Genomic DNA, 251,796 nt, shown 5'->3' with positions numbered 1-251,796 from the left:
AAGCAATTGATGTTTGCTAAATACAAGGATGAAGAGTCTTGAACCAGTCATGATGTGCTATATAATATCACTATATTGACACTTACTATGGTACCCATTATGTCATTATATGGTCATATTACCTCGTACCTCGTACTACCCCTCCTCCCCCGCACACTGTGTGTGTGGCTGGAGGAAGACCCCCGATGGTGTGTGTGTGTAGTAGTCTTTTTCGTCTGAGCAGTTCAAAAGCACAGTTTTCCAAAGACTTGGCTTTGATATCAATAACATTCTTTGTGGACTTAGAGTCCTTTTCCCAGTCATAATGGCCAAGTGCATGACGCTGCTGAGAGTCAGGTGCTCTCATACAGTCTGGCTGCATGAGACAATCTCATCATCTATCACGTTGCATAAAGGGCTTCCTTGTGTGTTGCGTGTTTTCTCGCCCCAAAGTCAGCTGGGATAGACTCCAGCATACCCGTGAGGATACGCAGCACAGAAAATGTATGGATTCCCGCAAACACCAGCAAAGATGCATCAAATTAATGAAATAATTCTGACAAAAAACAATATTTGCAACACAATTATATCGTGCAATGGACTGAGAAATTTATAGTAAAGTAATTGGTGAAAGGGCTGCACGGTGGGCGAGTGGAGAGGAGACCCGAGTTTAATCCCACACTCTGCCATCTCTGTGTGGAGTTTGCATGTTCTCCCTGTGCATGAGTGGGTTTTCTCCGGGTACTCTGGTTTCCACGCACATTCCAAAAACATGCTAGGTTAATTGGCCACTCCAAATTGTCCATAGGTATGAATGTGAGTGTGAATGGTTGTTTGTCTATATGTGCCCTGTGATTGGCTGGTGACCAGTCCAGGGTGTACCCCGCCTCTCTTCCGAAGACAGCTGTGATAGGCTGATAGAAGAATCGAGAATCGTTAGGAAAAGGAATCGAAACGAGGAATCGGTACCGGAATCACTCTAATTCAAACGATGCCCAACCTTAGTTTTTACCCGGAGAAAACCCACGCATGCACGGGGAGAACATGCAAACTCCACGCAGAGATGGCCGAGAGTGGAATCGAAATCGGGTCTCCTAGCTATGAGGCCTGTGCGCTAACCACTTGTCCGCCGTGCAGCCCCAAAAATGACATATAATGTAATATAATGTTTTGCTCCTAATATTTGCACTTTATTCTCATGAAATGACAACTGTTTTTTTGTATTTCTGCTGTTGTTGTTATGTTATCCTTAACTGTACAAAACCACCCGTATCTGTCTATCTGTCTATCTGTCCATCCATTCATCTGTCTGATCACCCCTTTATCTACTGATCTGTCCATCCGGACATACATCTACATCGTGTGTACCGCTGTAAAGTACAGCAACAGTAACAACCATTTAAGCCAATGATTGTAAAGAAGTAGTATTCTATAAATTATGTCCTAGAATTATTATTTATAGTAAATATATAGTAATTATTTATAGTAAAACCCACAAATAAATCAACAAATTCCCAACGCTGCTTTGATAATGGGAGAAACGTGGCCTTGTGTCCAAACACGGTCTTCATTCGGCTGTAGTACTGTTCTCTGTTGTACGAGCGGAGTACTACAAGTCACGGCGTTCCACGAGACAAGGGACCCCCTCAGGGTGCCTCGTGTACGTGCAGCCCAGCAGGTGACTGTTCTTCCTCAATGGCAGACATTGTTGGTGCTCACTTCCAGCAAACAAACCATCAATTGGTTCCGCCGAATCCAGCTTTTTTTTTTTTCTGATTGCTGCGGCCTAAGATGCATGACTTGATGGCAGCCTTTTCCAAATAGCAAAAGTTGTCATGATTTGAGCTTTATTTGTTGTCTACAACATTGCATCCACTTGGGCTTTTCTGAAGCTGGCATCAATGTTACACAAATATGTTTGCCACATCATTTTAGTAAGCTTAACCCCCAGAAGACCAGGATTTCAACCAATATAATAAAAATATGCTCTATTTACATATTATTTACATATTTAAGTTGAGTTTTTCAACATTGGCAGCAGTTTAGCGGACCCCCCAGGATTTCACTGGCTTTTTTTGTAGAGGATTTTGTGGTTTTTGCCAAAAATTGTGTGTGACAGTCAGAGGTCTAAAGCCAATAACCCAGATAATGATTCTTAGTTTACCCCCCACCCATATTGTGATTCATACCAAAATAATAATACTACATTTTTTGGATCAGTCTATGATATTTTGTGGAACCTGTTGGGAACTTGTCCTGCTTTTTTTTTTACAAGCAATCTGACCATTTTCATATGCGTATACGAGTTATATATAGTTATATATACGTATATATTGTATATATACGAGTTATATGCACAAATGCTGAAAATGCTCCTATCTCGCAATGTTAAAGAACACTTTAAACATTTCCTGGATCCAGACAGGGATCTGGATCACTCCCAAAATTTGATTAGTTCTTCAATATCCCATTTCTGACAATTTCTCAAAAATTAATCCAAATCCATTTAGAAAATTTAAAGTTATTTTGAACACAAACAAGTAAACTCCAGCTTGGTGCTTTGATAAATTGATAATGTACCAACATTGTGTATTGATGAAAAAGTGCCCAATGCTAATCACTATGCCGATAAACTAAGATAAGATAAGCTAAGCTAAACTAAGCTAAGGTAAACTAAGCTAAGCTATGCTAAACTAACATAAGCTAAACTAAACGAAGCTAAACTAAGGTAAACTAAGCTAAGCTTTGCTAAACTAACATATGCTAAACTAAACAAAGATAAACTAAGCTAAGCTATGCTAAACTAACATAAGCTAAGCTAAGGTAAGCTAAGCCAAGCTAAGATAAGCTACGCTAAGCTAAGCTTTCACTTGTGGAACTTCACTAGCAGTGCATGTTTGTTTGTTTTTCTAAACAACCAAAAGTGACCTGGGTGACCACAACCTGACCCTGAGACCTATATGACCCTAGTTTTAGCCTCCTAAGATTCTGCCCAAGTCATATACACACACACAAACACACTTTCGACATAAAATGTTTAAAATTAGCGCCGTCAAAGTTCTCTTTAACGGCGGCAATTTTTTTAATGCTGATTAACATGCACGCCTCCTGTTTGACCCTCGGCACCCTCCGTAGTTTGACTGAAGCACGGTAACTGTAGCTACAAGCTGGAACAAATATTGATGGGAAATGGAGAAAGAAAAAAGTATTTAGATTGGTAAAGTTAGCTTCAAAGCCCTGGCAGATGGCTCTTGTAGCAAAACCAAAGTTATTTGTATCTACTGTCGCTGTGTTTGACTTATCACGGATTCCATGGCCTGCCAGAGACTGGAGCAGTGCAGGTATTGTTTTTATTGTCATATACAGTGCTACCTTGGCATAAGAGTGGCCCAACTAACCAGTGCTTTTCACATTTTTACATCTCTCATTGAACTGCCAGCTAAATTGGACTTCCAGCTGCTATTGACGGGCTGTCAATGTGATGACCGTGGCTGAAGTCCAGTGTTTTGCTAGTGTTAGCCATTTAGCATGGAACTACCACAATGATGCACATTAGCACTCAAAGTCATCAAATCTTACCTTTATGCATTCCCACATAGTATCAGCATTCAGTAGCAAGTATGAGGTGAAAGAAAAAGGGGGAAAATACATCCAAATACATCCTTAGAACCCTTTTTGCATCGGAGAACGGTGCGTCGGAGCGTTCAATGACCGTCGAAAAAGTAGGACAAATCGCAAATCGTATTAAACATTCAGAAACTGTGGAAATAATTACAGTATTGTAATAAAATAATATTCACTATAATTAGGGCTCGAGCACTGACCAGTGCGAAAGCCCTATTGTAATCGTTCCGTTTATTAGGGCTCGAGCACTGACCAGTGCGAAAGCCCTATTGTAATCGTTCCGTTTATTAGGGCTCGAGCACTGACCAGTGCGAAAGCCCTATTGTAATCGTTCCGTTTTTTATTCTGACGAAAGGACGGCCATTTTGAGGGCCTTAACATGCCCGAAAACTCACCAAATTTTGCAAGCGCGTCAGGTCTGGCGAAAATTTCGATCTGGTGGGGGTCCCGAAAACAATGTTCCAAAATTTACTCTCTAGCGCCACCTTTAATTTTTGAAAAAATTGGCCCCCGCCACCAGTTTCACCTATCGTCACGAAACTTGGTGGAGACGTCTATCGTGACAGGACGGACCAAAAAGTCTCAAGAACCCATATTGGAAAACGAACAGGAAGTCGGCCATTTTGGATGGCGGCGGCCTTTTTCGTGCCAGAAGTTGGGGTCGTATCTCGACGAACTCCTCCTAGGGGGTTTGACCAAATGAGTCCGTTGTTGCATCAACGGACACTAGACGGATGGCCGACGTTAAATTGCGAAGGATTTTGGGATATTCCATACGATGTGGGCGTGGCACGCCCCCAAATTTTGCCCATTTTCATATGTCCGGGCCTTGCACGCTGAGCGTAACTGTAGACGTGAATAACTTGGCTCCACGTGGTCAGATCTTCATCATACTTGCTACATGTGATCATGGCCCCGCCCCGAAGGTCCCCGTAGGTCACTTCCTGATTTCGGCGCAGCGCCACCTATTGGCGACAGGCTAAAGGCGTGTCATCTACATGAGGCCTTTTCTGCCAGGAGATTCATCAGATGAACATCGGGGTCACAAGGTCACTGCCTGACAGCCTGGTGAAGCCTGTTGATGGACCATGATGCAGGAAAAGCGCATGTGGTGGGCGTGGCCTGGCGGCGAATGCTCAGGCCTCGCCATTTACATAGAAAAGGTCATCATTCGCCCGCAAAAGGTCGCATGGGCTTGAAAACTCATAGGGGGGGTCAGAATCCAGGCCTGAGCGGCCTGGTGTGGCCCCCATATGAAACCAAGCCAAATTGACTCACTAGCGCCACCTAGAAGTTTTAAAATAATTATCCCTCGCCTCCCGTTGCACGTATCGGCATGATTTTCGGAGGAGACATCACTCGTGACAGGACGCACAAAAAAGTCTCAATAACCCATGTTCTAAAACCAACAGGAAGTCGGCCATTTTAGGTGGCGGCGGCCATTTGGGGGCGGATGTATGGGTCGTATCTTGACGAACTCCTCCTAGGGGGTTTGACCGAATGAGTCCGTTGTTGCATCAACGGACACTAGACGGATGGCCCACGTTAAATTGCGAAGGATTTTGGGCCGCTCCATAGGATGTGGGCGTGGCACGCCACCAAACTTTGACCATTTCATATCTGGCCCTGCCTGGTGTCTGGCCTTGCCTTGAAGCAATGTACATCAAAGTCAATACACAGTTTGACTGACAGACTGATGATGTCAGTTGATGGACGTTGATGGACTATGATGTGTGTAAAGCACATGTGGGGGGCGTGGCCACGGCGAATGGTCAGCCTTCGCCATTGACCATCAAAAGGTCATCATTTGCCTGCAGAAGGTCACAGGCTGCTGAAATCTTAAACGTGAGGCCTTAATCCAGGCCTGAGCGCCCTGGTGGTGCTCCCATGTGACACCAATCTAAATTGACACACTAGCGCCACCTAGAAGTTTCAATTCATTATCCCTCGCCACCCGTTACACGTATCACTATGATTTTCGGTGGAGACGTCTATCATGACAGGACGCACCTAACGCTCCAGAAGCCATGTTCTAAACACAGCGCCACCAACTGGTGGAAATGTATATCTGCCGTAACTTCCTGATTCATGGTCAGATTGTCTTGAAATTTTTTTTGGTGTGTTGGGTCAATCTCTGGTCTGTTATACTGTGTGTACATAGACTCTATAGCGCCACCAACTGGTGGAAATGTATATAGCCGTAACTTCCTTCCACATGGTCGGATCAAGCCCAAAATTTTTCTGGTGGTTTGGGGTACCCTCTGGTCTATGACTGTGTGTGTACATAGACTGTATAGCGCCACCAACTGGTGGAAATGTATATAGCCGTAACTTCCTTCCACATGGTCGGATCAGGCCCAAATTTTTTCTGGTGGTCTGGGGTACCCTCTGGTCTATGACTGTGTGTGTACATACACTGTATAGCGCCACCAACTGGTGGAAATGTATATAGCCGTAACTTCCATCCACATGGTCGGATCAAGCCCAAATTTTTTCTGGTGGTTTGGGTTACCCTCTGGTCTATGACTGTGTGTGTACATAGACTGTATAGCGCCACCAACTGGTGGAAATGTATATAGCCGTAACTTCCTTCCACATGGTCGGATCAGGCCCAAAGTTTTTCTGGTGGTCTGGGGTACCCTCTGGTCTATGACTGTGTGTGTACATCGACTGTATAGCGCCACCAACTGGTGGAAATGTATATAGCCGTAACTTCCTTCCACATGGTCGGATCAGGCCCAAATTTTTTCTGGTGGTCTGGGGTACCCTCTGGTCTATGACTGTGTGTGTACATACGCTATAGCGCCACCAACTGGTGGAAATGTATATCTGCCGTAACTTCCTTACGCACGGTCGGATCGGCCCCTAATTTTTTCTGTTGGTTCGGGGTACCCTCCGGTCCGTTACCGTGTGGGCCAACCACTCTATAGCGCCACCCACAGGCGGAAACGTATATCCGCCGCAAGGACCTACCGCGTGGTCCGATCGTCGTGAATTTTTTTATGGCGGTTCGCGGTGTCGGACGGGACGTGACCGCGCACCCGCCTCGCCGCCGCTGTCGCCCCCTCCTGGCGGAAAATTGCAAGTGCCGTGACTCCCTTACCGCTTATCCGCTCGCCGCGGTTTTTCGTACGGCGCGTCCGCGCGCCCGTCCGGTCGCGCGCGCGACCCCGACCCGCGCGTACCCCCGACCCGCGCGTACCCCTGAGCGCGTGCTCGAGCCCGCTCATCACTGCTTGCAGTTTTAATTAGGGCTCGAGCACTGACCAGTGCGAAAGCCCTATTGTTATCGTTCCGTTTATTAGGGCTCGAGCACTGACCAGTGCGAAAGCCCTATTGTTATCGTTCCGTTTATTATTATTAGGGCTCGAGCACTGACCAGTGCGAAAGCCCTATTGTAATCGTTCCGTTTTTTATTCTGACGAAAGGACGGCCATTTTGAGGGCCTTAACATGCCCGAAAACTCACCAAATTTTGCAAGCGCGTCAGGTCTGGCGAAAATTTCGATCTGGTGGGGGTCCCGAAAACAATGTTCCAAAATTGACTCTCTAGCGCCACCTTTAATTTTTGAAAAAATTGGCCCCCGCCACCAGTTTCACCTATCGTCACGAAACTTGGTGGAGACGTCTATCGTGACAGGACGGACCAAAAAGTCTCAACAACCCATATTGGAAAACGAACAGGAAGTCGGCCATTTTGGATGGCGGCGGCCTTTTTCGTGCCAGAAGTTGGGGTCGTATCTCGACGAACTCCTCCTAGGGGGTTTGACCAAATGAGTCCGTTGTTGCATCAACGGACACTAGACGGATGGCCGACGTTAAATTGCGAAGGATTTTGGGATATTCCATACGATGTGGGCGTGGCACGCCCCCAAATTTTGCCCATTTTCATATGTCCGGGCCTTGCACGCTGAGCGTAACTGTAGACGTGAATAACTTGGCTCCACGTGGTCAGATCTTCATCATACTTGGTACATGTGATCATGGCCCCGCCCCGAAGGTCCCCGTAGGTCACTTCCTGATTTCGTCGCAGCGCCACCTATTGGCGACAGGCTAAAGGCGTGTCATCTACATGAGGCCTTTTCTGCCAGGAGATTCATCAGATGAACATCGGGGTCACAAGGTCACTGCCTGACAGCCTGGTGAAGCCTGTTGATGGACCATGATGCAGGAAAAGCGCACGTGGTGGGCGTGGCCTGGCGGCGAATGCTCAGGCCTCGCCATTTACATAGAAAAGGTCATCATTCGCCCGCAAAAGGTCGCATGGGCTTGAAAACTCATAGGGGGGGTCAGAATCCAGGCCTGAGCGGCCTGGTGTGGCCCCCATATGAAACCAAGCCAAATTGACTCACTAGCGCCACCTAGAAGTTTTAAAATAATTATCCCTCGCCTCCCGTTGCACGTATCGGCATGATTTTCGGAGGACACATCACTCGTGACAGGACGCACAAAAAAGTCTCAAGAACCCATGTTCTAAAACCAACAGGAAGTCGGCCATTTTAGGTGGCGGCGGCCATTTGGGGGCGGATGTATGGGTCGTATCTTGACGAACTCCTCCTAGGGGGTTTGACCGAATGAGTCCGTTGTTGCATCAACGGACACTAGACGGATGGCCCACGTTAAATTGCGAAGGATTTTGGGCCGCTCCATAGGATGTGGGCGTGGCACGCCACCAAACTTTGACCATTTCATATCTGGCCCTGCCTGGTGTCTGGCCTTGCCTTGAAGCAATGTACATCAAAGTCAATACACAGTTTGACTGACAGACTGATGATGTCAGTTGATGGACTATGATGTGTGTAAAGCACATGTGGGGGGCGTGGCCACGGCGAATGGTCAGCCTTCGCCATTGACCATCAAAAGGTCATCATTTGCCTGCAGAAGGTCACAGGCTGCTGAAATCTTAAACGTGAGGCCTTAATCCAGGCCTGAGCGCCCTGGTGGTGCTCCCATGTGACACCAATCTAAATTGACACACTAGCGCCACCTAGAAGTTTCAATTCATTATCCCTCGCCACCCGTTACACGTATCACTATGATTTTCGGTGGAGACGTCTATCATGACAGGACGCACCTAATGCTCCAGAAGCCATGTTCTAAACACAGCGCCACCAACTGGTGGAAATGTATATCTGCCGTAACTTCCTGATTCATGGTCAGATTGTCTTGAAATTTTTTTTGGTGTGTTGGGTCAATCTCTGGTTTGTTATACTGTGTGTACATAGACTCTATAGCGCCACCAACTGGTGGAAATGTATATAGCCGTAACTTCCTTCCACATGGTCGGATCAAGCCCAAATTTTTTCTGGTGGTTTGGGGTACCCTCTGGTCTATGACTGTGTGTGTACATAGACTGTATAGCGCCACCAACTGGTGGAAATGTATATAGCCGTAACTTCCTTCCACATGGTCGGATCAGGCCCAAATTTTTTCTGGTGGTCTGGGGTACCCTCTGGTCTATGACTGTGTGTGTACATACACTGTATAGCGCCACCAACTGGTGGAAATGTATATAGCCGTAACTTCCTTCCACATGGTCGGATCAGGCCCAAATTTTTTCTGGTGGTCTGGGGTACCCTCTGGTCTATGACAGTGTGTGTACATAGACTGTATAGCGCCACCAACTGGTGGAAATGTATATAGCCGTAACTTCCTTCCACATGGTCGGATCAAGCCCAAATTTTTTCTGGTGGTTTGGGGTACCCTCTGGTCTATGACTGTGTGTGTACATAGACTGTATAGCGCCACCAACTGGTGGAAATGTATATAGCCGTAACTTCCTTCCACATGGTCGGATCAGGCCCAAATTTTTTCTGGTGGTCTGGGGTACCCTCTGGTCTATGACTGTGTGTGTACATACGCTATAGCGCCACCAACTGGTGGAAATGTATATCTGCCGTAACTTCCTTACGCACGGTCGGATCGGCCCCTAATTTTTTCTGTTGGTTCGGGGTACCCTCCGGTCCGTTACCATGTGGGCCAACCACTCTATAGCGCCACCCACAGGCGGAAACGTATATCCGCCGCAAGGACCTACCGCGTGGTCCGATCGTCGTGAATTTTTTTATGGCGGTTCGCGGTGTCGGACGGGACGTGACCGCGCACCCGCCTCGCCGCCGCTGTCGCCCCCTCCTGGCGGAAAATTGCAAGTGCCGTGACTCCCTTACCGCTTATCCGCTCGCCGCGGTTTTTCGTACGGCGCGTCCGCGCGCCCGTCCGGTCGCGCGCGCGACCCCGACCCGCGCGTACCCCCGACCCGCGCGTACCCCCGAGCGCGTCGGGGTGCTCGAGCCCGCTCATCACTGCTTGCAGTTTTAATTATTATTATTATTATTATTCTGCCAACCGTCGGCCTTTTTGAGGGCCTCAACATGCCCGAAAACTCACCAAATTTGCCGAGCGCATCAGGTCTGGCGAAAAATTTTATATTTTATGGGTTTCAAATATCATGTTCCAAAATTGGCTCTCTAGCGCCACCTTGAATTTTAAAAAAAATTAGCCCCCGACACCAGTTTCACCTATCGTCACGAAACTCGGTGGAGACGTCTATCGTGACAGGCCGGACCAAAAAGTCTCAAGAACCCATATTGGAAAATGAACAGGAAGTCGGCCATTTTGGATGGCGGCGGACGTTTTTGGGCCAGAAGTTGGGGTCGTATCTCGACGAACTCCTCCTAGGGGGTTTGACCGAATGAGTCCGTTGTAGCATCAACGGACACTAGACGGATGGCCGACGTTAAATTGCGAAGGATTTTGGGATATTCCATACGATGTGGGCGTGGCACGCCCCCAAATTTTGCCCATTTTCATATGTCCGGCCCTTGCACGCTGAGCGTAACTGTAGACGTGAATAACTTGGCTCCACGTGGTCAGATCTTCATCATACTTGGTACATGTGATCATGGCCCCGCCCCGAAGGTCCCCGTAGGTCACTTCCTGATTTCGTCGCAGCGCCACCTATTGGCGACAGGCTAAAGGTGTGTCATCTACATGAGGCCTTTTCTGCCAGGAGATTCATCAGATGAACATCAGGGTCACAAGGTCACTGCCTGACAGCCTGGTGAAGCCTGTTGATGGACCATGATGCAGGAAAAGCGCACGTGGTGGGCGTGGCCTGGCGGCGAATGCTCAGACCTCGCCATTTACATAGAAAAGGTCATCATTCGCCCGCAAAAGGTCGCATGGGCTTGAAAGCTCATAGGGGGGGTCAGAATCCAGGCCTGAGCGGCCTGGTGTGGCCCCCATATGAAACCAAGCCAAATTGACTCACTAGCGCCACCTACAAGTTTTAAAATAATTATCCCTCGCCTCCCGTTGCACGTATCGGCATGATTTTCGGAGGAGACATCACTCGTGACAGGACGCACAAAAAAGTCTCAAGAACCCATGTTCTAAAACCAACAGGAAGTCGGCCATTTTAGGTGGCGGCGGCCATTTGGGGGCGGAAGTATGGGTCGTATCTCGACGAACTCCTCCTAGGGGGTTTGACCGAATGAGTCCGTTGTTGCATCAACGGACACTAGACGGATGGCCGACGTTAAATTGCGAAGGATTTTGGGATATTCCATACGATGTGGGCGTGGCACGCCCCCAAATTTTGCCCATTTTCATATGTCCGGGCCTTGCACGCTGAGCGTAACTGTAGACGTGAATAACTTGGCTCCACGTGGTCAGATCTTCATCATACTTGGTACATGTGATCATGGCCCCGCCCCGAAGGTCCCCGTAGGTCACTTCCTGATTTCGTCGCAGCGCCACCTATTGGCGACAGGCTAAAGGCGTGTCATCTACATGAGGCCTTTTCTGCCAGGAGATTCATCAGATGAACATCAGGGTCACAAGGTCACTGCCTGACAGCCTGGTGAAGCCTGTTGATGGACCATGATGCAGGAAAAGCGAACGTGGTGGGCGTGGCCTGGCGGCGAATGCTCAGACCTCGCCATTTACATAGAAAAGGTCATCATTCGCCCGCAAAAGGTCGCATGGGCTTGAAAGCTCATAGGGGGGGTCAGAATCCAGGCCTGAGCGGCCTGGTGTGGCCCCCATATGAAACTAAGCCAAATTGACTCACTAGCGCCACCTACAAGTTTTAAAATAATTATCCCTCGCCTCCCGTTGCACGTATCGGCATGATTTTCGGAGGAGACATCACTCGTGACAGGACGCACAAAAAAGTCTCAAGAACCCATGTTCTAAAACCAACAGGAAGTCGGCCATTTTAAGTGGCGGCGGCCATTTGGGGGCGGAAGTATGGGTCGTATCTCGACGAACTCCTCCTAGGGGGTTTGACCGAATGAGTCCGTTGTAGCATCAACGGACACTAGACGGATGGCCGACGTTAAATTGCGAAGGATTTTGGGATATTCCATACGATGTGGGCGTGGCACGCCCCCAAATTTTGCCCATTTTCATATGTCCGGGCCTTGCACGCTGAGCGTAACTGTAGACGTGAATAACTTGGCTCCACGTGGTCAGATCTTCATCATACTTGGTACATGTGATCATGGCCCCGCCCCGAAGGTCCCCGTAGGTCACTTCCTGATTTCGTCGCAGCGCCACCTATTGGCGACAGGCTAAAGGCGTGTCATCTACATGAGGCCTTTTCTGCCAGGAGATTCATCAGATGAACATCAGGGTCACAAGGTCACTGCCTGACAGCCTGGTGAAGCCTGTTGATGGACCATGATGCAGGAAAAGCGAACGTGGTGGGCGTGGCCTGGCGGCGAATGCTCAGACCTCGCCATTTACATAGAAAAGGTCATCATTCGCCCGCAAAAGGTCGCATGGGCTTGAAAGCTAATAGGGGGGGTCAGAATCCAGGCCTGAGCGGCCTGGTGTGGCCCCCATATGAAACTAAGCCAAATTGACTCACTAGCGCCACCTACAAGTTTTAAAATAATTATCCCTCGCCTCCCGTTGCACGTATCGGCATGATTTTCGGAGGAGACATCACTCGTGAATGGGCGCACAAAAAAGTCTCAAGAACCCATGTTCTAAAACCAACAGGAAGTCGGCCATTTTAGGTGGCGGCGGCCATTTGGGGGCGGATGTATGGGTCGTATCTCGACGAACTCCTCCTAGGGGGTTTGACCGAATGAGTCCGTTGTTGCATCAACGGACACTAGACGGATGGCCCACGTTAAATTGCGAAGGATTTTGGGCCGCTCCATAGGATGTGGGCGTGGCACGCCACCAAACTTTGACCATTTCATATCTGGCCCTGCCTGGTGTCTGGCCTTGCCTTGAAGCAATGTACATCAAAGTCAATACACAGTTTGACTGACAGACTGATGAAGTCAGTTGATGGACTATGATGTGTGTAAAGCACATGTGGGGGGCGTGGCCACGGCGAATGGTCAGCCTTCGCCATTGACCATCAAAAGGTCATCATTTGCCTGCAGAAGGTCACAGGCTGCTGAAATCTTAAACGTGAGGCCTTAATCCAGGCCTGAGCGCCCTGGTGGTGCTCCCATGTGACACCAATCTAAATTGACACACTAGCGCCACCTAGAAGTTTCAATTCATTATCCCTCGCCACCCGTTACACGTATCACTATGATTTTCGGTGGAGACGTCTATCATGACAGGACGCACCTAACGCTCCAGAAGCCATGTTCTAAACACAGCGCCACCAACTGGTGGAAATGTATATCTGCCGTAACTTCCTGATTCATGGTCAGATTGTCTTGAAATTTTTTTTGGTGTGTTGGGTCAATCTCTGGTCTGTTATACTGTGTGTACATAGACTCTATAGCGCCACCAACTGGTGGAAATGTATATAGCCGTAACTTCCTTCCACATGGTCGGATCAAGCCCAAATTTTTTCTGGTGGTTTGGGGTACCCTCTGGTCTATGACTGTGTGTGTACATAGACTGTATAGCGCCACCAACTGGTGGAAATGTATATAGCCGTAACTTCCTTCCACATGGTCGGATCAGGCCCAAATTTTTTCTGGTGGTCTGGGGTACCCTCTGGTCTATGACTGTGTGTGTACATCGACTGTATAGCGCCACCAACTGGTGGAAATGTATATAGCCGTAACTTCCTTCCACATGGTCGGATCAGGCCCAAATTTTTTCTGGTGGTCTGGGGTACCCTCTGGTCTATGACTGTGTGTGTACATACGCTATAGCGCCACCAACTGGTGGAAATGTATATCTGCCGTAACTTCCTTACGCACGGTCGGATCGGCCCCTAATTTTTTCTGTTGGTTCGGGGTACCCTCCGGTCCGTTACCGTGTGGGCCAACCACTCTATAGCGCCACCCACAGGCGGAAACGTATATCCGCCGCAAGGACCTACCGCGCGGTCCGATCGTCGTGAATTTTTTTATGGCGGTTCGCGGCGTCGGACGGGACGTGACCGCGCACCCGCCTCGCCGCCGCTGTCGCCCCCTCCTGGCGGAAAATTGCAAGTGCCGTGACTCCCTTACCGCTTATCCGCTCGCCGCGGTTTTTCGTACGGCGCGTCCGCGCGCCCGTCCGGTCGCGCGCGCGACCCCGACCCGCGCGTACCCCCGACCCGCGCGTACCCCCGAGCGCGTCGGGGTGCTCGAGCCCGCTCATCACTGCTTGTTATTATTATTATTATTATTATTATTCTGCCAACCGTCGGCCTTTTTGAGGGCCTCAACATGCCCGAAAACTCACCAAATTTGGCGAGCGCATCAGGTCTGGCGAAAAATTTTATATTTTATGGGTTTCAAATATCATGTTCCAAAATTGGCTCTCTAGCGCCACCTTGAATTTTAAAAAAAATTAGCCCCCGACACCAGTTTCACCTATCGTCACGAAACTCGGTGGAGACGTCTATCGTGACAGGCCGGACCAAAAAGTCTCAAGAACCCATATTGGAAAACGAACAGGAAGTCGGCCATTTTGGATGGCGGCGGACGTTTTTGGGCCAGAAGTTGGGGTCGTATCTCGACGAACTCCTCCTAGGGGGTTTGACCGAATGAGTCCGTTGTAGCATCAACGGACACTAGACGGATGGCCGACGTTAAATTGCGAAGGATTTTGGGATATTCCATACGATGTGGGCGTGGCACGCCCCCAAATTTTGCCCATTTTCATATGTCCGGGCCTTGCACGCTGAGCGTAACTGTAGACGTGAATAACTTGGCTCCACGTGGTCAGATCTTCATCATACTTGGTACATGTGATCATGGCCCCGCCCCGAAGGTCCCCGTAGGTCACTTCCTGATTTCGTCGCAGCGCCACCTATTGGCGACAGGCTAAAGGCGTGTCATCTACATGAGGCCTTTTCTGCCAGGAGATTCATCAGATGAACATCAGGGTCACAAGGTCACTGCCTGACAGCCTGGTGAAGCCTGTTGATGGACCATGATGCAGGAAAAGCGCACGTGGTGGGCGTGGCCTGGCGGCGAATGCTCAGACCTCGCCATTTACATAGAAAAGGTCATCATTCGCCCGCAAAAGGTCGCATGGGCTTGAAAGCTCATAGGGGGGGTCAGAATCCAGGCCTGAGCGGCCTGGTGTGGCCCCCATATGAATCCAAGCCAAATTGACTCACTAGCGCCACCTACAAGTTTTAAAATAATTATCCCTCGCCTCCCGTTGCACGTATCGGCATGATTTTCGGAGGAGACATCACTCGTGACAGGACGCACAAAAAAGTCTCAAGAACCCATGTTCTAAAACCAACAGGAAGTCGGCCATTTTAGGTGGCGGCGGCCATTTGGGGGCGGAAGTATGGGTCGTATCTCGACGAACTCCTCCTAGGGGGTTTGACCGAATGAGTCCGTTGTTGCATCAACGGACACTAGACGGATGGCCGACGTTAAATTGCGAAGGATTTTGGGATATTCCATACGATGTGGGCGTGGCACGCCCCCTAATTTTGCCCATTTTCATATGTCCGGGCCTTGCACGCTGAGCGTAACTGTAGATGTGAATAACTTGGCTCCACGTGGTCAGATCTTCATCATACTTGGTACATGTGATCATGGCCCCGCCCCGAAGGTCCCCGTAGGTCACTTCCTGATTTCGTCGCAGCGCCACCTATTGGCGACAGGCTAAAGGCGTGTCATCTACATGAGGCCTTTTCTGCCAGGAGATTCATCAGATGAACATCAGGGTCACAAGGTCACTGCCTGACAGCCTGGTGAAGCCTGTTGATGGACCATGATGCAGGAAAAGCGAACGTGGTGGGCGTGGCCTGGCGGCGAATGCTCAGACCTCGCCATTTACATAGAAAAGGTCATCATTCGCCCGCAAAAGGTCGCATGGGCTTGAAAGCTCATAGGGGGGGTCAGAATCCAGGCCTGAGCGGCCTGGTGTGGCCCCCATATGAAACTAAGCCAAATTGACTCACTAGCGCCACCTACAAGTTTTAAAATAATTATCCCTCGCCTCCCGTTGCACGTATCGCCATGATTTTCGGAGGAGACATCACTCGTGACAGGACGCACAAAAAAGTCTCAAGAACCCATGTTCTAAAACCAACAGGAAGTCGGCCATTTTAGGTGGCGGCGGCCATTTGGGGGCGGATGTATGGGTCGTATCTCGACGAACTCCTCCTAGGGGGTTTGACCGAATGAGTCCGTTGTTGCATCAACGGACACTAGACGGATGGCCCACGTTAAATTGCGAAGGATTTTGGGCCGCTCCATAGGATGTGGGCGTGGCACGCCACCAAACTTTGACCATTTCATATCTGGCCCTGCCTGGTGTCTGGCCTTGCCTTGAAGCAATGTACATCAAAGTCAATACACAGTTTGACTGACAGACTGATGATGTCAGTTGATGGACTATGATGTGTGTAAAGCACATGTGGGGGGCGTGGCCACGGCGAATGGTCAGCCTTCGCCATTGACCATCAAAAGGTCATCATTTGCCTGCAGAAGGTCACAGGCTGCTGAAATCTTAAACGTGAGGCCTTAATCCAGGCCTGAGCGCCCTGGTGGTGCTCCCATGTGACACCAATCTAAATTGACACACTAGCGCCACCTAGAAGTTTCAATTCATTATCCCTCGCCACCCGTTACACGTATCACTATGATTTTCGGTGGAGACGTCTATCAAGACAGGACGCACTTAACGCTCCAGAAGCCATGTTCAAAACACAGCGCCACCAACTGGTGGACATGTATATCTGCCGTAACTTCCTGATTCATGGTCAGATTGTCTTGAAATTTTTTTTGGTGTGTTGGGTCAATCTCTGGTCTGTTATACTGTGTGTACATAGACTCTATAGCGCCACCAACTGGTGGAAATGTATATAGCCGTAACTTCCTTCCACATGGTCGGATCAGCCTACAAATTTTTCTGGTGGTCTGGGGTACCCTCTGGTCTATGACTGTGTGTGTACATAGACTGTATAGCGCCACCAACTGGTGGAAATGTATATAGCCGTAACTTCCTTCCACATGGTCGGATCAGGCCCAAATTTTTTCTGGTGGTCTGGGGTACCCTCTGGTCTGTGACTGTGTGTGTACATAGACTGTATAGCGCCACCAACTGGTGGAAATGTATATAGCCGTAACTTCCTTCCACATGGTCGGATCAGGCCCAAATTTTTTCTGGTGGTCTGGGGTACCCTCTGGTCTATGACAGTGTGTGTACATAGACTGTATAGCGCCACCAACTGGTGGAAAGGTATATCTGCCGTAACTTCCTTCCACATGGTCGGATCAGGCCCAAATTTTTTCTGGTGGTCTGGGGTACCCTCTGGTCTATGACCGTGTGTGTACATCGACTGTATAGCACCACCAACTGGTGGAAATGTATATAGCCGTAACTTCCTTACACATGGTCAAATCAGGCCCAAATTTTTTCTGGTGGTCTGGGGTACCCTCTGGTCTATGACAGTGTGTGTACATACGCTATAGCGCCACCAACTGGTGGAAATGTATATCTGCCGTAACTTCCTTCTGCACCGTCGGATCGGCACCAAATTTTTTCTGGTGGTTCGGGGTACCCTCCGGTCCGTTACCGTGTGGGCGCATAGACTCTATAGCGCCACCCGCAGGCGGAAACGTATATCCGCCGCAAGTACCTACCGCGCGGTCCGATCGTCGTGAATTTTTTTATGGCGGTTCGGGGCGTCGGACGAGACGTGACCGCGCACCCGCCTCGCCGGCGGTGTCGCCCCCTCCTGGCGGAAATTTGTAAATGCCGTAACTCCCTTACCGCTTATCCGATCACCGCGGTTTTTCCTACGGCGTGTCCGCACGCCTGTCCGGTCACGCACGCGCCCGTCCGGTCGCGCGTGCGCCCCCGACCCGCGCGTACCCCCGACCCGCGCGTACCCCCGAGCGCGTCGGGGTGCTCGAGCCCGCTCATCACTGCTTGCAGTTTTAATTAGGGCTCGAGCACTGACCAGTGCGAAAGCCCTATTGTTATCGTTCCGTTTATTATTATTATTATTATTATTATTCTGCCAACCGTCGGCCTTTTTGAGGGCCTCAACATGCCCGAAAACTCACCAAATTTGGCGAGCGCATCAGGTCTGGCGAAAAATTTTATATTTTATGGGTTTCAAATATCATGTTCCAAAATTGCCTCTCTAGCGCCACCTTGAATTTTAAAAAAAATTAGCCCCCGACACCAGTTTCACCTATCGTCACGAAACTCGGTGGAGACGTCTATCGTGACAGGACGGACCAAAAAGTCTCAAGAACCCATATTGGAAAATGAACAGGAAGTCAGCCATTTTGGATGGCGGCGCCCGTTTTTGTGCCAGAAGTTGGGGTCGTATCTCGACGAACTCCTCCTAGGGGGTTTGACCAAATGAGTCCGTTGTTGCATCAACGGACACTAGACGGATGGCCAACGTTAAATTGCGAAGGATTTTGGGATATTCCCTACGATGTGGGCGTGGCACGCCCCCAAATTTTGCCCTTTTTCATCTGCCCCGGCCTTGCACGCTGAGCGTAACTGTAGACGTGAATAACTTGGCTCCACGTGGTCAGATCTTCATCATACTTGGTACATGTGATCATGGCCCCGCCCCGAAGGTCCCCGTAGGTCACTTCCTGATTTCGTCGCAGCGCCACCTATTGGCGACAGGCTAAAGGCGTGTCATCTACATGAGGCCTTTTCTGCCAGGAGATTCATCAGATGAACATCAGGGTCACAAGGTCACTGCCTGACAGCCTGGTGAAGCCTGTTGATGGACCATGATGCAGGAAAAGCGCACGTGGTGGGCGTGGCCTGGCGGCGAATGCTCAGACCTCGCCATTTACATAGAAAAGGTCATCATTCGCCCGCAAAAGGTCGCATGGGCTTGAAAGCTCATAGGGGGGGTCAGAATCCAGGCCTGAGCGGCCTGGTGTGGCCCCCATATGAAACTAAGCCAAATTGACTCACTAGCGCCACCTACAAGTTTTAAAATAATTATCCCTCGCCTCCCGTTGCACGTATCGGCATGATTTTCGGAGGAGACATCGCTCGTGACAGGACGCACAAAAAAGTCTCAAGAACCCATGTTCTAAAACCAACAGGAAGTCGGCCATTTTAGGTGGCGGCGGCCATTTGGGGGCGGAAGTATGGGTCGTATCTCGACGAACTCCTCCTAGGGGGTTTGACCGAATGAGTCCGTTGTTGCATCAACGGACACTAGACGGATGGCCGACGTTAAATTGCGAAGGATTTTGGGATATTCCATACGATGTGGGCGTGGCACGCCCCCAAATTTTGCCCATTTTCATATGTCCGGGCCTTGCACGCTGAGCGTAACTGTAGACGTGAATAACTTGGCTCCACGTGGTCAGATCTTCATCATACTTGGTACATGTGATCATGGCCCCGCCCCGAAGGTCCCCGTAGGTCACTTCCTGATTTCGTCGCAGCGCCACCTATTGACGACAGGCTAAAGGCGTGTCATCTACATGAGGCCTTTTCTGCCAGGAGATTCATCAGATGAACATCGGGGTCACAAGGTCACTGCCTGACAGCCTGGTGAAGCCTGTTGATGGACCATGATGCAGGAAAAGCGAACGTGGTGGGCGTGGCCTGGCGGCGAATGCTCAGACCTCGCCATTTACATAGAAAAGGTCATCATTCGCCCGCAAAAGGTCGCATGGGCTTGAAAGCTCATAGGGGGGGTCAGAATCCAGGCCTGAGCGGCCTGGTGTGGCCCCCATATGAAACTAAGCCAAATTGACTCACTAGCGCCACCTAGAAGTTTTAAAATAATTATCCCTCGCCTCCCGTTGCACGTATCGGCATGATTTTCGGAGGAGACATCACTCGTGACAGGACGCACAAAAAAGTCTCAAGAACCCATGTTCTAAAACCAACAGGAAGTCGGCCATTTTAGGTGGCGGCGGCCATTTGGGGGCGGATGTATGGGTCGTATCTCGACGAACTCCTCCTAGGGGGTTTGACCGAATGAGTCCGTTGTTGCATCAACGGACACTAGACGGATGGCCCACGTTAAATTGCGAAGGATTTTGGGATATTCCATACGATGTGGGCGTGGCACGCCCCCTAATTTTGCCCATTTTCATATGTCCGGGCCTTGCACGCTGAGCGTAACTGTAGACGTGAATAACTTGGCTCCACGTGGTCAGATCTTCATCATACTTGGTACATGTGATCATGGCCCCGCCCCGAAGGTCCCCGTAGGTCACTTCCTGATTTCGTCGCAGCGCCACCTATTGGCGACAGGCTAAAGGCGTGTCATCTACATGAGGCCTTTTCTGCCAGGAGATTCATCAGATGAACATCAGGGTCACAAGGTCACTGCCTGACAGCCTGGTGAAGCCTGTTGATGGACCATGATGCAGGAAAAGCGAACGTGGTGGGCGTGGCCTGGCGGCGAATGCTCAGACCTCGCCATTTACATAGAAAAGGTCATCATTCGCCCGCAAAAGGTCGCATGGGCTTGAAAGCTCATAGGGGGGGTCAGAATCCAGGCCTGAGCGGCCTGGTGTGGACCCCATATGAAACTAAGCCAAATTGACTCACTAGCGCCACCTACAAGTTTTAAAATAATTATCCCTCGCCTCCCGTTGCACGTATCGGCATGATTTTCGGAGGAGACATCACTCGTGACAGGACGCACAAAAAAAGTCTCAAGAACCCATGTTCTAAAACCAACAGGAAGTCGGCCATTTTAGGTGGCGGCGGCCATTTGGGGGCGGATGTATGGGTCGTATCTCGACGAACTCCTCCTATGGGGTTTGACCGAATGAGTCCGTTGTTGCATCAACGGACACTAGACGGATGGCCCACGTTAAATTGCGAAGGATTTTGGGCCGCTCCATAGGATGTGGGCGTGGCACGCCACCAAACTTTGACCATTTCATATCTGGCCCTGCCTGGTGTCTGGCCTTGCCTTGAAGCAATGTACATCAAAGTCAATACACAGTTTGACTGACAGACTGATGATGTCAGTTGATGGACTATGATGTGTGTAAAGCACATGTGGGGGGCGTGGCCACGGCGAATGGTCAGCCTTCGCCATTGACCATCAAAAGGTCATCATTTGCCTGCAGAAGGTCACAGGCTGCTGAAATCTTAAACGTGAGGCCTTAATCCAGGCCTGAGCGCCCTGGTGGTGCTCCCATGTGACACCAATCTAAATTGACACACTAGCGCCACCTAGAAGTTTCAATTCATTATCCCTCGCCACCCGTTACACGTATCACTATGATTTTCGGTGGAGACGTCTATCAAGACAGGACGCACTTAACGCTCCAGAAGCCATGTTCAAAACACAGCGCCACCAACTGGTGGACATGTATATCTGCCGTAACTTCCTGATTCATGGTCAGATTGTCTTGAAATTTTTTTTGGTGTGTTGGGTCAATCTCTGGTCTGTTATACTGTGTGTACATAGACTGTATAGCGCCACCAACTGGTGGAAATGTATATAGCCGTAACTTCCTTCCACATGGTCGGATCAGCCTACAAATTTTTCTGGTGGTCTGGGGTACCCTCTGGTCTATGACTGTGTGTGTACATAGACTGTATAGCGCCACCAACTGGTGGAAATGTATATAGCCGTAACTTCCTTCCACATGGTCGGATCAGCCTACAAATTTTTCTGGTGGTCTGGGGTACCCTCTGGTCTATGACTGTGTGTGTACATAGACTGTATAGCGCCACCAACTGGTGGAAATGTATATAGCCGTAACTTCCTTCCACATGGTCGGATCGGGCCACAAATTTTTCTGGTGGTCTGGGGTACCCTCTGGTCTATGTCTGTGTGTGTTCATAGACAGTATAGCGCCACCAACTGGTGGAAATGTATATAGCCGTAACTTCCTTCCACATGGTCGGATCAAGCCCAAATTTTTTCTGGTGGTTTGGGGTACCCTCTGGTCTATGACTGTGTGTGTACATAGACTGTATAGCGCCACCAACTGGTGGAAATGTATATAGCCGTAACTTCCTTCCACATGGTCGGATCAAGCCCAAATTTTTTCTGGTGGTTTGGGGTACCCTCTGGTCTATGACTGTGTGTGTACATAGACTGTATAGCGCCACCAACTGGTGGAAATGTATATAGCCGTAACTTCCTTCCACATGGTCGGATCAGGCCACAATTTTTTCTGGTGGTCTGGGGTACCCTCTGGTCTATGACTGTGTGTGTACATACACTGTATAGCGCCACCAACTGGTGGAAATGTATATAGCCGTAACTTCCTTCCACATGGTCGGATCAGGCCACAAATTTTTCTTGTGGTCTGGGGTGCCCTCTGGTCTATGTCTGTGTGTGTACATAGACAGTATAGCGCCACCAACTGGTGGAAATGTATATAGCCGTAACTTCCTTCCACATGGTCGGATCAAGCCCAAATTTTTTCTGGTGGTTTGGGGTACCCTCTGGTCTATGACTGTGTGTGTACATAGACTGTATAGCGCCACCAACTGGTGGAAATGTATATAGCCGTAACTTCCTTCCACATGGTCGGATCGGGCCACAAATTTTTCTGGTGGTTTGGGGTACCCTCTGGTCTATGTCTGTGTGTGTACATAGACAGTATAGCGCCACCAACTGGTGGAAATGTATATAGCCGTAACTTCCTTCCACATGGTCGGATCAAGCCCAAATTTTTTCTGGTGGTTTGGGGTACCCTCTGATCTATGACTGTGTGTGTACATCGACTGTATAGCGCCACCAACTGGTGGAAATGTATATAGCCGTAACTTCCTTCCACATGGTCGGATCAGGCCCAAATTTTTTCTGGTGGTCTGGGGTACCCTCTGGTCTATGACAGTGTGTGTACATAGACTGTATAGCGCCACCAACTGGTGGAAATGTATATAGCCGTAACTTCCTTCCACATGGTCGGATCAGGCCCAAATTTTTTCTGGTGGTCTGGGGTACCCTCTGGTCTATGACAGTGTGTGTACATACGCTATAGCGCCACCAACTGGTGGAAATGTATATCTGCCGTAACTTCCTTACGCACGGTCGGATCGGCCCGTAATTTTTTCTGTTGGTTCGGGGTACCCTCCGGTCCGTTACCGTGTGGGCGCATACACTCTATAGCGCCACCCACAGGCGGAAACGTATATCCGCCGCAAGGACCTACCGCGCGGTCCGATCGTCGTGAATTTTTTTATGGCGGTTCGCGGCGTCGGACGGGACGTGACCGCGCACCCGCCTCGCCGCCGCTGTCGCCCCCTCCTGGCGGAAAATTGCAAGTGCCGTGACTCCCTTACCGCTTATCCGCTCGCCGCGGTTTTTCGTACGGCGCGTCCGCGCGCCCGTCCGGTCGCGCACACGACCCCGACCCGCGCGTACCCCCGACCCGCGGGTACCCCCGAGCGCGTCGGGGTGCTCGAGCCCGCTCATCACTGCTTGCAGTTTTAATTATTATTATTATTCTGCCAACCGTCGGCCTTTTTGAGGGCCTTAACATGCCCGAAAACTCACCAAATTTGGCGAGCGCATCAGGTCTGGCGAAAAATTTTATATTTTATGGGTTTCAAATATAATGTTCCAAAATTGGCTCTCTAGCGCCACCTTGAATTTTAAAAAAAATTAGCCCCCGACACCAGTTTCACCTATCGTCACGAAACTTGGTGGAGACGTCTATCGTGACAGGACGGACCAAAAAGTCTCAAGAACCCATATTGGAAAACGAACAGGAAGTCGGCCATTTTGGATGGCGGCGGCCTTTTTCGTGCCAGAAGTTGGGGTCGTATCTCGACGAACTCCTCCTAGGGGGTTTGACCGAATGAGTCCGTTGTTGCATCAACGGACACTAGACGGATGGCCGACGTTAAATTGCGAAGGATTTTGGGATATTCCATACGATGTGGGCGTGGCACGCCCCCAAATTTTGCCCATTTTCATATGTCCGGGCCTTGCACGCTGAGCGTAACTGTAGACGTGAATAACTTGGCTCCACGTGGTCAGATCTTCATCATACTTGGTACATGTGATCATGGCCCCGCCCCGAAGGTCCCCGTAGGTCACTTCCTGATTTCGTCGCAGCGCCACCTATTGGCGACAGGCTAAAGGCGTGTCATCTACATGAGGCCTTTTCTGCCAGGAGATTCATCAGATGAACATCAGGGTCACAAGGTCACTGCCTGACAGCCTGGTGAAGCCTGTTGATGGACCATGATGCAGGAAAAGCGCACGTGGTGGGCGTGGCCTGGCGGCGAATGCTCAGGCCTCGCCATTTACATAGAAAAGCTCATCATTCGCCCGCAAAAGGTCGCATGGGCTTGAAAACTCATAGGGGGGGGCAGAATCCAGGCCTGAGCGGCCTGGTGTGGCCCCCATATGAAACCAAGCCAAATTGACTCACTAGCGCCACCTAGAAGTTTTAAAATAATTATCCCTCGCCTCCCGTTGCACGTATCGGCATGATTTTCGGAGGAGACATCACTCGTGACAGGACGCACAAAAAAGTCTCAATAACCCATGTTCTAAAACCAACAGGAAGTCGGCCATTTTAGGTGGCGGCGGCCATTTGGGGGCGGATGTATGGGTCGTATCTCGACGAACTCCTCCTAGGGGGTTTGACCGAATGAGTCCGTTGTTGCATCAACGGACACTAGACGGATGGCCCACGTTAAATTGCGAAGGATTTTGGGCCGCTCCATAGGATGTGGGCGTGGCACGCCACCAAACTTTGACCATTTCATATCTGGCCCTGCCTGGTGTCTGGCCTTGCCTTGAAGCAATGTACATCAAAGTCAATACACAGTTTGACTGACAGACTGATGATGTCAGTTGATGGACTATGATGTGTGTAAAGCACATGTGGGGGGCGTGGCCACGGCGAATGGTCAGCCTTCGCCATTGACCATCAAAAGGTCATCATTTGCCTGCAGAAGGTCACAGGCTGCTGAAATCTTAAACGTGAGGCCTTAATCCAGGCCTGAGCGCCCTGGTGGTGCTCCCATGTGACACCAATCTAAATTGACACACTAGCGCCACCTAGAAGTTTCAATTCATTATCCCTCGCCACCCGTTACACGTATCACTATGATTTTCGGTGGAGACGTCTATCATGACAGGACGCACTTAACGCTCCAGAAGCCATGTTCAAAACACAGCGCCACCAACTGGTGGAAATGTATATCTGCCGTAACTTCCTGATTCATGGTCAGATTGTCTTGAAATTTTTTTTGGTGTGTTGGGTCAATCTCTGGTTTGTTATACTGTGTGTACATAGACTCTATAGCGCCACCAACTGGTGGAAATGTATATAGCCGTAACTTCCTTCCACATGGTCGGATCGGGCCACAAATTTTTCTGGTGGTCTGGGGTACCCTCTGGTCTATGACTGTGTGTGTACATAGACTGTATAGCGCCACCAACTGGTGGAAATGTATATAGCCGTAACTTCCTTCCACATGGTCGGATCAAGCCCAAATTTTTTCTGGTGGTTTGGGGTACCCTCTGGTCTATGACTGTGTGTGTACATAGACTGTATAGCGCCACCAACTGGTGGAAATGTATATAGCCGTAACTTCCTTCCACATGGTCGGATCAAGCCCAAATTTTTTCTGGTGGTTTGGGGTACCCTCTGGTCTATGACTGTGTGTGTACATAGACTGTATAGCGCCACCAACTGGTGGAAATGTATATAGCCGTAACTTCCTTCCACATGGTCGGATCGGGCCACAAATTTTTCTGGTGGTTTGGGGTACCCTCTGGTCTATGTCTGTGTGTGTACATAGACAGTATAGCGCCACCAACTGGTGGAAATGTATATAGCCGTAACTTCCTTCCACATGGTCGGATCAAGCCCAAATTTTTTCTGGTGGTTTGGGGTACCCTCTGGTCTATGACTGTGTGTGTACATCGACTGTATAGCGCCACCAACTGGTGGAAATGTATATAGCCGTAACTTCCTTCCACATGGTCGGATCAGGCCCAAATTTTTTCTGGTGGTCTGGGGTACCCTCTGGTCTATGACTGTGTGTGTACATCGACTGTATAGCGCCACCAACTGGTGGAAATGTATATAGCCGTAACTTCCTTCCACATGGTCGGATCAGGCCCAAATTTTTTCTGGTGGTCTGGGGTACCCTCTGGTCTATGACTGTGTGTGTACATAGACTGTATAGCGCCACCAACTGGTGGAAATGTATATAGCCGTAACTTCCTTCCACATGGTCGGATCAGGCCCAAATTTTTTCTGGTGGTCTGGGGTACCCTCTGGTCTATGACTGTGTGTGTACATACGCTATAGCGCCACCAACTGGTGGAAATGTATATCTGCCGTAACTTCCTTACGCACGGTCGGATCGGCCCCTAATTTTTTCTGTTGGTTCGGGGTACCCTCCGGTCCGTTACCGTGTGGGCCAACCACTCTATAGCGCCACCCACAGGCGGAAACGTATATCCGCCGCAAGGACCTACCGCGTGGTCCGATCGTCGTGAATTTTTTTATAGCGGTTCGCGGTGTCGGACGGGACGTGACCGCGCACCCGCCTCGCCGCCGCTGTCGCCCCCTCCTGGCGGAAAATTGCAAGTGCCGTGACTCCCTTACCGCTTATCCGCTCGCCGCGGTTTTTCGTACGGCGCATCCGCGCGCCCGTCCGGTCGCGCGCGCGACCCCGACCCGCGCGTACCCCCGACCCGCGCGTACCCCCGAGCACGTCGGGGTGCTCGAGCCCGCTCATCACTGCTTGCAGTTTTAATTATTATTATTATTATTATTCTGCCAACCGTCGGCCTTTTTGAGGGCCTCAACATGCCCGAAAACTCACCAAATTTGGCGAGCGCATCAGGTCTGGCGAAAAATTTTATATTTTATGGGTTTCAAATATCATGTTCCAAAATTGGCTCTCTAGCGCCACCTTGAATTTTAAAAAAAATTAGCCCCCGACACCAGTTTCACCTATCGTCACGAAACTCGGTGGAGACGTCTATCGTGACAGGCCGGACCAAAAAGTCTCAAGAACCCATATTGGAAAACGAACAGGAAGTCGGCCATTTTGGATGGCGGCGGCCGTTTTTGGGCCAGAAGTTGGGGTCGTATCTCGACGAACTCCTCCTAGGGGGTTTGACCGAATGAGTCCGTTGTAGCATCAACGGACACTAGACGGATGGCCGACGTTAAATTGCGAAGGATTTTGGGATATTCCATACGATGTGGGCGTGGCACGCCCCCAAATTTTGCCCATTTTCAAATGTCCGGCCCTTGCACGCTGAGCGTAACTGTAGACGTGAATAACTTGGCCCCACGTGGTCAGATCTTCATCATACTTGGTACATGTGATCATGGCCCCGCCCCGAAGGTCCCCGTAGGTCACTTCCTGATTTCGTCGCAGCGCCACCTATTGGCGACAGGCTAAAGGCGTGTCATCTACATGAGGCCTTTTCTGCCAGGAGATTCATCAGCTGAACATCAGGGTCACAAGGTCACTGCCTGACAGCCTGGTGAAGCCTGTTGATGGACCATGATGCAGGAAAAGCGAACGTGGTGGGCGTGGCCTGGCGGCGAATGCTCAGACCTCGCCATTTACATAGAAAAGGTCATCATTCGCCCGCAAAAGGTCGCATGGGCTTGAAAGCTCATAGGGGGGGTCAGAATCCAGGCCTGAGCGGCCTGGTGTGGCCCCCATATGAAACTAAGCCAAATTGACTCACTAGCGCCACCTAGAAGTTTTAAAATAATTATCCCTCGCCTCCCGTTGCACGTATCGGCATGATTTTCGGAGGAGACATCACTCGTGACAGGACGCACAAAAAAGTCTCAAGAACCCATGTTCTAAAACCAACAGGAAGTCGGCCATTTTAGGTGGCGGCGGCCATTTGGGGGCAGAAGTATGGGTCGTATCTCGACGAACTCCTCCTAGGGGGTTTGACCGAATGAGTCCGTTGTTGCATCAACGGACACTAGACGGATGGCCGACGTTAAATTGCGAAGGATTTTGGGATATTCCATACGATGTGGGCGTGGCACGCCCCCAAATTTTGCCCATTTTCATATGTCCGGGCCTTGCACGCTGAGCGTAACTGTAGACGTGAATAACTTGGCTCCACGTGGTCAGATCTTCATCATACTTGGTACATGTGATCATGGCCCCGCCCCGAAGGTCCCCGTAGGTCACTTCCTGATTTCGTCGCAGCGCCACCTATTGGCGACAGGCTAAAGGCGTGTCATCTACATGAGGCCTTTTCTGCCAGGAGATTCATCAGATGAACATCAGGGTCACAAGGTCACTGCCTGACAGCCTGGTGAAGCCTGTTGATGGACCATGATGTGTGTAAAGCACATGTGGGGGGCGTGGCCACGGCGAATGGTCAGCCTTCGCCATTGACCATCAAAAGGTCATCATTTGCCTGCAGAAGGTCACAGGCTGCTGAAATCTTAAACGTGAGGCCTTAATCCAGGCCTGAGCGCCCTGGTGGTGCTCCCATGTGACACCAATCTAAATTGACACACTAGCGCCACCTAGAAGTTTCAATTCATTATCCCTCGCCACCCGTTGCACGTATCACTATGATTTTCGGTGGAGACGTCTATCAAGACAGGACGCACTTAACGCTCCAGAAGCCATGTTCAAAACACAGCGCCACCAACTGGTGGACATGTATATCTGCCGTAACTTCCTGATTCATGGTCAGATTGTCTTGAAATTTTTTTTGGTGTGTTGGGTCAATCTCTGGTCTGTTATACTGTGTGTACATAGACTGTATAGCGCCACCAACTGGTGGAAATGTATATAGCCGTAACTTCCTTCCACATGGTCGGATCAGGCCCAAATTTTTTCTGGTGGTCTGGGGTACCCTCTGGTCTATGACTGTGTGTGTACATAGACTGTATAGCGCCACCAACTGGTGGAAATGTATATAGCCGTAACTTCCTTCCACATGGTCGGATCAGGCCCAAATTTTTTCTGGTGGTCTGGGGTACCCTCTGGTCTATGACTGTGTGTGTACATAGACTGTATAGCGCCACCAACTGGTGGAAATGTATATAGCCGTAACTTCCTTCCACATGGTCGGATCAGGCCCAAATTTTTTCTGGTGGTCTGGGGTACCCTCTGGTCTATGACTGTGTGTGTACATACGCTATAGCGCCACCAACTGGTGGAAATGTATATCTGCCGTAACTTCCTTACGCACGGTCGGATCGGCCCCTAATTTTTTCTGTTGGTTCGGGGTACCCTCCGGTCCGTTACCGTGTGGGCCAACCACTCTATAGCGCCACCCACAGGCGGAAACGTATATCCGCCGCAAGGACCTACCGCGTGGTCCGATCGTCGTGAATTTTTTTATAGCGGTTCGCGGTGTCGGACGGGACGTGACCGCGCACCCGCCTCGCCGCCGCTGTCGCCCCCTCCTGGCGGAAAATTGCAAGTGCCGTGACTCCCTTACCGCTTATCCGCTCGCCGCGGTTTTTCGTACGGCGCATCCGCGCGCCCGTCCGGTCGCGCGCGCGACCCCGACCCGCGCGTACCCCCGACCCGCGCGTACCCCCGAGCACGTCGGGGTGCTCGAGCCCGCTCATCACTGCTTGCAGTTTTAATTATTATTATTATTATTATTCTGCCAACCGTCGGCCTTTTTGAGGGCCTCAACATGCCCGAAAACTCACCAAATTTGGCGAGCGCATCAGGTCTGGCGAAAAATTTTATATTTTATGGGTTTCAAATATCATGTTCCAAAATTGGCTCTCTAGCGCCACCTTGAATTTTAAAAAAAATTAGCCCCCGACACCAGTTTCACCTATCGTCACGAAACTCGGTGGAGACGTCTATCGTGACAGGCCGGACCAAAAAGTCTCAAGAACCCATATTGGAAAACGAACAGGAAGTCGGCCATTTTGGATGGCGGCGGCCGTTTTTGGGCCAGAAGTTGGGGTCGTATCTCGACGAACTCCTCCTAGGGGGTTTGACCGAATGAGTCCGTTGTAGCATCAACGGACACTAGACGGATGGCCGACGTTAAATTGCGAAGGATTTTGGGATATTCCATACGATGTGGGCGTGGCACGCCCCCAAATTTTGCCCATTTTCAAATGTCCGGCCCTTGCACGCTGAGCGTAACTGTAGACGTGAATAACTTGGCCCCACGTGGTCAGATCTTCATCATACTTGGTACATGTGATCATGGCCCCGCCCCGAAGGTCCCCGTAGGTCACTTCCTGATTTCGTCGCAGCGCCACCTATTGGCGACAGGCTAAAGGCGTGTCATCTACATGAGGCCTTTTCTGCCAGGAGATTCATCAGCTGAACATCAGGGTCACAAGGTCACTGCCTGACAGCCTGGTGAAGCCTGTTGATGGACCATGATGCAGGAAAAGCGAACGTGGTGGGCGTGGCCTGGCGGCGAATGCTCAGACCTCGCCATTTACATAGAAAAGGTCATCATTCGCCCGCAAAAGGTCGCATGGGCTTGAAAGCTCATAGGGGGGGTCAGAATCCAGGCCTGAGCGGCCTGGTGTGGCCCCCATATGAAACTAAGCCAAATTGACTCACTAGCGCCACCTAGAAGTTTTAAAATAATTATCCCTCGCCTCCCGTTGCACGTATCGGCATGATTTTCGGAGGAGACATCACTCGTGACAGGACGCACAAAAAAGTCTCAAGAACCCATGTTCTAAAACCAACAGGAAGTCGGCCATTTTAGGTGGCGGCGGCCATTTGGGGGCAGAAGTATGGGTCGTATCTCGACGAACTCCTCCTAGGGGGTTTGACCGAATGAGTCCGTTGTTGCATCAACGGACACTAGACGGATGGCCGACGTTAAATTGCGAAGGATTTTGGGATATTCCATACGATGTGGGCGTGGCACGCCCCCAAATTTTGCCCATTTTCATATGTCCGGGCCTTGCACGCTGAGCGTAACTGTAGACGTGAATAACTTGGCTCCACGTGGTCAGATCTTCATCATACTTGGTACATGTGATCATGGCCCCGCCCCGAAGGTCCCCGTAGGTCACTTCCTGATTTCGTCGCAGCGCCACCTATTGGCGACAGGCTAAAGGCGTGTCATCTACATGAGGCCTTTTCTGCCAGGAGATTCATCAGATGAACATCAGGGTCACAAGGTCACTGCCTGACAGCCTGGTGAAGCCTGTTGATGGACCATGATGTGTGTAAAGCACATGTGGGGGGCGTGGCCACGGCGAATGGTCAGCCTTCGCCATTGACCATCAAAAGGTCATCATTTGCCTGCAGAAGGTCACAGGCTGCTGAAATCTTAAACGTGAGGCCTTAATCCAGGCCTGAGCGCCCTGGTGGTGCTCCCATGTGACACCAATCTAAATTGACACACTAGCGCCACCTAGAAGTTTCAATTCATTATCCCTCGCCACCCGTTGCACGTATCACTATGATTTTCGGTGGAGACGTCTATCAAGACAGGACGCACTTAACGCTCCAGAAGCCATGTTCAAAACACAGCGCCACCAACTGGTGGACATGTATATCTGCCGTAACTTCCTGATTCATGGTCAGATTGTCTTGAAATTTTTTTTGGTGTGTTGGGTCAATCTCTGGTCTGTTATACTGTGTGTACATAGACTGTATAGCGCCACCAACTGGTGGAAATGTATATAGCCGTAACTTCCTTCCACATGGTCGGATCAGGCCCAAATTTTTTCTGGTGGTCTGGGGTACCCTCTGGTCTGTGACTGTGTGTGTACATAGACTGTATAGCGCCACCAACTGGTGGAAATGTATATAGCCGTAACTTCCTTCCACATGGTCGGATCAGGCCCAAATTTTTTCTGGTGGTCTGGGGTACCCTCTGGTCTGTGACTGTGTGTGTACATAGACTGTATAGCGCCACCAACTGGTGGAAATGTATATAGCCGTAACTTCCTTCCACATGGTCGGATCAGGCCCAAATTTTTTCTGGTGGTCTGGGGTACCCTCTGGTCTATGACAGTGTGTGTACATAGACTGTATAGCGCCACCAACTGGTGGAAAGGTATATCTGCCGTAACTTCCTTACGCACGGTCGGATCGGCCCCTAATTTTTTCTGTTGGTTCGGGGTACCCTCCGGTCCGTTACCGTGTGGGCGCATACACTCTATAGCGCCACCCGCAGGCGGAAATGTATATCCGCCGCAAGGACCTACCGCGCGGTCCGATCGTCGTGAATTTTTTTATGGCGGTTCGCGGCGTCGGACGGGACGTGACCGCGCACCCGCCTCGCCGCCGCTGTCGCCCCCTCCTGGCGGAAAATTGCAAGTGCCGTGACTCCCTTATCGCTTATCCGCTCGCCGCGGTTTTTCGTACGGCGCGTCCGCGCGCCCGTCCGGTCGCGCGCGCGACCCCGACCCGCGCGTACCCCCGACCCGCGCGTACCCCCGAGCGCGTCGGGGTGCTCGAGCCCGCTCATCACTGCTTGCAGTTTTAATTATTATTATTCTTCTTCTCCCAAAATGAGCGCCATTTTGAGGGCCTTAACATGCCCGAAAACTCACCAAATTTGGCGAGCGCATCAGGTCTGGCGAAAAATTTGATATTTTATGGGTTTCAAATATCATGTTTGAAAATTGGCTCTCTAGCGCCACCTTGAAATTTAAAAAAAATTGGCCCCCGCCACCAGTTTCACCTATCGTCACGAAACTTGGTGGAGACGTCTATCGTGACAGGACGGACCAAAAAGTCTCAAGAACCCATATTGGAAAACGAACAGGAAGTCGGCCATTTTGGATGGCGGCGGCCTTTTTCGTGCCAGAAGTTGGGGTCGTATCTCGACGAACTCCTCCTAGGGGGTTTGACCAAATGAGTCCGTTGTTGCATCAACGGACACTAGACGGATGGCCGACGTTAAATTGCGAAGGATTTTGGGATATTCCGTACGATGTGGGCGTGGCACGCCCCCAAATTTTGCCCATTTTCATATGTCCGGGCCTTGCACGCTGAGCGTAACTGTAGACGTGAATAACTTGGCTCCACGTGGTCTGATCTTCATCATACTTGGTACATGTGATCATGGCCCCGCCCCGAAGGTCCCCGTAGGTCACTTCCTGATTTCGTCGCAGCGCCACCTATTGGCGACAGGCTAAAGGCGTGTCATCTACATGAGGCCTTTTCTGCCAGGAGATTCATCAGATGAACATCAGGGTCACAAGGTCACTGCCTGACAGCCTGGTGAAGCCTGTTGATGGACCATGATGCAGGAAAAGCGCACGTGGTGGGCGTGGCCTGGCGGCGAATGCTCAGGCCTCGCCATTTACATAGAAAAGCTCATCATTCGCCCGCAAAAGGTCGCATGGGCTTGAAAACTCATAGGGGGGGTCAGAATCCAGGCCTGAGCGGCCTGGTGTGGCCCCCATATGAAACCAAGCCAAATTGACTCACTAGCGCCACCTAGAAGTTTTAAAATCATTATCCCTCGCCTCCCGTTGCACGTATCGGCATGATTTTCGGAGGAGACATCACTCGTGACAGGACGCACAAAAAAGTCTCAATAACCCATGTTCTAAAACCAACAGGAAGTCGGCCATTTTAGGTGGCGGCGGCCATTTGGGGGAGGATGTAAGGGTCGTATCTCGACGAACTCCTCCTAGGGGGTTTGACCGAATGAGTCCGTTGTAGCATCAACGAACACTAGACGGATGGCCCACGTTAAATTGCGAAGGATTTTGGGCTGCTCCTTAGGATGTGGGCGTGGCACGCCATCAAACTTTTACCTTTTTCATATCTGGCCCTGCCTGGTGTCTGGCCTTGCCTTGAAGCAATGTACATCAAAGTCAATACACAGTTTGACTGACAGACTGATGATGTCAGTCGATGGACTGTGATGTGTGGAAAGCACATGTGGGGGGCGTGGCCACGGCGAATGGTCATCCTTCGCCATTGACCATCGAAGGCTCATATTTTGCCCGCAGAAGGTCACATGCTGCTGAAATCTTACACGTCAGGCCTTAATCCAGGCCTGAGCGCCCTGGTGGTGCTCCCATGTGACACCAATCTAAATTGACACACTAGCGCCACCTAGAAGTTTCAATTCATTATCCCTCGCCACCCGTTACACGTATCACTATGATTTTCGGTGGAGACGTCTATCATGACAGGACGCACCTAACGCTCCAGAAGCCATGTTCAAAACACAGCGCCACCAACCGGTGGAAATGTATATCTGCCGTAACTTCCTGATTCATGGTCAGATTGTCTTGAAATTTTTTTTGGTGTGTTGGGTCAATCTCTGGTCTGTTATACTGTGTGTACATAGACTCTATAGCGCCTCCAACTGGTAGAAATGTATATAGCCGTAACTTCCTTCCACATGGTCGGATCGGGCCCAAATTTTTTCTGGTGGTTTGGGGTACCCTCTGGTCTATGACTGTGTGTGTACATAGACTCTATAGCGCCACCAACTGGTGAAAATGTATATAGCCGTAACTTCCTTCCACATGGTCGGATCGGCCCCAAATTTTTTCTGGTGGTCTGGGGTACCCTCTGGTCTATGACTGTGTGTGTACATAGACTCTATAGCGCCACCAACCGGTGGAAATGTATATCTGCCGTAACTTCCTGATTCATGGTCAGATTGTCTTGAAATTTTTTTTAGTGTGTTGGGTCAATCTCTGGTCTGTTATGCTGTGTGTACATAGACTCTATAGCGCCACCAACTGGTGGAAATGTATATAGACGTAACTTCCTTCCACATGGTCGGATCGGGCCCAAATTTTTTCTGGTGGTTTGGGGTACCCTCTGGTCTATGACTGTGTGTGTACATACACTCTATAGCGCCACCAACTGGTGGAAATGTATATAGCCGTAACTTCCTTCCACATGGTCGGATCGGCCCCAACTTTTTTCTGGTGGTTTGGGGTACCCTCTGGTCTATGACTGTGTGTGTACATAGTCTCTATAGCGCCACCAACTGGTGAAAATGTATATAGCCGTAACTTCCTTCCACATGGTCGGATCGGCCCCAAATTTTTTCTGGTGGTCTGGGGTACCCTCTGGTCTATGACTGTGTGTGTACATAGACTCTATAGCGCCACCAACCGGTGGAAATGTATATCTGCCGTAACTTCCTGATTCATGGTCAGATTGTCTTGAAATTTTTTTTAGTGTGTTGGGTCAATCTCTGGTCTGTTATGCTGTGTGTACATAGACTCTATAGCGCCACCAACTGGTGGAAATGTATATAGACGTAACTTCCTTCCACATGGTCGGATCGGGCCCAAATTTTTTCTGGTGGTTTGGGGTACCCTCTGGTCTATGACTGTGTGTGTACATACACTCTATAGCGCCACCAACTGGTGGAAATGTATATCTGCCGTAACTTCCTCCCACATGGTCGGATCTGCTCGAATTTTTTTCTGGTGGTTCGGGGTACCCTCTGGTCTATGACTGTCTGTGTACATAGACTGTATAGCGCCACCAACTGGTGGAAACGTATATCCACCGCAAGTACCTACCGCGCGGTCTGATCGTCGTGAATTTTTTTACGGTGGTTCGGGGCGTCGGACGGGACGTGACCGCGCACCCGCCTCGCCGCCGGTGTCGCCCCCTTCTGGCGGAAAATTGCAAGTGCCGTGACTCCCTTACCGCTTATCCCATCGCCGCGGTTTTTTGTACGGCGCGTCCGCGCGCCCATTCGGTCGCGCGTGCACCCCCGACCCGTGCGTACCCCCGACCCGCGCGTACCCCCGACCCGCGCGTACCCCCGACCGCGTCGGGGTGCTCGAGCCCGCTCATCACTGCTTGCAGTTTTAATTTAATGATTACTTTTTATGTATTTCAATGTGTTTTAAAAGAGAAATGAAATGACATTAGGTTTGCAATTTGGATGAAATGTTTTATGACTATTGCCCTATGTTTTAGGTATTTGTACATTTCATGAAGGAAAGGTGCATTGAGGCAAATCTTTAATAATAATCCTTTCTGAATGTTCCTAAATGGGCTTTTTCACTCACAAACATTTAGAATTTAAAACCAGCATCATAAATAAACAAATCTTATTTTGATCTGACACAAATAAACAAAAACATGTTAGTGTGAGAGGTCTCACTCGCTCACATTTTGTATTTGCTGAATGTTTGTGGGCGAGTTTAAGAGCTAATATGCTAATAATAAAGAAAAATAGTAATACAAAAATATGCTTGCTGACTATTTCTTTAAACCATGGCCCAAAGTTCCCAAATTGATATCCCTTTACATAAAATTTGAAGGAATTATTGTTGTAGTTGCACATCGAATCGTTTACCACAAAGATATTTCCCCTACTTATTATGGATAAAAACTTAGTGCAGTGTTTATCAAATGCAGCAGATAACATGTCATATATAAAGATAGATGGTGTGGGAAGGGTGGGGTTGGGGGGCATGTTCCTAAAATGCCATTTGTCGCTGATCTGTCTGACCTTTCCGCTCCTTAAATCTGTGAAGTTGGCTTACTTTGTTGTTGAGTGTTAGGATCAGCGGATGACATTCCAGTGAGTCTCTTCAGAGAAGAAAAAGCTGAAACGAATCCAAAAAGACACGATAAATAACCACACCAGACACAATAATGCTAACAGTACTCTCTGGACTTTGTGTAGGCCACAAATAACAATATAACACAACATAAATTACCGTGGGGATCAATCAAGTTTCTTCCAATCTCTAATCCCCTCTAATAGTCTTCATGTCACAGATTTAGTTTTGAAGGTGTCCCAACACGAGTGTTTGCAGTTGGATGCCCTTGCACCCTTCCATCAAGGCTTAAACATCCTAATTTGGATCAGCACCAACATTCTGGACAAAATTTTAATCCATTCATCAGGAAAACAAATCAAGTTTCAAGTAAAAAAAAAAAAAGAAATGCACATTATTATAGAATTATATTTGTATTGTGTGTGTGTGTACATTTATATCATTCATTCATTCATTTTCTACCGCTTAGCCTCACGAGGGTCGCGGGGGATGCTGGAGCCTATCCCAGCTGTCTTCGGGCGAGAGGCGGGGTACACCCTGGACTGGTGGCCAGCCAATCACAGGGCACATATAGACAAACAACCATTCACACTCACATTCATACCTATGGACAATTTGGAGTCGCCAATTAACCTAGCATGTTTTTGGAATGTTGGAGGAAACCGGAGTACCCGGAGAAAACCCATGCATGCACTGGGAGAACAAACTCTACACAGAGATGCCCGAGGGTGGAATCGAACTCGGGTCTCCTAGCTGTGTGGCCAGCCCACCAACTTTGTCATATTATGACTTAAAAAAATATATATTTACTTTAATATTTAACTGTATGCCACTAAAATGACATTACTTTTCCTCAAAATATTATGATTTTATTCTTTGTAATTTAAAAGTGACTTTATTCTAATAATTCTAATATTCCTGTTATTGTTGCTTTTGCTCTTCTGTAAATTTTTACAGAAAACTTTATCGCCAGCATATTTTGACTTTATTCTCATACATAACCTAACTGTGACCTCAAATTGAAACTTTATTCGTTGTTTTGTAGGTTTCTCCTAACGTTATTTTTCTCGTTTCGTTTCATTTGTTTTTGGAATGTGGGAGAAAACCGGTGTACTCGGAGAAAACCCACACAGAGATGGCCGAGGGTAGAATTGGGTATCCTAGCGGTGAGCCCTGTGCTGTAACCACTCATCCGCCACATTTATATAATTTTTAAAAAGCTATATTTTAGTACCGCTGTGAACATATTTTGATTATGGATATATGTTATTGCAGTTATTACATTTGAAATGTAAAAGGAAACCTATGTTTTGAATATAAACACTGATCAAACGCACATCATAAAAATATAAAATATACTGTATACTAGGGTTGGGCATATATCACAATATTTTATATGACGATATATATATCATCCCACCCTCGGCCATCTCTGTGTGGAGTTTGCATGTTCTCCCCGTGCATGCGTGGGTTTTCTCCGGGTACTCCGGTTTCCTCCCACATTCCAAAAACATGCTAGGTTAATTGGCCACTCCAAATTGTCCATAGGTATGAATGTGAGTGTGAATGGTTGTTTGTCTATATGTGCCCTGTGATTGGCTGGCCGCCAGTCCAGGGTGTACCCCGCCTCTCGCCCGAAGACAGCTGGGATAGGCTCCAGCACCCCCCACGACCCTTGTGAGGATAAGTGGTAGAAAATTAATGAATGAATGAATAATATATATATCGTCATATATATGACAATGAATATTAGTATGATGATATAAAATTTCAATTCAGGAGTGTCCGGCCAAACAAAATGACCCCAAGAGCGCAGCGACGACTCATCCAAGAGGTCACGCACATCTTGATGATTCCCAAGAGACAGAAGTTGGACTTTTTGGAAGGTGAATGTCCCATTACATTTAGTGAAAAGTAACACCGCATTTCAGAAAAAGAACATCATAGCAACAGTAAAATATGGTGGTAGTAGTGTGATGGTCTGGGGCCGTTTTGCTGCTTCAGGACCTGGAACACTTGCTGTAATAAATGGAACCACAAATTCTGCTGATAGAGAATGTCCGGCCATCTGTTGGTGACCTCAAGCTGAACCAACTTTTGTTCTGCAGGAGGCTGTAAACACTCGGTTCCAGAGAGTTCTTTTCTAAGACCGGCTACGCTGACTTCCTTATATGGGCATTCCCAGGTACAAGCTTGCCCTCCCTTCGCTGTACTGCACTGTGTCACTGCTCTGATTTCACCGTGGTGGAATAAATTACAAAGAGCGTTTTGGAAATCCAAGGAAATCCAGCTGGAAGAGGTGAAGATTCTGGAAGATCTAGAAAGCTTTCTGTGCGGGTTATGGTGTGCAGCTGCTGTAAAGGAGTCAATATAAAGAGCTGAAAATGGGCATCATACTGTAGGTCCCCTTTAAAATGCCATCCTCGTGTGTTGCTCCCATGTTGTCAACATGAGTTTTATCCAGAGTATTGGGAGTAGATGTGAAGGAGGAGGAGGTGTGTGTGTAGCGTTGGTATGAGAAAGTCTTGTGTTAAGCTGCTATTAGCAAATGTGCCCCTCCTCCTCCCTCCTTCTACTCCCCCTCCTCTCTCCTCCCTCCATGCTGAGCTCTTCTCCAACCGAGTGCTGAGGAACATCTGCCTCCTTCGCTGGGCGCACCAGAGAGGACATCAACGCCTCAGCCTCCCCTTTCTCCTTCTCCTTCATCTTCTTCCTCAGTTTTACAAGGTCGGCTGCAGACCAACAGAACCAGAACACTTCATCTCTGGGATCTCACACTTCATCTTCATCCCCATCATCATCATCCTCACCACCATAAACACCACAGTGAAGAACTCCTGTCACGGTATGTACCATCCGACAAAGCTTTGCTCGAAAAGGTTTTGAAAAGTGAAAACCTCTCACCTCGGCTCCTCCAGGAGTTATATAAAAGCGTACTACCTGGAGTGTATTACTGGATTTAGGTAACCAAAGTATTTTCTTAGAAGTAGTTTCCATCATCAAAGACTGAATATTACATTTTCAGTTATATTTACAAATATTATTTTGAATAATATGCTTTTCAAAATATTATTATTGTTATTATATATAATATTATTTAATAATATTGAATATGTTATTCAAAATAATGTAAAATAATGTTTATATAAATATTTCTAACTTTATTTATAAAAATTATATACAATATGATTACATTTCATATATCAAATTAGTTTTATATGTTTCTTTTAATTATTTTGTATTTTATTCTATATTATGTTAATTGTGATTTTATACTGTTCAACATTTTACTGTCTTACAATAATTAAAGGTAATAAATGATATGATGTGTAATGAATACATGAAATTAACTCCTTAATTCCTATAAGTAAGTGGCTGTAGGCAACCTCCAGGTATATTACTTTAATTAACTCCATTAGGTGTCAGTAGCTGCATATGAAATATAATGAATAAACAATTTTTAAAATTAATATGATAATACAATAAAATTATTATATAATACAGTATACTATTATTAATTATTATTATTAATTATAATAATAATAAAATTATTATTTTAAAATATGCAAAAATATTGTATATGTTAAATGTGTGGTATGTATATATTTATATGAAATATTTTTAAAATATTGGATATATACAGTATGCTAATATAGTATAAACATTACACTAAAATATGTTTTAATTATTTCAATTAAAAATAATTTATATAATGACACATGATACTATTTACAATCACTACAGTCTATTATACATATTATTTTACTTATATTTATTAAATTAAGTTAATGTAATGCATATTATTTACAAATACATATTTTAATGCTTTATTAATAAATAAATAATTCAATATATCATAAACAGGTGCATCAAAGGCAAATACCCACTGTGCAACATTGGTTCTACAGCTGCTGTGGTGTGCAACATACTCATTGCTCATAAATTACCATGTGGTCAAAAAGAGCTACGTTTGTAGCTTTCTCATGCACTACAAATCATTGTTAAAGTTGTTCATTATAATGAATGTTCACAAAGTTGTGGTACCTAATCAGTTTGTTCCAGAATTTTTGACGAAAACTGCAACGTTCAAAAACCGAGGTCATTTTTCCCACAGGTAATGATGGCAATCCATTTACATCCAAATGAATTTGATAGAGAATAATTCTAGATTTACAGTAAAATAATTAAAAATGAGAAATGGATGGAACTTATTGTTGACGAGGGCTTCCCGTACGTCTGGTGAAATTAAAATCAATAGTGTTATTGACCTTCTGCTGCCAATTGCAACTTCCTTTGGCCCCATGGTGGGTTATATAGCAGTCACACTGAATGAATAATGCAGTCAATCATGCGTAGGGTGCTTTACAGGATAGGGGTCTTTCGTGTACAGGATAAAGGACTAGTTCTTAGAGTTTCACCACATAGTTCATCATCCATGAAGTCTTTCCAAGGATGAGAGGAAACAATGGAGGCTGATGTCCATTGAAGGCATCAGCTGAGCGGCCTGTAGCGGGGGGGTCAGTGGATCGGGTCAGCGGCGTCAGACATGTGCTCGGTCAGTGGTGTAAAGGTTGCATGAATCCGCCGGGATTATTGCTCACATGGAGGCCCGGCTGGAGCTCACGTGTAGCGTTGGAGGGTCATACCATGAATGTGCGCCTTTGAGGAAGGCGCTACAGTGGGGGGGGGGGGGGGACGACTCAGACTCATTTCTTGAAGGTCGGCAGGTCTGTTATTCAGAGTCTTTATCCATGCTTGAAAGATATTGGCGCTCGCATCTCATCCAGTGGTTTTGCACAGATACGGTCAATAAATACATATTGTCATCTTCTCAGTTCCCTTCGTACTCCTTAGTGACAAAACATGACAGAAAATAACCAAGAACCATTTGTTAAACGTGACAAATTCTTTCTGTTACTTAGCGCTAAGGAATTTCTTTGAATTGCTCCCAACTGAATTCCACTACCTGTCATTCCCATTTAACATCCTGTGTGCTGGAGCCAGTTCAATTCCTAATCCAGTTGAAACATGCAATACTGCAGAAAGACTGATGCACACACAAATGCTCAAGTTGCCGTTTTCGAAAATTCGGCATAGGAAAATGGTCAAATATTTGAAGTACTAAATAACTTTTTCAAATATCATGGACATGGCAAAGAACGAATACATTTGTTTAGGGCAGGCGTGTCCAAAGTGCGGCTCGTGGCCATTGTGGCCCTCTTGTAGGCATTATATTACATTATTATTCATGTAATTTTGGTAACATACAGTTGTAAAAGATGAAAGAAAAAAAATCATGTTAGGAGAAACCTACAAAACAACGAATAAAGTTTCAATTTCAGGTCAAAGTTAGGTTATGTATGAGAATAAAGTCAAAATATGCTGGCGATAAAATTTCTGTAAAAATTTACAGAAGAGCAAAAACAACAATAACAGGAATGAAAAACCAGCTGTAACTTTATTAGAATAAAGTCACTTTTAAATTACATATATATAATAAAAAAAATAATAATATTTTGAGGAGAGGTAATGTCATTTTAGTGGTATACAGTTAAATATTAAAGTAAATATATTTTTTTAAGTCATAATAAGAGAAAGTTGGTGGGCTGGCTACACAGCAAGGAGACCTGAGATTGATTCCACCCTCGGCCATCTGTTTAGAGTTTGCATGTTCTCCCCGTGCATGCGTGGGTTTTCTCCAGGTACTCCGGTTTCCTCCCACATTCCAAAAACATGCTAGGTTAATTGGCAACAAATTGTCCGTAGGTATGAATGTGAGTGTGAATGGTTGTTTGTCTATATGTGCCCTGTGATTGGCTGGCCACCAGTCCAGGGTGTACCCCGCCTCTTGCCCAAAGACAGCTGGGATAGGCTCCAGCACCCCTAGCGACCCTTGTGAGGAAAAAGCAGTAGAAAATGAATGAATGAATGAATTTGGTTATTTGATGTGGTCTGCTGTTTACAAAGTGGTCCTGAAAAAAGGCACACAAGCACATATAGCAGATTGCATGACACTTTTACAGATACATTAATTCCAGGTGGACTGTTACTCGGCCAGCAAGTCAAAAAGTTTGCCCATTTCTGTACTTTAGAAAGTTTACCAGAAAAAAAAGCCCCAACAATGAAAAAAAAATGGGGGAATTTTTTTTTGTTTTATGGTGACCAAACATCCTGTTTTCCCAGGACAGGTCCTTTTTTCACAGCCTGTCCTGGTTTTCTGTTTGTTTGTTTTTATTTTTAAGAAATTGATGGAAATGTCCTGGTTGTCATCTTTTTTTCCATCAAATTGGGTGGCCTCAGGGCAGTCTGCTGCATGTGACATAATCCTACTTTTTGAGTAAGTTTTGCCAAATTAGGTCTTGTAAAATTGGGGACAAGTTTGTATTTGGTTATAGATAGTATTTTGCCTTTATTGTTGCAAAGGAACATATACTTCCCATTTTTTGTTTTTACATCCTCGCTGTCCATTGACTCCTGAGCTTGTGTGCCTGTGAGAATTTCTGCATGACAATTTCACACCAGGCCTAACAGCCTTGTCCAATTCATGTGACGGGCCTCACGCCGCCCAAGAATGATACTGATTGTGGGGCCTCCCACCGTGGGCTGTGTGTGTAAAAGCGCATGATAAACTTTCTTTTTAAAAATTATGCACACTCCTTTGCCACAGTTGAATTGAATGGAATGGATTTGAAGCGGTGTTGGAAGGTGTTGTCTGTGTTATCACTGTTTGTGCCGGGCCACATTCGCCATCTTGGTTTTCAGCATGTTAGAGAGTGTGTCGAATCGACTTTTTCTGCTTGAGTAAAACCCTTAAAGGCTTAAGGACATGACCGCGGTACGGTTGGCGACGGTAAATCCCAGTCAGGCTTGTATTTTCAGCATGGCGTGTGTTGGCGATAGCGCCGTCAGTTATTTAAAGAGTGGAACGTCACAGCAGCGAGACGCAGCGATGTTACGTTCAAGAAGAGGCATGTGGATAAAGTTCTCAGTTATTTTCTTCCATGTCCCCAATTACTGTTGAGAACCTGTAGTATTTATTTATCTGTACAAACCACAGTATGAGCTGCTGGCACCAGTATCGTTCAAGCATAAAGACAACTTTGAAGACATATTGTGGCTTCACTATATCATGGTTTTCATAATAGGTTTTCATGAATTCATAAATCATGGAAAAAAAAGATTAATCTGCTCATCAAAGCCTGTTTCAAATAATATTCATCGAATAAATTTAAAATATTAGATAATGACAACACAAATGAACACAAAATTATTGAGGGAGAAAAAAAATCTGAGCTTTGGGACTCCAGCTATCCACAGTCAGAGCCATTATCCACAAATGGTGAAAACATGGAACAGTTGTGAACATTCCCAGGAGTAGCCGGTCAACTCTCAACCCCAAAACCAACAACAATCCAAGAGGTCACAAAAGACACCACAACAACATCCAAAGAACTGCATGCCACACTTGCCTCAGTTGAGGTCAGTGTTCATGACTCCACCATAAGAAAGACACTGGGCAAAACCACTGCTTCATCTCAATTTTGCCAGGAAACATCTTGATGATCCCCAAGACCTTTGAGACCTTTTAGAAGGTGTGTGTCCCATTACTTCTGGTGTAAAAGTAACACCGCATTTCAGTAAAAGAACATCCTAGCAACAGTAAAATATGGTGGTGGTAGTGTGATGGTCCTGGGCCGTTTTGCTGCTTCAGAACTTGGAAGACTTGCTGTGATAAATGGAACCATGAATTCTGCTGAAGGAGAATGTCCGGCCATCTGTTGGTGACCTCAAGCTGAAACCAACTTGGGTTCTGCAGCAGGACAATGATCCAAGGCATGCCCTTAAAAAGGCTTCATGCTGGAAAAGCCTCCAATGTGGCTGAATGACAACAATTCTGCAAAGATGAGTGGCCCAAAATTCCTCCACAGCGCTGTAGGAGACTCATTGCAAGTTATCACAAACGCTTGATTGCAGTTGTTGCTATTAAGGGTGGCCCAACCAGTTATTAGTTTTAGGGGGCAATCACTTTTTCACACAGGGACATGGAGCTTTGGATGTTCTGTATGCATGTTGAAGTAAACATTACATATGTTGTTCCAAAATGAAGCATAGACTAGTGTAAAAATGGCTGAATTAAGTTAGGTTTGAATGCTTTCAGGCACAATAATCCTCAACACGGGCTGATGATCCAACCCTAACACACACCAAGTTAAAATTCAACACTGCTGTCATTTCACCCCCCCCCCCCCCCCACAGACACACACATTTTTCAGCCAGCCACACAAGCACAAGTCTTATTTATGTCAAATTTTGTGTTATTATGTCTACTATATTCGGTAATGGGAGTGTAAAATTATTATAGGGGTATTATTTTATGTCTTGAGGGCTCTAATAATGTAAAACAATGTATTTAGAAGGTTATTCTGTGCTGTAATACCAAACATATTCATATATTTACAAATAAGAAATCCTACTTTGCTGAAACTCTAAAATCCAGCTGAAATGAGTATGTGTTTTAGAACGGTTCAAAGTTGTTTTTCAAACTATATTTTAGTTGGGAGCATTCAGAGTACAAATCCTGTTTGTAATAATTGTTTTCTTGTTACTGGTAATGTAATTAATGACTGTTTCAGACGTTACAACAGCGTTACTGTTAGCAACAGTAGCGAAATAACTAGAGTGGTGGTTGCTCACACTCAGGGAAACACTGCTCCCTAGCACTTTGGTAAACAATTGCAGCCCTCAGATCTAATCTCATGAAACATCTCACAAATTCTTTTACATAATGAAGGCTTTTCATAAACGTAAGACAAAAGTGACTTTCCCATGCATGTTACTAATTCTATTCCTCTTTTAGAAAAGTAACTGAAGCTATGATGTATTGTTTTTCCCACCCTGGTGCTTGCTGCAGTGTCACCATGTACTTGGAGAACAAAAGCAACCTGGACTTGGACATATCCCAGGCCTCGGCGCCGGTCCACCAAGCCCGCAACAGCCTGAGGTCACCGGAGGGCGTTGCCGGGAACTTTGATGAGCTGCGTCTCCTGCAAGGCATCTCGGAGAGGAGAGAAACTCAAAAGCTGCAGCAGTCGGCCGGCAGGAGTCAGGGCTACGTTCCTGTTCGCCAAGAAGATGGGTAAGACGACCACAGTCGTTTTGTTTGGTGGGATGCTGTGTTTTTGTACGATATCCAGTAGTGCAGGAAAGGTCAAACTGCAGGAAATGTTCAGTGAAATGAGTCAGTCAACATTCTATACCCAATAAAGACAACTTACTCACCATTTTAGTTTAGCTTAGCATTTGCTAAGCTATTGTAGATGCACGTAACTTATTCTCCCGTCTTCTTCTCGCAAAAATTTTTAAATATTGAAAATGTAGACCTTGATGCAAGCTCACTTAACATAACGTCTTCTTGCAAAAAACACACAAAAATAAATCATTAGTGTGATTCATTAGAATAAATAATTAATTAGAATAAAAATTAAAATAATAAATAATAAAATAATAATTTAAATTAATAAATAAATAATAAAAAAATTAGAATAAAAATAAACAATCAAAAAGTGTAGATGCCCATGCAAGTCCACTTATTTCTCATAACTTTTATTGGTGAAAAAGCTGCAAAAATAAAACATATAACTCGATAAAGCAATTACAAACCAAATATATTAATAATAAAAATAAAAAAAATAAAAACATTGTTGAAAGTAAATGAATAAAAAACATAAATACATATAAAAACAAAAAAATACATATGACAATAACAGTAAAAATGAAAAACTAAAAGGTCTAAATGCCGGGTATGAGTTAGCTTTTCATGTTTCAAAGACACTTCTTGTTCCAAAAAGTTGCAATAATTATGAAAATTACTCGAATTACTCGATTACTCGAAGGTTCCAGTTTTTTCCTGCCTCACTGAACATCAAGTTGCCATATAAGGTTCCCTAGCCGATAAAGAGCACATTTTAACATGGCATCTTTTTAGTGCTGCACAAACACAAAGTGCTGTTGAAAAAGTGATAGCTCATGTGTCACACAACACAATCCATATTCCAATATTTCATATTCTTTGGAAGCACACATGCAGAATCACATTACATGTCAAAACTACAAAGGGGAAACATGACAGGGATACACGGAAAAATATTACTGGGAATTTGTGTGTGTGTATCACATGACACATGCTCTTGACTGGCCATACACGGTAAATAAAAAATGCTACAAAATGTTTTCTTAATTATAAAAGTACTACTAAAAAAGTAGACCTGTATATTTCACCACAAAGAATCAAATCATAACATTTTGCTGTTTAATACTACTTACAGTACATGCTGTCATTGTATTACTTGCCGTCATTACCAAGGAAGTCTTGTGTCTGCTGCCCCCCAGAGGCCGAAAGTTGCCTGTTACAGTGAATCATACTCAGAATGGCTAGCTAGTTTGGCGTATTTAGCTGTTAGCTTCTCATGTTAATTAGCGAACTCAGCCTTTCCTTGTGGAAATACTGCAAAATGACTTCAATATATGGAATGTAAATAAGACACTTGTTGTGTGGACGCTAGAGACCCTTGTGGGTCATTTTTAATATGTGTGTAATATGTGTATAATTGTGAATAGCTGTGGCTATGACAAGCTTAGCTAAACTTATTTTTTGGTTCCTTTGGTGCGTTCAATGTCAGACTAACTGGGGCGGACGTTAACCAAGGTATCACAAACGCATGTCAGCTGTGTGATATAGGTGTTACATTATTATTAGTGTGAACTCCTTTTTTTTCTTCTTTAATAATTTTTTTTTACAAATTTCTTGTCATAATATTATGACTTTATTCCAATAATATTATAACTTCTTCTCCAATGTAATTTTCCAAAAATTACAACTTTAGTTTGGTATGACTCACATATATTATAACTACAAGAACCTCCTTTTTTCTTTAATTTTCAACTTGCTACTAAAATGATGTTATTTTCTTTTTGTATATTACTTTTTTCGCGTAATATTTCGACTTTGTTCTTGTGAAATTACTCCTGATGTGTTTTTTTTTCCTTGTTAAATTATATTTTTTATACAAAGTCAGCCATGTGCCGCAAATAGGCCAAATGGTATGCAAGTATTACTCCATGATATGAAATATATTTGATGCTGAAACACTTGTGGATCATAGAAGCACCTTTAGCTTGGGCCTGTTCTCAGGATGTAATGTCTAGGAAAGTGGCATGAAATGTGTAGCGTGGTCAAGGCAACAGTGCTGGAAATATCTGTCACGTGTTAGTAGCAGCAGAAAACCTACCAATAACATAGCCTCCCACCTGGAGACCCAGCTGGTCCTCCTGGAGGGGTGGCACCAGCTTGCAGGTCCTTCAGTGCAGCAGCAGGGTGACAAAAAAAAAGATCTAATAATCAAGTCTTCCTTGTTGTGACAGGAGAGCATCTGGCAGTCTGCTCACACACATGGTACATGGGGTCAAAGTTCGTGAAAAGCCTTTGTTTCCCTGTGAAATGATACTATGATTTTTCTTTGCATATTTTTCTTCCAGGCACAATTATAGTGTGGTTAATATTCTGACTGGGAAGACAAATTCAGCCAACATCTCAGAGAGGTCACCTCTGTTGAGGTTCCCTCAAGATGACAGGTGAGCATAGCGCCCTCATTAGTAATGCTAAGTGTCATAATTAATATACATAGGCCAACATGGTTCATAATGTGGCCATATTTCCAGCTGAAGGGAATTTATGATTCATCTTGGCACTGGAAATGACATGAGGAAGTAGCAAAAGATTGCAATGTGACACTGAATTAATTATCCAACATGTATAGTAGATTACAATGTGCTAGATCAGGGGTCTCAAACACTCGGCCCGCGGGCCAAATGTGGCCCCCAGGACACTAGTTTGAGGCCCCGCCTTGATATGAAAGTTTAATGTTAGTGCGACCCGCGCAAGTTTGATATGGATGCTGTATGGTATCATGTACCCAGAAAAATTATTACGTTTGATTAATGTTCATGTTAAAGGTTGAATAGCTGTAATAGTTATCCTCCCTATCCGTGTGGAAGTGGTAAGTTTTTGACTATTTAAGTTTAAAGGAAATAACTTGAAGGCTACCGTTTAGGTCGCTAGCTCTCTAGTTTGCGAGTTAGCATGTATCTCAAGACCCTGCAGTTGCGCAATATGTTGTAAATAAAAAGAGTATAAATGTGACTATAGTCGTGTTTTGTCATGTCTACAGGGCTCTAATAATGCTTTGTTCATTTCAATCTGAAAAAAATAATTTATGTGGTTTCTTAAGTTTTTATTATTTGCCGTTTTATTATTATTATTATATTTATTTATTTACTGATTGATTGATTTTCTTTATTCTTGATTTGTTTATTTATTTTTCATCTTATTTTGTGTAGAAAAATAAAAAGTAAGATATTTGAGAACAGTGGAATGTTTTATCAGAGCTTTTCTTGTAGAAAATTGGAACCAAAGCAAAGTTTATTCATTTTTCTGTTTTTAATAAATGTGTTTTTTTTTTTTGAAAACCTGATGCGGCCCAATATCACCCAGACACGAGCTCCAGTGACCCCCAAGTAAATTGAGTTTGAGACCCCTGTGCTAGATTATTTATTTATATTCATAATTTTTTTTAATTACAATGTTTTTTCCCCTCTTAAATTCAGTATCATCCAAAAGACTGCAGCTATTTGAAGTGATACATACTATAAGCAGACAATGCCCTAATGGGTACATTGTGGCCATCTACAGCAATGCATTTGTAATGTTTCTTGTTTTTACGGAAACTAATAATGCCATATGATGACATATAGGTTAGAAATGTTGGCTTTTTTGCTTCCTTCCCAGCATAACCTACATGACCGTACACAACCCCAGCTTCTACGGAGGGGAGGAGCCCTGGGACAGCAGCGCCATGGACCTGGAGAGGAGGTACCGGCTGGGCAGCGAGGTCACCAGCCTGTCCTTGCTACGCTCCAACTCGTCGGACAAGAGCGACACTCTAGAGCACCTCAGCTTCAGCTTCAAACTCACCAGCAGTATGAAGTCAGTTCTCCACTATATGGACGTCCCCACAGTAGTAGTACACTCTTGTTGTCGTGTATTGTGTACAGTAATAGATCCATCTTCTATGCCGCTTATCCTTACTTTGCTCTAAATATGTTCCGGTGCTGGGGGAGCTGAGTGGGGGGCAGACAGGAAGTGAAAATGGGCCTTCAGAGTTGAGTTTTTATTAAGATCACAACAATAGCCTGTGTTTTTTAGCGAATATTGTGCTGTTGTGAGACCATTCAAAGCTACAATAAAAGTATGTTGTTTCAGTAACATTAGTGGCTACATACTACACATCATTATAACGTCTTTGAATGCATCGTCTGGAAGCCTAAGTTGGATTTTAGTTCATTTAGCCATCTTTGTGTGTGAAAATGCTTCATTTAGGCCAAATGTGCTGTAATGTGCATATTTCTTGACTAGTAATAGATGGTATTCAGTCACACAACAGCATGATTTATTAATTAGTATATATTTTTAAAAACTGTGATAGCTTAAAGCTACAAAATTGGCGTGGGGACTACTACGTGTGTTTGTTGTGTTTGCAGATGCTGCTTCAAAGTGTCCAGAGTGGCAACCATCTTCACGATTGTGGTTCTCTGCAGTGTAAGTATCAGCATCAGCATCATTCCATGATATCATTTCTTCACTAATCACGCAATAAGCTCTACTACAGCTGAGTTGAAGGAAGTTAATTAGGAAATACAAACACTTTGTTGCGGTTCTAGCTGTTCTTCAGCATGTATCCAGATCGAGACAACCCTTGGAGGATGCTGGCCGTCTCTTCCACCGACAGCTTCTGTATCCGCTTGGACGTGAATGTCATGTCAAATCAAATGTGAAAACACTAAAAGAAATGTTCTCTTAACGGGCGGCGGCGCACAGCGATGAACCTGACAGATTTTCGAGACAACGCTCTGTTGAAGCTACAGGTGGGAGGCCCTTTCACTGGAGGGATGGTGGACCTCACCAGCCAGGAGTACATCCTCATCCAGGTGGAGCAGACGGATCCACCTGGTCAGCGGAGGAGGAGGACTCAGCAGGTAGAAAGAGACATTTTCAACACACAGGAGGTGTTTTTGGTTTTCAGTAGTTGTTTACTGGATGTTGTTTGGCCTGCAGGTGATTTACAACTGGACTATTCCTCTGCACAGCGAGCGAAGTGACCAGGTGGTGCTGACCAAAACGTTTGAGATGCTCAGCAGGTACACCGTGTATAACATTCTCACCCAAAACACCCAAAAAGAAAGTACTCACTTGATAAAATTGTCATACTGCTGTGATAGATAAATAAACAACTATGAAATAGGAGTTCCTTTCCCCACACAGCGACCCCATCATCATCAGTGTCCAGGCCTTCATGAGGGACAATGAGGTGGTGCCGCTGTCCATGACGCACCAGTCGCTCTACGTCAGCGTGGAGACTCAGGTGGCCATCGCTGGAATCATCCTGACAGGCGTCTACGTTCTTATCATCTTTGAGGTATGTGTACTGTCAGCACACCGTGGTTTCTCGCAGGATTGCAATCTATTTGTGGCGGTGGCACAACCTCATCATCTAGTTTGAATGCACATCTCATTTTCAGCAAAAAAACACAGAAAATGCGTTTAGAATACAAATTAAATTTCTCCTGTCGCTTCCTTTTCGGAGCTCATTTTTTTGTTGCGATCCAAATGTATTTGTGGGAATACATTTGGAGAAACACGGATTCTTCAGTTCTTTTATTGTCTATGTGAGGTCCACATGGTAAAGAGTACAGGTTTACAAAGTGCGGCTCAGTGGTCGTTTGTGGCCCGACCTCTTTTTGTATTAGCGACACATTCTAAGAACTTAATTTAACAAGACAGAAAAAATCTGTAGTAATTTTACAGGAATAAAGTCAATATTTTAAAGTGGACCTATTATGCTCATTTTGGACCCTTTGTATTGGGTTGTGGACTCCTATAGAGCAGCTACACACAATAAGCAGCACAGAAAACTTTCTAGATCTTTCAGAATCTGCACCTACACCAGCTGTATTTCCTTGGATTTCCAAAACGGTCTGTTCTAATTTATTCCACCCACAACCTGCCTCCGGGCACGCCCACTCAGCTGCGATTGGTCCACTCAGCTTGTACAGCTTGTACCAGGTAACACGCTTGTAAGGAAGTTTGGCTGACTGTGATGTCACAGTAAGCCAGTATTATAAAAAAACTTGCTGAAACCAAGCGTTTAGAGTTCTAACTACATTTATAGGTCAGAAAAGTGGAAAAAGAACAATAGGTCCCCTTTTACAGAGGCAAACACCTCTGCAGGTCTGAGGCTGGCCATGGCTGGAATAAATGAAAACAAACCGTTTTTGAAATCCAATGCAGATGGAATAGTTGCAGATTCTGGAATATATAAAAAGTTTTCTGTGCTGGTTATTGTGTGTGGCTGCTCTATAGGAGTCCACAACTCCATACAAAGGGAAGAAAATGAGCATAATAGGCCCTCTTTAAATTGTGTCAAGCAGACTAGCTCATATGAATATCAAATGTAATCAAACCCTGGGTATCACCCTGCAACCAGTGCTTCTCAAATGATGCAGGGAGGACTTTCAGTATTCGTGAAGATCTGCCAACTTGTCTGAATTTGTGCAGTTTGAATGTGCTTGTATGCTTCACTGCTTTCCATCTAGTTGCTTATTGCTGATTTCAATTGGGATTTGAGTCCGTACTGTACAGATAAATAGATATTGTCACTTTCTCTGTAGTATTTCAAATCGGCGGTGGGGGTATGTGAAAATATTTGTCCCCGAGTGGGGGCATGACAGAAAGTAATTGAGAACCACTCCCCTACAACACACTTGATTCGGCATCTAAATTGCATTTAAAGAAAACTAAATTCCCAAGTGTGTGGCCTTTATGCTCATGAATGAACACAAGAGACTTATTTTTAAGTTAAATAAAACTGCACCGGGCCGCACAGTGATTAAGTGGTTAGCATGCAGGCCTCACAGCTAGGAGACCCGAGTTCAATTCCACCCTCTGCCATCTCTGTGTGGAGTCTCCCCGTCCATGTGTGGGTTTTCTCCGGGTACTCAAAAACATGCTAGGTTAATTGGCCACTCCAAATAGTCCTTAAGTATGAATGTGAGTGTGAATGGTTGTTTGTCTATATCTGCCCTGTGATTGGCTGGCCACCAGCCCTCTCTCCCGAAAACAGCTGGGATAGGCTCCAGCATACCCCTGTGAACCCTTGTGAGGATAAGCGGTAGAAAATGAATGAATGAATGAATAAAACTGCGCCAGTTTCTTTGAAAAAAAGGTGATATATCCTGAAAAAAGATTACACTCTCATCTTTCATCAGAAAAAAAAGTTAGTTTCTACCTTTTTCCGTTCTTAAGTAATCAGCAGTAGAACATAAGTTTCAGCAAAATATCAGTTTGCAGTTTGCAGAAAAAGGTTTTTACATTTCAAGCATAACTTTCACTTTGACACAATTGTAGCATATATATTTAGCCAAAATGTCTAAACAATGATACCACAGCATAAACAACACAAAAACATTTCGTTTTTTTTTCGGCTTAAAACTGCACCAAACATGATGTCTTTTATTGTGGAGTTGCATTATCACGTGTTTACATGCAGAGAAATTATTTTTTTCAGATTCAAATGTACAGTATTAACAGTTATTTAACCTTTAACATGAACATTAATGAAACTTTTACCCAATTAGCAAGTTAGCATCGTACTCAGTTCCATCTGGGAGCAGCGTCGTAACTTTAACGACATGTTTGATGAGATGCTTTATCTTGACGTGTATTTTCCGTTTTATTCCAAATCATTTCCTGCATTTATTTGTACCCAGCGTCATAAGCTTTTAGCTTCATTGCTAATCCAAAGCAAAACAGGGCGTGGTAACAGGGTAGGGTAACAGTATGGGCGGGGCAAAATCATGTTAATTGTGTCCGGTGTGCACACAGCTTTAAGCTGTCATTTCAACATTAAACTTTGGTATCAAGGTGGGGGCCTCAAACTAGCATCTCACGGGCCGCATTTGGCCCGCGGGCCGCGAGTTTGAGACCTCTGTTGTAGTGGGTAATAATGTGTTAACATAATAAATGAATATATGGGAAGTTTAAAGCAACCTTCTGTCTTCTGCTTTGACTTTTCAGATCGTCCATCGCGCTCTGGCCGCCATGTTGGGTTCATTGGCCGCCTTGGCTGCATTGGCCATCATTGGCGACGTGAGTCCATATGTGACTAGATTGGTAGCTAGTTTCCATCACATCTTTTGACGGTCTGTTGGTTGTCGTCCTGCAGAGACCCAGTCTGGTCACGGTGGTGGAGTGGATCGACTACGAGACTCTGGCTCTCCTCTTTGGCATGGTGAGATGAAATTGACAAGGATGATGTCCGCATGTCTTCCTGCATCTCAATTTTCATTCCTATGAGATTTGTGGCATGTCAGACCTTGTCTCCATGGATACAAACATGTCCCGCTTGGTTTGGTGTGAACCTGGCAAGCACCTCTGCAGGTCGGTCTGCTTATTAAAAACTAAAATTAGACCATGCAGGTTGAAATCATGGGGAAATGTCTCCTTGGAGCAGGCTGTGGTGCGCTTCGTGGTGTCCTACATGAACTGACTCAACTCATGAGGTCATGTCTCCAGCTACTGAAACCATTAACAATAGACATAGTATATGTCATAGTATTCTAGAATGGAGGTTATTTCATTCATGCCCGAAAAAGTCAAATAACATGCAATATATGCCCATGAGTCTTTTGTCTCATGTAGTAAATCTGTCCAAACAAGATTAGCTCCAGATTTGTAGTCCGACCAGTAGCCTCTCGGACCATGCAGTATTTTATTGTGCAAGCGTCTTCTCGCATGGCAACAGGATTTAGATTGGATAAAAGCGCAGACATTGCATAAAACTGGCCAGTCCACACATTTGCGCATGTGTAAAAATTTCCTTTCGATGAGTAACCTTCTGCACGTGTTGCCCCTCCACCACCTGGAGGGGTTGTATGCCTTGAAAATCCTGTGGTACAGAATAAGGAAGACAATCCACGATGACTTGACGTATATTCACCCTCAGGATTTATTCTTCCTCTCAAAAATAACAACACTTCAGATATCATAAGATGACCACATCAACAATTACACATTTCACATTTTTCAGTTAGCCTGCTTCATGCTATTAACTGTACATTAAAGCTGGCTAGCATTAGCCATTTCGCTAATGTTCAAATGCTCGACAACACATTTTGCAACAAACATTTGGCAGTCAGCTGTTTACTCTAGCAACTTTCTAAACTCTTTACAGCCGTTAAAATATAAATTATCTCTACTTTATACTAACCTGTGGTACAGAATAAGGAAGACAATCCACGATGACTTGACGTATATTCACCCTCAGGATTTATTCTTCCTCTGTCGTTTTGTCACCTTCTCTATACCACCATCGCTGCTAGCATCCCCTAGTGGACCTTGCGGTATTACACCCAAACGCCAACAATGGAGATTTGGTTATTTTAGACACAAACATATGAAAAAATAGTAGGGTGTCTTTTTTTCTTTTACAACTGAATTTTATATGTATGACATGAACTATTACTACTCTTAAATGCTTTAACCAAATGTATGCATTTTAAACTGTTTTTTTAAAAACCATGTTACCTTATCTTTTATGTACCTTGCACAAGCTGCACGCCTCCATGCTTGTCCTGCGTTACTACAGCGTGCTAATACATGGGAGAGATGCAAGCTGAGCTCATATCCAATGTTCTTAAAACTGGACTTTAGTGTTCTAGTGTGGACTTGAGTCATCATCTGTGCAAAAAAACGTCTTTGGGCGAACCATTATTATTTACCAGTATTATTTACGGTACACCATCCAAAACCCTCAACAAACTACAATATATTCAGAATTCAGCTGCTCGCCTCCTCGCCTCCACCCGCTCCCGTGAACACATTACCCTGGTCCTTAAAAACCTCCACTGGCTTCCCGTCCCCCAACGTATCCATTTCAAAGTCCTTCTCATCACTTACAAAGCTCTCCACAATCTCCCCCCCCCATACCTCACAGACCTCCTTCATCCACACAATCCCCCGCGTCCCGTTCGCTCCTCAGACTCCAACCTCCTGGCACTCCCCTGTAAGACCAAGCTCTGCACCTGGGGAGACAGAGCCTTCTCCATCGCTGCCCCCACCCTCTGGAATTCTTTGCCCCATTCACTCCGTGACCCTGACCTTCCCTCCTTCAAAAAACAACTAAAAACCCACTTCTTTAAATCTGTTTTTAATGTCTAACTTTTTATACCTGACTGCTGCGCCCCGCCTGCCCCGCTTTGAGCCTTGTTTTAGCTCTGAATGAATGTATGGATATTGTATTTTAATGCATCGTTTACTCTATTTTTACTCAACTCTATTTTTATTTCTTTTCTCTACTGTAAAGCGTCTTTGAGTACTCTGAAAAGCGCTATACAAATAAAATGTATTATTATTATAAATTATCTTTGGCAGCAAATGAGTTAAATATGCAATCAGATCAATGTGCAGGAGTTGGCTTCATTTAAGAAAAATATATTTTCCACTGCCCAAATATTGGCCTATCTCAGGCAGCACGCCAAGGTAGCTGATAAGTCACAGGACTGTAGTGGTGGGCAAAACCATTCATTTCAGTGAACCAGATCATTGTGGTTCAGTCAGTAAAAAGATCTGTTCATTTAGTTCATTTAGTTCATTTAGTTCATTTAATTCATTTCGTTCATTTCGTTCATTTAGTTCATTTCGTTAATTTCGTTCATTTCGTTCATTTCGTTCATTTCGTTCATTTTGTTCAATTGATTGTTAGCCGTGTCGACTCCGTTCACTCATGTTCACATTCGTTCCGACTCAATTGTCGGTCATGAATGAACGGCCAACGAGTCTGTCAATCTCTCGGTCTTTCTGTCCAATGAAAAGCTAAGAAAATATGTTGTTTTTTGGGTTACAAAACGTAGAGATGCAGGCTTTCGGGACAATAGAACGATACAATTATGTAATGTCATGTAATATGCAGTATAGAAATATTGTTCTTTGGATTACAGTAAGGCAAATGTAAATCCTGGACAGGATAAAAATGGCAAATGAAGCCGTCATCTTCACTCTAAAAATGTGCTTTTGTGATATTTTCTTCCAGATGGTGCTGGTGGCCATTTTTTCCGAGACTGGTTTCTTCGATTACTGTGCCGTGAAGGTGCGTAAGTGACACTGAAATTGAGCTGTTTGTGAAATGAGCGCCGTCGTGACAGATCCCATGATGACGATTCGAGGTGACCCGAGCAAAGCGGTGCAGAGCCAGACAATCTCATTAGTTCCCTTTTCTGCTTCATTTTGTTAAGTGGAGAAGCTGGTCAGAAGTAGGTCAGCCTGTGTTTGCCACAGGACTGCAATCAATTTGTGGCAGTGGTGGGTCGCTGGGTTGCATCATCGGACATACACGCAGTTGAAAGGCTTTCTTTCCAGGCATGAGTTTCACACAGATATGTCTTTGAGCGTGAAATGATGGGGTGGTGACCTTTTTGGGTCACAGTGTTTCAAGGTCAGCGTGACATCACAGGTGATGTGGCTTGCTGAACCTTTTAGTGAGTGGGGGCTTGAGTGTAAATTGAGTTTGAGTGTAATTCTCCTAGCGGCATACGGGAATATGATGCGGCTCCTCCAGTGGAGCACTTCTTCATCTCCCGTGTGGGTCAAGCATGTGCGTCATCTCTAGCAAGTCTCGCTTTTAATCCCAAATATTCTCTCTAGTGACGGAGGTGAGTGGGGCCATCTTTCTTTAGACGTTGCCGAGCGCAACACAGTCTCATCAATTCTAAAGTGCAAGGAAAATGAGGGCCGCCTCTCCGAATAAAGACCACTTGGCTGTTCGTGGACGTCTTTTTGATATTCAAGGTAGCCTCAGCAAGGGAGGCACATGCGTTTTAACATGGAACAAGTTTAGATAGTGCTTGGTTTGATTTGGACTGTACCTAATGTAGTGACCATTGAGAGTACAGTCAATTGGTTCCAGACCCGACTTTGTGAACTCCTCATTTATAAATGGAATATTTTCAGAGTTGGAGCACAAAAAGCCTGTTTACGACCTGGTAAATATGTTTTTTAACCTAATTAGAGCCCTCAAAAGATGGAATAACACCCCTATAATCACCATTACACTTCTATTACCTATAGTAGACACAATAAGAGACAATCGGTGATTGGCTAGTGACCAGTCCAACCTCTCGCCCAGTATACTCTTGCGACTCTAATGAGATTAAGTGACATGTAGGAGATAATTACAACTTGTGTTGCTGTAAATGTGTTCCAGAGTGGGACAGGAAGTGACATCAGAGGTTCTGAGTTGGGTTTTAGTTTGCCGTGGGTTAACGTCTTAGGGATTATTGTGCCCGCTGTGAGATCATATCCACCATAAATTGAATATTTTGGTGTAAATTTCCATAATAAATTGAATATTTTTGTATTTAGAGCTTAAAAAACCTGTTGATGCCTGTTTATTAGAGCACTCTAGACATGATATAACATCCCTATAATCACCTTTACACTCCTATTACCCAATATAGTACACCCTATGTTCCCAAATGGGCAACGCGGGCCCCAAGAGGTACATCCATATCAAACTTTAAACTTTCATATCAAGGCGGGGGCCTCAAACTAGTGTCCTGCGGGCCACATTTGACCCGCGGGCCGCGTGTTTGAGACCCCTGCCGTAGGGAGTATGTGAATAAAAATGAAAAACTGCTTGACTACATTGTCACCGAACACTGACATTTACGTAATGCACTCGAACGCCTCATATGAACAGCCACAGCCAGTAGTCCAGTGCAGAAGAAATGTGACAAAATGAACACTTAGAGCTAATGATATGTTTGTCATCTGCATTTTAAGGATCCTTGGAGCTTTTTAGAATAGGGACAGCCTTTGTACACCACAATGACATCATGCACCCTGCAAACGCACACCTGAAGGATGCAGACCCTGGAATGGTACACAGTTCTGGGATCGCAGCTGGACTGTAAAGCTTGTCTTAGAAGACCATTTGCCCTCCGAACAGAGGGGGAGGTCTGCGGCACCCCCCCCCCCCCCCCACATACAATGCTGTCCTTTTATCCCTTCTGAAAAGATTCAATCATTTGGCCTCTGACAAATAAACAAGGAAAGGTCATCTTGGTTTCAGGTGGGTCCATGACCATCAGTACATCTGAATGGGAAGCTAACAAAGCTGGTATAATGGAGGCCCCACTCCATTCTATCTTGTTATCTTCCTGTTGTAGATAAGCACATACATGTTGCAGTATACATCCAGGGATGAGTTGAAAATATTCCATTCCTAACCTAAATTCCTAAGCTCATATGGTAGCCCGTGTCTGCCACTGGAAGAAACAATAATCCCAATGGTAAATTCATTCATTCATTCATTTTCTACCGCTTTTTCCTCACGAGGGTCGCAGGGGTGCTGGAGCCTATCCCAGCTGTCTTTGGGCGAGAGGTGGCCAGAGGTGGCCAGCCAATCACAGGGCACATATAGACAAACAACCGTTCACACTCACATGAAACCCACGCATGCCCGGGGAGAACATGCAAACTCCACACAGAGATGGCCGAGGGTGGAATTGAACCCTTGTCTCCTAGCTGTGAGGTCTGCGTGCTAACCGCTAGACCGCCGTGCCGCCCCCAATGGTAAATTGTAATTCTAAAATAAAAAAAATCCAAACTATCAGCTAAGAAATTCATGATTATGAGATAATGTTCTGAGTGCCATGTGATGAATGCTGCAGTGAACATGCACTGTTCATATCTCATCATTTTGACTTTTTATCTCATAATTATGACTTTAATTATGACTCTCATCATCATTTTTACTTTTTGTGTCAATAGTTTTGACTTTCTTGTCTCATAATTATGACCTTTTATCTCAGGTTATCAATTATGATGTTTCATCTCATTCTTTAGACTTTTTAGGTTTTTATGTCATAAGGACAACCTTTATCTTGTAATTTTGACTTTTTATCTCATAATCATGATATTTTATCTCATTATTTAGACGGTTTTTATGTTTTAATGACATCCTTTATCTTGTAATTTTGAATTTTTAGCTCATAATTATGACTTTCCTGTCTCATAATTATGACCTTTTATCTCAGGTTATCAATTATGATGTTTCATCTCATTATTTAGACAGTTTTTATGTCATAACGACAACCTTTATCTTGTCATTTTGACTTTTTATCTCATAATTATGATATTTTATCTCATTATTTAGACGGTTTTTATGTTGTAACAACAAACCTTTATCTTGTAATTTTGACTTTATATCTCATAATTATGACTTTCCTGTCTCATAATTATGACCTTGTATCTCAAAATTTGATTTTTTTAATCTCATAATTATGACTTCCTCATCTCATCATTTTTACTTTTTGTGTCATAGTTTTGTCTTTCTTGTCTCATAATTATTACCTTTCATCTTAGAATTTTGATTTTCTTGTTTCATAATTACGAACTTTTATTTCAGAATTTTATCTTTTTATCTCTATAGTTATGAATACATCATAATTACGATGTGCTATCTCATAATTTAGACTTTTTATTGCATAGTTATGACTTTCCTATGTTGTGATTGTGACTTTTTATCTCGTAGTTTTGACTTTCTTGTCTCCTAATTATGACCTTTTAATTTTAGATTAGATTTTCAACTTTTTGAATTGTGAACTTTTATCTCAGATTTTGACCTTTTTAATCTCATAATTTCTCATAATTTAGACTTTTTATTGCATAGTTATGACTTTCCTATGCCATGATTATGACTTTTTATCTCGTAGTTTTGACTTTCTTGTCCCCTAATTATGACCTTTTATTTCAGAATTTTGACTTTTGTTCTCATAATCATAATTTAGATAGTTTTGATCTCATAATATCAACCTTTATTTGAAATTTTGTCACAATTTTCCCACAATTATGACTTTCTTGTTTCATAATTATGACCTTTTATCTCAGAATTTTAACATTTTATTCCCTAATTTATATTTATGATGGTTTACCTCATCATTTTTTGACATAGTTATGACTTTCCTATCTCATGATTACGACTTTTTAGATAGCTAGATAGACTCCCTTTATTGTCATTGCACAAAAACACAGTAGTGAAATTGCCAACGAAATGTCGTTGCCTGGCTCCCATATAATAACAGACACAAAAGATAAGTAATAATAAATAATAATAATAATAATAATAATGTGGAGAATAAATAGATAGAATAGACACCAAATATGAACAACATAATGTAAAGTGCAGCGTGAACAGTAAATTGGCCAAGTAATTTAAATAAATAATAATAATGTAAGTAAAGGTAGAGGGGCTTATTTGGCATTCAGCAGTCTGATGGCCAGGGGGAAGTAGCTGTCTCTGAACCTGGTCGTCCTACAGCGGATGCTGCAGAGCCTTCTCCCAGACGCCAGGCGAGAGAACAGTCCATGCTGGGGGTGTGTGGGGTCAGAGCAGATCCGATGGGTCCGATATCTTGTAGTTTTGACTTTCTTGTCTCATAAGTATGACTTCACTAATGTTTTATCCAATCTTTTTATGATGAGACTTTTTATGATGACTTTTATCTTTGAATTTACCATGACCTTTATAATCTTGTGATTGTGAAGTTTTATCTCGTAATTTTGGACTTTTTATTTAAATGAATAAATTTCAAAACTTTCTTATATTATGACATTTTAGGTCATAATTTCATATTTATCTCAGGATTTTGACTTTTTATCTCATAATTTGCACTTTTTGTCTCATAGTTTTAACTCTCTTATCTCATAATTGAGACTATTCATCTCATAATGATTGACTCTTGTGATTTGGACTTTTCATTTCGTAATTATGACATCACATGATTGTGACTTTTTATCTCATGATTATGACTTTGTAATAATGACATTTTATGTCATCATTTCATCTTTTTCATCTCATAATTATGACTTATGGCGGCACGGCGGTCGAGTGGTTAGCGCGCAGACCTCACAGCTAGGAGACTAGGGTTCAATTCCACCCTCGGCCATCTCTGTGTGGAGTTTGCATGTTCTCCCCGTGCATGCGTGGGTTTTTTTCCGGGTACTCCGGTTTCCTCCCACATTCCAAAAACATGCTAGGTTAATTGGCCACTCCAAATTGTCCATAGGTATGAATGTGAGTGTGAATGGTTGTTTGTCTATATGTGCCCTGTGATTGGCTGGCCACCAGTCCAGGGTGTACCCTGCCTCACGCCCGAAGATCGCTGGGATAGGCTCCAGCACCCCGCGACCCTCATGAGGAAAAGCGGTAGAAAATGAATGAATTAATTATGACTTATCACTGGGATATTTTTGTATCTCTCGGTGGCGGAATGAGTGTTCCGTACATGAAGGACTCTGGCATGTTTACATTTACACAATTCTCCTTTGGTACTTGAGTCCTGGTGATGATACTTCTTTCCGCCCCACAGGCTTACCGCCTCTCCAAAGGCCGGGTGTGGCCCATGATCATCATCCTCTGTCTCATTGCCGCCATCCTCTCAGCCTTCCTGGACAATGTCACCACCATGATGCTTTTCACGCCTGTGACCATCAGGTGTGGATTCTTCTTCATCCTTGTTGTTCTGCTCGTCCCATTTTGTTTTCATTCTCTCCATTTTAGCACTGCTCAAAGAACAAGGCTTATATCTTTGCATGACTTTTTCTATGTGGTCAGGTCAGCAAGCATTCTCTCCCAGAGACAATTTGTTTCTCCATTTCACTCCCTGCAAGCCTTTCGAGCGTGCAATTCCACAGTGTACCACAGCCAGCTGCAATCCCTCACTCTGACTGGAACAAACTATTTCTGTGTATTATTGTCTTCTCAACTTTTGTTTCTAGGTCACAGATAACAAAAAAAAAGTGTGTCTTATGTTGTCTGCGGGCCGGCGGGGAGCACATCCTGCACGGCCCTGACATTAATAGACCCGTGTGTTTTGTGCCCACGTTTACGTTTTTAGGCCTGTTTATTTTTATGATTAGATTTTTCTTGGATTTCTCCCACAGCCGCTGCGACTTCATCTGTGCTGAAGGGCTTTTCTGTGTCATAATGCAGGTTATGCGAGGTGCTCAATCTGGACCCCAGACATGTCCTGATTGCGGAAGTAATCTTCACCAACATCGGAGGCGCCGCCACAGCTGTCGGCGACCCACCAAATGTGATTATCGTGTCAAATCAGGACCTGCGCAGAGAAGTAAGTGCACTCGCTCTGCTCTGTGGCAAAACAAGGTGTCAGTTTCACACATGAAGCACTTACATCACTCTTCACCCATTGTTTTTATGGCGTTCATGGAACATCTTCTTTCTTGCCAACATAACCATTTAGGCGCTAGGGTTTTTTCAAGAAAATATTCAGTAATTGGTTGTCTGTTAAGCATTATAGAGTGTGCACACAGGGAGCATCTTAGCATCTTACCTGCATGCATGCAAATTACAAGCTCACTGATGTCCGGAGATGCTAACAGTCAGTGGTCTACCCAAGTGTTTTAAACATGGGTTGTCCCTCAAAAAACTGCAAAAAACTGCAAAAAACAACCGACATTTCTACTACCGATGTTGTACAAAAGCTACATTGCCACTCTTTGAGTTCATACACAGTAAATCGGTCTCCAGCCAGTAGCTCATGAGGTACCAGGAGCTCCTAACCATTTTTCAAGTCGTGCTCCGAAGGCTCATTCACTTATTATCCACTCGTATACCCACAAAATTAGAAAGTGGGTTTCGGCAGTAGTCTGGAAGTCCTTGGGAGCACTTGTGAGTGTGACCAATCACAGCAAAGTGGGCGTTCCTGAAGGCGAGCCATGGGTGGAATACATTTAAACTGACTGTTTTGGAAATCCCAAGCAGCTGCAATAGGTGCAGATTCTGGAAGATCTGAAACGTTTTCTGTGCTGGTTATTGTGCATAGCTGCTCTATAGGCGTCCACAACTCAATACAAAGGGGAAAAAAAATGATCATAATAGGTTGTCTTTAAATTCAGTGTAGTTTGTTGCAACATGTGATGATTAAAAATGTCATCACGGGTGGGACAAGCAATTTTCGTTGAGTTTGTCACTGCTATGACACAGACTGTGGGTTGTGTGTGTGTCTGCACTGTCTATGATGGACAATCTCTCCATAGGTTTATGCAAGCCCGAGTACTGGTATTTAGGCTGAGGTGTACACTTGATAAATGGAGGCACGCCGGTAGTAAAAATCAATTTGTGCATCAGCACAGCTGTCATAAATCTCCAGAATTAAAGCTGTCAAAACTTTTTTTCCAATGCAAGGTCCACCATCCCATTTGGTTTCCTGCAAGTTGGATTTATCAGATAGCTTAGTTCCAGCAGAAACGCTACCAAATCGTTGCTGTTCTCCGACTCAGCAGGAGCATCACCAAACAACAACCTCGCCCTCCGAGCAGCTTGGCGTGTCATCTGCTCAAGTCGCTTGACATTTTGGCCTTTTGCGCGGCGGTGGCGGCGGCGGCAGTGGCAGTATCCGCTCTGTTGATTCCAGCAAATCAAGCTCGGCCGGCCCCCACCGTCTAGTTTGTCTTGGCGCCGCTCCCCCACCCCACTGACAGAAGCGCGGGGACTCTCGTTCGGTCATGGCCGGCCTCTGATAAGGACAGCTTGTGTGTGCATGCATGGTTTGCTCGCCTGTTTGTTTGCTTGTTCTGTCATGGGGATTTTTTGGGGCGGAATCCAGAGATAGACGCGGCGGCCCAGCTGTGTGTGTGTGTGAGTGTGTGTGCGTTGTTTAGGCCACTCAGCTACATCCGAGTGTCCTTGTATTTGGGTTTGTAACAAGAGCAAGGTAGCACGCTGAATACAAAACCTGCAGCCCACTTTGGATTTATCATCTGGTGACCCCCAGCAGCAGTCACACACCACAGAAGAAGGGTGTCCCAAGTTCCTTTTATTGGCCCACTGCACATAAAAATAGAATTCAACAAGAAAAGCAAATAACCGACAACAGCAAAAATGGAAAAAAAAACAGTAGTAATTTTCCAAGAATAAAGACTTTTTTTAATGTTGTAATATTATCGGAAACAAACAAAACAACAAATGATATTGCTTTGGAAAATTAGATTGTGGAAAAGTTACACATTTACGACAATAAGGTGTAAATACTGTGGGAATAAAATCATAATTATGAGAAGAACATGTACAAGAGGAAAGTTAGAAAATCTAAATACAAGAACAGCAGAAATGGAAATAAATCCCAGCTGGAATTTAGGAAGAATAAATTCCAAAGATTTAGGGGAAAAAGTCATAAACAGAGTCACAATTTTAAAAGAAAAAAGTTTTTAAAAAATGATTTCTAAAATTTCAATATCATGAGAAAGAAACAACAATATACAATTGTTTTTGGAAAATTATGTTGGCTAAAAAGTTATAATATAATGGAATAAAGTCAAAATATTATTGGAAAAAGTCATAATATTATGAAAAGAACATTTATGAAGATTGTTTAAGAAAAAGTAGAAATATTTTGAAAATGTAAATACAAGAACAGCAGAAATGGAAATAAATCCCAGCTGGAATTTAGCAAGAATAAATTCCAAAGATTTAGGGGAAAAAAGTCATAAACACAGTCACAATTTTAAAATAAAAAAGTTTTTAAAAAATGATTTTTAAAAATTTAATATCATGAGAAAGAAACACAACAATATACATTTGTTTTTGGAAAATTATGTTGACTAAAAAGGTAAATATAATGGAATAAAGTCAAAATATTATTGGAAAAAGTCATAATATTATGAAAAGAACATTTCATTCATTCATTCATTTTCTACCGCTGTTTCCTCACAAGGGTCGCGGGGGTGCTGGAGCCGATCCCAGCTGTCTTTCGGTGAGAGGCGGGTTACACCCTGGACTGGTCGCCAGCCAATCACAGGGCACATATAGACAAACAACCATTCACACTCACATTCATACCTATGGACAATTTGGAGTCGCCAATTAACCTAGCATGTTTTTGGAATGTGGGAGGAAACCGGAGTACCCGGAGAAAACCCACGCATGCACAGGGAGAACATGCAAACTCCACACAGAAATGGTGGAATTGAACCCTGGTCTCCTAGCTGTGAGATCTGCGCGCTAACCACTCGACCGCCATGCCGCCCTGAAAAGAACATTTATGAAGATTTTTTAAGAAAAGGTTTTTCTTAAAAAACCATTTTGAATAATGTATAAAATGTATAATAACACGTATAAAAAAAGACGTGGGGCGTCTCATCCGGTCAACACACAAACAAAGTGATGGAGGTTGTCACATTTTGTGTCTCGCAGGGAATTGACTTTGCCAGCTTCACGGGCTACATGTTCCTGGGGATTGTCCTGGTCCTCCTCACCTCCTTTCCCTTCCTGCGGATGCTCTACTGGAATAAGAAGCTCTACAACAAAGAGTCCATTGAAATAGTTGGTGAGTTGTGTACCTTTTTGTGCATGTGTGTGTTTCTTGGCATGCCCTCTGTGACAACGTTCTATGCATGCGTGAATCAAGTGAAGCAAGTACCCGATTTCCAATGTGTTGCACATGTGGTTGACGTTTTTGTGTACGCACTCGGTGACCGATGACTGGAACAAATTGACTACCCAATTCACACAAGTTTCTGCACATGCACTTTGTGACGAGTGACTCAAACGACTCCAGTACCCGTTCTGTTCATGTGCTTTGTCACGGGTAACTCCCAACAAACTATTAGAGTATCCACTCGAATGAATTGAGTACTCAGTTGCACATGTGAAATTTCTTCACATGTGATTTGTGAATGGTGACTCCAACGAGTACTCGATTCACAGCTAAGTTGCACATGTGCGAGTTTCTGTTCATGCATTCTGTGATGAGCAGGATTGAGTACCCGATTCTTGTTGAACTTGTTGCACATGTGAAGTTTCTGTACACGTGATTTGTGGTAACTCCAATAAATCAAGTACTAGAGTCACCACTGGTTGCGCATGGCCATGTTTTGTGCATGTGATCTGCGTGAGATGACTCAATTCTCAACTTGTGTGGGTTTCTGTGATGGGCGACTCAAACGAACTGAGTACTCAATACCTGATTCACAACTTGTTGAGCACATGCAGGTTTCTGCGCATGCGCTTTGTGACGGGTACCTCAAACGAGCCGAGTACTCAATTCAAACAGTGACTGATATGAACTGGATTTAGGGAAATTAATAGAGTTTCCCATCAGTAGTAAGTTGGAACCCAACATAAGGATCCTGCTGTCAGGATCATGGCTGGTCAAGTCCACCCACAAAGCAGCGACATTATGACTTAAGAGGGACATTAGTGTTTAACACACAGTTGCCCCGCTAAGAGGAACCTCAACAGGGGATCAATAAACTCAGTTTGAGAAGAAAGTTCGATCGTCTCACAGGGTTGCTGTTAGTTTGTGTTGAGAATTGGACTGACTATAAATCCTCTTGGCTTGACTGGCTCAGATGCACCCACCATTGTCTGGTAATTGTAAAGATTTCTTACCAGAATAGCTCCTACTGAGGTCACCTAGCAACATCTCAGTGAAAGGACGACCACCGACTGATTCCAACACTGACGTCCACTTCCCTCAGGGCGTATGTTGGCCTCAACGCTCGTCGCCATGCTGCATTAGTCCCTCTGTGGGGCTCGCTGCTTATTTAGCAGAACGATCTTAATGTCCTCTGTCACACGTAGCCGCTGTTAACGCTCCCACCAGCGCACCCCCACCTCCACCACAACCACAACTCCCCTCACAGTCCTGTTTTGTTGTAGAACTTAAGCACGAGATCCTGGTTTGGAGACAGACGGCGCAGCGCATCAACCCCGCCAGCCGGGAAGAGACTGCTGTCAAATGCCTCTTGATGCAGAAAGTCCTCAACCTGGAAAGTCTGCTCCGCAAGATGATGAAAACCTTCCAGAGGTGCAACACAACTCAGATAATACAAAAAAATAATCCTTCTATCACAGTTTTTCAAAAATATCTTGGTGAATAAATGATGGTGTTGAGCGGATGGAGTATTTTCAAGCTTAAAAATGGCTAAAAGAAGTAAAATACAAATGTTGACAGGAGCTAGTCATGAGCTATGAAAACGAGCTTGTCAATCCATAGGAAATTGAAGGAGGTCATTCCCCAATATAACAGTCTAAAGTCATCACACAGCAACTTAACACTCCAAAGGTATATACCTAATAAATATACAGACATGTACCAATACACTGCACTGCAATGCTGGCTCTGTCCACCACAGGGAGCCACAGCCTTTTTCTCATACTAATACGACTAATACGACTTTCTTTTCATATTTCAACTCTGTTCTACTAAAATGATTTTTTTCCTTTGTTTTTTTTTATTATTTGTATTTTATTATTATTTCCAGAAATTTTGTTCTATTAATATTTTGACTTTATTCCCATTATTATTATTATAACTTTTCCCCAACTTTATGTTCCAAAAATTACAACTTTTTTTTGTTTGTTTCTCATAATATCACGACTTAAAAAAAACAACACATTTTTTCTGTGTTTTTCTGTTTTTTTTCCTGTTTTTGCTTTGTTTTTGTGCTTCTAAAATGACTTTTGAATTTTTCCTCATACGAAATAACGTTATAACAATAATAATACAACTTTCTTTGTTAATATTTTGACTTTAATCATGTAAAATGATTGATATTTGAAAAGTTTTTTTGAGGTTTTCTTCTTAACTCATTCTCTACCAAAGGCGTATATGTTTTTGGTAAAAAAAATGTTTTTTTTCAACCCGGCTGCTCGCTCCAAAAGACAAAGAGGTGATGATGCAACTCCACAATGTAAGACAACATGTTTGGTGTAGTTTGAAGCCAGAAAAACTTCTACAAGGTGGCAGAAGTGCATTTTATAAGAGCTCGGCGTCGCAACAACCAGGAAATGAAAAGTTGTGTGAAGGAGGTTATACACTGAAGGGCGCATGAAAACACGTACACACACAGTTCAGTTGAAAATGTGGAAAATAGTTGATAGTGTAAGAAATTTTGTAAGCTAACCTATGTTCTACTGCTGATTACTAAAAAGGTAGAAACAAAGTCTAATCTTTCTTCTGGTATATATCATGTCTATATACCCCAACACAATATTCTGTGTGCCTTAAAAAATAGCAGCCAAAATCATAAAAATTTTGAAAAATAGCTGGGATTGAATGAGTTAAATTCTATTTTTAGAATATGCTGTGGGTCAATAAAAATAAAAAAAAAATAGCCGTGTGCCCTTGGGTTGCACTTTGAACACCCTTGATATACAAGGTTGTTAAATAAAATAAAATGAAAATTACTCCTGCTCATTAACAATATGAAATGAAATGTGTTTGACAGACAAATTTCTCAAGAGGACAAGAACTGGGAGCAAAATATTCAAGAACTGCAAAAGAAGGTATTTTTTTTTGTTACACTTGACCTCAGATAGCAGCCAGCTATGGCAGTCGATGTTATCTCCATAATGAAGTCTTTCAAAGTTCCCCTGCCGACGTTCCTTTCCTTTTTCTTTTGTCTCCCCCAGCACAGAATAACTGACAAGGTGCTCTTGGTGAAGTGCGTATCCGTCCTCGGCGTCGTCATATTCATGTTCTTTGTCAACTCCTTCGTTCCCAGCATTCATCTGGAACTGGGTAAGTGCAGCGCGAGCTACTAATTGTTGAGGCTCGCCCCCCCGCAGGGTGCTGTTGCCACCATGTCCCCCAGCCCTGGCATTTTCATTTAGGCAAATAATGATCCGGCTGGTTGGGATAGACGGAGCAGCCTGTGGAGCTGTCACATTTCACCTATTCCAGCACTGCACATGCTTATGGCACCTGACAGTATCACACAATAGGCACAAAAGTAGGAGCTGAAAAGGCAGAGAATGTGGCACAATTGAAATTGAATTTGTATGTATCATGCAGAGCCGGCTGGCCAATTTCAGTGGGTCGCGGGTATTTGCCTGGAAAAAAAAGAACATCGTCCCTTTTTCATGATGATGATGACGATTATTCATTCATTCATTCATTTTCTACCGCTTTTCCTCACGAGGGTCGTGGGGGGTCTTCCCAGCGGGCTGTCTTCGGGCGAGAGGCGGGGTACACCCTGGACTGGTCGCCAGCCAATCACAGGGCACATATAGACAAACAACCATTCACACTCACATTCATACCTATGGACAATTTGGAGTGGCCAATTAACCTAGCATGTTTTTGGAATGTGGGAGGAAACCGGAGTACCCGGAGAAAACCCACACATGCAAATTCCACACAGAGATGGCCGAGGGGGGAATTGAACCCTGGTCTCCTAGCTGTGAGGTCTGCACGCTAACCACTAGACCGCCGTGCCGCCATGATGATTATTACTGCAATTATTATTATGTTATTATGGTGCCTGTTGTGAGATAAATAATTGTAAAATAATAAAAGCCTGTCTTTGGCCATCATGTCTGGTGAGTGTTAATAGTGACACCTAGAGGCCAGTGCAGGCTACAGTTCAACATCTTGTATTGCCTTAAAGGGGACCTATTATGCTCATTTTACGGCCCTTTGTATTGAGTTATGGACTACTATAGAGCAGCTACACACAATAACCCACACAGAAAGCTTTCTAGTTCGTCCAGAATCTGCACCTATTTAGCTGTATTTCTTTTGATTTTGTGCTTCCAGCGAAAACGGTCTGTTATAGAAGTTGATAATAAACGCAGATTTATCTTTTTAAAATGTCGGCTTTTAACATACATATGTGTTGGATGTGGGCGGCACGGCGGTCGAGTGGTTAGCGTGCAGACCTCACAGCTAGGAGACCAGGGTTCAGTTCTACCCTCGGCCATCTCTGTGTGGAGTTCGCATGTTCTCCCCGTGCATGCATGGGTTTTCTCCGGGTACTCCGGTTTCCTCCCACATTCCAAAAACATGCTAGGTTAATTGGCCACTCCAAATTGTCCATAGGTATGAATGTGAGTGTGAATGGTTGTTTGTCTATATGTGCCCTGTGATTGGCTGGCCACCAGTCCCAAGTCCAGACTTCTGACTCTTCCACACCACCAAGTAACGTTGGAAAGGCGTAGGGCTTCAGCAAGTTTGTCTGCTAGTCCAGCTGCATAGTGGCCCATGTGCACAAGACAGTCCAGTGTGAAATGCCGTTGAAAAAAATCCATTTTTTTTGCTGGTAGGGAATCAGGAACTCCAACCACGTTGGCCTGATGGTGGCATCTTTAGGAATTGGAAACAAATGGGGCTTTCCCGTACAAGCCATTTCTAGCAATGTAAATAGAGAAGCAGAGCTTATCTTGTTTACAGCCACGCCCATATAAGTAAGTCCACTCCTCTGTGACATCACAAAGGGGCAGTTTTACCACGCCTTTTGAAATGGAACGTTTTGAGCCACCCCAAATTTTTTTCAGGGCTCACTTCCAAATGCACAAAACTCATTATCTGAAACTTTGGCATTGTTTAACACAAGAATACAAGATTCTAACTACATTTATAGGTCACAAAAGTGGAAAAAGCATAATAGGTCCCCGTTAAAGGGAAACTGCACTTTTTTTTATTTTGTCCATCATTCACGATCCTTGTGTGAAACATGAACACATATTTATTTCCCTTTTCTGTCCATTACAACACGAGAAACGAGTTAATATGAGCTAGCTAACAACGGACGTCATGGGAAATACCTAATTTGACACTAAAGCCCTCACAAAAAAACTTAAAAAAGGCCAACATTGTGCCATTGACATAACTGACTATATATATTTTGACATTGTTCTTGTAAAATTACTGCAGAACTGCACTTTGGTTACCTCAGGTTTAAAGTAAGACTGTGGTCTTGGTTTTGGAGCCGGTGTTGACTTTACCAGCGTCTATTTTTCCTGAAAGGTTTGTTGAAATTGGAATTGAAGAAATAATAACACAACAGTGGAAGGTGAATTGACTGATGTAATAAATGCTCTTGTGCTTTTATCATGTTTTTGACATACATTTTTTTTTTGGGGGGGGGGTATTTCTGGTGTGTTTGGTCCTGTTGCTTGTGATGTACATTTGTTACTGTCATTGAGCAGAGTCTGCGTGCCCGCCCCTCTGGTAATCAAACATGCTCAGCTAATTACTGAGTGCTGCTCGGGCCGTCTCTGCATGACATTTGTTTAATGGGAATGACCCCACAGCACTGTGCCAGGGGACCACCAATCCCCCCGCCCACTACCCCCCACCTCAGTCTTTTCAATTACACCTGTTTTAAAAAGATGGGCTTCATTAAAATCTCATTAAGGCTACACAGCAAGTTGTAATTGTTTGTTGCTGGTGTGGCTTGCAAAGTGACACACCTGCAAGGTGAATGAAGCATTTTCAGGCATAAAAATGGAGGTTGTTGAAAGGCCGAAACACGCCCCTGATTCAAAGGTACATGACTGATGATGTGTCCCAAAATGTACCTCCTTCCCATCGCTGAGCTAGCTAAGTTCCCATGCCACTCTCTACATCCACACCTCATGTGATTACCATCTATTGGCACAAAGCACATTTTCCATCAAGTCCCATGTATTTACAAACTTCGTGAGACACACAAGCACCAGTCTTGATGAGGCAAACAACAGGCTTTTTTTTGCAGGTTTGAATGATCTCACAACAGGCACAATAATCCATAACATCCCTTACACAGGGACGTCACTTCCTCTTCCCGAGCACCGGAACCCATTTTTGTGATGATGTCTACTCTATTGGGTAGTAGGACTATATTATTTCATATCTAGAGGGCTCTAATCATGTTTAAAAAGTGTATTTAGAAGGTCATTAACAGTGTTTCTATGCTATAATTAACAAACTAGTCCATTCTGTTTACTCTATTGGGTAGTAGGAGTATAAAGATGACTATATTATTTCATTTCTAGAGTGTTCTAATCATGTTAAAAAAGTGTATTTAGAAGGTCATAAACAGGGTTTCTATGCTGTAACTGCTATACTATTCCATTTTGTTTACTCTATTGGGTAGTAGGAGTATAAAGATGACTATATTATTTCATATCTAGAGAGCTCTAATCATGTTAAAAAGTGTATTTAGAAGGTCATTAACAGTGTTTCTATGCTATAATTAACAAACTAGTCCATTCTGTTTACTCTATTGGGTAGTAGGAGTATAAAGATGACTATATTATTTCATTTCTAGAGTGTTCTAATCATGTTAAAAAAGTGTATTTAGAAGGTCATAAACAGGGTTTCTATGCTGTAACTGCTATACTATTCCATTTTGTTTAGTCTATTGGGTAGTAGGAGTATAAAGATGACTATATTATTTCATATCTAGAGGGCTCTAATCATGTTAAAAAGTGTATTTAGAAGGTCACAAACAGGGTTTCTATGCTGTAACTCCTATACTATTCCATTTAGTTTACTCTATTGGGTAGTCGGAGAATAAATATGATTATATTATTTAATGTCTAGAGGGCTGTAATTATGTTTTTAAAAGTGTATTTGGAAGGTCATAAACAGGGTATCTATGCTAAGTACCAAACTATTCCCAAGTAGTTCTAATAATGCGATTCTCATTTAACCTGATTTGCAGGCATACTTGTTCTACCTGCTGGTTATTAAAAAGTAAGCCTGTGATATCCAAGGGGGGAAAAAATCCCTGAAATTCTTCTATTGTCCTTCTATCTCTCAACCTTGTTCGCTCAATTCCATCGCTTATGAAATGATTCCACCAAAGGACTAAAGCAATTACTGGTGATTATGAGCAATCACAGCGGATTCCTCTGAGCGGATGCACTTTTCCAACTGTTAATATCAGCAGGTGCCAGCCTGTCCCTAAGATAACGTGCAGGTCATAACAGTACTGCCGAGCCAGAAAATGGATGATTCTCATTTATTTGGCTCTATATCAGAAATGTCCAATGTCTGGCCTCAGGGCCATTTGCTGCCCAAAAAATATATATATATTATAATATAATAATAATGATAATACTGTATAATTAAAAACTAAATATATATATGATAATATACTAGGGCTGTCCAAAGTGGCACCGAAGTGTCGTTTGACGTCGTTGACATTTTTTAATGTCCTGCCGCAGATTAGAACAATATCATTTCACATGCAAATGAACAAAAAACCCCCCAGCAAAAATGGAAAAATTAGCATGTAGTTTAAGAATAAAAGCATATCATAATGGTAGCATAACACAGTGTTAACACTATTTTTAAAATAATATGATAGAGTGGTTAGCGTGCAGGCCTCACAGCTGGGACACCCAAATTCGATTCCACGTGTGGGATTTCTCCGGGTACTCCGGTTTCCTCCCACATTCCAAAAACATGCTAGGTTAATTGGCGACCCCAAATTGTCCATAGGTATGAATGTGAGTGTGAATGGTTGTTTGTCTATATGTGCCCTGTGATTGGCTGGCCATCAGTCCAGGGTGTACAGACAGCTAGGATAGGCTCCAGCACCCCTGCAATAATCGGTAGAAAATGAATGATTACAACTAGGGATGTCCAATATTGGCTTTTTTTGCTGAAAACCGATATGCCAATATTGTCCAACTCTCAATTTCCAATATTGATATTAGCCGTTACCGATATGTGTAACAACAACGTGTTAAGAGAATACCCTCACAATAATATGGGCATAAAATCCTAATTGCAAAAAGAAAACATACGATACTAGAGGAAAGTTGAAAGTTGAAACCCCAGCTATAATTCTACAAGAATAAAGTCAAAATATTAAGAGAAAAAAGTTCTAGTCTGATAAAGAAATAAAATGAACTTTACAAGTGGAAAATTCAAATAGTAGTTTAAAAGCAAAAAACAACAACAGCAGAGACAAAGAATTGCAAATTGACCAAAAAAATGGACTGTGAATATGATGTATGCATGATTTATGATGACCACTGGTCCATACATTGTTCAGACCTTTTTATTGTCTTCTACTCAGGTTGGATTGCCATCCTGGGTGCTCTGTGGCTTCTGGTTCTGGCTGACATTCAGGACTTTGAGATGATCTTGCACCGCGTGGAGTGGGCCACGCTGCTCTTCTTTGCCGGCCTCTTCGTTTTGATGGAGGTGCGTCACCCCGCCTCTCTAGCTCCTTACAAAATATTAGTAGTCCAGATCATACAATAATGGCGGCCCTGGGTCTATTCCTATGAGGGCGATGTCATCGGGAGCTACATACAGTATACTCATTCATAAATCATCACTGTATTGTGGTTGAATATAACCTACGTATTAATCAGAAATGCCTTTTTAAGCAAATGTTACACATTTTTATAGCAAGGGTGTCCAAAATGACAGCTGGGGGCTGTTTGCGGGGCACTGTTTTTTTATGAACCAACGGCACATATAATTTAACAAGAAAACAACAGCGAACATGGATAAGGGAGCGGTAAACAGGTAGCGTCAAATGTATTTGTAGCGGTGCTAATGTATCTGTGGCAGGCCAGCCCAAATCAACACATGAATGGGAAGTAATGCGAATGCGAGTAATCACGCCGCCCGCTTGAACTATCTGTTGAATCATTTGTCTTGATTTTGCAGGCTCTGGCCCAGCTGCAGCTCATCGACTACATCGGAGAGCAGACGGCGCTGCTCATCAAAGTGAGTGTCTCATTTTGGCCAGCATCCCTCATGACGTGACGCAGGTGATGTCATATTACATTCCCTTATGCTCCACGGCTAAAACAATTCAATGATTTTCTTTACATCTTGACTTTGCACTTCAAAATGCCATGCTATCTGCCGGGCGTAAGATTGCCGCGGTAATAAGCACGTCAGCTCCTGTTTAAGCCGGCGGCCCCCTGGAGAGCCAATAATCACTCCTGACAGGCGGCGCAGGCATTCGTAGCTTCTGACTTCCTGTGTTAAAAGAAACAGCACATCTGCATGCAAGCAGAGGACAGGTACAAGTGGAGAAATATGGGGGATGATGATGGGGGTCAGAATATTAAAAAAGTCATTGGCGATACCTGATACCATACCGATGACTTTTTTGTAGAGATGCTCATCACAGAAATCTCTCGTTTATCGTGCTTAATTGGTTCTCGACTGGGCCATGATAAGTGAGTTTCCACGAAAGAAGATTCCTGTTTTATAAATTGAGCACAGGAGACCTATTATGACCTTCTAAATACAGTTTTATCATTACTAGAATCATCTTGACCAGGGGTCTCAAACACGCGGCCCGTGGGCCAAATGTGGCCCGCAGGATACTAGTTTGAGGCCCCCGCCTTGATATGAAAGTTTAATATTAGTGCGGCCCGCGATATGGATGCGGTATCATGTACCCAGAAAAAATTATTACGTTTGATTAATGTTCATGTTAAAGGTTAAATAACTGTTAATAGTCCTCCCTGTCCGTGTGGAAGTGGTAAGTTTTTGGCTATTTAAGTTTAAAGGAAATAACTTGAAGGCCACCATTTAGGTCGCTAGCTCTCCAGTTTGCGAGTTAGCATGTGTCTCAAGCATGTGCGCAATATGTTGTAAATAAAAAAAGTATAAATGTGACTATAGTCGTGTTTTGTCATGTCTACAGGGCTCTAATAATGCTTTGTTCATTTTAATCTGAAAAAAAAAATTTGTCTACCCATCAACTATATGTGGTTTCTTAAGTTTTTATTATTATTATATTTATTTATTTATTACTGATTGATTGATTTATTATTCTTGATTTGTTTATTTATTTATCAGAGCTTTTCTTGTAGAAAATTGGAACTAAATTTTTTGGTTTTCAATAAATGCGTTTTTTTTTTGTTTTTTTTTGGAAAACCTGATGCGGCCCAGTCTCACCCAGACCCTAGCTCCAGTGGCCCCCAAGTAAATTGAGTTTGAGACCCCTACTCTAGACATAAAATCTCATCTACACTCTTCTGCATTAGCCAATATAGTAGACATAATAAAAGAATGTATGACATAAATAAGATGAGGAAGAGGAACACAAGTGACGTAGTAATAATAAGAAACTTCCTACGCTATAAGCGTGATGGTGATTTTAAAAGGGCAAAGTAAAGCATTGTCCTTTAATCATATGCTCTTATAACAGCTAGACCATTGAAAGCAGCACTTGAGTCTCTGCTAATGGAGTGGAGTGCCACTGGAGTGTTTCATGAATTGCTCTTTCGTCTTTCCCAGGCTGTGCCGGAGGACCAGCGCATGGCCATTGCCATCATCTTGGTGATGTGGGTCTCTGCTCTGGCTTCTTCTCTCATTGACAACATCCCCTTCACAGCCACCATGGTGAGAGGTCACGCTTTTGGGTTTCGGGGTTACACTCTGGACTGGTGGCCAGCCAATCACAGGGCACATATAGACAAACAACCATTCACACTCACATTCATACCTATGGACAATTTGGAGTCGCCAATTAACCTAGTATGTTTTTGGAATGTGGGAGGAAACCGGAGTACCTGGAGAAAACATGCGAGAACAGAAAACAGAACTCAGGTCTCCTAGCTGTGAGGTCTGCGAGCTAACCACTCGTCCGCCGTGCAGCCACAGTAAAACAGCACTTCTTTATTCCAGATTCCTGTTCTCATCAACCTGAGTCAGGATGCAGACGTCAACCTGCCAGTAAAACCTCTCATCTTTGCCTTGGCCATGGGAGCCTGTCTCGGGGGTAAGTGCCATCATAGTCATCATTTCCAGACTTATCGTCCCGACTCCAAGCCTTTCTGCCATTGCATAGCTCAGGGGTGCCCAAAGCTTTTATCGTTTGATATCCATGCTGTGATCATGTATTAACAAGTACACTGATGATTCATTCATTCATTCATTTTCTACCGCTTATCCTCATGAGGGTCACGGAGGTGCTGGAGCCTATCCTAGCTGTCTTCGGGCGAGAGGCGGTGTACACCCTGGACTGGTGGCCAGCCAATCACAGGGCACATATAGACAAACAACCATTCATACTCACGTTCATACCTATGGACAATTTGGAGTCGCCAATTAACCTAGCATGTTTTTTGGAATGTTGGAGGAAACCAGAGAAAACCCACGTGGGAGTACATGCAAAATGTAAAAAATTAAAAACTTAAAAATTTCATAGTGAGTGTATAATTTTTCACCCCACTGTAGTTTTCCTATAAACATACAATTTACCTTGCTAATCAGTGTGCAGTCACTAGTCAGTGTAACTAGTTAGAAGTAGTTCATGTTCTTGACCATGTTGTTTGTGTGTGTGGTTAAAGGAAACGGCACGTTGATCGGAGCGTCGGCCAATGTGGTTTGTGCGGGCATAGCAGAGCAGCACGGCTACGGCTTCTCCTTCATGGAATTCTTCAGGTAAGCATCTTCTTGCAAACTGCTAGAAATATGTCACAAATCCCATCTTTCTGCCGGGATTTTGTTCAGAACGCCGCCGCCAGAAGGGCTGCTTGCATGTTAATGACCTGCATATGTTCCCATACTGTCTGCAACACGCCATCAATATGCATGGAGTTGTTCGAGAACATTGAAAAGCACGCCAAATGCCCGTGTTCCTCCAGAGTCCATTTCATGCAAAAGTACATGGCGTGACACATTGTGCTCCCACTGTGTCTGAGTATGTATGCTACGGCAGAATCAAAGTGAGACGCAATAAAGTCTGACCCCCTCTTTGGGTGGTTGATTGGCTTGACTTGAGACCTCCCTGCTGCTTTAATGTTCAGAGGAGAAAGTAGCAGTCGCCACTCTTACTTGAGGAGTTTTCACAACCTTGAAAGATCGAGTGCAAGAGCCACAAAACCGCAAAATCAGATGCGTTGCTGACGCTTTCAAGAACAGAAAAAGACGGACATTTTATCTTCACAAATGGTTTCAATTAACCTGGGAGCACTTGTATTAAAGCTGTGGTTATTTGTTTTATTTTTATTTAAATGTATTATATTTTTATTGTTAAATGTTTATCATTTTGTAATTTAATTAGATTTTTTTAATGAATAAAAGTATAACTATAATATAATTTATAATATTTATAATATAATTTAAAATATAATTTAAAATATAATATAATATAAAATAATATAAAATATAATTTAAAATGATTGATTTTTTAAATGACTCAAATGTTTAAAAAATAAAATAAAAAGATAAAAAAATAACCATGACTCAAATAAAAGTGTCATTTATTTTTTAAACCGTTAAACATTTATTTAATGTAAAAAAATATTTTTAACATTTTAAAAAAAATTCCAACTAGTTCAGTTTTATTCTTGTAATTTTTCTTTAATATTTCTGACTTCATTCACATAATATTATTCTAATTATTAGATTATTATGATCATGTTGTAATATTATTCTTGTAACATTATAACTTTTTACACAACCCAATTTTCAAAGCAACTTTTGGTTGTTTGATTTCTATAATATTCCTTACACTATTAAAATGATATTATTTTTCCTCATTATTCTCCTAAAATCGTGATGTTTTCTCATTTAGATTACAACTTTTTTTGGTTAATATTTTGACTTTAATCTTATGAAATTTCTGCTGATTTTTTCATTTTTGCTGTTGTTTATTAAGTTGTCTTGTAAAGTGATATATTTAGAATGTGCCACGAGCCCATTAAAAAAACGTTGAAGGCTGCTTTGGATCCCCCCTATTGTATGCTAACCGAGGCAAAACTTAACCAAGGCGTACGCTAACCGAGGTTCCACTGTATTTAGAAATGATTACTGACTTACAGGAAATTAGGTCTGTTTTCTGCAGAAATAAAACGCCTATTTTTGGAGGAAAAATATAAATAAGAAAAAAATAGCTTATTTTTGGAAAACAATAACGCTAATTGAAAAAAAAAATTTGCAAATTTTAGGAGAAAAATCATATATTACAATACAATTGTCACAGTATCTGGTGAATCCCACCTTCCGTCTGCTCAGAGAGGCAGGTGATGAGGAAGGGGGTCCCCTTGCAAACCATCATTGACATCACTGGCCTTCAAGGCCCAGTTGACAACCCCACACCCCCTCCGGGGTCCTCAATGCCTTTTAATGGAACATTACCATGATTACGGAGTCGCTCCCTGCTGCTTTCTTTATGACCTTCATGCATGTGTATGACGACAACCAAATGTAGACGTTTAATAGAGGTTAGCGGACTTCTTCTACTTTTAGTTACATGTTTTCTACTTTTAGCTACATGGCGCCCGTCTGCTTTATTACGTGACTACACAAAAGTGAGTTCAGTAACGAACAATCCCTTTAATCACGAGGCCATCACTGACGCCACGCTTGTAAGCAACATCTGCTCCAAATGACATTTTAACAACGGCGACCACCGCCTTCATTGAGCGGAATAACGCTAATAATGACAATAATAACTGCCGCAATATGCTCCTAACCTCCTCCTGGTGTCGGCCCAATTGATTGGTGCTGACAACTTGGGGGCAAAGTCTCCTGGCCGTCAGAGCCGCCATGTGTCCACGGAGGACATGGGCGGCGGCCAAGCGGAGAGCCATCTGCAGTCGCTCGGGCAAGGGAGGACGTACAAAAGCGACGACAGCCAAGGGAGTGCGCCATGGAGAGCGCGCCAAAGTTCTTGCTGAAGCTTCAAGAAGACTTTTAGAAAGATGAAATAAACCTTTAGAAGGTTTTTGGGTCACATATATGCTACTCTATACGGGGCTGCATTTGGACCCCCCTAATATTGTTGTCTTACCTCTGACAGGTTAGGCTTCCCCATGATGATCATGACATGCATGATGGGCATGTGCTACCTGCTGGCCACTCACATCGGACTCGGCTGGAACATGTGATCTGGAATTTTGCCACGCCCCTAAAAAAAACAAAAAAAAAACACTTGAAGCCTTTTCCACAGTGTGAAGGAAACAAGGCCTCCACTCAAGTGTGCATGGTGCTACCACAACCGCTACCGGCCTGTTTGGACCTCATCCACACTTGGTGGGACTACTCACAGCACACACGGACATGCCAGGACACTTTTTACTGCGCTGGTGTCGAAAACGTGTGCCACACGCAGGCCCCACACAGGCCCGGTCGTTTTGTGTGCGGCGTGAAGGCGGAAAGACCGTCATCATATTCACAATAGTCAAGAATATTATAAACGATATTAGCACTTTCTCACTGAAACCGCGTCTGATTAGAAGCACATTTGTGATTTGTTGTAGTTACTTCCACCAATCAATGTCTATTTAATGTTTAGAAAATGGACAGTATCCTTAATAGTCCTGTCATGTAGCAACTAAAGTAGCTTCACCCACTAATCATCCACACAATGGATATGAATAGTCATCATCATAGTGTTTGTTGGAGCGCTCGCTGGTGTAAAAATGTGGCCTCAATCATTCAACTCTCCACAGACACACAAGAAATAAAGTTGTCGGTGTTGTTCTTTCATGTGACATTCTACACCGTTTTTCATCTAGTTCCTCCCAGGGTTCCCAAACTTTGTCATTTGACATTACAAACCCGAGCTACATTGGAAAGCTACATTGGTTTTCTGGTATTTGGGGACTTAACAGTGAAAGCACATAGCGACTTAGCCAATAGGTACCTTCGTTACAGAGGAGTTGAAACTGTTTGTTTCTCTATTTCAGGGCTGTCTTAAAGCGTAGCCCACACATTTTGAAACAATTTAACAATTTAGCAATAAAACTAAAAAAATAAAAATTTAAAATCCAAAGAGAAAGTCATCATTTTACTAGCATAGTTTAAATATTAGAAAAATATGTTTTACCTGTATTGAAAGTTGTGATATCATGAAAAGCAAACAAAACAAATAAAGATGGAAAATTAGGCTGTGAAAAAAGTTATGTCACAAGAAATTCAAAATATTATGGGCATAAAATCTTTATTAGAGGAAACAAATGAACAAGAAGAAAGTTTTAATACTTGAAAAATTGAAAAACTAATAAAAGAAAAAGTAGTTAGACGAGTCTAAAGTCACAATATGAAGAGAAAAGTGTATTCTAACAAAAAAGTTGCACTTTTTATGACAATAAATTCACACTATGAGAAAACAAATTTTAGTAGCATTTTGGTTTAAATCCAGCCATCCAGCCATCTCTAGGTGTGCTGGAGCCTATCCCAGCTGTTTTTGGGCGAGAGGCGGGGTACACCCTGGACTGTTTCGGGCATACAAAAACCGAGGTACTGACTGTATTTTAACCTGGGCAGTATGTCAAAATGCTAATGTGTAGCACCTAGCAAAGTAGCACTGGAAGAGATTAGCCACACCTATAGTGATAGTTTTGGTGTTAAGGTTAGGTTAGTAGTTCAGTTTAGGTTAGGAGTTCAGGTTAGGTTAGAACTTTAGGTTAGGTTAGGTGTTCGAGTTAGGTTAGGATTGGAGTTCGGGTTAGGCTAGGAGTTGATGTTAGGTTACAACTTTAGGTTAGGAGTTTGAGTTAGGTTAGGAGTTGAGGTTAGGTTAAAACTTCAGGTTATGTTAGGGGTTGAGGTTAGTTGATTAGGTTAGTCCTAAATTGAGGTTAGTTAGAGCTTAGGTTAGGTTAGGAGTTCGGGTTGGGTTAGGATTGGAGTTCGGGTTAGGAGTTGATGTTAGGTTACAACTTTAGGTTAGGTTAAAAGTTCGGTTTAGGTTAGATCAGGAGTTCAGGTTAGTTTCGAACTTTAGGTTAGGTGTTCGGGTTCCGTTAGGATTGGAGTTCGGGTTAGGTTAGGAGTTGATGTTAGGTTAGGAGTTTGAGTTAGGTTAGGAGTTGAGGTTAGGTTAAAACTTCAGGTTATGTTAGGAGTTGAGGTTAGTTGATTAGATTAGTCCTAAATTGAGGTTAGTTAGAGCTTAGGTTAGGTTAGGAGTTCGGGTTAGGTTAGGATTGGAGTTCGGGTTAGGAGTTGGTTAGGTTACAACTTTAGGTTAGGTTAGGAGTTGATGTTAGGTTACAACTTTAGGTTAGGAGTTCGAGTTAGGTTAGGAGATGAGGTTAGGTTAAAACCTCAGGTTACGTTAGGAGTTGAGGTTAATTGATTTGGTTAGTCCTAAATTGAGGTTAGGTTAGCTTAGGTTAGAACATTAGGTTAGGCTAGAAGTGCAGGTTTGGAGATTAAAACTATTTTTTGAATTCTCTAACTTATTCTAACACTCATCAACAAACTAATAATACTCAATGACAATGACGACACTTAATAAAAAATGGTTTATTATTCCATAAATTCTTAATGGTCATGGTAATCCACATTATTGGTAGAAAAGAAAAGTATAGAGTAATGCACGGCACTGTTGAAGATGACATATGGGCAGCTTGACGCTGAAGGAGCAGAATGGGAATATCATATGATTTTGCTAGCATGGACGCCAACACGGCAGCCCACAACATGTGACCCAAAGTACGCCATCAACGTCAACAACACAGGAGGCCCACAGACAGGAAGTTGAAAAATACATTACAGAGCAAGCGTGACAGTATAAAAGCATCCCGTCGACACACTGGTGCTAGCGGTCACTTGCATGTTCTCACAGGAATTTAGTAGGAAAGAAAGTTTTGTGCTACATGTTTGGGTTTTGGTTCTAGTTTGGTCTTGGCTTGGTGTTTGGGGTTTTGACTGGAGTTACTGAGGCTATGTTTGGTGCTAGGGTTTGACTGGGGTTACTGTTATGGCTTGGGTTAGAGCATGGGTTAGTGTTGAGGTTTTGGTTTGGCCTTAGGTTGGAGTTAGGATTTTGACGATTTTGGTTATAGTTAGGGCTGAGATTTTGGTTGGAGCAAAAGGGTTAGTTGGTTCTGTTTCAGCCTTGGGTTGGACTTATGGTTTTGACTGAGGTTACTGTTTAGGACTGGGGTTATGTTTGATGCTAGGGTTTGAGGTTGGGTTGACAGTTTTAACTGGGGTTACTGTTAGGGTTAGGGTTGGGGTTGGTGGTAAGGTTGGGGTTAGGGTTCTGACTGGGGCAACTGTTAGCACTTGGGTTATGGTTGGAACAAGGGTTAGGGTGGGGGTGTTGTTCTGCATTGGGTTGGGGTTAGGGTTTTGACTGGGGCAACTGTTAGGACTGGGATTATGGTTGTAGCAAAAGGGTTAGTTGGTTCTGTTTCAGCCTTGGGTTGGACTTAGGTTTTTGACTGAAGTTACTGTTTAGGACTGGGGTTATGTTTGATGCTAGGGTTTGAGGTTGGGGTTACAGTTTTAACTGGAGTTACTGTTAGGGTTGGGGTTAGGGTTTTGACTAGGGCAACTGTTAGGACCGGGATTATGGTTGGAACAAGGGTTAGGGTGGGGGCGTTGTTTGGCATTGGGTTGGGGTTAGGGTTCAGACTGGGGTAACTCTTAGGATTGGAGTTATGGTTGGAACAAGGGTTAGGCTGGGGGTTTTGGTTCGGCCTTCGTTGGGAGTTAGGGGTTACTGTTAGGGAGGGGTTATCGTTCACTGTAGGGTTGAGGTTGGTGTTAAGGTTTTGGTTAGGGCTCATGTAAAACTGTAAAATAAAACAAGGAAAATAGTGAATATTTACAATCTACATTTCATAACACCCCTTCCAGTCTTTTGCCCCTTTGTTGTGTCATTTCCAGCCAACAATTATCTATTCACCTTAAATTTGTCGAGATGTAAAAAGTTTTTGCAAAAACTGATAAAGTGACATTAACGGCAATTCCCAATATTTGTCTGAAAATGTCGCAACTTGAAATTTTGCTCCAAAATAGTGATGCTAAATTCTAAATTCTGGTGAGATCATGGTTCAGTGACCAAAACCCCCCCCAAAAAAACATCCCCAAACATGGCTACATCAGTGAACCATTCAGGTTTTCTTCAAGGTTTCCAACTTGGAACTTTCACAACACTGCACTGAATACAACACAACCAACAACACTTTGAAGGTACCAACAATTTCATCCACGTCCTGTTGAATGTCTGGCAAAATAAATCCATATCTGGATTGTCGCTCTTCCTGGATCAAGTGTACATAAACTCTTCATTAGCTAGCATTTCATTATAATTATTATTATGTAGTCTGATGAAGTACGTAACATTGAAAGTGTCGTCAACGTATAGCACCATTCAGGCATTATTGCATTGTGTCTAAAATGTGTATGTAGTGAAGGTAAAGTGTGGTAAGAGTACCACTGGTGGTACACAGGCTCCAGCTTGTGCTACTCTGGAATGCCATACATTTTTCTTATTAAAAGGCATACATACTGTGTGTAAGTGCGAACACGGGCAACACATTCCAAAACTAAATTCCGATGCTAAGCGGAGGTAAAACAAAAAATCGCTGCTTCTGCCTCTGAATTTTATGGCTTCACTCTATCAGTTTTTTTTTTTTTTTTAAATATATGAATTAATTGAATATGACTTATTCTTAGCTAAAGGAAATATGCATATATTTAAGCAAATGTGATGTATTTTTGCCTAAATGAAACATTGCCGGGCATAAAATTGGCTAAATGTAGTAATATAGAAATATACAAAAAGGCATTCAGAAGACACACTCAAAGACGTTGTAATAATATGTAGTATTCTACACTTCTCACTAGGTGTCACTAATGTTTCCAAAATATTCCACTTACAAATGAGGAATCATAAGTAATCCAAACAATATAATACGCTTTGTTGTGGGAATGGACGGGAACACTAAATCTGAGCATTGTACACTACAATTCAAAATCCAACGCTACACCAAATATACTTACTTTCGCTTACACTTTTGTGAAAGCCACATATTACAAGTTTGAAAAATAACCAAAAAAGCACATTTGAAATACTTAATAAAGTATAAATACTTAACTAAGCAACTACAGTAAGTGATCCCAATGACAGGAATTCATCAAAAATGACCTTTCAGTTATCTGTTAGCTTAGTAAACAAAGACAGAAAATGATTTATAACTCTGAAATTAAAGATTTCATTTAAAAAAACAACAACAATGTGTCAGTTTTCCATGTATAATTTTGATGTAGTTAGTGAAAGTGTGAAAATAGTGCATTGGTTTTGGGAAAAATGAAGTTCTACTAACCTGAGATCAGTTTTCCATGACAATCTAAGAAGTGAATTTAAAGTTGATGATAAAGGCATAGCTAGCTTTGCTTATTAAAGCTTACTTAGACTGCTAGTTAGCAACGTAGCTAGCTATTTTACTTCAACGCTCGCTGTCAAACTCTGAGCGCTATTTGAAAGTCATCTAACTATTTTTATTAAATGAACGGCTTGCTAGCTGGTATTTTAGCCCACTTGCTACCGTTAGCTCGCTAGCTAGCACATGCTAGGTGCGCTATATGTACCAAAATATGGCCAACTCGACTATTTTGTCAAAACAAAAAGCTAGATAACTGTCTTAGTTTTTCAGTAAATACATGAAAATGTCGGCTTTAGTGTAGTATGCTATGTTGTAAGGCATAAAAAACTATTAATCTAAGTACTCCTAATTTTGTCATATACTGTACATACAGTAATGTATTTTACAAGTTGTATGAGCCACAATTTACCATTAATGGTATATGTTACAGTAAATGTGGACAGAACAATCTCTATTCTTAACATAATTCCTTGATCATCATCGCCGCAGTACACACCATTTATGTTTACTGGCCTGCGTGTAATTTGTTACGATGTTGTGTATGACTGTACCCCGCCCCGGGCTCCAACCAGGGTTTGGAGAAATTTCGGTGCGCGAGCCGTCGAGCTAAAAGCCCGGACTGTCAACGTGACGTCCAATTTTTATAAGAATAAAGTATAAAAAAATATATTAAGAAATCAAAATTGTAATCCAATGAGAATAACATCAGGATAATGTCACAATGTCACAAAACAACAAGTAAAGTTGTCATTTTTCAAAGATTAGCCTGCAGAAAAAGTTCTAATTTTATGAGAATAAATTCAAATATTCATCCATCCATCCAGCCATCCATCCATTTTCCTCCGCTTATCCGGGTCCGGGTCGCGGGGGCAGAAGTCTTAGAAGGGAAGCTCAGACTTCCCGGTCCCCGGCCACCTCCTCCAGCTCCACCGGGAGGACACCAAGGCGTTCCCAGGCCAGCTGTGAGACATAATCCCTCCAGCGTGTCCTAGGTCTGCCCCGGGGCCTTTTCCCGGCTGGGCATGCCCGGAACACCTCACCAGGGAGGCGTCCGGGAGGCATCCGGACTAGATGCCCGAGCCACCTCAACTGACTCCTCTCGATGTGAAGGAGAAGCGGCTCTACTCTGAGCCCCTCCCGGATGGCTGAGCTCCTCACCCTATCTCTTAGGGTGAGTCCAGCTACCCTACGGAGGAAACTCATTTCATTTCAAATATTCATGAAAAATAAAATCATAATTACGATTAGAGAATTTCCAGGAGGAAACTTTAATAAAGTGCTAAAACTGAAACATTTTCCGAGAATATAGTCAAAATATTAAACGAGAAAAAGTCTTTTATGAGAATAAAGTCAAAACATTATGAGGAAAAATAGTGGAATTTTAGTAGCATGAAGTTGAAATATTAAAGGAAAATGAATTTATTTTTTAAGTTGGACCGTTATGGTGACGAAAAGTTTTAGAAATTTTGATAAGAAATTTGAATAGTGTAAAATTAAGGGAATAAAAGCTGAAATTGAAACATTTGACAAGAATAAAATCAAAATATTAAGAGAAAAAGTCATATTGTAACAAAACAAAACCATTTTACCATTTTATGACAATAAACTCAAAGTTCAGAATTGAAATGTTAAAGGAAAAATACACAATTTTGAAAAAAAAAAGATTATTATGACAAAAAATAAATAAATACATAAAGTCGTAATTTATTTTAAACTTTAGTTTAGGGAAAAATAATATTGCTTAATATTAGGGGTGTTCCGCCAATATCAGTGACCCCCCCTCCCCCCAATCAACATTTTAGAAGTGAAAACTCCACCAGAAAAAGCACAAGACAGCTCAACTCATCGCTCATCTCTGAGGCTGTGCTGCATGGACACCCTCCCTCCCCTCCCCTCATCCAATCCCAAACATCCAATCCCTGTTAGTATGCAAATGAGCCAACAGGCAGACCATTAGACCCATTAGACAACTAACCTAAACTAAACTAAATCAGGCTGTAGGATATATATTTTTTTACTGTTCATTTTTCCTTAAGGAGTTTGAGGAGAATATAACATCAAAGGTTCTCCTATTTGGTGATGCAGAGCAGGACTGCAGGTGGATCACAAGCAAGATGTCTGGATTAGCCTGTTGCTGTGTTTAATGTAACTCCCCCACAAGGTGACGTATGTGGTGAATGACGCGCACCGTGGCCTCTGATGCGCAGTCCAGTGGGCCCTACGCATTTAAAGGCGTTCATTTGATTGGTTTAGATTACACTCGGCTGTGTGTTAAACCCTCTCACGCCTTCTCTCCTCCCTCTTTGCCACTTGTGCCGGTGGAAGGAACGGAGGCGTGGGTGCGCTGCACTGCGCCGGACAGCACTGCTCACAAAAATTGCAAAGTGTTCTGGTCAAATGCATTGTGAAATAGAAAAGGTGAGTTATGGATAGCAGCATTTTATTCATGTTGTGGTAAAACAAGCATATTGGCTTGAAAATAAATGTTACCGTAAAACGGGGTTATAAGGGACGGCGGGGTAATAAGGGACAATTTTCGGGAAAATGTTCTCATGAAAATGTTTTCATGTTAAACAGGAAGCTGCTTTGTGTTGTTTCAAAGAAGCATATATTCTTGAACAAATCGTTCAAAAAAAAAATTCTCGAAAATTGTCCCTGACTACCCCGCCGTCCCTTATAACCCCGTTTTACAGTACCTAAATGAGTAGCTCTTTTAGCCATTTTCATTCAGTAAAAGTAGCTCTCACAGGAAAAAACCTTGGTAATATAGCTAATATTATTATTATTATTATATGGATTATCAGGATCGGCATCGGCAGCATAAAATCCTGATCTGAATATCTTTACTTAATATATTAGAATATGACAAGAATAAAGTAACAATATTATGGGAATTAAGTCATAATATTATGTGAAGATAACATTTAAGAAGAAAGTTGAAATATTTGAAAAAAAATGGAAAAACAAAAAAGCAAAAATGGGAAAAAAGAAGTTCATTCATTCATTTTCTAATGCTTATCTTCACGAGGGTCGTGGGGGGTGCTGGAGCCTATCCCAGCTCTCTTTCGGTGAGAGTACACCCTGGACTGGTGGCCAGCCAATCACAGGGCACATATAGACAAACAACCATTCACACTCACATTCATACCTATGGACAATTTGGAGTGGCCAATTAACCTAGCATGTTTTTGGAATGTGGGAGGAAACCGGAAAACCCAGCAAACTCCACACAGAGATGGCCGAGGGTGGAATTGAACTCAGGTGTCCTGGCTGTGAGGTCTGCGCGCTAACCGCAGAGTGAAGTTGATAGTAGTAATAGGCTTTTTCACCGACGTATAAGACAGAGCTGAGATGTATATATAAAACCTCTTAGCATATCTTAGCATATCTTGAAAATATGAAAGTATGCGGCCCTCGTCAGAAAAAGTTTGGACACCCCTGAGCTGAACCCCCAAGAACGCAAGCTCGGACTTGATGATGAGACATTTCATGAAACCCTTTTTCGGCAACGGTGTGCAATGGACTGAAGGCACTGAGACTTTGTTTCTCCGTTTGACCGCCTCACCTTCGCTAACAAGCCTGTCTGGGTTGATTGTATCCGGTTTATTGTATCAGGGTGTGTTAGTCCAAAGGAAAGCTCTCCAGCAGTGAACATCCAAAATACTGCTTCAGTTTCCCCTTGAATGCATCGTCACGTACAACTAGAGGTAGAGATATCCCACCCAGTAAACCACGTTGAAGAGCAAGAAGGACGTGGGGAAAAAGACCCGCGAGTAGGCGTCCAGCTCCAGGAGATCGATGTGGACGCGTCCTCGTCGCCATGCACCGTCTTTGCACTCCTCGTAGCAGCAGAAGAAGCTCTGGCAGTCTTTGCCGTCCAGGCACTCATAAGAGCAAGTATCCTCAAAGTCTTGCCAGTAGGTGGAGTTGTTGAGGGCGATGACCGTGTGTGCCGGGCGGCCACCCAAGACCGAATAGTTCTGGCCAAGACAAAATCATCATCATTATCATCAATTGCGTACTCCCAGCAAATCAATCCATTGTTCCCATAACTGATAACGTCAATCCAATTCATCCCTTCCAAATGCCACAAATCTTAACGCTACCCCGCCTCTCGCACAAAGACAGCTGGGATAGGCTCCAGCACCCTGCGACTCTCGTGAGGAAAAGCGGTAGAAAATGAGTGAATATTATTATTTCATCCCATAATATTAGAACATTTTCCCAAATGGAATTTTTCAAAAATGACTTGTTTGTTTCTTATAATTCATTCATTCATTCATTTTCTACTGCTTTTTCCTCACGAGGGTCGTGGGGGTGCTGGAGCGGGGGTGCTATCCCAGCTACCCCAGCGAGAGGCGGGGTACACCCTGGACTGGTCGCCAGGTGAAACAGGGGTTTCTTATAATATTATGACATATTTTTCCTTTCATATTTCAGCACTACGCTACTAAAATGACATTATTTGGCCTCATAATATGACAAGTAAAATTGTAAAATTTTGACTTTTGGGTTTTTTTGACCTGCAGCACTTAACAAGATAACTTAAAAAACAAAACCAAAAAAAAAATCTGCACTAATTTTATGAGAATAATGTCAAAACTTAAGATAATAATAATAAGATAATAAAAATTACAATGAGAAAATGTCTTAACTTTAACATTGTAATATTAAGAGGAAAAATGGGAGCATATAGCTGAAATATTAAAGAAAGACTTTTGGAATATTATGAGAAACAGTTGTAATTTTTGGAAAAATTGGTTGCAGAACAAGTTATAATCTTATGGGAAGAAAGTTGAAAAGTAAAAAAAAACAACAGCAAAAATGGAAAATTCTACGAGAGTCAAAATCTTTTTTTAAAAAAAAAAATCAGATTTTTTTTCTTTTCAATCATAATATTATGAGAAGCAAACAAAATTAAATAAAATTGTTTGGAAAATCCAGTTGGGGAAAACGTTATAACAATATGTGAATAAAGTCAAAATATTACTCGAAAAAAATTGAAATAGTTGGGGAAAAAAGGCAAAGAGTGAAGTTGATATTAATAATAGGCTTTTTCACCTATATGCATTTTTTTGTCAAATATTTATAAGTTCTTAGCATATCTACATGTGTTCCTTGATGAAATATCAAAGTAACAAAGTTGCATCCTTTCATTTTTCACTATGTGACCCTCACTGGAGAAAGTTTGGACACCCCTAATTTACAATATTTTCCTGAGAAAGCCAAAAGCTGACTTTGACTTCAATATTGATAATTATAATAATTGCGTGGTAGAATGGTCAAATGTGACGCAGCATCTTCAAAGTAAAAGAGTTCTTGGAGGACGGCATCACGTCAGCAGTCAAAGTGCTCTTGTTCTTTTGTGGAAAGCTGAAGTGACCTTGTTGATTTTATGAAGGTTCTGATTTCCTACTTCAATACAGGAAAAGGTTGAAAAGGCTGACTCACATGTCTTTTGCTCTCCATGCACGTGGGCCTGCGGGCGCTGTAAGAGTAGTAATTCAACGTGGCGTACTCCATCAGAGCGGCGAAGACAAACAGGAAGCAGACGGTGACAAAAAGGTCCATGGCGGTGATGTACGACACTCGGGGGAGGGACGTCCTGGCCACCGTGCTCAGGGTGGTCATGGTCAGCACTGTGGTTATACCTGGGGGACAGGAATGCACGCACACCTCAATTTCATAAAAATACAGCAAATAATACTCATCCAATCATATTATATCTATTATATTCATGGAGAAAAGATTTTACAATGTAATCATATAACATAAATAATATAATGAATAGTTACAAATATAGTTTGGACAAACAAAACAATGAATAAAGTTCAAATTTGGAGGAAATTAAGTTAGGGAAGTTCTAATGTTATAAAGTCCAAATATGATGAGAAAATAATCATGATATGGGAAATGGGCAAAAGCCAGCCAGGCTTTTTCACCAATATGACAAAACAGAAATGCTCCAAAATATATGTTTTATTTTCTCTTATTATGTTTACTATATTGGGTAATAGGAGGGTAAATGTGACTATAGGGGTGTTATGTCATGTACAGAGAGCTCTAATCATGTTAAAAAGAAATTTTGAAGGTCTTAAACAGGTTTTCTCAACCTGATATATTTTATTTTCTCTTGTTATGTTTACTATATTGGGTAATAGGGGGGTAAATGTGACCATAGGGGTGTTATTTCATGCCTAGAGGGCTGTATTAATGTAAAAAAACACTTAGAAGGTTTTAAAGAGGTTTTCTCAACCTGATATGTTTTATTTTTGCATTATTATTTTTACTATATTGGGTAATAGGTGGGTAAATGTAACCATAGGGGTGTTATTTCATATCTAGCGGGCTCTAATCATGTTAAAAACATTTTGAAGGTCTTAAACAGGTTTTCTCAACCTGATATATTTTATTTTCTCTTGTTATGTTTACTATATTGGGTAATAGGGGGGTAAATGTGACCATAGGGGTGTTATTTCATGCCTAGAGGGCTGTATTAATGTAAAAAAAACACTTAGAAGGTTTTAAAGAGGTTTTCTCAACCTGATATGTTTTATTTTCTCTCATTATGTTTACTATGTTGGGTAATAGGAGGGTAAATGTGACCATAGGGGTGTTATTTCATGTCTAGCGGGCTGTAATCATGTTAAAACCATATTTTGAAGGTCTTAAACAGGTTTTCTCAACCTGATATATTTTATTTTCTCTTGTTATGTTTACTATATTTGGTAATAGGAGGGTAAATGTGACCATAGTGTAAATAATGACCATAATGTAAAAAAACACTTAGAAGGTTTTAAAGAGGTTTTCTCAACCTGATATGTTTTATTTTTGCATTATTATTTTTACTATATTGGGTAATAGGTGGGTAAATGTAACCATTGGGGTGTTATTTCATATCTAGCGGGCTCTAATCATGTTAAAACCATATTTTGAAGGCCTTACACAGATTTTCTCTACCTGATATGTTTTATTTTCTCATATTATGTTCACTATTTTGGGTCATAGGAGGATAAATGTGACTGTAGGGTTGTTACGTATATCATGTCTAGTTATTACCAACACAATTTTTAGATGAAATTATCTCATTATGTTAGGATGTATTTTTTTCTTTTAATATGTTTTATCTTTGGCATATTGATGGGTTGGTTGATGAAATTGGGTTGGTTTGAGCGTGCTTCATAAAGAAAAGTGCTCCCTCCCTCCACCTTGGGTTTTTCTGCATGAGGCCGTGGGGGGTAAAATTTGGACACCTTTGGCTTGGGAACCATGAATGCTTTTAGCGAACAAAGCTGCCAGAATGAGAGTGATAACCCCCGGGTGGCCCCCTGCTGACTCAGCACCCTGCTCTAAGCGTTCTATGGGGCGTCCTTTGCCGGCTTGGCTGCACTTAAACGTCCGCCATCAAGACCATCGTGAACCATCGGGATCCAAGAGATTGAAAGCGGCAACTTAACAACACTCTAACGAACACTAACAAACACACCGTAAGATAAGTGCGTGGAACGTTCATGCGGCGCCACTTCGGTGTCATGGGTGAGCGCTGCTGCACTTCAATTAAGCTCTGAGACAATCACGCCGTTATCCAAATTAGCGCCTCGGCCAAAACATTCTGCCAAGACGGATCGCTACTTTAGCTCTGGTCGAAAGAGGTGCGATTGCTTCCTGTTGCCCAAAATGTGCCACATAGTGAAAGGATGCCACTTTGATGCAACAGCTAAGTAGTTACGTATATTTCATGAAAAACTGCATCTCAGCTTTCTCATACAGGTGAATTACTATCAACGCCACTCTTTTTTTTCTCCATACTTTTTTTTTTTAATTTCCAAATATTTTTCACCCTTCATCTTAAAATAATCTTTGTAAATTTTACTTAATTCCCACAATATTTTAGCTTCTTCCCCAGACCTGATTTAGTTTTCTTTTCTCTGTTTCTCATCTATTATCATGTATAAAAACAAAACATATTTTCAAAACATATTTACTGCTATGCTACTACAATGGCATTATTTTTCCTCATAATATTACACGTTTATTCTCATAAAACTGAATATGACTTTTTCCCCATGTTATTTTGACTTTATTTTCACTTTTCTATTTGTTTTTCATTTTACAATAAAAAAAATTTTGTATTTTTTTACGTTTTTTGGAACATTATATTTTTAGAAAAACATCCACGAGTTGCGCACTTTGGACACGGCCCAGCTTTAGTGGGAACAATTCTGGTAAAAGACAAAAATGAAAGGCGTTACCTTGACCCAAATGTTCCACAGGACTGCACAACAACAAAGCGAGAGCGGACAAAAAAAAGACAAGAGCAGAAAGAAAAAGAGAAGAAGCAGATGGCGTGACTCAAGTTGAAAGCAAATGCAAACCAGATAAGAAGACGCAGAGATAGAAGTGAGACCAACGACGGCGGCAGAGCGTGACAAAGAAATAGACTGAAGCCATTCCACGGACCTAAAGCGGTTCTGGCAGGGGTGGCGTCCTTCTTAATCCAGAAGGAGACCCAGGAGAGGACCACGGTGAGGATGCAAGGGATGTACGTCTGGATGGTGAAGTAGCCCATACGCCGACTCAGGTCAAAGTACACCGTCATCACCACATAGTCACCTAGAGAGGGCGCCAGGTAGACTTCAGTCTTGTGTCAAACCTTCCTCATGGAGAACGTATCGTCTATGACCCGCACCTGGCTAGACGAGCCTGCACTGATTTGTGAAAAAGAAGGCTTCGCTACACATCTTTAAATGAAACTCTGCCAACCATCTGTCAGTCAGCAACAGACATGGGATCTGTAAGTTTGATCAGTTTTCCTCCAGCTAATACGCTAACTAACTTTAGCTATAGCTAAAACTACAACTATAGCTATAACTATAGCTATAGCTATAACTACAGCTATAGTTATAGCTATAGCTAGAACTATAGCTATAGCTATAACTACAGCTATAACTATAGCTATAGCTATAACTACAGCTATAGTTATAGCTATAGCTAGAACTATAGCTATAGCTATAACTACAGCTATAACTATAGCTATAGCTATAACTACAGCTATAGCTATAGCTAATAACGACAGCTATAGCTATAACTAATAACGACAGCTATAGCTATAACTATAGCTATAACTACAGCTATAGTTATAGCTATAGCTATACCAATGATTTAGTTACCAATGATTTAGTTCCCAATAGTTTTGATACTTAGTGCAGAAAAGAGGGGCTCAAACGCTCACTTTTAAAGCTGCAGCTTTCTCTGACATTGTGACCCCAAAGCAGGCTTCGCTACACGTCTTAAAATAACTAGCCAACTGTCAGCTAAGAATGTTGAAGCTGTAAGTTTCATGATTTAGTTTTTCTTTATGATATTAGTGTCACATGCTGTAGTGTTGCTAACGTCGGGGGGTCCTTTAACCCCCAAAATAAGCTATAATATAACTCATAGCCCCTGTAGAGTGTAGAGTACAAACTTGATTGATGGCATAGGTACAAGACAACTTGTGATCACCACGGTGCAATTACGCATGTGGGGAGTCGTACCTGCTGTGGTGGTTACGATTTCAGACGTGTTTCTGAGGCCCATGAAGTCAAACTGGTAGAGTCGCCAGGACTTTTGGTCGGCCGCCTCCACAGAGTTCCTCCTCCACTTGTAGACCATCTCGTCTCTCGGGTACCCGTCTGCAATGACACGCATCACGTGAGTCCTGCTGATGGATCAGCATCCCCACCGGAGGACCATTTGTCTTGTGCTGAGGAAGGCGGGCTAATGAAACGACGTCAGAGCGAGAGCCGGAGGAAGGAAGGCGGATTAAATGAACGCTTGAGTCTAATAAGGCGCCTTATTCGTCTCTATGTTGCCGCCGCCAACCTTTCCGTTGTCTGCTTTTACGATCCATCACGCCAAGCTAATGACGTGCTAATGGTTCCATTTCTGCTTTTGGTTCGCCATCTTCCCTTCCTCCTGCGGTTGCATAATCGCTTTAAGTTGTAAGCCTAACAAAATTATCACTCTGCCCGATAGCAATTTGTCCTAAGAGGCTTGCCATTAGCAAAATAATGAACTGTGAGCGACGACATGGGCCAAACGACTAATTGTTTTCAAACACGCTTGACGAATGACTTCCATTAACATTCGCCACCCGGCTCCCGTCACATTATTAACCACATCCTTCAGATAGTAAAACATCTTATTTTGCAAAATGGCCTTTTCTTCATAATTGAATGTGAATGCAACACATAACGTTGCCACAAACAGCTCTAATAGCTTGAAGAAGATTGAAAAGATTAGTCTGACAGGAAGACACTCAGTTTCTCTCTCTGCGGGGGTGAATTTCACGTTTGAATAACTTCCTATAAAACACTGCTTCTCAAGGTTGGCGGGTCTGTTGCTGGTGCTTTGTACACATAAATACCAGGGCTGTCAAGTGATACAATTGTTTCATCAGATGGGTGACTTTTTCAAATGAATTAATCATGATTAATCACCATTTGCAATTATGACTCACATATGCCAATTTTTTGTTGTATTTTGGTCATTTGAAACATTATTGGAACGTCACATTGAGACAAAGTAAGAAAGGCATCTAAGTGTTAACATTTCCTAAGTCAAAAACAAAAAACAGCAGCAGTGGCAGCTTCAATATATAGTGTTACCTTCCGCTTATGTCATGAGGCTTTGTGAGGGAGTGTGTGGTGAAGCTAGTCGCTAGCTTGCCGGTGTGGCGTGGCAAGGTGTCACTACGCCAAAAATGTAGTTCTTTGAAATAACAATGTGACTAATAATGTCTCTGTAGCTTGCTTAATATGCATATATAACATCACATGATGTGCTTTGTTCAGGAGGCTTTGTAGGCGGAATAGATTACGTGCATTCTTAGCTGCCTCTTTTTAGCTGTTTTTATATCTTTAGAACACACACAGAAGAGAATGTGTGTCCATGTCTCACATAAGAATTGTGGATGATGGGCAAAATAAAAATAAATACTTATTATATATATAATAATTATTATATATATAATATATATATATAATATTATATAATCGGCACAGCGGTCGAGTGGTTAGCGCGCAGACCTCAGAGCTAGGAGATAAGGGTTCAATTCCACCCTCGGCCATCTCTGTGTGGAGTTTGCATGTTCTCCCCGTGCATGCGTGGGTTTTCTCCGGATATTCCGGTTTCCTCCCACATTCCAAAAACATGCTAGGTTAATTGGCGACTCCAAATTGTCCATAGGTATGAGTGTGAATGGTTGTTTGTCTATATGTGCCCTGTGATTGGCCCGAAGACAGCTGGGATAGGCTCCAGCACCCATCGTAACCCTCATGAGGATAAGCAGTAGAAAATGAATGAATGAATATTTATATAATATAATACTAAAATATAAATACTTATAAGTACTTATTGTTTTTTTGTATTTCTGTTTATTTAGACCACACATGCACCCATGATGATTAGGTGGTGTTGTGGTGTTTGGAGTGTCCATGATTGCATCATCTAGTGACAATGAGGATGTGTCGTTCCCATGACTAGACATGTTTGTGAGTAGGAGATACATACAGTGTACGGCGTCGGAATTGCACTGCTGTTGATGTGTTCAGGTCAAAATAAAGTTATACAAGTTATACACGCTTGGCTCGCCATGATGCGCATGCTAATGTAATGAAAACACCAAGGCTGTTTTTTTTTTTTTTAATTCATCCGTGGTACATGCATGGGTTTTCTCCAGGTACTCCGGTTTCCTCCCACATTCCAAAAACATGCTAGGTTAATTGGCCACTCCAAATTGTCCATAGGTATGAATGTGAGTGTGAATGGTTGTTTGTCTATATGTGCCCTGTGATTGACATGTAACTTGGTCTACATGTGTTGCTTACCAAAATATCAAAGTGGCAAAGATGCATCATTTGTGGCCCTCACTGGGAAAATGTTTGGACACCCCTGCTTTAAATGCAGCCTTGTGTAATATTCGTCATGTTCTTGTTCCATTAGTTCTGTGGATTAATATGTCTGCGATGTGGGGTTCTGTTCAAACGTTGCCATGACAACTCACAAACTAGCCTCCACGTGAGCATGTCAGACCGCTTCTAAATGAACGGCGAGCATTTCCATGGCGACGGCTGATTAACCAAAAGTGCTTGTACAGTCAAGAGACAAAATTATATGCTTTTCATTTGTAACCCGCTTCAAGGACTGCTGTGACTTGGTTGTGTGCACAAAGTCGGCGTGTTGCGTACTCACAGCTGGAGAAGATGAGTGGACACGAGTGTTCGTCCATTGGGAAGTTGTGCAGCTGCAACTGGCACTCTGCGTTGATGGTAAGTCTGCCAAAAAGGAAATCAATCTGTTTAAAAACAACCCCAAAGTCTCCATCCCTGACATTTCAACATTCCTTTTTATTTAGCCTTGTCAAACACAATATTATAGAGTAGTCGGCGTACAGCTTGGATATCAGTGTAGGTTTAATACACAGCCATTTTTGTCAACATATCAGGCAACACAAGCCAATAGCAAGATAATGGCGTCTTTTCTACAGTCAAGCAACGTGCACGAGTGCTGTTGGCACTGAGGGAAACGTACAGTTTCCTCAGGTGTCACAGTACATGTTGGAATTCATCTTTCCCCTCCATGAATCGCAGCTCCCCCTGTGCAGACAGCACTCGTGCTTGACCGCAGGCGAGGCACAGTGATCTTGCTACTCACGAGTGTTGCCATCTTTGTACACAATATTGGCTGTGTGTTGACACAAATACTGGAGTCAAAACTGTTCAACCTGTACATTAATGACTAGTATTATTTGCTAGTATTATTTGCACTTTGTTCCGGGGGAAGCACACAAGAGCTAGTAAAAAAGTCACAGATGAGTTGACCAGTGTTGGACACGTTACTTTAAAAAAGTAATTAGTTAAAGTTACTAGTTACTTCTCAAAAAAAAGTACTAACTGAGATACTCCACTACAAAAGTAACTCATTACCAGTAAAAATAACTAGGGGGAAAGTAACTACTCTAAACCTATGGGCCTTAGTCATTAGTTCTTTGTTAGTTCCTCAGTCACTACTCTATATTTATGTGCTTTAGTCCCTCAGTAACGACTCTACTCATTAGATCCTTAGTAACCACTCTAAATATATGGGCCTTAGTCATTAGTTCTTCATGAGTTCCTCGGTTACTACTCTAGATTTATGTGCCTTAGTCCCTCAGTCACGACTCTACTCGTTAGATCCTCAGTAACTACTCTAAATCTATGGGCCTTAGTCATTAGTTCTTTGTTAGTTCCTCAGTCACTACTCTATATTTATGTGCTTTAGTCCCTCAGTAACGACTCTACTCATTAGATCCTTAGTAACCACTCTAAATATATGGGCCTTAGTCATTAGTTCTTCATGAGTTCCTCGGTTACTACTCTAGATTTATGTGCCTTAGTCCCTCAGTCACGACTCTACTCATTAGATCCTTAGTAACCACTCTAAATCTATGGGCCTTAGTCATTAGTTCTTTGTTAGTTCCTCAGTCACTACTCCAGATTTATGTGCCTTAGTCCCTCAGTAACGACTCTACTCATTAGATCATTAGTAACCACTCTAAATCTATGGGCCTTAGTCATTAGTTATTTGTTAGTTCTTCAGTCACTACTGTATACTGTATTTTTGTGTTACTGCTAAAATCATGCATAAAGCAAACAATAACCTGCTACCATCCATCCATTTTCTATACCGCTTATCCTCACTTGGGTCGCAGGGGTATGCTGGAGCCTATCCCAGCTATCTTTGGGCTGTCTTTATACTTTGAAATCCATTAAATAACCAGAGTTGATCTTAGCAGGCTGTGCTGATCTCTTCAACGTTGCTGCCTCCTTGACAGACAAAACAGAAGCTTTTTTTTGTACTCATTAAAGCAGGTCACATAATCGCAGGCAGCGCTATCACAGAATGTCATCTTTGTTTGCTGCCGCCATGTCAAGGCATAATTAATCAAAAGCAAATGACATTTCATTGTCTTCTTCTCATGCAATCGGCGGATATTACTCCTCAAAGTTTGCACAATGGGAAATACGGACATGGGAGAAGGGAGAAGCCCTGGCTGATGTTTATTAAAAAGCAGGAGGTGTTTGGTGTGAAGATGCCAGGAGGACATTCTTGAATATGTGGGCTCGCATTGCTAATTGTTTCCCGTCTTCTTTGTTTGCGTCAAGTCTGCTGGAATATCAAATCAAGCTGGCAAAGCACAAAAAAAATTCTCAAGTGGGTCAAGCTGATCCTCGGTAGCGAGGGGGGCGGGGGGGTACAATAGAGCACCAGCAGATAGTACAGGCGCATCTATGGGATGGTGTGATAGCGTTTTAGGATATTTATTTTGCTAATGGTGTGGTTTATTTAGCAAAGGTACATTGCATGCTTCCGCTGTTTAGCATGTCTGAAACAGAATAGCAGGAAGCAAAGTTTTTTTCATCCTACCCATGCCTAGTCCCCGTCTCAGCAATTACTGATCATTTGTTCACTTCCACATGTTCACTAACAGATGCATTCATAGGCAGGTAATAAACAGAAAATAAGTCAATACAGATATTGAAAATAAATAAATGGCAAACTAGATATATGAGTACAGGACTAAAAATGAAATACATGAAATGAAATATAAAATGTACTCATAAATGCAAGGTTTACACGAAGAGTAAGTAAGTAGTATGTAAGGAGTGCATCAGTGAAGAGGCGAGTCATCACAGGAAGTGGAGCAGTGAGACACGGGTATAGGACGAGAAGGTGAGTGTGAGCTTGAAGAACACATGGTCAAGAAGATAAAAGTGAAGCTGATCATCAGCATACAGGATTCAAACAGCAACCGTGCGTTCTACCTTAAGGTGTAGAGGATCTTGCCGTCGTTCCAGATCCTGAGGAGCTGGTTGGGCATGGTGATCCAGTGTGAGTCTGCGTTCTTGGAGTTCCTGAAGATGGTATCAGGCAGCCAGATGAGGCCCACCATGTTGCTGTTGAGCGTCAGTATCTTCATGGTGCTGTTGTAGCGCAGGCGGCTGTCGGTCCACGTCTGAGCGAAGATGATGTCTATTTGGTACTCCTGGGGGAACACACGTCTTTAGCATTGGGGTCTCAAACTCAAACATGGGGGTGGCCGCTGGAGGCTGGGTGAGACAGTTTATTTGAAGTCAAATAAAAATATCAGGGATTCAGAAGACACATTCAAAGATGTTGTGTATTCTCCACTGGTCACACTGGCCAAATGTGGCCCGCAGGACACTAGTTTGAGGCCCCCGCCTTGATATGAAAGTTTAATGTTAGTGCGGCCCGCGCAAGTTTGATATGGATGCTGTATGGTATCATGTACCCAGAAAAAATTATTACGTTTGATTAATGTTCATGTTAAAGGTTAAATAACTGTTAATAGTTATCCTCCCTATCCGTGTGGAAGTGGTAAGTTTTTGGCTATTTAAGTTTAAAGGAAATAACTTGAAGGCTACCGTTTAGGTCGCTAGCTCTCTAGTTTGCGAGTTAGCATGTGTCTCTGCAGTTGCGCAATATGTTGTAAATATAAAAAGTATAAATGTGACTATAGTCGTGTTTTGTCATGTCACCAGGGCTCTAATAATGCTTTGTTCATTTTAATCTGAAAAAAATAATTTGTCTACCCACCAACTATATGTGGTTTCTTAAGTTTTTGTTATTTGCCGTTTTATTATTATTATTATATGTATTTATTACTTATTGATTGATTTTCTTTATTCTTGATTTGTTTATTTATTTTTCATCTTATTTTGGGCAGAAAAATTAAAATTAAGAGCTTTTATTGTAGAAAATCGGAAACAAAGCACTGAAAAAGTTTGTATATTTTTCTGTTTTAGATATTACCGCATTGCAAAGAGGGCTTCTGGCTACCTAGCATGCTTTGCGCCACTTTGCAAAAAAATTGCTTAAGTTACACGCTTAGAACTAAGGTCGCTGTTGGAACATTGATAGTAGTTAATGTTCTGCCTAGCGACGCTTCGTGTATTTCACTGTGTGACAATTTCAGTGCTGACTATTGCTACAGAGTTTCTGATCATCTCTTTGGTGGACACTAAACTTTTAGGCCACAGAATATGGTCCCGTGGGCTGCAATTGACCCATGTGCCACAAATTTGAGAGCACTGCTTTATTGTACATAAGCCCTTATGAGTTATTACTTGAATGTTGTTGAAGCAGAAAACAGATTGCCAAGGCGATGGTTTCTTATGTGCGATTAGCATCATCTGAGCTAAAGACAGCAGGAGGCTTCCCAATTCGTTTCATATTGCAGTGAATATGACCTTTGGCATGAATGGCTTTGCAACGACAAAGAAGTCTGTCATCCACAGACCCACACCACGCTCATGACCTTTTAATTGTGTGTGCCGCTGTGGGGAGCTAAAAGAAAAACGGGACATCATCCTGCGTTTAACGGCGGCAAAGTGAATAAATGGAGCCACTGTGGGCTGAAGCAGACGTGGATTTCTGCTGCCTTCTAATCCCCGCCATTATTTCCCACCAGAGAGACGATGATCGATGCCCATCAGCTTGTGGCCACAAAGATTTTTTCACCTTTCTTGGGAGCTACATTAGGGCCTGTAAAAGCTACTTCCTCTCTTTGGCCTTTCTTACTTGTCCTTTGGATCTTTGCTATTGGAGAAGAAGTCAATGACCACACAATTTCAAAGGTTTCCAGATGTTATTAAAATTGTATGAAAAAATGTTGGCACCAAAATTTCCCTTTCTAAATGACTGGTTGTTGGGATCATCCATTCCAGGTAAATATATCATATAGCAGACCAACACAGGGACAGATGAGAAGGGAAATTGAGTTTATAGGATTGACAGAAAGTGGGCAATAATTATCAGGGCTCTACATTAAAAACAAAAATGACTTGCCCATGGGGAATCCTTAAGGTGAGAACTACTTGCCCGAACTTGCCCCATGTAAAATGAAATGACTGCCATAATGTTATCATCTAATTTTTGTGGCATCACATGAGAATCTCAAATAAAAATTAAATTATTATCATTTCTTGTAGTTGTTTTCCTACATAGATCATGACGTTGCATGGAAATCTGGATTGTCAAGAGACTTCTAAGCACTTTGCTTTGATAAATAAAAGTACATTTACGTATGATTGAATAAACATTGTGCTTATTAAATAATAAATGACAACACAAGTTATTGGGTGATTCAATGTGATTCACTCACCTGTGCCATCATTTGATTTGCTGCCGCTAATAAAATACTTGTTTAGGAGGCACTGTTTCATCACTTTTTGCTGTTTTCCTTCAGAAGTTGTTGAAGAATTAGACCATGTTGGCAGGGACACCGTGATAGACGTTTTCGTAGTCAAACGATCGCTGATTGGTTGATCGCAAACAAGAACGGGTGTGGGTAAAACATGGACTGTGGACTACGGACCGCGGTCTAAATAATTTCTGATTGGTCCATTTCAAGATTTGCAAGGATTGGTTTGCAAATTACCACCGGAATTACGCAGTCCGTGTTTTACCAACACCCAACAAGAACCGCTTTTAAAAAAACTCTGGATCTGGATTCTGGTTGAAGGTATTTTGGACCATTCTTCTTTCCCAAACATCCCCAGTTGCGTCAGGTTTGATGGTTTCCAAGCATGGAAATAAATCACACCACAGATTTTCAATAATATTTAGGTCTGTGAACTGAGATGGTCATTCCAGAAGGTTGTACTTGTTCCTCTGCATGAATGCCTTAGTAGAATTGGAGCAGTGTTTAGGGTTACCGCTTATCCTCACGAGGGTCGCGGCGGGTGCTGGAGACTATCCCAGCTGTCTTCGAGTGAGAGGCGGGGTACACCCTGGACTGGTGGCCAGCCAATCACAGGTCACATACGTATAGACAAACAACCATTCACACTCACATTCATACCTATGGACAATTTGGAGTGGCCAATTAACCTAGCATGTTTTTGGAATGTGGGAGGAAACCGGAGTACCCGGAGAAAACCCACGCATGCACGGGGAGAACATGCAAACTCCACACACAAATGGTGGGTGGGATTGAACCCTCTCCTAGCTAAAAATATTTACTGAGAAAAATGGTGACGTGTTAAATACTTATTTCAGCCGCTGTGTGAATAGTCAAGTCTGGTTTAAGTTCAACGATATATATACCTGTATATACAGTAGGTGAGGCGAGGGTTATGCTGGAGCCTATCTCAGGTGACTTCGGGCAAGAGGCGGGGTCCACCCTGGCCAGCCAGCCAATCACAGGGCACATATAGACAAACAAACATTCACACTCCCATCCATACCTATGGACAATTTGGAGTCACCAATTAACCTAATGTAACAAGGGTTAAAATCCTCAGCCTTAGTGTCTCTCCTTGGCCCTTGAAGGTACCGTGTCTGATTTCAATGATCCAATCACCAAGCCAAGACACTAGTCATAGTGTTAGCCTTATGAAGTCATGTTACAGGAAACAGGCTTCCATAGATTACCGTGAGCTAGCAGTAAAACATTTCAAACTTCTTGGGTGTTTCATAAAAACAAGAGAAAGTGGATTATTTTGGTGTTGGCGTGAACACAACAAAAGCTCCCTGGTTTGGTGGTGAGCTTGAGGCGGGTAACGCATAATAGCTTAGAATACTAATAAATACTAATTAGCCCTATTATTCTGGAGCCCTAAACCTAAAAGCACATTGTTCTTTTTGTGATGCGACACCTTGAAATAATGGCAGCAGCGTAATAAGAAGCAATGCCAGTGTTCTTTAGAACAATGTGCTTTAGAAAAATAAAGACTTTGTGAGGATATTGTTCCACTACTACCTTAAACAAAAGTACATGCTCGCATTGTTCATTACCTGCTGGATTCTTTCAGTACAACAAATAAGTAGCAGTTGGTGAGTGTGGTATACTTACTGTATACCACACCACCTCACAAAGTTTCCCATACTTTCATTAAAAGACGCACCTCCTGACCTATTTATCCTATTTTCTGGACTATCAGTCACTCCGAGGTCAAAAAATGCATCACAAAGAGGGAGGCTAAATCTCAGATAAGCAGAAGCCAAGGATGGAGAGAACAGTCAAAGTCAACCCACAGACCAGCTCCAAAGACCTACAACATGATCTTGGTGTAGATCAGGGGCCTCAAACACGCGGCCCGTGGGCCAAATGTGGCCCGCAGGACACTAGTTTGAGGCCCCCACTTTGATATGAAAGTTTAATGTTAGGTCGCTAGCTCTCTAGTTTGCGAGTTAGCATGTGTCTCAAGACCCTGCAGTTGCGCAATATGTTGTAAATAAAAAAAGTATGAATGGGGTTTTTTTTGGAAAACCTGATGCGGCCCAGTCTCGCCCAGACCCTAACTCCAGTGGCCTCCAAGTAAATTGAGTTTGAGACCCCTGGTGTAGATGTTCAACTATTATACATATATATAAATATATACTAATATATGACAGTCAAATTGAGTTATTTGGACATAACAAGGGGCGGTATGCGTGGCGGATGAAGAACACAGCATTCCAAGACAAACACTTGCTACCCACAGTAACATTTGGTGGTGGTTCCATCATGCTGTGGGGCTGTGTGGCCAGTGCAGGTACTGCAAATCTTCTTCAAGTTGAAGGTGGCATGGATTCCAGTCAGTATCAGCAGATTGTTGCCAACAGTGATCAAGAATCAGTGACAAAGTTGAAGTTGCGTCAGGGCTGGATACTTCCAATAAGACAACGACCCTAAACACTGCTCCAATTCTACTAAGGCATTCATGCAGAGGAACAAGTACAACTTTCTGGAATCGCCATCTCAGTCCACAGACCGAAATATTATTGAAAATCTGTGGTGTGATTTAAAGCAGGCTCTCCATGCTTGGAAACCATCAAACCTTTTCAAAAATACATTCAACCAGAATGAAAAGCCATCCATCCTCTACGGTTTGTATGAGGTCAGGTTGCAGGGGCAGCAGCCTAAGGAGGGAAGCACAGACATTCCTTGGCCAGTTGAGAGATATAGTCTCTCCAACATGTCCTGGGTCTTTCCTGAGGCATCCTCCTCAGAAAGGCAGCCCGAGTCACCTCATCTGGGTCCTCTCAATGCAGAGGAGCTGGAGTTTGACACTACCATGACAGTGCTGCTCACCTTATTGTACCACCATCTTGTCCTTTTGGTCACTACCCAAAGTTCTTGACCATAGGTGAGGGTAGGAACGTAGAACGATGCAGAGTTTGCATCGCTGCCGACTGTCGAGCTCATGTTCCAGCCTTGGCTCACTCAGGAACTAAACCGCAACGTACGTAAACTCCTCCACTAGGGGCAGAAATGGTAAGAACCCAATGGCGAGAACCATGGACTCGGACTTGGAGGTGCTGATTCTCATCCCAGCAGCTTCAGCAACCGATCCAGTTAGAATAAATTCATTTTAAGATCATTTTGATAATTTTGCTGGCCTCAATATATTTCCATGTGTCTGTTTTCCTCGAGCAGGAAGACGGTTCACGGGTGCATTGGTTTCAGTGGTTTGCTGCGTTTGTTCTACCAAAATGACCAATACCATTCATCATAAGTAAAGACTAAAATTAATCCCTGTGATTGGTATAGGCTGATCTCATTCATGGATGATTGGTATTGGAATCGGCAGCATCAAACCCTGACCCCAGCAGAAGCTTTTTCCGCAAACCTTATTTTTGAAAAATTAAAAGGTTTTTTTTGCAGTTTAAAAAAGTGCTGACATTTGGGACACATGTTTCACACTTACCATGTTTATCGACGACACGGGTCCAATGCTGTTGACAAAGATGTCCACATCAATGACAGTCGGCTTCACTGTTGAGGATGACAGAATAGTAATTAATGATGATGATGATGATGATGATGATGATGATGATGAGGACAATGCTTCCTGTCCTGTCAAACCTGCTTAAGTCCACAACCCGTCCATGTAAACCAACTCATCAAAGAGCTGCACTGCCATTGTCGTCAAGACACACGACTATGGCTGTCCTATGATTACTGTACATTTTCCATCAGATGAATCAGTTTTCAAATGAATTAATCATGACTAATCATGACTAATCATGATTAATCGAGGCGCCACGGTGTAGTGGTTAGTGTTCTGGACTTTGGAGAAAACGCCCCAAATTTGATTCCACATACTGAAATGCTATGGCTTTTTATCTGGATACTGTTGTGGAATGGTTTTTGTTCTTTTTGGGAAAAAGTGTGGTAGAGATCCACTCCTCCTTTTTGACCACTTTAGACATTACCGGTTGGGACATTTTTACAACTTTTGTTCATATGTTTAATCAAATGTGAATGGAGCTCAACAGTATTTTGAAAGACAAAGTAACGTATTATTTTACATATTTTGCTGCTTATTGCCCTTATTATTAAATTTCCTTCATTCATCTTTTCTGTTGTTTTTATGATAAAAGATTAAGCTGTTTGCATGAGAAGATTCCATTTAGGTTGTTCCGGTCACACTTATGATAAGATAAACAGGTCCTTCTGATCGCTAATAGATTAGTAAAGTTTCCCAGGTCTACACCAAGTGCAACAAACCATTAAGAAGGAAAGCGGCTATAAGCAAAGGGTCTAGTGCTGAGTACAATTTAAATAAGGTTACTCCATTGTGCTTAGTCTAACTACGCCGTGAAAACCTGAGTGAATTTCCTTCAACCTGACTTTAACATAGGAGGCTTTAACCCTTTAAATGGAGAAGTCAGAGAGGTAGGTGCGCCTGCTCAACACACAAAGGGGTAAAAGTCTTGCACCACCTGGTAACAAGGGTTTTAACATCCTCTGTGTAATAACGATAGTCTTTTCTGCATTCATTCAAACAGACCGTTATGGAAATCTAAGGAATTATAGCTGAATAGGTGCAGATTCTAGAAAGATCTAGAAAGCTTTCTGTGTTGGTTATCGTGCCTGGCTGCTCTATAAGAGTCCCCAACTCAATACAAAGGCCCAAAAATGAGCATAATAATAATATTACGAGTTTATTCTTGGAAAATTACAGTTGACAGTACAGTATGACTTTTTTTCTTAATATTTTCATGGTATTCTTGTAAAACCACAGCTATTTTTTCCCCATTTCTCACTTTTTTTTTTTTTTTACATTTTCCAAATATTCAACTTTCCTTTTTCTTCTTGTAATTATGACCTGTGACTGAAATGACTTAACTATTTAATATTGGTATTAAAATGAAGTCAAAATATTATGGAAATAAAGTCATAATATTATGTGAAGAAAATGGCGTGAAAAAAACATTGTGTCTGGATCTCTACATCCGTTTCCAATTCCATTTTTTGTGATTTGTATTTCAAATGATGTCCATTTGCAGATATTCTTGCGTCATACTTTATTCTTTTACTAAAGAATACTAAATACTAAAGAATACTAAAGAATAAAGGGCCGCGTTCTTAAAAAGTTTCACGTAATCAATGAAATAATTTAGTAATCAAAGTGTATTTGACTGCCCTACATACACCAATACCCTTATAGCTAAATCAGTGTCTGGACTGGAACGGCAGTCTGCCAATTAGGGGCCCTGTGTCCTCAAGGCTTCAAATAACGTCTCGCACATCACCACTAGCTAGCACCACGTGAGCATCACTTGATGAATTCAATTATCTCAAAAGTAATTTCCATCACGAATTAGACAACGATGAAGGGCTGCTGTGGCCATCGATGGCCAGAACCTTTCTGCTTTCGAAAATCCTTGTAAAAAAAAAAATTATAGCACAACAGCTCAATGATCACATGGCCTTGAGTCATTTATTTGAACCTCTTCAGTCTGGTTGAGGGTGAAACACCCTACTGAATCAGACATTGGAAAAAATGACAAATGTTTATGGATTGTGACACATCCTCAAGATTATTATTACTAGATCTCAGTGCTGCCTTTGATACCGTCCATCACTCTATCCTACTGGAACGCCTTCAAATGCATATTGGTGTTACTGGTCCGGTACTCTCTTGTCTTACATCTTATCTTGGGGATCGAACGCATCGTGTAGTATATGGTAATGGTTTAATTTCATTTGAACATGCATCAGATTACAATTGAGTGCATCCCATAATCAGTTCACAGTTCCACATGTCCAAAAGGAGTAGGAAGAAGCAAAGCTTATTAAATCCTACCCCTCCATCTGGTACTTTTACAATCAGTAACTGTTACATTTGTTCACTTCCTGCTTTCCTAATATAATTGAAATGTTTTTGTGGTTTTCTTTTTAACTTTATTTTTTTTAACTTTATTTATTTATTTTTTGTTGTCACGAATGTGGGAGGAAAAAACCCACGCATGCAAAATCCACACAGAGATTGAACTCTGGTCTCCTAACTGTGAGGCCTGCACGCTAACCACTTGACTGCCATGCAGCCTTAACTAATCCAAATATTCGAAACAGCTGTCAGTATGATGCTCTGCAGCTGTATACTTTTGCAAACAACCACAGTAATAGGCATATTGTGTGTTTTTTTTGTGTGTTGTAAAGTGGCAGGTGGAATTGGTCTTGCGGTGGATTTAATTGGCCGAGCGATGCGCTGGCAGCTGATGTGAGATGATGGAGGAGCTCGTAGCGCCAGCGGAGCGCGTCACAGCTGTCGTTTTGCCGGTGACACTTGAAGTGACACCTGCCATAAAAAAATACATTTTAAAAAAGCCCTTGAGGGCAGCGAGATGTGTGAATCAATAAATAAATATGGTTGTTAGTGTTCAGCAGAACAGGAAAACATGATTCCTTAGTGAAAAGAAAGGAATAGAGTTGTTGATAAAGTTTGCCATGGTGAGGAGGAGGATTTACATGATGAAGATGTTTACGCCACAACAACAAATAGGCGCACATTGGCTGGGCTAGTGTCTAAAAGGCATCCTTTGATACATACCACCAGTCTGTTCTTCACAAAGACTATTTAATTAGTCATTAGACGTGCTTGTATGTGGAAGCATTCAATCGTATTGACTGATGTTCCTCAGTGGCTTCAGATCTTCCCAACACAGTCTGGAGGAAAATGCACCCTCAGTATGGTCAATGTCAAGGACACTAAATGAATGGAAAAGAGGCTGTGTCTAAATCTGGGGTCTGCATGACGTCATCACACCACACAAAGGTCCACATTAGAAAGTCCACAAACATTAGCATGACCTATATTCTGTGTGGATCAATTTTCCGACGGGTTCTTCACTTTGGCAGTCATGGTTTGCATCCCCAGTATTATCATTCCTGTTCTGTTGTGGGTCTACAACAGGCTCAGGGAACCCATCCTTTATCTCAGGGGTTCCCAAACTTTACCAACTCAGGGCCCACTTGAAAATCAGAAAATTGTCCGTGGCCCACCTTTGTCCCATAAACACAAAATGCTGCGTTCTCAGAGCACTTATTATTATTATTAGGGCTCTAAATGCAATATACTAAGTTCTATGTGAAGAATTTCCATAATGCCTCATATTAACTCACTAGCAAGATCTCAGTGTATAGACTGGTCATATATCTCATCTCGTTTCATATTATCTACATACTGTATTGTATATAACTCTGGGAAAAACTGTTGATTTTGTTAATACTTGGGTTGTTTATATTGTTTATTTTTCTATATTGTGTATTTTTTACTGCTTAACTGATCATGTACTCTTGCTGCTGTGCAATGCAAATTTCCCCACTGAGGGACGAATAAAGGCATATCTTATCTTATTATTATTATTATTGTTGTTGTTATTATTATTATTATTATAGTTATTATAAAGATTGAGGATTGAAATTAAAGCAGGGGGATAAAGAAAGCCCAAACTTTTAATCTATGGTGCACACACAAGACAGAATTAATTCTCATACTTTTCATAACTGCATTCAAGACTGGCATGATGTTCCAATCATAAACTGACAGGTCAATAACACTCAATCGGTTATTACTTAGGCCTATAAACGTATTTTTTTTTTAATTGTGCAATAAATATTTTACAATAAAAATAATTTTAAAAATAATATTTGTAAAAATGAATCATATTTTTAATGACCTCTCATGGTCCACCTATAGTACCACCACGGCCCACACTTTAGGAATCACTGTTTTATCCCTTTATTTTCCCCATTAATCAATACATTCTGGACCAAAGAAGCAGTGCAAGAATCTGTGAACTGGCCACCCAATTGTTAGCGAAACGTGCAAGGGGACTTCCTTCCAGGCTTGAGTACAATGGAGAAGCTACTCTCAATGGATAAGAAGACAGACTGATCATTCTCTATAATTGCATTCCAGTGTATATCAGTACCATTGAATCAGGGGGGTGTTTTGACCTTTAGAGACTAGACACCCTCATCACAGACGGCCAACTACAGGGTGATCAAGCCTGAGCCTGTGTCCCATGCCCAATCATGAGTAGAATCGAGCCTGGAAGGTGTGTTGGGGGCAATACCGCTAGGTAGTGAGATCCCGACCTGGGATTATTATTATTATATTTTGGTTGTTGGTTTATTTTTGACTTATTTTTTTTGATTGTATTGGTTTTATTTTAATTAATTTACATTTAAAATAAGCTATTGCATCCAAACGTACTAGTGTGGTGCCGTAATGAGCCGTTAGACCAGGATCTGGACCCAAACAAGAAAATCCTAAGCGGTCACAAACTATTCCAAAAGTCCTTAACACCTGGAAGGCAGAACAAAAAGCTCTTCCCGCCATTAACCACCTCGGATTCATCGCGGCAGACGAATGAAAGCCAATGAATCAATCACTGTCCACCTCAGGAGCGGTTCTGACATGCCCGAGTGAAATAGCCATCTGCTGGGGCTGTTCTCCTAATTGGAGCAGGAGATGGTGTTGTGCAGGGCAGGGGACACGAACTTGAATATCGAGGCTCCAACACACATTCATTCTTCCATGCCTCCATGCATGTCAACATTTAGCAGGAACATTCACGACTTCAGGGCTCTTTCCTGTACAGCAAACTCCTCCCAGCATGACCTTGCTTTGTGCCCCCCCCCCCACACACACACACACACAAACACAAGTTGGAAGCAAAGGATTGTCCAACTTGTCTTGTTAAGATGAACAATTAAGATTCAAAGAAAACAAAGCAATCCAAGCACTCACATCCATTCATTCATTATGTCCTAATGCTTTTGTCCATGAAAATATACTATAGCAGGGGTGTACAAGGTGCAGCCCAGGGGCCATTTGTGGTTCATCACTAATTTTATCTTGGCCCCCTGGCATATTTTAGAAATAAAAATTAAACAAAAAAAAACACAAAATGGGAAAAATGGAGCAAACCGGAACAATATGAAGAAAAATTAGAAATGTTGGTAGTAATAATTCTATCGTTCAAATCAAATGAAATTCAGATAAAATCTTTTTTTGCCTTTATTTTTTTTTATTGTACACTTGTTGTATGCTTTATTGTAATACAGTAAATCCGAAATATTTGTAGAGGTTATGTCATCAGACCACCTGCTAATTGTGAAAAAATGGGAGCAATGGAACATATATATTAGCTATAAACATTTTTTGACACTATCTTTTTTAATTATTTGTATTATTTTTGTTTTATTTCCCCGCCTGGCTCTTCCCCCCCTTGCTAGCTTATTGCCGACATTCTCAGATTTTGGATCAACATTTGCAATAAAAAATATAAAAATAATTCAAGTACCTAAATGACAAAAAACAATCAAGGATTTTTCTCTGCCTCGTGGAATCGCTTACGTCCCCAACGTGTGACGTCACCCATGCAGAGGACAAAGAAGGAAGTGGGGGTTTGAAGTGACAAAGCAACACAAGAAAAGGAAAATAAAAATGTAAAAAGCAGACAGAAAATGTGGCCAAACAGCAGTATTCCACAACTTCATGTATCAGTTTTAACGCGGCATTAAAATACCACAACAGCAGTCCTTTCCTGATTCGCTGTCACCAGCGAGCAAGCAATCACCGACTCCTGCTGTGGCCGCCGATGACGACTCAAACCGCACATTTACCACCTTTTTATGTGATTTATGGATAGAATAACTGCAGTAAGGTGCACCCACCTTTTTAAGACGCTATATTGTGTAGGTTGTGTTGTACTTGTTCATGTATTATTGTGTGACGAAGTGACTAGTGTTGTCATTGGCTTACAGTACATTTTTGGTGTGTTACATTGATTTTTTTTTTGCCTCTGTTTATTGTATCTTTAATGGTTGCTCAGCGCAAGGCTAACTAGGAGTTCAACATGCAGTATGCTGTTTGAAATGCTATTGAATCTGAACTGATGAAACAAGGAACTCTCAACCCCCATCAAAGTATTTTAAGTCCTTTTTTCCTCCCCCATTCCAAAAACATGCTAGGTTAATAGGCCACTCCAAATTGTCCATAGGTATGAATGTGAGTGTGAATGGTTGTTTGTCTATATGTGCCCTGTGATTGGCTGGTCACCAGTCCAGGGTGTACCCCGCCTCTCGCCAGAAGACAGCGGGGACAGGCTCCAGCACCGCCTGCGACCCTCATGAGGAAAAGCGGTAGAAAATGAATGAATGAATAATGTCAATCAAATAAATAAAGAAATAATTCCATAGTTTATATTTTGCTGCATTCAGCTGTGATAGGCTCCAGCTTACCTGTGACCCTAATGAAGACAGGTATAGAAAATAAGTGGGATTTTCTACCACATTTTTTTTAAGTGACTCACTCTATCTTAGTTCAGTGTAGGCTTTTGTGAGCATCCAACGAGTAAAAAGCTGCACGTTTGAGACCCTGATATAAAAATTTTACCAATTGGTCGCTCATTTTTTCCTGTGAATTTAGAATTGCTCTTTCGCCAAGCAAAAATATGTTTTTTTACGATTACTCATTTAATTGAAAACATTTTCATTTATCACTGTCAGTGATATATCACTTGTTGCTAGGCAGAGTACTGTTCTTTTCTTGAAGGCAACATCCATCATGCAAAGAAGGCGCGTTCCACATGCCCAACGACCACATTAAAGTAGACAGAACCATGCTGGCTAAATGAGTTGACCATGCCATTTTTATTCATGAGCACACGTAAAGGTCACGACTCTCTCTGCGATCTTTAACTAAAGGTCACTCTGGGATTTATTCGCCCCTCAAAATCATGCAAAAAAACACAATTTCTGGTAGAGTTGCTAGACACCTGGACTGGTGGCCAGCCAATCACAGGGCACATACAGACAAACAACCATTCACACTCACATTCATACCTATGGACAATTTGGAGTCGCCAATTAACCTAGCATGTTTTTGGAACATAGGAGGAAACCAGAGTAAACCCACCCATGCACAGGGAGAACATGCAAACTCCACACAGAGATGGCCGAGGGTGGAATTGAACTCAGGTCTCCTAGCTGTGAGGTGTAAGCGTGAACCACTCGTCCAGAACTGTATCCCAAAAACATCTTTCAATGTATGTTTGTCATAACTTAAATGTTTCAGATCATCAAACAAATATAAATATTAGTCAATGTCAACACAACTGAACACAAACTGCAGTTTTGAAATGTTTTTTTGTTGTTAAGAGAAAAAAACTTAACTTAAAAACTTAAAACATAACTTAAATGAGATCTACCAATGTGGAAAAGGTTATAAAGCCACTTCTACAGCTTTGGGACTCCAGCCAACCACAGTGAGAGCCATTATCTAAAAATGGCGAAAACATGGAACAGAGGCGAACCTTCTCAGGAGTGGCCAGCCAACCAAAATGACCTCAAGAGCGCAGTGACGACTCATCCAAGAGGTCACAAAAGACCCCACAACAAAATTCAAATAACTGCAGGCTTCACTTGCCTCAGTCAAGGTCAGTGTTCATGATTCCACCATAAGAAAAAAACAAAAAAAGAAAATAACAACAAATAACAAAATAAAAACAAAATAAGAAACACTGGGCAAAAATGGCCTGCATGGCAGAGTTTCAAGACCAAAACCACTTGCCAGAAAACATCTTGATGATCCCCAAGACCTTTGAAAAAAGTTGAACTTTTTCAAAGGTGCGTGTCCCGTTACATCTGGTGTAAAAGTAATGCCATATTTCAGAGAAAGAACATCAAAGCAACAGTAAAATATGGTGGTGGTAGTGTGATGGTCTGGGGATGTTTTGCTGCTTCAGGACCTGGAAGACTTGCTGAACATCAGCAAGTCAACTTGGGTTCTGCGGCAGGACGATGATCCAAGGCATGACCTTAAAAAGGCTTCATGCTGGAAAAGCCTCCAATGTGGCTGAATGACAACAATTCAGCAGTTTTTGCTGCTAATGGTGGCCCAACCAGTTATTATTTACCAGTTACAGTTCACTCAGTTTCTTTTCCTGCCTTAGTTCTTGGTTCATGCCCTTATTTTGTATTCACTTCCTGTGTTGCTCTGTTCTGTTTTCCGTTGCTTTGTTTCCTGTTCCCCATTTTCAGTGATGCCTATTTAGTTCAGGTGCGCACTCCTTTGGTTCTTGGATCATTGTTGTTTTTTTGTTGGACATGCAAGTGAGTTTTTCTGCTGAATAGCATCTCCATTAAATATATTTTTACCCGCATTTGGGTCCTCATCTCTGCATCCTGGAGTCGCTACACTACACGAACATGCCCGAACGTGACATAAGTGTGACAAAAATGCAAAAAAAAAAAAGAAATCAGGAAGGGAGTAAACACTTTTTCACACTATGTACTATATTGTAAAAAAATCATTATATTAAGTACTCAACACAATACGAAAATTCCATCTTTCCAAAGATAATAAAAACTTTTGACAGTGGGAAATTTGAAATTGAAAAATATGATTCATACTCCTTTCTCATATTTCAGTGACCATTACAGAATAGTGTTTTTGTGGAAGATGCCTAAGAGCAGCAGAGCACTGAAACCGATTTTGACTAGCATTATTGCAACAGGTCCTTAATAACCTGAGAGTGGTCCTGTCATGTAGAGGATATTTGACCAGCATGTATTTGCAGCCAGTCCTTCAAAACATCTGCGCTCTCAAATCACAGAAGAACTTTTACTAGCATTTTTGCAGTCGGTCCTTAAAAACATCAGAACTCTTGTACCATATAGAGGTTTTTATATCCAGGGGATCTTTGACTAGCATTTTTGCAATAGATGCCTAAAAACAGGTTAGCATGCAAGCCACATAGCTAGGAGACCCGAGTTCAATTCCACCCTCGGCCATCTCTGTGTGGAGTTTGCATGTTCTCCCCGTGCATGCGTGGGTTTTCTCCGGGTACTCTGGTTTCCTCCCACATTCCAAAAACATGCTAGGTTAATTGGCCACTCCAAATTGTCCAACGATATGAATGTGAGTGTGAATGGTTGTTTGTCTATATGTGCCCTGTGATTGGCTGGCCACCAGTCCAGCTGGGATAGGCTCCAGCACTTGCCTAAAAACAGCATATTGAGGATATTGAATAAGCATTTTTGCAGTAGGTCCTTAACGGCAGAGCTCTCGTATCATATAGATGATCTTTGACTAGCGTTTTTGCAGGAGGGTCTTCAAAACATAGAGGTTCTTTGACTGACAGATTTGCAAGGGTCAGTGCCCTCATATCTTATAGAGCAGGGGTGCTCACACTTTTTCAGCATGCGAGCTACTTTTAAAATGACCGAGTCAAAATGATCTACCCACTACAAAAATGCAAAACATCTGTTTATTTTCAAATGTATTGAGGATTATTTGTACGTACAATGTATGTTGATGTACCTTACATAACCAAATGAGCCAATATTGCAAAACACACATAATTAACTATTAACATTTTTTGTAATTACCTGAGTTTACTTTGATGACTTGCACTGAATTGAATCAGCCAGGGATGCATAGTCCGGACAGTAGCTGCTGATAGCCAGCCTCACGCACACTTCCAAATGTTCATCAGTCAGTAAAAAAAAAAAAAAAAAGTCCACCTCCCATTCTGTATGGAAGTGATATGTTTTTGCCTTTTTACTTGGTCCAGCTACTTTACTCATTTTAGTGACCATAAACTTTAGCGAGGGCTTAAAATCTGACGCAACTCGCCGACTAGCTTAGCACTTTGCATCGTTGTTTACGCATGAGCGGTGACCTAAAGGTCAAAATTCAGTTGTCATCTGACTGGTTGTCCTGTATGTCAATCAAGTAACGGGGATGGATGATAGGCTGACATCGTAAGTTCTGCTGCACTTAGAGACGTTGTTTGATTTGATTGGTCACCTGAAGGGCAACATTCAGTTGTCATCTGAATGGCTGCCCTGTATATCAATCAAGTAACGGCATTGATGCTAGGATGATATTTTTTTAATGTAACGCCGCGATCGACCAGCAATCGACCAGTACCACCTCCGCGATCGACCGGTAGATCGCGATCGACTTAATGAGCACCCCTGTTATAGAGGATCTTTGACGAGCGAGCACATTTGCAGTCCGTCCTTAACATCAGCGCTCCTACCAAATAGAGGATCTTTGACTAGCGTTTTTGCAGGAGGGTCTTCAAAACATAGAGGATCTTTGACTGACAGATTTGCAAGGGTCAGTGCCCTCATATCTTATAGAGGATCTTTGACGAGCGAGCGCTTTTGCAGTCCGTCCTTAACATCAGCGCTCCTACCAAATAGAGGATCTATGACTGCATTAAGTTATGATAGTGTCTGTTTCAAGTCAGGATTTCTTGTTGTAATTATAATTATTTTCCATTTGCCGAGGCAAAAGTGTAAAGTGAATAAGTTGTATAGAAAATAATTTGGTGGAATATGCCTGGTGTAATGATGCTACAACTTTGAGGATACTGCATGTATGACATCTATGCTCATGTCAGTGTATGACAAAATGAGAACATGAGCATCTTTGGGCTGGTGCACCAAACAAAGAGCAATTGATCACATGACACACACACACACACATTTCACATCACCATTACATGTACAATAAGCTTGATTACACCTCTAAAATTGTCCATAGGTATGAATGTGGCTGCGAATGAATGTCTATATGTGCCCTGTGATTGGCTGGCCACCAGTTCAGGGTGTACCCTGCCTCTGCCTAAAGTCAGCTGGGATAGGCTCCAGCATACCCCCTCACCTTAGTGAGCAAGAAAAAGAATGGGTGATTACACCCACGTGGTACTGTATATAAAATAATGAAGTAATAATTACCTCCAATGTCAGGTCTGAGCTTCCTGTCGTACTCCTTGAGCAGGTTATTAAGTATCTCCGTGGCATCAGACTGCTGAGATTTAGGAGCCAACATCTGCTTGACGGTGACGTCCTCGTAGAGCTCGTCGTAGTCCACCGTGAGACCGCTGCGAAGACGTCAAGATGTTCAACTCAACAAGCTTTTAATTGCATTGAAGGGACCAGCTTACCTTGTGTTGAGAGCCGCGAGGAGAAGCAAACAAGGCACCAATTTGGGGGACATGCTGGTCGGAGAGGAAGCAAAAACAAGTCTACAAGTCCTCCCAAAGACACCTCATGATTTCCACGAAGGACATTTTTCCAAACATCCAAATCTTGCCGTTGTAAGCCGCGCGTAAAGCTGGCGGGAACGGATGCTGGTTTTACGCAGACCCACTTTACGCGCCGCCCTCAGTCAGCCCCGGTCCGAACTATCCCCCTCCATCACAACATAACAATGGACACGTGTCTAGACATGTCCTCGTGTCACTACATAGCATGCTTGTCTGCTCCTTCTGGTGGCGGGAGGGAAAAACCCGCGCGCGGCACTTTTCCCGCCGACTTCTCCTCTGGGGCCAGGGGCGGACCTAGAGAAGGCATCACCGGGGTGGCCAGTTGCTTGCTTACTTTCCAATGTGTCCGTTTTATCTACAGTTCGTTATTACACGTATAAACTCGTGCATGGTAACAATAGAAGGAAAGCATCTTACCAAAATAAAGAGGTATCAGTGATGCATGTAAATTATGTAAATCCAATTCATCCAGGGGTGTCCACACTTTTTCTCACAAGAGCCACTTCGTGAACAATGAAAGGATGCAAGTTTAGTATGTTTTGCTAAGAAGTTATACAAGTTACATATTCCAAGAAAAATATGCAGCAAAAGTTTTATGTTGTTTTTTTATTTTCCAAATATTTCAACATTCTTCTTAATTTTTGCAAAAAAATGTTTCTGATAAAAATATGTATTTTTTTCTTTAACATTTCACCTCTGTCCTACTAAATGACATAATCTTTCCTCATATTATTGACGTTATTGTTGTAAAATTGTGACTTTTGGTATCTCTAGAATATTTTGACTTAATTCTCGTAAAATTACTGTTGTTATTTTTCCACTTCTGCTGATGTTTTTTGTAATTTTTCAACTGTTTCAACTTTCCTCTTGTAAATTATCTTGCAATATTAGTACTTTATACCCGTAATGTGAAACATGAAGACATATTTCTTTCCTTTTTCTGTGAATTATAACACGAAAAAAGTAGTTAATATCAGCTAGCTTACAATGCTGTCATTGGGATACATTGTGATCATTAACACAGACACTGGTGATAACATGTAATAGTTGCAGTATCCTGTTGTATTTTGATGACTTTCTAGGCTAAGCGACGAAAAACCTGAAACTCGAGCAGCATTTTGAAATGAAATGCTTATTATAAATAATATAAAAAACAGTGCCAGGTAAGAAGAAAAACAAGATTTTTTTCCCATCAGACACATCACAGCTTTCATTGCTCTCAAGTCTCTCCCCTCCCCATTTGGATGTGCATTTGCAGCCAAAGCAATAGGTGGCGCTATAACCGTCGACGTTAAGGCCATTTTGTTTCACTAATAAATGATTCAGTGCAAGTGTGTACTTGTATATTAAAGGCCCCAAGTTATACTGAATCGTTTTCAAAGTTGTGGTGTTAGTGGTAGTATCTTGACAGTTTGTTAGTTGAAGTTATTTTTTATCCAGGTGTAGCTATCACAACTTGCTTACTTATAGTTCCAAGTTGCTTTTATTACTTTTGCCAATACAATAGATTATGGTTTAATGTGTATTATTCTAATTCTAAATACAATCGGCAGTCTTGGTGACTTTCATCCACAGGCTGATGCTGCTCTCTGTTGGTCAAAAAGAGATACGCAGCCATGTGCAATTTACCATATTGAATGGTTTAAAAAAAATCATAAAGTTTTAAAAGAAATACTACAAATAGTATTAATACTGAAAACTACATATAAATAATATATATTTTTAATAATATATTTAACATAACATAACTTACGTATATAAAATTACTGTTTTAAAAATAATATAATACTATTGTAAACATATATATAATTTATTAATATAATATATTGTATGTATCCTTAAATATATGTTATTTATGTTATTATATCAAATCAATTATTAATATTATATGTACATATAATTAATACTGATCATATATAATTAAATATTATATTAATCCCAAATTAATAAATGAGGTTTTATCTTTTATTTGTTACATTTATATATTTTTGCACCCTCTTGGATGGTAGTTTTCTAACATGGCTTTTAAAAAATATGTTACATTTGAAGAGAGGATTAAATATTCGTGTTACTTTATTTACAGTATTTTATTGTTAATAGTTATTCATAGTACCAATTCCAAGGGTAGTATCGGTATTGGATGGATATAAACGTGATGAGTTTTCTTTTTTTTAATGTTTATTTTAGCAAATTTGAGTTTTGTTCAGACTACTACATTTTTGATAGTGTTATATTTTTGTACAGTATATTGTTATATTTTCATAGAGTGTATAGTTATATTTTGTACAGTATATAGTTACATTGTCAGGGCCAACTTTGACCCCAAAACATCATAATATTATAAAATAAAAGATAACATATTATCATATTATCTCCAAAATGAAAATACTTACATGTATGTAATTATTTAGAAAAAAATAATCAAATAACATTTTGTTTTGTCTATTGATTGGGTACGCCACCTCTAGATGACTGCCCCTTCCCAGCTGGTGTCAGCTGGTGTGTATGTTTACAGTATTTTGGGGGCCGATGACCAGCATGGAGTACACACCACTCCTCACCGTCCCTCAGACTTGAGATTGATGTCATTTGGCGCCATCGGTGGCAGCTTAACTCGCTGTATAGGAATGGAAAAAGCAACTTAAACGGAGCTAAATCCTTGACAAGCAGATGTGAGCCAGATGTTCCGAACCCCCCGCCCCTGCACCCACCCAAGATGGATTTAATAGTCCGCTAACTGGAGGCCGCATGATGTGATGCATGCGTGTAATCAAGCAAGAAACGCCACGTGCAGCCCGTTGTTCCATTAAGTAAGATTAGGCTTGTGTGTGTGTGTGTGTGTGTGGGTTGTCACGTCAAATGCACAAATGTATCTTAATATAATTCATGTGCTATTTCCACATATTTAGGACCAGCACACACACACAAAAGTACATTTCATTCACTGACTATGCTGCCAAATAAGACAGCATACTGTATAACATGCATACATAACATACATACAGTATAACACCTGTACATTTTACACTTGCAGTGTGTTAGCAATACGCGTGAGGCATACTAAACAGACAAGGGGAGGGTTCTCAAGCTAAAGCTAACTCTTTTATTAAAAATGTTAATCCAAAATCAGAGGAAAATGTCAATGTCAAGCTAGGGTTTAAGGATAGGCTAGGGAGTGAGAAGTGTGTCAAAATGAGACATTATGACTAAGACACCTTTTCATCCTTTTTTATTTTGTTAGACAATTGATTACCTGTTAACCTGATACCGCTTCATCAGCTCCCGACGCTATCAGAGCCACACCACGTCAGTTTCAAACGCCCCTGGTCCATGCCACTTTAAGGCGAGGGTCAAGCTTCCTCTGATCATTTAAAGGGGACCTATTATGCTTTTTCCACTTTTCTGACCTATAAATGTAGTTAGAATGTTGTATTCTCATGTTAAACCATGCTAAAGTTTCAGATAATGAGGTTAGCGCATTTGGAAGTGAGCCCTGAAAGAAGTTTGGCATGGCTCAAAACGCTCGGTTTCAGAGGGTGTGGTAAAACTGCCCCTTTGTGATGTCACAGTGTGGACTTCCTTATATGGGCGTGGCCCTCTACCCTCCCCTAAGATCTGCCTCACTGTTGACTTTGTGTCACAATAGTTCGTAAGAGAAAGGCACATTTGTTTCCAATTTGTTTCCACCACCACCAGGCACAAGTGGGTGGAGTTCCTGATTCCCTACCAGCAAAAGAAATGAAATTTTAATCTGTCAACGGCATTTCACACCGGACTGTTTTGTGAACATGGGCCAGTATGCAGCTGGACTAGACGATAAACTTGCTGAAGCCCTACACCAGGGCTTGAGTCAGAAGGGCAAGCAGTAAGTAACAGTTTATCAGTGTCTTAGCTGGCCCTGTGATTGGCTGGCGACCAGTCCAGGGTGTAAGCCGCCTCTCGCCCAAAGACAGCTGGGATAGGCTCCAGCACCCCCCGCGACCCTCGTGACGAAAAGCGGTATTAAATGAATGAATGAATGAGTGTCTTAGCTGTCTTTATTTTGTGTAAGTTGAGTAGCAAAAGCGCTTGTCTGTGTAGCATTATAGAGTGTGCATACAGGGAGCAGGGTTACTAATAGATAATAGCTAATAGTTTCCCACCACAATTAGTGGCCACATTATACGTTACCGATGCTGGAAAAAATGCTAAAATGCTAGCATTATTTATTGCTTCGGATATTTGCATTTAAAGACAAGCCCATATTTGAAAATACACTTCATTATGATGGGACAGGTACATCCATGTGCTGTGGAAAATCAGACACAAAATCATTGAAAAGCGACTAAATGCTAGTACAGGAGGTCCTCGGCCTATTCCATTCCTTGCGGTCTATCTTGATATCTTGCAAATGAAGTCGCACTGGCATCAGAGACATAACGACTGGAAAAAAGTTGACTAAAAAGAACACAGAAATGTTGTCCTTCCTGTATTTGTCCATCTTGACATTCTTAAAACGTGCACACCTAACTAGTTCATTCATCATTTACAAGAGTTTGTAAGTAATCATGAAACTTCCAAACAATAGGGTGCACGGTACTCTACCAAAACTGAAAGTAGAGACGGTCTCCTATTAAAAATAAAGCACAATAAAAGTGGACCAATGGTGTGGTGAATGGACGGGATGGAGAGCAAAGGCAACACATTAGCGTGGCATTCTTTTACAAAAACCTAGCAAAGCAGCTTTGGGCTAACAACACAGCATTTTTCACCAGCTGTCCTTTTTGGATGTCGACAAACATAAAAACTCCCCCAAAAAAGCTGCCTGTTGACCTAAGACAAGGGTGTCCAAAGTGCAGCTCATGGGCCGTTTCTGCCCCGCAGCTTGCTTTTAATGGACCTCAACAAATAGGAAATTAAGATTAGGCCACACAAGAAGGAAATAATACAAGTATTCATGTAAAAATAGGCTTTTTCACCTAGAGCAGGGGTCTCAAACTCGCGGCCCGCGGTCCAAATGCGGCCCGCGAGACGCTAGTTTGAGGCCCCCACCTTGATACCAAAGTTTAATGTCGAAATGACAGCTTAAAGCACACCGGACACAATTAACATGATTTTGCCCCACCCATACTGTTACCCTACCCCTGTTACCCCGCCCTGTTTTGCTTTGGATTAGCAATGAAGCTAAAGGCTTATGACGCTGGGTACAAATAAATGCAGGAAATGATTTGGAATAAAACGGAAAATACACGTCAAGATAAAGCATCTCATCAAACATGTTGTTAAAGTTACGACGCTGCTCCCAGATGGAACTGAGTACGATGCTAACTTGCTAATTGGGTAAAATTATTAAGTTTCATTAATGTTCATGTTAAAGGTTAAATAACTTTTAATACTGTACATTTGAATCTGAAAAAAATAACTTCTCTACCAACTGTATGTGGTTTCTTCCATTTTTCTTATTTGCTGTTTTATTATAATTTTACTTATTTATTACTGATTGATTGATTTATTGTCTTTATTCTTAATTTGTTTATTTATTTTTTATCTTATTTTGTGTATAGAAAAATAAAAATTAAGATATTTGAGAACAGTGGAATGTTTTATCAGATATTTTGGTGTGGAAAACCGGAACCAAAGTACTGAAAAAGTGTATGGTATAGCAGAAGCAAAAGCATTGAAGATAGTTTTTTTTCTTCCAATTTTTAATAAATGCGTTTTGGGTTTTTTTTTGAAAACCTGATGCGGCCCGGCTTCACCCAGAACCTAGCTCTGGTGGCCCCCAGGGTAAATTGAGTTTGAGACCCCTGACCTAGAGTATAAGACAAAGCTGTCCTATACTTGACTTAGCATGTCTACATGTGTTGCTTTACAAAAATCATAAAGTTGCATCCTTTCATTTTTCCCAATGACACCCCGACCCGAGAGGAGAAACAAGAAGCAACATGCATGCAATGAAAGCAAGAAGATGGCGAATTAGTGAACAAGGGCTTGGCTTTGTGTCTCACTTCCGGCTCCCTTGATGACCGGCTCCTTGTTGAGGTACGTGGCCCAGTACACCAGGTTGAAGGTCCCAAACAGCACTGGGAACACGATCCGGGCCATCTTGTCGATCTTGCTCACGCTGTTGTAGGTCTTTTTGGGGTCGGGGGCCTTGGACTCCTTGAGCTGGACGGACGTGCTGTTGGAGATTGTGGCGATGGACGAATCCTTGGTGATGTTGGCCGTGTAGTTGACTGCGGCTGCGCGGGCGTTATTGGCCTTCTTGGACAGCGCCAACGGGTCCTTGCGCTGTGGGGAACACAAATGATATATCTGCTTTTTCTTTGGCCTTTTTGTTGGTAGGTTGGTTAGCTCTCCATACTTGGGACCAGGAAGAAGACCATAAATATATTTAGGAAAATGTTAATTTAGAATTAACTAGTCAATGACAACACAACTAATCACAAAATGTATTTTTTTTATTACACTTTTAATTATAAAAAATCAAACCTGCTGGCCCCGTGTGAAAAGGTTAAAAACATAACTGAGATTAATTGAGATCTACCAGTGTGGAAAAGGTTATAAAGCCATTTCTAAAGCTTTGGGACTCTAGCCAACCACAGTGTAAAAAGTAACACCGCATTTCAGAAAAAGAACATCACAGCAACAGTAAAATATGGTGGTGGTAGTGTGATGGTCTGGTGATGTTTTGCTGCCTCAGGACCTGGAAGACTTGCTGTGATAATAAATGGAACCATGAATTGTGCTGAAGGAGAATGTCCGGCCATCTGTTGGTGACCTCAAGATGAAACCAACTTGGGTTCTGCAGCAGGACAATGATCCTAGGCATGACCTTCAAAAGGCTTCATGCTGGAAAAACCTCCAATATGGCTGAATGACAACAATTCATCAAAGATGAGTGGGACAAAATTCCTCCACAGCGCTTTAAGAGACTCATTGCAAGTTATCACAAATGCTTGATTGCAGTTGTTGCTGCTGAGGGTGGCCCAACCAGTTATTAGCTTTTAGGGGGCGATCACTTTTTCACACAGGGACATGGAGATTTGGATTTGGATTAATTGGTAATTAAAATTTTCGTTTTAAAACTGCATTCTGTGTTCAAATATAAGTGTTGTAAATATTAGTATATTTACTACATGCAAAAAAAAAAATCACAAAGGGGGCAACACTTTTTCAGACCACTGTATATACTGCAGTGGTATATAAAAAGAGTGTGTGGACTTACTTTAGGCTGCTGGGCCTCCAAGGCCTTCTTGCCATCCCAGGCCCAGCTCCTCTTGGTGAAGTAGTTGACGGTGGCGAACTCGATGAGGGCGGAGAAGACGAAAGCATAGCACACGGCAATGAACCAGTCCATGGCGGTGGCGTAGGCCACTTTAGGCAGCGAGTTGCGTGCGCTGATGCTGAGCGTCGTCATGGTGAGCACCGTGGTCACGCCTGCAGGGGACGACAGCCGTCAGTACGATCCTACACCGAAATGGCGGAGGGCGGCGTGGCGTGTACGCTCACCAAACACGGTGCGCGCCGGTACCGACTCCCTGTTGAGCCAGAAGGACACCTGAGACAGGATGACGGTCATGAAGCACGGCATGTACGTCTGGATCACAAAGTAGCCGATCTTCCTCTTCAGGTAGAAGTGAGCCATCATGACGGTGTACTGACCTGACAAACACCAGCACAGATCCACATTGGTCCAACATGGTAATCAATTCACTGCATTTGACAAAAATTACAACTTTATTTTTGTTGTTTCTCCTAATATTACAACTTTGAAAAATTCTCAATATTTCACCTCTATGACATTATTTTTCTTCATAATATTATGAGCTTATTCTTGTACAAATTATAGTTTTTTCTAATTAGAATAAAACTTTTTTTGTTCAATATTTTGACTTTATGTTTGTAAAATTTCTATTTCTGCTGTGTTTTTTCCATGTTCCAACTATTTCAAATTTTATTGTCAAAATTGCCCAAATTACAAAATGTACAACTTTGTTTGTTTCTAATAATATTACAACTTGAAAAAAATTGTTCTTAATATTTCACCTCTATGACATTATTTTTCTCGTAAAATTGAGACTTTTTTCTCTTGGAATACAACTTTTTCTATGAAATATTTTGACTTTATGTTTGGAAAATTTCCATTTCTGTTGTTTCATTTTTTAATGTTCCAACTATTTCAAATTTCACTGTCAAAATTCCCCAAATTACAAAATGTACAACTTTGTTTCTCATAATATTACAACTTTTAAAAAATTGTTCTTAATATTTCACCTCTATGACATTATATTTCTTCATAATATTATGAGCTTATTCTTATAAAATTGAGACTTTTTTCTCATTAGAATGCAACTTTTTCTCCTAATATTTTGACTTTATGTTTGTAAAATTTCTATTTCTGCTGTGTTTTTTCCATGTTCCAACTATTTCAAATTTTATTGTCAAAATTGCCCAAATTACAAAATGTACAACTTTGTTTGTTTCTAATAATATTACAACTTGAAAAAAATTGTTCTTAATATTTCACCTCTATGACATTATTTTTCTCGTAAAATTGAGACTTTTTTCTCATTGGAATACAACTTTTTCTATGAAATATTTTGACTTTATGTTTGGAAAATTTCCATTTCTGTTGTTTCGTTTTTTAATGTTCCAACTATTTCAAATTTCACTGTCAAAATTCCCCAAATTACAAAATGTACAACTTTGTTTCTCATAATATTACAACTTTTAAAAAATTGTTCTTAATATTTCACCTCTATGACATTATATTTCTTCATAATATTATGAGCTTATTCTTATAAAATTGAGACTTTTTTCTCATTAGAATGCAACTTTTTCTCCTAATATTTTGACTTTATGTTTGTAAAATTTCTATTTCTGCTGTGTTTTTTCCATGTTCCAACTATTTCAAATTTTATTGTCAAAATTGCCCAAATTACAAAATGTACAACTTTGTTTGTTTCTAATAATATTACAACTTGAAAAAAATTGTTCTTAATATTTCACCTCTATGACATTATTTTTCTCGTAAAATTGAGACTTTTTTCTCATTGGAATACAACTTTTTCTATGAAATATTTTGACTTTATGTTTGGAAAATTTCCATTTCTGTTGTTTCGTTTTTTAATGTTCCAACTATTTCAAATTTCACTGTCAAAATTCCCCAAATTACAAAATGTACAACTTTGTTTCTCATAATATTACAACTTTTAAAAAATTGTTCTTAATATTTCACCTCTATGACATTATATTTCTTCATAATATTATGAGCTTATTCTTATAAAATTGAGACTTTTTTCTCATTAGAATGCAACTTTTTCTCCTAATATTTTGACTTTATGTTTGTAAAATTTCTATTTCTGCTGTGTTTTTTCCATGTTCCAACTATTTCAAATTTTATTGTCAAAATTGCCCAAATTACAAAATGTACAACTTTGTTTGTTTCTAATAATATTACAACTTGAAAGAAATTGTTCTTAATATTTCACCTCTATGACATTATTTTTCTCGTAAAATTGAGACTTTTTTCTCTTGGAATACAACTTTTTCTATTAAATATTTTGACTTTATGTTTGGAAAATTTCCATTTCTGTTGTTTCGTTTTTTAATGTTCCAACTATTTCAAATTTCACTGTCAAAATTCCCCAAATTACAAAATGTACAACTTTGTTTCTCATAATATTACAACTTTTAAAAAATTGTTCTTAATATTTCACCTCTATGACATTATATTTCTTCATAATATTATGAGCTTATTCTTATAAAATTGAGACTTTTTTCTCATTAGAATGCAACTTTTTCTCCTAATATTTTGACTTTATGTTTGTAAAATTTTTATTTCTGCTGTTTCTTTTTTTTAATGTTCCAAATGTTCCGCTTCTTCATTTAAAATTTTCTTCTTGTAATGATGATTTTATTGCCATTACATTTTTTACTAACTTTATCCGCAGCCTAATATTTTTATTACTGTATTTTTCTTGTAAAATTATTACTTTTTCTTGTTGGATTATAAAATTTTTCTCAATATTTTGCAGATTTTTCCATTTTTGCAGTTGTTGTTTTATCTTTTTTACTTTTGTTGTTAAATATTTTTACAATGTGCAACGCGCCAATAAACTTTGAAGAGCCTCGAGAGAGAAGAGCATGGGAAATGACGCATTACAAGGCCCGAAGAGAAAGGTTTATTACAGCCTCATGAACACTGATGATAATAATATCAAGTAAACGGAGCTCTGGTATCGGCATAGTATCAGTATCGGCAGGTATCCAAATCCAGATGGGGCGGTGGGATAATGTGAATCGCTGTATCTCTCATATCTACCAACTGAAGGTAGCATTTTTTCCAGGCAAAAAGCAAATAAATAAAAATCCTGTCGAGCCAGCGAGCGAGTCCACAGATGACCGCCGCTTTCTCCTGGCAAAATCCGATTTTTGTACCCCGCTAATCCCTTGTCACAATCTGTAGATCCTCTTTCTCCCTCTCTCTCTCTCTCTCTCTCTCTCTTCCTGTGTGTGTGTATCAGGATCTCTATCGTCTCACATCCTCTCCAGAGCTCGGACGGATCGAGGCGGCAGGTGAGCTCAAGACAGAGGCGGCGTGAGGGCGAGAGCGATGGAGGGTGGCCAAAGGGCACCCTGCGGGAAACTTTAGCACAGCATCATCGTCATCCTCATCATGTCCCCGGCGAGACCGACGCCTGTGTGGCCTTTGCTACCACTCGCAGCCTGCAGCCCAGCTCGGTGGCGCCGGGCCCGGGTCTCCCGCGCTCAGATTTGACCCGACCGCCCGGGAGGCGTGGGACGGAACTAAAATGCGTCTCTGGTGGACTTTGGTTTTTGGATTCTGGAGCCCCGTCTGCAGTGAGCTTCCATTCATCGCCGAGAACAACGCGGCCATGCTGGTCAACTGGTGAGTACCAGGCCAGGTCCGTGTGGCGAGGACTCTGTTACTAAGTTGGGCCCCGCCTTGTCCACTCTGAGCTATTCTGGTCCGCCTGAGGACTGTTGGTCGCTCAGATTAGCAACGGCTCAGTATGTCCTGTCCGTGTGCTGAGGTGGCGGCCAGAATGTGTTGTTGTTTATATTTTTACTTCTCATAAACTAGGGTTGCCCAAAGTGCGGCCTGGGGGCCTGGGTGCCTGTTTTTTTTATTGGCCCTCGGCACACTCTGAAAATATTATTTTACCAGAAAACTAAAACAACAAGAAAAAGAACAATAATAAAGTCAAACAGAATAAAATAGAATACAAGGTGAAAAATTTGTAAGATTTTGACCATAAGTTGAAATATTAAACAAAAGTTGTAATATGAGAAAAACAAATAATGTTGTATTTTTTGTTGAAAATTTTTTTGCAGAAAGTTGTGATGACAATAAAGTCAAAATATTACGGACTGGCCACCAGTCCAGGATGTATTCCGCCTCTCGCTCAGAGTCAGCTGGGATAGGCTCCAGCACCCCCCATGACTCTAGTGAGGATAAGTGGCATAGAAAATTGATGGATGGATAGAAGTCAAAATATTATTGGAATATAATAATAATAACAAAGAAAATTTACAAGACAAAACTTGAAAAATTAAAAAAATACAGCAGAACGCCCGACCCCCCAAAAAACACAATTTTTTGAGGATAAAAAAAGAAAAAAAAAGTTGTATTTCAACAAGAACAAAGTAGCAATTTGACAAAAATAAGGGGAAATAAAGTAATTTTAGTACCACAGAGTTGAAATATTAAAAAACAAATCAAGTTGTCCTTTTTGGAAAATTAGCTTGGGGACAAAATCATAACATTATGGGAATAAAGTCCAAATATTATTGGAATAAAATCATAATATTCATTCATTTATTCATTCATTTCCTACCGCTTATCCTCACGAGGGTCACAGGGGATGCTGGAGCCTATCCTAGCTGTCTCCGGGCGAGAGGCAGGGTACACCCTGGACTGGTGGCCAGCCAATCACAGGGCACATATAGACAAACAACCATTCACACTCACATTCATACCTATGGACAATTTGGAGTGGCCAATTAACCTAGCATGTTTTTGGAATGTGGGAGGAAACCGGAGTACCCGGAGAAAACCCACGCTTAGGGTGGAATCGAACTTGGGTCTCCTAGCTGTAACCACTTGTCTAGCCCGTCATAATATTCAGAGATGAACAAGCATTCAAAGAGCCATAAAGCGTCCAGAGTGAGACATTTCCCCTTCCGCACAGGATGCTATTTTACGTAACACATCACTCGCTATGCCCCTTTGCCCCCTTGGCCCCTGGCAGCCAATCCCAGAGCGCTGACATCACTAGATAAAAGCACAACTGCTGGGCCCGGAGTGCGGATTAACCCTGCTGGGACGGTGGGTAAGTGTTTTTTTTCTATGGACAGCTGGCCGTTCCAAATGATTCCTTCATTCATCGCCTCCGTCCTGCTCCACTCGACACCCCCGGGTGTGTTTGGGAGGACCGATGCAAGCGAGCGACTCACCTCGGCTAGTGTGAATGTCCTCCGTCCCCGCCGTCTGGTCGATCAAGTGGTACTGGTTCAGCCTGGAGCCCTCCTCCTCCACCACCACCGACATGGCCGCCCCTTTCGTCCACGTGTAGACCACTTCCGAGACGGGGTACGCGTCTGAGAAAGCCAAAAAGTTCTGATGTCAGTTCATCTGGAAGTGAAGCAGACGCAAACCTGCTGGACACTTCATTAGGTACACATGCACAAGTGGTGGGGGTCCCCAAAGCGAGGCCATTTGTCGGCCAACCAGGATACCACACGTATCATTACATGAGTGTCGTTTGTGTTGGCTTTGATGTGCAGGTGTACCTAATGTTGTGTCCTGTGGGTAGTGACACTCAAGCTTCTGTTGACCTTGAACTGCAATAACCATGGCGACGCATGTGCACAGCTAAACGTGTTTTTCCGCCACCTGTGAGGTTGGACTCCACAGACACTGGCATTAAAGGAAGGAGGATTTCACCGATATTTACCAAAACAACTGATTTTTCCATGCATTTTATGGTGGAAAGGTGGAAGTGGAGCAAGGGAACATCGTGGGCTGTAACAGTGTACTGAAATCACCAATCGGTGTGTACTAGGAATTATTTAAGGCGACTGTTGGGTTCATTTTGGGTCATTTAATTGGTCGGCGGCACATTGTAAAAATATTTAACAAGAAAAGTAAAGACACAAAACATATAATTTATAAGAACAATGTCAAAATATAGAGGAAAACGTTCAACTTTTACAAGAATAACCTTGTATTATTATGAAAAAGGATGCTGGCTTTTAGGATATTGGCTTTTTGGCTGAAAAGCGATATACGGATATTGTCCAACACTCAATTTCCGAAATATTTCCGCCAAATATGTATCTCGACATATCTCCTGTGATAGAACGAACACAAAAAATCTGATACCAATAGCACATTTTGATACTGATATGGGGCTGATAATTAACATTTTGATACTGATATGGGGCCAATAATTATCGGTACCGATATTTTTGTTTGTTTGTTTATTTTGGCTTTTTTCCTGATTACCGAGTCGCCACAGTGGATCTTTTTGATCCGCATCCTGATTTTTTGCTTGAGTCCTTTAAATTCCGGATGCCCTTCTTGACAAATACCGATGATGCTTCCTACTGGAGATTCAAACTCAAGGTCCTCCAAAATACACAACGCTAACCACTACTCCACGGTGGGCTCATTGGTACCAATACTTATCCCTATAAACAAATGCAATTTTTTGGTAATTATGTTGGTTATAATATTAGCAGACAAGAGCGAAAATTAAAAAAATAATAATTTTTTAATATTGTATTACTCCAAAAATAACATTTGACAAAAATAATGTCATGTTATGAGGAGAAATAATGTTATTTTAGTAGCACATGTAGCACAAATATTAAAGAACAAAATATGTTCTTAAATCAATAAATTAAAAATAATAAATTGAAGCCCATTTTTCCCTTTTTGCTGTGTTATTTTCCCACCATTTCAACTTTTCTTCCTATAATTCCCATAATATTTTAAACTTTATTGTCATAATTCCCATTATATTTTGGACTTTATTGTCATCACATTATAAGTTTCTGTAACCTAAAACTAAATATTATGGGAAAAAGTCATAATATTATTAGATGAACATGTACAAATCTTATATAAGAAGAAAATTAAAATAAAAACAGCAAAAATAGGGAAAAGAGCAAAAAGAGAAGTTAAGTCCTAAATATGCTTCATACAAAAAAAACAAAAAACAAAACCTAATTAAATCCAATAAATCCAAAAAATAAAATAAAACAATAAAAATATACAATAAAAATATTTACAGCAAATTTGTCATTTTTAGAAAAAAACAGGTTGCAGTAAAGGTCTCAGAATTAAGTCAAAATATGACAATTAAAATTACAAGAAAAAAAATGCTAAGAAGAAATCTATATTTTTATAATCTATATATATTTTTAAAAACAAGAGCAAAAAAATATTTTAAAAAACAGCTGTAATTTTACAATTTTATGATAAAATATTATGAGCTGAAAGTCATATTCTAATGAGAAAAATGTTCAAATAATTTCAGTAGCATGGAATAAGAGCATAGAAGAATATATGGAAAATTACAACCAAAATAAATCAGATAAAGAATAAAATAATTGAGTTAATTCATGGAATTGCATTAAATTAGATGAAATTGAATGAAGGTTAATTCAACTGCATCAGCATAACCAAGTGGTGGAGTTCAGTATAAACATTACAGAGCAATTATTTCTGTCATGCAAGAACATGAGCTTCCTACACGTGGGCGTCGGTTGCATCCTTCGGGTTACTAAAGTGACGCCGCCGTCACACATCACCTGACCTTTCACCTGTTCCGCTTGGCCACACACAAGATTAGCCTCGTGCGCTTGTTAAGACGCCAGTTGACACGGTTGGACACGTTAGGAGGACGCCGAAACCGGACTTGGACTCAAGGGTCCCAAGCTTGACAACGCTTTCAAGGCTGCAACCCTGAATCCCCAAAAGTGTCCCCCTTCCGCCCCCCTGGAGGTGTAAAAAGACAAACGAATGAAAGACTTGTGCATTTTTAACCCTTAAAAGAGAGACATGAACATGGAACCCGCTTGGAAAGCAAAACCCCTCTCAGGGCGCTAAATCTGTGTCCAATCTTAGAGCACTAATCCAGCAAGTGTGGTGTCAGAAGACTTTGCAGATTGTCTTGAATATCCCCTGATTGACCCCAGGCCGGGTCCGCCCGCCCGCCCGCCGGGATTATTGTCTCCAAGCAGCCGGCGCCCTCATCTCTTTACTTGTGTGTACGTCTACTTCCTGATAAGACAAGCTATGATTGGTCAAAACAACAAAACCTCGCTCCTATTTAAATAATAACATAGCATGGGAAGGTTACAGATGCATCTCAACATTTCCCAGCAGGAAGATACTTTGACAAGACGTGATGTTGTGTAGCTATTCAATTGTAATCTAAGATCATTCCATTGCATTGATACTAGGAAATAAAGCATTGATTATTTAACGATTATTTTAATACTTGATGAATTGGTCGATTATTTTTTTGATTAATTGATCATCGGATTTGAAAAAAAAATTATTTTGCCTTTTAGGAGCAGTCCCATAAAAAATGCATGAATTGACGTCCAAAGATACAACAAAATCTAATGTTGTTTCATGCAATAAGATCAGTTAATAAACACGGAGCTACATATCCGGAAGTCCTCGGTAGCGTTTGGGAGTGTGACCAATCACAGCCGAGTGGGCGTACCTACAGAAGGGCCGGGGGTGGAGTAAATGAAATAGGCTGTTTGGATCGGAAGCTGAAAGCCAATGGAAATACTGCAGAAAGCGATGCAGAGTCTGGAAGATCTAGAAAGCTTTCTGTGCAGGTTATTGTGTGTAGTTGCTCTATAGGAGTCCACAGCTCAATACAGAGGGACGAAAATGAACCTAACGTGCATGTTTTTGGAATGTAGGAGGAAACCGGACTGTGTGGCCGGCATGCTAACTACTCGGCAACCATGTAGCTAACATTAACAATTTTTGCTGTTGTTTTCTTGTGAAATTCTATTTTTAGAATGTGCCGTAGGCCAATAAAAAAACAGCAAATAGCTACCCTGAAAAACAGGCCTTTTTAGGGTTCTTTACCTGCATTATTGTTGTTGTTTGGCCATCGGTGGGGGGTCTTGGAGCATGTACTGCAGCAGTGTATCTCCTGTATTACTTTCATGCTAATTTCCCTGTGATACTTGACATAAACCATCGCTTTCCAAAGTGCTAAAGTTTCACTGCCAGCCGTGGTCACTGATAGTAGCTTAGCATCCATGAGAGGTGATTAAGGCGGCAAAGAACAGATCCGCTGCAGCTTTGGGGTTGGGGGTGGGGTCCACAGGGGTCAAAGGATTAGCTCGGGTTAATGGAGTCTGAGAGAAACCGGATGCGGTGCAGGCATCGCTGTGATGTTTATGGCTTACAATCTACAAAAAAGGAACATTTCATAAAGGCTTTTAGGCCTAATATTATATATTATTAGTAGTATTTTAGCCTGGATGTCTTATGTTTATTTGCAGCCTCTTTTTTCAATATTCAAGGGCAAGGGCTTCTTATTTTTACACTGCTTTATTAATTTAGCATTTTCTCTCTCTCACATGTATTGTGGTTATTGTCGTATGGTGGCGGGACAAACACACAGAGAGCCATTTCTAAAGCTTTCACCCTCTGGATGTAGTTAAACAGAGTTAAATGTTAAATAAATATGTATAGTATAATAATATGAATATAAAGAGGCTAAGTAATAATAATGATTATCTCAAAATGGGCTGAATTATTTTATTATTACATAAATAAATATATTCATATGAATTGTGTAATAGTAATAATCATTAATTGAAACAAACTATGGACATATGTAAATATACATTTCATATAATTAATATGAATAAACACTGCATACATAATAAATACATCTGAATAATTGAATAGTTTATCTAAATTAATTGAATGCTAATATTAACAAAAAGCAAATAATAAATAAATAATAATATAAAGTAAATATTATAAATAATAATAAATAAATGACATTAAAAATACTGAAATTATGTTCTAACTTTAAAATAAACCATTAATATACATATTTATTTAAGTTAATTTACAAATTTCATATAATACAAATATATATTCAATAAATATGAAAAAATGAATAGTTAATATAATAATAATACTCATCTTAACAATAAATAACATTTTAAAACAATTACAAAATACTGACATTATTTTCCATTATTTTAATGGAATAAATCAATGTAAATATGTAATAATTCAGTAACTTTAATCAAATGAATATGATTAGACATGTATATATAATAAATACATGTTCAATTAATAGTTGCTATAAATACATTTAATAGTAACAATAAACAATATTTAAATATAATTAAAAATATTGAAAATATTTTTCAAATGTATAATTTAAATTAAATAAACAATAAATATAATTCAATATAAATATTGAATGAATTAATTCAGTGTAATTCAATAGAAATGATATTAATAGAATTTGACACAGTGAAAAAAAATTGAATTAATAAATAATATAAAGAAACTGAATACTAATATTGACAATAAACAAATAATAGTAAAAAATATGGAAATTATTTTTTTTATATAATTTGTGCAGAATGATTGTTTTCCATTGGATGCAGAGGGTGCAGGCGTAGCCAATCAGGCATAGCCAATCAGACGTAGCCAATCAGGCGACCAGTGAGGAACGTCTTGCATTTGAACGACCTTGCAATTAACGCAAGTAGTTTTGAGCTTGATTGCTTCTGGTCGACGCGTCCAATTAGTGGCGGCTAAAGCGGGGCGTGGGAGTGGCCGAAGGTCACAACCCCATGGGCGACACCTCAGTGTATGTGACTCTTAATCTCACACCGCATGTTGCAGATGCTCATGTGAGCCTTTGCAGCCATCTTGATGAAATGTTAAATAAGAAGCGTGCACTTCCTGTCTCACCTCCTGCAAGTGCTCCCTTATTGGTTGAGTTGTGGTGCCCAAAATGAAAAGACGCTCTCTAACTTGGCATCGCTATACGTTGAAAACATGAATCAATCAAAGCGTGGACACTCACAGCTTCCAAATTTAAGGGGACAGGCGTGTGCGTCCATGGGGAAGTCCTCCAGTTGCATGGGACACTCTGCTGATATGGTCAGTCTGAAAACCAGAAGACAATATCTTCATTTATTATTGTTATTATTATTGTTGTTGTTATCATTATTATTCATTTAGGTTGCTCTGCAAAGATAAAAGATGATGAAATGATGTGTTTGTCAGTAAAAGTGAGAATTGAAGGGAGCAGCCTTAACTGCTACTGCCATCTTGTGGACACAAGTGGAATGACCCGTCTTAATATCGATGCAGTGACGAGTGAAGTTGTTTTTTTAATAATGTAATAATGGAATACATAAAAAATGTGGTTGTATTACATTGAAATGGAATTTAACGTTGTTAGTTATTTTTTAAATGTCTGTTTTTAACACAACCCAGTTTTGTTTTTGTTGTTGTTCTTTTTCCATGTACGTCATTTAAAATAGCATTGCAATTACTTTGGGGGTGGGGGGTGTACACAAAACTGAGTATGTGTGTGTGTGTGTGTGTGTGGATGGATGGATGTGTTTAGTTGGTGGTCTTGCTTGCTGTTTGTCCTACATTGCCCTCCTGTGGACACTAATGGGACTGCAGAAAAAGTACAGAAAAGCCTTGCATCTCATGCATATGTAAAACGATTAAAATAAAAGTCCTACACTGTAGGACTTTTATTTTAATCGTGAAAAAAGTGAGTGGTTACTGTACAGTAACCATCAAACAAGTACAAAAAGAAGCTAACTAACTCATGACATTGCTAACTGTCATAAGAGTGGAACAAAAAGCTAACCCTTCACATTTCAGCTCTGTTCAAGGCCAAACAGCGAAAAAGAAAAAGAACGATCACTTTCTGGTATCTAACTGTCATACAAGTGTAAAAAAAAGTTCAAAACGCACTTTCTAGCTTCCTTAACTGTTAAGCAAGTGTAAAAATAAGGAAAACGCACTTTCTTGCGTCATTAAGCTAATCCTTCACTTTTTTAGTATTGTTGAGTCAAACACGTGTAAAATGTAGTTAAGCAATCACATTACACTGTGGTTAGCTGTCATTTGAGTGTAAAAAGAAGCTAATCCTTCACTTTTTAGCATTGTTAATTGTCATACAAGTGTAAAAAGAAGCTAATCCTTCACATTTTAGCATCATTAATTGTCAAACAAGTGTAAAAAGAAGCTAAACCTTCACTTTTTAGCATTGTTAATTGTCATACAAGTGTAAAAAGAAGCTAATCCTTCACTTTTTAGCATTGTTAATTGTCATACAAGTGTAAAAAGAAGCTAATTCTTCACTTTTTAATATTGTCATCGTTAATTGTCATACAAGTGTAAAAAGAAGCTGATCCTTCACTTTTTAGAATTGTTAATTGTCATACAAGTGTAAAAAGAAGCTAATCCTTCACATTTTAGCGTCATTAATTGTCAAACAAATGTAAAAAGAAGCTAAACACGTACTTTCCAGTGTTGTTAACCATCGTATCAGTGTAAAAAGAAGTGAATTCTTCACTTTTCAGCATCGTTAAGGGTCAAACAAGTGTAAAAAGAAGATAAACACTCACTTTCCAGCATCGTTAACTGCCACACGAGTGTAAAAAGAAGCTAAAACTTCACCTTTTTAGCATCGTTGAGGGTCATACAAGTGTAAAAAGAAGTTAAACCTTCATATTTTAGCAGTGTTCAGGGTCAAACAAGAGTAAAAAAAACCCCGAAACAATCACTTTCCAGCGTGGTTAACAGTCATGTAAAAAGAAGTTAAAAACACACTTTCTAGCATCATTAACTGTCATACAAGTGTAAAAAGAAGCTAAACACTCGCTTTCTGGCATGGTTCACCTTAGTTGAGCACCAGACCCAAAAATGAGTCGTGTGAGATCCAAACGGTGTTTATTGTATTTCACACGACTCATTTTTGAGCATCAGCAATTGTCGTACAAGTGTAAAAATAAGTTAAGCACTTTTAACAGTACAGTAGCAGGGGCGCCTGCCATGATATGCGGTGATACAGGCTGAGACGTACCGCATGGTGTAGAGCAGCGTTCCGTCGTCTTGCAGCCTGAGCAGCTTGTTGGGCGTGGTCATGTTATGCGCGATGGACTTCTTGCCATTGAGGAAGAAGGTGTCGGGGGTCCAGATTTTGCTGGCCAGGAGGTTGTTGAGTGCCAGGGTCTTCATGGGACCCTTAAAGCAAAGACGCTCGTCCTTCCAGCTCTGGCGGAAGAACACGTCGATGGTGTATTCCTGCAGCAGGACCGACATTTCATCACCACTTTATACACGCTTGTCAAATATTGTGCAATATTTCCGAGCTCCGTACCATTTCCGTGTCGGAGACGGGACCGAAGCTTGTGACAAAAATGTTGGTTTTGATCTCTGTCACCTTTTCTGCAAGATGGGAAAAAAATATATTGGATACAAACACCAATAATGTGACATCATATGTACTATTCATCTCGTTCATTTCGCAAAGACGCATTACTAGTTTGAACCACAAGAGGGCACTGTTGTTTACTTCACCGACGGCACAGAAATACAAAATTCTTTTTTTTTCCTTTTTAATGTCAACCAAAATTTTAGATGATCTCCTTGATTAAAAATACGTTGCAAAATATTATAAATTATTAGACTATAATAATTGTATTTATTTTGTAATATATGTATATATTGTATAAATTATACATACAGTTTTATGCATTTATGTATGTGTTTTTAATTACGTGTGTAATTGTGTATATTATTCATTCATTCATTTTCTACCGCTTTTTCCTCACCTGGGTCGCGGGGGTGCTGGAGCCTATCCCAGCTGTCTTCGGGCGAGATGCGGTATATATTTGTAAAATATTCATATATATACATTTAAAAAACGTATTTACTTATTTATTTACAATGACTCTAATTTAATATAAATCATGCTTTTTCTGAATGATATATATTTATGTGAATATTTATATTTTTATTGATGTATTTATTCACTTATTCATCTAAATGTATATATGTTTGTATAACTATATTTATTTACTTATTTATGTATAATTACTTTTATGATTTATTATTAGGACATAATTTCAATGACGACAATAACATGAAAAATACATATCGGTATCGGTATTGGCTGATATCGATATAGGAATATCGGACATCCCTACTTTTGAGCACAACTGTACTTCTAATAAATACTGTTACATATGCTTTTTGAATGGAAATGCGACTGCCTCCACAATAATAAATACATATATATTGGATGATACATAATCACATGACCATAATTTCAGTATAAGTACTTCATTTCTCCAGGAAACTGTCAAAGATAGATTCTGAGATGATGAAGCGGTGTACCTCCCAATCCAGGTCGGAGTCTGTTGTCATATCCATCCAGGAGTCCGTCTAGGATACGTGTGAAGATGGTGATGTTGTCATTTATCTCCGCCTCTCTGGGGGTGCCTGTCACCTCCTGCTGCAGGCTGGACAGCAAGAAAGACAAAAAGTTGAGACAGAATATAAGCCTTTTTAGCAATTTTTTTTGCATAAATGTATAAAAAGGAATAAATACATCGAATAACATCTCCATGGGTGTCTCACCTGAGGCGGCAGGCGAGACTCACAAGCAAGGAGCAGAGCCACAGACGCGTCATAGCCAAGCTGCGGTCCATTCCATCGCCCATTCCTGCAATAAAACCCTTCATCATCACTGCGTGGACAAATCGTCACTAAAAGGACGGCATATATATTTCATATTTTGCCCATCCATCCATTTTCTATACTGCTTATCCTCACTAGATATACAGGGTGGGCCAAAAGTGGGGTTAGAGTTACTTCATTATCTGTTACATTAACTCTATAACTTTGAGCTTGTCTTACTAAACAATTACTGTCACCTAGTAATGTACAATAATAGGTTTTACCCCAGGCTGAATCCTAAACAAGATTGAAATGCTTGTTGTCGGCTCCCATTAGCTCAGAGCGGTGAAGGTCCGGCTACGACAACGGAAAGAATCCGTTTGGGGTCTAAGGTTTCCACAGTCGTAGCCGGAGCTGAAGTGAATGGCAGCAATCTGGACTGGATCAGCGGGTATGCAGGTATGCTGAGATGACTTCACCCTGGTGGCCAGCCAATCACAGGGCACATATAGACAAACAACCATTCACACTCACATTCATACCTATGGACAATTTGGAGTCGCTAATTAAACTAGCATGTTTTTGGAATGTGGGACGGGGAGAACATGCAAACTCCACACGGAGCGGAGATTTGACCGCCTGACCGTGTGGCCAACATGCTAACCACTTTTTATGCTTTTAAATGCTCCATTTAGCAAAAACGGCTACAATTTCCTTAAATCTGCATATTTGTGATTAGAATATGCCGTAATCAACCACAAAACGGGGGTTGTTTATTGATGCGTTCATTTTGGAAACCCACTATAGAGGTAGGGGGTGATGTTTGAAAGGCAATGTTAGCTCTTATTGTGGAAAACCTACCTAATGACCCCTTGATCCAGTTAAGTCTACCTTTACTGCTGTATCAATACTTAACTGACAGAGGTATTTTTTATTAATGAGGCTGTATTTTTATTACACTCATTCATCGCTCTATTTCGTCTAAGTCGTCTCTGCGGGTCACAAAATCAGACCTTATACTATACATTGCCAATATACATTTCCAACCTTTTCATCCCTTTATGGAATTAATGCAGTGCATCTCTGTGCAGATGTATCTAATATTGGGAGATTATAGCAGATAAGACATGAGCAAAAAAAGACAAAAGCATGCCGGGAATGTCAAAGCACATCAAGCCTGCAGCAGCCCCACCGCCCCCCCATCACTTTCCGCTAACGGCCCCTAGAAGTGAAGAGTATACCTCTCTTCCTCCAGCTCTGTTCTCCAGGAGGGCTCTCCCACGCCGTTGAACGCCTCGGCTCTTAATCCCCCACCTCCTCCCAAAAAAAAAAAAAAACAACCAAAAAACAGCCCCCGACCACCCAGTCCTCCTCCTCCTCCTCAATCCTCACAAGTTGGCGTCAGTGTTGGAGAAAGTCACCTGGCTCGGCATGCAGCATCGTGGAAGAAACAGCAAAGATGTACCATTCATATCATCCCTAAGAAGAAGAAAACAGACTTTGTTCTTTCAGGAGCCAAACAAGCAAACCTGGATGGAAACAAAAATAAAGAAAAAAAGGTGCTAGTGCGTATAAAACCAGATAAGGAGGCGAATGAGGGGAGGAAAGGATGGGAAGCAGGAATGTACATGTACGCAGTGGTGGAGGGATGCTGGAGGAGGATGCTGGGAGGGATGAAAGAGTGAGAGAGAGAGACAGAGCGAGAGAGAGAGAAAGAGCGAGAGAGAGTGAGAGAGAGAGGGAGAGCGAGGACCACATTACTGATTTTACAGTATTATTTTATCTGATTTCATTGCAATTATTCTATTCTATTCTGTTCTATTTCATGTGATCCCACTTCTAATACCTATTTTATTGTAATTATTCTATTCTAGTCTAGTCTATTTCACGTGATCCCACTTCTAACGCCTCTTTAGATAGCTCTAGTCATCCAACTTTGAGAAAAGGCATACTGGAGAACACAAATAAATTGTTGTTTTAACTTGATCCCACTTCTGACACCTCTTTAGAACCTCTTGACAACTTTGCCAAAAGGACTTGCTCTCCTAAAGAAAAAAACAAGAAAAAAACATGTCTACATGTGATATATTTCTTAATGTGATCCCACTTCTGACACATGTATAGTACCCCATATTAAGTGTTCTTTTACCAAAGTGTCGATTTGAGCTGTGAAAATTTTGCACAGCACTCCAAAAATCATGTAATAATAAATCATGTAATAGTATATATAGTATTTTTTTTGTTGTTGTACCTTTTCTCCTGGCTAAAAATGTCTTAGCTGTGATACTCCACAAATTTTATCATGTAATAATAAAATCTATACTAGAGAACACAAATACATTTTTGTTTTAATTGATGCCACTTCTGACCAGTGGCGTCATTAGACCTATTTTAGGGGAGTTCAGCCCCCCCTAAAATGTTCTTAAGGTACCCCTAAGTAATTTGATATTTTTTGTTGATTTTTTTTTTACAAAAAAAATCTCTGACAAAAGCAGGCTCATAAGCAAGCCAATAAGCAGGCTAATACTAGCCTAATACTACTAGTAGTAGTATTAATCATAATAATAATAATGATGATAGTAATAATAATAGGCTAATTCATAATATTATAATGATTATTATATAATTGATCACTGTCCACTGGACAGAATGGTTGCAGACCGATCCTATTGAACTTGTGGCAATTATATTAAACAGTATTTTTATTTTTTTACAGGAATGCTATTGACGGGAACAAGAAGCTGTATGCTATCTACGATACAAGGTAAGACTCATTTTCTGCTGAGAGTTTTTTTTTTAGCAGTGATGTGAATAACGGCGTTACTTTTTTCAGTAACGGGTAATCTAACTAATTAGTTTTACTGTCAGCCGTTACCATTTTCGACACCCAGTTACTGCACGTTATTGAAGCCGCCTAAAAATAAATAAAAAAAATCACCGACTTCATAACTAATCTGCAACGCAGTGAGAGTGTGAGAGTGTTGCAGAGTGACAGGAAGGGGTGAGATAACCACATAAGCAATGAGGATTGGCTCAGGTTTTAGTAAAATTGCGTCTTCAGCCAATCAGAGAACTTGAGTGGGTGGGTGTTTAGAGCACATACGCAATGAGGATTGGCTAAGATTTAGTAAGATTGCGTCTTCAGCCAATCAGAGAACTTGGGTGGGCGGGTGTTAAGAGCACGTCCAAAATGCGATAAAGCATAGCAGATGGCAAGTGAGGAGGACTCTAGTGAGAAGACAGCGTTTGCCAAATGGAAGTACAGACTACAGTACTACTTTAACCTCGTTGATATCAAAGGTAAAATGTACATTATGTCCCCGAAAAAAATTGTCCACGTCTTGTGTGAGCAACTCATCAAACAGAAACACCTGTCGACTGCTATACACCTGTCGACTTTGCTGTGGGGGGGGGGTTACAATAGTTACATTTACTGGAAACTAGTTACTTTTGTAGTGGAGTAACTCATTTTTTTAGAAGTAACTATAACAAATTACTTTTTTAAAGTAACATGCCCAACACTGTTTTTGAGGCATACATACAGTACATACTGTAGCATTATTATAACAAAACTACATCTCAACTTTATTCGGTAGATGAAAAAGCCACTCGTTGCTCTTTTTCTCAGTTTTTGCTGTTATTTAAACTTTAGTACTTTAGTTTTTTATTTTTTTCTAAACAATGTTACATTTTCTAAAATTTTTTCCAATATTATGACTTTATTCCCATAATTGTACAACTTTTCCCTCAACCTAAATGTCAAAAAATGACATTATTTTTGTTATTTTAAAAAGAATATTGAAAATTTAAAATCTATGCTACTGAATGATATTATTATTTCCGTTTTTTGAGTTTTTAGTAAAATTGTGCCTTTTTTTCCTCTGAATATTTTGACAGCTACTGTTTCTTATTAAAAGTTCCTCTTGTAAATTTTCTTCTCTTAATAATGACTTTATTGTATCGGACTTTTGCCGAGTTTTCACATCTAGTTTTCCCCCAAAATTCCAACTTCATTTGTTAACTTGTTTGTTTTTCCCTTTTAAAAATATCTCCTTCTTTAATATTTCAACGTTATGCTACAAAAAAATGACCCATTATGCTTTTTATCCACTTACGTTTTATCCACTTTTCTGATGCTATAATATTGTGTTAAAAGTACTACTGACGTCAATGCGATTTGGACTTCTTTATATGGGCTGCATTGTTTGCATTCAGGAAATGTGGTCCTACGTATCCAGAAGTCCTCAGGAACGCTTGGGTGTGTGACCAATCACAGCGGAGTGGGCATACCTAGTTTTGGCGCACTGTGGAAATAAAATGAAAACATAAAAGAAAAAATACATTAAAATGGCATCCGCCCCCCCTCCCTCTTGGCATACCTGTGGGAGAACGCTAAAAAGGGGATGACGGCGCGTTCAGGCGTGTTGATGAGAGCGTCAGGCGTATGATGTCCCAGCAGATTTAGTGGATCTCCGAGGGTGGGTGGGGGGCATGGCGGCAGAGTAGGCGGAGCCTCACTGATCACTTTTTTGGCCGACTTCCACCCTGGCACACCGCTCACCTGAGCCGGTATGAGGCTCCTTGGGGCGGCGTGCCGGCTGCTTTTCGTGGCCGCGGTGTGTGCACCTGTCTACAGGTGAGCTCTTTGAGGGCTGAGGACGAGCACTCCTTCTTCTTCTTCTTCTTTTTCTTACATTATTATTGTCCATCGTTGTCTCCTGCAGTGTCAATGAGCCTGGCAACATGTCCTTTGTCAAAGACACCGTGGACAAACTCCTGAAGGGATATGACATCCGTCTGAGGCCGGACTTTGGGGGTAAGACCTCTAGAGGATATTTACTTCTATTTCTAAATACATACTGCATAGAAATAAAGACAAATATAAATATGTATAAGCATAAGCTGACCTGCTTTGTTGTTGTCTTTTGAAGCTGCACCGGTTGCCGTTGGCATGAGTATCGACGTGGCCAGCATAGATATGGTGTCTGAGGTCAACATGGTGAGTTAAAAACACGTACATGGAAATAACAGCAGTGGAAGGAGAATAAACCTTGCACTGGGCACGCAATACATGCCTTAATTGCACTTTTATTGCACCGCACTGCTCGGTTGAAACACTACACACCAGAAATGACCTTCAAAAATCTCCTTTTTTGGAAGTATGAATTGGAAACTGTTCTAATATTTGTCAGCTAAACTCATGAAAGCTTTTGAGGAAGATTTTCCTTTTCTGCTCAAATTTTATTGCGGCATTAGATCCTCTCTGTATGACAAAAGGTGATAACCTCCGAAAACGCATGTCAAAGATCCTCTCTATATGACAGGTTTGATTGATTTTAAAGACCGACTGTGACAATTCTAACCAAAGATCCTCTATATGACAGCGGTATTTTGCTGTTGAGCACTGACTGCAAAAATATTTATTTATATGACTCGTCTGTTTTTAGATATCTATTGCAACTCTAATCAAAGATCCTCTATATGACATGAGTGCTACTGCAGAATACCAATCAAAGATCTTCAGGATCTATTGTGAAAATGTGTGTCAAAGATCCTCACTGTTACAGGAGCCTTCTTCTGTTATTAAGCACCTACTGTGAGAACTTTAGTCAAAGATCCTCATGTCAGAAGTACTACTGTGTTTTTAAGCACAGACTGCAAAAGTAACAGTCAAAGATCCTCTATAAGACAGTAACACTTTGCTATTCTTAATTATGTATTTCCCCTTTTCTGACCTATAAATTAGTTTTTTACGCCGGCTCCCTGTGTCGTCATAGTAACTTCCTTATATGGGTGTGCCCGCGTACAAGGTGTTAAGTGTACAAGCTGAATGTGACCGATCACAGTGGAGTGGACGGGCCCGGAGGGGGGCCGTGGGAGGAATAAATTAAAACAAACCGTATTGGAAAACAGCTGGAATAGATGCAAATTCTGAAAGATCTAGAAAGCTTTCTGTGCAGGTTATTGTGTGTAGCTGCTCTATAGGAGTCCACAACTCGATACATTCATTCATTCATTAGTTTCCGACCGCTTTTCCTCACGAGGGTTGCGGGGGGTGCTGGAGCCTATCCCAGCTGTCTTTGGGCGAGAGGCGGGGTACACCCTGGACTGGTCGCCAGCCAATCACAGGGCACATACAGACAAACAACCCTGATCTCCTATCTGTGAGGTCTGCGCGCTAACCACTCGACCACCGTGCTGCCAACTCGATACAAAGGGTTGAAAATTAGCATAATACATCCACTTTTAAGGCTTTAAGTGCTCATCAAAGATGGTCTATAAGACAGACAACATTCCCAAGCATTGCTTTACATTAAGACCTTCTTCAAGGCAACATGTGCTGATATTTGGTGCCAATACGTTTCATGTGAGACCACATCAGCAGTTTTTCTTTGCTTTCCAGTCTTCATAATGAATTCATTCCAGCAGACGTGAGATAACTCTGCTGCTTTACAGCGCCGTGATTTAACGCACCGACGCCAAAGACGACGTTGATTGTGCTGCGCGTGCAAAAACCTGACTGCTTGTAACTCACAGGGTGGGGGTGCTGAATTCAGTGTGTCACAATGAAGAAGTAGCAGTTTGTATAAATGCATGCCAACTCTGGAAATGAAATGCATTCCCAGCAGACTGGCAGGTGAGTTAGCGTGACTGTGTGACTGGCACGCAGCGGCCATGGCTGACACGTGTCTTAGCCTGGGATGACATGGCGCTCCCGTCCTCCCATCGGGCCTCATTTACTGGCTGGTGCTGAGAGCAAAAAAAAACAAACAAAAAAAAAAAAACAACAAAGCCCTTCCTGAGGTCTCCTGAGCTCCAAAGCATCTGACAACACTCAGCTCCCCCCAGCAAGCTAAGCGTGTGTAAGAATACACATTCTTCTTTCGTATTCTTAAACCGCTGGAAGCTTTGAGATAGTCGTGGACGGTCCAGACGTGCGTAACGCTGATTCAGCCGACCCACTCCGCTGCTGCTGCTGCATGTGGGAGGACATCACGGCTCACAACAACACCTACTCTTCATCTCACAAGCAACCCCTCTGTACTATACTACTTCAATTTATGTATTACATGTACACATTATGTATATATAATACACACTACTTTTACAACATATTTACACTGGAAATTCATCCATCTGAACATCTGGCTAGCCATTCACACACACCAGCGCACTGCAAACCTGGAAAACTGCCTCTCCATTCACACGCATATATTATGTAAACAAGACTATCCATGCCCACAACATGGTAAAATATCTGAACGTTCACACATACATGTAAGACCCGGCTAGGGTCCTCTAACCCTAAACATTTAACCCTAACCCTGTAACCCCGTAACCATAACCTCTAAATCTAACCCTCCAACCTAACGCTAACCCTCCAAACCTAACTCTAAACCCAACCATAACCCTGTAACCCTAACCCCTAACCGTCTAAGCCCTAACCATAACCCTGTAACCCTAACTCTAACCCTAACCCTCTAACCCAGCCCTAACCCTCCAAACCTAACTCTGAACCCAACCATAACCCTCTAACCCAACCCTAACCTTCTAAACCTAACTCTGAACCCAACCATAACCCTCTAACCCAACCCTAACCCTCTAAACCTAACTCTAAACCCAACCATAACCCTCTAGCCCAACCCTAACTCTCTAAACCTAACTCTAAACCAAACATAACCCTCTAGCCCAACCCTAACTCTCTAAACCTAACTCTAAACCCAACCATAACCCTCGAGCCTAACCCTAACTCTCTAAACCTAACTCTAAACCCAACCATAATCCTCTAACCCAACCCTGTCTAAAGCTAACTCTAAACCCGACCATAACCTTCTAACCCAAACCCCTAACCGTCTAACCCTCTAACCTCCTAACCCTCCAACCTCTAAACCTAGCCCTCCAACTAAACCTAACCCTCTAACCCTAACCATCTAACCGTCTAACCCTAACCTTGAACCCTAATCCTAAACCCTAAACTGAACCTTCTATCCCAAACATAACCCCTAACCCTGACCTGGGTAACCCTAACCCCTAACACCAACCCTCTAACCCTAACCATCTTAGACTAACCCTTTTACCATAACCCTGGCCTAACCCTCTAACCCTAACTCTAGCCCTCACTGTAGCCCTAACCCCGACCTTAACCCTCTAACCGTAACCATCTCACTCATTTTGGATGTACTCGTACTGTATACAAGCCTAATGAGCGTAGAAAAGGATGTACTAGTACTGCGTATTAGCCTAATGAACATAGAAAAGGATTTACTAGTACTGTGTAGGAAATGGATGGATGTATAGTACTACTGTATACTGTCAGTCCAATCCACTGTGGATTTACTCCAAAGTGAAAAGAAGGCGTCCGGCTTTGACTCCCAAAAAACTGCATTTCCATCAGTGGATGCACCGGAGCTCAGCACTTTTGGAGGGCAGCGAGCGTATGAGTAATATTTACTAGCTGACATGTAGAGAAGTCGCCTTCCTACACAGGATTTGCGGTATAGAAGGTGTTCATGCGGGTACTTTCCATGCCAGCAGCCACACTGGCGCATGTTTATTTCCTTGAACCTGCTTATTTATTTAAGACGTTAACATTAGTCAGCAGGATCAAGAGGAGTCAGCACCATTAAGATGCTGCAAAAGCTTTTGTGTTGTGGCGGATCGTTGGTGGAATGCCGCCAATGTCAATGACGGCCTGTTATTAATTATTGATTTATTTATTCCAACATAATCACCTGTCGGTCGGTCTGTCTGCAGGATTACACCCTGACCATGTACTTCCAGCAGTACTGGAGGGACAAGCGTCTGGCCTACGTGGGCATCCCCCTCAACCTGACCCTGGACAACCGCGTGGCCGACCAGCTGTGGGTGCCGGACACGTACTTCCTCAACGATAAGAAGTCCTTTGTTCATGGCGTCACCGTCAAGAACCGTATGATCCGACTTCACCCGGACGGCACCGTCCTCTACGGCCTCAGGTCAGCTGTCGTTATTTTCGTTGTGCGTCTTCCAAAGAAACAAACAGTACAACTGTAAATAAACATTGCAATGTGACGCCACAACCAATGAGTTCCTTTTCTGGTTCTGTGGTTACCATGACACTTTTCCTCTTTGCCGCATCCTGTCCTTCCTTGTCTGCATTATGACACCGTTAATCAAAAGACTAAAGAGATGCAATATCGCAGGGTCGTCATGATGACAGTAATTGTACCAAATTGGACGCAATGGGCCTTGGAGGTTCACATCTGGTTTTATGTTTTCCAAATGGGTCGTAATGCCGACGTGAGAGTGAATGTGGTGCCCCCTGCCCGACACAAACAGAGTTCACCATGACCTACTGCAATGCAGCACTGCCACCAAGCCATAAACTCCTTTTTTTTTTTGATCATCTGCTTGCTTTTTGGCTCACAGAATCACGACGACGGCCGCCTGCATGATGGACCTGAGGAGGTACCCGCTGGATGAGCAGAACTGCACGCTGGAGATCGAGAGCTGTAAGTTGATGCCTGCAGTCCAGAAGCGCGCACACACACACACACACACACACACACACACACACACACACTGAGTGTGTGTAGTAATGATGGTGCACCCTCATTAGTCTGGATGACATGTGCCTTTCCGTAAAACGCCTGCCCTTCGCATTCTTGTAGAATCATGGAAGTGTGTCTGTACGCGACATGATTTACATGTTGTGCAATCAGCGCTTCCACACTCATAAATCAGCCTTCTGCCATCAGGCCCCCAGCACGTGCACTCCACTGCGCGTGATTCATTGCTACCCTATTCAATCATCATGCTCAGGGTCTTTTTCTGTTTCTTTAACCAAAGAATGATTGTGTAACATGAAAAACGATATGCAAATGGAGCCACAGCCATAAACAAGACTAGTATACAGCTACTTTGCATAAAAAAATACAACAAAAGCAACATAGCGTATGTCACATTCACATACAGTACATGCATAGATTTCAGAAAAAGAACATCATAGCAGTAAAATATGGTGGTGGTAGTGTGATGGTCTGAGGTTGTTTTGCTGCTTCAGGACCTGGAAGCCTTGCTGTGATAAATGGAACCATGAATTCTGATGTCAACCAAAAAAATCCAGCAGGACAATGATCCAAAACACACCAGTAAGTCCACCTCTGAACGGCTGAAGAAAAACCAAAGGAAGACTTTGGAGTGGCCTAGTCAAAGTCCTGACCTGAATCAAAGATACCCTGGTGCTTGGAGACGGCGCCATATCTAACATAAACATAAACATGAACAGAATAGCTACCTGCAGCTGGCACCAACGTCACAAAGCTGATACCTCAGGAACTGACAAAACACCAACAGGTGAAACATCTGATTGTTCATGTGGATCTCAGAAAGACACGGTCCGGTTTTAGATGTAAAACGCAGGCCTCACCCCTTGCCCTGGACCCACCTGATGCATCTACACCAGGGGTCTCAAACTCAATTTACTTGGGGGCCACTGGAGCTAGGGTCTGGGTGAGACTGGGCCGCATCAGGTTTTAAAAAAAAAACACAAAAAAAAACGCATTTATTAAAAACAGAAAAATGAATAAACTTTGCTTTGGTTCAGATTTTCTACAAGAAAAGCTCTGATAAAACTGTAAGACCAAGCTCCGAACCTGGGGAGACAGAGCCTTCTCCATCGCTGCCCCCACCCTCTGGAACTCTTTGCCCCATTCACTCCGTGCTTGCCCTGACCTTCCCACCTTTAAAAAACAACTCAAGACCCACCTCTTTAAATCTGTTTTTAATGTCTAACCTTTTATACCTGACTGCTGTGCCCCGCCCCGCTTTTACTCATGTTTTAACTATACTCATGATTTTACTCATGTATTAACCAATGAATGCTGTATTTTGGTGTGTCTTTTATTCTGTTTACTTGTTTTATTCAACTTCATTCTTTTGTAAAGTGTCTTTGAGTATCTTGAAAAGCGCTATACAAATAAAATGTATTATTATTATTATTATTAAAACATTCCACTGTTCTCAAATATCTTACTTTTTATTTTTCTACACAAAATAAGATGTATAAAAAAAAGAAGAAAAAGAAAAATATATAAACAAATCAAGAATAAAGAAAATCAATCAATCAGTAATAAATAAATATAATAATAATAATAAAACGGCAAATAATAAAAACTTAAGAAACCACATATAGTTGGTGGGTAGACAAATTATTTTTTTCAGATTAAAATTAACAAAGCATTATTAGAGCCCTGTAGACATGACAAAACACGACTATAGTCACAATTATACTTTTTATTTACAACATATTGCGGGGTCTTGAGACACATGCTAACTCGCAAACTAGAGAGCTAGCGACCTAAACGGTAGCCTCCAAGTTATTTCCTTTAAACTTGAATAGCCAAAAACTTACCACTTCCACACGGATAGGGAGGATAACTATTAACAGTTATTTAACCTTTAACATGAACATTAATCAAACGTAATAATTTTTTCTGGGTACATGATACCATACAGCATCCATATCAAACTTGCGCGGGCCGCACTAACATTAAACTTTCATATCAAGGCGGGGGCCTCAAACTAGTGTCCTGCGGGCCACATTTGACCCGCGGGCCTCGTGTTTGAGACCCCTGATCTACACCCTCCGGAGATGCTTCGGTACTGTTCATGTCTCCACTGTCACCAATGAGATTTCCTGACCGTCTGCAAATTTTGGTGAAATCAGGGATTAAAGTGGTCAAGGATTCTGTCCTCCATCAATGTTGTTGTCTAGGACGCTAAGGGCCTCTGTGTCCTAAACCTCATACCAACCAGAGTCCCAGGGAGGAAGTGTTCTCGCCTAAAAACCACAACTACTGTCAAACCACATCCATTAGTTCAGAGACAGACTATCTGATCAAAGCAGTCTAATCCACATCTCTTGCAAGAACACAGCGCCCAGTTCAACTCCAAACATGTTGTGCTCAGTGTCAGATCTTTAAGTACTAAATCATCTTTATTCATGATTTTATTTCCTTTTATAATCTTGAGTTTATGTTTTTAACTGAGACATGGCTCGACAAAAACACAGCTAGTGCTGTCCTGATTGAGTCTCATCCTTTTCATTTCAACTTTGCATCTGAAATGCAACAAAACAAGAGAGGTGGGGGTGTTTGTAATTATGGGTATGATATCAGCATACAAATGCGATATCGGTTGATATTGGTATCGGATTTTTTTCCCGATCATCAAAACCAATATTTAAAAAAATGCAGTATACAACACATGTGTTCATTCCACCACAGGAGATATGTCTTATCAGTACACACATATCGGTATTGGTTGATATCGGAAATGGAGAGTTGGACAATATTGGCCGTCCATTCACATATGCTCAGTGTAATCTTCTGTCCATTCACATACGCATAATCTAAACATCTAAACATAAATATGGACTTGATACAAACCTCTGTAAGTCTATTCATATACAGTACACATCACGTGACATCCTTTCATATGCATGGTCTTAATGCAAACTTTTGTCTGTTGTTGACAGACGGCTACACGACAGATGATATCGAGTTCTATTGGAAAGGAGGCGACACGGCTGTCACAGGGGTGACGCGCATCGAGCTCCCGCAGTTCTCCATCGTGGACTACAAGCTGGTCTCCAAGAATGTGGTCTTCTCCACAGGTAAAGGAACCACATTCAGACGGTTCTTCATTGTTGTGGTTTGTTTTTCTCACTCACGGTACGCATGAGACTTTGCTAATTACAGTACTTGAGGCGTTTAAGACACTGTCCCCGTAGAGTATTGTTAGCACTGATACTAATGCTAACATGACACAGGAGGTGTCCAGGCTGGTCCATCAGACATATTTATTACCTCAATTAATTTCCTCTGTTTTCCAGCAAAGGCCTTGACCTTTCTTCTTATATTATCTTTGTCAACTTCCTTTTTGAATTTTATTTTGAACTTTATTACCGTCATATTTTGAATTTATTCTTACAATATTATAACCTTTCCCCAAAGTTCATTTTCAAAAAATGACAACTTCTTTTGTTTGTGTATTTTTTCTTTAATACTAAAATGTTTCCTCATAATCATGGGTCTCAAACATGCGGCCCGCGGGTTCGAATGTTGTATTATTGTGTTAAACCATGCCAAGGTTTCAGATTATGAGGTTTGAAAGACGTTTGTGGAATAAATTAAAACAGACCGTTTTGGCGAGAAGCACAAATGTAAGGAAATACAACTGAAATAGGTGCAGATTCTGGAAGCCCTAGAACAGGGGTCTCAAACATGCGGCCCGCGGGCCAAATGTGGCCCGCAGGACACTAGTTTGAGGCCCCCGCCTTGATATGAAAGTTTAATGTTAGTGCGGCCCGCGCAAGTTTGATATGGATGCTGTATGGAATCATGTACCCAGAAAAAATTATTACGTTTGATTAATGTTCATGTTAAAGGTTAAATAACTGTTAATAGTTATCCTCCCTATCCGTGTGGAAGTGGTAAGTTTTTGGCTATTTAAGTTTAAAGGAAATAACTTGAAGGATACCGTTTAGGTCGCTAGCTCTCTAGTTTGCGAGTTAGCATGTGTCTCAAGACCCTGCAGTTGCGCAATATGTTGTAAATAAAAAGTATAAATGTGACTATAGTCGTGTTTTGTCATGTCTACGGGGCTCTAATAATGCTTTGTTAATTTTAATCTGGAAAAATAATTTGTCTACCCACCAACTACGTATATGTGGTTTCTTAAGTTTTTATTATTTGCCGTTTTATTATTATTATTATTATATTTATTTATTTAGTACTGATTGATTGATTTTCTTTATTCTTGATTTGTTTATTTATTTTTCATCTTATTTTGTGTAGAAAAATAAAAAGCAAGATATTTGAGAACAGTGGAATGTTTTATCAGAGCTTTTCTTGTAGAAAATTTTACATTTTTTTGTTTTTAATAAATGCGTTTTTTGTTTTTTTTTGGATAACCTGATGCGGCCCAAGTAAATTGAGTTTGCGACCCCTGCTCATAATATTATGAATTTCATATTGAAACCGCCTCCAGGCTGCACTTTGGACACCAGCTATACACGTCACGAAAACAGCAATTAGCACACTGTATGCCGTCAGCGCAGCATTCATGCTAATGAGAACCGCAGCATCGTTGTGCATCGCTAACCTTGCGAGAAAGCATGTCAGCGCTTCACCTGCTGTGTAGCGGCACCTGCAAAGTGTCAGGGAGCTTCTGACTCATTGTCACGCTCAATCTAATAAAAAGATGCTAATACAGATCGGAGCGGGATGAATAGAACAATGTGTGTGCTAGCTTGATGTACCTCTGCATGGCGTCATTCTGGTGTCGGTGTTGTGTCCAGGTGCCTACCCTCGACTGTCTCTGAGCTTCAAGCTGAAGAGAAACATCGGGTACTTCATCTTGCAGACGTACATGCCCTCCATCCTGATCACCATCCTGTCTTGGGTCTCCTTCTGGATCAATTACGACGCCTCGGCTGCCAGAGTGGCTTTAGGTGCGACTACTCGAGATCCCGTGTGGCGTGCTAGGTTTTCATACGCATCAGTTCATATGCTAATATGGATCTACACATGACCCGCATTAGCACTTATGCTAAGGCTGACACAAGAGGTGTCCTAGCTGCTCCATTCTCATAGACACATGCTGGAAACCTGTTTGTCCATTCAGTCACAATCCAAAGCTCATGACCGACCATAGGTAGGTGAGGGTGGGAACATAGATTGACCGGGAAATTGCTCCCGGCTCAGCAAGACCTCGCTCCCAACCCAGAGGGAGCACTCCACCCTTTTCCGACTGAGAACAATAGCCTCGAGTCTCAACCCAGAAGCTTCAGAATCAGATGCAAACCGTCCCAGTAAAGGCTGAAGGTCACAGCCCAAAGAGGCCATCAGGACCACATCGCTACACATAGACCACATAGCAGAGATGAGATCCTAACACTCCCGAACGGGACCCCATCAATGCCTTGGCTGCAACTAGAAATTCATAATCAGCTGGCGATGAGAACCAAGCTCATGCTCCGGTTGTACAAGAACCGGATGGCACATGGTAGCTATCGGACACCAGGAAGGACACGGTCGAAGGCCTTTTCCAAGTCCACAACGCACATGTAGACCAGAGCGTGACCCCCCATAGACACTTCATTGAAATGTATGTCCATTTACATATGCTTATACAGTATGTAAACATCCATTATTCCACATATTCATTCAAACGGATGTTAGCGATGTTAGCGCTGATGCTAAGGCTTAGCAAAGAAGTGTCCTGGCCAGAACACCACCATTACAGACCACTAAAATAAGAGTCCATGTATCTTAGCATCGGATTGTGGGAAGGTGGGACTCCAAGCCAGTCTGCACAGCCTTCTCCTCGGAGCTGGCACTCAGCTGCCGTTCTTGTTCTTGGCTCTCACGCTGGGATCGATGCAATGTACCCACACTGCTCTCCACTCTCCCCCGCACACAGCTCTCCAGCGCTACATTTTGGGACCACTTACGCAACCGACGCTCAAGACACAGAAATAGACCAGACGCAAACGTTACATCTATGTGTGTTTTTTTCAAGCTCACTTACTGTATATCTCTGACAAAGCAGCAGGTGGCACGATGGAGGCAAATCGATGAGGCCTTTTCAGCCAATCAGAAGACAGAACACTTCACCTTAAAGTTGACAAAGACAAAGGAGCAGCTTTTTAGTTGAATGATCTGAAACATTGAAATTTGACGAACATCCTTTGTGTCGCAGGCATCACCACCGTGCTTACCATGACGACCATCAACACCCACCTGAGGGAGACGCTACCCAAGATCCCCTACGTGAAAGCCATCGACATGTACCTGATGGGCTGCTTCGTCTTCGTCTTCCTGGCGCTGCTGGAGTATGCCTTCGTCAACTACATCTTCTTCGGCCGAGGGCCGCAGATGCAGAAGAGGCTGGCTGAGCGGGCGCAGAAAGCCAACAACGACCGCGCCAAGTTCGACCGACCAAAGGTGAGAGTGGAGGGGCTTTGATCACAACTTCAATGTCTTCAATGAAGGTCAAAAAGAAGAAGACTGGAGTCCATTCATTGATTTGGTCCCCTTAAAACTCAATGAATTCCCATGCAGCCATATACTGTACATAGGAAATGGCCGACATGGAAATAATCTGTTCCAGGGTCAATAAAGGGAAAAGAAGTTAACCATGGTAAACATCAGGGTGTCACAGGGCCGTGCTGATACATCTGATTAGGAGATTTTGTTTCTACATGATATTCTTCTGTGTGCATGCTAGCAGCCCCGTCTCCACCCAGAGACAAAAGGTGCTGAAACCAGTGAACTCTCTGCCTGCCTGCTTTGGGGGGGGGGCAATATATTCATTCATTCATTTATCATCTTATCGTGCCTACGAGACATTTATGAAATCTTGTCTTGACCCCAAATATGAAATCAAGTGGGTGTCAAAGTGTCGTCTGTGAAGTAAAGTTATATATATGATTCTTACGTGATTTATTGCACGGTTTATTGCACAGTTACAGTACGGAATTTTTGGAGCAGTTTTTATTATAGAGTAGAGTCGTTTGATATTATGACAGACTAAACCAAACCAAGAATGAATTTGCAACTATTGGAGAAAAAAGGAGAATAAAGTCATAATATTCTAAGGAAAAACATAAAGTTGTCATATTAAAGACATTTTTTTTTAAAGTCATCATACAAAAAAACAAAAACAAAGAATGAAGGTGCAAATTTTTGAAAATTAGGTTGGGAAAAGTAACAATATTATGAAAATAAAGTCAAAATATTATGAGACATTTATGAAATCTTGTTGTGACCCCAAATATGAAATCAAGTGGGTGTCAAAGTGTCGCCTGTGTCTTCGCTCAGGCCGACTCCCAAGGCAACATCCTGCTGACCACCCTGGAGATCCACAACGAGGTGGGGGGCCACGAAATCACCACCACGGTGTGCGAGACCACCCACAACTCCACCGTGTCGGACAACTCCACGGGGGCCCAGTACAGGAGGACCAGCGGGTCGGCCGGCCGCCGCAGCCTGGACGGGACGACTCAGCTCAGGAGGAGCCGACTGAGGCGGCGCTCGTCGCAGCTCAAAATCAAAATCCCCGACCTGACGGACGTGAACGCTATCGACCGCTGGTCTCGCTTCATTTTCCCTTTCAGCTTCTCCTTCTTTAACGTCGTCTACTGGCTTTATTATGTCAATTAAAGCCTGGGTTCGAACGCTGACGCTATTTGTACTGTGCTGGATTGGAAAAATATGACTTGTCTGTTTTTATGACCCGCCTTTTCATGACCTCGTAACACCGCCAGGACATTAGCAAGCTGTGGAAGATGTCCACGTGTCCCTTGAACCACTTTTTCCACAAGAAGATCAGAGCACTTCCTCTGATGTCAGTCGCTAGCATGCTAGCATTGTTATGATAGGTTGTGATGGACAGTGGAACCCCTCGGGGCCCAGCACAATCTGGTTCGGCTTTCATGTTACAGTAATCTCTCTACACTTATTCGCCCCTTCTGATTTTAATAGTTTTATGGTCAAAGCATGAAAATCATAACACTATTATTTCACCTTTTATTTCATGGGTGTCCAAAATGCACGCAGGGGGCCATTTGTAAAGTGCGGCTGTTTGTTCAAGAAAGATGTGGACAACCCTAGGTTGTTTTCATGACCAGACTAAGTAGCTAACGCTAATTTAAAGCAACGAAGGGGAGTAAGGATGCCCTCTTCTGTACACAGTTGGAACTACAAGCTACATTCCCATTAGAATGTGTTCATTAGCATTAACAGGTCATTAAAAAAACACATCATCAGGTTGCCTACAGTCACATCTGTAATGCCAATGTTTTTGGACCAGGTGCTAAATTGGCAACTCCTGTGTTATTTTCTTTTGTAGTCCACGCCCACAAAACTTGATGCTTAATTGGACAGAAGAGTCAATTGAAGTGCTTATGGCAGGGGTGTCCAAAGCTAGAGATGTATTTATTGGCCCACAGTATGTTCTCAAAATGCAGTTAAATAAGAAAACGACAGCAAAAATGCCAAAAAAACAGCAGTCATTTTGCAAGAATAAAGTCAATACAAGTCAAAACTTGTCATCGTATAGAGAAAAATCATAATATTCAGAAAAACATGTCATTTTTAGAAGCGTAAAGTGGAAATATTAAAAATTTCAGGTTTGCAGCTACAAAAGAAGCACACGAGCAGATAAAGTGCAAAAACAAGGTAATATAAATACAAATCAGAATTTATATGCACTATATAAAGTTATATACATGATGACCAGGTGTCTTACGTGACTTATTGCACGGTTTATTGCACAGTTACTGTACGGAATTTTTGGAGCAGTGTTTATTATAGAGTAGAGTCGTTTGATATTATGACAGACTAAACCAAACCAAGAATGAATTTGCAACTATTGGAGAAAAGTTATGCTACGAGGAGAATAAAGTCATAATATTCTAAGGATAAACAAAGTTGGCATATTAAAGACAATTTTTTTTCTAAAGTCATACAAAAAAAAACAATAACAAAGAATGAAGGTGCAAATTTTGGAAAATTAGGTTGAGAAAAGTAACAATATTATGAAAATAAAGTCAAAATATGAGATATTTGAGAAATGCAAATTTTTAAATATTTGAAAAAAATATGAGAAAGCGGAGTATATGTAAATAAAGTATATGTAACTTAGCACACTGTGGCAAAGTTTCCTTTACACTATGTGGCCCTCGCTTTTGGACACCCCCGTCTTAGGGTATTATTTTTCTTCTTCATGCAGCAAAACAAGCAAAGAAGAAGTAAAAGACCCAGAGCGGATCCTTCAGGCACGGCGTTGAGGTTTTGTGCGACCTTGAAGCCATTTTTTGGGAGTGGTGTTGCGCTTCAGAGGTTCCACCCTACTATGGACAAGTTATGGTCCTGACTTTTTCTTTCTTTTTGATTGCAGCAAAGTGCCATCACTCATTTTCTCACGGTTAGCATTTGTTGGCACAGTTTGTGATGGGGACAACGCGGATCCTACAAAATGTTACGGTTCAGTACCGAGCGGGAAATCTTGTTTTTGTGAGACTTTTATTTAATACAACACCATTCGCACACACTTTGTGTTGTCATTTTTTCCCCTCTCTTTGAGTGAAGGCAACGCTGTGCAAGACAAACTTTTAGCATGCCAGCCATCTGGGGCGAGCGTCGGTGCGTAGGAGTGCCGCCACCTGTCACCAAAGCGCGGCATGCCGGAGGAACGCCGGGAAGAAAATTATAGGAGAAGCAAAAACGTGCGACTCAGACCTGACTGAGCTTTCCCTGGATCTCTTTTTTTTACGTGTACTTCCCCTGAAATACATCAGGACTCATGCATCATGTGGCTACGACACACTTGTCCACCTACAAGGTTTTATGCAGGGGAACAAGAAATCCTGTATTTGTCACCAGTGCCAAGATGCAGAGGCAAGAGATCCGTGTAACAAAAAGTTTTATTACAACACGTTGTGACTCAAGGGGAAAAATGCCAAAACAAAAATTGACCAAGTACAACGATACAAAAGTGCTGCCACACACGGGCAGAGGCAGGACAACTACATAGAACACAAACTATATTGTCGACTAGTCCAGCCGTTGACGGATTAAAATCTTTTTCTTTTGCTGCTAGGGAATCAGGAACTCCACCCACTTGTGCCTTAGGAATTGTAAACAAATGTAGCTTTCCCTTAGACCCCAAGAAACACTTCCTGTGAGCCATTACTATCCCGGCCTACAGCCACGGCCATATAAGCCCGACCATCTGTGACATCACAAAAGAACAGTTTTGCAACGCCTTCTGAAATGGAGCGTTTTGAGCCATCCCAAACTTCTTTCAGGGCTCACTTCCAAATGTGAAAACCTCATTGTCTGAAACTTTGGCATGGTTTAACACCAGAATACAACATTTTAACTACATTTATAGGTCAGAAAAGTAGAAAAAGCATAATAGGTCGTATTGTTTATGTTTTAGCTTCCTTGTTAAATTATATTTTTCAAAACAGTTGTGGGCCCACGGACGCCCCTGATTTTTATGTTTACACTAGTGTAGATACACAATATTGAGCTATATTACAGCATGTGATCATTTATACTACGTGAAATTAGGATTAGGAAAACGAGACTTTTAGACAGATGGAGTAACTGGCTGGTCGGAACTAATAAACCATGCCGACAGCTTATGCAGTGATCAACAGAAAGAAAAAGCAAAAAGTGCTTAAAAATGAATATAAATAAGTGTATAATTACATTAAATAAAATCATGAAAATCAAAATAAATACATTTAAATAATTAATAATTTAAATACATTAATAAAGCATAAATAAATCAACTAAAAATAACTGTATAATTGGTAAATAAATACAGGGTGTTGATTGTACAAAAAGTTAATAAAACTGTTCTCACCAAATTCATCTGTGGCAGTCCACGTGCATTTGTGCCACAAATCAATGAATGCACGGGAAACACTGATATTGTTCTAAATGGCATACATGCATGCTTCTGCTGCTGAAAGGAATAACTGATCACAGATTTAATGTTGCTGTTTTTGTTATTCCTGCATGAAGCAAAACATAGGATGACCAAAGGTCCTGTTTTCCCAGGACATATCCCGGGTTTTCACCTCCTTGTATTAGGCCGTTAAGTTAATATTAAAATTAATGAATTAATTAATTAATTCATTCATTTTCTACCGCTTTTTCCTCACGAGGGTCGCGGAGGGTGCTGGAGCCTATCCCAGCTGTCTTCAGACGAGAGGCGGGGTACACCCTGGACTGGTGGCCAGCCAATCACAGGGCACATATAGACAAACAACCATTCACACTCACATTCATACCTATGGACAATTTGGAGTCGCCAATTAACCTAGCATGTTTTTGGAATGTGGGAGGAAACCGGAGTATCCGGAGAAAACCCACGCATGCACGGGGAGAACATGCAAACTCCAAGCAGAGAATCAAACTCGGGTCTTCCTGATCTCCTGACTCTGCTGCTAACTTACTAAATCAGTCTTTGATTGGATCTTTGACTGGTTTACATGCACACTCCCAATCAGGGCCATTGAGGCTTTAGGGGTGTCCAAAATGGCGGCTTATGGTTAGTATTTTAAGGCTTTTAGCCTTGTTTTTAGCTCTGAATGAATGAATGAATGTATGAATATGGTATTTTAATGTATCGTTTACTCAACTCTATTTTTTATTTCTTTTTTTTCACTGTAAAGCGTCTTTGAGTACTCTGAAAAGCGCTATAAAAATAAAATGTATTATTATTATTTAACACAAAAAAAACAAAAATGGAAAAATCAGCCAGAATAATGTCAAAATTTTAAGAGAAAATAAAAAATCTTAACGATAATGTCAGGAAATACAGGACACTTTTTCTTGGTTCCATCACACATTTGTACTGTCTAGGGGTAAATGTGTGTGCAATGCAGGATCCAGGGTTATTTTGCAGATTTGAGGGTTTTGTGTGCAGTGAACAACAACAACAACAACAAGAAGAGCCAGACTAATAATGAGTGTTTGCCAGCTTTGCAGCCAGAAAGGCTGGATAAGCACACAGCAAAGCTTCAGCATTTGTTCAAGGTCAGCGCACAGCACAGGAAGTGGAGCACCAAGGAAGGTAAGCAACTTTCAATCTGCATTTACATTGATTCATTATTTAAGCCTTGAGAAAATGACATTTTACCTTTGCAGCTACTGTACTCAACATCCTCTTTTAGTCACATTATAGTCTCATTTTTCAAAAATGACTTTGGATTCTCATATTAAGACATTTCTTTAATATTTCAACTCAAACAACATTATTTATCCGTTAATATATTACAAGTTTATTCTCAGAAAATTTTTTGAATATGACTTTTTTCACTCAATATTCTCAAAAAAGCTGTTCCGACTACTTCAGCTTTCTGCATGTAAATCAGGGGTCCCTGTAAAAGTAGCTCTCACAAGAAAAAACCTTGGAGACCCCTGATGTAAATGTTCTTCTCACAATTATGACATTATTACTGAAAGTTGTACTTTATTACTACTTTTTCCACAACCTAACATTCCTTTTTATTCCCAACTTTATTTGTTGCTTTGTTTCTCACAATATTGCAAGTCAATATTATGAGTTTACTCTTTAAAATAGCAAGTATTGTTAAAATGTTTTTTTCTCTTAAAATTTTGACATCATTCTGGCTGATTTTTCCATTTTTGTTTTTTGTGTGTTAAGTAATAATAATACATTTTATTTTTATAGTGATTTTCAGAGTACTGAAAGACGCTTTACAGTGAAAAAAAAGAAATAAAAAATAGAGTTGAGTAAACGATACATTAAAATACCATATTCATACATTCATTCATTCAGAGCTAAAAACAAGGCTAAAAGCCTTAAAATACTAGCCATAAGCCGCCATTTTGGACACCCCTAAAGCCTCAATGGCCCTGATTGGGAGTGTGCATGTAAACCAGTCAAAGATCCAATCAAAGACTGATTTAGTAAGTTAGCAGCAGAGTCAGGAGATCAGGAAGACCCGAGTTCGATTCTCTGCTTGGAGTTTGCATGTTCTCCCTGTGCATGCGTGGGTTTTCTCCGGGTACTCCGGTTTCTTCCCACATTCCAAAAACATGCTAGGTTAATTGGCGACTCCAAATTGTCCATAGGTATGAATGTGAGTGTGAATGGTTGTTTGTCTATATGTGCCCTGTGATTGGCTGGCCACCAGTCCAGGGTGTACCCCGCCTCTCGCCTGAAGACAGCTGGGATAGGCTCCAGCATGAATGGATGTTCTCAACATTTAACATGAAATAATATGTTGTGTCATCAACACGGACTTTGTCGTACCTTTAAGAAGGCTATACGACCTTGCTAAAAAGGTGGAGGTCATTTGCCAATGATCAATAATATTGATAAACACTACATCCTCATGGGTGAAGACAATGTGCCAGCGACATACAATAGCAGAGATCAACATCTAGCATGACCTTCTCCCCATTCCATTCCTTAATTAAAGGCTCATGGCGTTAGCGTCTGTGTAATAAAAAGCATCTCAGGGCCGATGGGATTGTGTGCTGACCTGATGATGAGCATCATCTTCATCACAAGTTGAAGCTCGTAGAGGTGGGGGTTGGGATAGCGTCCTTTCCTCCTGTTGCTTAGAGATCAGTGCTTTGTCACATGTCTGTGAGGCCTTCAGAAGGAGTAGAGAAAAGAGAAATGCACAACAAATAACAGCCACGTCTCAAAAGACATGCTTTACTTCACATTGGCCACAGCAGTCCAAACAGATGTACCTTTAGGTGTAGCAGACATTAAAGTGGATGAATACACTGAAGAAACAAGACTGGTCTAATCATTTCTTCCATGACTGTAATATAAGAACAGTGGAACCTGCCTGGGCGCCATTCATTTGTTCCACAAGATCGCAAGCTGAATTAATTTTTTTTCCCATTAGAAAGTATGCAGATCCACTTTTTAACATTATTAGACCCATATAGGCATGAAATAACACCCCTGGAGCCACCTTTACATTCATATTACCCTATGTTGTACATATAATAAGAGAAAATAAGACATGTTAGGTATAGAAAACATGTTTACAACCGTCTAAATAGGGGTTTTTAACATTATTAGAACCATCTAGTCATGAAATAACACCCCTAGAGTCACCTTTACATTCATATTACCCTATGTTCTACATATGTTAAGAGAAAATAAGACATATTAGGTATAGAAAACATGTTTACAACCGTCTAAATAGGGGTTTTTAACATTATCAGAACCATCTAGTCATGAAATAACACCCCTATAGTCACCTTTACATTCACATTACCCTATGTTGTACATATGTTAAGAGAAAATAAGACATATTAGGTATAAAAAACCTGTTTACAACCGTCTAAATAGGGGGTTTTAACATTATTAGAACCATCTAGTCATGAAATAACACCCCTAGAGTCACCTTTACATTCATATTACCCGATGTTGTACATATAAAGTAAGACATATTAGGTATAGAAAACCTGTTCACAACCTTTAAATTAGGGTTTTAACATTATTAGAACCATCTAGTCATGAAATAACACCCCTATAGTCACCTTTACGTTCATATTACCCTATGTTGTACATATGTTAAGAGAAAATAAGACATTAGGTATAGAAAACCTGTTTGCAACCGTCTAAATAGGGTTTTTAACATTATTAGAACCATCTAGTCATGAAATAACACCCCTATAGTCACCTTTACATTCATATTACCCTATGTTGTACATGTTAAGAGAAAATAAAATTTGGAACCCAAATCTGATCTGGAAGTAGAGACGGTCCAAAATTTCTCAAGAAGAGGTTACTTCAAGACGTCGCTCAATGGTAAGTAGTTTTAGTATTGTAAAAAATAAAAAATAAAAAATAAAAAATTAAAAAAAAACACAATCCAAACTGTGTCCAAAACATCAACCAGTTTCAATCATATCACTCATAGAACATTTTTTTAAATGGAAAAAAATTAATTACAAAAATTATATATATTTAGTATTTTTTGGAGACTATTTTTAAAAAGTTTCATTCAAATCGAAGCATTTTCACTGACTTATGGGACCTAAAAGAATTTCTTCTCTGGCTGGAATTGTACAAACATGATCAAAAAGTCAAAAAACCTGACAGCAGGTACTCCTCCTCAGGAGATAACATGCAACATCTTCACGTCGAAGCAGAGAAAACCTGGCAGGGAAAAAAAAAAAAGAGAGAAAAATGAACAGGAGGACATCATGACGTGTTACCTGATAAATATGGCCTTCATCCCAAGTCAAGAACAGCTTGAGCTCCAGGAGAAACATTTATTATCCAGTGTTAAGGCACATGCTTGGACAACACAAACAAAGCACACAAAACAAAACATTTCTCATTCGTCTGCTTAAAACGTGCGCAGCTGCTTATCGTCAAAGTGCTTTCAAAGGTTTAAAGCTTCCATCTTTGGCTTGACTTTGGATCGCACTGCTTTTGGTTTTCCAGCTGAATGTGATAAAAGAAGAAGAATTTAATAACAATAACAATAAAAACCTTCAAGTAAAACACTTGCGTGCTGGTAGCTTATGCTGAGGAATGTTTGTCATTCTTTCACTCTACGTTGGACGACATGAACCTGCCGCCAGGAGACACCAGGAAGAGTTAGTTAGGATATAAGGTGCGAGAATATTCCTTAGCAGGCAATGCAACGGCTAGCAATCAAGGATATAATGTTGACGATGTGATGCTAAGCTAAGCTAAGCTGGTAGTCTCCTGGCTGCACGTGCATACTGAATGTCCGTGATGCTAACACTGTTAAAACACAATGAGGCCCAATGATAAGCATCATTCCTGCAGCATGGATACGCGATTCTGTTTGGATTGTTCAGGGAATGTGCTAGAAGAGGCAGGAAAAGGAGAGGAAAGTCCAGCAAAGAAATTCAGACCTGCACTGAACTACAAAAGGAATATTACAGCCACACTGAAAATCAAGAAATATACAAAAAGTCAAATATTACGAGGAATATTTACTTGTATGTATTGTCTGAAGTGCGGGTTTGTTCATCTATGACATCACAATGGTTACACAAACTTCCTTCATCAAGACCTATCCAGTGTCAGGGTTGTTTGAATGGTATGGGCTGAAGTCTGGGTTCCTAATCAAGTGGCCCTTTTCAACTTTGTTGGTTGCAGAGAATGTTACCAAATATAAACAGGGCTCCTTGGCGTTATCAAGACCTGTTTGGTGATATAATATGTTGGGGTCCTTTGCACGGTATGAGCTGAAGGGGGTCTGCAGGCCCATAATAATAGGATGGGCTGCTGGGCTTTGCTTGCAGGCACATAAGCATTCAGGTTTGTGTTGTAATTTTGCCTTTTTGTTCATTTTTTCCTCTTTTCGGTGTGGCCCTAACACTCCTTTGTACTTACTGTGTGCTGATTTCGGTAAAAAAAAAAAAATTCAAACAAAAATGCACAATCGAGGCCACCGTTGCACCAAATCCAGCGGCAGAAGGTGACCAGTGCCTCTTTAAGACCTGACCAGCACTGAGATACGACTGTGTCAAACTCACAAATGAAAGCTTTCCTGGCAAGACAATCCAGTTTGTAAAAATTCCCCAAATAAAGTTAGCTTTGAGGCATCCATAAAAGAAAGTACCAATTTGCATCCTCTATAAAACAATCTCTGAAAAATACAAATTGTGCAAATATAAAGGGTGGTGGGGCGTGGCAGCACGTCACACGGGGGGCTCGCATTTGAGTCTATCTTCGGCGCTCCTCGTGTATGTGACGCAGCGCAAGCCGGCGTCCACCTGCGCGATCCGAACGGACAGGCTGGCGTCGGGGCGCTCGAATGTCTCGTCCAGGCGTCGGGGGTCTTTGGCAGGTGGGGGCGGCGCCCCTTTGGCATAAAGAATAGTGTCCATCTCCGTGGGAGGTAATGTGTGGAGAGAAGACAGACCCTGCGGCGGTCTCCTCTGCTCCTTCTCCTCTTTCTGTGCGATTCCCCCCTGGTCTCTATCGTGGCTCCCCTTGGGAGACTTTGGCTTTGGGTCCTGCTGCGCCCCCGCCCTGACCCCGCTCAGGCTCAGGATGTTCTTGCGGGTTTCAGCAGGGAGTTTGTCCAGCTGGCGCCCGACTTGGACCGGGCTGGGAAAGAGCGTGCCTTGACACGCCCGGTAGAAATATCTGCAAGGAAGAGCACCGAGTCAGAAGGCACGGACCAAATAAGAGCACACGGGCATTTCCTTGATGGATTACAAGAAAAAAATACATTTTTGCAAACCTTTCACATGCCAGGAAATTCCAAAGGAAGATAAAAAAGTGCGGTCTGAGGCTCAGAGCTAAACTTCATGTTGAAATGTACATGATGTACCAAGTACATGGAGTCTGCTGATTGTTGAGAAACACGCCGCAAGCAGCGCCACAACATATCCAGATGCTAACTTCACCAGCATAGGGAACCTCACTCCGATCACTATCCTGTTCCAGTTTGAGCTCCATGGCAACCCACACAATGATCTATTATTTGTACGATTTGTTTTGACTCATTTCAAAGTAATGTTACTTTGATTTGTTTTTATTTTAGTGCAGATTCAAACACCTCCAGATTTTGCTACTAGGGACAATTTTAGCAACTTTTTCTGGTCTTATTCGACGCTTTTTGAGATTAATTTAACCCCCCCCCCACACACACACACACTTAATCGAAACCAGGGGTCTCAAACTCAATTTACTTGGGGGCCACTGGAGCTCGGGTCTGGGTGAGACTGGGCCGCATCAGGTTTTCCCCCAAAAAAAAGCATTTATTAAAAACAAAAAAATTAAAACTTCGCTTTGGTTCCAATTTTCTACAAGAAAAGCTCTGATAAAACATTCCAGTTCTCAAATATCTTACTTTTTATTTTTCTACACAAAATAAGGTGAAAAATAAATAAACAAATTAAGAATAAAGAAAATCAATCAATCAGTAATAAATAAATAATTATAATAATAAAAGGGCAAATAATAAAAACTTAAGAAACCACATATAGTTGGCGGGTAGACAAATAATTTTTTTTTAGATTAAAATTAACAAAGCATTATTAGAGCCCTGTAGACATGAAAAAACACGACTATAGTCACATTTATACTTTTTATTTACAACATATTGCGCAACTGCAGGGTCTTGAGACACATGCTAACTTGCAAACCAGAGAGCTAGGGACCTAAACGGTAGCCTTCAAGTTATTTCCTTTAAACTTAAATAGCCAAAAACTTACCACTTCCACACGGATAGGGAGGATAACTATTAACAGTTATTTAACCTTTAACATGAACATTAATCAAACGTAATAATTTTTTCTGGGTACATGATACCATACAGCATCCATATCAAACTTGCGCGGGCTGCACTAACATTAAACTTTCATATCAAGGCGGGGGCCTCAAGCCAGTGTCCTGCGGGCCACATTTGGCCCGCGGGCCGTGTGTTTGAGACCCCTGATCTAAACCAATGCTTCTCAATTATTTTCTGTCTGTGTTCTGTGTTATTTTCTGTTTTCTGTATATGTGTGCATACCTGGGCAGCAGTGCAGCTCCAGGTGTGATGAGGCAGAGCAAGTAGAAGGTGGGGTCCTGGAGCAGCCTCTGCATGGTCCAGTACGGGTTGGAAGGGGCGTAGCAGGTAGGGCAGGAGGCATTGTAGCACAGCGCCACTGTGAAGAACATCGCCACGCTGAGGGAGACGGACAGCCAGTTCATCCACGTCTGAAGAAACAAATGCAGACCATTTGAGTTTTGTTTGGGTTTTTTTTTTTTTGTTTGAAAAGATCCCGTACCACTCATTTCCTGTTTACTTCCTGTTTTTATTCCTATGTTAGGCAGCACCCTCTAATGGTACGCTTCTTCAATTGGAATGAAAGAGAGCCTTCTCCTCACCCAGGTTTTGGTCTCGATGCCCAAGTGCAGAAGGATTGTGAAGACTGCCAGCGTGGTGATGGGCGTCCCCCACGTAAACAAATCCACGTCAGAGTTGGCGTAGGCCTGTGGAGGAACAAGTGAGTGAAACTACAAGCGTGGAAAAGGGCGGGGAGGGCGAGCACAGAGTGATTGGACTCACAAAGTAAGGAATGAAGAAGCAGACGAGACTTTGGTAGAAGGCGTCAATCATGTTCATCCAGAACATGTATGGCTTGTATTCCTGCAAGACACCAGCACACAAAACATTCCAAAGAACTGGTAACACTCAGGAGTGCTTGGCTGTTTTTAAGGACTCAACGGGGGCTCTTCTGTTTTTAAGAATGTATGGAATCCTAAGTTAAAGATCCTCTATTTGACAGGTGTTCTGCTCATTTTAGGAATCTGCTGCAAAAACACCTGTCAAAGAACCTCAATACGACATGAGTGGTCTGCTGTTTTTAGGAATATACAGCCAAAACGGTTGTCAAAGAACCTTTTTGGCTGTTAGGAACCTACTGCAAAAACGTTAAGAGTTACAAAAATATTAGTCAAAGATCCCCTATATATACTGTATATATAGTAACAGGTGTTTTCTGCTGTTTTTAGGAATATACTGCAAAAATTCCTGTTAAAGATGCTCTACATTGACAGGTCTCCTGTTTGTAGGAATCTACTGCAAAAATGCAAGTCGAAGATCCCCTATACGTATGCCAGGTGTGTTCTGCTGTTTTTAGGAATCTGCGGTAAAAAGGCAAGTCAAAGATTCTCTATAAGACAGGTGTGTTCTGCTGTTTTTAGGAATCTGCTGCAAAAACGCAAGTCAAAGATTCTCTATATGACAGGTGTGTTCTGCTGTTTTTAGGAATCTACTGCAAAAACGCAAGTCAAAGATTCTCTTTAAGACAGGTGTGTTCTGCTGTTTTTAGGAATCTGCTGATAAAACGCAAGTCAAAGATTCTCTATATGACAGGTGTGTTCTGCTGTTTTTAGGAATCTGCGGTAAAAACGCAAGTCAAAGATTCTCTCTATGACAGGTGTGTTCTGCTGTTTTTAGGAATCTGCGGTAAAAACGCAAGTCAAAGATTCTCTATATGACAGGTGTGCTCTGCTCTTTTTAGGAATCTGCTGCAAAAACGCGAGTCAAAGATTCTCTATATGACAGGTGTGTTCTGCTGTTTTTGGGAATCTGCGGTAAAAACGCAAGTCAAAGATTCTCTTTAAGACAGGTGTGTTCTGCTGTTTTTAGGAATCTGTTGCAAAAACGCAAGTCAAAGATTCTCTATATGACAGGTGTGTTCTGCTGTTTTTAGGAATCTGCGGTAAAAACGCAAGTCAAAGATTCTCTATATGACAGGTGTGTTCTGCTGTTTTTAGGAATCTGCTGCAAAAACGCAAGTCAAAGATTCTCTATTCTCTCGATTCTCACAGGTGTGTTCTAGAAGAAGAAGGAGGATATAAAAGAAATGAAATGGAAAAAAAACAACCTCTGAGTTCTGTCCGCTGACATAAAGCTGAGGTAGTCGCTGGAGAGTCTCGGCCGACACATCTTTGTCCAGAGTGCCAGTGATGAGTTGCGGGAAGGCGGAGAACATCAGGTTGAAGAAGATAAGATACCACTGGTCAATCATGGCCGAACCTGAGAAGCCGCAGTAGAACTGATACCAGAAGATGAGCGCTACGAACATCTGTGAAGAGACCGGAGTTGTTAGGTTTGCTTGCACACTGAAGATGGCGACGATTGCGACGTACGGCATTCTTGTAGAAGAAGTAGAGAATCATGTTGGCCAGGCGGGAGTAGCACCAGTGTCCATGTACCAGCAGGAGCTTCTGAAGATAGCGGAAACGCGGGAGGGCAAAGTCGCTTGCCATGACCGCCTGCAAAAGCATCACAAGCATCCCACAATTCAGTCTACTCTTCCTTTCACACACCGACATGGATGGAAAATAATGGAAGGACCGCTACACTCGCCTCTTTCTATTGAATCTTCAGAGGGGAGACGCTAACTGCGGCAATAAGCCTTTAATGGGACAGGCTACAGGTGGGAATCAATGCAGTGCAGCCATCAATGTTAAAACTTGATATTGGTATTTTTATTTTGAATATTTGGAGAAGATGACAATTTAAAATATACCTTTTAAAGGGGACCTATTATGCTTTTTCCACTTTTCTGAAATGTAAAATGTATAAATGTACTTAAAATGTTAAACCATGCCAAAGTTTGAGATAATGAGGTTTGGACATTTGGAAGTCATCCCTGAAGAAGCTTGGGATGGCTTACACACTAACACTTACTATATCAACATTTTATTCTAATTAAAATGCAATTATATTTAAATACTATAAATCATAATAAAGTATAATTCTAAATTGGATTTGACAAGAAAAAATAACACCTTTTGTACACGCTGATAAATCGCAGTTATGTTTTAACGTTTAACAGGGGGGCAATCACTTTTTTCACACAGGTCGATGTTGGTTAGAATTTTATTCCTCCCTTAATAATACAAAGTTTCATTTAAAAACTGCATTTTATGTTCAGTTGTGTTGTCTTCAGTTGCGTTGTGTTGTTGTATTGACTAATATTAAATGTAAATAACATTTAAATTGCTGAACTTGCGAGGCTAACCCCTGATGGCACGGTGGTCATCTGTGGACATCATCATCCTTGCAGAGGAGAGCTTTGCTTTCTGCTGAGCCCTAATAAGCATGACCCAATGGGTACGCAGGGAGTTGGCTAATCACACGGCAAGTGGCCAGAGATGGGAAATGTGCATCTCAGCATTGTGTGGACCCCAGAGGAGTGACCGCTGTCCCTTTTCAGAGTGGGTTTGACTAACAGCGCATCATCTGGCAGTCTTAACAGATGTGCGACACTGCGGCCTAGCGGTGAGTTAATTGGGGGAGTATCCCTTGTTGCCATGTGAGATTGCCGAGCTAAGCAGAAATAGGTGACGATCATTGCTCAGATTGTTAGATGGGGCTGTGGGATAGGTGGCCTCACTCCTGTGAAGAGTCGATTGATGTACGATTGATAAATGAAAAGTACTAAGAAAATGTGTTTGCATGAGTCAGCAGTCTAGGATGTAAAACACATTTACTTTTAAAAAATAAAGCAAAAGTGAATTTTGACTGATGTTGTCACAATTATGCGTGCCCGTAAAAGCCTGTTTCTGAGTATCAAACAGGGTAAAAAACTATTATCCCATCACTTGTTTGCTCCACTTTTGAGAGTTACTCAAATGCTTTCTTTTCAAGTTGTGGCTTTACAAACCCTCCTTCCAGGTAGACATGACACCACCTTTATCCCGCCCCAAGCAAGAGGAACCCACCCTGTGCAGATGCCATCAAAAAACACAAGTAGGCTTTGCTACACATCTTAAAATGGAGCTCTCGCAACTATCCGTCAATCAGCTGTATTTTCCATTAAAATTATTTATTTATTAATTCATCCATCCATTTTCTGGGGGTATGCTGGAGCCCATCCCAGCTGTCTTCGAGCGAGAGGCGGGGTACACCCTGGACTGGTAGCCAGCCAATCACGGCACATATAGACAAACAACCATTCACACTCACATTCATACCTATGGACAATTTGGAGTGGCCAATTAACCTAGCATGTTTTTGGATGTTTGTGTTCTCATGCCATGTTGTTGTGTGTGATACAGTATATGGCATCTATGATGATGGACAAGTGCTGCGTTACAGAGTACAGAACATGTCAAAATTGGATCCAAAACAAGTGTCTTGGAGACACACACTCCACCAGAGAAAACACAGCTCATTAGCATTAAAGCTACACACACACACAAAAGGTTGTGTTCTCGGTAGGGCTTTGGAAAAGCATTAAACTAAAACATTGTGCCACCTCTGACACTTATGGAAAAGTGGTGAAAAATATTGGCAAAAATATATAAATGAATAGAATAAATATAAAAGCTATATAAATACCATCATGGTTCCTGCAGCCCGCCCTCTTACCTGCATGCCCTCCTGTCCTGAAATGCCCACGCCCACGTCGGCCACCTGGATCATACTGACATCATTGGCCCCGTCACCTGAGGTAGAACAGCAGAGTCAAAAGTTGTGTGACACATGTAGGAAACAGAATTTAGGTCAGTGGAAAAGTGCACAGTGGGTTTGGTTTATGAAGCGTGGCCATGACGGAAAGTGTCGCGCAACATTGTTCTTTGTCTGGGAGGGCCAGGCAGCATGTGAGGATCACGTGTAACCAGCAGTCTTCTCCACACATACTTGAAGGAGGAATCAGTGATGTCTCTGTCTCTAAAATTAGAGCATAATCCAAACTCCTTTTCACCAGCCCCTCTGACCATACTACTGTGAATGCATGATATTATGACACATTTCACCTTGTATTGTTTTACCAACAAACTTTTATAGGGAAAGAAGTCAGGGTGCCAAGCGCAACTTTGAACATTTAAATACTGTACGATTCTAAAAATATTAATTATATTAGTAATTCATATAATTCCTTATTATATCAATTGTGAATTATTAATGAATTAATAATACATATAAATATATTAATTATAATGAAAAATTATAAAAATTTGACTGGGGGCCTGAGACGGGAAATTGAAGTTAATATAGAATGTATTTTGATTGACTTATTTGTATATTTAATAAAAATAATAATTTAATGATTTAATTAGATTATTAATTATTAAGAATTAAATTCAACATTTTATTCTAATTAAAATGCAATTATAATTATTTACTATATAAATTATAATAAAGTATATATTTTTATTGGCTTTGACAAGACAAAATAACACCTTTTGCCAAAAGTGAAATACATGTAGCAAGATTTTTGTTTTATTTAGTAAAATATTTTTTTTTACTTATTTGAATATATTTAGATTATATTAAGTTAACACAATAATATATATATATGAATATTTTAATTATAATATTATAAATAATAATATTATTATTAATAATAATAATTCTTATATATATATATTATAAATAATAATGATTGAATATTTTATGAAATTTTTATGAAGTGATTTTACCAGTCTTTTATGTAAAGTGTATAAATAAACTTGTCTTGCCTGAAAGGGGATCCATTATGCTAATTTTTCAGCCCTTTGTATTGGGTTGTGGACTCCTATAGAGCAGCTACACACTAGGGGTGTGAATCTCAGCACTGAGGACGATTCGATACAAATCTCGATGCACTGCCAGCAATATGATACTTTCACAATACATGGAGTTTTCTGGCGATACAATGCGATACGATTCACCCTCTTCACGATGAGATACGATACGATGCGATACGATACGATAATCATTTAGTTCACATCAAAGCAAACCGATATGATATGGTGCAATTTCTTGCGATATGATGCAATTCAACAGGATGCAAATAAGCAGGGAAAAAATGGAATTCAGTATGGTCCTACAAAAAGGATTTGGCTTTATTCCTTATAGGCATTTGGCAGTAAATTCAACTAAAGTGCTGTTTACCTATTTTACTATGCACCACTTCTTAATAATATTTTTGCCATCTTAAAACAGCAACAGCTTTTAAAAAACAAAAAAATTTTGTCGAGCTTTCCGCCGTTCTTTGAGAATCCATAGTGTTTCCAAATGTACAATTTAAAGGTTGCGGGGGGGTTGAGTATAGAAACTTCCTCGCTGCTTCCTCCATGCTGCTTTACTCGTAGTTGAATGTGCCTCACAGTTTCTGTCCGTATTCAACACAAAACACGAAATAATGATGGTGCATTCATTGCACCTGTGGAACAGCATATGGGGTGAAGTTGAACATGAATAAAACGGCGCTTGGATCGGATTTTACCAATACTCACAAACACATCACAATTAATCTACATTTCACCCGTCAATTGCATCCGTACCCAGTGAATGAGCCGATGCACTCGCATCACGCATCGATTAATATCGATTATTTTCCTCACCCTTACTACACACCATAACCAACACAGAAAGCGTTCTGGTTCTTCCAGAATCTGCACCTATTCAGCTGTGTTTCTTATGATTTTGTGATTCCCGCCAAAAAAGTCTGTTTTAATGTATTCCACCAACGGCCCGACTCCAGGCACGCGAATACAACATTGTAGCTACAGAAATGTGGGAAAATGTGAGACTCTGTGGGCACCTCCCTCACCTAAAAGCACTCACAGGCAGCTGACATTTTCAAAAAACGCCCACTTGTCGTTCTAAACATATTTATCATCCACCGTGTTTAGAAGGATAACACCCCTCATGTGTGATTGAAAGAGTCCCAGAGCAATACACAATGAGTGTGAGAAGATTGGCAGGAGAGGGTAGACATGTTGCCTCCCAGCCTGCTCGTGAAGCTCATGAGAGCCATCTGTGTTCACACCTCAGATGAACATGAGCGCCTGACTCCCTTCACATGGCAGACTCGGCACATCACATCTGACCAGAATTCATCTCAATTATAGTCTACGTCAGTCACATTGATTGTTCTGCGGGCTACATTTCCACAAGGCTAAGGAGCAGGCAACAAAGCATATTAGTAACGTTAACCTTTTCTTCATACAATAAACTTTTTTGCTCAAAATTATTTTTGAAGTCGGGCCGCCAAAAGGCCGCTACCACTTCTGGGTTTCGAAAGGCTGGACTGAATGAAAATTGTAAATGAATGAATAAAGAAAAGCGACAACAAAAGAGAAAAAGAGACTGACAAAGTGTGTGATAAAGTCTTCAATTGTGAAGCTTGTCAAGATGACTTGAGTGGTTTAAGTTCCCAGCAGGAGGAGGAGGAGGAGACGATAAAGAACTTTTCTGGTTACCAGTTACCGTTACCAGTCATCTTATACTCACTGTTCTGCACCATTTCCTATATTATGGCACATATACTATATTTTGACGTGGACACCTGCGGCCTATATACGTATGTACAAATCTTTATTTCTCTTTAAATTTACCTGTGCGCTCTATAGTCCGTAAATACCGCATACTGTAACTTCTTAGCATATACAAAATATCAAAGTTGCAAAGTTGCTTACTTTCATTTTTCAAAAAGGTTTGGACACCCCTGCTTTATGATGTATTTGAGTGAGGTAGTGCCAAATCTATATATGGTGGGCTGCAATTTGTTTATGTTTATTTTTGTGATATAACGTAACACTGCAAACTATAATAATAACTGTTAAATGTTGTCTTTCAAATCAATTCAATACAGCCGGGTCAAATAAATAGAGAGATGTTTTTAGACTCATACCGAGCATCCAGACATGCACTCCGGGTGTGAAACCCCCTCCCTACGATCAAACCCACAGAACCTTCACCTCAGTGTGCTGTCGTAAATCAGCCTCACTGGCCACCATGACCCTTACTCAGCTTCAATTTTTATATCTCAGAGACAAACGACAGAAAGAAAAACGAGCACAGTGGAACCATACTTGGCGTACACCTGAAGTTATGCCATAATTTTGCATACATTTTCCGCTTAGCATAAAATATGGGGCACATCTGATGGCAGAAGGTGGAATGGAACTCGGGTCTCCTAACTGCGTGGCCTGAGCGCTAACCACTTTCACCCCGTGCAGCCTAATGGGGACCTATTGTGCTCATTTTTCAACCCTTTGTATTGAGTTGTGGACTCCTATAGAGCAGCTCCACACAATAACCAGCACAGAAAACATTTTAGAACATGGAATCTTCACCTAATCTACCTGTATTTCTTTGGATTTCATGCTTCCCGCGAAAAGGTTTTAATGTATTCTACCCACGGCCACTCCGCTGTGGTTGGTCACACTCCTGAGTGCTTAAAAAGACTTGTTGTGCCGCTAGCTGCAAAACTAACTTTATAGGAGTTGATTAAAAAACGGCGTTTTATCTTTTGTGTCCGCTTTTAACAGACAACCATATGTATTGGATCCCGAACCCGATCTGGAAGTAGAGTCTGAAGTGTCTCAAGAAAAGAGCTTACTTCAATGGTAAGTTTAGCGTTGGGTTTTCTACAGCATCCATTTCACAGTTAGGACACTGATAAACTGTTACTTACTGCTTGCTCTTCTCACTCTTCCACACGACCAAGTAACATTGGAAAGGTATCACGCTTCAGCAACAGTTTATCGGCTAGTCCAGCTGCATAATGGCCAATGATCACATAACAGTCCAGTGTGAAATGCCGTTAAATTAAAATCTTTTTCATTTGCTGGTAGGGAATCAGGAACGCCAACCACTTGTGCCTGAGGGTGGCATCTTTAGGAATTGAAAAACAAATGTAGCTTTCCCTTACACCTGAAGAAACACTTCCTGTGCTAACTCCGTAAAGACAGAAGCAGAGCTTGAAGGAGGGCCGGGGAAGCAGAGAAAGCTTATCTGGCCGACAGTGCAAGCCCATTGTGACATCACACACCTCCAGTTGTACCAAACCAAACGTTTTGAGCCATCCTTAATCTCTTTCAGGGCTCACTTCCAAATGTGCAAACCTCATTATCTGAAGCTTTGGCATCATTTAAAGTGAGAATAACATTCAATTACATACAAAAGAATAATAAAGATGTGGGGCCTGGAAAGTTAGAGGGTTGATGATTGTTAGCATGGTTAGCAGTATGGAGAGTGCCAGTGATTGTGGCTGACAGCAGCTCCTATGTCAATGTTCACTGCGCCATAGTACACTAAGTGTCAGGAATGTTACACTGATGAGACACCACCATGTATCCTGTCAATGCTAACGTGTGAGTAGTAGTAATAATGTAATGGCTTATTTACATTTAAGATGTCTTATTTTCTATTATTAAGTCATCTATAGTGGTGACAAGTGTAAACTTGATTATAGGAGTGTTATTTCATGTGGATAAATAATAATAATACTAAGAACCATATTTACGAGATCTTAAATAGGTTATATATAATCCATGTATAAATAAGGAAATTCACTTATCAACCAATTAACTGAGGTAAACGAGGGCTGACTGGAGGCCAGTCAACCATACAAGAGATGATTTAGTAATATATTTTGACAATCTGTGATGGAGCAAAGCCGCAAAATCCAAAGTGTGATGTGGGGGAAAAAACATGTCAAATGAAAAAAAACAAAAAGATTGGAGCGACTATTACCTATGGCCAGCGTCATGACTTTCAGCTTGTTGCGTACCAGCTTCACCACCATGCTCTTCTGCAGTGGCGTGGAGCGGCAGCAGAGCACCGAGCGGCAGCTGCGCGCCACCGCCAGGAACTTGTCCTCCAGGCTCTTGTCCAGGGCGTAGGCCAAAGTGCGACCGTCGATCACCAGGCCCAGGCGGTGTACGATAAAGGGCGTGGCGTGGGAGGATGAGGAAAGAGACGGGTATATTGGCAAGGGGGCAAAGTTGTTGCCGTGGAAGGCCTCGGTGTCACGGTCGGTGGAGCTGCAGAGGAGTTTGGCCTGGATGTAGTGTAAGCTCTCCTCCAGCAGCAAGGAGCACGCCTCCTGGTGCAGAGACAGGTACCATCAGGGCACAGGGTTGACCTACTTCACATCTGGAAAGCAGATGCTTTCATAAAGAAAACACTGGCAGTCCTGGAGTAAACATCTGAATAAATACTTGGAACTTTGTCTGGATCATGTGGAATCTAACAAGCACGTCAATAAGATGACTGTGTGGTCACAATGTTTAATGGATTTCACGACACTTCATTCCCAACAACTCATCAGAAATAATCAAAACAGAAAGTAAAGGAGAATACAGCAAAGTTCAGTGCAGGCTGGTTTTGAACTAAATAATGTTCAGCAAAAGGATTAACTGTGAATATTGGAATACCGTATACAACAGACCCACCAGTTAACAGTAAGAACACGACATAAAAAGTTAAAGCGACAATTAGCGATTAGTCACCTGACTAATCCATAAGGCTTAAAACGAGACATGAGAGGCTGCGGCTCACCATAGAATCAGCATTCAGGGTCAGGATCTCTTCCTCAGGCTCCAGCAGCTTGCAGGCATACGCAATATTGACAGCTGTTTCCTGTTTGTCGCCTGTCAGCACCCATATCTGCAGGCCGGCCTTCCGCAGGGCAGCGATGGTTTCGGGCACGCCGTCCTGTAGACGGTCCTCAATTCCTGTCGCGCCTGTGGGTGACCAACATGACACACTACTACACTACCTTATGATAATTTGTGGTTCTGACTTTTAGTGGTGACATTGTATGTTGCGATGCTTTGTGGTGATAACATTTTGTATCACGACAATTCGGCGTTGCAACGATCTGTGTTACGATGTTTGGTGATTGCAAAGTTTCATAATGCGACATTTTGTGGTAAAGTAATTTGTGTTTCTACATTTGTTAAGGTTTGGCGGTGCCGATGTTTTGTATTACGACCTTTGGAGGTTACGATGTTTGATAGTGTCGATGTTTTGTATTACAACTTTTGGCGGTTACGATGTTTGATGGTGTGTCGATGTTTTGTATTACGACATTTGGCGGTTCCGATGTTTGATGGTGCCGATGTTTTGTATTACGACATTTGGCGGTTCCGATGTTTGATGGTGTCGATATTTTGTATTACGACATTTGGCGGTTCCGATGTTTGATGGTGTCGATGTTTTGTATTACGACATTTGGCGGTTCCGATGTTTGATGGTGTCGATGTTTTGTATTACGACATTTGGAGGTTACGATGTTTGATGGTATCGATGTTTTGCATTATGACATTTGGCAGTTCCGATGTTTGATGGTGTCGATGTTTTGTATTACGACATTTGGCGGTTTCGATGTTTGATGGTGTCGATGTTTTGTATTACGACATTTGGCGGTTTCGATGTTTGATGGTGTCGATGTTTTGTAGTGACACCTTTTTGTGTTATGGCGTTTTGTGGTTATTATGTTTTATGTTTGACATTTTGCGGTTGTGATGTTTGGTAGTGGGGACATTTGATGGTGAAGTGATGGTTAAGAGACTTTGTAGTTGCAAATATTTGTGTTACATGATTGCCACAATTGCAATCAAATTCCAATCTTTCCTGGTGGGAATATTTTGTGGATTTGTGCATATTTTGTAACATTTGGTGGTGGCTACATTTTTGTTACAAGACTTGTTGGTTGCGACGTTTAATAGTGGAATTTTTTTTTATTGTGACACTTGGTGTTACGAGGTAACTATATTTTGTGTTACAAGATTTTATGGTTGTAACATTTAATGGTGGTGACATTTTGTGTTACGATGTTTAATGGTAGCGATATTTTGTGTTAGGAGGTTTGGTGGTGGTGATGTTTGCTGTTACAAGGTTTAGTGCCAAGCGACATATTGTGTTACAAGGTTTGGCTGTGGCAAGGTTCTGTGATACAATGTTTAGTGGTGGCGGCGTTTCGTGGTGGCAACCTTTGATGGTTGCAATGTTTGTGTTACAAAGCCTGGCGGTGACAACGTTTTGCATTGTGCCGTTTTGTGGTTATGTTTCATATTACAAGGTTTGTTGGTGGCGACATTTTGAGTTGAAAGATCTAGTGGGGACAACATTGTGTTACAAGGCTTGGTGGTTACATTTCATGGTGATTTTTTGTGTTATGGCGTTGCAAGGTTTTGTGTGACGACATTGTGTGGTTGCAATGATTTGTATGACGACATTTCATGGTTGCAACGATTTGTATGATATTTACGACTTTTCATGGTGGCGACTTTTTGTATTACAATTTTGGTGCTTGCAATGTTTTGACATAGTGACCATTTTTGGTGGTGGTGGCGTTTGGTGGTCACACGTAGACGGAGGACCTTCTGTCTAGGCATACTGTTAGGTTACCCAGGAGATGGAGGTTTGTCTCCAGGCGCAAGGCCGACTCAAACAACAGCTCCTCTCGTCCCTGGATGGCCGTCTCGGCCTCCAGGTGGCGCTGCAGCCAGCAGGCGTATTCCTCCTTGGTCAAGACCTGGCACAAACACGCAGAGCAAATAGAGGAAAGAATCTGAGGGCAAATGAATCCAAGGGGGCAAATATGACACCTCTAGATGGTTGTTTCATGGCAGCACTCTGGTGATGGCTCGGTATTATGAGGCTGGCTTGCAAGGGCATAAATCAAGCATGTAGGGAAAGTGGCACAGATTGCGCCTGAGTCATGGAGAATTCCGCTTTGGGAAAGCCGGGTCAGTGCCATTGCCTGCTCCAAACTGAAGCAGCCAAACTGGCGGTAAAGAGAGTGCCATCTTCTTGTGCTGGTTTTTTGCTGAATTACCTTTTTTGCTATGCAGAGTGTGCGAAGGCCATCTGCAGCGTACAGGTTCAGGTAGTTCTGGGTCCGACAGATAATCTTCTTTTGACGTTTTCCTTTGGAGTTGCCTAGGAAACACGGGACAAAAGGAGAATTGTTATATAATTCTGAAGGAAAAAGAGGGGAGGGTTTACATGTCGAAGCCTCGTGAAAGCCATCTGTCTTCACACTTCTGATGAACATGGACGCCGCACCGCCACATCACCGCTCAGCTCCCTTCAGAGCACACACCTGGCATCTCACCGACGACCAAAGTGGCTTTAATCAGATGGGTGTTTTGGCCTACGTTTCCCTGATGCACATGACACACACTGCAGACAAGCTGTGATGTAATCACACCACTGCTTGCAGGCGCCCCCACCCACCATGCACCCAGCCATGCTGCATGCTGCATGACTGCTATCAGTCATAAGACCTACCATAAACCATCGACAATCGACAAAAGCACCCTTCGGAGTGTCTAGTTAGCATCAAGGCAAAAATGGGATGATGATGGCTGGTCTATTTTTTTTGAAGAGATTATTTAGCTCTGCATGCGCTTTAAACTGATGGTGTGAAAGTCGGGCTATGGCTGTGTTATACTTGTTGTAATGTGTACAACATTACAGGGTGGGCGGATCGATCCATATAGTATCAATAGGGGTAGTATCGTGTGACAAAATTGATATTTTTCAGTTCTGTTAACTTTCAGAAATATGAATGCCTTTTTGTTGTTGTTGCTCATATTGTTCCATTGCTACAGGGCTATATAATAATTATTTCATCTGTTTATAAATCAACCTACAGTATGTACCCCACAACATTTGTTACAATGACCGATATTGGGGCCTCCTCTTCTTGTTGAATCCTAAACCTTACACCCCCAGCCAGGGTGCGGCAGGGCAGTGACACTCACACCAGTCCTGTAAACGGATGAATGGATGCATTTATGGAGGGCGGCCTCATTCTGCGCTTTGATTGGCTGCAGAGCACCCGACAGCGTTACGAAGTCACGAGCTGTCTGCGTATTAAAGCCTCTGGCCTGGAGGAGGTTGAGTTCCAGGACAACTAAGGTTTTATTGAAGTGGAAACCCAAAAAGTGACGTAACTGTGTGGCTCAGTCATTTCCTTGACAGAAGGCTTCAACACAAACAAGCCCACCCCTGTGTGTGGTATCAGTTCTGTTATGTATCTTATCGTCATCCCTTCTTAATAGTAGCCAGACACACAAGTTAAATACCAATACTACATGGTGATGCACTTTTGCACACTTGTCATGTTAATATGACAATGCAGTACTGGTTCACCAGATGTCATGTATCTCTCACAAATCGATACACAGTACCCGCGTCAAACATCACTATTACATGGTAATAGTATCACTACTCCGGTGTCAAATATAATTGTGGTGTAGCGTATCGTCCTTGTCGTGAGTGACGGCAAAAATGTATCGCCAAAACTCTACATCCTCTACATTAGGGGCCTCAAACACGCGGCCCAAATGTGGCCCGCAGGACACTAGTTTGAGGCCCCGCCTTGGTATGAAAGTTTAATGTTAGTGCGGCCCGCGCAAGCTTGATATGGATGCTGTATGGTATCATGTACCCAGAAAAAATTATTACTATTATTTGATTAATGTTCATGTTAAAGGTTAAATAACTGTTAACAGTTATCCTCCCTATCTGTGTGGAAGTGGTAAGTTTTTGGCTATTTAAGTTTAAAGGAAATAACTTGAAGGCTACCGTTTAGGTCGCTCGCTCTCTAGTTTGCGAGTTAGCATGTGTCACAAGACCCTGCAGTTGTGCAATATGTTCTAAGTAAAAAGAGTGTAAATGTGACTCTAGCCGTGTTTTGTCATGTCTACAGGGCTCTAATAATGCTTTGTTAATTTTAATCTGAAAAAATAATTTGTCTACCCACCAACTATACGTGGTTTCTTAAGTTTTTATTATTTGCTTTTGAAAAGTGCTATACAAATAAAATGCATTATTATTATTAAAACTAATCATGGTGGTCCAAAAGAATTTGACGTAGCCTGCCACATGCCATTTGTTATTAGCGCAAATGCTAGCTGGCTTTGAAAGTTTTGGACATGAAGATGGACTCGTTAAAAAGCACAGCATATGGTTATCCATGAAATCGATAGTGTGATGCATCACCTCTTATGACAGTATTGATACACCTGCGTCAAATAATGATACAGTGATGCATAATGTCACGATATCAATACTGTTATCCATAACCTCATGATTTCTTATGATACATTGTCGATACATGTATGTCGAATATCAACACTGACAGTGTCTCAGTCTCATGTGATACACTATTTTGAGTCAAATACCGATTCTGTGAAGCATCACATCATGATCTCTTATAATACAGTATCGATACACCAGCGTCAAATACCGATACTGTGATGGATAACATCTCGCCCCCTTATGATACAGCATCAATAGCGTAGAATATCAATAGTGTGACATCGTATCATTACTTGACCAGGGTCAAATATTGATATGGTGATGCCAAATGGAACAATCTCTGATAATACAGTATCGACACACCAGCGTGATGGATTTTTTTTTGCTATTGATACTTATGTCAGTCTCTTCTGATACAGTATAAATAAACCATATTTGAGGTTATGAATCACCCCACCCACCTTACCCACCCTGCCTACCATCACCACAAATGCATTGTGGTCCTGTGTGAAACATCGAATACAGAGTTCTAAATCCCCCCCCATAGTATACATTGTTGCAGCCGTATACTGTATATACTGTATATACAGTAAGCCCTCTTCAAAACAAGATAAGTATTTCGCAAACATTCCCATATCTGTACTTAGACTGGGAGTATCAATTTCAAACACACAGTGCAAGTGTGTGTACACAGTGTGGTGCGACAGTGAAGCGCTTTGTGTGCCTGGAATAATAAAAACCCACTCCACCTTTCCCAGCATTCCCATTAGGACGCCAAAGAGCCTGGAAGTGGATAAAACAAAGACTCAAGATCACCCAGGAGGGGGAAAAAACACAACACAAGCATGTTGTGTTACTTCAACAGGGTTGTTGAAGTAACTATTGAGCTCTCCAGGAACGGAGTGCTTTAAAGACCTCTTACGTAATTTAGGTTGAACGGACGGAGCCGCCCTATAAAAACAAAGACCCCTGCTCGGGCACAACACTCCACAAAATTTGCTGCCATATCTTGACGAAATTCAGAACCTGTTCCTAAAGAACGTGCTGGTATTTTGGTGAAAGGTCCTCCTCCACTCAGGGTACACAGAAAATCAAGGGGGGGAAAATATGATCTTGATTCATACTAAGATGCGATCAAATGTATTAATATCTAAAGATATGACTTAATGGGCTGCATGGCAAACAAATGCTGCCTTTGTCGTTGGCATGACAGCCAGGGCGAAGCTCGCTAGCTACCAGCGATAGCTTTCACAAATTGTATGACAAAAATGGCAGAAAGACCCCTGGAAGACTCTTTAAACAGGGTCTCTGCAGGTTGCAAATACGCATACAAGCGTAGACAACATATATAAAGGCGGATGAAAGACTTGCACTAATAAGAAGTCTACATTTTTCCTTACACATCTTTTGTTTGTATGCCTGAAAAACATGTGATTGCTTTATGTCACTTTCTGGAAATGATTCACACTTTTCAATAGCAGGAGCGAAATGTGCTGATAACCCCATTTTGTTTTTTTATTTAAACCTAAGTTCGATTCCACCCTTGGGTATCTCTGTGTGGAGTTTGCATGCGCGGGTTTTCTCCGTGTACTTCGGTTTCCTCCCACATTCCAAAAACATGCTAGGTTAATTGGCGACTCCAAATTGGTATGAAAGTGAGTGTGAATGGTTGTTTGTCTATATGTGCCCTGTGATTGGCTGGCCACCAGTCCAGGGTGTACCCCGCCTCTTGCCCGGAGACAGCTGGGATAGGCTCGCGACCCTCGTGAGGATAAGCAGTATAGAAAATGGATGGATAGATGTATTTGGCAAATTTATTTAGCTTTTTTATTTTTTACTTAATTTTGTAATGGCATTTTGTTTTTTTATGTCAATGTAAATCAGATTGTTTGCTTCTTAAATTAAATATGCCATTTTACTCACATAATTCATCTCAGTCTGAAAACAATCCAGTATCTCCATTTTTGGGAGGGCATAAAAAACTGCATCTCAGCTTTGTCAAATAGGTGAAAAAACCTATTACTATCAACTTTACTCTGCTTTTCCCCCAAATTTTTGCTGTTTTGTTTTCTCAAATAATTCACATGTTATTCTTAAATACTCCCGTTTTTTATATTATGACTTTATTCCCATAATATATTGACTTTATTCCATAATATTATAACTTGACGTCATTATTTTGTTTTGTTTCTTTAATCCAAATATCTTTAATTATTATTGAAGATAAATATATATTATATTATTTTAATATTATAAAATAACATAAAAATATATTATATTAATTTTATTTCAACTGTATGGTACTAATACCATTTTCCACATTCAAATACAACCCTTAACCCTCTTAATATTGTGACTTTATTCTAGTCAAATTAAAGCTATTATTTTCATTTCTGCTGTTTTTTTAAATCCTCCAACTATTTCTTCTTCTTGTTCTCATGACTATGACTTCATTTCCTCAGTGTTTCCTTTATTCACATAACATTTTAACTTTTTCCGCAAAGTAATTTTTTGTTTTGTTGTTTCTCATAGTGTGGTTTTCCAGCGGCACTAAGGCTGACCAGTAGGTACTCCAGGCACTGTATTTATTTATTTCATAATATGGAATAAGACTCATTTATGTAAAATTAATACTTTTGTGTACTTCTCTTTTTAATGATATTTTTAGAGTGTGCTGCAGGCCACATTCCAGACACCCCAACATTCAGCCACCAAAAACAAGCTCGGGTCGTACCTGTGTTGGGGGTTTTGATGAGGTCCATGATGACAGAGTCGGCTCCTTTGGTGTAGACGGTTATCTGGTCGGTCAGAGGGTGTTTCACCACTACCGACATGCGCTTCCTGGTGGAGTCAAAGCCCAAAGTGTGCAGCAACTCAAAGTTCAGCTTCCCCAGGTGGGGCAGGTCTACTGTGACTTGGTCCGGGAGGCGTCCGACCAGGGAGCACTTGTAGGCCCTGGCGGCGTAGACCAGCGCCGCTTCGTCCGGTGACTCCGCTTCGTAGCGGAGGTCCGCGCCCTGAGGCTTCCCGTCATAGGAGGGGGGCACTGGGCTGAAGGCGTTCTCCAGGCCCCCGTGAGCCACCGCTGTTGCTGTCACTGCCGCCACCGCCGCTGCCTCCTCCTCCAGCTTGGTGAGGGTGCTCTCGGCCGAGGGGGAGGACAGTATGCTGGAACAGCCCCTGTTGGAGGAGCGGTTGAGGCTAGAAGAGCTGCTGCTGTTGGAGCCCGAGGTCAGACGGCTCGGCGTGAAGCGCTTGATGAAGTCTTCAATTGTCTTGACCGGGGACTTGAGCTCGAACCTCATACGGACCTGGAAGACACATAATATTTGTTATTTGTCCCTGTAATACTACATTGAGATTACTACTTTTGTCCTCTGCTTGTAAAATGTTATTCTTATTAAATTATTACTGATTATTCAATTTGTTTTTTGTTGTTGTTTCTGAACAGCTGCACGGTGGGCGAGTGGTTAACGCGCAGGCCTTACAGGGAGGAGACCAGAGTTCAATTCCACCCTCGGCTATCTTTTGCATGTTCTCCCCGTGCATGCGTGTGTTTTCTCCGGGTACTCCGGTTTCCTCCCACATTCCAAAAACATGCTAGGTGAATTGTCCATAGGTATGAATGTGAGTGTGAATGGTTGTTTGTCTATATGTGCCATGTGATTGGCTGGCCACCAGTCCAGGGTGTACCCCGCCTCTCACCCGAAGACAGCTGGGATAGACTCCAGCACCCCATGCAACCCTTGTGAGGATAAGTGGAATTAATGAATAAATGTTTCTGAAAATCTAAATAAAAAGATTGCATTTTTGGCTACATTGATATCTACAAATTACAAATACAACATTTGAACATGGTCCAAATAAAAAATCAACAATTGAGGCGGGAAATATTCCCATGATTCAAGAGGATTTCATACTGGCTTTAAAAAAAAAAGGCGTTTTGCCAGTCAGGCGGTGCAGTACAATAGCGGAGCCAGGTGACTCACCGTGCAGCCTCCTGGCATCAAGCGTTATCACGTTCACACATCTTGAACATGAGAAATTATTCACTGAGCCTCGAGGGCATCCCAACCACACAATAAGGAACTAAAAAAAACAAAGAAAAAGTCTGCGGGTTCTCTTTCCCTTTATTGCATAATTGTGGCGAGACGAGCTAGGAGAGGATATCACCTCTGACCGGGAGCGCCACACCCATGCTGACCATAAACAAAACACGGATGCACAACTGGCCAGCGCTGCGCACTTCAAAGGTAGCTGCGACGCAGGGAGATGGCGCTACGTGCTGACAAAGCCTTCTTTATGGTATTTGGGAAAACAACACACTACTTTAGTCAAAAGATATCAAATATGGATTTGTTCTTTAGAAAGCAACTTATTTTGCAATTTGGAAGAACAGCACAAGAATTAGCACACGCTAAGGAAAAAAATCAATAGTCTCAGTGTTTCCTATATATTTGGACTGCTACCATTAAATGTGGCGGACCCTGTTTGGCCTTGCTGATAAAGACATTACAGTGGAACTCATAAGCAGCAAGCCGCCAAGGAATAACAAGATGTTTTCAGGATTCAGACGTCTTCAGGTTCTGATTTTTTACGTTTATTTTTGGAGACTTCTTCTGGTCTGGTTAGACACTTCTAATGTAAGCTTGGCCAAAGTGCGTTTGAGGGCCATTTGCGGCCCGTGGCTGTTTTTAAAAAAATAAAATGACTGGCCCGCAGTGCAGTCTAAAATTTAACAAGAACATTTTACGAGAATTTTACAATAATGGAATAAAATGTCAAAAAAGTCATTTTATGAGTATAATATCTTTAAATATACATTATATTAACATTAAAAATAATAATAAAAATTATTATTATACTGAAAAGTGTTATAAATAAATAGTGTGTTTAAATATATTTTATAATAACATGAAAAATTATTATTATCATGTTGACTAAATATTATATAAACATAACTAAATATTTGTTGAAATATACAGTATTAAATATTATTCATATATTACATACATATTATATTAAATTATTATGAAGAAAAGTAATGTCATTTTAGTAGTGGTAGGTAATAGGTGATAGGTAATGAATCGATTACTTGATACTCGATACTGCAGCGATGTTAGAAAATAAAGCATTGGATTTAAGCACATCATATATGTTAGCTTCTTTTAGACATTAAACGTTACTCGTGTAAATTAATTTGTCATGCCTGTTTAATAGTCTTGTCCGGTAAAGTAGGCTTAGACTCATACTACTTTATCTCCAACGCCTCTAATGTCTGTCTGAGGTATTCGTTCCTCATCCTATCCATCCTGGTCACTCCCAATGAGAACCTCAGCATCCTTATATCTGCTACCTCCAGTTCTGCTTCCTTTTCCTCAATGGCACTGTCTCTACACCAAACAACATGGCTGGTCTCACCACAGTTTTGTATACCTTTCCTTTCATTTTAGCTGAAATTCTTGAATCACACATCACGCCTGACACTTTTCTACACCCGTTCCATCCTAGCAGCACACGCTTCAACTCCTTTTCACAATCTCAATTGTTCTGAACTGTTGACCAATTCTTCCAATGATGAAAAAATTACTTGTACCGATACAAACCACAATTACAAACGGAAAAAAGCAGAGTTGATGGCATGTTTTTCCTGCGACTGTGGCACACCTCTGGTGGCGGTGAAAGCAGAGCAAACAACCACAAGAGAGGAAATGAGCGTGGCTGAAGGCGGAGGGGAAGCAGAAACAAAGAAAGTGCTACCTCTGTAATATGTCAGTCATTTTACACCATTTTCCACTTATTTACACCAATCATTACAGACCATAGTCTAGCCTAGTACAAATAAATGTCTGAAGAAGGGAGCACTAATCATACGGTTCAATAGAAATGTGGTAAACCATACCCTAGATGCCGGTTGTCATGCTTATTGAGGTAATCGGCCATGTTTCTTGCTGTTCGGTTTTCTAGTTGTTACTGTGCTGGCATGACGTGCTGTGGAGATTACCTTGTGGCGAGGCTGGTCGGGGGAGGACACCACCACCGTGTTGCAGATGGTGAGCGCGATAAAGAAGTCGATGATATCAGAGAGGTCAGAGGGCAGCTGGGACATGGGCTGGCTATGGAAGCGCATGAAGTCCATCTGACTGCCGCATTCGTTGACTTTGTCCAGCAGCTGCGGGTCGGGCGTGATATCTTTCTCCTGCGGGACACAGGAGAGATTTATCAGCGGGGAGCAGACAGCGAGCTGGGGCAGTGGGGGGGCGTTGGGGTGAACGCACCATGGGGCTGCTGAAGGCCGTGTGTTTGGACAGGATGCTGGCTCTTTTGGCCTCCGCCCTGCTGCCTGTCCTGCGGTGGGATTTGGTGCTCTGGGAGCGCAGAACTGCCCGCACGCTCTGGTGGCTGCTCACACTGTCTCGTCTGGGCAGGGTGCCGCCGTGAGACGTGCACTCGTCCTCCTCGGAGTCCAGCTCCTGGTACATAGCCAGTCTTCTAGCTGAACAACACACACGATAACCGGACATTCAGTAATTATTACAACTAGGGTGTCCAAAAAATGAAATTATATTATATGCTAAGAAGTTATACATAGAGTATATAGTCAAGACAAAACTGCATCTGATGTAGTGATCTGCTTTGTGATGTAGGTGAAAAGGGCTATTAGCATTACCTTCACGCTTTGCTTTTTCTCACGATTTTGCGTTTTTTTTCTAATAATTCAGTTTTCTTCTTAAATAACTTATTATTTTTAATATTTAACATTTTCTTCACATAATATTATGACTTTATTTCCATAATATTTTGACTTCATTCATATAATACATTTAACATTTCCCCCGACCTAATTTTTGATTGTTAAAAATAATTTCACTTTCTTGAATAATGCAGGGGCTGCACGGCGGTCGTGTTGTTAGCACGCAGACCTCACAGCTAGGAGACCCAGGTTCAATTCGGCCATCTCTGTGTGGAGTTTGCATGCGTGGGCTTTCTCCAGGTACTCCGGTTTCCTCCCACATTCCAAAAACATGCTAGGTTAATTGGCAACTCCAAATTGTCCATAGGTATGAATGTGAGTGTGAATGGTTGTTTGTCTATATGTGCCCTGTGATTGGCTGGCCACCAGTCCAGGGGGTACCCCGCCTCTCGCCCGAAGACAGCTGGGATAGGCTCCAGCACCCCCTGCAACCCTTGTGAGGATAAGCGGTAGAAAATGAATGAATGACTGAATGAATAATGCAACTCTGCGCTACTAACCTGACATTATTTTTCCTCAAAATATATACGTATACGTTTTTTCTTGCTGTTTATATTTTGACTTTATTCCTGTAAAATTACAGCTGTGTTTTTACATTTATTTTGGGTTTTCAAGTATTTCAGCTTTCTTCTTTTACATTTTCTTTGACTTTATTCCCATATCATAACCTTATCACCAACCTAATTTTCAAGCTAATATAGTCAACATATTATGATTATATGACTATAATGTATTTTGTAATATTTCACTTAATGCTGCTAAAATGTCTTTTTTTTCTCCTCATAATACTACGTTATTCTTGCAAAATTACTACTTTTGTCTCTGTGTTTTGATTTTATCTTGCCGATTTTTTTTTCAGTTTCTTACATTTTTATTGTTGATATATTTATATGTTGATTTATATGTTGATTTAATTATAAAGATTCTCTATTTTGCCAAATGTGATAGAAATCAGCTGCCAAAAATATATTTTTTAAATTAATTTACATTTTTTATAAATTCAGAACATTTAAAAGCAGGCTTTGCTACACATCTTCAAATAGTGTTCTGCCAATGATGTGACAGTCCGCTATAGACCATTTTGTTTTTCTTCAGCCAATAAGCTACATTTAGCACGATGAGAAATGTAACGTTAGCATCACATATGATATTTTCCCACCATTGGCGTCGTGAGAGTACTCCACTCCCGCCACGTTGCAGCGTCGGAACACCATTTTGTTTTCTGTCAGCGTTCCCGTCTTGTCTGAAAAGATGTACTGCATCTGTCCCAGATCCTCTGTGATGTTGAGAGCACGGCACTGCAGGTGGGAGTCGGTCTCCTCTTCGTACAGATCCACGTCCTGGTGGATGAAGTACACTTGGCAGATTTTCACTATCTCGATGGACACGAAAAGCGAGATGGGTATCAGCACCTGATGGAGGAGAAAGGGTTGGGGAGGCGGAGCTTGGTTTGTGTGGCATCACTGGCAACAGAGACAGTACAACTGAAAAATGAAAGGATGCAACCTTGCAACTAATATTTTGTAAAGCAACACATGTAACCCTCTGTTACTTACTTACTAACATAAATATTACCCGTTTATTCTCAGAAAATTACCTAAAAACTTTAGTCCATATTTGGACATTACAACTCTTTCATTGTTTTGTTTACTTTTTGTAATCCTCTCGTTAATATTTCAACTTCATGCTACAAAGATTATGCTTTCCCTTAACGGGGTCCTATTATTCTTTTTCCATTATTCTTTAAATGTAGTTAAAATGTTGTATTCTTCTATTAAACGATAGGAGCGTGCCGGGGGGCGGGTCATAGGTGGAATAAATTCAAACAGACCGTTATGGAAATCTAAGGAATTATAGCTGAATCGGTGCAGATTCTGGAAGATATAGAAAGCTTTCTGTGTTGGTTATCGTGCCTGGCTGCTCTATAGGAGTCCCCAACTCAATACAAAGGCCCAAAAATGAGCATAATAATATTACGAGTTTATTCTTGGAAAATTACAGTTGACAGTACAGTATGACTTTTTTTCTTAATATTTTGATGGTATTCTTGTAAAACCACAGCTATTTCCCCATTTCTCACTTTTTTTTTACATTTTCCAACTATTCAACTTTCCTTTTTCTTCTTGTAATTATGACCTATGACTGAAATGAATTAACTATTTAATATTGGTATTAAAATGATATTATTATTTATTATCCTTATCCTTAAATAAGTTTATTTTCATGAGCTTTTGTTTCTTTTCATATATGATTTTATTCTGAAAATTCCAGGTATATTAAATTTCTTATATTATAAATATTGCCGTCGTGTTTTTGTCTTTCGTCATGTTTTTATTCCGATAATATTATGACATTGTTCTTGGAATATCGTTTTTCACAACAAAATTTTCAAAAAAACTGTTGTGGAAAAGAAACGTTTATTTCCACTTTGTTATTTTCCCTTGCAATATTACAATATTATTCCTGTCAAATTACAACTTTCTTTTTTTCATTAAATATTTCTTATTTTCGTATATAGACTATATTATTGGAAAATTACTGCTGATTTCTTCATTTTTGCTCTGTTTTTCATTTAGTCTTATAGTATATTGGAATATTTTTAGCATGTGCTGCAAGCCAATAAAAGAAAAAACGCCACAAAATGTAACGAATATGGCATTAAACTAAAGAGCAAATCAGCTAAAAGACTTAAATGTATAAGCAAAAGGAATACAATGATTTTTGTTCAAGTAATTTGGTTGTTACCCATAATTGTATTTATTTTTTAAACAATGGTTGCACCCCCCAGCAGCACATAATGGAAAGTGATTTGAACAAAATGACTCACAGCAGAGTGGGAGACTGAACATTTGGCGTCTTCATAACAAAAGTCATGTGTTGTTTCAAAGTGCATCAAGAATTGTCGTGGGGGGTGGGAGTGGAGGCAAATAACCAACCAAAAAAAAAAACAGGGAAATCCCTCACCGCAAACAAACCTGTCTCATATTATTTATTTAAGCGGCACCTAAATGAGCTGCCAAATGTGACCCAGCACAGAGTGACATTTATTGTGTTTGTTTTGCGTGTCAATCAATAATAGTGACCCTTTGCATTCACACCACTTCCCAAAAGTATCTGTATCTACAGTAATCCCTCACCGCTTCCAATTTTTCAAATATATATGAACTGTTTAAATTCCTTCTATTTCGTGTTAGAACACGGTCGATTATTTGTCATATTTCAGCAAATCGCAGCATTTTCAAGCATTAAAATTGCTACATGAAGTAGCATTAAGACGTTCAAAGATTTGTAGCATTCTACACTGGTCACTCTTTGTCAGTAATCTTACACTGATGAGGTAATAGCCACTGCAGGAAGTATTGTCCAGAGAGTGGAAGTAAAAAAGCAACAACAACAACTCTCCCACTGCTATCATGTATATTGTAGTCTTATACGTCTTATTATGTCTACTATTCCGGGTAATAGGAGTGTAAAGGTGACTATAGGGGTGTTAGGTAATGTCTACAGGGTTCTAATGTACACAATCTGTATCTAGACGGTCATAAACAGGTTTTCTATGCCCCAACTTCAAAAATATTCCATTTATTAATAAATCCACTTATCATGGTGGAGTCTGGAACCAGTTAACCGTGATAAATGAGACATGACATTCCCAGCATGCTTTGAGGCATTTGTTTTGTTGAAGTTACATGTTTAGAGCTAAGGAAGTTGTTGTTTATTATTCCCCATAGCAGTGGTAGTTGTCTTGTGTGTGTTTATGTACGTGTTACACGTTGCGCTGCCATTTTTGTGTGTTGGTACTGTGTTTCTAGTTAGTGTTCTGTCTTCTAGCCAAGAATCATGATCCATCCCAAAAATATTGTGATGTATGCTAAGGTCCATATCGCCAAACCCTACTGGTAACTAATTAGATCTATGAAGGAGTCATTCCGTTACTAGACACCAGCAAGGTTACTCCTCTACCCGGCAAATGTACCACGACCATTTATGCAACTTTGATAGATTAGATTTTGGAAAACACTGTATATTCGATGCATCTTCATTGAGAATCGGAGGCTAGAACCTGGAGGTTATTGATTTCCATCTCTTGTAATAAACATGATTTGCACTAAAAAGCGATCATATCTTTCGGTTTCTGTGACTTTTACATCTTCCCCTCGAGCTTCTCTTCATACCTGGAAGACGATAATCATGGTGAGGAAGAGATATATGGCCGACAAGACTGGCGATAAGTCTGTCCCCTCTGGACTGAGGACATCAAAGACGGGCCTCTTATCTCCGTATTGAAACATCCACAGCCCATGACCTGGAGAAGCAGCACCGCAAGGTCGGCATATACGTAAAAGGAAAACGGGAGGAAAAATGCTGGACACAAAATGAGTCTTTAAAAACGCACCGACAGCAGCAAAGGAGCACATGACCAGCAGGATGATGACACACCAAAAGACGTCCACGTTCATCTGCCTCTCCAGCTTACTGCGCTTATATCGGGGGCCGTTGTTGTTCAGCATGGCTTTGGTCTCGTGGCCTGGAAAAACACAAGTCAGATGTCTGACTCGGGACAACACCCTCCTAAGATGTGTGAGAACCTTTACCTGCATAGATGACGATGCCCACCGCCTCCTCCGTGTTGCGGACGGTGCAGCCTCTCAGCAGCAGGTTGTCTTTGTAAAGCGCGTCCCTTCGACCGCTCCGGTGGATTCTGTGCTTGGACAGGAAATACACTGTGTCAAAGACGCTAGTACTGCCGCAAGAAAATGTTGTATGGGGGCCGCTTGCAGTCTGTGGCTGCGGCCATCAAAAATTATAACATTTTATTTAACAAGAAAAACAACAACAGCGGGCGGCACGGCGGTCTAGTGGTTAGCACGCAGACCTCACAGCGAGGAGATCAGGCTCGGCCATCTCTGTGTGGAGTTTGCATGTTCTCCCCGTGCATGCGTGAGTTTTCTCCCGGTACTCCGGTTTCTTCCCACATTCCAAAAACATGCTAGGTTAATTGGTGACTCCAAATTGTCCATAGGTATGAATGTGAGTGTGAATGGTTGTTTGTCTATATGTGCCCTGTGATTGGCTGGCGGCCAGTCCAGGGTGTAGCCTGCCTCTCGCCCGAAGACAGCTGGGATAGGCTCCAGCACCCCCTGCTACCCTCGTGAGGAAAAAGCGGTAGAAAATGAATGAACAACAACAGCAAAACTGGAAACCTGACCAGTAACTTTTCCAATAATAAAGTCAAAATAGGCGTAATTTTACAAGAATAATGTAATATTAGGAGGAAAATAACTTCGTTTTTTGAAATCTTAAACAAAAAATATGTTTTTTTTTAAAGGGGAATAGCACTTTTTGGGTGAGTTTTGCCCATCATTCCCAATCCTTACGTGAAACATGAACACATATTTCTTCTCCTTTTCTGTGCATTATAACACAAGTTAATTTCAACTAGCTTACAATGCCGTCATTGGGATACACCTATTTAGATTATGAAGTCCCCAGCTGATAAAAAAAAACTCTAACAATGTCACATGGTTTGATATCCATGCTGTGATCATGCATTAACACATCCACTGATAATAACATGTAATAGTTCCAGTATCTTGCCCTATTTTTGATTATTTAAAACACTACCCATACTTCTTTCCTCAGCTAATTAACAAGACGCCTCGCTAATTGCAAGTCTCTGTGTCATTCACAAACGGAAGAGTGGATACCAAGCTCTCAATTTCGCTACAAAGACTCAAGAGGCTGGTTTGCCGTCTGCATTTTTTATCAGAGGACTGGCGCACATGTCTTGTGCTGGAAAACACAACCATCCCCTATGAGACATGCTAAGTGTTGTCGCCACTGTTAGACAGACCTAGCATAAGTATGTGGATCAATGTGCTGAGAAAAGACGTTTCGGTGGTGTTTTAAATCAACCATTTCATCATTGTACATGATCACAGCATGGATATCAAACCATGCAACGCTGTTAGAGGGATTTTTTCATAGTCGAAATATGTGTATCCCAATGACAGTATTGTAAGCTAGCTGAAATTAACTTGTTTTCTCGTGTTATAATGCACAGAAAAGCATTGTGAGTGATGGGCAAAATTCCCCCAAAAAGTGCAGTTCCCCTTTAATACTATGAGTAACTGCAGGTTACTGCAAAAGGTTGGAATGTTAATTAAAAAATGAAAATAGTTTTATAATTATGGGAAAAAAATCTACAACAAGAAAGTAGTTGGGAAATTATAAGACTAGTCGCATCATATGACAATAAAGATAATATATTAACAAAAAAAGTAATTTTAATGAGATAAAAGTTGCAAATTTACAAAAATATAAGGTATAAGGTTAATTGGGAAAATATGAAATATTAATTAAGCATTGTAATAAATCACTGGTTCAATTTAATGCTTGTTGCTTTTTTGAAAAGGACAACCTGGAGGGGTCTGACTACTTGCTAAATTTTGCCAAGTTAGCAACACTCATCTCTCCTACAAAGGCATCTTATTCTTCGGCAGAGAATAATAATTAAGAAGTTACGATGCCATCTACTTCATGGAGTTGGAACGACAAGCTACATTCACAGACAGTTATAATGTGTTTGGGTGTATACAGGTAGTGTCAAATCCATTTGTGTCTCCAAACCTATTTGTGAACGACACAGTATCACAACTCAATAATGAGACGAGATCGGATCAGTCTCATCCCTGGGTGGACTGGTACATGATGAGTCGGACCAACATAAGTGGTGTGTTAATGTTAAGATTTATCAGCGAGCGGCTGACAAGGTTTGACAGCGTTAATGTCCTCCACCCTCCAGCAGAATGTCACAGAGGACAGACTCCATTTATCGCACGCAACACCTCCCTCTATCACCATCTAAAAAGCATCAGTTTCTTCCTCCGTTTCAGCACAAATGCCCCCTGATATCAATAGTGGTTGCAAAATCGCCCTGGCTGACCTTCACACTCCACGCTTTAAAGTGCATAAAAACTCTCATAGACCACCAGGACGGTGGATGCCCCTCTTGAGGAACAGACTTAATGAAAAAAAGATGGAGGCGAGCTAATCTGTTACTCTTAATCCCATTACTAAATGAAAGCGTAGAAGAGTGTTAGGAACAGTTTATATGCTTAAAGGGGGCCCATTATGCTTTCCCCACTTTTCTGACCTATAAATGTAGTTCCAATGTTGTATTATCGTGTTAAACCATGCCAAGGTTTCAGATTATGAGGTTTGAAAGACGTTTGTGGAATAAATTAAAACAGACCGTTTTGGCGGGAAGCACAAATGTAAGGAAATACAGCTGAAATAGTTGCAGATTCTGGAAGCGCTAGAACAGGGGTCTCAAACATGCGGCCCGTGGGCCAAATGTGGCCCGCAGGACACTAGTTTGAGGCCCCCGCCTTAGTGCGGCCCGCGCAAGTTTGATATGGATGCTGTATGGTATCATGTACCCAGAAAAAAATATTACGTTTGATTAATGTTCATGTTAAAGGTTAAATAACTGTTAAAAGTTATCCTCCCTATCCGTGTGGAAGTGGTAAGTTTTTGTCTATTTAAGTTTAAAGGAAAACCGGAAAACAGGGTCTCAAGACCCTGCAGTTGCGCAATATGTTGTAAATAAAAAAAAGTATAAATGTGACTATAGTCGTGTTGTGTCATGTCTACAGGGCTCTAATAATGCTTTGTTAATTTTAATCTGGAAAAAATATTATTATTATATTTATTTATTTATTACTGATTGATTGATTTTCTTTATTCTTGATTTGTTTATTTATTTATTTTTGTGTAGAAAAATAAAAAGTAAGATATTTGAGAACAGTGGAATGTTTTATCAGTGCTTTTCTTGTAGAAAATTGGAACCAAAGCAAAGTTTTTTTTATTTTTTTGTTTTTAATAAATGCGTTTTTTTTTTTTTTTTTTGGAAAACCTGATGCGGCCCAGTCTCACCCAGACCCGAGCTCCAGTGGCCCCTGAGTAAATTGAGTTTGAGACCCCTGCTCTAGAAGGTTTTCTGTGGGGGTTATTGTGTGTAGCTGCTCTATAGATACAAACAAAGGGTTATAAAATGAGCATAATAGGTGCCACAGATCCCGAGTTTCATCATGGCTACTCAAAGTCATGTGACTGTCGGTATGTTTGAGGATGCACGCCAGTCGCTCGCGCCGCTGAAGGCACAGGAGTGTTGCTGTAGTTTAACAGCGTTGTCGCCCCCAAGCAGTCGTAGTTCACACAACCGACTTGTCGAGAAAATTGACAGGCACGGATTTGTTACATCTTTCAGGGAGAAGGCCAGATTGAACCGCGTGCCACTGGCCTGTGACATAAAACACACACAGTGCTCCATTCTAGCTTGGCAACTGAACACTGGCAGCATCTGCTGGTCTTCTAAGCAAAGACTATTTGTCATCATCATCATGTGCCGACATGTTCGTGCGTTCCCTGTCTTGTACGCCCATAACATTGTGGCAAGACCAAGCCTTTGGGGATTGGAAAAATCAGAATGTGATGACCTTTAAAAGGAAAACTGCCCATTTTGCCCATCATTCACAATCCTTATGTGAGACATGAACACCACAGCCACTGCCAAAAGGTAATGGTGCATGGTTTTGTGGTTGAATATGTCCTAGTATTAATAAAAAAAATGTATATTTACGTAAATGCTATATCGTTGTGGACTAAATAAAGCATTTTCATGCATAAACATGTCTAAATCCTGGGTTCCCAAAGTGGCGTACACGTAGCCTCAAAGGTACACCAATTGTCATAGCGGTACGTGAATAAAAATGAAAAACAATTGGCGCCTCTTGCTCATAATTACAATTGCACCTGAACACCTCACGGCGCAAGGAGACAGAGTGTCAAATTGTTAATTGCTCTGTGTGCATCATAACAGTAAATAAGTACATTTGGGTGATTACTATGTGTTTCATCCTGAAGATTTCATTTATATTGGCGTTCTAATTATTCCCCAAATGGTGCGAGGTTCACCCAAAAAATAGGCCTTATGATTGGTTGTAGGTATTTTTGTATTTAGGATACTATTAAGAAGGGAGTAGTGGTTCTTTTAGAGTTGGGACACCATGGAAAGATTCCAGTCAGACACTTCATACTCAACAAGCAGGATCAAAATGTGACTGATATTCTTATATCGAGTTGAAATAGGTTCTCCCCTCATTACGTGTGGAAGTGGTACGTTTTGGGCTTCTTTGTCCATTTTCCACACACACTTTAAGTTTAGAATATTTGAATTGGAGAGGCTCACTAGTTATGCAAGAGGTGGCAATGTGTGTAATGTGATGTGAACAAAGAATACTAGGAGTGTAAAAGTATAGGGGTGTAATTACATGACAGGAAGGCACTAATGATGTTAAGGTCGTATTTAGAAAGTCGTTTTCTATGCTCTACCTACCAAAATATTCTGTTTATTAAATATTGAATCTTATTTTGCTGCAATTCCCTTATAGCCGTCGGATCCGGAACCAATTAACCTCACTAAATGAGGGATGAGTGCATATAATTAACTTAAGGTGCGCAACATATGATGTGTTGAACAAAAACAAAACTCACATGTATCCTCGGAATCGGTTGAGGTCGTTGTTGGGCTTCTCACACTCAATGACACTGTTGTATTTGGAAGGGTCGAAATCACAATCCTGCGAAAAGCATCCGAGCGACACCTTGTTGTTTGGACCGCACTATGCCAAATGCCAATGACAGGAAGTGACTATATCATCTCACCAAGTCGAAGAAGCTGCGCACCACCTGCCTCTGCTTGAGGTTTGTTTCACCGTCCAGCGTGGCCGTCTCGATGTGACACAGGCGGTCGGGGTCGCTGGAGCTCAGCAGCAGGACGTCAGCCGGTAGGATCTCGTTGCACCTCAGCCGGATGAAGTCGCCCACCCGCACCTCCTTCCAGAACTTCTCCACGTAGCGGCACTCCACTCTGACAAAAGCATAGCGGACATAAGAGACGGTCAGCTCAGAGCAGTCCTGTGAGCCGAAGTGACAATATTGACAATACTGTCAATAGTCTATGTTTTATTGTTCATAGATCATACTGTATAGCACACAGCCTTTAATCTTTAACAGATAATATAAAGTCTATATTATCTTATCATCTTATATTATTGGCCTATATTATAGACCAATAATAGTATAGTTAGAAGCGTAAAACAGTGTGCATGTATCAAATATATAGTTTAGCACGCCAGCCAATTTTGTTAACTCAATGCGGCCCATGAGTCAAAGAGTTTGCCCTGACCAATAGGGATGCACCATATTTTTTCACCCCCAAAACCAATACCGATACCTTTCAGCTTCTCAAAACTGATACTGATAACTGTGTGTGTGGGGGGCGTTTGATGGCTTGGCGTCACCTTTACCCAAATTAAGTTACAACAGAAAGAAAGAAAAGAAAGAAAAGAGTGAAAAGAAAGAGTGAAGTTGATATTAATAATGGGCTTTTGCACTCATATAATTTCTTCAAAGATATAGAACTTCTTAACATATATACATGTATATATATATATATATATATGTGTGTGTGTGTATATATATATACATGTATATATATATATGTGTGTGTGTGTATATATATATATATGTGTGTGTGTGTTTGTGTGTGTTGCCTTACAAAATATCAAAGTGACCCTTGCATCCATTCATTTTTCACTTTTTCCTCGCTGGAAGAAGTTTGGACACCTCTGGTTTACACCAACAAGGAGGCAAATGTTTGCCGTGGATCTCATTAACACGTCAACAAAACAAGAGACGTGTCGATCAATAATAGACTACACATTCTAAGGCTCCAACGGAGTTCACGTCAAAATGAACCTCTGCTCCAAAACGGGTGGGGCTATCCATCCAAACATTGATACCAACTATCATTGTGATCAGTTCCCCTCTATATTTACTTTCACAAATATCAATATGTGTGTTTGTTGTTCAAATACACTTCTCGCCTTAAAGAGAGGAATATCAGGCTCCGGGGTGAAATTTCACATTAAAAGGACCCAATTATGCTCATTTCTCAGCCCTGGTATTGAGTTGTGGACTCAAATAAAGCAGGTACACATAATAACAAGCCCAGAAAGCTTTCGAGATCTTGGTGGTTGGTCACCCGAATTCAATTCCACCCTCGGCCATCTCGTTTGCATGTTCTCCGATTTCCTCCCACATTCCAAAAACATGCTAGGTTAATTGGCCACTGCAAATTGTCCATAGGTATGAATGTGAGTGTGAATGGTTGTTTGTCAATATGTGCCTTGTGATTGGCTGGCCACCAGTCCAGGGTGTACCCCGCCTCTCGCCTGAAGACAGCTGGGATAGGCTCCAGCACCCTCCTTGGTTCTTGTGAGGATAAGCGGTACAAAATGAATGAATGAATAATAAACAGTTAGAAATCCCTTTTTTTGCATGTTGGGTGATTTGTTGTGTTTTGGCAAGCGGCAACTCATCCCACTGTGTTCGACAGTCTTTGAACGCACCATAAGTGTGCGTGTGTGTGCAAACATTCTACCACGCTGCACACTTGAGACTTATGCTGCATGTTTCCTGTTTTACTTTCACCTCATATTTGCTCCCTGACCTTCTCTCTGAAATTATATTAGAAATGTTTTCTTCACAATACATAATAAATAGCACAAGAAGGCAAGAACCCACTGCTTGGTCGGCAAGAGTTTTGTGACACGACCCCTCCACTGCAATCCACCACCACAAATAGATGACAGTCTGTAGGAAATGGTGAAACTCCACGTAGAACACATCGTATCATATGCTGACCCTGTATTTACTTGGCATCGGATCTATGCCAAACTTTGCGAGGTGAGAGGTTGCCAGTCACTCTGCCAGTGAGAGGTTGTCTGGTTCATGGGGATTCAACAAGAGCAAAGTATTTCTGTAAACTCCACTAGATGCTCTGAAGTTTACTCTGAGTCAGCCACCTTTGTAAATATTAGTACTTCAGAATCAAGTTGGACGGAACTTCCTGTGCGGGCCACATACAGCACCGGAAAACAAAAAAAAACCAACAAACAAACAGGAAAGACGCTCAGAAATGAGGACGCAAAACAAGAAGGAGAATGCTCGGCATCACACGCTGCAGAATCAATTAAATCATAGCCGACCCTGACGGAGTGACTCGGGTCAGGACTGAAGGCTAAAATAGTGACGCCGCGGAAACAGTGGGCCTTTTGACGAGTGTGAATTATGCTCTGTGCGTGAAACCACAGCCAGGCTTTTCATTAGGAGAGAAAACAGAGGTGGAGGGGCCACAGGTTGACAGCGAGAGAATACAGGGACCTCTTACACCCTCATGCTGGACTCTTTATTAGGTACACCTGCCATGCACAATTGTAAAAGTGTGAAGTAAACACAAGCACAACTTTGTCATCATCCAAAGTAGGGACGGGCTTCATCGAAAACTATCTTAAAGCCACTGAAGCAGTCTGGGGCACACTACTTGCTGTCAACCAGCGGAGGCGCTGTTGATTCAGTTACAACACTGCAATAATAAGCAGAACAAATACAGGAATAACAATACAAGTCCATACAGTGTTTCCTGTGCATTCACTTTTGATGGTGATGTACCACAGATAGATTTGGCGCTACCTCTTCATGGTGAATGGAGTTTGTCGTTCCAACTCTGTGCAGTCGATGGCACTTTAACACTGCTTAACACACCGCATTCACACTTGGTCTGCCTGAGAATAAGACGACGTGGCAGGAAGAATCAGAGCCCTGTAGATTCTGTTTTTTGCGTTTTTCTGGTCTTATTGGATACTTTTGGAGACAAACATGAAAGCATGTTTGCAGTCAGTGCCTCTCTCACATCTAAAAACGCTCAAAGACTTGCTTGTGATGTACAGCAAGTGAAAAATAATGCAAGAAATGATATAAGATACAAGTGATATAAGAATTTATATTTTTTGGTCACTTTTGTAACCCACAGCGTCCATAAAAATTGGAACACATCAACAGCATGCATCTTTACGTCTTTAATGGCTTCTTTTCTCTTATTAGGTGGATAATACGATTAATTAACTATTAATACCCACTGAAATTAGTTGTTAGTTCATTTCTTAAGGGATCTAATAATGTTTAAATAGGTATTTAGGAGGTCAGAAACAGGTTTTCTATTCCCCAACTAAAAAAATATTCTATTCATGAGTAAGGAATACAAAGATACAAAGTTTAAAGTGTCCGCATCTGCAAAAATGGGGGGCAACAGGCAAGACCTGAAGTGTTCAGCAAACTCTGACCCCACACATCCCCAGCATGGACTGGTTTTCTCGCCTAGCATCGGGGAGAAGGCTTTGCAGCATCCGCTGTAGAACAACCAGGTTTAGAGACAGCTACTTCCCCCTGGCCATCAGACTGCTCAATGCCAAATAAGCCCCTCTACCTGCCCACACGCACAACCAAAACTTTAAATTATTGTTATTTATTCTAAATTTTTTTAATTATTTGTACAAATTACTGTTTACGCTGTACATTGTTGTTCATATTTGATGGAATCTATTTATTCATCACATTATTATTTATTATTCATTATTACACAGGAGCCAGGCAACGACATTTCGTTGGCAATTTCACTGCTGTGTTATTGTGTCTATGCAGGTAGACTGTGGTCTGAACCTGACGAGTTAGCCCGCCTGTGTTGTGCCATGCGGATGCTCAGTGGCTGAGTGCATCCTTCAGGTACTTATTCTCTGTCTCGCTCTTATCAGCTCTGTGTTGTAGGGTTCTGATAATGCCTGGGTGTGAATCAAAAGGTAGTTATTGGTCAGTGGGTGGGGGTTTTCTGTAAACATAAACATGGAGACAGACCCCTGTCGCCTGCAATGTGGATGTTGCAGCCAACTTATTGCCTTTGACATCCTCATGAATGATTTTAGCGTTTTTGTCCAATGAGGTAATATGCTGGGTGAGGACTAGCACTTCTTGGCTTCTTATTTTGACGCATATATCATCCACATCCACTGTAGCGGTGTTCTCTTAAAGGAGCTCAGAGCCCTTCTTTCCATATCTTCCATGAACAGTAGCGGTTGGCCAAGGTAGGGCATACTAGTGACTCCGTAGCACAACTGTGCTTTTGTCTGTAAAAAGGAGAATGTCAAAATATTTAGATATGTTGGCTTGTTGTCATATCTGGTCATGTGACAGCGACAGGGTGGCCGACAGATCAATAATGTTTTGATTCTGCTACTCTGGATACAGAGTTTCAGGGTACCCAGAATGCCGTTTCCATGTGGATGAGAGGCTGAAAGGATAATACTTTGCAGTTATGGCCTGAAAACATTTCCATATAGATAACCCCACCGTCATTTAGCCTCAAAAAATGAACAAGGCACAGCCACCTTGTTTTATTACTGTCATGTTCTGCTATGTAGCATGTAGCGCCACCCCAGGATTCAAGTTCCATGTGCAGGTGCAATCAATAAAGTCTTTTCATTTCACAAGTGTGTGTCACAAAATACAAAACAGCAGGAATCCAAAGACTGTCTGTAGACCCCAGCTGAACACACACCAAAATGCAACAGATAGGAAATGTCCGAGTGAAATGCAGCACATCCACATGATAGCAAACAATAATGAAATGACTAGCAGAAGTCCCAACTAAACTAAATAGTAGCTAAAAACAGGAAAGAGAAAGCCACATTGAGAGAACCAAACAGGAAACAATGTAAACACAAAGGAAAACCTCAACTTAAGTCCAACCTGTTATGTGGAACCATTACATCTGAATGGGATGCTAACAAAGGTGATACCACCCAAACGACCATCGTAGGTGGGCAGAGGCCCCACTCCATTGTATCCTAACGATCGTCATTTGACACCACTAAGGAGCCGACCATACCTCCTCTAGATCTGTCCTATCTAGTCTGACTGGTGTTTGTCCCAGTTAGTCTTGGAGTAAGACTAGACTAGAGCAGTCCTATCTAGTCTGACTGGTGTGTTTCCCATCTCATATTTAACCATGAACAAGTCAAGAACTGTCCTATCTAGTCTGACTGGTGAGTGTCCACCCTAGTCTTTAACCGTGAACAAGTCTACAACTGTCCTATCCGGTCTGACTGATGTGTGCCCCACCTTGTCTGTGAGCATGAACTAGACTAGCTGTCCTATATAGTCTTTGAGCATGAACTAGACTGGCTGTCCTATCTAGTCTGACTGGTGTGTGTCCCACCTCGTCTTTGAGCATGGACGAGACTAGCTGTCTTAACTAGTCTGACTGGTGTGTGTCCCACCTAGTCTTTGAGCATGAACTAGACTAGCTGTCCTATCCTATCTAGTCTTTGAGTATGAACTAGACCAGGTGTCGGCAACCTTTACTATGAAAAGAGCCATTTTACCCCCTTGCACACTAAAGAAAAATAACCTGGAGCCGCAAAACATATGTTTAAAACAATTAGGGGGTATCAAAGTAGTTCAGATAACAAAAGACGAGTTGGAGTACTCTTGCTAGTATTGGAGATAAACTTACATAAATATATGTGTAAAGTACAGTAAACTTACCTGATTTGTTTACTCTGGCGCAAACAAGTTCCCATGCACCAGTTTTTTTAAAAAATGATCTCTAATATATTTTTTGGAATTATCAAGTAGTTCTGGGAAAGTATTACTTCACCATTCAGTGGTGGCCAGCCAATCACAGGGCACATATACGTAGACAAACAACCATTCACACTCACATTCATACCTATGGACAATTTGGAGTCGCTAATTAACCTAGCATGTTTTTGGAATGTGGGAGGAAACCGGAGTACCCGGAGAAAACCCACACATGCACGGGGAGAACATGCAAACACAGGGTGGAATTGAACTCGGGTCTTCTAGTTGTGAGGCCTGCGCGCTAACCACTCGTACGCCGTGCAGCCCATGGTAAAGTATTACTTATTTTCCTTCATGTTTACTTGTGTGAGAGAGAACTGAATAGCATCCTGTCTGCTGTCAGAACTCAGTCAGGATGCATTCATGGTCTCACACAAAGTTGGATTTTTTTAAACTCATTACAAAGACATGCATTTTCCCCACTCGGGTGTTAAAAAATATTCAAACATTGCAAAGGGAGCCACAACAAAGAAGCTGAAGAGCCTCTGGAGCCGCAGGTTGCTGACCCCTGAACTAGACTAACTGTCCTATCTAGTATGACTAGTGTGTGTCCCACCTAGTCTTTGACCGTAAACAAGTCTACAACTGTCCTATTCAGTCGGACTGGTGTGTGCCCCACCTTGTCTGTGAGCATGAACTAGTCCAGCTGTTCTATCCTATATAGTCTTTCAGTATGAAAGAGACAAACTGTCCTACCTAGTCTGACTGGTGTGTGTCCCACCTAGTCTTTGAGCATGAACTAGACTAGCTGTCCTATCTACGTAGTCGTTGAGCATGAACTAGACTAGCTAGTCTAGTTCATCGGTGTGAATCCCACCAAGTCTTTGAGCATGAACTAGTCCAGCTGTTCTATCCTACGTATATAGTCTTTCAGTATGAATGAGACAAACTGTCCTATCTAGTCTGACTGGTTGTGTGTCCCACCTAGTCTTTGAGCATGAACTAGACTAACAGTCCTACCTAGTTGTTGAGTATGAACTAGACTGGCTGTCCTATCTAGTCTGACCGGTGTGAATCCCACCGAGTCTTTGAGCATGAACTAGTCCAGCTGTTCTATACTATATAGTCTTTCAGTATGAACGAGACAAACTGTCCTACCTAGTCTTTGAGCATGAACTAGACTAACTGTCCTATCTAGTCGTTGAGTATGAACTAGACTGGCTGTCCTATTTAGTCTGACTGGTGTGTGTCCCAACTAGTCTTTGAGCATGAACTAGATAAACTGTCCTATCTAGTCTTTGAGCATGAAACGAAGCCTGCTGGGATGAGAGGCTAAGTGTCCTGAATTGAATGCGCCATGAGAGCCCAATGCAAGTCCAATATGTGCTTACCTGCTGTACACCAGACAGTCCATGTGATTGATCTCCTTGTCAGACCTGTGTCTCCTGTAGTCCTCCCACAGGTCCTTGATGGCAGTGACGGACAGGATGAAGACGACCGGGGCCAGGGCTAGTTCGGGCTGGAAGGCGTTGACAACCGGGACAAAGTTGAGCAGAGCAATGAAGACAAAGTAGACATTGGCAAAGCGGTGGAACTGCTCGAAGAGGTTCTTGGGCAGGAAGGAGAGCAGGGTGTACTTGGTGGTCTTGATCTTGTTATCGGCGTAGTGTCGGTTCGGGTTCTCCTCCCCCTTGACGTGCTCGTAGAGAATGTTGGCGTGCACGGTTCTGGTTTTGTACTCTTTACTTTTCTTCTTCCTCGGCCTCTTGACTTTGGAAGCCACTCCGCTCGCCATGGCCAACAACTTTTGACTTCTTCGCCAACTTTTCCTCGCACGCTAACAACTACTCAAGCTAGCGGCTAAGTTATCATCTTTACAACCCCTCCTCGGCTTCGTTTGAACACGAAAACATCTCCTTTTCATCCATGTCGACGCCTCTTCTTCGCGGCCGGAGAAAAAGTTGAGCGTGTTAGGGCTTCTCCCTTTTTTCCTTCTACTTCTGGAAGGATGCTGAGACAGTGGGGAGGCACGCTTTGGGCTCGGGCCGCCCAGTTAGTCGATCTAAAAACAACATGGATACAACTGCCTTGAAGGCTTCTGCGCTAGCTTAAATTGTGTGGATCAGCGAAAGCGCGCAGCCTTTGCACACTCGGGAGCCACTTGAACGGGTTAGAGGTCTCACTCCGATGGAAATGTGAGAGCCAAGGCCCTCCTCCTTGAGCCCATCCTGACTGCTCCCGAGCTTCCAAAGTGCCACGCGGTGTTCCTGGACTCCACTGTCCGCTAAGGTGGCGGATCGATCCAAACATTGATATGATATCGATATCAGGGTCGTATCATATCACATCGTTTCCACATATATCTGTGTCGTTCAAATATATTGCTGACATTTGTATATGCTTTACATAATATATATAACATAATCTGTTCATTGGTCTCGCTGTGGTCATCACTGAAGGTAGAACATATACAGCAAGACACATCAGCACAAGTCTTATTTATGTCTTATTTTCTGTTATTAAGTTTACTATATTGGGAATAGGAGAGTACAGGTGACCATGGGCATGTTATTTCATGTGTAAAATAATGCTAAAACGCTTGATTGCAGTTGTTGCTTTTCAGTTATTAGCTTTAGGAGTAATCACTTTTTCCACAAACGGACATGGAGCTTTGGAATTTTTTCAACGTAATAATAAAGTTTAAAAACAGCATTTTGTAGGCGGCACGGCGGTCTAGTGGTTAGCGCGCAGACCTCACAGCTAGGAGACCAGGGTACAATTCCACCCTTGGCATGTTCTTTCCGTGCATGCGTGGGTTTTCTCCGGGTACTCCGGTTTCCTCCCACATTCCAAAAACATGCTAGGTTAATTGGCGACTCTAAATTGTCCATAGGTATGAATGTGAGTGTGAATGGTTGTTTGTCTATATGTGATTGGCTGGCGACCAGTCCAGGGTGTACCCTGCCACTTGGCCAAAGACAGCTGGGATAGGCTCCAGCACCCCCCGTGACCCTCGTGAGGAAAAAGCGGTAGAAAATGAATGAATGAATGAACAGCATTTTGTGATGTCACTGACTAATATTTACATTTGTTGGACAGTCTGAAACTTTTAAGTGTGACAAATCTGAAATCAGGAAGGGGGCAAACCACTGTCATTGTCTTAAAGGGGAACTGCACTTTTTGGGGAATTTTGCCCGTCATTCACCATCCTTATGTAAAATTAATTCATTCATTTTCTACCGCTCTTTCCTCAGGAGGGTCGCAGGGGGTGCTGGAGCCTATCCCAGCTGTCTTCTGGCGAGAGGCGGGGTACACCCTGGACTGGTGGCCAGCCAATCACAGGGCACATATAGACAAACAACCATTCACACTCACATTCATACCTATGGACAATTTGGAGTCACCAATTAACCTAGCATGTTTTTGGAATGTGGGAGGAAACCGGAGTACCCGGAGAAAACCCACACATGCACACTCCACACAGAGATGGCCAAGGGTGGAATTGAACCCTGGTCTCCTAGCTGTGAGGTCTGCGCGCTAACCACTAGACCGTCGTGCCGCCCCCTTATGTAAAATATGAATACATATTTCTTTCCCTTTTGTGTTCATTCATTTCAGCTAGCTTACAATGCTGTCTTTGGCATACACGCCTCTAAAAATAAACCTCTAACAACATTGCATGGTTTGATATCCATGCTGTGATCACGCATTAACATGTACACTGATGATAACATGTAATGGTTGCAGTGTCTTGTCATATTTTGATGATTTAAAACACTAACCAAATTTTTTTTGAGCCCCCCTTGACACACACACTTAGGCTAGTTCTGTCAACAACAGCAGCATAGATACAGCGACAACACTTACGATGTCCGCTCTCCTTGGGATGGCTGTGTCTTTCAGCACAGGTGTCGTTTTAGTTTGTAGTCTTTCATGTCAGCTGCTACAATAATAATATGGCTGTAGCTTTGTTAATATACAAGTCAGTTATACTAATGGAACACTGTTGGCATTTCTATGAGTTTTTTATGAGAGCTACGTATAGCGTCAAAATAGGTATTTCTCATGATGGCTGTTGTTAGCTAGCTTATATTAACTCATTTTCTCACACTGGAATGCACAGAAAAGGGAAATAAATATGTGTATGCTGTGCATACGTGCGGCCTGAGGTTTTCTTAGCATAGCTACATGGCTTGCTTTGCAAAATGCAAAACATCACTTGCATGCTATGATTTTTCAGTTTGCAGCCCTGAACGGAAAAAGTTTGGACACCCCTGTTTCAGGCCATTTATGAGAGTTGGGCGTCAATGATAAAGTGAACATTCTGGGAACTCAAAGCTGACCAATGGCTACCTTTCACATGCAAGACAATGTTTTTAGCTATTTGAGCTATTTCCCATCCAATATACAGCCCCGTGTTCCAACAGCAGCGTGGTGCTGTTGGATGGCATCCCAAAAAGAAAACGCCTGGAAGAAATGAAATAAAGACGGTGACTCAAAGCATTTAAGTCATCATGAGTCTGACCGCTTAGTTAGTGCCTTTCCAAAAGCACATCAATCAAACGTCCACCCAAAAGCAGAACATCAATATTTCTTGACTAAATAATAATAATACAAATAATAATAATTCCTGACTGGACTGGATTGACAGGAATCCCAAATATCCTGTGAAGGCTGGAGGTGGATCTGAGATAGCAGCCCATCCAAGGAGGAATCTTCTCAACTGGATTCAGGACTCTTGTCCCTGGCTGGTGAACAACTGTCCAACATTCATTCATTCATCCATTCAGTTTCTATACCGCTTATCCTCACCAGGGCATGCTGGAGCCTATCCCAGCTGTCTTCGGGCGAGAGCGGGGTAAAACCCTGGACTGGTGGCCAGCCAATCACAGGGCACATATAGACAAACAACCATTCACACTCACATTACAGTATACAGCAGTACCAAAATATTTCCAGGAAAAAATGCAAAAAAAGTTACAAGAAGAAAGTGGAAATAGATGGAAAATGTAAACAAAAACAACAAGAAATTTGAAGTCAAAATAAAGTCAAACTATTAAGAGGAAAAAAATTGTATTCTAACGAGACAAAAGTTGCAATTTTACAAGAATAATGTTGTAATATTAGGAGGCACAAAAAATGTACTTTTTGTTGCATATATTAGAACTAGTCAAAAAAAGATATGATTTCATTTCATTGTAAATGAGAGACAAATAAAACAAATAAATAGTTTTGGAGTATTAGGCTGTGAAAAAAGTTACAGAAATAGCTGTCACAGAAATAAAGTCAAAATATTATGGGAATAAAGTCGTAATTATGAGGAAAACATTTAAAAGAAGTTGAAATACTTGAAAAATAAAAATAAAACAACAAAATCAGCAAGAGAAAAACAGAAAAACAGCTACAATTTTACAAGAATATAGCAAAAATAAAGACAAAAATTTCACATTCTAACAAAAAGAAGTCCCAATTTTATAAAAATTTAATATTAGGAGAAAAAACCCCAAAATTTTAGTAGTTATAAAAAATCTCATGTCCCAAATAGTATGAGAATAAAATCAGGATGAGGAAAAAAGTTACAAGAAGAAAATGGAACTAGGCATTACAGCCATGACAGCAGAAATAGAACACTGTGAGAACAATTGTGAGACAAAATAATACAATTATAGTAAAAAAAAAGTTCATAATATGATGAGAAATCCTTTTTTGAATATTAGGTTGGGGAGAGAGTTATAATATTATGGGAATAAAGTCAAAATGTAATGCGTAGTGAAGTCATAATATTACAGGAAGAAAATATCAGATTATTACGAAGTCAAAATATTTAGAAAATGTATGAAAAAACACACAAATGATAGGCTTTTTCATCTACGTACAGTACATGAGATAATGCTTTTCTTGAAATATACATAACTTCTTAGAAACAACACAAATGAGGTCAATTGATATGTTACAGGATCCATTCCTCCGTGTCCATTTCTAATCCTCAAGAAATGATGTTATGGTAGATTGATAGAAGGAAATAGCGCTCACTGTGTTAAACAGCCCTGACCTTGATGCTCCACTTAACATAAAAACTGATTGCTTTGGAAATGATGAAACGAGCTCTGGCTCAATAAAACTCCTGTTATGGAGATTCATCTCTGGCTGTAATGGCACAACTAAATGAGGATGAGGCATATTTTTCATTTGAAATTCTAATTTGAATGTAATATCATGCACAGAAGTTCCCATAGTCTGGACCATAGTGGGTCAAAAAGTGACAAGTTTTAACTGTGTTATTAATGCTGATTCCTTGTTGAAGCTGTGTGTGTGCTCATAGAGACCTCTAGTGTCCAAGATGAAAACTGCAACTGTGCTACTCAGGTTGCTTGTGTTTGACTGTGCCTTATTCCAGGGGGTGTCCAACATTTTTCCAGCGAAAGCCATATCATGAAAAAATGAAAGGATGCAAAGAAACACGTGTCGATAAGCCAAGAAGTCATGGATCAATAAAAAACTGCATCTGGTTTTGTGATATAGCTGAAAAAATATATTATCATAAATGTTATTTTCTTTCATATTGTCATTGAAAAGCACGCAACTTACAACTGTGTTTAATTAAATGCAAACATAATTTTGAGAGCACTCCTAGCGTGATGCAGTGGTCCGTGGCCCAGTTCGTGGGTATGGGAGGGGTTGAATGTCGCGGTGCATGTTGGGATACTACTCCTTGGCAAGATGGCAGAGGAGAGTGTGTTGTTGTGATTTCTACATTAAAACTATCTTGACCTTTCTGTCAAGTTTTTGTATTTTTATACTATCGCTGGATTTTTTTGTTTGTACGCGTGTGTTTTTAAAACAAAACTCGACGCAAACAGTAAAACAGTGAGTGGACGGCATGCCGCAAAGCAAGATCTGTTTTTGCAGCGTCACGGACACCCAGGTGTCACTATTTCTTATATTCTAAGTGAAATCACTGCATGTAACAGTTTGCGTGTGTGCGTGTGAGTGAAGTAATACGACTTTTTATTGTGTTTGTGCTAAATTAATTTGAGTGAGTCTACTTTTAAAATGTCAAGTTAGCATAGTGGCGTCACCGTGTTGCTGTGCTGGGGGTGTGTTCAAGATCAGGATGTGTTGCTGCCGTGTTGTTTGTTCTGTGATGTTGCTTAATTAAAAATGTTTTCTTAAACACAAAACAAACGTGCTTGGCTCCATGTTTTAACAGTTTAATTATTTATTTTAGTTGTTTAGTTGTTGTGCATAATTAATATGGGAGAGTCCACTTTTAAAATGTCAAGTTAAGCATAGTGACGTTACCGTGTTGCTGCGCTGGGGTTGTGTTCAAGATCAGACTGTGTTGTTGACGTGTTTGTTCATTTTTTAAAATATATATATATTTTATTACAAACTTCAATTATAAAACAGTATAAGCAGAATTACAGGAACATAAAAGTGCAATTCTACAGAACAATAACATAAATAAGAAAAAGTAAGTAACAAAGAAAGGAATGTGCGAGGGATATTGCTTGAAAATAAGAACAACAAAAATAAAAACAATAGAAAACATGTCACTTAAGCTTGTTCTTCATATGAATTGTTTTTAGAACGTTCTCCAATGTATGAACGTTTTTCACTGCTTTTCTGTTTTTGATTATCAGCTTCAGTGATTCATATAATATTTTCAGGTCAGAAGAAAACTGCTGAATATTTGGCCGTGTTGTTTGTTCTGTGATGTTGATTAATTAAAAATGTTTTTGAAAACACAAACTAAACCTGCTTGGCTCTGTGTTTTAACTGTTGAATTTGTTATTTTCAGTTATTGACTAATTGCAGATCAGTTGGGATAATGCTTAATGCCACTTCTAGAGAACATACCCACCAATCAATCAATCCATCCATTCATTCGTTTTCTACGCCGCTTATTCTCACGAAACATACCAACCCTTTATTTCTAAAATCACAACGACTAATTGTTGACCTAGTAAAATTTCAGACATAAAAAATTATGAATAAAGCAAAAAATAACCTGTATTGTACATTATTATATGGTTTATCATTATCTTATTTTGTTTTGGAACTGGAATCTGGAAATGTCTGAATTGATGTAGCAATTCTTCTTCCTACTCCTTTTGGACACATCACAGTAGCCGATAGTGATGTATACTGATGTATAACGTATTTAGGTCCAAATAAAATTAAACTATTAATTGCAGCAAGAAGGTGAAACTGATTTTATGCACATTGGATAACAATTGTGATGTTAGATTTTGTATTTTTGTGATACTACACTGATGATTCGTGATTTAAATACACCTCTTTTAAAATGAATAATCTCAAATATACTTTCAGTTTTGTGTGTGTTCATGTATACTTTTTCTTAAATTTTCTTGTCACATGGCATTGGCATGAATGACATGTTTTTTTGTCTGCTTGGCTTTGTATGAAGAGCAGTAAACCAACATGAATTTCTCATTATGATTGACTATATTACTGTATATGATATTATGCAACTTTCTTTCAGGGATTGTCAACAGGGCTCGAGGAAGGTTTCGTTATCCAGCCGAATGTAAGTCGCTTTGTGTAGTAAATTTTTTAAAGTTGTAATGTAATGAGAAAAACAAACCAAGTAAAGTAGTCATTTTTGGAAAAAGTTATAATATTATGGGAATAAACTAAAGTCAAAATGTTACAAGAAGAAAAGAAAATAAAAAATATATAAGAAATATCCGGAAAGTATTCCCAGCGCTTCACTTTTTCTACATTTTGTCATGTTACAGCCTCATTCCAAACTGAATTAAATTAATCTCTTACCTCAAAATTCTACACAAAATACTCCATTATGACAATGTGAAAAAAGGTTTTTTTGACATGTTTTGAATTTATTAAAAATAGAAAACAAAAAAATCACATTTACATAAGTATTCACAGCCTTTGCCATGAAGCTCAAAATTGAGCTCAGGTGCATCTTTTTTCCACTGATCATCCTTGAGATCTTTCTACAGCTTAATTGGAGTCCACCTGCAGTAAATTCAGTTGATTGGACATGATTTGGAAATATAATAACTGTCTATATAAGGTCCCACAGTTGACTGTGCATGTCAGAGCACAAACACCAAGCATGAAGTCAAAAGAACTGTCTGTAGACCTGCGAGACAGGATTGTCTTGAGGCACAAATCTGGGGAAGGATACAGAAAAAATTCTGCTGCTTTGAAGGTCCCAATGAGCACAGTGGCCTCCATTATTCGTAAATGGAAGACGTTTGGAACCACCAGGACTCTTCCTAGAGCTGGCCGGCCTTCTAAACTGAGCGATCGGGGAAGAAGGGCCTTAGTCAGGGAGGTGACCAAGGCCCCGATGGTCACTCTGTCAGAGCTCCAGCGTTCCTCTGTGGAGAGAGGAGAGCCTTCCAGAAGGACAACCATCTCTGCAGCAATCCACCAATCAGGCCTGTATGGTAGAGGGGCCAGACGAAAGCCACTCCTTAGTAAAAGGAACATGGCAGCCCGTCTGGAATTTGCCAAAAAGCACCTGAATGACTCTCAGACCATGAGAAACAAAATTCTCTGGTCTGATGAGACAAAGATTGAACTCTTTGGTGTGAATGCCAGGCGCCATGTTTGGAGGAAACCAGGCACTGCTCATCACCAGGCCAATACCATCCCTACAGTGAAGCATGGTGGTGGCAGCATCATGCTGTGGGGATGTTTTTCAGCAGCAGGAACTGGCAGACTAGTCAGGATAGAAGGAAAATGAATGCAGCAATATATAGAGATATCCTGGATGAAAACCTGCTCCAGAGCGCTCTTGACCTCAGTAGACTGGTCATGTACCTTGACCATATAGACAGTAGACATTAGCACACAGCCAAGATCTCAAAAGATTGGCTTCAGAACCACTCCGTGAATGTCCTGGAGTGGCCCAGCCAGAGTCCAGACTTGAATCCGATCGAACATCTCTGGAGAGATCTGAAAATGGCTGTGCACAGACGTCTCCCATCCAACCTGATGGAGCTTGAGACTTATTGCAAAGAAGAATGGGCAAAACTGCCTAAGGATAGGTGTGCTAAACTTGTGGGATCATATTCAAAAAGACTTGAGGCTGTAATTGCTGCCAAAGGTGGATCAACAAAGTATTAAGCAAAGGCTGTGAATACTTTGGGGAATACTGTGAATACTGTAAATGTGATTTTTTTGTTTTCTATTTTTAATAAATTCAAAACATGTCAAAAAAACCTTTTTTCACATTGTCATAATGGAGTGTTTTGTGTAGAATTTTGAGGTAAGAGATTAATTTAATTCAGTTTGGAATGAGGCTGTAACATGACAAAATGTAGAAAAAGTGAAGCGCCGTGAATACTTTCCGGATGCACTGTAAATAATTAATATTATTATTAATTATTTATTTAAAATATTTGGGAGAAAAAAATCCACAAAAAAATGGGGGAAGGGGGGACAAAACAGCATAGCTGATGCTAATGATAGGCTTTTTCAACTACATCACAGAGCTTTTTTTAAGTCTATAACTTCTGAGCATGCACTATACAGCATGTTTAACGATGTGGTCCTGGCTGGAATAAGTTTGGACACCCCTGATTTATACAAATAAACAAAGGCACACAAATAATCTATCATGATGGTATCGTGCTTTTAGCCCAGTAAGCTACAGAGCTTCATGGCTAATGCTTCATTAGACTGACGTCCTAAATATCCTTCCTAGGAACAGAACAACGGCAAAGCATCTCATCGAGCGCTACTTTCGGCAGTTAACCGAAGGCTGTGGAAATGGCAACTGCAAAAACGAGCTCTGTGCCTCGTGTCGGGATTTCCAGCCGCTGGATAAAAACTCGGCGGCGGTCCGAGCTCTGGAGCTATGCAAGATCAATGCCAAACTCTGTCAGCCTAAGGTTCCCCCGACAGAATCTGACCCGCAACCAGCTGATCTCACCAAGGAGGACTTTTCAGGTACCGCAGGATCGACTGTCAGACCGTGTCCCAAGCATATGAGTCGCTACATTTAGTTTCGTTTCGTGTCGTTCCAGATATTCATTACCTCACAGAGAATACAGTTTTTATGATTCTGAGCGTCTGTGAAGAAGAAGGCGATTACTCCTCTTTGATTCGCGTCATCGGCAGGGTGTTCTCCAATGCTGGTGCTTTGGTAAAAAGTTTCCGTAAGGATGAACATATCAATGCAGAAGCTCTTCCAAGTGATGAGGTCCAGCGGGATTCAGGTCAGATCGGCGTCTTTTTTTCTTCTGTTGATGCCTATGAGGTGACGGTGGACATTGACTCTGTGCGGAGGGTCTACGATAGACTTCAGACCATCGAGCAGGTGGAGGCGGCGCTGGTCAACGCTCTCGTCTACCTCACTCCTAACGTGGAGCTTGACCTGGAGTACCTGGATGCCTACGAGACAAACCCAGACTACCTGAACATCTTCGTCATCCTGATGGAGAACAGCAACCTCCACAGCCCAGAGTACCTGGAGGTGGCGTTGCCGCAGCTCTGCAAGGCCATGAGCAAGCTACCGATTTCTGCGTTGACCAGGTTGTCCAAGCTGTGGTCAAAGTACGACCTCCCTCACCTCCGCCGCATGATGGAGACCTTCCAGCAGCTCATCACCTTCACCGTCATCAGCCAGGAGTATGATGCGGAGAACCTGGTCAATGAAGACGAGACGGTGGTGGCGGCTTGCAAGTGTTTGAAAGTGGTCTTCTACGCCAGTCTCGTGGGCGGTGACGTGGACGTGGAGCACAATGAAGATGACGACAGCGAGGAGCCCGACTCGGACGAGCTCACCCTGCATGAGCTTCTGGGCGAGGAGCGTCTCTATAAGAAGGGTCCTCAGGTGGACCCTCTGGAGAAAGAGCTGGGTGTCCGACCCGTAGATAGCAGGAAGCCCCGTATCCCCTTTGAGGACTTCATCAACGAGTCCCTCAACGACGTGGTTGAAATGGACAAGGATTTCACCTTCTTTAAGGTGGATGCGGAAACTAAGTTTTCCTTCCAGACCTGCCCCTTCGTCCTCAATGTGGTCACCAAGAACCAAGGTCTGTACTACGACAACAGGATAAGGATGTACAGCGAGCGCCGCCTCACGGCCCTCTACAGCATGGTGCAGGGCCAGCAGCCCAACCCCTACCTCAAACTCAAAGTGCGCCGAGATCACATAATCGACGACGCCCTCGTCAGAGTGAGTCGCAGAGTTGTATACCCGTCAGTCCTGCCGCAGTACTTTAGAGTTTGTCTTGTTGGATTTCACCCATGTCGCAGTTGGAGATGATCTCCATGGAGAACCCATCCGACCTGAAGAAACAGCTCTTTGTGGAGTTTGAGGGGGAGCAAGGGGTTGACGAGGGAGGTGTTTCAAAGGAGTTCTTCCAGTTGGTCTTGGAGGAAATCTTCAATCCGGACATTGGTAAGTAGCCATCTATACTATTAAAAGTCACTTAGGAGGCTGGAGTCTATGCCAGCTCACCCCGGACTGGTCACCTGTCAATCACAGGACCGATACATTCATTCATTCATTCATTCATTTTCTACCGCTTTTTCCTCACGAGGGTCGCGGGGCTGCTGGAGCCTATCCCAGCTGTCTTCGGGTGAGACACGGGGTACACCTTAGACTGGTGGCCAGCCAATCACAGGGCACATATAGACAAACAACCATTCACACTCACATTCATACCTATGGACAATTTTGGAGTCGCCAATTAACCTAGCATGTTTTTGGAATGTGGGAGGAAACCGGAGTACCCGGAGAAAACCCACGCATGCACAGGGAGAACATGCAAACTCCACACAGAGATGGCTGAGGGTGGAATTGAACCCTGGACCGATACATAGTCAACTGTTTCCGTAAATGTTACACACACAATGTTACGCTGCAAAAATCAGTCGATCATTCGTCATTCGTGAACAAGACCCTGAAATACTTGGGACGAGATGTCACTCCCAACCCGAAGGGTGCAACCCACCCTTTTCTGACCATGGCCTCCTATTTGGAGGTGCTGAGTCAGTCCCAGACGGTTCATATTCAGCTGCAAACCGCCCCAGCAAACACCGAAGTTCGGATTGATCAGACCATCAGGACCGAATCATCTGCGAATAGCAGAGATGAGATTCTCAGACCAACTCGATCATAGAAAGTTATGAACAGAATTGATGACAGAGGGAATGAGGGATGTTGTGTAAACATCAAAGACAAATTAGAGTCCAATCAACCTAGCATATGTGTTATCCTAATTAACTCAGAATACACACTTTTGTAAACATTAACAACAAAGCTTGTGTACGTGTTTTCACAGCAATGTCAGTGAACCTGATTACCTATAAACTTATCGTACTCACCTTATTGTAACATTCCTGATCTAAGCCTCCTTGCCTTTGTCTTTGGTACCTTGGTCTTTGTCCGTACTGCAGGAATGTTCACCTACGACGACGACACCAAGCTCTTCTGGTTCAATTCGTCCTCCCTGGAGAACGAGGCCCAGTACACGCTGGTCGGCATCGTACTGGGCCTGGCCATTTACAACAATTGCATCCTGGATGTGCACTTCCCAATGGTGGTCTACAGGAAGCTCATGGGCAAGAGGGGCACCTATTTGGATCTCCCGGATTCACACCCGGTACAGTAGCGTTCTTCTGTTGGTCCCAACAAGTTGTTGTTACAGATTATTATTATTACACCTTTAGATTGAGTCTAATAACTTCTCATAGAAGGCCTTCTTCACACATCAACTCAGCACAGAGTTGCACAACACTTAGACATGACTCCTGGAAAAAGGTTGGACAAGGGACAAACACACGACAGATGGATTTTTAACTTTCACTTTCCTTCCGGGCTCTCCATCAATCATCCTTGATGATAGAGTCCAGCACCGTAACTAAGTATATTGCTCAGATTTTTTTCAAATACCATTTGTAAACCTTTCAAATTGTGGGATCACAGATTACTTCCCCCAACCAGGAAGACTAAAGGCTAAAGAGAAGAAATAGCTGAAGCTAAAATTTGCAAGCACATCAGTTCCAGCAAAAATTTCAGTGGTCTCGAACAACCAAACAACTAAAGCTCACTCAGCTCTCCTCCCCTTTAAATTTGGAAAATTTTGCCTTTTTCACAGGTATTTCTTGTAATATTATGACTTTATTCTCATATTTTTTTTACCTCATTTCCATAATATATATTTTTCCGCAACGTAATTTGCCCAAATTTACCATGTTACCATTTGTTGTTTTGTTTGTTTTTCACAATAAATGACTTTTTCTTTAATATGTAAACAATATGCTACTGAAATTATGTTTTTCCTCATGTTATTATGACGTTCTTCTCATGAAACCCATAATATAAGACAAAAAAAATTTTTGCGCAACCTAATTTCCTTCAAATTACAACTTTATTCGTTACATACTATATACTATATACAATATACAAAATACTTTATTCTAAATACTTTATACTATATACATACTTAATACTAAGCATAAACATTTTGACATTATTTTTCCTCATAATATCAGTATAAGCTCAAAAATTTTTTTAAAGTACAGCTAATTTCTTTTAAATGGGACCTATTATGCTTTTTATGTAGGCAGGTCATGGGTGGAAACATTAAAAAAGGCTGTTTCCGTGGCAGCCACGAAATCCAAAGAAATACAGCTGAATCGGTGCATATTCTGGAAGATCTAGAAAGCTTTCTGTGCTGGATATTGTGTGTAGCTGCTCTATAGGAGTCCACAACTCAATACAAAGGGCCGAAAATGAGCATTATAGGTTTAATAGCTTTAATAATTTAACTTTATTCTTGTAAAATGACTGCAGATTTTTCAATTTTTGCTGTTGTTTTTGGATTGATGAATAATATTTTTAGAATGGGCCACCCTTGCTGTAAACGTTAACAATAATAAGTTCCATATGGTCAGATTTTCACCATGATTGGTACATACAGGTATAATCAAGTTATACATACTGTAGGCCACTTCCTGAATTGGTCTCCATGCCAATACCTCATGAGATCAGTTGTACCTGACAACCGGCTTGTTGTGTTGCAGGTTCTATACCAGAGTCTGAAGGAGCTTCTGGACTATGGTGGCAATGTGGAGGAAGACATGGCGCTCACCTTCCAGATATCCCACACAGACCTTTTTGGAAGCCCGGTCTTGTATGACCTAAAGGAGGAAGGAGAGGACATTCCAGTTTCTAAGGAGAACAGACAAGTGAGATGTTGGTTTTGGAGTGTAGCAGTGGTTGCGTTGAAATAATCCATTTTGTTCTCCACAGGAGTTTGTGGAGCTGTATGCCGACTACATCCTGAACAAGAGCGTGGAGGTGCAGTTCCGAGCTTTCAAGAAGGGCTTCCTCATGGTCACCAGCGAGTCCCCCATGAAATACTTGTTCAGACCCGAGGAAGTAGAGCTGCTTATCTGTGGAAGCAGGGTGAGGAAGTAAACGTCGCCTGCTTTCAGCACGGCAAGGTTTTGTTTATTTTACGACTCACCTCTGCTGTGCTCTCACAGAAACTTGACTTTGAGGCCCTGGAGAAGACCACAGAATATGATGGAGGTTATAGCAAAGATACTCAAGTTATCAAGTAAGTTGTCGAAAAAAACACAGTAATATAAGGCACTCTGGAGTACAAGTCACAGGACCAGCCAAACCATGCAAAAAGTGCCACTTATGGTACGGAAAAAAAGACTAGTTTGTCTTGATGTTTGTAAACATCAAATACAACCTAGTGCAGGGGTGTCCAAACTGTGGCCTGAGGTCTATTTGTGGCCTGTGGCTGCTTTATATTGGCCTGTTGCACATTCTAAAAATATAATTTCACAAGGAAACTAAAAACAACTAAAGCAAAACTGGAAAAATCTGCAGTAATTTTATAAGAATAAAGTCCAAATTTAGAGAAGAACAGTTGTAATCTAATGAAAAAAGAATTGTGTTATAATGTTATGAGGAAAAATAATAACTATTAGCGAATATTAAATTTATATTTAATATTATTATTAAATTATATTATAATATTTTTTAGATTGTAAATCAGAAACAAAACATTTTTTTGGATTATGGAAAAAAGATAAGGATATAGTCAAAATATTTTGGAAATAAAGTCATAATTTTGAGATGAAAACTTGAAAGAAAGAAAGAAAGTTGAAAGTTTAAAAATGAAAATAAAAAATCATCAGAAAAAGAAACAGCTGTATTTTCAAAAGATCAAAGCCAAAATATGAAAAGAAAAAAATTGTATTCTAACAACAAAAAAAGGACAATTTTATGACAATAATGTCATAATATTCACACCGAATAGCTTTTTTTTATTAGAATAAAGAGATTTGCAATATTATGAAAAACAAACAAACTTACAGTATGTCCACGCCAAACTCCCCCAGGCATGCCCTTATGGACCTTGCAAAATCATCCCCAAGAAATGTCTTTGCTGTGCGTACACATGGACTCACAATAATTATTGGATTTTGTTCCCGGAGGGACTTTTGGGAAACCATCCACTCGTTCGGAAAGGAGCAGAAGAAACTGTTTCTTCAGTTTACCACGGGCACGGACAGAGCGCCGGTGGGCGGGCTTGGAAAACTAAAAATGATCATCGCCAAAAACGGCCCAGACACTGACAGGTACGAACACATAGTACTGAATATTTGATTTTACAATATATTACTTATATTATTTTACAATATATAATATATTATCATATTTACACCAGGTGGTGTCCAAACATCTTCCCAATGAGGGCCACATAGTGAAAAATTAAAGGATTAAACTTTGATATTTTGGAAAGCAACACATACAGTGGTGTGAAAAAGTGATTGCCCCCTAAAGCTAATAGCTGGTTGGGCCACCCTTAGCAGCAACAACTGCAATCAAGCATTTGTGATAACTTGCAATGAGTCTCTTACAGCGCTGTGGAACCCAAGTTGGTTTCAAGTTGGTCGGACATTCTCCTTCAGCAGAATTCATGGTTCCATTTATCACAGCAGGTCTTCCAGGTCCTCAAGTAGCAAAACAGCCCCAGACCATCACACTACCACCACCATATTTTACTGTTGCTATGATGTTCTTTTTCTGAAATGCGGTGTTACTTTTAAATCAGATGTAGTTCAAACATCAACTTTTGTCTCATCGGACCGCAGAGTTTTCCCAAAGGTCTTGGAGATCATCTGGTAAAATTGAGACGGGGCTTAGTGGTTTTGGACTTGGACCTTTTTTGCCATGTGTCTTTCTTATGGTGGAGTCATGTACACTGACATTAAACGAGGCAAGTGAGCCCTGCCGTTCTTTGGCTGTTGTTGCGGGGTCTTTTGTGACCTCTTGGATGAGTCATCCATGGCTCTCACTGTGGTTGGCTGGAGTCCCAAATGTTTAGAAATGGCTTTACAATCTTTTCCATACGGATAGATCTCAATTCACCTCAGGGAGGGCAATCACTTCTCCACACTGGGCCATGTAGCTTTGGATTTTTTGTCCCCTACCAATATTAAGATGTTATTCTCGTTAAATTAGGACTTTTTCTCGTCGAGTTTTTCAATTTTTGGCTGTTGTTTTTTTTTATTTTTTATTTCTTGTTAAATTCTATTTTTTGAATGCCGCAGGCCACAAATGGCCCCCATATCTGACTTTGGACACCATTGGTTTACAGCTTTGCGAGTGAGACATTGTGTTAAGGGTTTATTTTGCATTTTGCAGGTTACCAACCTCTCACACTTGTTTCAATGCACTGCTGCTTCCGGAATATTCCTCCAAGGAAAAGCTGCGAGAAAGACTCCTCAAGGCCATCACGTATGCCAAAGGGTTTGGAATGCTGTGATGAATCCTCTGTGAACATTTTGCTTTTGAAGGGAAAAGTGAAGTCTCTGAAGGACAACCCTACTCTCTTACAAGTTTTTAGCTTTATAAATTTGTATTTCTTTCATTTCCTGAGCTCTATGGGACATTTTGAGGCAGTCACTTTTGGGTTTGTTGCCTCAGATGGTGGCTGCTGTGTGAGGATGTTCATTTTTAAACACAATTGTAGCTATCTTTATGAACACGTGACAGCTGCAGAACCAATGTTGTACTAGCGGCAAGGACCGTGCTGGGTCAGCAATAATAGCGGCGATGAGCTAGTATGGCAACATTTGAAAGCGCATGCAGAGTTAGATAGAGCTGCTGGATGAGGACAAGTCATGATGCTTTAAAGAAGGGGTGTCCAATGTCTTTCCTGTCAGGGACGCTTAGTGAAAAATGAAAGGATGCAACTTTGCCATTTTTAAAAATTGAAAAGCAACAGATGTAGATATGCTAAGAAGTTATAATTATTTTATGAAAACACTGCATCTCTTCTTCTCTTAATATTATGACTTTATTCCTATAATATGATCACTTTTTATCCAAACTCATTTGCTAAAAATCGCAATTTTCTCATATCAGGATTAATTTTATTTTTTAATATTTCAATTCTGTGCTACTAAAATTACATTATTTTACCACATAACATTACAATTTTATTCTCATTAAATTACAACTTTTTTTTTCTTAATCTAAAATATATCCAATTATACTCTTTTTTTCCAACTACTTCAGCTTTCTTCTTGTAAATTTTCTCCTCATACTAGTATGACATTATTTCTATCATATTTTGACTTTATTCCCGTAATATAACTTTCCCCCAATCACGTTCATTTTGTTAATTAAAAAAAAAACAAATGTCTATTTCAACTTCATGCTGCTAAATTGACATTATTTTTCACAATTTTAAAATTGAGACTTTTTTCTTGTTATAGTACAATTTTTAATATTTATATAATATTAATATATAATAAATCTTAATATTTTTATTTTCTTCTCATAAAATGACAGCATTTTTTTCCCATTCCTGCTGTTGTTTTTCCCAACTATTTAAACTTTCAAGTAAATTTTCTACTCTTATATTATGATTTTATGGAATATATTTTTCCTAACCTATTTTTTATTACAACTTGATTTAGTTTTTGTTTACAGCAAAAAAAGTATTTTTAACATAATATTTTTAAACTTTCTCTCGTAAATCATAATTTTATGAGAATGATGTTGTACATCATTCTCATAAAATTGTGATTTTTCTTGTCGCATTACTGCTGATTTTTAAAATTTTTGCTGTTGTTGTTACTGTTTATTAATATTTTTAGTATGTACTACAGGCCGTTAAAATAACAGCTGTAAGCCCCAAATGGCCCCCTGGGCCACACTTTGGACACCTCTGCTTTAAACGTAGCTACAGCGTGCTTGTGGAATTCATTAAAAATAAAAACTACACCAGGAGGTTGCCTACAGCCACAGCTATTGATAGCAGTGTGTTTTTATAGGCTCGGTGATTAAATGAATGAAGGCATTATTTGTATTATGGGTTGTTGTTGTTTGTTTTTTACAGCAGTTTTTGAGAAGCTGCTACTTGTGGTCAGCTATGATTGAAGACTTACTTGTGAGGGAAAAACTGCTGCAAATTTGTACTATTCATCTAATGCTTTTTGTTTTGGAGTGATCTGTTTTCCAAAGCTGTGAAAGTGCACTTACATGCAAGATGAAGTCATTTGCACATACTAGTACTACTACTATGACTACTAATAATGTTTTTGAAGTGAAGCTGCATGCAAGCTGTATACTTACTGAGTGACATAGAGTATATCTTCATGCCATCTTTTGCTTTCTTTCATCCTGGATGGTACTTTGCGTGATGGTGAAGCCTCCTCCTCCTCCTCAGACCTTCATACCCTTCTGCCTGTTTGTTTGCCAACGCACGCGGTAGAGCCTATTGCCAGAAAGTATCAAGAATTTGTTTTATTTGTCCAAATGTCTCAGGTCAATAATAAATGTCCAAGTACAGTATTATATTGGAGAGAATGAAAAAGTAATTAAAAAATGAACAATAAACTTTTGTCTGTCATTAGCAGTGTTGGGCATGTTACTTTAAAAAAAGTAATTAGTTAAAAAAAAATGTAATGAGTTACTCTGAGTTACTCCACTACAAAAGTAACAGAAGGTGAGAATTTTTGCATTTTTTAAATTTTATTGTTGGTTTTTTTTTGGCCGTTTTGACTTGTATTGTAAAGGTAAATAAAAAAAATAGAGATTTCATTTTTTCAATTTAATGTCTTGTCAAATTAGTGATTTATTTCATACAACAAAATTTAATGTATTTTTTTCCCATTGGCCATTTTGATTGGTTCTGTAAATGGAAAATGTCCAAAAATGATGGGCTGGCCACCAGTCCAGGGTGTACCCCGCCTCTCGCCCGAAGACAGCTCAGATAGGCTCCAGCACCCCCGCGACCCTTGTGAGGATAAGCGGTAGAAAATGAATGAATGAATGAAATAAAAAGCACCAATCCAAAGAAATACAGCTGGAATAGGTGCAGATTCTGGAAGATCTAGAAAGCGTTCTGTGGTGGTTATTGTGTGTAGCTGTTCTATAGGAGTCCACAACTCAATACAAAGGATTGAAACATGAGCATAATAGGTCCACTTCAACTTTGTGCTCCAAATTTGTTCTTATAAAATCAATCAAATAATCAAAAGGTAATCCAATTTATTTTCACTGAACTTCAAAAACACATGCATTTCCCTTCAACATATTTTATTCAGTGAAATTTTCAGCATAAAATGATGTAAAAAAAATCAGTTCGCAAAATTCTAACACAAAAAGATTCAGTTCCATGTATTCGGTATCTAAAAACTTTGGTAATAAAGAAACAAATGGCCTTCATATTCAGCTCCATCTACTGGATACGATGGGGCACTGCCCTACTTGGCCCCAATGCAAGCAGACACTGCAAAAGTGAACATACATTCTTACGTATGTGCATCTTTACCAGGATTTTCACCCCAATTTTTCTTTCTGGGTTCCCCAGGTGGCTGAGGTAAAACAAAACATGTGCGTTAATGTTTTATTTTATCTACAAAATGATAGACCCGGGGTCTCAAACACGCGGCCCACGGGTCAAATGTGGCCCAGGACACTAGTTTGAGGCCCCCGCCTTGATATGAAAGTTTAATGTTAGTGCGGCCCACGCAAGTTTAATATGGATGCTGTATGGTATCATGTACCCAGAAAAAATTATTACGTTTGATTAATGTTCATGTTAAAGGTTAAATAACTGTTAATAGTTATCCTCCCTATCCGTGTGGAAGTGGTAAGTTTTTGGCTATTTAATTTTAAAGGAAATAACTTGAAGGCTACCGTTTAGATCGCTAGCTCTCTAGTTTGCGAGTTAGCATGTGTCTCAAGACCCTGCAGTTGCGCAATATGTTGTAAATAAAAAAAGTATAAATGTGACTATAGTCGTGTTTTGTCATGTCTACAGGGCTCTAATAATGCTTTGTTAACTTTAATCTGAAAAAAATAATTTGTCTACCCACCAACTATATGTGGTTTCTTAAGTTTTTATTATTTGCCGTTTTATTATTATTATTATTATTATTATCTTTATTTATTTATTACTGATTGATTTTCTTTATTCTTGATTTCTTTATTGATTTTTCATCTTATTTTGTGTAGAAAAATAAAAAGTAAGATATTTGAGAACAGTGGAATGATTTATCAGAGCTTTTCTTGTAGAAAATTGGAACCAAAATTTTTTTGTTTTTAATAAATGCGTTTTTTTTTTTTGAGAAACTGATGCGGCCCAGTCTCACCCAGACCCGAGCTCCAGAGGCCCCCAAGTAAATTGAGTTTGAGACCCCTGTGATAGACAATGTAGACAAATACAGTCAGTAGTGTCATGCAGTAGTGTCCATGGATGAGTATTTTACACATTGGTATGTACAGTATCAAACAGTACCCATGTATTCCTGCAGGAGGAAAGAAGGGTTCTGCACTACTCGACATGGTACATGTACGCGTAGGCGTACATGTTTGGGGGTTTTATGCATGTTGAGGGAATTTGGGGTAGGATAAAGTCAGTATTGTGGGGTTGGTGGACTGGAGAAAAGGGGACGTGAAGGCTACCATTAGCCCATTAGCATACACAATTCCACATCTTTGAGGCGCCTCTCAGGTGTTACTGAACTTTCTTGTCCTTGTCGGCCACCACCTCTGTCAGGTCCTCGGGTTTGATGCCCTTCACCTGGGCCTCCATCTGTGTGACCCTCTGCTTCATCCTGGTCTGGCTGGAGGTGAACTCGGCCAACAGCTTGGCGAACTTGGTCTGCATGACGTCCAGGTTGTCCTGCAGTTTGCTGATCTTCTCCTCCAGGTCTTTAGGGTCGGCGCCGGCGTTAGCCACCGCTTCGTCGATGAGGTTGTCTTTCATCAGGATGGCCTTCCCCTTCTCCTCCAGGGCCTTCTTGGCCTCGGGGTACTCTGTGAGCGACTCCATGAGGTCGTCCTTGGAGAGGGCAAAGAGGTCAGAGTAACCGACACTCCTGATGTTGGCGGTTCTCCTGTTCCCGGCTTTGCTGCCCTTGATGCCCAGAATACTGATTTCCCCAAAGTAGGCGCCGTCACTGAGCACGACAAATTGAGTGACTCCATCGTCGGCCACCACGGCCAGCTTCCCCTCCTTGATGATGTACATCTCCCGGCCAATGTCTCCCTTCTTGCAGATGTAATCACCAGGACTGAAGACCTGAGGCTGCAGCTTCAGCACCAGCTCGATAAGAAGTCCAGCCTCGCAGTCCTGGAAAATACGCACTTTCTTCAGCGTATCAAGATGGACGTTGATAGCGATTTCGGCTTTGAGCTTGTCCGGTAGGTTCTTTAAAACCTCCTTCTCGTCGCAGGTTTTCTTCTCCGTCCACAGGTAGTCAAACCACTTGATGACCCTGGCCTCCAGGTCTTTGCTGACCTTTCGGAACTGCATGTACTGCTTGATGGAGTCGATCTTGGCCTGGAACTCGGCTCGGGAGGCGTTCATGTTGGAGATCATGGCGCCGACGTTACCAACGATACTAGCAAAGATCAGCACGCCGGTGAGAAAGTCGGCGATGACAAAGAGGTACTCTTCATCTCTCACCGGCGGGGGCGTTTCCCCGATGGTGGTGAGGGTCAGTGTGGACCAGTACAGCGAGTAGATGTACTTCCTGGTCAAGCGGCCATACTCCGGGTGGCTAATGTTTGGATAAACCCAAGTGTCCGACCCGAAGCCGATGGTCTTGGAGATGGCAAAGAACATGCAAGCGTTCCAATGGATAATGATGAGGATGTACAGTACTAGATTGCTGATACGGAACATATTTGGGAAGCTGGTCCTGGTTTCTGTCCTCTCGAAGAACTCGAAAAGCCTGGAAATCTTGCAGAGGCGGTTGAAGCGGAACTCGGGGTTGTTGAAGCCGTATTTCAAGAAGAGCAGATCGGTAGGGATCATGGAAATCATGTCGTACTTGAACTGGGAAGTGGTTCTGTATTTGCTCCGCAGCTTGCCGCTGTCCTTCACCAGCAGTCCTTGCTCCAGGTAACCTGAGGAGCAAACACTGCGTCAAAACCGGGGAACAAAAACCAGATACCTTTACGTGGATCCTGACCTGTTCTTGATCTGACGAAGGTGTCTGTGTAGTAGATGATGTCTGAGGTATAGTCTAGGAATATCCAAAGTTTGGTGAAGCTCTCCTGGAGTTCATTGAAACAGGCTCTGGGGGACATGTGAGGCTTTTAAGATCTTGGACTAAAAATGGAGTGAAAGTGAAGGAAAAGGAAATACCTGGTAACAATCATCATGAGGTTATAAAAGACCGGTCCGGCGATGACTGTGAGCCACCTGTAGTACATGTCTGCAGCTGGGTCCATGACCCAGACCTCCTTCCTGGACACAAAGTCAACAATCATTTGTCTGGTAGCAACGGGACCTACAACCGTCATGGCAACTCTTCTCTACTTACGGGGGTTCCTCCTTTTTTTTATCGTCTTTCTTGTCATCTTTTTTATCGTCCTTCTTCTCGTCCTTTTTATCATCCTTTTTCTCGTCCTTTTTCTCATCCTTTTTATCATCCTTCTTCTCGTCCTTTTTATCATCCTTCTTCTCGTCCTTTGTATCATCCTTCTTCGCATCTTCTTTCTTGTCCTCGTCCTTCTTCTCGTCTTTTTTAACCTCTTTCTTGTCCTCCTTTTTGCTAAGAAGGGTCATACGTTTGTTTGCTTTTTATTCCTTTACCGGACAAACGGGGGGTAGGGTGAATTCTATAACGGAAGGACTACCAAACAGCGACACAAAGGGTTCTCTAGGTCTGGAGCCATGTGGGTGGGATTGGTGCGGATCATACGTGTCCAGCAAATTACTCTTCCGATCCTTACCTCTAAAAGTTTTCCTGAATTAGCCAGACTGCACCCGTAGAGTAACCCGGGGATCACGCTGAATCCGTCGCAGCTCCGATGTGGCCGGCGGAAGTATTCCGTAAGATTTAAATCCCTGTTGTTGGCTCACACTAGCTCCGTGCGGCATAACGGGAAGAATCCGTTTGGGGTCTAACTTTTTTTTTTTCAGACGCCGGAGCATTGCCGTTTCATCTACCGGAGTCAGTGTGAGCCGGACTGGATTCAGACGGATTCAGTGTGAGCCTGAGGTCAAGGTATAGCTTATGTAACGAGAATCCCAAAATCTACTTGTATTTTCTGATGCAGACACAGTTCCACAAAAAGTTCTTCATGTGGAATGGAAAATGTGGAATGGCTACCAGCTAAGCTATCGCTACATTTTCTACCTCTATTTTCCAACAAAACTTACTCGTCTGTGTTGTTGCAGTTGTTGATGTTGTAAGTAGCTAGCGGCCACTTACTGGCAAGGCTTGGGAAAGAAACGTGGCATCGTAAAGCCCCTCAGTAGCACACGGTTGTCGTTTTTTTTTTTTTGCGTCAAGGTGTGTGCAATAGAAGAGATGACAGCCGCACCGAGCAAAACCACTACTTACTTCTTCCTATGTACGGCATCGTTGGCGCCCAGAGAGTGGGCGTTGCTGTCCCGGCTGGACACATCTTTGAGCTCTGGGCCTCGGAAGCGTTCCAGGAAGGAATCGTGCCTCTCCGTGACCTCAGGGTTCATTCGGCTAAAGGCCCAACTACGCAGCATGTAGAAGAAGTAAGAGAGCCTAGATGGGTCAGAGAGAGTCCGGACAGAACAAGAGAAGGTGACACCCATCTAGGCTAGAATCCGGGGTGGGGGGGTTAAGCGCTGAGTGGTCAAACCACAGCAGGGGTGTCCAAACTTTTTACAGCGAGGCCAAATAGCGATACATGAAAGGATGTAGGCCACTTTCCTATTTATATTTAGTTGTTCCCACTTTTTATGTTGTTTTTTTTCCCAACAGCTAATTTTTTCCAAAACAAATTTTTCCAAAAAATATAACTTTTTTTTGACATTATTTTTCCTCAAAATATTACAAATTTATTCTCATAAAATTGACATTTCTTTTGTCATTAGAATCCGACTTTTTCTTTCAATATTTTGTCTTTAGCCCTGTGATTGGCTGGCGATCAGTCCAGGGTGTACCCCGCCTCTCGCTCAAAGACAGCTGGGATAGGCTCCAGCACCCCCGCAAACCTCGTGAGGATAAGAGGTAGAAAATGAATGAATGAATATTTTGTCTTTATTGTCATAAAATTACAGCTGGTTTTTTTACATTTTTATACTATTTTCACCCTCTGCTTATTTTTCCTCATAATTATGACTTCATTCAAATAATATTTTGACTTTTTCTGCAACCTAATTTTTCAAAGATTCCGACTTTTTTTTCTTCTGTTTGTTTCTCATAATATTTTGAATTCATTTTGATAAAGTTTTAGCTGTTTTTTTCTGACGCTTCTGTTTGTTTAAAATCTTACAACTATTTAAACTTTCTTCTCGTACATGTTTTATTTTTAATGACTTTATTCTAATAATATTCTGAGGTTATTCTTGTAATTTTCTGCAAACTAATTTTCCAAAAATATATTTTTTCTCATAATAGTGCAACTTTAAAAATGGCTGTTGAGTATTTACATTTTATGTTCATAAAATGTCACTATTTTTCTGCATAATCTTAAAATTCAGATGTTTCTTGACATTTGCCTCAATATTTTGACTTTACTCTTGTATATTTTATGTTGCTTTTTTCATTTTTAGAATGTGCCGCAGGCCACAAATGGCCCCCCAGGCCGCACTTTGGACACCCCTGAACTACGGGGACATTCACTAATTGGCTAATAGGTACAAGGACTGTTACCTGCCCATGGCCCCAGGACCAGTGAAAGTGTTTCTGCTGGAGTTGGAGGACGGAGCCCTCCTGGAGTCGTCGTCACAAAGGCGGCGAGCCCTGGAAGACATGGGGGGAAATTGAGACCGAATGGAGATGACCTTAGGTTGACCAGAGATGACCGGTGTTTCAAATAAAAAAGTCCAAGTCCAGTCTCAAGTCAAGACAAGACATGTCGAGTCAAGTCCGAAGTCATCGACTTGAAATTTGAGTCCTTACAAGTGATAAGCACTTGCATTTTACTCAACACAATCACTGAAAATCTCAAGTATTTTCAAGTCATTAGACTAAAGTCCCAGTCAAGTCCCAAGTCACTGATATCAAAGTCCAAGTGGAGTTCGCAAGTCTTTGATGATATTGTCAAGTCATCAAAATTGTGACTCCAGTCCAAGTTATGAGAGTGGAGCTCACACCACACAAGAATATGTCCGGGGGGGGGGTGCAACCTTCCAAGAACCCGGCCTATACACAATCTACGATTAGTTCACAATGTTAAATGGCTACATGTCACATGTCAGCACAGTCAAAACTGGCTTTTTGTATGACTCGGGTTTTGATTTAAATTTTTCATTTATAATTTTCATGCACTGCTCGGTTATCGGACAATATCGAGCCTAACAAACTAGTCTGTTTGCCCTGTAGTAGTTCACAGGACATTTTTGTGTCCTTTTTTTGTTTATTGCAAAATGTGATGAAATTACCTGTTTTTCATTGGCCATTAAATTGACTAGCATTAGGACATTCTGTTGCCAAAAGGCAGGGCACATATAGACATGTATATCCATTCACACTAACATTCATACCTATGGATGATTTAGAGCAGGGGTGCTCATTAAGTCGATCACGATCTACCGGTCGATCACAGAGGTGGTACTGGTTGATCGCTGGTCGATCGCGGCGTGACATTCAGATGACAACTGAATGTTGCCCTTCGGGTGACCAATCAAATCAAACAACGTCTCTAAGTGCAGCAGAACTTACGATGTCAGCCTATCATCCATCCCCGTTACTTGATTGACATACAGGACAACCAGTCAGATGACAACTGAATTTTGACCTTTAGGTCACCGCTCATGCGTAAACAACGATGCAAAGTGCTAAGCTAGTCGGCGAATTGCGTCAGATTTTAAGCCCTCGCTAAAGTTTATGGTCACTAAAATGAGTGAAGTAGCTGGACCAAGTAAAAAGGCAAAAACATATCACTTCCATACGGAATGGGAGGTGGACTTTTTTTTTCATAATGTCTTTTTCGAAGTGCGTTTGCCTGGCTAACCTGGCTATCAGCAGCTACTGTCCGGACTATGCATTCCTGGCTGATTCAATTCAGTGCAAGTCGTCAAAGTAAACTCAGGTAATTACAAAAAATGTTAATAGTTAATTATGTGTGTTTTGCAATATTGGCTCATTTGGTTATGTAAGGTACATCAACATACATTGTACGTACAAATAATCCTCAATACATTTGAAAATAAATAGATGTTTTGCATTTTTGTAGTGGGTAGATCATTTTGACTTGGTAATTTCAAAAGTAGCTCGCATGCTGAAAAAGTGTGAGCACCCCTGATTTAGAGTCACCAATTAACCTAACATGTATGTTTTTGGAATGTGGGAGAAAACCGGAGAAAACCCACGCACGCACGGGGAGGATATGCTAACTCCACACAGAGATGCCCAAGGTCTTTCCAATCTCCTTACTGTGTGGCCTGCTAACCACTTGACCGCTGTGCAGCCCCTTAGCTATTCAGTGAAGCACAAATTTGAACGTCTTGACATTCCTCCCAAATCTTTCTTGGTAGTGAATTCACATTTCCCATGATAATAGAAAGTGCTGAACCTCCAATTCCTGGCTTGACTTTCATCTTAGCTTAGGTAAAAGACCTCATCAAATCTCCTCCCAAGCATGTAAACAAACGTGGTTGGTTAGCAAGTTGACTTGTTCCTTCCATACATCCATTTTCTTGATATGCTCCCTATCCTCACTAGTAGGAATGTAACAATTCCCATAAGTAAGCACGGTGGGACGTCCATAAAATACTGCACTGAGACTGATAGGCATTCATGAAAATTCTTCATGAAAACTTGCTTATATTCCCTGGATATCACTGGTATTTCTCATATATTGTACAATGTTGTTTACAGCCACCTTGACAAGCTAATTGCTGATGTTCTATCCATTACACACACAAATGTGTTCATTCCACCACAGGAGATATGTCATGTTACGCATAACAGTATCGGAAATTGAGAGTATGCCAATAATATAGGCATATCGGCAAAAAAGCCGATATCAGACATCCCTAATTTTTAAGCATAAAAATGGCTAAATGATCAAAAATACACATTTCAGTCATTCAGAAGACTCCTTTATAGACTAGATATGTAGGATTCTATACTGGTCACTACATGTCAGTAATGTTACATGAATAAGACAATAGCCATCACAGGAAGCAAGGAACTCTCCCAATGTTAACATGCCAGTCTATGTTATAACTTATTGATGTGTAATATTTTCTGTTATTTTGTCTGCGTTTAGAAGGTCGTAAACAGGTTTTCTATTTGTATACTTCATTCAGGAATCCTTCTTTGTGAAACCAATTGGGTCTGGAGCCAAATTAACCACCATAAACAAGGGATTACTGAACCTCTCACAACTGGTTCCAGACCCGACTGTGAAAAATGAATTTCGGCGAGGCAGGATGTTTTATTTATAAATGGAATATTTTCATAGTTAGAGCACAGAAAACATGTTTACAAACGTCTAAGGACTCTTTTTAATTAGCTTTAATTAACACCCATAACCACCTTTACATGCCTATTACCCAATATAGTAAACAAGGGGTCGTCAACACGTCAATTGTGATTGACCCTGTGATAACCCTTAACCCTTAACCGTTAACCCTTAACCCTTAACCCTTAATCCTTAACCCTTAACCCTTAACCCTTAACCCTTAACCCTTAACCCCTAACCCTAACCTCAATCCCAACCACTAACCCTAGCCCAAACCCTAACCCTAACCCTAAACCTTAACCCCTAACCCCTAAACCTAACCCCTAACCCTTTCCAAAACCGCAAGCCTAACCCCTAACATTATTAAACTTGGTTTTGGCAGCAGTTGCCAAGACCTTATTCACCCATATACCTAACATCCGGATGGAAGGTCGTATCGACTTGGAACCAACTTCCACCTACTCTAATTCGAACATGAGCTTTCGATTGAGACAACCCATGACTCTGTACGACTTCCGGTTCCGGAGATACAGCCGTTTTTTTGAAGTTCACGGCCACTTCTGGGGGATCACAGGAAGTCGGGCTAGGACTTGGTTTCATCATGATAGAACTTACCGTTCTTGAGTTATTTCGTTGACATAGCAGCTATCAAACCTTCTGTCATTGACCTTTAGGATTTTGCCGTTTGATTGGTAAAATATGAGTTAAAATACATGTATTATCACATCAGTGTTCTCCCCTCCGACGCACCTGCCATCTCCATTTTCGATGACGGCCAGCTCCTCGTCGGACATCTGACTGGAGAGGCGATGTCGCGTTGAGAAGGAGATTTCACTGTTAACTTTTGCCATGTTGTTGTTCTTGTCGCTATCGTTGCTGCCAATGTGAGGAGAAAGACATCAACACAACAGTGTCACTTTACAGAAATACAGAAATCCTAGACTTCTGATCTTTAAAGCATCCAATCAATTCATGTTTATATCTCACTTTTGTGCATCAGATGATTAGATGACACATAAAATGGACCTTTACTCTTGTTAGAGGGCGCTGGGATGATGGCAGGCACCATCATAGGCATCATAGGGTAACGTTACAATGCTACTACTGACTTCTACAGTCCATGTTGGAAGGAGATGTGAAGTAAATATTGATCATTGTGGTCATAGTTTGCACTGCAAGCACATGCATCCACAGTATACACAGTACTACCTAAAAATACCCCCTCCTTATGTCCTTACCGCTAAACAGGATCAGTGCTCTCTGTGTGAACGGTCAGCTCTATCTTAAAACAACTCAAAAGCTTATGGCTCGCTGCATTTGCTCGTGAGTATAGAAACCTTAAGTCCATTAGGGCGCCTCTTCGGGAGCACATAGTTAACGGTTGCAAGCTTTCCTTCACCTCGTAGCGTAGGAGTAGATTGGACCAGGAGTCACAACTCTTCGTTATGATCTATGACGCTTGTTTGTACACGAGTGCTGTGATCTTCTAGCCCCTGCCATAGTTGCTGAATCGTTCCAGAGCTCACTTGGAATTTTACCAAAATTTCAAAACACAAATAAGCCCTGATATGCTGTATTTCCTCACAATTGCTACAGCACATTTTCAATCTCATTAAATGTTATAATATATACAATATTATAATTATTCCCGTGTACAGCTACATTTTGTTCTTGTACTAACTTAATTTTTAAAGTTATATTTACTAAATTATTTTGGGAAAGTTGTTTTACTTTTTTGTTGTAAAATTACGACTATTCCAAGTCACTCTCGTAATTATGTTTTTTCGCATATACTTGATGTCACTCTCGTAATTATGTTATTTTTCCTCATAATATTCTATCGTCACCTCGTAATTGCACCTCCCCCCCATTCTGATGTCACTCTCATAATTACGTTATTTTTCTAATTATAATCTTTCGTCACCTTGCAATTATGCCTTTTTTTCCTCATACACCCCGATGTCACTATTGTAATAAGATCACATATTTATTTATATTTATATTACATTTGCAGTAACATTGTGATGCCACTCAAATTGTAATTACTTTTTTCTCGTATTTTTCCGATGCCACCTTTGTAATTACGACTTATTTCTCATAGTATTCCAATGCCAGCATTGATGCTAGATTTGGTAATATTCAGATATCACAATCAATTTTTTTCTTATAATTTTCCACTGTCACTCATGTAATTACAACTTTTCCCCCGTGATATTCCAATGTGAGTCTCGGAATTACAATTTTTAAATTTTTTCATTATTTATTAATTACGACATATTTGTCGTAATATTCCAATATCGCTCTTGTAATTAAAACGTTTTTCTTCCAACTTCCATAATATTCTAATGACTTAGTAAATATAATGTCAATCTCATATGTTTCCTTATCACATGAAACTCACGTCATTAAAACATTTTCTCATAATATTCTAACATCACTCTCAAAATTATGACTTTTTCCTGTGATATTACGATGTCAGTTTTGCTTTTTTTCATGCCACTCTCATAATTACAACTGTTTCACTGTGATACTCATACTGATTCACTCATACTATTCCAATTTTTACCCAAATATTCCAATGTCAATTAAAACGTTTTCCCTGTAATATGTGCCTCTCTTATTTCTCAATTTATTTCTCATAGTATTCTAATCCCAATCTCATAATTACAACTTTTTTCTCACAATATTTTGATATGACAATGCCCCTCTCGTAATTCCAAGTCTTCTCTGATAATATTCTGATATGACTCTCTTAAATAAGTAAATGAGTAAAAAAAAATCTGAATATTCCAACACCGCAAAATTTTTCCCATAAAATTCCAAAGTCACTCTCATAATTTTTTTCACAATCGCAATGTCATGCTTGTTATTCAAACTTATTTATCGTAATATTCCAATATTACCCTCGTAATTATAACTTTTACTAATAATGCTGCAACTTTATTCTACTAAAACAAATCTGTACAGCCACAAATGGACTTGAAGGTAAGTGTTGGCCCTTGCTCATAAACACACTATAACGGGACCGTACAGTAGATGGCATCATAACTGTATCGTAATTCAGACAGACAAAGTTCATTTGTTGTTGCTGTTGCTTTTCTTACATAAAAACATACATAAAAACAACACGCAACAAGACATCATGGCCAAACTGTTGCCTAATTTGACTTGCTGATCTGCTGGAGAGCTCCGATGGTTGTAACACGTGCGCATGTAGATTACTGCTAATGCCAGGGAGTTAGCCAACCCCCCGGGCTACATTAAATGACACTGACAGAATCGGCCTGAGGTGCTTGAAGGGTGGCTAAAGGTAAACTGGAGAGCATGACATCACCACCATGCTGAGAAGTGGCTGCGAGTATGTGATGATGGCTCTCAAGTATGGAGGTTTTTTGGAGGATGGAGGTGACTGCGGTGCTGTTTTCCTCATCTGATATCTCCCCTGAAACATAATCCTGCCTTTAACGGCAATTAAAGTTCCAAATATGTACGGGATATTACAACAAAATGGTTATAAAAAAAACCTCACTCCTGCACAAAAGCATTTTGAATCACAGCGCCACAATTAATATTGTTGATAGAATTAGCTGCCGAGCAAGATTAATATAATAATGCTCTTATTTTGTTCTCGGAGATTAGCTGCTGCACTCAAGTGCAAGGACCCGCTAAGAGGCTTGAGGGAAAGGTTTTTCTATGTACCAGGACATCCTTGTCTCTCTGGAAACCCGGTATTGACATTACAAAGAAATGACAGGAAAAAGTCCTTAATATTATAAAGAGAGTCAATATTGAATGAAATCATGGAATCATATCACAGAAAGGCCTATTATTTTATTATTTGTTGTACATTTTGGGAGGAAAATGCCATGTACTATTGATATAGTTGAAAACGATTTGGGGTTGTGGGAACAATAACAGAACTTTTTAAAAAACAATTGTATCAACATTTTCTCCAGTATTACCTTATTATTTAATTAGAGTTTGAATAAAAAGTGGCCCCCACCTGGTTGAAGTCCCGTCACGCAGACTTGGGTAGTAAGTCCACCACACAAGAGACTCCCCTCCTCAGACCACCTCCGTATGAATCCATCCTCTCGTCCCAAACATTCCCCATGGGTCCCGTCTAAAAGCGTCCACAGAGGCGCCTGGCCATTGTCGGTGCGATGAGGAGCGACGAGGAGAGAGATGAGGATTGACGAGGATGAGGGAGCCTCAGCTGGCAGCTCCCAGATCAGCTGAGGGGAGGAGTCCTCCATCAGTGGACCCCCGAGACCAACTGGACGACTGCAAAGGACCGAAGGGAGACACTGAAAAGACAAAAAAGCTAAATTATGATAAAGAAAAAAGTGGTCATGTGGGATTTCATTTTTTTGGAACATTTTGCTAAAATGCAACTTGACAAAATTCCCAACAATCTTCATGTTTACATACATTATTCTGCCTTTCGGTGGTAACAATAGCTTTGTTATTGAGATTTTTCTTATGTTATTGTTGCTGTTGTTAAAATTATGTGTGGAAAGAGGCAGGGAGTTAATGCAGACCTGCCAACATGTACAAATTTATAGTACTCAACATGCACAGATTAGCAGTTTCTCAAGTATTTCAAATTGGGGAAGTGGGGGGGGGGGTGTCAAAGGGAAATGCTGAAGAGACAAAAAAGCAAAATTACAAGGGGAGAAAAATGTTAAAAGATTTCATTTTTTGGGAACATTTTTTGACAGAATTCCCTCAATCTTCATGCTACGCTTCAATGGTAAGAGTACCTCCTTAGTCTCATTAAAAAAACTTAAAACAGGGGTGCAAAGTGCAGCCCGACAACCTGTTTCTGAGGAAAAATAACATAATTTAAAAAAAGTAAATATTAAAGAAAAAAAGGCTTTGTTTTTTGCCAAACAAACAAAACAATGAAGAAAGGAAAAGTCATAATGTTACAAGAATAAAGTCAAAATTATATGGCAGCAAAGCCATAATTCTAAGAAAAACATTGACAAGAAGAAATTTGAAATAGTCAGAAAACTGAAAAAAAACAACAGCAAAAAATTGAAAAAACACTGTAATTGTACAAGAATAAAGTCAAAATATAAAGATTCTAAAATAAGAAATGTATGCAAAATAAGGCAAAAGAGGTAGCTTATCAGAGGGTATACAAGCAAGAATATCTGATAGCCTGTCTGTACATTCCAATACATTCATTTTAATATGTAGAGAATTTAGTTTTTATATACATGCATGTGGACAAATTTCATGAACGGTAGAAGAAATCGACTTTAGCATTAGAGTTTCTTGGAAATTACAAGGAAGATCATTATAAGCAGCTGGTGGCAAACTTTATGAAGTCTTACAAAGCCATTGGCTGCAATAGACACACTTACATTTCCATCTAGATTTTTGGCCATTGAACTGATCTCTGAATAAAGGGAACTTTGTAAAGTGATACTTTTTCATAGGCTATTCAATCAGCTCATCTGTAAGGTATTTTTTGTTTATTTCTTGACAGATAAAGAAGTGGACTTAAAAATTGCGATTTAGCCACTTTTATCTCAGAAGCAGATCGAGTCCAAAAAATTGTAGACCAATGATATTAGTATTAAAAATATCAACCTGTTTAATACAATTACTTCTTTACTCGAACAATTACTATATCTTTTTTTATCTTGTAACATTCCAACGTTGTTTTTGTAATGTTAGGATTTTATCCACATAATTTTGCGACTTACCTTCTCTTGAATTTACTAGTCATATTACGACTTTTCTTTTTGTAAAACAATGACTTTATTCTTGTGCAATTAAACCTTTTTATCGTAAATGCAGACTTTATTATCAGAATTCTGACTTTTGCAATGTTATGATTTTTTTCTCATAAAATGATGATGACTTTTTCTCTAAACACAATTACTTTTTACTTTGTGTTTATTACTACTTTTATCTCGACAATTTTCATCTACGATTTTTATGAATTTCTTCTCGTAAACTTTTTCTGGTAATATTATGACTTTAAACTTGTAAGGTTCCAACTTTCTGGTGGTAATCCTACAATTTTAATATTAACTATATATATCATATTTAACTTAATTCTTGACTGCATGACAGTCAAGTGGTTAGCGCACAGACCTCACAGCTAGGAAACCAGGGTTCAATTCCACCCTCGGTCATCGCTGTGTGGAGTTTGCATGTTCTCTCCGTGCATACGTGGGTTTTCTCCGGGTACTCCGGTTTCCTCCCACATTCCAAAAACATGCTAGGTTAATTGGCCACTCCAAATTGTGCATAGGTATGAATGTGAGTGTGAATGGTTGTTTGTCTATATGTGCCCTGTGATTGGCTGGCCACCAGTCCAGGGTGTACCCCGCCTTTCGCCTGAAGACAGGTGGGATAGGCTCCAGCACCCTTGCGACTCTCGTGAGGATAAGCAGTAGAAAATGAATGAACAAACTTTATTCTTGTCACAACTATTAGTGTCACAGTCATTCCTCATCATCACGATCAGTTGTTTAGCATATTGTGGCCACGCCCACCACACATCTTGTTCACCCCCCGTCAGGTCCAAAGAGAAATCCTTTGGCAGTATGTGGCTCTGCTGGAGCTTCTAATCCAGGCTTAGTCCTGAGAAGCTAATTCAGCCACTTAATGCCCCCTCATGGCTGTGCTAGTTCAGGTGAAAATACAACAAAATTTTTGGGGGTGTTTGTTTTACTTTTACTCTTTACTTTTTGTGTATAATATTGACACACAAAGTTATCAATTGTCAAATTAAACAGCACAATATGCATCCTGCTGGTGGTTGCAAGATATGTTCATCTTGGAAATATAACATTATATCACACTCGGAATTGTGATTTTTTTGGTAACATTTTATGACTTTTTGGGGGAATATTCCATTATTCCTCTCTTACAACTATTTTATTAGAATATTCTGATGCCACGCTTGTAATTACAACTATTGTCTCGCAATTCCCGATGTCTCGTAATATTCCGATGTGACGCTCGTAATTACAACTTTTTTGTCGTAAAATTCCGACGTCACTCTCGTAATTACAACCTTTGTCTGGTAACTCGTGATGTCCCTCTCATAATTACAACTTTTTATTCTAATATTCTGATGCCACACTCAGAATTACAACTTTTGTTTCGTAATTCCTGATGTCCCTCTCATAATTATGATTTTTTTTCATAACTTACAATGTCATACCAGTAATGTATATTTTGGTAATATTTTATATATTATGTAATATTCTCTCCTAATATTCAGATGCCACCCTCATAATTACAATTTTTTTGCGATACCAGCCTGAATTTTACTCAAAACAAAGCAAAACAATGACTTATAAGAACATGTCATTCTGCTCTAGCTAATGATTATACCCTAGATAGCACAGTCGTTGTATTGATGAAGGAGCAAGGCTAATCTATGCTTCCCACTAACCAATCACTTTCTCTCCACTCCAAACCTCATTAATTCCAGAACAGTCTCCGGGTGCGTTCATCATCCATTCAAAGCCTCATTACTCGTCTGCTGGACACCACATGTTCTACAATGAGCATCAAACAAATTGATTTAATGAGACATAATGAAGACAGCTCAAAACGCCACAACATTAGCAGCTAAGCATGGGTAGCGCTTTATAAAAGGCTAGTAGCTAATAGACACTAGCACCTACAGCCAAGCAAAGCTAGTTAATTACTCATTCATTCATTTTCGACCGCTTATCCTCACGAGGGTCGTGGGGGGTGCTGGACCCTATCCCAGCTGTCTTCTGGTGAGAGGCGGGGTACACCCTGGACTGGTGGCCAGCCAATCACAGGGCACATATAGACAAACAACCATTCAAACTCACATTCATACCTATCGACATTTGTTTGATTGATTAATTCAAAGAGGCAAACACATAACTAGACGCAACTATTGCATACAACTAAACAATGCTAGCCCTATGCTATCAGCTTTATACAGATTAATGTACAGCTAGCAAAGCTAGCAGTTAACAAATTGCTAAGAATAGCAAATACACTGTTTACTAAAGATCCACATGTAGCTAAGTGTGGCTAATTCTTAATAAAAATTAATAGAAGCAATTTCTGTACACAACTAAGTAAGACACATTCTGAAAATATAACTTCAAAAAGAAAAAAAACAGCAAAAATGAAAAAAAATCAGCATTAATTCTAGGAGACTAAAGTCAAAGAAGACAAAAAGGGGAAAACTTTTTACAAGAATAAACATGTGAGGAAATCATTTTAGTAGAATAAACTTCAAATATTAAAAGACATTTTTTGTAGTTGTAATATTAACAAAATAAATTTTTTATTTTTGGTAGCAGATTTACAAAATATTAAAGTGGCCATCCTGGAAAAAATCTGGACACCTATACTCGACAGGCTAGCACCTTGCTACAAAAGCATGTACAGCTAAGCAAAGCTAGCAGCTAATAGCACCTTATTAGAGGTGAACATGCAGTATAACTACAGTGGTTACTATCAGTATTTGTAATTATTTTCTAGTAATGGATAATCTAATTAAGTACTACTTTAACAACAACACTGTTACCATTACCGTATGTTACAGTTGCCATTGTTCACTACGACTAAAACAGGAAGCTAAACAGCTAATCAGCAAGAGTTGTGGTTGCTCATTGTCAGGGAAACACTGCCCCTAGCGTTTTGGTACAGAAATGCAAGCCACAAGCTCAGCCCAACTAATTACTTTTTGTAATTAGTTTGCCCGACACTAGTTAATATAAGACTTTAGCACAGAGCTAACACAGCTAACAAATACCTTACCTATGAGGCGCTAGAGTGTCCACGTAGGCCACCATGCCAAACATTACCACCCTTCATGGGTAATTCATGTGATGACAGACAGCACATCATAGTTAGTTAAGACACACGTAAGGCTAATAGGCTTGTTTAGGCCTAGCCAACAATGGCCACTAGACAAACAACTCAAGAGGCCTGATAATCACAATGAATCATTCCAATCACTACTGGAAAAGTCAAGATGGAGGAACAGGTGACTCAAGGGTGTGTAATCAGACTACTTAGGATGGAAATGGAAGATGTGTGGGGGAAGCAGAGCAGTGGTCAAGTGGCGGCAAGTGCACAATGACAGTAATGGATTTGGGACAGCACATTACTGTGCAGTGTAAATGCGTGTGACTTCAAACACAGCCCTAGTTTCTTTTACTTTAGCTGTTTGGTACTGTGGAACCTCGGTTAGCGTCCAACTCAGTGTTTCAGTTAACATCCAATATTTATACCTACCTACATTAAAACTATTATTGTAAATATATACATATGTTTTGCGTTGACATTTTTTTACATTCTAGAACAGATTACTTTGATTTAGATTATTTGTTTATCCTAATTTATTCAATTAGCGTCCGTTTTGGTTAGAGTCTCACTTGCGGGAACAAATGAATAACACTAACACTAAGGTTCCACTGTACATGCATTTATTGCCCACTAAGGGGCCATGTGGAACCAAGTGAGACATAAAAAGCCAAAGTCAGACAAAGGGTAAGTGTATGAAAAATCTGAATTTAAGTGTTTGATTGTCAAATGTAGTTAATTAACCTTGAGCTTAGAGGAAAGCTATAGTTACTGCAGCTAGCAGCTAGCACAGCTAGCAGCTAGGTATGAAGTAATAAGCCTCAGTCATGTACTCCACTTCAACAACAGTTCCAACGTACATAGTATTTCATAGTCACTTTAAGACCAATAATTGGTCATATTAGCTTGTTGGTTACATGGTCATTTAAGGAAAGGATGTTCTAAATGAATCGAAAGAGCTGTTCTGAAGGTGAAAGAGCGTTTAAATTACAGGTGGACATATTGTTATGTCTGATTGTTTTTTACTCACAGTGTCTACTCAGACTCTGGTGGTGTGAAGCGATGATAGTTAATGTACCTGATGAGAAGTGTCGTTCACACCAGTGGCATCATCCATTTGTGCGAAGGGAAGAGGCTCTTCCGCTGCCTTGTTGTCAGGTTTCATGTTGATGGTCAGGTTTATTATCAATGTATTGTGGACATTGATGGCGTCCACACAACACACCTTAGCCAGAGTACAACTGTGTGTGTGTGTGTGTTTGTGAGATAAAGTGTTTGTGGACCCTCTTCTGCTGATGAGGTGGACCCCGTAATCACATCCTGCTAGAGTTGATTGTGTTTACCTTCTGTTTTTTTATGTATTCCAAACACACAGTTGCTATAGCAACCCTTCAGTCTACCACAGCTTTGTTAGCGTTGCTTTCCTCAGACCTTCAGCATGAGAAATCCACCTGACACGCCGCACCAGGAATGAAACCATTAATGTTTATAACCTTTCCATTCAATTCAAGAACAATATGTGGCTCATTGACTTGGGATCAATGGGTGTCATGTGATCCAGGATTGGATTCTTTGTTGAGGACAGTGCGTGATATGTTGCTTTCTATGAGACACATTGCATGAAGTACATGATATGCTGCTCACTTGATATGTTCAAGACATTGCATGATATGTATTGAATGTTTGTCATGTATTTTGATGTTATTTTCATAGAAATGGGATTCTTTGTTGAGGACGGTGTATGATATGCTGCTCACTTTACATTAGATGGTCAAAACAGTGCATAGTGTGCAGCTGGCTTTATATCAGCTGTTCAAGATGGTGCCTGATATGCTGAAATGTGTCCCTTAGCAGTGCACAAATGCACAATTCGACAGTCTAATCAAAACTCATGTTTGCTTCTTGTGTAGGCAAAGCAGGAACTATGCTGCATGATATCCTGTTTGATTTACAACACATAGCATGCTCAACTTATGCATAGTCCTACTTTGATGTCTTCTTTGCTCGAGGCAGTGCTGCAAAGCCTTGTTGAACTCAGACACAACATTAGCAGAGGTGCTATGCTAGTGTGCTTGTGCTAGTGCCATTAGTAATGGGAGTGTCATGTCTCAGTATCACACTGCAATCATGTTTTACAGTCGTGTTTTGAACACTTTTCTATGCCGCCTATCCTCACGAGGGTCGCAGGGGTGCTGGAGCCTATCCCAGCTGGCGAGAGGCTGGGTACACCCTGGACTGGTGGCCAGCCAATCACAGGGCACATATAGACAAACAACCATTCCCACTCACATTCATACCTATGGACAATTTGGAGTGGCCAATTAACCTAGCATGTTTTTGGAATGTGGGAGGAAACCGGAGTACCCACGCACGCACATGCAAACTCCACACAGAGAGCGAACCCAGTTCTTCCCGATCTCCTGACTGTGTGGTCACATAAACATCACAATATCATCTCAAAGTACAATTACATGTTGAAAGAAACAAACAAAAGCATTATTGTTATACATGACTCCAAAATTGGTTGTCATGCATTACAAGCTAAGTTCTGCACTGCATAAATGTGTTTGTATTTTGCACAATGTAAAAATTTAACTCGATGGAAGCTCATTTCCGCTAATGAAAAAAAATATCACAATGGGAAGTTGTAATGATGAGACAAGAACTCATAATTATGAGATAAGAAAGTTGAAATTATGAGATAAAAAGTCAACATTTTGAGATAATAAAGTCAAAATTATGAGATAAAAAGTCAACATTTTGAGATAATAAAGTCAAAATTATGTGATAAAAAGTCAGAATTGTGACATAATCAAAATGATGAGATAAAAAGTCATAATTCTGAGATAAAAGGTCAAGATTTTTAGATAATAAAGTCACAATTATGAGCTAAAACGACAGAACTACGAGTGCCAGGTCATAATTATGAGATAAATAGCCCAAAATGAAGAGATCAAAAGTCATCATTTACAGATAAAAAGTTGAAATTATGAGATACAACCTGCATATCGACTTTTTATGTCATAATTTGGTATTTTTGTCTCATAATGATGACTTTTCTATCTCATAATTATGATTTGCATTTCATAATTTCAACGTTTTTGGCATAATGTCGATCTCATAATAATCTCATAATTCTGACTTTTGTATGTCATTGTTAATACTATTGTGATCCCCCCTCCTTTCTTTTCCATACTATTGTGATTGTATTTGATCAACAAATGTATTTTCTGATAGTCAGGCATATATATATATATGTGTGTGTGTGTGTGTGTGTGTATATGTACGTATGTATTGTTTTCATAGGTTAGTATAAGCAGATAGGTGCTGACACTGGCTGTTTTTAAACACCAACTGTGCCCTCTACAGGAAGTCTTGAGAACTGCTTTGAAATGCCCGCTGCCCTCGGAATGAAATGAATATGGATGGCAAGAAAAACAATTCCTTTCTAACACTGTATGGGGGCGCTGCAAGCAAGACAGACTTCTATTTTCATGACTAAGCTGTTTAGTGATCACTGTATACTTCCTAGGGGCAGAAGCCATCTGAAACGCCAGTGCCGCAGAGGTTTGCGAGACACCTCTGTGGCGTCACACCGACTGCTGTGAGTGTGTGCCTGAATACAGCGCACCTTGCTTGGCCACCCCGGGTGACTTCTCCTGCTCGACTCTGGTTCTCCTGACCTCCATTGCGTCACCCTGGCTGCTTGGAGCATGTATTTGAATATAGTGCACTCTGCTGGGCCACAGCATGTGGCTGCTCCCCTCTACACTCTGGTCCTCCTGATAGTAGTATAGTAGTAATAGTAATGTTGATCAGGAGAAATTGACAGGTACAGTTGGTCAAATCATTTGTATTAATAATTCATGCGAAGTAGTAGTTGTCACTTGTCACCACTGAGCATTGTCTGTGTTATTAGCAGCTCATGATGTCTCTCAGAAACATTTGCTTCCACTTTCCCCGAGGTGGTATGGTGATATAGTCCTTTTTTCCAACTTGAAATACTCCCATAGACAATATTTCTGGTATTCATGGGCGGCAGCAAATCTTGTGACACGTCGTAATGAATCAGCTTCCACATGAGATAATGAAGCCGTGAGGCTGTGGACGGAAACTTGACCGAGAACATTCCTGAGCAATGGAAGACAACATAATATGTTGGCAGGCATCGGAAGATGTGTGCTGTCGCTCCAAACAGTGACTGCTTCCATGAGTCCATCATACTGCAACAACTACAACAACTACATAGATATTAATAAGTATATTCTAGCGCGAGAAAAGAAGTTTACGTATATCAGCTTGCCAGCAACAGGCGTCCTGGGACATACCTATTCCGAGTGTTGACATAGCATTCAGTCAGTGATTTAATCAGTGCAAACCAAATGTGCAAACAAATTAACTTCTGAAGACGTTTGAGATATATTCATTTAACCTAATTAACTTTGTGTGTGTGCACACATGTACCATGTAAATAACTTTCTACCCGCCTCCAGCAGTCTGGCCCTCACAGAAATGTAAGCCGCACCCACGTTTGTTCTTCCACTTGATTGGATGTTAATAGATGCGTTCAATGAGGCAGATTCTGTGGGAATGTTTTTTTTTATCTTGGTGGAAATTACATGAAAACAATCAGGTTAGTTGAATACTTTGAATAGGGGGCTGCATTTTACGCCATTGAAAAGTATTTTCAAGTCATCAGACATCAAATTTGAGTCACTAAGTCTTTGATGATATTGTCAAGTCAAGTCTAAAGTTAGCGCACCACATTATTAACCTTTAGTCAACTTTTGGAATCTTATCTTGTACATTTTTTTTACTATCACTCTACTGTATATTTGTTATCGTATTACTATGATTACTGTATTTACAATGAGTTAATACAGTATTTGTAGCCCGTCAATCATGCGTGTGTGTGTCATTCCATGCTTCCATGCAAGCCAAGTGAAGTCACCACACAGCATTCCAGTCGCAGAAAGAGAGCGAGGCCGAATCAGGTTGAAGTTTTTATGCTTGATAAGGTTTGTGATTTTGTTATTTCTATTCCATATACATATTTGATACATTGTATTTTTATAGCAGTTGTTACACTGCTGCTTGTAAGCCTTGTTGTTTTGCAATAAATGTTACAGTTTGTAAAATGTGTACATTTTATTTTAATAAAGGTGGGCTATAAAACATTGAAATCAAGTACAAATGTATGTGCCTTACTTTATAGCAGGAAATATGTATTATAAACAATTTCAATATATCATCTTCTGCCTACAGAACCCATCAAGCTAGGTTTTTTTTAGGAGTAAGACGACGGGAATGAGGGAAGTCAAGTTGCAAGTCAAGTCCACACTTCTGCAATGCTGGTCTGAAAGCTGCATAAACCCCTCCACGGTGCAAGCCAGCTCCTGACCAGCAATGGAGCCATCCTGGTGAAACACAGGCAGATGTCCAAAGTGTGTCACAGGGACCATCTGTGGAACGTGGCTCATTGTAGGTATAAAATAAACGTGGGAAAATAATTATAAAAAGGCATAATATAACTGTAAAATGCTAACATGTTGATAGAACTAATAAAAATATGTGTAACTTTTTTATTGTATATTATTTTTTAGTTAGCAATATCAACAGCCTTGACGTAAATAGACAAATACATAGATAAGACAAAAAATGTGGACAATAATATAATTTGTGGGAAAACAAACATTTCACAACACAACAAATCAAACCATTACCATTGCTGGAGCCCTGTAGTCATGAAATAGCCCACTTCTAGTCACCTTATTCTTTATTTCTCAACTGTAATGCACAGATTACAGATCACTGCATGAACACACGCATGGCTTTAAACATTGACAAGCTAGCAAGCTAACAAGTTAGCCTCCAATTTATTTACTGTATTCTAACTGAAAGGGTGTAAAACCGAGTGAGAAAGACAAAGAAGAACAAAAACTTACCCACTTCCACACAAAATGGGAGGATAACATCTTTTCATGGCTGACTCCATGCAGTGTGACAGTAATCTAATGCCATGTCTCAATAATGGAACATAACAGATGCCTAGAATACTAGCTATTAACCATTTCGTAATTAATAAATTTTTTACAACTACAATTGAGAAAGGGAGCGATAATCCGGCCACGATACTGCACGGGATGACTGTACTTTTTCACTGAGTGACACATGGCACTGCTGAAACTATTATTCCAGATGTTTGTAGAGTACTGTATATGTGTGTATATGTATGTATATAATCACGTGTATGTGTTATGGTCAGTATTCAGGGGCCACAAGGTCCATCTTTCTTCATGCATGTGTTTACAGGTGGATAAGATGTGTTGATATAAAGATTAGATATTGTTAGCAACACTTCTTTACACACTCAAACTCCTTTTCAGACAAAAAGTGATCTTTGCCAGTGCCAAGAAAAAAGACAAGAAACTTTTTATTAGAGCGATGCAACCAAGTTATATATATATTTTTAAAAGCCAACTTTGACAGTGTTTTGAATTACATTTGCAGAAAAGAAGCCAACCTTTGTCCCTACTTATCAATTAGTTAAGCATGAGTATTATCTTTACAGTGACAACACTGTTTGTTGAAGTTCATTGTGTTGCACAGAGCAAAACCCTGACAAGTATACATTAACCAGATGGCTATATAGAGAGGTTTTATATGTCACATAATAATGCTCAAATAGTCCAAACAACAACAGCACGGCCTATCAAAGGTTACCCCCGAGTGACTACAGGTATAAATATTTAACTGCTAGTTTCATTTTTCCTTTCCTTTCATGTCATTTGCTTAAACCTCATTGCACGTTCAGTGCAATAAAAGCACCCGTGGGAAGGCCGTTTATGATATCGCAAGTGTTTGTGAATCTGACTGCAAGGCTTTTGTGGTCATGAACATCTCATAAGTGCCTCCTTTTGCAGTTGCATGGAGCCAAAGCAGCAAATAGTCTGTAAAAATGTTGTGAAACTACATATTTTCTTTACTGTCAATATGTTTTGCTACATTTTTAGACAGTGTCCTCATGTAAACACCGTCCTCACAGGCCAAACTTCTGGTCTGGTGTTTTGTGTTGCTATAGATATTGCCAACAAAACATTGAAACATGAAACCGCCACTTAGATTACGACGTGCCACACTTTCTTTCGCCGTGTCTACTGTGGACACTCTTTCTTGTGCCTTTCCTTTCATTGTTTGACTCATTCATGGCCAAACAACCTACTCATGATTTTCACTGTTTGGACTGATTGGGTTCAATCGTTTTTTTAGGGGTTACTGTTCCTTTACGGTGTGGCAGTCAAGTGTAACAGTTAACGTAAAGTGTGGAGGTGAAGTAAAGCATCGTACACGTTAAGCATTGTACACGTTGTGTTTCTTGTCTAGTGCACAGCCGAACGAGGGTGTCTTTTTTGGCTTAATCACCGCCGCCGGTGTTTCTGCCCGCCCCAGGGGAACGACCGGTGGCTGCGGTTGTTTGACGACTTATTGATCGCTTCGGGACACTCCGACTTGCCTGAAGCTAGGAAGTGCGCACTGCTGCGCCATTGTCTTGGTCTGGAGGGCCAGCTTCGCTTGCGCTTCGCTTGCGCTTCGCTTGCGCTTCGCCTGCGCTTCGCCTGCGCTTCGCCTGCGCTGCGCTTCGCCTGCGCTGCGCTTCGCCTGCGCTTTGCCTGCGGCCCGAATAGACCAGGTCGGGCCCGCCGCACCTTTTACGGGCTGTTTTGTCACAATGTTGCCATGCCCATCTTGGCGCAGTCCACTCTACCAAATTACCAAATTGGCTGCACACAGTGGTACACTGGACGAAATTACCACTGCATGGGCTAGGCCATCCTGTGCCACCTTGCTCTGCGCCACAAAATTAGAGCCCTTATGTTCATACATGAGTGTGTGGGCTGTTAGGTGTTACTGTTCCTTTAACATTTGGAGGTCAGGTTTAACAGTTAACATAAAGTGTGGAGGTTGGCCTGGCCACATGGAAGAGTTTGGGAACAGCAACTCAGCCATGAAGTGGCAACTGGAGAGGGGTCAGCGGATGCTGAGGTGCATAATGCAAAGAGGTCGCAGACTTCCTGCACAGTCAATTGCTACAGAGCTCCAAACTTTGTGTGGCCTTCAGATTAGCCCGAGTACAGTACACAGAGAGTTTATGGAATGGGTTTCCATGGCCGAGCAGCTTCATCCAAGCCATACATCCCCATACATCAACTTTGCAATGCAAAGCACCGGATGCCAAGGTGTAAAGCATGCCGCCATTGGACTATAGAGCAATGGAGACGTGCTCTCTGGAGTGATGAATCACGCTTTTCCATCTGGTAATCTGATTGACAAGTCTTGGTTTGGAGGTTGCCAGGAGAATTGTACATTTGGGACTGCATTATACATAACCTAAGCAATAACTTACTGGTGATAGTCAATGAATGAAACATATTGCTTAATATCGCATTATAATTTGCATCAATCAATAATTATCCTGAGTTAAAAGACCTGAGTTTAATATAACAGTCATTCATTTTCTACCGCTTATCCTCACAAGGGTTGTGAGGGGTGCTGGAGGCTATTCCAGCTGTCTTCAGGCGAGAGGCGGGTACACCCTGGACTGGTGGCCAGCCAATCACAGGGCACATATAGACAAACAACCATTCACACTCACATTCATACCTATGGACAATTTGGAGTCTCCAATTAACCTAGCATGTTTTTGGAATGTGGGAGGAAACCGGAGTACCCGGAGAATATGCAAACTCCACAAAGAGATGGCGTGGAATTGAACTTGGGTCTCCTAGCTGTGAGGCCTGTGCGCTAACCACTCAACCGCCGTACAGCCTTTAATATAACAATCTTTGTTTATGTGTGTGCACTGCTCCAAATCATCAATCTTCCCCATCATTTGTGATTCTTTTTGTGATTTTTGTTTCTTTAACAACTTTTCTTATCTTTTTACAGATCGACACAATATTTCCTTTGCATACATGTTGTCATTTAAATGTTTTTTGTTTCCAGTATAAAGAAAATAAACTTAAAAAACATAAGATATGTTAAATCCCACCCTCTGCCATCTCTGTGTGGAGTTTGCATGTTCTCCCCGTGCATGCGTGGGTTTTCTCCAGGTACTCCGGTTTCCTCCCACATTCCAAAAACATGCTAGGTTAATTGGCGACTCCAAATTGTCCATCGGTATGAATGTGAGTGTGAATGGTTGTTTGTCTATATGTGCCCTGTGATTGGCTGGCGACCAGTCCAGGGTGTACCCTGCCTCTCGCCCAAAGACAGCTGGGATAAGCTCCAGCACCCCCGCGACCCTCGTGAGGAAAAGTGGTAGAAAATGAATGAATGAAGATAAGATATGGATAAGCAAAAAAAAAAAAAAATTCAGGAAAATAAACAAAAATGTGATGGATAAATGTATTGAAATGTGAACACATTGTTAAAAAGTGCAATAT

The 251,796-nt window shown here is 41.4% G+C and overlaps 7 protein-coding genes across 13 annotated transcripts; 3 read left to right on the top strand and 4 right to left on the bottom strand.

Moving 5' to 3' along the window:
* Window positions 1-38,748: 38,748 nt before the first annotated feature.
* On the top strand, window positions 38,749-80,758 carry oca2 (oculocutaneous albinism II). Of its 2 annotated transcripts, XM_078790250.1 has the most exons (24): window positions 38,749-39,224; window positions 45,291-45,515; window positions 47,915-48,010; window positions 49,224-49,421; window positions 49,976-50,033; window positions 50,156-50,228; window positions 50,313-50,470; window positions 50,550-50,632; window positions 50,757-50,910; window positions 53,568-53,639; window positions 53,716-53,781; window positions 56,581-56,637; window positions 61,919-62,043; window positions 62,542-62,680; window positions 65,764-65,896; window positions 67,231-67,378; window positions 68,802-68,859; window positions 68,986-69,094; window positions 74,367-74,494; window positions 74,969-75,028; window positions 76,559-76,663; window positions 76,949-77,042; window positions 77,614-77,707; window positions 80,070-80,758. In XM_078790250.1, the coding sequence occupies exons 2-24, from the start codon at window positions 45,298-45,300 to the stop codon at window positions 80,155-80,157; spliced, it is 2,514 nt and encodes an 837-aa protein (XP_078646376.1). In that variant the 5' UTR covers window positions 38,749-39,224; window positions 45,291-45,297; the 3' UTR covers window positions 80,158-80,758. The 2 variants fall into 2 exon arrangements, with proteins under 2 accessions (XP_078646376.1, XP_078646375.1); XM_078790249.1 differs by lacking the exon at window positions 38,749-39,224 and having other exon boundaries at window positions 45,229-45,515.
* A 7,315-nt stretch (window positions 80,759-88,073) lies between these two features.
* Window positions 88,074-117,821, bottom strand: gabrg3 (gamma-aminobutyric acid type A receptor subunit gamma3). 2 transcript variants are annotated; one of them, XM_058074152.2, is made up of 9 exons: window positions 117,682-117,821; window positions 117,473-117,618; window positions 106,131-106,198; window positions 100,242-100,462; window positions 97,630-97,712; window positions 94,932-95,069; window positions 93,856-94,008; window positions 90,847-91,046; window positions 88,074-89,375 (listed from the first exon to the last, which is right to left on the bottom strand). In XM_058074152.2, exons 1-9 carry the CDS (start codon window positions 117,732-117,734, stop codon window positions 89,097-89,099), a joined length of 1,341 nt encoding a protein of 446 aa, XP_057930135.2. In that variant the 5' UTR covers window positions 117,735-117,821; the 3' UTR covers window positions 88,074-89,096. The 2 variants fall into 2 exon arrangements, with proteins under 2 accessions (XP_057930135.2, XP_057930136.1); XM_058074153.2 differs by lacking the exons at window positions 88,074-89,375; window positions 93,856-94,008 and adding an exon at window positions 93,648-93,670 and having other exon boundaries at window positions 90,901-91,046.
* Window positions 117,822-122,909: 5,088 nt separating this feature from the next.
* Window positions 122,910-141,189, bottom strand: gabra5 (gamma-aminobutyric acid type A receptor subunit alpha5). 2 transcript variants are annotated; one of them, XM_058074151.2, is made up of 10 exons: window positions 140,752-141,189; window positions 139,472-139,556; window positions 139,229-139,353; window positions 138,210-138,277; window positions 137,913-138,133; window positions 135,888-135,970; window positions 130,246-130,389; window positions 125,275-125,427; window positions 124,991-125,202; window positions 122,910-124,053 (listed from the first exon to the last, which is right to left on the bottom strand). In XM_058074151.2, exons 2-10 carry the CDS (start codon window positions 139,552-139,554, stop codon window positions 123,739-123,741), a joined length of 1,404 nt encoding a protein of 467 aa, XP_057930134.1. In that variant the 5' UTR covers window positions 139,555-139,556; window positions 140,752-141,189; the 3' UTR covers window positions 122,910-123,738. The 2 variants fall into 2 exon arrangements, with proteins under 2 accessions (XP_057930134.1, XP_057930132.1); XM_058074149.2 differs by lacking the exon at window positions 140,752-141,189 and having other exon boundaries at window positions 139,472-139,609.
* On the top strand, window positions 128,431-158,608 carry gabrb3 (gamma-aminobutyric acid type A receptor subunit beta3). Its single transcript, XM_058074147.2, has 10 exons — window positions 128,431-128,677; window positions 142,227-142,274; window positions 144,235-144,326; window positions 144,442-144,509; window positions 148,265-148,485; window positions 148,919-149,001; window positions 152,028-152,165; window positions 153,852-154,004; window positions 155,255-155,499; window positions 156,376-158,608. The coding sequence occupies exons 1-10, from the start codon at window positions 128,580-128,582 to the stop codon at window positions 156,715-156,717; spliced, it is 1,488 nt and encodes a 495-aa protein (XP_057930130.2). The 5' UTR covers window positions 128,431-128,579; the 3' UTR covers window positions 156,718-158,608.
* Window positions 158,609-164,176: 5,568 nt separating this feature from the next.
* Window positions 164,177-206,907, bottom strand: atp10a (ATPase phospholipid transporting 10A). The gene is made up of 21 exons (XM_058074133.2): window positions 206,025-206,907; window positions 198,820-199,024; window positions 198,649-198,734; window positions 193,686-193,792; window positions 193,487-193,618; window positions 193,266-193,396; window positions 190,250-190,502; window positions 188,615-188,832; window positions 188,341-188,535; window positions 185,071-185,647; window positions 180,124-180,227; window positions 179,694-179,820; window positions 177,840-178,024; window positions 177,033-177,384; window positions 171,933-172,009; window positions 169,703-169,828; window positions 169,438-169,638; window positions 168,114-168,194; window positions 167,933-168,037; window positions 167,574-167,761; window positions 164,177-166,201 (listed from the first exon to the last, which is right to left on the bottom strand). The coding sequence occupies exons 1-21, from the start codon at window positions 206,426-206,428 to the stop codon at window positions 165,751-165,753; spliced, it is 4,305 nt and encodes a 1,434-aa protein (XP_057930116.2). The 5' UTR covers window positions 206,429-206,907; the 3' UTR covers window positions 164,177-165,750.
* Window positions 206,908-211,336: 4,429 nt separating this feature from the next.
* Window positions 211,337-224,064, top strand: ube3a (ubiquitin protein ligase E3A). Of its 2 annotated transcripts, none has more exons than XM_058073424.2 (11): window positions 211,337-211,500; window positions 213,140-213,184; window positions 215,336-215,580; window positions 215,658-216,811; window positions 216,892-217,036; window positions 218,038-218,243; window positions 219,667-219,831; window positions 219,896-220,051; window positions 220,132-220,205; window positions 221,098-221,241; window positions 222,311-224,064. In XM_058073424.2, coding segments are annotated over exons 2-11 (2,412 nt in total). In that variant the 5' UTR covers window positions 211,337-211,500; window positions 213,140-213,182; the 3' UTR covers window positions 222,432-224,064. The 2 variants fall into 2 exon arrangements, with proteins under 2 accessions (XP_057929407.2, XP_057929408.2); XM_058073425.2 differs by having other exon boundaries at window positions 211,337-211,558.
* Window positions 224,065-225,151: 1,087 nt separating this feature from the next.
* Window positions 225,152-237,731, bottom strand: cnga3a (cyclic nucleotide gated channel subunit alpha 3a). 3 transcript variants are annotated; one of them, XM_078790247.1, is made up of 10 exons: window positions 237,531-237,731; window positions 234,278-234,403; window positions 230,770-230,859; window positions 229,480-229,656; window positions 229,296-229,355; window positions 228,567-228,684; window positions 228,454-228,530; window positions 228,276-228,377; window positions 228,100-228,206; window positions 225,152-228,034 (listed from the first exon to the last, which is right to left on the bottom strand). In XM_078790247.1, the coding sequence occupies exons 2-10, from the start codon at window positions 234,376-234,378 to the stop codon at window positions 226,638-226,640; spliced, it is 2,229 nt and encodes a 742-aa protein (XP_078646373.1). In that variant the 5' UTR covers window positions 234,379-234,403; window positions 237,531-237,731; the 3' UTR covers window positions 225,152-226,637. The 3 variants fall into 3 exon arrangements, with proteins under 3 accessions (XP_078646373.1, XP_057929411.2, XP_057929412.2); XM_058073428.2 differs by having other exon boundaries at window positions 228,454-228,684; window positions 237,531-237,730; XM_058073429.2 differs by having other exon boundaries at window positions 228,454-228,684; window positions 229,480-229,626; window positions 237,531-237,730.
* Window positions 237,732-251,796: the final 14,065 nt, after the last annotated feature.

Source organism: Doryrhamphus excisus, linkage group LG4 (genome assembly GCF_037039965.1).
Source record: "Doryrhamphus excisus strain RoL-2023G ecotype Guam linkage group LG4, RoL_Dexc_Guam_v1.1, whole genome shotgun sequence".
Taxonomy (NCBI): Eukaryota; Metazoa; Chordata; class Actinopteri; order Syngnathiformes; family Syngnathidae; genus Doryrhamphus; species Doryrhamphus excisus.
The sequence above is the reverse complement of the archived record's forward strand: the minus strand, read 5'-3'. Positions and strand labels throughout refer to the sequence as shown.

Coding starts and splice junctions, on each gene's coding strand:
- cnga3a (XM_058073428.2), bottom strand. CDS start 234,378: ATGGCAAAAGTTAACAGTGAAATCTCCTTCTCAACGCGACATCGCCTC. Junction 228,685..229,295: donor AACTGCAACAACACAGACGA/GTAAGTTTTGTT, acceptor GACCCTTCTTAG/CAAAAAGGAGGACAAGAAAG. Junction 228,378..228,453: donor AAAAAAAAGGAGGAACCCCC/GTAAGTAGAGAA, acceptor CTTTGTGTCCAG/GAAGGAGGTCTGGGTCATGG.
- gabra5 (XM_058074149.2), bottom strand. CDS start 139,578: ATGATGAAGGGTTTTATTGCAGGAATGGGCGATGGAATGGACCGCAGC. Junction 130,390..135,887: donor TCCCCTTAAATTTGGAAGCT/GTGAGTGTCCAC, acceptor TGGCTTTCTCAG/ACGCGTACCCCGTCTCGGAA. Junction 124,054..124,990: donor TGGAGGCCCAGCAGCCTAAA/GTAAGTCCACAC, acceptor TGTTCCCCACAG/CGCAAGGACCCGTTGGCGCT.
- gabrg3 (XM_058074152.2), bottom strand. CDS start 117,734: ATGTCCCCCAAATTGGTGCCTTGTTTGCTTCTCCTCGCGGCTCTCAAC. Junction 97,713..100,241: donor AAGATCCTCTACACCTTAAG/GTAGAACGCACG, acceptor CCTTTTTGGCAG/ACTTACCATCAACGCAGAGT. Junction 94,009..94,931: donor AATCGTAACCACCACAGCAG/GTACGACTCCCC, acceptor CGCCCTCTCTAG/GTGACTATGTGGTGATGACG.
- atp10a (XM_058074133.2), bottom strand. CDS start 206,428: ATGGCGAGCGGAGTGGCTTCCAAAGTCAAGAGGCCGAGGAAGAAGAAA. Junction 190,503..193,265: donor CCATGATTATCGTCTTCCAG/GTATGAAGAGAA, acceptor CTCCTCCATCAG/GTGCTGATACCCATCTCGCT. Junction 185,648..188,340: donor CCGACCAGCCTCGCCACAAG/GTAATCTCCACA, acceptor TGTGTCTTCCAG/GTCCGTATGAGGTTCGAGCT.
- oca2 (XM_078790249.1), top strand. CDS start 45,253: ATGATGTATTGTTTTTCCCACCCTGGTGCTTGCTGCAGTGTCACCATG. Junction 50,471..50,549: donor GGAGGAGGAGGACTCAGCAG/GTAGAAAGAGAC, acceptor TTTGGCCTGCAG/GTGATTTACAACTGGACTAT. Junction 62,044..62,541: donor TTCACGCCTGTGACCATCAG/GTGTGGATTCTT, acceptor GTCATAATGCAG/GTTATGCGAGGTGCTCAATC.
- ube3a (XM_058073424.2), top strand. Junction 217,037..218,037: donor AATCTTCAATCCGGACATTG/GTAAGTAGCCAT, acceptor TCCGTACTGCAG/GAATGTTCACCTACGACGAC. Junction 218,244..219,666: donor ATCTCCCGGATTCACACCCG/GTACAGTAGCGT, acceptor GTTGTGTTGCAG/GTTCTATACCAGAGTCTGAA.
- gabrb3 (XM_058074147.2), top strand. CDS start 128,580: ATGCGTCTCTGGTGGACTTTGGTTTTTGGATTCTGGAGCCCCGTCTGC. Junction 144,327..144,441: donor TCTGAGGCCGGACTTTGGGG/GTAAGACCTCTA, acceptor TGTCTTTTGAAG/CTGCACCGGTTGCCGTTGGC. Junction 144,510..148,264: donor TGGTGTCTGAGGTCAACATG/GTGAGTTAAAAA, acceptor GTCTGTCTGCAG/GATTACACCCTGACCATGTA.